The sequence below is a fragment of the Hoplias malabaricus genome, chromosome 4 (genome assembly GCF_029633855.1).
Source record: "Hoplias malabaricus isolate fHopMal1 chromosome 4, fHopMal1.hap1, whole genome shotgun sequence".
Lineage (NCBI taxonomy): Eukaryota > Metazoa > Chordata > Actinopteri > Characiformes > Erythrinidae > Hoplias > Hoplias malabaricus.
In genome coordinates, this window is record NC_089803.1 from 20,069,126 (window position 1) to 20,357,483 (window position 288,358).

General features: G+C 41.5%; 12 protein-coding genes across 24 annotated transcripts in view; 5 read left to right on the plus strand and 7 right to left on the minus strand.

The window, feature by feature from the left end:
• The first annotated feature begins 7,490 nt into the window (after positions 1 to 7,490).
• fbxl3l (F-box and leucine-rich repeat protein 3, like) lies at positions 7,491 to 19,179 on the plus strand. Its single transcript, XM_066667059.1, has 5 exons — positions 7,491 to 7,664; positions 9,078 to 9,441; positions 12,765 to 12,887; positions 13,033 to 13,204; positions 15,884 to 19,179. Exons 2-5 carry the CDS (start codon positions 9,079 to 9,081, stop codon positions 16,525 to 16,527), a joined length of 1,302 nt encoding a protein of 433 aa, XP_066523156.1. The 5' UTR covers positions 7,491 to 7,664; position 9,078; the 3' UTR covers positions 16,528 to 19,179.
• Positions 19,180 to 20,603: 1,424 nt separating this feature from the next.
• atp10b (ATPase phospholipid transporting 10B) lies at positions 20,604 to 66,162 on the minus strand. Of its 2 annotated transcripts, XM_066667058.1 has the most exons (23): positions 65,854 to 66,162; positions 64,445 to 64,882; positions 50,710 to 50,914; positions 48,762 to 48,847; positions 46,819 to 46,922; positions 45,553 to 45,684; positions 44,888 to 45,015; positions 43,959 to 44,211; positions 42,704 to 42,909; positions 38,964 to 39,098; positions 34,617 to 34,722; positions 34,161 to 34,529; positions 33,750 to 33,856; positions 33,533 to 33,659; positions 31,601 to 31,785; positions 27,805 to 28,060; positions 26,772 to 26,848; positions 26,479 to 26,604; positions 25,856 to 26,056; positions 22,911 to 22,991; positions 22,723 to 22,827; positions 21,783 to 21,970; positions 20,604 to 20,832 (listed from the first exon to the last, which is right to left on the minus strand). In XM_066667058.1, the coding sequence occupies exons 2-23, from the start codon at positions 64,837 to 64,839 to the stop codon at positions 20,604 to 20,606; spliced, it is 3,801 nt and encodes a 1,266-aa protein (XP_066523155.1). In that variant the 5' UTR covers positions 64,840 to 64,882; positions 65,854 to 66,162. The 2 variants fall into 2 exon arrangements, with proteins under 2 accessions (XP_066523155.1, XP_066523154.1); XM_066667057.1 differs by having other exon boundaries at positions 34,161 to 34,722.
• Positions 66,163 to 79,537: 13,375 nt separating this feature from the next.
• gabrb2a (gamma-aminobutyric acid type A receptor subunit beta2a) lies at positions 79,538 to 160,106 on the minus strand. Of its 2 annotated transcripts, XM_066669088.1 has the most exons (10): positions 159,931 to 160,101; positions 159,691 to 159,782; positions 157,329 to 157,396; positions 132,662 to 132,882; positions 108,402 to 108,484; positions 95,506 to 95,643; positions 93,490 to 93,642; positions 84,804 to 85,048; positions 84,059 to 84,199; positions 79,553 to 81,547 (listed from the first exon to the last, which is right to left on the minus strand). In XM_066669088.1, the coding sequence occupies exons 1-10, from the start codon at positions 160,002 to 160,004 to the stop codon at positions 81,197 to 81,199; spliced, it is 1,566 nt and encodes a 521-aa protein (XP_066525185.1). In that variant the 5' UTR covers positions 160,005 to 160,101; the 3' UTR covers positions 79,553 to 81,196. The 2 variants fall into 2 exon arrangements, with proteins under 2 accessions (XP_066525186.1, XP_066525185.1); XM_066669089.1 differs by lacking the exon at positions 84,059 to 84,199 and having other exon boundaries at positions 79,538 to 81,547; positions 159,931 to 160,106.
• Positions 160,107 to 165,479: 5,373 nt separating this feature from the next.
• gabra6a (gamma-aminobutyric acid type A receptor subunit alpha6a) lies at positions 165,480 to 186,954 on the minus strand. 3 transcript variants are annotated; one of them, XM_066666963.1, is made up of 10 exons: positions 186,897 to 186,954; positions 184,473 to 184,579; positions 183,792 to 183,859; positions 181,942 to 182,162; positions 181,194 to 181,276; positions 180,965 to 181,108; positions 178,382 to 178,534; positions 175,187 to 175,431; positions 170,839 to 171,080; positions 165,480 to 165,795 (listed from the first exon to the last, which is right to left on the minus strand). In XM_066666963.1, exons 3-10 carry the CDS (start codon positions 183,792 to 183,794, stop codon positions 165,783 to 165,785), a joined length of 1,104 nt encoding a protein of 367 aa, XP_066523060.1. In that variant the 5' UTR covers positions 183,795 to 183,859; positions 184,473 to 184,579; positions 186,897 to 186,954; the 3' UTR covers positions 165,480 to 165,782. The 3 variants fall into 3 exon arrangements, with proteins under 3 accessions (XP_066523060.1, XP_066523059.1, XP_066523058.1); XM_066666962.1 differs by lacking the exon at positions 186,897 to 186,954 and adding an exon at positions 186,279 to 186,367; XM_066666961.1 differs by lacking the exons at positions 184,473 to 184,579; positions 186,897 to 186,954 and adding an exon at positions 182,526 to 182,597 and having other exon boundaries at positions 183,792 to 183,817.
• Positions 186,539 to 189,647, plus strand: nudcd2 (NudC domain containing 2). 2 transcript variants are annotated; one of them, XR_010802113.1, is made up of 5 exons: positions 186,539 to 186,785; positions 188,078 to 188,126; positions 188,240 to 188,391; positions 188,547 to 188,658; positions 189,382 to 189,647. XR_010802113.1 is itself a non-coding variant. In XM_066666966.1 (4 exons), the coding sequence occupies exons 1-4, from the start codon at positions 186,597 to 186,599 to the stop codon at positions 189,463 to 189,465; spliced, it is 474 nt and encodes a 157-aa protein (XP_066523063.1). In that variant the 5' UTR covers positions 186,539 to 186,596; the 3' UTR covers positions 189,466 to 189,638. The 2 variants fall into 2 exon arrangements, 1 of the variants encoding a protein (XP_066523063.1); XM_066666966.1 differs by lacking the exon at positions 188,547 to 188,658 and having other exon boundaries at positions 189,382 to 189,638.
• Positions 189,648 to 189,718: 71 nt separating this feature from the next.
• On the minus strand, positions 189,719 to 193,840 carry ccng1 (cyclin G1). Its single transcript, XM_066666965.1, has 6 exons — positions 193,661 to 193,840; positions 191,862 to 192,125; positions 191,373 to 191,623; positions 191,176 to 191,254; positions 190,959 to 191,069; positions 189,719 to 190,732 (listed from the first exon to the last, which is right to left on the minus strand). The coding sequence occupies exons 2-6, from the start codon at positions 192,123 to 192,125 to the stop codon at positions 190,541 to 190,543; spliced, it is 897 nt and encodes a 298-aa protein (XP_066523062.1). The 5' UTR covers positions 193,661 to 193,840; the 3' UTR covers positions 189,719 to 190,540.
• A 4,887-nt stretch (positions 193,841 to 198,727) lies between these two features.
• LOC136695615 (septin-8-A-like) lies at positions 198,728 to 214,041 on the minus strand. Of its 4 annotated transcripts, XR_010802324.1 has the most exons (11): positions 213,956 to 214,041; positions 209,767 to 209,878; positions 209,463 to 209,658; positions 208,671 to 208,857; positions 208,351 to 208,512; positions 207,571 to 207,667; positions 205,672 to 205,840; positions 205,203 to 205,335; positions 204,735 to 204,925; positions 199,951 to 202,147; positions 198,728 to 199,296 (listed from the first exon to the last, which is right to left on the minus strand). XR_010802324.1 is itself a non-coding variant. In XM_066669782.1 (10 exons), the coding sequence occupies exons 1-10, from the start codon at positions 213,983 to 213,985 to the stop codon at positions 199,242 to 199,244; spliced, it is 1,323 nt and encodes a 440-aa protein (XP_066525879.1). In that variant the 5' UTR covers positions 213,986 to 214,041; the 3' UTR covers positions 198,728 to 199,241. The 4 variants fall into 4 exon arrangements, 3 of the variants coding, with proteins under 3 accessions (XP_066525879.1, XP_066525878.1, XP_066525880.1); XM_066669782.1 differs by lacking the exon at positions 199,951 to 202,147 and having other exon boundaries at positions 198,728 to 199,287; XM_066669781.1 differs by lacking the exon at positions 199,951 to 202,147.
• Positions 214,042 to 214,623: 582 nt separating this feature from the next.
• On the minus strand, positions 214,624 to 231,669 carry sfxn1 (sideroflexin 1). 2 transcript variants are annotated; one of them, XM_066669785.1, is made up of 11 exons: positions 231,578 to 231,669; positions 225,737 to 225,905; positions 224,829 to 224,999; positions 224,595 to 224,693; positions 224,425 to 224,500; positions 222,064 to 222,149; positions 221,559 to 221,686; positions 221,063 to 221,112; positions 220,829 to 220,878; positions 220,665 to 220,712; positions 214,624 to 219,684 (listed from the first exon to the last, which is right to left on the minus strand). In XM_066669785.1, exons 2-11 carry the CDS (start codon positions 225,898 to 225,900, stop codon positions 219,588 to 219,590), a joined length of 969 nt encoding a protein of 322 aa, XP_066525882.1. In that variant the 5' UTR covers positions 225,901 to 225,905; positions 231,578 to 231,669; the 3' UTR covers positions 214,624 to 219,587. The 2 variants fall into 2 exon arrangements, with proteins under 2 accessions (XP_066525882.1, XP_066525881.1); XM_066669784.1 differs by having other exon boundaries at positions 231,574 to 231,639.
• Positions 231,670 to 232,392: 723 nt separating this feature from the next.
• LOC136695316 (cilia- and flagella-associated protein 69-like) lies at positions 232,393 to 250,312 on the minus strand. Of its 3 annotated transcripts, XM_066669333.1 has the most exons (24): positions 250,295 to 250,312; positions 250,021 to 250,189; positions 248,984 to 249,040; positions 246,647 to 246,712; positions 245,744 to 245,853; positions 245,574 to 245,650; positions 244,433 to 244,531; positions 244,169 to 244,321; positions 243,832 to 244,009; positions 243,526 to 243,649; positions 242,894 to 242,942; positions 242,688 to 242,809; positions 242,225 to 242,459; positions 240,996 to 241,160; positions 240,274 to 240,389; positions 239,589 to 239,707; positions 237,543 to 237,624; positions 236,251 to 236,443; positions 235,288 to 235,425; positions 235,049 to 235,125; positions 233,713 to 233,910; positions 233,441 to 233,527; positions 233,230 to 233,343; positions 232,393 to 232,854 (listed from the first exon to the last, which is right to left on the minus strand). In XM_066669333.1, the coding sequence occupies exons 2-24, from the start codon at positions 250,117 to 250,119 to the stop codon at positions 232,681 to 232,683; spliced, it is 2,832 nt and encodes a 943-aa protein (XP_066525430.1). In that variant the 5' UTR covers positions 250,120 to 250,189; positions 250,295 to 250,312; the 3' UTR covers positions 232,393 to 232,680. The 3 variants fall into 3 exon arrangements, with proteins under 3 accessions (XP_066525430.1, XP_066525431.1, XP_066525429.1); XM_066669334.1 differs by lacking the exon at positions 250,295 to 250,312 and having other exon boundaries at positions 233,239 to 233,343; positions 250,021 to 250,291; XM_066669332.1 differs by lacking the exon at positions 250,295 to 250,312 and having other exon boundaries at positions 250,021 to 250,291.
• Positions 250,313 to 251,175: 863 nt separating this feature from the next.
• On the plus strand, positions 251,176 to 267,978 carry LOC136694523 (lysine-specific histone demethylase 2). Of its 2 annotated transcripts, none has more exons than XM_066668162.1 (21): positions 251,176 to 251,330; positions 253,317 to 253,483; positions 253,688 to 253,809; positions 253,892 to 253,981; positions 255,118 to 255,229; positions 255,480 to 255,593; positions 258,159 to 258,197; positions 258,302 to 258,479; positions 258,673 to 258,857; positions 259,507 to 259,677; positions 260,315 to 260,389; positions 260,537 to 260,671; positions 261,728 to 261,899; positions 262,234 to 262,361; positions 263,149 to 263,280; positions 263,422 to 263,496; positions 263,605 to 263,721; positions 264,009 to 264,134; positions 264,430 to 264,552; positions 266,131 to 266,283; positions 267,139 to 267,978. In XM_066668162.1, the coding sequence occupies exons 1-21, from the start codon at positions 251,315 to 251,317 to the stop codon at positions 267,220 to 267,222; spliced, it is 2,514 nt and encodes an 837-aa protein (XP_066524259.1). In that variant the 5' UTR covers positions 251,176 to 251,314; the 3' UTR covers positions 267,223 to 267,978. The 2 variants fall into 2 exon arrangements, with proteins under 2 accessions (XP_066524259.1, XP_066524260.1); XM_066668163.1 differs by having other exon boundaries at positions 260,318 to 260,389.
• Positions 267,979 to 269,309: 1,331 nt separating this feature from the next.
• Positions 269,310 to 276,084, plus strand: LOC136695375 (neurofilament heavy polypeptide-like). Its single transcript, XM_066669423.1, has 9 exons — positions 269,310 to 269,373; positions 270,530 to 270,622; positions 271,147 to 271,251; positions 271,541 to 271,642; positions 271,979 to 272,155; positions 272,427 to 272,522; positions 272,958 to 273,062; positions 273,716 to 273,846; positions 275,795 to 276,084. Exons 2-8 carry the CDS (start codon positions 270,580 to 270,582, stop codon positions 273,778 to 273,780), a joined length of 693 nt encoding a protein of 230 aa, XP_066525520.1. The 5' UTR covers positions 269,310 to 269,373; positions 270,530 to 270,579; the 3' UTR covers positions 273,781 to 273,846; positions 275,795 to 276,084.
• Positions 276,085 to 277,889: 1,805 nt separating this feature from the next.
• The window catches only part of LOC136694696 (probable C-mannosyltransferase DPY19L4), a 14,693-nt gene continuing 4,224 nt past the window's right edge, over positions 277,890 to 288,358 (plus strand). Inside the window, exons 1-19 of the mRNA XM_066668458.1 lie at positions 277,890 to 278,218; positions 278,590 to 278,685; positions 279,146 to 279,319; positions 280,432 to 280,556; positions 280,783 to 280,873; positions 281,005 to 281,126; positions 281,934 to 282,079; positions 282,305 to 282,428; positions 282,523 to 282,657; positions 282,862 to 282,993; positions 283,224 to 283,325; positions 283,436 to 283,509; positions 283,626 to 283,784; positions 284,016 to 284,135; positions 284,795 to 284,915; positions 285,017 to 285,073; positions 285,608 to 285,690; positions 287,191 to 287,323; positions 287,781 to 287,939. Of these exons, the coding sequence (XP_066524555.1) occupies positions 278,592 to 278,685; positions 279,146 to 279,319; positions 280,432 to 280,556; positions 280,783 to 280,873; positions 281,005 to 281,126; positions 281,934 to 282,079; positions 282,305 to 282,428; positions 282,523 to 282,657; positions 282,862 to 282,993; positions 283,224 to 283,325; positions 283,436 to 283,509; positions 283,626 to 283,784; positions 284,016 to 284,135; positions 284,795 to 284,915; positions 285,017 to 285,073; positions 285,608 to 285,690; positions 287,191 to 287,323; positions 287,781 to 287,939 (2,151 nt within the window). The 5' untranslated portion in view covers positions 277,890 to 278,218; positions 278,590 to 278,591. The remainder of the gene's footprint in view (positions 278,219 to 278,589; positions 278,686 to 279,145; positions 279,320 to 280,431; positions 280,557 to 280,782; positions 280,874 to 281,004; positions 281,127 to 281,933; positions 282,080 to 282,304; positions 282,429 to 282,522; positions 282,658 to 282,861; positions 282,994 to 283,223; positions 283,326 to 283,435; positions 283,510 to 283,625; positions 283,785 to 284,015; positions 284,136 to 284,794; positions 284,916 to 285,016; positions 285,074 to 285,607; positions 285,691 to 287,190; positions 287,324 to 287,780; positions 287,940 to 288,358) is intronic.

Consider the following 288,358-nt stretch of genomic DNA (forward strand, 5'->3'; position numbering starts at 1 on the left):
TGGCCTTCTCAGATCGTCTCAGTGTGGAAACACACACTCACACATACCTAGGCACACTCGAGTCGCCAACCCACCTGCCAATGTTGGTGGAGAACACGCCAAACACCTCACAGACAGTCACCCAGAGCAGGACTCGAACCCCAGATCCCTGGGGCACCTTGCTGCTGCGATGCCAGGCAGTTCCAATAAAATTCTGAAGTGGACTTTGTACTATTATTTATTATTTTGGCACCTCTGCCAAACCCAAAAACTACAGTACAAGTGGAAAAGCAACTGTCTAAATAGTTCTGACGATATATGAACCAGGCAGGTGTTTCTCAAAAGTTAGGAATCACTCAATCTTTATGAGCTGCTATCATTTTAGTGCCTTTACACAGTGTAGACAGGAGTAATAGCTTGCTGCCAGAAGGTATTTGAAGGTGTTGTATATAATACTTCAAGGGTTTTGGGACATTTTAGGTATGTCCTTTGTAGAGAACACACTACTCTTTAGGTACAGAATCATATTGTGGGAAAAATATGCAAAGATTATCCTACAGTATGATTTATTATTTTTCTAACATTTACAAGACATTCATTCATTCATTATCTGCAACCCTTATCCAGTTCATGGTTGCGGTGGGTCCAGTGCCTACCTGGAATCATCGGGCGCAAGGCAGAAATACACCCTGGAGGGGGCGCCAGTCCTTCACAGGGCAACACATACACGCACATTCACTCACACACTCACACCTACGGACACTTTTGAGTCACCAATCCACCTACCAACGTGTGTTTTTGGACTGTGGGAGGAAACCGGAGCACCCGGAGGAAACCCACGCAGACACAGGGAGAACACACCACACTCCTCACAGACAGTCACCCGGAGGAAACCCACACAGACACAGAGAGAACACACCACACTCCTCACAGACAATCACCCGGAGGAAACCCACGCAGACACAGGGAGAACACACCACACTCCTCACAGACAGTCACCCGGAGGAAACCCACGCAGACACAGGGAGAACACACCACACTCCTCACAGACAATCACCCGGAGGAAACCCACGCAGACACAGGGAGAACACACCACACTCCTCACAGACAGTCACCCGGAGGAAACCCACGCAGACACAGGGAGAACACACCACACTCCTCACAGACAATCACCCGGAGGAAACCCACGCAGACACAGGGAGAACACACCACACTCCTCACAGACAGTCACCCGGAGGAAACCCACGCAGACACAGGGAGAACACACCACACTCCTCACAGACAGTCACCCGGAGGAAACCCACGCAGACACAGGGAGAACACACCACACTCCTCACAGACAGTCACCCGGAGGAAACCCACGCAGACACAGGGAGAACACACCACACTCCTCACAGACAGTCACCCGGAGCGGGACTCGAATCCACAACCTCCAGGCCCCTGGAGCTGTGTGACTGCGACACTACCTGCTGCGCCAACTTGCCGCCCTATTTACAAGACAATATACATATAAATAAATCAGCCACATGACTAAAACCACAGACATGATAAGTTAAAAGCATTGCTTATTTTGAAACATAAAGCACCTGACAAGGGTCGAAATATATTAAGCAGCAAATGAGTCACTTTGATAAGGGCCAAATTGTGATGGCTAGACAACTTGATCAATATATCTTCAAACTGCCAAGCCAGGGCGCTCTGCACCCAAGGTTCATTTATGTACAAGGGGAACACAGACCTGCCAGTCTAGTCCAGTCCTACAGAAGAGCTATTGTAGCACTTATCTCTGGCAAAGTTAATGCTGTCTTTGTCAGAAAAGAGTCAAAACTCACAGTGCATCACAGCATGCTGAGAATGAGACCACATGCCCATGCTGCTCCCTTTGAGAACAGGAAAAGTACGTGTGAGTATAGACACACACACACATGTTTGATTGTACTTTTATATACTCTGTGTGTGTGTGTGTGTGTGGGTGTGGGTGTGTACACGTGCAAGTGTGTGTATGTGCAAACACAGCACTGTGCAAAAGTAAAGCAGCAGCACCTAAGCACATTTTTAAAGCCATGATTTAAATCCGATCAGTCTTATTTGCTCATAATAAACATCAGATAATGAATGAATGAATGGATATTATGATTCAACTGTGCTAGCTTTAATAATGCTTAGGTTCCTCGAAAGAGGTCTGAAAAATATTAAGTCAACACATTCACATAACACCGCTACATAAGACCATATTCTTATTTATATTTATTTTAAACGTATTTCTTCATGAACAAATGTTCTTTTTGCCCATATTTTTGTGTGCTCCATTCATTATTAAATGTACAGTTTACTGCTAAGCATTATAGTAAATGCATACTGTGATGGGGTGTGTTACAGTGTTATAAGAAGATTAGTGTAACACTATTTACTCCTAAGTGCTCTATACATTTAGTGTAATGACCTTATACGATTAGTGGAATGGTGTATGTTGGTCAGTGTCAGTGTTCAAATTAGTGTAACAGTGTTTATGAGCATGTCATGGTCAGATACATGCACTGGTCACCGGCCCTGGTCATGTACCGCATGTCCAAAAGTTGGGCGGACCCTCCTGCTAATCAGTGAAAATGTTTTCTGTAGAGTGATGAGCTCCACAACGTCCCTGGGATGAGTTGGAGTGGTATCTGCTACAGTTCTAACTCTCCAAATCTTAAATCCTCACTGCAGTATTACAGTTTGTAGGGTAAAGACTTGTTTAGAAGAGAAAGGCTGTTATTTAAGCAAAAGAGGACAAATCACGTATTGCAGATGTTGTCCATTGTTTACACATATTTCAGAAAACACTAACCCTGATGTCAAATGGACATTCCTACCATCTGTGGTCTAAAGGGTAGAAGGGAGCATGGGATCATAAGGTTACTAGTTCCCTGGTCTGGGTGTGGGATAGTGAAGAAGGAATAGCACATGCTCCTTCCTCAGTATCTATGACTGAAATTCCTTTGAGCTAGGGACCTAACACAGCACTTCTCACTGGGAGCTGCAGCTGGAGTGACGGCCCACTGCTCTATGTATGTGTACTCACTGCCCCCTAGTGTGTATCAGATCATTTGCTCGCTAATCTGTCTCTGTTGACGGTCATGGATGGGTTAAATGCGGAGTCTTCGTTTTCCCAAGAGGATTAATGTAGTATCTTTCAAGTATCAGATCTAGATTAATGCTTTGATAGTAAATGTCATCCATGTAAAGGGCAAATGATTGCATATTCAGAAAAAAGGAAATAATGACTTCAAAGTACTGAACACAAACTAATGATATTACAGCAAGATGTTTAACATTTTCCAGCTTTCTCATCATTACACTCTCACTACAACCTAAACAGGCTATGACATGTTTCATAGTTAACAGTGCACTGCAATTATTCATTTGATCATTGTCTGAAACCACTTATCCAGTTCAGGGTTGTGGTGGGTCCAGAGCCTACCCAGTATCACTGGGTGCAAGGCGGGAACACACCCTGAAGAGGGCGCCAGTTCTTAGGAGGGTGACACACACTCACACATTCACTCACATGGACACTTTTGAGTCACCAATCCACCTACCAATGTGTGTTTTTGGAGATCCCGGGGAAACCCACGCCGACACAGGGAGAACACACCACACTCCTCACAGACAGTCACTCGGAGGAAACCCACGTGGACACAGGGAGAACACACCACACTCCTCACAGACAGTCACCCGGAGGAAACCCACATAGACACAGGGAGAACACACCACACTCCTCACAGACAGTCACCCGGAGGAAACCCACATAGACACAGGGAGAACACACCACACTCCTCACAGACAGTCACTCGGAGGAAACCCACGCAGACACAGGGAGAACACACCACACTCCTCACACACAGGCACCCGGAGGAAACCCACATAGACACAGGGAGAACACACCACACTCCTCACAGATAGTCACTCTGAGGAAACCCACGCAGACACAGGGAGAACACACCACACTCCTCACACACAGGCACCCGGAGGAAACCCACATAGACACAGGGAGAACACACCACACTCCTCACAGACAGTCACTCGGAGGAAACCCACGCGGACACAGGGAGAACACACCACACTCCTCACAGATAGTCACTCTGAGGAAACCCATGCAGACACAGGGAGAACACACCACACTCCTCACACACAGTCACACGGAGCGGGAATCGAAACCACAACCTCCAGGTCCCTGGAACTGTGTGACTGCGACAACTACCTGCTGCCCCACCAATGCCGCTCCGCACTGCAATTAACTTATTGTTATTATTATTATTATTATTAATTATTATTATGCTGGTGTTATGCTGTACTTATGAACTAAAAATAAAATAGAATAATCCAGTTTATCACTGTTATGTTGGTAGGTATGAAGCACCTCATGGAAGTGGCTGGTATCTCACTCACACAAGTACTCGCTCACTTTGAACAAAATGCTCAATGAGCTTTAGTGCTTTAAATCAATGACACAGTGTAGAAGGACTTTGTTATCTTTTATCTTTTATTTTTATTGTTATATATTTAACTTTATCACTTTGGCCCCCATACAACGTCACAGACGCCACCACATTTAAAGTTCTGTCAATGTCTTTTAATTTAAACAAACATGAAAGATGAAATCTAAATGCTTTTTGAGGAACTGGAATATCCCTTTAAATCTTTAAATCAATACAACAACAGAAAAGATTAAATCTCTGAGGCTCATAGATAGGCTTAATATCCATGCACTGCAGTTACACTCTCATATTGAAAAGCATGACCTCAAGATATGATGAAAGCTTTGACATTTCATTTCAGGGACAGGCCCTGGCTCTTATAAAGAATACTTTTGTACCAGACAGGACTCTTAAATCTCTGAAAGGGCTCTAAACCATAAGGGGTTCCTGTACAGGGATAAATTGAAAAAACTCCTTCAGCTTTCCTTTCCTCGGAGAGCGTGCATAGCGCTCCCCTCATGCCAGGGTTTGAGCGATCTTGTTATGAAGCGTAATGGGAACAAACACCAATGAAAACCAAGCATTCACCTGCTGGCCTTTTTTGTGTAGGCTATTTGTGAAGGCGATTAAGGCTATTTTTGTCCTGCACTATCCTTTTCCTTACAGTGTAGGCTTAAAATGGTTGGTTTACTCTGCCGTGCACTGGCCAGGGCTACAGGGCTTAGAAATGTAGACAGTGTATTGTGTTTGCATTTGAGATTCTAGCACACACTTTGGAGGCCTTAGAAGGATGTGTAGCAGAGAGTCAAAAAGTAACAAGATGAGAACTCAACAACATTAAGTGGAACACAATATTAATGGGGAGAACAGGAACTTTAATGTAGAACATGATAAATTCAACGTACAGCACAGGATCGTTAAAGTAGAACACAACTACATGAATGTAGAGACACAATAAATGTTTAAACAGCCTTAATATTGTGTCTCGTCCATTTGTTTATTGTCATCTCTTCATCCTGATCAGGGTCATGGGGGGGTCATAAGCTTACATGAATAACTGGGCGCAAAGCAGGGAACATACCCTGGACAGGGTGTTAGTTCACCACAGGGCATCACACACGCACACTTGTGAATAAATTCACACAGCTAATCTAATCTATATTTAAAGCAATGGGTTCCGACTGCAATAGTGGAACTTATATTTCAAGGGATATAACCTTTCCATCATAAAGCAGCCAAGCATTCAAGCGTTGTTATTGCCTTTAACTTTAATAACCCTTGGCAGTACAAGGGCAAACCACATGTTGTTTCCTTATCTTTAATATTCCTCGAATAAATGGTACTCTGTTTTGACTCTGAGGGTCTCCACGGTAGTTCAGGGCCCTTAAAGGACGCTAAGTTGTTATATATGAGGCAGACTGCGGCAGCAGACACTGATTACACTGAGCTGCTGAAGAGCTTTACTCTATTCCGCACCGTGACGTGTCTCTCTGACACACTGACCTACTTTTACACTGTGGCCACTTTCTGCCCGCCCCTAAATTACCCCTCACGGACGGAGGGAGGGGGGTATCTTCGGTTTAAGAGCTCTTTAACTATCCCATAGACCCAAAGCCGAGAGAACTAGTGGTGAATTGGTGCAAAAGTCTGTAAATCTACGAAGATAAAACAGAACACGTATCGCACGTACTGCAACTATCGAGCTAATCACCATGGCAACGTCGAAAATGGTTCAAACCGGTTCAAATGAAACATAAAACAATAATATGCGCCATATGTCTACACACACCATATTATAATAAGTTAAATTCGGTCAACGGTTATTAAGTCCAGAGTTGAGGATTGTCACATTTTTCCTATTGGACACTTGAAGCTAAAATGGTCTGGTTACACAGAAAAATCCTGCTTTGTGGAATATGCTCCAGAGGTGTTCAAACCCTGAAACAACAGCTAAACCAAAAAACAGCAGCACATTTATGTACACGGTCAGTAGAAAACAACATGAGGGGTTTCAGAGAGAGAGAGAGAGAGAGACTAGGATAGGATATGTCCATGTTTTCCCGCGCTCACGTGCCCGCGCGTGCACGTGTGTTTTTCAGTAGTGTGGCTCCTTTATGATGGGCATTCCGACTCTTTTCAGTGAGTCATATCATATGTCTCGGCTCATCAGTAAGAGTCGACTTCATGGGCTCTTAATTCATCGACACTGCATTTCACCTGAAAAAAATATTTTTGTCATATTTGGTATTGACTGTTATAAAATACAAAAAGCCGATTTTTGTCTAAAATCTACGACAAAAACGTTGAAGAGACATCGTCCTGGTTTTGTTTTTGTTTAGTAGTGTGTAATTGTAGTTTGTTTATGGTCTGTTTTGTACATGAGGACAGTGGTATCTGTTTTATGTTGTAATCCTTTATCTTTGCATGTCATTCCCTTTCTTGATACCCACATCCTGTGTTTGTGTGAGGTTTTACAGCTGGACTGGTCCACAGGACCACAAAGCAATTTTTTCAGTTTAATGTGTCCAATAAAAAAAGCTAGGGACCATCAGATATAAGACAGTCCTGAAATCTAGGCACAGGTTATTCTGCTTTCTCTTATGTATCCTGTTTTGTGGAACAGACCCGTGTTATGTAGTAGGTGCTATGTTGTCCCTCTTTGACACAGAAACCACAACACAGCCTACAAAATAGGCCTTACATAATCGAATCATTGCTATGGCTGTTTGTTTATTTCATTATACATATTCCAAAAAACACCACAAGATATTAACTAGTAGCATCCTGTTAACTCCAGAAAGTTGTTGATTATACACACAACAGAGTAAATATATATATATACAAGACATATCTTACCTTGAAATGAAGAAGAAGAAGAAGAAGAAGAAGAAATATATTTAAAATCTGTCTAGATTTGGGTCTAAATCTAAAGTTAAATGGTTCTTCCAGACAGGAGTCCAACATTCATTTAAAGAGTCGGTTCAAATAATCGATTCCTTCATGAACGACTCATTGCCAGTGGCTCCGAATCCAGAAGCTCAGCCTGGCAAAACAGTCGCTGCTCTGTGTGTGTTGTTGTTTTTGCTGTTTGCGTAGTTTTTATTATTCGGCGCTTTTGGGCAAGTTTACCCGCCGCTGGGATAAGCCGGTGGAATAAATCTTCACCATTTGTTTCCTCGTTTCGGAAAGACTATGTTTTTTGTTCTGAAAGGATCCTGAACCGAGCGAGTAAGTAAAACCGAGACCGAAGTTTAGCTCCTTACACGAATTCCCGCTCCACCTTAAATGGAGGCGCAGCCAAATGTCAGTATGATACTGCGTTGTGTTTTGAGCTGAAAACTAACCGAGATAAAAACGTGTGTTCATGTAAACGACTATTTTAAATAAACGGGAACGCTATAAATAATAAATGGGTGGACGATATATCGAAAATATAACATAAAAAAAATCACGATATAAACATATCCCGATATATAATAATTATGTTTATTAGAAAAAACCCTGTAAATATCAGTCGTGATATTAAATTATTTTATTTTTTCTGACCTATTTGTCAAGTATATAATCTCTGCTGTCGATTTGTAGTTATACAGTTACAGACTGTAATCAATGTGTTGCTTTGCATACTTTGTTAGCCCTAGTCTTCATCAGGACCACCCCAGGACAGCTGTGATTTAGGTGGTGTATCATCCTCAGCGCTGCAGTGATGCTTATGTGGTGTGTCAGTGTGTGTTGCACTGATAACGAGTGGATCAGACACAGCAGGGCTGCTCGAGTTTTTAAAGCCCTCAGTGTCACCAAAAATATCCAGACTAGACAAAACTGTGCAGCAACAGAAGAGCTACTGTCTCTGGCTTTATAGGTAGGAGTGTCTAACATGGTGGAGAGTGAGAGGGCACAGGGTTTAAAAACTCCAGCAGCACTGCTGTGTCTGATCCACTCGTACCAGTGCAACACACACTAACACACCACCACCACCACCACGTCAGTGTCACTGCAGCGATATGAATGAGTATTACTACTATGGATTCGTTTTCTCCTTGTTATTATTGTTACTATTGTTATTTATATATTGTTTATTATTGTTGTTATTTATTTATGTTTATATAACAAAAACAACAGTCATTTTTCACTATAACAACAAAACCACAGTCTAATTTGATCGCAGTTTATTTTATAATGTAATAACCCAATAATAATGATTGACTCCTTTACCCACAAAACGATGTACTACATTTGTATTACCGGAATATTTCACATCTTACATCTCTTAGTATTGCTTGCATGCACTGATAATAGGGATTAATTAATGGTAACCTCAATAGCAATAAATTAAAACATCTACAATGATTATTGTTATTTAATATTCGAGTCATTACTCTCCTTCCTCTAAATCCAGTTAAAAAAAATCCAAACTATTCTCCCCTTGTAATAAAACATACAACAAACCTTTGTGGGCTTATGATATGTTGCTTATGTCTGTATTTACCATTGAAATCGCAGCAGAGTGAGAACAACAGTGTCTTATCGGTACCGTAGTTGAGTCACAGATTTGAAGAGCTTTATGTGTTCATGTGCAGCTACACAGAGAGTCATGGGATGAATGAGTCACAGTCTTGACCCATGTTTCTACTTCAACAGGATGAAAAGAGGCAGAGTAGACGTTGCGGCGAAGTGCGCCAGCTTCAGCCCTTCTCAGAACAAAGTTAAGAGGCCGAAGACTGGTCAGAGCTTGTCCACTTCACACAGCCATGTCCAGGACTGGGGAAACCTGCCCCATCACGTTGTCTTGCACATCTTCCAGTACCTGTCTCTTGTGGACAGAGCCAAGGCCTCATCTGTGTGCCGGTGCTGGAACGACGTGTTCCACATCCCGGAGCTCTGGAGACGCTTCGAGTTTGAGCTCAATCAGCCGGCCACCTCCTACCTGAGGTCCACGCACCCTGATCTCATCCAGCAGATCATCAAGAGACACGCTCAGCACCTGCAGTACGTCAGTTTCAAGGTAAACCGGCCTTGGCACTCGCACACCTCTTACACAACCACTCCTTAAGGCCAGGACACACTGACCCAGCACACAGCGACTGATGACACTGTAGTGTGGTGTTGTACAGGTTAACGCTTATGAAACAGTATTATTGTTTTATACCATTATTATTAAGAAACATTTGTAAAAGTTTGAGGAAATTCAAGTACCTGCTCTGTCACTCCCTCACAGAATGTACAAACAATATGAACTAAATGTAGCTGCTACTCTTAAAGGACCCATATCATAGAAAACTGGAGCAGAAGGAGCATAACAGCTCAGACTTTTTTAATAAGGCACGATGCAGGGCTATCTGTCAGAGCAGAAGTCATTTAAATATCTGTTTTATAACACACACAAACAACCTATTTAATTCTAAGGGGAAACATACCAAATGGACCACAGGGAAGTACAAGAAAACACTAGAATATTTGGCATCCTGAGTTTTATTCTCCAACTGTGGGGAAGAGGAAATGCTTTTTAAAATTAAGGTGTTGTATCTGGTATGGAAACATCTTTAATATTTTAAGATATAGCCCACAACCCAGACCCTACTCCATATAGTCCATCAGTGTAAATGGAGCTACAAAAATAGCTCGTTTTTAATGAATTATTCCTGAGAGTTTACAAAACCCAGCCGTTTTCCCTGGCTCATTCAAGCTGAAGTTATAAGGAGTATTTCAAATTAGGCTGCTATATGAAGGAGGCACAATACCGAGGTTTGTGTATGTAAGTCCTAGGTAACTAAGGTTATTATTCATTCATTAATTAATTCATTCATTCATTCAATCGTTCTTTGCTGGGAATGACCTGGTCCAGAATTGCGGCCAGTGATTCAGTGTAGACTCCAGACCAATCCCGGCCCTGTAAGAGTTAAACCAGTTACAGAAAATGAATGAGTGAATGAATAAGATATTTTGATTCTGGAACAAATTGCAGATGGTGTATACATTAATTATCAATGTATTCAGGGAGAAAGAAAAGTGTAGAAAATGTAGGATATCAACTCTTGAACACAGAGCTGTTGAATACAAATAAACCAGTGTGAAAGGAGAGTCTTTCTAGTGTAGCATAAATAGAGAGGGACGTCCAAGAACATGTAAAAGTGGAAAAATGTCGTGGGAGATGAGAGAGAACGTTCTTAAATCACCCAGCAGTCCCACCGTTTGTACGCCACACCAGCCAAGCGTTCGGATTTGTTAGTGTGTCGGGTCAGCGTGCTCTGGCCTTTCACAGATTATAGCAACAAGGGCAGAAGAACCTAATCAGAGTCCTCACAGCATGGCTTCTGCAGGAGATGATATCTTTATAACTCTGACTCAGCTATTTGGAGCACACTAATGCCTGGGGTACTAAACTACGTCCTCTAGAGCTCATTTGGAGCAGTTCATTTATTGCTGCTTTTTATGGAGTTGACATATTTGATGTAGAATATGTAATCTAAAGGCCACACACACCATTTATCCTAGGCTTATTTACAGGCCAGGTTAACTGTCAGATTTGTGAGGCTGAAGTGCTGTTCATGCCTTTGTATTTTATTGTGCTCTTTATTATAAACTCTCTCTGTATGCTCTCTCTCTCTCTCTCGTGTTCTACATCTTGTCTCTGTAGAGAACTCATTTTAGCCTGACTGGGTGTCAGGGAGCACACTGCCAAACATCTGTCTCTGCATTATAACAACTGCATTATCAAGATTATCTGTCCACTAAACAGGATCTTCTCGAGACATGATTTTCTGTGTTATTTTTAAAGGCCCACTTAATCCCAGAAGTGAGAGGGTGCATACAAATTTGGTCATATACTGACATAAACACCAAAAATTCAGCTCAACACTAAGTGGACTGAGAAGCTTTCCTCCTATAGTTAGAGAGCACAAATGTAAAGAAGTGAATCGGGCCCACTGGGTTTCTGCAGATCCCTATGATCCTGGGCATCTCTTTATTTTAAAAAGGGAAAACAAAAACAACACATTTCTTACACATTCCTGTTTGTAAATCCTGAACTTAGGGCTCGAGTAATGTGGCTAACTGAGAAATCCTGCTTTTATCGAAAATTAATTGAAATTTACATTCAGAACTGATTACGTTGATTATTTTTATTATGTCCCCACTGTGTGTTCATGTACTGTCCCTTTAAAACCAAGCTACCAAGCTGTAGTCATGTGACTCTTCCCCTATCTGCCACATGGAAGCAACCTAAACGCCAAGACAAACCAAGTGTCTCGAACCAAAGAAAAACACAGTGCCTGTGGTTTGGACGTGCTGTGTTTTGACTTTAATTAAGACGACACTGAACAAAAAGAAGTCAAATGTAAACACTGGGAAAAAAAAAAAAAAACATTGTTTCAGTGCCCAAAGGACAACAACACACCAAATATAAACAGTGCTCAGAAAAGCTCCCAGCAACATTAGAAAAAATATCCCATATTTAATGCTGGAGCATATTTAGAGTACAAGCCTCGTCAGTGAACTACGAGGGTCGAAAATACAACAACAAAATAATCGTTTATTAATCGTAATCATGGTAAATCGTACAATTAATCGTGATATTGATTTGCGCTCATATCGCCCAGCACTACCTGCTATGTACAAGTTACACAGCTGTACTTCACACTTCAATGCTTTCACATTTATGAATATCTAAATACATTTCTAAATATATTACATAGTTATTTATTTTGAGGATGATTATGAACTCCTATAAATGGCCCAATAACTGTACTGAAACCACTCTATAAGTTATGTAAATGTTTGGGACCCCTCTGGTGAAAACTACATGTTTTGACCTAACTATGGCATATTTCTGCAAACATCAATATGCTGTTTCAATTTATTTGTTTAATATAACCCCACAAACTCAGATATGTTGTTTAATTTGTTTTAGCTACAGATAACTGCATAGTAAGCCTGGGTTTTGCTACTGTACCAACGCGCACAATAACCTACAGCATGTTTAATGTCAATGTGAATTTGAAAATCATAGTATAGCCATGTGAGCTGTGGGGCTGCTGGTGTGTGTGTGTGTGTGGGAGGGGTGGTGGTGTCTGAGATGCTGAATATTTTTCTATAAGAAGTGTCTGTGCTAGAAGGGGACGTGAAGCATCGTATTGGTTATTTTGTATTATGGTGATTTTCTCTCCATGCCCCGCCCATCGACACATGGCAACAATGAAAAATGTAAACATTAATGAAGTAATGAGTTGAAACAGTGTTTTCTAACAGTACTTATTTTCACAGAATTACTGTTGTTGTGGAATTATTTGCTACAAGAGTACGGATATCACAGATATTTTTGCACTACAGGTTGACAGCTGCACAGAGTCTGCAGAGGCAGCGTGTGACATCCTGTCTCAGCTGGTGAATTGCACCATTAAAACCCTGGGCCTGATCTCCACGGCGAGACCCAGCTTTATGGACGTCTCTCAGGTACTGTGCATGCAGCATCACCCCTGTTCTCCTGTCATAACGCTCTCACGCTCAGTAAGCTCCGGTGACATGATGGCTCAGTGGCGAGGGTGTTAAAAGCCCTCGGTGCTGACTCTGCATGTCTCCTCATGTGTTCTCTCCCCAGTCACACTTTGTCTCGGCACTGACAGTGGTGTTTGTGAACTCCAAGTCGCTGTCCTCCATAAAAATCGATGATACGCCAGTGGACGACCCTTCCCTGAAGGTTCTGGTCGCCAACAACAGCGACACGCTGAAGCTCCTGAAGATGAGCAGCTGTCCACACGTCTCTCCAGCTGGTACGTGTTATGTTAGAAATACTTTGCGCAAGTTCTGGATAAAAACCCACTCGCCGGTTTTCGGCACAGATATGAATTTGATTCATAGGAAAGACGCAAAATGAATAGAAACACCTTCAGTCCGGCTGTTTTTAATAATATCTAACATGAGGAAAACACGGGCGGCACGGTGGCGCAGCAGGTAGCGTCGCAGTCACACAGCTCCAGGACCCTGGAGGTTGTGGGTACGATTCCCGTTCCGGGTGACTGTCTGTGAGGAGTTGGTGTGTTCTCCCCGTGTCCGCGTGGGTTTCCTCCGGGTGCTCCGGTTTCCTCCCACAGTCCAAAACACACGTTGCAGGTGGATTGGCGACTCGAAAGTGTCCATCTGCAACCTACCAATACACACAGTGAAATAAGACCACATGGCTTATCTTTTGGGGGCTGCCTATGTCACACATGGGATAAAACAAGAGTTTCTTATTTTGTGCTGCATCTTACGTAGTGTGAAAAGACTTCAGAACTGTCCCGCCTTCTCCTCTGAGTCTCTCCAATCACAGCGCTAGATCCGTGTATACAGGAGGTCCTCGGGTTACGTCAGTCCCGAGTTACGATGTGGTTACGACACATCTCCCATTTACTGTATAAAGCCTTGTTTCGACTTAAGTGGTTTTGCGTCGTAAACGTTGTAACGCGAACTTCGTGTTTGGTGTGCGCGGCGCGGCGGAAGAATACACGGTTACGCTGCTCGGGACCGAGGAGGATAGGTGTTAGGATAGGATAAGTGCTTACAGTATGTTATTTACGTACAGTATGTACGTATGTTCCAACTTACACCAAAAATCAGTTTACGACACGACGTAGGAACGGATCAACGTCAAGAACCCCCTGTATTTGAGAGTTTATCTGAGAAGTGCAGAGAAATAAGCACACTGAAATATAAAGAAAATAAGAACAGAAGAAGGAGAACCAAGAGGTACAGTATTGTCACTAAAAGGTACAAACAGTGTAAATGTACCTTTTAAAGGTGCAACAGTGGTGTTCCCTGAAGGTACATTACATTCCCTTCTTCACAAAGAGAGTATTAAATATAAAATATAAAATAAAAGCACAGAATAGAAGTCCTGGAGGTGAAATGGGGATGAAACCAACACAACTTTGAAATCTACAATTATATGAGAATAGCGTATATTTATGTTCCCTAACTAGAAGGTACTGACTATGTACCTTTGAGAGTACCACCATAGAGCAGCGCTTACAGGGCGCCATGACAAAAGTCAAAAACATCTTTCAGTTTCGGCTTAGAAAGATAGCCTGCAAACAGACAGTTTTACAGGTCTTGTGAGGGCACTCAAACTCCCCTGCTGCCTGTAGTCCTTTGCGCAAGCACCTGACCTGAAGAAACCAAGTGAAATACTGGCTGATGAAACCACTGCGGCTGAAAATGCTTTTCACATTATAGTTTATATTGTGTAAAGGGGCCTCTATAAAGTACAATTTTAACCAAATATTCAGTATACTCCTTCTTTAATAGGTTTTGTTAAATAAAGTGTACATGTATTATATGAAATGCATTCGCACACACCAACTACTATCCTTTGTCACAAGCAACTCGTTATAATAATGGAATGCAAAAGTTTGGGTAGACGCTCTTATTATGGATTATCTAATACGGGGATTAGCTTTAATACGAAAGGGTTACTACCATCATTGTTGGCTAAAGCCTAGATTTTGGCATGCAGGTCATGTGCACTGTGAATTATTCAGACCCGAGGTTCTCAGTCCCAGTCCTGATCCCCTTGATCTGTACTGTTGTTTTTTTACCTGTTCCAAACTCTAATCCATTCAGCTCACCAAGTGTTTGATAAATAGCTGCTCCAGTGATCATACAGGAGCACTTTGTACTTCTACAGTTACAGACTGTAGTCTATTTGTTGCTCTCTGCAAATCATTGATATCCAATGAAAAATATGAACTTGATTTTGTGATTTAGTACATTATTTGAACACAGCAGCTGTCCTTCACATTGTGTGAAAATTTTATGATGGAACAATAAAAATGTTCAGAAATTCCTTGGAATATAAAAACGTTACATTGACTTTTATGGAGAGTTAAGAAAGATTTATTGTTAATGTTTTTCTTTGAAAAGAGACAATATTTCATTTGCTCCCTTTCACCCTGTTCTTCAACGCTCAGGACCCTTGTACCCAGGTACCATTGTGCTTTTACAAGTGGATCAGACACAGCAGTGCTCCTGGGACCTCGTTGGCCCACCTTGTAGATGTAAAGTGAGAGAGAGTAGCTCGTCCTTGCTGCATAAATTGTGTTGGTGGTCCTCTAGTCCTTCATCATTGGCCACAGGACGCTGTAGACTGGATATTTTTGGTCGGTGGACTATTCTCTGTCCAGCAGTGACAATGAGGGCTTTAAAAACTCCAGCAGTGCTGCTGTGTCCGATCCACCTGTACCAGAACAATGCACACTATCACTACCCCCACATCAATGTCACTGCAGCACTGACAATGGCCATCGCCCAAATCAAACCTGTGGACTTTTGGTCCTGTGGGGGCCTGACTATCGAAGAACAAGGTGAAAGGTGACAATCAAAGCATGGTGCATTTGTGCAGAAGTCACTCAATAGAAGACTGCCCAAACTTTTGCACATGGTGTAAGCCTCTTAAATGTCTTGTACCCATTCAGGGATCCTGTGCGTGGCTGACCAGTGCCACGGTCTGCGGGAGCTGGCACTGAACTACCACCTGTTGACCGACGAACTGCTGCTGGCCCTCTCCTCGGAGAAGCACGTGCACCTGGAACACCTGCGCATCGACGTGGTGAGCGAGAACCCAGGCCAGACGCAGTTCCACACCATCAAGAGGAGCAGCTGGGAGGCGCTGATCCGCCACTCCCCACAGGTCAACATCGTCATGTACTTCTTCCTGTACGAGGAGGAATTTGAGCCCTTCTTTCGTGACGAGACGCCCGTTACACACCTGTACTTCGGCCGGGCTGTTAGCAAGGACATGCTGGGCCGCATCGGCCTCAACTGCCCCCGCCTGGTGGAGCTCGTGGTGTGCGCCAACGGCTTGGAGCCGCTGGATGAGGAGCTGATCCGCATCGCAGAGCGCTGCAAGAGCCTGACCGCCATCGGCCTTGGAGAGTGCGAGGTCACCTGCAGCGGCTTCATGGAGTTCGTGAAGATGTGTGGGGGACGCCTCAGCCAGCTCTCGATCATGGAGGAGGTGCTGATACCGGACAACAGCTACAGCATGGAGCAGATCCACAGCGAAGTGTCCAAACACCTCGGACGCATCTGGTTCCCTGACATGATGCCCACTTGGTAGACCTATTATACACACCACTATGAATACGGTACTGTGCAAACGTCCAACAGACGATATTTAAGGCTAATTAAACGTGTATTTTCACTTTAGAATAAATACAAACACAATCAATTAGGATTTTTAGTGTATACTAACCCCAAAGGTCTTTTGGTGGAAGCCCAGTATTTAAAGATTTAGTCCTATGCAAATATTTGAATGTAACATAAAAAGGGGAAGTTGGTGTGTTCTCCCTGTGTCCGTGTGGGTTTCCTCCAGGTGCTCCGGTATCCTCCCACAGTCCAAAAACACACGTTGGTAGGTGGATTGGTGACTCAAAAGTGTCCAAAGGTGTGTGAGTGTGTGTTGCCCTGTGAAGGACTGGCGCCCCCTCCAGGGTGTATTCCCGCCTTGTGCCCAGTGATACTGGGTAGGCTCCGGACCCACCGCGACCCTGACCTGGATAAGCGGTTACAGATAATGAATGAATTAATTAATTAGTAAAAAGGGGAAATATAAGAAACACACTAATATTTTCACAGTTTAATTTTCATTTGTTCCCCACAGAAGTGGTATGAACCGAAATGCGAATCAGCAAAACCTTTCCATCATTAATTTAAACGTGTGCTGAAGACGGATTGATCATGTCCCTCCAGTGTTTTGAAGTGGACCGAAGCAATACTCTTCCAAGCAGCTCATAAGAGAGCTTTTTTTTTTAAATCTGTAGCTTTTTATTTTACTTAATTTATTTATTGAACACCAGGACAAAGCAAAAACACTGCCCACAGAGCAGAAAAGCACACCCATAATGATTTAATCTCCAGTCAAAACAGCAATTAACAACAAACGATTAATTTTTTGAAGATATTTCTAGAAAGCAGAAATATTCCAATTTAATACAGACTGGAAATATCAAATGTCGCGGCCCATTACGACTCTGAACGAGATTAAGCAGTTATAGATTATTAATATATGAATGAACGAAAGGTGATCTCTGTTTTTTGCACAGTACTGTACATGAACACTTATGCAAATGAATAAATGTGTCTGTATGTAGGTCCTCATCCTTATACACTTTTATACATACAGAAGCATAAAGAAAAACAGGACATAAAGACTTTTCTCAAAGCTGTCTTCATGGACATATGATATTAACACCGACCGTGGTGTGTGTGTGTTTGTGTTTGGACACACACTGGTCCATCACTGGTCGGTCGATCGATAGTTGGGACGTCTCTTCACACAGAGAACACTGGACTATTTTTGTTGGGCTTCGTGGGTTATTTTTTTTTAGGGTTTGAAGGCCCCACGTTGTACAAAGGAAAGAGAAATTGGTTAAAGTGCAAATGTGATTTTATGTTTTATTAATGTAGGTTGTGTTTCTGGGAGTCAGATATAATGCAGTTTCATGAACATAGACCAGGGTTTCACAGAAACGTGGCTTTGACCCAATAGAGAGGGAAGATATTGACAGAATAATTCATGAAGGTGTTGCCGTAGAGTTCTGCAGTGTCCTCTTTCCCCTCTTTGAGCAGTCAGGACAAGTCGTGGGTGTGGATAGACAACACCAGAACAGGTAGAGTCAGTTCTGTGTGTACGGTAAGTAAAAGCTGTGAAATCTCAGACATTGTGGTCTCTCTCCCGACTGCAGAGATTACATAACTCGGTTTTTGTTCTGTCTCCTTTGTGGATTGAATGTCAGTATGATTAAGCTGTCTTTTGATAGGGGCTTTTCTTACTTACTTTTCTGCTATGCTATTGTTTGTCTTTTTTTTTTTTTACACACTTCAGCGTTAGGTTAATTGTCAGAGACTTTCAGTGGAACGGTTTATGTAAAGGCAGAGTTGTCATTGAAAATGTTTTCACTAAAACCAGATAAGAGCTAAGTCACTACAATGAGCTTCTCTGCGCAGCCTATACATTGCAGCTCTTACAAAACTCATGAATATTTCATCTCTTATGTAGTATTGATGTGACTATGGCAAAAAAATGTATGCTTCCTGTCTGTGGAGGGGTTCAGAGTCCGAGTCTACAGCCCGGTGCCTGATGTTTCTGATCGTCTGATCGTTTTTAACTGGATTCAAGAGTTAAAACACTCATATCAATAGCTCTTTGTAAGGTGCACTCGTTAAGTTCCCACCTTAGATCACTGGCCACAAAAAAAAATCTGTTTTCAGTTCATTGATTTTATGATGTCACAAAAACAAACACATTTGCTTATATCCTCTTGTTTGGCCTACAACCGTTTCATATTTATCAGTAGAGTTTCAGCCTGGGTGGCTTTTCAAATGAGGGCAGCCTGTCACAATAGATAATGTTTACATATATCAGTCTAACAGGCCCAACAAAAAACAGCCAGAATAAGTGTAGACCCTGGAAATTGGCAGCGTGAAAAGAATAGTAGCTCGTTTTTTAAAAATACAGGTTCTACAAAGGGTTCTTTGAGCAATGCCATAGAAGAACCAGTTTTGGTTCCATATAGAACCATGTTTGTTAAAGAGATGTGTGTGAAGGGCATTTTAAAGGTTTAAACAAACTTCACTTAATGCGCAGGGTCTCAGAAAAACATCGGATATGGGTTTTTTAAGTCGTATCAAGCTCTGGAAACAATTAGCAAAAAAAAAATCCACTGAACAGGGAAACAACCTAATCTTTTTCCTTGTGTGAACTTAAAATGGAGGACAATCAACATTTCTGTGTGAAACTAAGACTTTTCTCTGTGAAACAACAGGAATGAGCTTATGTTTTGGAGTCTGTTGTGTTGTGCAAAAGACCATCTCTGTTTGTTCTCATTTGTGATCAGCTGCATTTGCCAGAAAACACAATAAAAAGAGAGAGATTTGTAAAAGAACGAAGCTGATTTAATGATTGTTGAAGGTTTGGGGAGCGAACGAGCACCGCATGATAAGAATGCATGTACTTTTGACATTGAAACATCATCCATCTTGTTCTCCTCCTCCTGTCTCTCTCCTGTGGGTACATCTCTGCAGTTCAGATATCAAACACAAGATGGCAGAGAGGGCTCACCAACACAGCCGGTGACATCTTTACATAAAAATGCAACGAGCTCTCCAAATCGAATCAGTGCTAGACACATTTTATTGCAAGCTTCAGCTACAGAGGACCCTTAAGCGAGACATGGATGGAAAGAGAGAAATATTCCCCTGGCTTCATCTGCTTGCCTGACCATACAAGTGGGAGCATCACTGACCCTTTCAACAGTGAGGAACGTCAGAAGGACGTCAGAGATACAATTAAGTATTCAACAAGATGGAGCATGAGACGTGTGTGTCCTCTGCTTTGGCAGGTTATTTTCACACACAGACACGAGCAGCCTATTCAAATCTTTAATAATTAAGAATCAACTGTAATAACAAAGCCAGAGATGCTCTTAAGTCTTCCTGCAGTGCTTGTGTTTCTGTCTCTCTCCATCAAGCCCAACATGCTCTCAATACGGATACATGAACTGAAAATACCAGGATGTTATGTAACATCTGCAAACCTCAATTATTTCATGAGCAGCTCGGAGCGCTCGTGAATACAAATGCGCCCTGCATGACGAGGAGAAAGTAGGTTTCTCGCAGGGAGGCGAACGCTACCGAAGCAGCCAAACCCAGGCAGGTTTTTTTTTTTTGTGAGAAACTGTGGGAGATGTATCGATTATCTGGCGTGGATTGTGCTGCCTAATAGTCTGAACTTCTGCTTGGAGTCTGCGAGAACCTCAGGGACATGGTTAGGATCAGCCTTCTGCGTTTATCCATGAGGCTTGTTAGAAGAGAGGAGGCTGGAGGAAGCACATTCAGGGGCTGAAATATGGACAGCTCCGAGCTATTCTGGTTATTCTTCGACTGAGCTGAACCGACACGCGTCGTTTAACACCACAGCGCGGTGTTTTACATAAAACAGTGCCTTTGCACTTCTGCCTGTGACGTGTCACCATTACAAATGGCCCGGCCTCTCCCAAAATGTCACATGGCCTTGTGCAGGTCCGAATCAGTCTCAAGTTTGCAAGACAACACACCGTCACGTCCTGTTGTACCCTGTCCCCAGAAATCTGATAAAGTTCTGTAAAAATAAAAAAGCTGCGTTGTGCTCCAGTTCTACGTTGCTGTGTTGCTGGACAGCTGGGCAGTTGCGGTAGTGGGGCTCTGTGCCGCGTCCCCTGGGACAGCAGAGGGAGAAATGCTGGGAAAAGATGAACACAGATCTTTGAGGTTTCTCCACTCTTTCAGCCACCGGTCACGGTGGTGCGGAGGCAGCCGGTCAATTTGCCTTGCTGTGAGATGATCGGATGGCACCAGCGTTCCCCTCAGGGCATGTAGTGTGTACCTGCAATAAAGAGTCCTCATGAAAAATAGCCAGGCCTGTGCTCAGGGAACGGGTTACACCGTTGTTTTTCCATTTGGCTGACATCCAAGATGCTACTTATCCCAGTGGATCTAAACCTGGTGGTGGAGTACCCCTCTCCTGAACACACCTGATCCAAATCATCAGCTCAGTAACAAGCCATAGTTAAGAAAACGTGGGTGTGCTTAAGTAGAACCCAAATATACCAGACGTGCTGTTGTTCCACTGCATGATCCCTACTCTGCTCTTTTGCTTTTCCATTAGACAAATTTGGTACCTGGGACCTGGAGCTGGGTACTTTTTAGTCTCTGCTCGCTCATGGTTCCAAGTCGAGTAGGGACTAAAGAAGATGCCAATCGCAACGGATTGTAGACATCCAGCACAAAACTGTTGTGTGTAATGTATTTGTTTTCGTCTGACTCACGACGGTAAAGTCGTGAATTTATGCCGTGTTTTTTTTTTGAAGAAGTTCAAACGCACCTTGGAGCGGTGGCCGACAAAAGACTCCACTAAGAGGTGGATGTCGCAACGAAGAATGAAGAAACCGATCTGATCTGTCGGAACTGTTGTGTGAGTAAATGAAACTGAGTAAAAGGGAATGCCGTGTTCCACTGTATATAATGGAAAACCAAACAGGTGTTGAGCAGAATAGGCACCATGCAGTGGAAAAGCACCAATGGACAAGTGTTGAAAACCTGTCTGATAACCCACTTCTACAATAAATCCATTTCAAACCTCAGGGCCAGCGTCCAGCACAGTGTGATGTTCCCCCTGCTCTAACACACCTACCCGTCTCAATGATTAATAGACAATTTGAACTAAGTATTCACAGGGAGGTCTGCAAAATGTGCTGGACTCTGGTTTTGCAAGACTGGAACTGAAGATGCCTGTCATAAACAGTGAATAAAACTAAATTGAAGTGATCACAATACCTTGGAAGCAGCGCCACGACAGTGGTTAAAATGCACACCAAGTAAAAGACGGGATCGGCCAATTGCTCCTGCATGAGCCAGTAGGGGTCAGAGGGAGGGTTGCAGCTGATGCAGAGGGCAGTGAAGGCCAGACTCACAATGAAGTAAATCAGGACACTGCCAACCATGATCACCCAGTGCACCACCGTCTGCCAAAGTAGCCAAACAAAGAGAACTCATTAACACCATTATTATTGCACCATTATCCCAAACCAGCAGTTAGCAAATGACTGGCTTGGCTCACAAAGGCAGAGAAGTGGTTCCTAATCCCAGGCCAAGGAACCCTCTGCTCCTCTGAATTGTAGTGTTATTTCTGCTTCTCTAAACAAAGTGCAGGATTCCTGACTATGCTTTAAATGCACAGAAACTTAACAGCAGTAATCAACTTGCTTAAATCTCAGGTTTAAACACCCAAGCTATGATCAATCCTTATGTGCATTCAGAAGAAACCATGACGCTGAGGAGCCAACATTCACGAGAAAGGCAGCAAAAAGAAATCCTGGTATGTAAATATATAGGAAGTAAAATTATAATAGTAAAAAAAGCCACACTGACACCACTTCCATTATGTATGGAGTTATAATTACTTTATATTCTTGTTATCCGTTAAGTATGATTTGCTTCCCTCTGTTTAAAAAAGCAACACATTTTACAGGATTGATGATATATTCTGAAAAACTCACCAGTGATTTTAGTAATGAATGATTTTGCCAAACAACATCACCCTGAAAACGTGTGCTGCAAGTTTAACCTGTTCTAGGACTGGTTACGTTTGGGGTTTTTAATCATAAACAGGTCCTAAACTCATCTGAGACGGGATATTAGATATAACAAATATAGAGATTGAAGGTCTGGAAGTATGTAAGACTTGAACTTAGAGCCTAGGCTCAGAACAACTCACCCAACTCTTGATCTCAATTGCCAGATGAAGGATGATGGTGAAAAGAGACACCGTGTTCATAGGAATTCCCAAAGTGAAGATGTCAATATCAGAGCCTCGATACGTCTTGAAAGAACACAAAAGACAACCGGTCAACAAACTGCCATAGGAGAAGAAACAGACAAGGCAAGATTGATCTGCATTCTTACCAAGTATGGCACAAAGAAGCAAACCAGGCTTTGATAAAAGGCGTCTAGAATAGCTATCCAGAAGGTGGAACGCCGATAACCCTGAAATTGAAGATAAAAAAAAGTCAGATTCACTCTCACTGTCATAACACAGCGTTATCATGTCTCTGTCTGATGTCATGTCAGACATAAAAGAATTCTCCACTTAGAAATGCTAATGTGGTCAACATTGCATGAAACCTAGTGGGGAAAAGTTAGCATGATCGCCTGTGCATAATGCTAACGTGTCCTGACAAGCTTTCAGTCAACGTTAGCAACAACAGCAATTTTGAAGTTCTCCTATAAAATTTATATGCCACAAAAACAAGTGAATGACGTGTGTGTAGCGACTAGTTGCATGCTGTGTAGAGCCAGGGCAAGTATTGTGAAAGTTGACCTCAGGGCTATGATATACATTTATACTGTTTATTTAGCATTTCTTCCAAAATGAAGGGTGTTAATAGGCGGCCTGTCCAATCTTGTTGCAGTTAGGCTCGATGTTGGAAGAGTTCTGCGAGGATTTGATGGGCTTTAGCCATGGGAGGTTGGGTAAATTCATTCATTCATTGATTGTCTGTAACCACTTATCCGGTTCAGGTTTGCGGTGGGTCCAGAGCCTACCTGGAATCATTGGGCACAAGGCGGGAATACACCCTGGAGGGGGCGCCAGTCCTTCACAGGGCGGATGGGTAAATTATATTGCAGATTAGTTTTGTATCACATTCCACAGAATGCAGGCCGATTCTGTGGGGCTATTTACTTCTTGAGCCGATCTTTGGTTTTGAGCATTATTAAACTTTAAGCTCACGTGCAGTTGCTCATAATACTTAACTTTTGGAGATATTCTGTAGGTTTTAACTGTTGCTGCTCTGGTTCCCTCCTGATATGTTGTTGTAAAGCTATGACAGAAAACGGTCAGTATTCTGACAGGGGCGCTACACATCTATGCATGCTATAATTTGTCACCATGGTTCAGCCCTTAACCATGGCGCTTCAGTTAATGAAATGTTCAGAGTCGTCTTTAGAAAGCCATCTTTGTAATACAGCATTCCATACATGCCTTGCATTTTTCAGTCTGGTTCACACCCGACTGATGAGAAAAGACGACATTTCAGAGCATTGTAAATATTTTTTTAAAGAATGTTTCGACATAAAAGGAGTGTTTGTGCCAAAACTTTGATGATATCTTTTGATGAAATTAGCTTCAAAGACACTCCATTTTCCATTATTTCCTAATGTTGATGTAATGTTGAAGAACAACATTCATGAGGCTACACGACACGTATACAAGCCTATCGCGTATAACTGACGCAAGTTTATCTATGAAGGCTATTTTTAAAAAGCATAAGTCGTCACAGCATCAACTGCTTATCACTGAAAGTGTCATTTATCATAATATTTCATATTTCAACCTGTGTCAGTGTCAGTGGCTTATACGACAAGCATTGGTTGCTCATCACAATAAGCATGAGTTGTCATAGCATCGGGTTCTTATTCCAGCAAGCAGCTGTAATCATCACGTTAACCGTTTGCTCAAATAAGTGTCAGTAATCAAAGGCATATTCCAACACGGGTCTATTGTCCAAGCATCAGCTGCATTTTTCAATGCGTGTCAGTCCTAAAAGTCTTGCATCCCCAGAATCGTAGACGTTCCATTTAAACATCAGATGCTTCTCGGAGTGCTGTTCTCTGTGGTTTGTTTACGTTCAGAAGGTCTGCGTCTTTGAAAGTAGAACGGTATGTTTAAGCAAAACATAAAAGGTTGTTGTTTGTACGAGGCTGAAGTTTAACAGCTCTGTAGTCATGAGTTAATAGTCTCCTGAATTTGGCATCAGTTCCACCTTAAGTATTCCTAAAAACCAAAATTAAGTCACCATTGCCCACCTTTGGAGCAGGAATAGAGCAATATCCACATCTCGGTTCATGCTTTTCACCTTTTGGAGGTCTCTCTTTTGTCTAAAAACTCCAGATGCCTTTTCTCTGCTATGAATAAAGAGGAAAAGCCTAGCATATAGACACTTATTTTTTAGCCACTTACTGACACTGGGGCTTTGTAAAAACACATTAAACTGGTTTCCAGCACAGACTGAAGAGCAGCAAATGGTTAGGAAACGTCCTCTGAACTTTATAAAACTTGTTTTTTGTACATCACCTTTAAAGCTTATTCCTACAAAATGCAGGGGCCTATTCCAAGTAAAGCCATTCAAGTAATCTCAGAAGGCATTGCGGCAGCTAATAGTTGTTTGAATAAACCTCTATGTAGGTCTAACATCTATGTAGGTTTATGTAGGTCTAACATCTATGAAGGTTTATGTAGGTCTAATATCTATGTAGGTTTATGTAGGTCTAACATCTATGTAGGTTTATGTAGTTCTAACATCTATGAAGGTTTATGTAGGTCTAACATCTATGTAGGTTTATGTAGGTCTAACATCTATGTAGGTTTATGTAGGTCTAACATCTATGTAGGTTTATGTAGGTCTAACATCTATGAAGGTTTATGTAGGTCTAACATCTATGTAGGTTTATGTAGGTCTAACATCTATGTAGGTTTATGTAGGTCTAACATCTATGTAGGTTTATGTAGGTCTAACATCTATGTAGGTTTATGTAGGTCTAACATCTATGTAGGTTTATGTAGGTCTAACATCTATGTAGGTTTATGTCAAAGCTCTCAGGAAAGGCCTATGTACATGTTATGCAGCTTTATGGACCCTGCCTTCCTGCCATCAAATCAAACCTATCAGCCCTCAAGAAACCTAAATGTTGTCCTGTGCTCTAGATACTGTGCCTCATGAAAACATCATGGTGAATGTTTGCCCTGTTGTTCACCATCCTAAAACGAACACACTGAACAACCAGCTTTATAAATAGCCCAGAACGGTCTCATAGAGTGAGTGCTATGTGGCTTGTGTGCGAGTACTGACCCCTGCATGCTGACCCCTCTTATAGAGCTGAGGCAGCTGAAGCAGCATGTAGGCAGACGCCTCTCTGTCCATGATGCCATACATGATGGGCGGTGTGGAGGTGAAGAAGAGATTGAAGAAGATCATAAACCAGTAGTCTATCATGGCTGTGCCAGAGAAGCCACAGAAGAACTGGTACCAGAAGAGGAGGTTGACGTAGGCCTGGTGGGAAGTAAGGGTGGAGAGGGTGGGGGGGGGATTAGCAGCTACTAATGAAAGCATCCCACGTCATCTCAAGGTCAAACTGAAGGAAGCTCTTGAATGATAGTGCTGCTCAGTCACTGCAATGCTGTATGTTTCTGTGTGAAAATGATCCAGCATATGGGCATACAGCTGAATGCATAAGAGTGGTTACCCTTTTTCAAATAATATCATCACTGTCCAGAGAAAAACATGTATCTCCAAAGTAGTAACTTCAGAGGAGTTGAGATAAAAATTCATTAAAAGTCAGTGTAAAGAGATTTTATTCGGTGTAATCCTGGAGCATTTCTATTGGTCCATTCAGCATGATTTTTTGACATAATGTGAAGGACAGTGGACAGGAAGGAATGTATTATATTATCTTGAAATAAAGTGATAGTTACCACATTTTTGTAGAAGAAATAGATGATCATGTTTGCAAGTCGAGAGTAGCACCAGTGACCGTGAACCAGGAGGAGCTTCTTCAGGTGTTTGAAGCGAGATATTGCAAAGTCGCTGGCCATGACAGCCTTATGAGCACACACACATACACACACACACACCAGTTAGCAGCAGAAACACCGTTCAATACCATTCAACAATGGATCAGTGAATCATATGAGTCATTTGATCCTCTTAACTGCATCTTTGAAAATACACACACACACACACAGAGTCTGTAAAGGGCAACACAAACCTGCATCCCTTCCTGCCCAGATATTCCCACACCCACATCCGCTGCCTGAATCATATTTACATCATTGGCACCATCACCTGAAGGTGGAAAAGGAATGATATTAATGTTTAGACTGAAGGTAACAGTTACATGCTTCCAAATCTACACACACTGTACAAGACTCAATACACACTGCATGTCTATCACGATTAGAGCATGCTGAATGAATGCTTTCAAGGCAATATATGTATATGATGTGATATATACCATTATTATACCTTTAAATATGAAGGTACACTCTCAGAACAAAGGTACGGCTGAGGTACATAATTGGTCACTAAAGGTACAAACAGTGTAAATGTACCCTTTAAAAGGTACAGCAGTGCTTTTAAAATACAGTTGTGTTCCCTAAAGGTACATTCAATTTTCTTCTCCAGAAAGAGAGGTGAATGTTTGTAATCTTTCTTTATCTTAAGAACAGAAGAATATAAGTCCTGGAGATGAAATGGGGGCGTATGAAAGCAACACAGTATACTTCACAAGTTTTAAATAAATATTAGGATGTTGTAAATTTAGATCTGGATTCTGGATCATTTAGATGAGTCCAGAGTGATCTTACAAAGCTGTATGGCATCAACATGATTCTAACTTATTTAGGAAAAGACCACATGTAAACAACACACAGAGTCTTGACCTATAGCTTATTAATTGCACTGGTCATATTGTAAATAACCACAACCCTGAAATGAATCAAGCGGAAAAGAAGATGTATGAATCAATTAATCTCGTAAATATCAAATAATTAGCAACTGGTCTATGTTCCAATATTCTGTAATTATTCATAACTACAGCTATATTCTGCAGAGTCATCCATTTCAGAGTATAACCCACTTAACATTCAGTGGTTCTCTGTCACCCTCTATCTGCACAAGTTTGTCCATTTTATACTGAGCGAATAAAGGTGAGGGATTTTGAATGGTAGCACAACACCAATAATAATAGGCTACAGAAACACCACTGTCTGAAGTCCTTATAAGCATTCCCTGTGCATTACCTATAGCGAGAGTCATGACCTTGAGCTTGTGACGCAGCAGCGTGACCACCCTGCTCTTCTGCAGAGGAGTGGCCCTGCAGCACAGCACGGAGCGGCAGTGTCTGCACAGCTCCACAAACTGCGTCTGCAGGTCGTCATCCAGGAGCAGCTTCAGAGTGCGTCCGTCAATCACCAGCCCGATGCTGGCCTCATAGTCCTGACACCTGTACCGTGGCATTTCCTCCAGAGCTCCATTCAGCATGGTCTTACACACCTCCTGGAGAGAGGGAAAGAGAGAGAGAGGGAGAGAGAGAGAGAGAGAGAGAGAGAGAGAGAGAGAGAGCGAGAGCAAAAACAGTTAGAGCTGGGCCTTATGCTCTTAATGTTTGCAGGTCACAGATGCGCAAAGACCCAAAAGTGGAGTGGAGTTAAAGGAGTGTAGGTCAACAGATCAAATACATTCAGTTTTTTCCTCCCCCTGTTTTTTGGATAGCTCTGGCATCCACCTGCTGAGTAGAAATTGCTAGTACTGGCAAAATGACAGGTTTGATCTGCATTCCCAGCGTAGTTAATGTATTTGATTTCTCAGTTCTGACACACTACATGCACCTAGGATTGACACCCGTCCCATAAAACACAGAACTGCCCTCACTGTGTGCTCACTAAATGCCAGGATTTATATTGAACAAATACAGGAAGTGTTTTGTTTTCTGTATTCTGCATGATTGAGTTTACAATATTAAGACTGATGATGTGTTTGAGAGAGACTGAATCACTGCTGCCCTCCCTCAGCTGGAGGGGAGATACTCCACGACTCATTGGTTGTGAGATTACTAAAATACAGAAGCATGTGGGAAAACCATTACCCGCGATGACCAGTTCTGTGGTTTTGTGTGTTGAATTGTAATGCCACTCACATAATACTTTTACTAAGAACACAATGGTAGTTTTATTGACGTGAATATTTATAGCATGACAGGAGAAGACCTCACCACCAAGTATGTGGGTTGCGGCATTTTATGTTAGATTCTCAGACACAATAAGGGCCCCCCCCCCCATGCACCAGTTGGTCACGAATGAATCCACCAAGGCAAATTGAACAAACTACCAGTCCTATTCCAATCAGTTAGCATTTGTTGTTTAATTTGGATTACGGCGTGTCCTACTCCCTGTGCCCTGAACCCCAAACAGGCAGTTTGTTATTCACACCCTGCAATGATTTAAGGTCATTATATTTACAGCACAGCCAGGGGACCAGTGTGTGGTCATGTCGGTGATGTCAAGACATTCTTGTCCCTGTCCCTGACCACTCTGGTGTCACAGCTTTGACAAAATCGAGCTGTGTGAATGACAGTGGCCTCTGGACACAGGATTGACAAGACTATTTGTGTAGTATCTATATTGTTGTATTTTACGCCATACAGAAAATGATTCATTTAACACACACATATACACATTATTTAATGAAAAGCAACCACAAATGTTATTAACAGTGCTGCTATTAGTGCAACTACTTTATAGTACTGACTATACTGGTTTCACTACAGGTATCCTTTTTTACACATAATGGCACTGAGCTTGTATAGCTTACATTAGCTGTATGTAGGTGTTAGCTAATCTGCTGGCACTGGAGATACCAAGCTAATGTTTAAAATGACTGAACATTAATAACTTATAACTTTAAAATGACTGGATGGGACTCCATCACTCTAAAGAATGCTAGATGCTTTAAACCCTTCCCAGTAAACAATTAGCCGTTGATTCAACGTTGAAATAACGTAATGACTGCCGTCTAATCAACGTTCTCTTAAGGTTGAAAATGAAAGTTGAAAAGACGTCCAAACACAGACATTGAAAAGACAACTATTAGACGTATTTTGGACGTCCATTGACGTTATTAATTGGTCCCGAAATAAATTACTCGTATAAAACGCGTTTTGGACGTCCACTGATGTTACCGATTGGTCACCACTTAACTAACTTATTAATTAAGGTGGATTTTGGACGTCCATTGACGTTTAAAACATGTAATTGACGGACAGACTACTTTTACCCCTATTTTGAACGTCCAGGGACGTTCCTTGTTTACTGTGTTAATGTGCAGCCAGCCCACGATGTGCAGTTGCAGGCTGTTTGTGTACAGTTGAAGGACCATGTCCACAATGGGTGCACCTTAAAGTATCTGAATTCATTACAAGAGGTGTCTGTAAAGTGCTGGATATGTAGTGTGGTTATTATTTATTGGGTCTACTATTTGCTGCCTTGCATTTTTAGCTTTCCTTTTATTGCTTGCTTGTGGCCCAAACACAGCGGCTCACTAAACAAACATAAAAGCAGCTGAATACGATGCTGTGTCAAAAAGACTTGTGGTTGGGGTAGGGTTGGGGGGAGGTGGGGGTAGGGAGGGGGTGGCATGTCTGAAACAGAAGCCGTCTCCTCCCCTCCTCAGAGCTGTGGAAATGGGATTACAGTGCAGCAAAACGAGCCTTTTCAACATCTGCAAATTCACTTCCGCTCTGCTCTCTCAGACTGAAAGCTCGGGGACGGACAGAGGCAAATGCATAAAGAAACAGCATGTCTGTCAAATCGCTGCCTTGTTACAGGCAAACATTAATGTCTGACCGCGGGTTTCAGGGAATTTGAGCCCCAAGGGCCCGCAGTGACGAACAGCACCAAGTCTCGCCTGCCCCAGTTAAACTAAATACAGCCCTTCTACTGAGTAGGGTTCTCTCACAGGGAGCCGCAAAGCTTGACCGCATGCCGGCTAATAGGCTGCAGGACAGAGCGCCCAGGCCCTTAAAGAGATACTCCACATAAAAATCACATTTACACAATATTTCAAAAATACAAGTCACATGCAAACTGCATGTTTACATCATTACCTACTCGCCTGGACAAAATGATGGCAAATCTGCTGAGAACATTCAGGTTTTAATAGTGCTGCTATTAGTGCAGCTACTTTATAGTGCTGACTATACTGGTATCATTACTGGTATCCTTTTTTTGCACTGCTTATGAAGTCCCACAGCACATCAAAGGAACACTGTGTAGAACCTTCCCAGTAAACAAGGAACATCCCTGGACGTTCAAAATAGGTCTAAAAGTAGTCTGTCCGTCAAGGACATATTTTAAACGTAAATGGACTTCCAAAATCCATCTTAATAAGTTAGTTATCAAGTGGTGACCTATCGATAACGTCAGTGGACGTCCAAAACACGTTTTATACAAGTAATTTATTTCAGGACCAATTAATAACGTCAATGGACGTCCAAAATACGTCTAATAGTCGTCTTTTCAATGTCTGTGTTTGGACGTATTTTCAACTTTCATTTTCAACCTTAAGAGAACGTTGATTAGACGGCAGTCATTACGTTATTTCAACGTTGAATCAACGGCTAATTGTTTACTGGGTTTACTTTACTTTACGGCTTTAAAATCATTGTAAGGCTTCACTGACATGTAATAAGGATGGCCTCTGTCCTTGTTTCTCCAGGCAAAGAACTGCAGAAACTGCACTTTATAAATTTTGCAGGAGGGTCTTTTTTAATACTTTTATTACTACAACTTTACTCTCAAAATACGTATGTCCCTAAAGCACTGATTGATTTTTGTCCCTAAAGAGGTTTCTATAAGGGGAGGTGCCCTTGTTAAGAGAATCTTCTAAATGCCTTAAATGTAAATTAAAATGGGTCTGTACTGAGAAGCCTGGCCCTAATTGCAGACCATATTGATGTGAGTGTGTTCTCACACAGTTAGGTGCTGAACCAAAGGCTTTACACTTAACGGCGATCAGAGGGATGAAGAGTGAGTTTAGCACCTTGTTCTCTGTGTTGAAAGTGAACACCAGGTCCCTCTGGTCCAGCAGCTTGCAGGAATAGGCGATGTTAACTGCTGTCTCGAGTTTGTCTCCAGTCAGCACCCACACTTGAATGCCGCCATCTCTCAAAGCCTGGATGGTTTCTGGCACTTTCTCCTGAAGGCGATCCTCAATCCCTGTGGCCCCTGTAGGCACAGGTACTTCACGGTTATTACGGACTGTTAAAAAAATCCTGTAAACTGCCGTAAGCTCTGCAGCCAGTAAATATTTTTAGTGCATTGTACTGTACAGCATTTACAGTAATCTTACATCAATTTTATAGCATTCAAATCAGAGTAAGTGACACCAATGCACTTCTAGCAGAGACTGAGACCCAGTTCACCCCAGAAATACTGATCCAACTCCTGGGGACTTCACTTTGTAGAAACGTAGCATAGATAGCTCCAACCACTAAAACACCTGAATACTAGTTTGTTCACTTGCTCCTTTTCTCTACGGTTGCGGGTTGCAGTATGGCTGTGTCTCAATAGTCATCTTCCAAAGCTATTACATTGTTGTCAGAAGTGGGATGATCTAGCCTGTCGATTTTTGGGGGCAGTCATAGCTTAAAGGTTGGAAAAGTGAACTTAAATGGGATATATTATACTTCTTTTTAAACCCTTTTTAAACCTAGTCCCTTTCAGAATGAGCCGTTTAAGGGCTCTGTCACTTTTATGCAAATACGCTGTTGCTGGCCACACCCCACACATCCCATGTTTACGCAGGTGAGGGGTGGTGCCAGGGTGGTTCTATGCAAATCATTCATCCATCCATTCATTATCTGTAATCGCTTATTCAGTTCAGGGTCACGGTGTGTCCAGAGCCTACCTGGAATCATTGGGCACAAGGCGGGAATAAACCCTGGAGGGGGCGCCAGTCCTTCACAGGGCAACACACACACACACACACACACACACACACATTCACACCTACGGACACTTTTGAGTCGCCAATCCACCTACTAACGTATGTTTTTGGACTGTGGGAGGAAACCGGAGCACCCAGAGGAAACCCACGCCGACACAGGGAGAACACACCACACTCCTCACAGACAGTCACCCGGAGCGGGACTGGAACCCACAACCTCCAGGTCCCTGGAGCTGTGTGACTGCAACAACTACCTGCTGCACCACCGTGCCACACCGATTGTAATTCCTGACACCAAAATTATTCCACTGACTGACTTTTTTTGCATTTGGAGTGTGTATAGGAGCAGTAGAGACCCAAGTGGAAATATAAAAGCATGTATATATGCATAATATGTCCCCTTTAAACCTGGAGGTGCCATTGATTAAGGTGCCAAACCCACCAACTGCTTCCTTAACACTGGGAACGGCTGCCTGCGGGCATATGAGCTTACTGCCCCTAGTGCACTAATGTATGTGTGTGTGTGTGTGTGTGTGTGTGTGTCCACGGCCACGGATGCTTTAAATGCAGAAGACACATTTATAATAAATAAATGCACGTGTATTTTTTTTTTTAAAGAAACTAGTACTCTATTTCATGATTACTATATCACTATATTTATTCTCTTTTCATGAAATCTTGCATGTGGTTTTGTTAGTGCTGTGGAAAATAAAATATGTTTTTCATTTCACTTCTGTGGAGATTACAGGGAATACTTTGGTAGCTACTTTGTAATGAAACTCAGTGTAAACAGTTAAGAATGGATGTCAGCTGCCAGATCTGACAGCAAAATACAATGACACACTGTAATTTAAGAAAATCTGTGTTACTACAAAAAAAAACTATATTGTAGTTCACTGTAATATTACAGCAATTGTTTACAGAGTGCCTGGAAAGCTCTCACTTGAGTGGGCCCACATGGGCTGTCATTTCTTCAGGAAAACATGTCAGCCTTTCATGTTGTTTGAATAATTTTTTATCATTTACCCAGCAGATCGAGGTCGGTCTCCATGGCCACTGCAGTGTCCATGAGCAGTTCCTCTTTCCTGCTTATAGCTGACAAAGCTTCCTGTCTCTTATCCATCCACAGCCTATAGGCCTGCTCACTCACAACCTAATAGTGGAAAGAGAATATATATTCGGTCATTTGTCGTATATCCACGAAGGTCTCTATCTAATAGGCTATAATAATTTACACCTCTACCTTTTTAGCAAAGCACAAAGTCCTTAAGCCATCCTTGGCGTACGAGTCAAGATCTTTCTGGGTCTTGTTTGCAATGCCTGTATTCTCATTCTTCACTCGTGGTTTATCTGTGGGAAATAATACAAGTTATTACTGCATCTTTATGCCATTGTGTATCAGTTTGTGCAACATACATCATATTTAATTACTAAATTCATCTAATTGAAGTTTCACCCATTCCTGACATCAATGTTTCTGCAAACTCAGATTGTATAGTATCCAAGAAGAGCACTGTCAAGAGATTAGTACTCTCTGGTGCAGTTACACACGAGCCTCATAACACAGTGCCCCAACAGTTGGCTAGAGGGGTTTAAAGCCTCCCAGGAACAGTGGAACTGTGTTTTCTGGAGAGCATCTGCTATTAGTTTCTACCTTTAAAGGACTTGTGAAGCCGCTCCATGATGCCAGCGTCCGCTCCCTTGGTGTACACTATGATCTCTTTGCTGTGAGGATGCTGCACAATTATGGACATCCTCCTCCTGAATGAGTCAAAGGTCAGAACATCCAGCACCTTGAACTTCATCGGCCTGCCGCTGGGCAGTCGGACCGTGACATGCTCAGGGGTGCGCTCCAGCAGAGTGAAGCCGTAGGCCTTGGCTGCATGCACCAGGGCTGCCTCGTCAGGGCTTTGAGCTTCATAGCACACTTCCTCAAGCACAGAGGAGCTGCTTCCTTTCTGAGATCCCATCTTTGCTGTCCTGTCGTCACTGGGGGTCTTCTTTCCTCCTTCATCACCACTATCTAGAGAACCAGAAAACGTTGGCACATCATACACTGTGGAGTCTGTCTCCTCCATGTGGAAAGGCTCTTCAAAAGAGCCCCGCTTACGTGTGATATTCTTTAAAGACAGGCGTAGTCTCTGAAAACAGGAGCCTTGACCACACAGACCTTCCAATGGACTCCAGGACAGAGAGGAGTTATGCCTCCCTTTGGTCTGGAAAAAAGTTAATAAATCATATTAGGTGTTATGTTAAATTCAGCATATAAAGAAATATTATAATGAATAGTAAATATTCATTAAAACGTACGTTAGAATATGAAAGGTCTGCGTACTTCTATACTACACATACTGTCTGAATTTGGTGTATTATTCTGACACATTACTTATGCAATATAAACGTCTGCAGCGACAGCGTCCAACTAACTGATAGATAATGAATTTAGCTCCTGATGATACTCCTGCAGCTCTAATCACATCCACCTGATTTTATTCAGATGCTCCTGAAGAACTGATGAAATGAAGCAGGTGTATTTCATTAGGAGCGTGTAAATGATTAAAAAGCTGATCAATGTAAGGAACTCAGCAACAGCGAATGTGAACAAGCCTTTTTCCATAAAATAAGCTGCAGTTTGAGTACAGCACACTGCAAACAATGGGAATTGATTTTCAACATGAAAATAGTTCACAAATCCTCTATGTGGGAAAAACATCTGAAAATATTTCTGCTCAATTTATGTTTATTTGCTGAATGTAAAATAAAAAATATATATTTGTATTTGGGGCAGCACAGTAGTGCAGCAGGTAGTGTCGCTGTCACACAGCTCCAGGGACCTGGAGGTTGTGGGTTCGATTCCCGCTCCGGGTGGCTGTCTGTGAGGAGTGTGGTGTGTTCTCCCCGTGTCTGTGTGGGTTCCCTCCGGGTGACTGTCTGTGAGGAGTGTGGTGTGTTCTCCCTGTGTCTGCGTGGGTTTCCTCCGGGTGACTGTCTGTGAGGAGTGTGGTGTGTTCTCCCTGTGTCTGCGTGGGTTTCCTCCGGGTGACTGTCTGTGAGGAGTGTGGTGTGTTCTCCCTGTGTCTGCGTGGGTTTCCTCCGGGTGACTGGCTGTGAAGAGTGTGGTGTGTTCTCCCTGTGTCTGCTTGGGTTTCCTCCGGGTGACTGTCTGTGAGGAGTGTGGTGTGTTCTCCCTGTGTCTGCGTGGGTTTCCTCCAGGTGACTGTCTGTGAGGAGTGTGGTGTGTTCTCCCTGTGTCTGCGTGGGTTTCCTCCGGGTGACTGTCTGTGAGGAGTGTGGTGTGTTCTCCCTGTGTCTGCGTGGGTTTCCTCCAGGTGACTGTCTGTGAGGAGTGTGGTGTGTTCTCCCTGTGTCTGCGTGGGTTTCCTCCGGGTGACTGTCTGTGAGGAGTGTGGTGTGTTCTCTCTGTGTCTGCATGGGTTTCCTCCGGGTTACTGTCTGTGAGGAGTGTGGTGTGCTCTCCCTGTGTCTGCGTGGGTTTCCTCCGGGTGACTGTCTGTGAGGAGTGTGGTGTGTTCTCCCTGTGTCTGCGTGGGTTTCCTCTGGGTGACTGTCTGTGAGGAGTGTGGTGTGTTCTCTCTGTGTCTGTGTGGGTTTCCTCCGGGTGACTGTCTGTGAGGAGTGTGGTGTGTTCTCCCTGTGTCTGCGTGGGTTTCCTCCGGGTGACTGTCTGTGAGGAGTGTGGTGTGTTCTCCCTGTGTCTGCGTGGGTTTCCTCCGGGTGACTGGCTGTGAGGAGTGTGGTGTGTTCTCCCTGTGTCTGTTTGGGTTTCCTCCGGGTGACTGTCTGTGAGGAGTGTGGTGTGTTCTCCCTGTGTCTGCGTGGGTTTCCTCCGGGTGACTGTCTGTGAGGAGTGTGGTGTGTTCTCCCTGTGTCTGCGTGGGTTTCCTCCGGGTGACTGTCTGTGAGGAGTGTGGTGTGTTCTCCCTGTGTCTGCGTGGGTTTCCTCCGGTTGACTGTCTGTGAGGAGTGTGGTGTGTTCTGCCTGTGTCTGCGTGGGTTTCCTCCGGGTGACTGTCTGTGAGGAGTGTGGTGTGTTCTCCCTGTGTCTGCGTGGGTTTCCTCCGGGTGACTGTCTGTGAGGAGTGTGGTGTGTTCTCTCTGTGTCTGCATGGGTTTCCTCCGGGTGACTGTCTGTGAGGAGTGTGGTGTGCTCACCCTGTGTCTGCGTGGGTTTCCTCCGGGTGACTGTCTGTGAGGATTGTGGTGTGTTCTCCCTGTGTCTGCGTGGGTTTCCTCTGGGTGACTGTCTGTGAGGAGTGTGGTGTGTTCTCTCTGTGTCTGTGTGGGTTTCCTCCGGGTGACTGTCTGTGAGGAGTGTGGTGTGTTCTCCCTGTGTCTGTGTGGGTTTCCTCCGGGTGACTGTGTGTGAGGAGTGTGGTGTGTTTTCCCTGTGTCTGCGTGGGTTTCCTCCGGGTGACTGTCTGTGAGGAGTGTGGTGTGTTCTCCCTGTGTCTCCGTGGGTTTCCTCCGGGTGACTGTCTGTGAGGAGTGTGGTGTGTTCTCCTTGTGTCTGCGTGGGTTTCCTCCGGGTGACTGTCTGTGAGGAGTGTGGTGTGTTCTCCCTGTGTCTGTGTGGGTTTCCTCCGGGTGCCCGTCTGTGAGGAGTGTGGTGTGTTCTCCCTGTGTCTCCGTGGGTTTCCTCTGGGTGACTGTCTGTGAGGAGTGTGGTGTGTTCTCCCTGTGTCTGTGTGGGTTTCCTCCGGGTGACTGTCTGTGAGGAGTGTGGTGTGTTCTCCCTGTGTCTCCGTGGGTTTCCTCCGGGTGACTGTCTGTGAGGAGTTGGTGTGTTCTCCCTGTGTCTGCGTGGGTTTCCTCCGGGTGACTGTCTGTGAGGAGTATGGTGTGTTCTCCCTGTGTCTGCGTGGGTTTCCTCCGGGTGACTGTCTGTGAGGAGTGTGGTGTGTTCTCCCTGTGTCTGTGTGGGTTTCCTCCGGGTGACTGTCTGTGAGGAGTGTGGTGTGCTCTCCTTGTGTCTGCGTGGGTTTCCTCCGGGTGCTCCGGTTTCCAAAAACACACGTTGGTAGGTGGATTGGCGACTCAAAAATGTCCGTAGGCATGAGTGTCTGTGTATGTGTGTGTCTGTGTTGCCCTGTGAAGGACTGGTGCCACTCCAGGGTGTATTCCCGCCTTGCGCCCAATGATTCTATGTAGGCTCTGAACCCCCCATGACCCTGAACTGGATAAGCGCTTACAGAGAATGAATGAATGAAATGAATATTTGTATTAAAAAAATAAACAATATAAAATAATATATTTAAAAATGTCTAAGTATTTGAGCACTAAAATCAATAATCCAAATCAAATTTGTTTCATTTAGAAGACATCATCTTGATTATCATCATCATCATCATCTTTACCACTTCATCCATTTCAGGGTCACGGTGTTTAGAGGACATGCTTTCTAGCAATTTAATTTCATCATGTTAATTTGGTTTACATTTTTTGTATATAATTTTATATTAAATTACTTTGATATACTATTACCATTAAATCTAGATGACTTCATTTGTGCCTTTGAGGTATATTGCCCCTGATCTTGTGCCAACACCCAACATGACGAGTCCTAGCCTCTCAGATTTCAAGTAGAGGCTAATACTCAGCTGATATTTGGCAACTAAGCTTGCAAAATATTAACCTTCTATAATGAACTAAAAAGGAAGTCATACAGACATAAATCATTTTGTGTCGATAATGGATTGGCCTCCAAGTTTGTAACACATTGGTCTATAACAACGTCACTGCGGCTGAAATGCTGATGTCTTCCCAGTGACTAATCCCCCTGGTCCTCACTACAGGGTGCGAAAGCCTCTGTGGTAGTGATGGACCCAGGCTGATACAATCATGCTCGACTGCTAATCAGATTAATTAGGGACGATGTGATTCCCTCTTTGAATCTCTCAACATTACAGGTCTGGGGCCAAAAATAATTTGTACGCTGGATAAAGTGCCTTGGTCTGGGGCCTCAAGAGCAATTTGGGAAATTAGCCCTGACCAGCAATGAGAGGGAGTCGACTTCATCCAAGCTTTTTTGTATTAAGTCCACGCCCTTTTGAGAGGCGAGGAAAGGGGTGGAGAAGACCACTCGTCTAATTGGAGGAAGCTGTAATTGCCCAGGATGAGCGATCTATGACTGCTTGTGCATGAATTCAAATATCCTGATTATTCACCGTGCCACTGAGCTGTTTACTACTGGCTATGACAGAATTAGTCATACGAGGGGCCGCAGTAACAATGTCTCGGGGCATGGGCTTCACAGACACATGTACTCCATGTGCAGGAGGAGTCCTTTGCATGGTGTGCCATTACAGTTATTATTCTGACATCGGGTTGTTTTCTTTTTTGCATCATGACTCAGTTTGGGGGAGCTGTAGCTCCGCCCCCGTCTGGTTAAAGCAGTAAAAACAATACAAGCAAGGTCAGTGCGACTCATATCCCTCACCCTTTGTCTCAGGGCTGCTTCGGTACAAACCACCACTGTGTTGCAGATGGCCATAGCCAGGAAGAAGTCCTGGTAAGGTCCTCCCTCTTCCTCCAGTGTCTGCAGCAGATTCTGGTCTGGAATGACCTCTCTTTCCTGTTTATATTTAAAAAAAAAACAAAAAAACAAACAAAGTATTCATATATTTATAAATGACACTGCTCATGATTTGACTGTGACAATGACCAGTTAAAAGACCCATTTGCAATAAAAACAAAAACACTGCTACAAATACCACTTCTATTACAACTATTACTACTACTAATAAGGGCAGCTGTGAAGGACTTATCAGAAACAGCTGAAAGGTCTAGTCAGTGGTTGTGGATAAGTAAAGCACAGACTAGTTGGGGAAATGCACTGTAGAGGTGCTGTTGTAGTGGTTAGTGATGTAGCATGTAAAGGTCACATGATACTGGTGGCACTGAGCATGCATTAACGGTGCCAGTGGGGCTCAGTATAGCCTATTACCAGGGAGGCCAGTGTGGATTTATGGTTGTTGATGTTTAAGGGTAAGGTAGGACTGTAAAGCTGTCTTGGAGGGGGGTGGGTCTGGGAAGCTGTTGAGCCTTCTGGAGGTGTTGTGGGCTTAATTCAGCGAAACACCTACGAGGGGAGGTGCCTGCCTAATGACCCCTGTGAAGATCTAGTGATTCAGTGGGTGTTTGGGTACTCAGTCCGTAGGCATGAATGGGCTCAATGAGTAACCGTAGATGTTAACGGTAGCTGGTTCCTGATCGGATCATAAACAGCCACAGCAACCATAGGGTGTAGCTGTAGGATTAGAACAACAGGAATTTTGTGACTGCCGGTAGAAAGAGAGTGGGGTGGGCCCTATGTGAAACTCTAATGGATTGGCATAGGATATTTTACATCTTATCTTCTGTATGATTATAATAAATAATAAATCATAAATATGTTTCTTAAAATATATCAAAATATAGTGTTCAAACTGAATCTGTATTAAATAACAGCTAATTCTATAACATGACAAATTATATCACCTCTATGAATTAAATGCATTCATTCCCTCATTTTGTTGATGATTTCAAGATTCTGTGTAAAACTTTTTATCCTAAGAGAGAGAAAAGATACCACACACTATATAAAGTCCTTTGCCACAGTTTGAACAAAGCTGGTCAAATGATATCTTTTGTTGATTGCCTTTATGAATTCTCAGGGAACAAATGTTATGTTTCCCACATTGAACAAAAATGTAAAATGTGCAATAACTTTGGCACTGACAGTGAGTTTCGTCATCTGGAAGAAAGTGTGGTCTGGAAGGTCTTTTGTGTTCCTGTCCAAACAAATGATAGCCAACAACCTCAGTGGTCAGTTATGGCAAAAACACACCATGGCTGACATCATGGCAACAGTACGTGTGTTACGGCGCCCTGCGGAGGAGTTATAGTGAGGTGGAGTGTCAGGAAGGTGCGGTGGGACGGGGGTGGGAGGTGGAGGGCTGCAGGAGAGCAGTAGGCCATGTTTAATGCACCGCAGCAGGCCCATATGTCCACACACAGACACTGAGGCCTTGGAGCCAGCATCACCACACTGCTCCTCACAACAAGCTGACCAGCCATCTGCAGCACAGACTGAGAGAGAGAGAGAGAGAGAGCGAGAGAGAGAGACATGACAGAGAGAGCACCAATACAGGATTTTATTGATCCTAGACCCAGACGCGAGTGACTGAGGAAAGGTGTAAAAGCCACCATCATTCAAAATGTACAGAAATTTAAATCTATCAGGAATACACTCCTCACTGTCCACACAATGTCTAGGATTTAATATCTTTTACAGAAGCCAATAGAAAAATTACTCAGAAGCATGTATCCGAATTGAAAATAAGCCATAAGCCATTGCAGAAAAAAACGCAAAACCACACAATCTGAAAAGTAAAAGTAAAAAAAAAATTGTTTTTAAAGCAGTAAACAAAAATGTAAAACTATGTATGACAATGTGCCATGATATGCCCTCCGGGGTTCTCTCATTTGCATTTAAAAAAAAATCTTTTTAAAGATTCAGTGGCCAAACATGAGTCACTGAGGGAAGATGCCAACACCATATGCTCTTAAGTTTTTATTTTTTAACTACGGGTCAGTTACAGTATCCATCAGTTCAGAGACTTGGAAATTGAAGGTTTAATACAGTGCTCAAGTGTAAAATTGTTTATAATTGTATTCACTTAAATCTCCTCTGAATCTCCTCTCATTTGCCGATTAATTAACTTCAAACAAAGCTATAATATAGTTACAATATTTAAATCTGAGGGGAGAGGGGTTCATTTTAGTCACTGGGAGAAGATACAAACAACATACACTCTGAGCAGTTTATTAAAAATTTAAGACCATGTTAGACAATATGTCCCTTATTCTTTTTCCCTCTCTGTGATTTTTCACTCATCTTTCTTGGACGCCGCAGTCAATAACTGGCCAATTAAATTCATTGATTCATTCATTATCTGTAAGCAGTTATCCAGTTCAGGGTAGTGATGGGTCTGGAGCCTACCGGGAATCATTTGGCGCAAGGCAGGAACACACCCTGGAGGGGGCAACAGTCCTTCACAGACCGACACACACTCATACATTCACTCAAACACTCACACCTACGCACACTTTAGAGTCACCCATCCACCTACCAACATGTGTTTTTGGACTGTGGGAGGAAACCGGAGCACCCGGAGAAAACCCACGCGGACACTGGGAGAACACACCAACTCCTCACAGACAGTCACCTGGAGGAAACCCACACAGACACAGGGAGAACACACCAACTCCTCACAGACAGTCACCTGGAGGAAACCCACGCAGACACAGGGAGAACACACCAACTCCTCACAGACAGTCACCCGGAGGAAACCCACGCAGACACAGGGAGAACACACCACACTCCTCACTTACAGTCACCCGAAGGAAACCCACACAAACACAGGGAGAACACACCACACTCCTCACAGACAGTCACCCGAAGGAAACCCACACAGACACAGGGAGAACACACCACACTCCTCACAGACAGTCACCCGGAGGAAACCCACTGACCACACGATAGCACTTTGTAGTTCTACAGTTACAGACTGTAGGCCATCTGTTGCTCCGCAAATGTTGTATGCGACCAATTTTCAGCCAACAACGTCCACTGAAGGACTACAGGACGACCGTCACAAACTCACCTCCAAGGACCAACAAAGTAGGTGTGTTTAATAGAATGAACAGGGAGTAGACATTGCTGTGTGTGATCCATTCATACCAGGGCAATACACCCTAACACACCAGAATACTGAGAATGATCCACCGGTCAAATCATACCTGCTGTGTGGTGGCCCTGATCATTGAAGCACAGAACTAAGGTCAGGGTCAGCATATCTTTGCAACTGTTTACAGATATGAAATGAAATGATCCATAGCACCAAGCTTTCAATCCAAATCTGACTGTAGTCTTACCACATTCTGCCCAAATCGGATCTAAACACAATAAACACCAACCACAGGCCAAATATAATAGCACTCCTAAAGGTAGCACCACATAGAACAAGACGGTAACTCATTCACTCACATGTTCATTCATTTACACATTCATTCACTCATCTTACTCATTCACTCACTCATGTTTACCAAAAGCGAATATTATGCAGGAAAAACAAACCCGAGAAATGAGTCCGTACTATTTTGTCTGAATATGTAAGACTCTGCTGTGTTTCTCACCAGTGGGCTGCTGAAGGCCAGGCTGCCAGAGGCTCCTGCTGCCACCTTTGACCTGTGGAGACTGCTGTGGCTGGGCGAGTGCGTGCTGGCGCCTGCTGGACCGTCCTGGGCCTCGTCCAGAGAGAAGAGAGGCGGCCGTCTTCTCTGCTGGTAAATGACCTCTTCATCCGCGTCCATCTCCCCTGCCAGGAAGGCCAGCCGCACGGCTGAGGAGACGAGGAGAGCGTTATCAGCCGGAGCAGGTGATTATGTTGTAGAGCTGCGCTACTTCTCCAACTGAAAGCTAGGTGAGAACATTTGGGAAAACGCTACAAACAAGATACATCTGTGCCAGGCTGCAGCTGTAGAGGATGGCACAGAACCTCTCAGCGTTCCCTTTCTGCTCCAGTGCAGTATGATTTTTTTCGGCTCCAGCATGAAATTCAGCACATGAAGGGCCTGATAATTAGCTGACGAGTTCAATCAGGTGAGTTACAGCAGAGGCAATCCCGCCTCGCATATTTTGTTGTTTTCCCTGATCTAGCACAGTTGATGTAACTAATCTGCAAATTATGTAAACTCATTGGGAAAAGTTGGAAAACTGGCATGCAGAGACGCACTGAAATGGAACGTGTTTTTGGACTGTGGGAGGACACCCACACGATGTCAAACCGGAGCACCCGGAGGAAACCTACGAGGACACGGGGAGAACACACCACACTCCTCACAGACAGTCACCCGGAGGAAACCCACGAGGACACGGGGAGAACACACCAACTCCTCACAGACAGTCACCCGGAGCGGGAATCAAATCCACAACCTCCAGGCCCCTGGAGCTGTGTGACTGCGACACTACCTGCTGCGCCACCGCGCCACCCAACTAATAATCAGCTGAAAATATTTAACTAAATTAAATCATTCCAATAACTAAACACATAAATTATTATGCCTAACCTAAAAGGGGCTTTATCCTCCACTCACACTGATATCTCTAGATACAGAAGTCAAAACTGATGCCTACAAAGAGAGGAATACAAAATGAACATTGTATAAATGCATCACTTCACAAATGTCAGTACTGATACCTAGAAAAAGGCTGTCTAGATGATTGAGATATCTATGGTGAATAAGTCTGTTTGCAGCTTTTCTCTCTGGCAAACTGTACCTCCACCAAATGCACCTTTAAACAAAGGTTCCAGGACAGCGTTAAAGAGAAAGCAATATATTCCCATGATTTCCCACTAAACTGGAGTTGGCCGTCCTGCCATAAACTCACCATTCTCCTCGTGGGGATACTCAGTGCCCATTATAGTGCAGCGGCGAAACACCATCTTGTTCTCCGTCAGGGTCCCAGTCTTGTCTGAGAAGACATACTGGATCTGGCCCAAGTCTTCTGTGATATTGAGAGCACGACATTGCACTCGAGTGTCCTTCTCCTCATCATAAAGATCCAAGTCCTGTGTGATGAAGAACACCTGCCCCATCTTCACCAGCTCGATAGAAAGGTAGAGCGAAATAGGGATCATCACCTGGACAGAGGGATGTTGTAAGAACACAGCAGAAACGGCCAAACTCTAGGCTTATTCTAATCGTACTATTACCACAATACATGCCTTGGAGGACTCTTATTACATGTTACTGGATCATATCTAAACCATAATCCTTGTTGATCTTCCAGATTATTTACACTACATTTATATCACGTGTGCTTGTAGAAGAGGAGGAGATTGTAAACTATGAAATTATTCTTTCATTGTCTTTAATCGCTTGTCCATTTCAGGGTCGCGGTGGATCCGGAGCCTAACTGGAATCACTGGGCGCCAGGCAACTATGAATTTATAAACTATAAAATACAGAAATACATACGGGTATAATATGGAATGCAAGCCCAATGTGAATGAATTTCATTGTGAAATTAACTGTATAAATAATTTAGGAAAATTATGTTAACACACCTGAAGGTGCAATTAATCTCACCTAATCTTTAATTTATATTTAAAATTAATTACTTTTAAATTAATGTTAAGTTTTAATTATGTTATGTAAATTAATGTACAGCAAAGCAACAAAAAAAAGACAATTTTACTTTACTCTATAAATTATTTGCTGATTTGAATCAAATTCTTTGTTTTGTAATTACACTCTTATGTGTGTGTGTGTGTGTGTGTGTGTGTGTGTGTGTGTGACAGAGAACCTTCCGTGTACCTGCAGTAGGATGATCATTGTCAGGAACATGTAGACACCTGAAAGGACGGAGGAGGTATATGTCCCATCACTGTTTGGGATAAAGTAGATTGGGATACTGGACATAGTCTCCAACCAAACAACATGACCTGAGTGAACGAGAGAGAGAGAGAGAGAGAGAGAGAGAGAGAGAGAGAGAGAGAGAGAGAGAGGTGAATGGCAATGAGAAGCAGATAACGAAACAAAGAAAGACAGAGAAAAAGAGAGGAGTTTGGGAGAGTATGAGAAATGAGAGGAGAAGAGAAATGAGAGAGTATAAGAGAGAGGAGAAAAAAAGACAAAGAGAGAGAGAGATTAATCTTTTGCCTTCTTAATTCAAAACGGCTGTGTGTGTAGTTATTCTGACAGTCTGTCTGGCCCTTTCCTGGTTTAGACCTCACAGAACGAGTTTTCCACAGAAGGTCATAAAAGCACTTTGTATCTTTATCGGCTTCTGCCATCATCTTTCATTCGGTGAAACTCGGGCCGGAATAAAAACACGGCTTTTAGCTTCCAAAGCTTATCGACAGCTGCGTTTTGTAACCTGCGTTCTGTCATGTGTTCTTTATGTTTTCCTTCCACTCTGCTGAGTGTGTTAGTGTGCTGGGAAGAGAGAGAACCTCCTCCTCCTCCTCCTCCATACTTACCCACAGCTCCGATGAGACACATGCAGAAGAGCAGCAGCACACAGAAAAGGACTTCAGTGTTCATCTGCTTTTCTAGTTTACTGCGCTTATATCGAGGCTTGTTGTTGTTCAACATGGACTTAGTCTCGTGGCCTGCAATAAACAACACATCATCATCATCATCATCATCAACAAAACAAGCACATCTAAAACTTAGTGTTTACCATGTACAGGACATTTGTGTTTAATAATGGATATACAATAAGAGTTTAATCACAATTAGTGCACATAAAAATACGGGACACACGTAATTGAGTTTAATGAGCTTTTGCTACATTTGCATAAGGAATAATATATTATAATCACTGCTTATTCCCCCAAAATATAGTCAGTCGATCAGCCATGACTTGATTCAGTTTGCACTGGAGTTAGGAGGCTAATGTAGTTACCAACTAACACAAGCTGAATGCACAGCTTAGTTCATTATTATTAGTTCATTATTAGTTCATTATTAACAAATGACAGAAATCTACAAAATGGACAGAAGTAAAACAATAATTGAGCTACAAGAGGGTCCCTGCTAGAAAAAAAACAGTAAATCATGTCTTGTCAGACATTAAAATCACGGGAGGAATGTTCTTAAGTTTGATTGGAAGTTAATGATGGGATTTTTACTTGCTATATTTTGGATTCTTAAAAAAATCGCCCCAAAAAACAACAAAATGAACACGAGGCTGTGTTTTTACCTTTACTTCACTGATCTGTAATAGGAAGAACAGAGCCTCTGTTGGTGCTGCTCTGGGCTTAGCACTGCAAAAACTGCACTATGTAACTTTTGGTACGAAACCATCCAGCTTGATTTCAGTACAGTGCTGTAGAAGTGAATTAGACTCTAGCAACTGTAGGGGGAGCCCAGGAGCAATAATACCAAATTTTACCTAGTGTTCCTCTAAGATTAAGGTTCACAACTGGGCAACTGTTGTAACTTTAAGGATACCTTTATACTGCTTGTACTGTTATATACCCTGATCATTTTATATGTCACACAAAGTAAGGAGCCCAAGCTTTGTTTAGAGTGTTTGAAACGCTTTGTAGTCTGCAAAACACCTTGTACAGGTTTACGTTTTTATGGCTTGTTCATTATATTAGCCTCAGAGCAAAAGTTAGGATTTGGCTGGCTGTCTACATTAAGAGAAATAGGAAAACTGAGGAGGAGTATTTTTTTTTCCCTCCAAACTATCCCTTAAAAAAGCAAGCATGACGCAGGAGCTGGAAACAGCACTGTACCTGCATACACTACTATTCCTGAGGCATCAGCTGTATTTCTGACAGTGCAACCACGCAGCAGAAGGCTCTCAATGCCAAAACCTGTCTTCTTCTTGTCAATTTCCCTGCAAAAGCAAACACACAGTAATACAGTATATGGTGCTTATGAATATATAGTTGAAAATAAAGAAGAACGATGAGCTAAAGGAGGCCTGAATGAGCTTGTACTGTATATGTCCAAACATCTGTAGACATCTTTTCTAATGAGTGCACTCGTAATCCCCATAGAAAACAAGAAATGTACTGGGGCTATCCATAGATGGATGGAGATAGATGGATGGAGATAGATAGATAGATAGATAGATAGATAGATAGATAGATAGATAGATAGATAGATAGATGGATGCTCATGTGTCATCTGATTTCATCAAATTCTTTGTCTGTAACCCATTATCCAGTTCAGGGTCGCGGTGGGTCCAGAGCGTACCCAGAATCACTGGGCACATGGCAGGAACACACCCTGGAGGGGGCGCCAGTCCTTCACAGTGTGACACACACTCACATATTCACACCTACGGACACTTTTGAGTCGCCAATCCACCTACTAATGTGTGTTTTCCTCCACCCGGAGGAAACCCACGCGGACACAGGGAGAACACACCACACTCCTCACAGACAGTCACCCGGAGCGGGACATAAACCCACAACCTCCAGGTCCCTGGAGCTGTGTGTCAGCAACACTACCTGCTGCACCACCGTGCCACCCATGGCTTTATATACTGATATATACTATATGTTGAATGTTATCATATAGTGTTTAAGCAGTTTAAAAGCAATTCTGGGGAACTGCTGTCATTGTGTTTGTTTACATTCAGAAGCTCTGTGTCTTTTAAGGTAAAAAAACAACTGTTGTTTATAGGTGGCTGAAGTTTAACTTGTCTATAAGCTTTTATTCACTGTTTGAATTACCACAGAAACTCCAGAAACTGGCTTTGGCGTCAGTTACACCTTAAGTGACCTGGAACAGCACAAACATGTCAATACCCACCTATGGAGCAGGAACAGAGCAATATCCTCATTTTTTCATGCTTTTCCACGCCCTTTATCCATCTAAACAACTCCATACTGTTTCTCTCCCATGAGGATTTTGGACTGAGACTCTGTTTTTTAACCATTTACTGACACTTGGGCTTCATAAACTAAAAATTTGCAAAAAATTGCTAGCAAATTGTGAGGAAACATCCTTCTGAATATTATAAGAAGTGTTCATTTTTTTAATTGAAATCCTTTAAATCCTCAACATTACCTTCAGTATTATCCTTATACTGCTGTTACAGTTTAGCCTGCTTATTATCCAGTCACAGCTATAAATTATTCAGTAACTGCTATAAATGTAATGGCCATGTTATGTAGCTGATGATGGTGAGTACCTGAAATATGGCCCATATGGGACCTCAGAGTTATGGGGGTTAATTATTGTTCATGTCTCATATAACAGTGTATCAGAGACAAATGCACTTCTCAGGGCCTGCTGAACTGATCTTAATGTGCAGACTAATTACGTTATTGCAGCGTACTGTGTTCCAGTGTGTGAGGAGAGTGGAACAGGCCTGTATAAAACAAAGCTCAGCGTCACGCTCTCTCAGCTGCATGATAACCCACTTACTACAGCTGCACCAGCTTGCACAATGAAGCTAAATCCGTTTTCCTGGCCTACTTCACACCGCGGACGTCCCCGGACGTACCTCCGTGGCTCGTGTGACAGTAAATTGACCGCTGCTACCACTTTTCCCTTGTTAGACGGAGCGGGCACCAGCAAAACACACTGAGAGGACATTTGTCGGTATGGACGCTGGCCATTGGTATGGATGAGACAAAAAAGAGAGAGAGAGAGAAAGGCAGCAGAGGCTGGATGTGGTCAATCGTGCATGAAATTGACTGTTGAGGGTTTCTCGGATACTCACAAAAAGCCATTGAAATGATTGAGGTTGTCATTGGGCTTCTCGCAAACCAGAGTGCCGACGAAGTTCAGGGGCTCGAACTGAGAACCCTGAAAAACACACACCAACACATTTGCTTTCACACATGCTTTCATATACAAGTTCATGCACTTATCTGTAGATCATATACGGTCTAGGTATCATCCAGTGTTTTACCAATACCAATACCTGGATACTCACGCCACGATGTTGCCTTTTTTGATCCAAATTCAGAACAAATGGTCTTATGATATATACATATTTCAAAAGTCACTATTCATTCATTCATTATCTGTAACCCTTATCCAGTTCAGGGGCGCGGTGGGTCCAGAGCCTACCTGGAATCATTGGGCGCAAGCAGAAACACACCCTGGAGGGGGCGCCAGTCCTTCACAGGGCAACACACACTCTGACACTTTTAAGTCACCAATCCACCTGCCAACGTGTGTTTTTGGACTGTGGGAGGAAACCGGAGCACCCGGAGGAAACCCACGCGGACACAGGGAGAACACACCACACTCCTCACAGACAGTCACCCGGAGCGGGAATCGAACCCACAACCTCCAGGTCCCTAGAGCTGTGTGACTGCGACACTACCTGCTGCACCACCGTGCCGCCAAATGTCACTATGCTGTACAAAAATAGTTTAAAAAAGCACAGCTGAACCAAACGTCTACTGGACTTCCTTGAGGAGAGCCAAGACAATTCATATTTTCAAAGAAAAACAGAATACTACTCATTGAAATAGATGTTTAAACATACACTTCTCCAATTTCAGAGATTATTTAACAGAATTACTGCATATTATCGGCACTAATATATTTTTAGGCATGGTGGTAATTTTTTAAATCAGTCTAAAAACTTTGTAAAAGACTTTTGAACACGTGATCATTTGCACAATGAAACAAGAATGAAAGCATTGTTATAGAAAGAGCGTGTAAGAAACAGGATAGTGTGTTAGTGTGTGTGTGTGTGTGTGTGTGTGTGTGTGTGTGTGTGTGTGTATTGGGCTTGATATAAGACAAATAAACCAGATAAAGGAGAAAAGTCTGGTTTCAAAAATATAATGTCGACAAACCTGTAAAACCTGAATGTTCACAGGTCACTGGCCTTAAAAGTGCATTGCCCTGTGTGACTGAATCTGAGTGTATGCGCAGTATGTAAACTACTGGGAACAGTCATTGAAGTCTGATGTGTCCTCGGGCAGTTCGGTTGTGTGATACTGATATCTCACAGTGATCTCTGTTCAAAACTGAACCAGACAAGATGAACTCCACTGCCCCTGTGGGTAATCCATCCTGAATCCTCTAAACAGAGCCAGTGCTGGGAAATATTGATTATATGTATATATTAAACATGCCAAATATTATATAATTTTAAATTACACCAAGCAAATGAATATGCATTATACAGATTAGTACACGTACTTATAAACACACCTATGGCCAAAATAAAGTACAGTATGTGGGAAACAACATAAACAACTGAATGAAGTGAAATCAGAGCACAGTTCTTTAATTTATAGTTGTATACCTGACCTACACCAATCCTGATTAAATCTACACTTCTGTGATCACATTTAATAGCAATATAATATGAAAGAGTTATTTAAACACCGATGCTGACAGGACAAACACTGTATATCAGTTTTTTGGTCTATTTTTTGTTCTTTTAATGGAAGGATGGATAGACAGAAAAGGGGACAGATGGACGAGGGGTTGGGTGAGTGGGTGGATGGATGGATATATGGCATTAAAACTGGTCTCATGACTGATTTTCCAGGCACAGGATCAGATCTGGACCAAGTATCGCATTGTCTGTGGGGTTTCTTTTTATTTTAAGCCTGTGTGTCATGTGTGTGTGAAAGAAAAACCCATTTGTGTCAGTAAATAAACAGCTTTGTGAGCTGTGAGTGGTCCAGCAGCGTCCTCACCATGCCACAGAAGCCGGACACTACTCTCTTCTGCTTGAGGTTAGTCTCGCCGTCCAGATTGGCCGTCTCCATGTGGCACACTCCATTAGGATCGGAGGTGTGGAGGAGCAGGATGTCTGCGGGAATGGTCTCATTGGAGAGTACTCGCACAAAATCCCCCACTCTCACATCCTTCCAACTTCTCTCCACGAAGCTCCGCTCACTCCTGCAACACAGGCACACACACACACACACACACACACACACAGCTATTAAACCAAAGCCCCACACCATTAAAAACATGGTTCATTCTGTAAAAGAGGCCTGAATACTGAGTTGTAGAAAACCATGTGTAAGATCCTTTTAAACACATTTATCTTTTAATCTGATTCCATTTTCTGATCTAATGAGGGGCAAAACATTTAACGCACTATTAACTAATTCACCAATTATCTCAAGTTGTTTACGCATGCATGTAATGTTGATGCATCTTGTTTCATAATATCTTTGGAACTGATCATAAACGCTTGCTGTCAAACATTTGATTAAAGGATTTTAAAACATTGTTGTTGATTTCCATATGAATCTGAAATCCATTTAAAGCCAAAGTCTATTCATTTAATCTCCTAATGTCAGCACTCACAAACAATCAAACCCTTTCAGGTGTTTAAACCACTGTCAGGGCAAAGGAGTCTCAATATGTGCCGCCAACAACAGTCTTGAGAAGAACCGTGGACACAAATTACGGCCAAAGCATCACCAAGTTGCTGCTTCGTCAAATCATTTACATATTTTATAGACAAATGAACAGTAAATAACACTTTATATGGGCCATGCCATATTACATTACATAATCTTGCCATAAATATCACAACAGATGTTGTATGCTGTCATGAGTTGTTATGACTGATCTTGTTTCGTGATGTAACAGTGTAACCTTACCATAGTGTCATAAAGTTTGATGTCATGAAAGCGTATGTCACTAACCAGGACAACAAACTATTGGACGTATGTCATAACGATTACAGTCAATGGTATCATGTGATGCTCCAGTTTCCACCCACAGTCCAAAAACACACTTTGGTAGGTGGATTGGCGACTTAAGAGTGTTCGTAGGTGTGAGTGTGTGAGTGAATGTGTGAGTGTGTGTTGCCCTGTGAAGGACTGGCGCCCCCTCCAGGGTGTATTCCCGCCTTGCGCCCAATGATTCCAGGTAGGCTCTGGACCCTGCATTGGATAAGCGCTTACAGATAATGGATGGATGGATGGTATCATGTGATATTACTGGACATAATCTTCAATGATAAAATCATATCTTCTGGGACATATTTATGGCACGGTCAATATATAATAAGAAGCAAAAGCAGGGTTTCTCATATAGCGCCAAATCTCACAATGTATGTCTCTCAGTCACAAGAATAAATATATATCAGACACATAAACTGGACTAATACTGGGTTTGGTGGTTCCAAGTTGCCGTTTCAGAGAATAGACTTTGAAATGAAGGGTAATGGTATGCTGAGCTTCGGTAGGTGATCAGTCAGAAGAAGAGGAATCCTCTGTAATGGCAGTTTGATCAGGCATGCGGCCGTACGTGCACGACTGGACAGGGGACATTTTTAGCAGGATGTCTACAACATGCCTCAGCGGGCCACGCCTCTAAAAACAAGAGCAGGGTACACAAAAGCCACGTCACATTTAGAACAGCTGTTGTGTTTGGACAATGTGCTTTCCTACAAACTAATCCTCATGCTGTGTAAGCACAGGTATGCACACAGGGTTAAGTGTTTTAAAATGTGAATTTCAGCCTGATCTGATACAATCGTATTCATGTCTGTCAGTTTCATGTAGGTTATCTTTACAAATCCGACCTATTTCAATGCACATTAGCTTTGCAAGCTTGAAAGGGCTCATATTTTATGGAGTGGGAGTTGTCCTGTATTTTTTTTTTTACTTCTGTTTGTTCTAAGAAGCAAAATTTGGAGCACACAATTTAAACTGTTATGCCAAGTGATGAAACGGCAGACAAAAGAATGTTAGCCTCCAACTGAGAGGAGAATTTTGGACATTTCTGCTCAGGTGGCACTTTTCCAATTGGGTTACATTGTGTGAATTTGAGAGAAAGTTGCTTTGTTGGAAGAAAACACGTTTTGGAACAGTAGACCTGGTGCACTTACACTGAACACTGCTGGGTGCCGGGATTTTCTGGAAATATCATTTTATAAGCCTTCAGCAGAGAAACAGTTTATATAACTGAATAATATGGGTTTGCAGTAGTTATTGCAAAGAATACACCTGCTTATTTATTTCAGTGAATAAAAGCCTGGGCATGCTGCTGTTCTCATATTTAATATCCACTACATATGCCAGTGTTTAGACACCACTTGCTTAAATAATCTTCACAGCTAAGCCCTGAAATCAAATGGATGTGCTGAAGCTGTTGCACATGAATTAACGTCACCATGCCTAATGCCAGGGCATATGGCTTGTGAAGAAGTGGAACTGCATTCTCGGGGGTGATGCAGATCCATTCATTATCTTTGGGAGGAGCTGGATTGGAGTTTCCAAACCTGAACTAATCATCCAACACCAGTACCTGACCTCTGCAGCAAAGTGGGGGTGGGGTGGGGGGTAAACCTGGGGGGGTACTCTGCAAGTAGCTTACATTTCAGCAGTGTCAGTGAGTAGGGCTGACCCCTTTGTATCATATACACCTGATTACTACATATGTCCTCATATCCTCCTTCTCATTTCATATCTATTGGATTTTAAAGTGCAGGTTTCATGTTCAGTCCCCTGGCCCACTCCCCTGCTTCTCGGACCCCCTGGTGTTAATGGCCTGCAGACCCCTCTAACACCCACTTAGTCCAGTTCAAGTGCAGTTCACCAGGTGTTGCTAAAGCTACCTTTTCATTTGTGATTTCATGACAACGGTAAGCTTGTTTTTCTAAAGTGCCAAACATAACAGTCATTAAAAAATACAGCTGACCACAAAGAAAACTGCCCAGTCCTCTGAAGAGTGGTAATTAATTCCAATTTAATTAAAGCTCCCGCCTTTACCTGCTGCATGTGCAATGGGGATTTGCACCAGAATACAGCTGTATAGGCACAATGTGAGTATTTAACAACACCATGGGCTGAATATATGAAGCAGATCTGAAGTGGATTAAAGGGATATGTTTTTTCTGAATATTTGTGGATTAAAAAAATACCTTTCAAATACCTTTATGACACTATCAAGCAAATCTCTAAAGTCCTACAGAAAACACTGCTTCAACACATTTACACACAGCCTGCAAACAGCTGCTGGAAAAAAAGGAGACAGAATCTTGACATCTTAAATTTAGTGACAGTTCAGTTGCCACCAGTTCAGATGTTTTGAAACACTTTCAACAGCGTTTTGGTGTGTGTATCTATGCATGTGTGTGTGTGTGTGTGTGTTTGTGATCATGCCTGGGATAAGAAGTACTCCAAAGGAAGATGAGTGCTTGTAGTTTGTGATAAGCAAGTCGTCTATTTCTGGCACCCGACTGTCACTGGATGTGCGTAAGTGTGAAAAATAATAATATTTGGGCATCACCTGCGGTTCTATTCCCTGTCTGGGTTTGAGCGTGATACAGCACCTCTCTGGCTGTGTGGCCTGGCACAGCTGCGCACATCTGCATAGGCTCTGTGCAAGAGACGCCCACATGCTCTTCGATGTTTATGTGTTCTTCAACCAGTGACCAAGGTTGTCATAGCCACAGTTTATAACATATCACAGACTACACCATTATAATAGGTTACAAACATATTTAAAAATGTTTTAACAATTAAATTAGACCAGATTACATCATTTTAAAATAGAACGTGTAAGGCTGGATTACCATACCACAGTATAGATGACCCTTGATAAATACTTGCAAAATCATGCTTAAAATCCCATCTGATGAAAACTAAACTGTAAGTTTTAGTTTAACAGACTGGAAAATTGCTAAAAAAAAAAAAAAAAAAAAAAATTTTCAAATTAATTGATCCCTCTTCTTTAAATGATGCATTATTCATTAACGCTGTCATATTTTTGGTTGTGAAATATGCCTAAAAACAAGTGAATATTCAATCCCATTGTTAGTGTAAATAGTCACAGTCAAACACTCCAAATAATCATGTTTAAATGCCACAAATAATAATAAAGGCTAAACAGACCAAAATATGTTTGTGAAATATTTCACAAATCAGGAAAATGAGTTTGTCTTTGCTTTTAACTCAAAACATGGCCAGATATGAATTAGTGCACTGCATTTGCCCCAAAACCAGTTATTATAAAGATAAAAATGTGAATACAACAGTATAAATCATTTAAACACACCCAATTGTGTTTCACAAATCTAATAACGCCTAAAACAAACTCTTTTGTTAGTGTAAATTTCATAGTCAAACACTTCAAATCATACTTATTAGTGCCACAATTATAAATAAAGTGCTGGCAGACCTTTGTGAAATATTTCAGGAAAATACTTTTTATGTCAGCTTTAATCTCAGCTCATGGCCAGTTATGAAAGTTATATGATTTAATGCTCAATTTTGCACTAAATGTTGAAGTACTGTGTTATGACACATGAGATCATGAGGAGAAGTGTAAAACTCATTAAAATACACCGAGAGCGTTTGTGATGTTTTCACAAATAGAGCACTGCGTATTTAAACAACGTTTCGTGGATTTTTGATGTCATTTGTCATGAACATCACCTGCCAAAGTAAAAATCACACTTGTTTCACACTTTGTTTCACGTTCCATTCTCGCAGTATACAAGCCACAAACAAAATTTTTCACAAATCAGCCCGTTTGTTTTGAACCTGGATTCATTCATATGAACACTCTACTTTTAAAGTTATAAGCTTTAGAAAATGAAACGCTGGTGTGTGATATTGATGGATTACGGCGTGAATGATGACATAATCTGAATTGACAAATCAGGAACTTAGCAAAATGCACCAGTGTTTAGGGATGTACCTGACCACAGTACGGAGTTACAGCCTGAATCGCTAGCCGCAAGCCCACTTTACTGCAGTGCTAAGCTAACTTATGCACGTTGACGTATTTTCCTACATATTTATCCATAGTTCGTACATTTTACGAGGGCCCATTCCACCTTAAATGGTGCAACGTGTTACGACTGTGCCATTTAATATGGAAGGGAAATTCCAAAAGGACTACATTATCATCGATTTAGCCGCACCGCAGGCTACATGCTCATTTTATAGCATTTAAGGTTGAATGGAAAATTCTTATAACTAAGGTTATAACTATTCTTATAACTAAAGGTTCATGTTAGATTAAAATCTTTAGGCTAATCTCAGCTGAAACATGCGCTACCTTTTTATTGGTATTTTTGCTATTATTATTATTCTTGGTATTAAGACAGCAGTTACAATAAGCCTCAAATTTTCCTGTCCATCTTAAATGGTACAGAAATGACACTCTGGCACCAGTACAGGGTCACAGTTTGCTGTGTAGGTTAGGAATATAAATATGTTGTAAATTAAAATAACAAAATTATTTATTTATTTAAGATAACCCATGCGCCCAATAAATCTGTCATTTATATATTTTAAAATAGTGAACCGTGATTGGTTTAATCTCTGAGAGGAATTTTCGATGCTCCACACTGTGGAAACTATTTTATTATAAAATCTATAGAAGAATATGTCACTATTTAAATAGTCATTTTGAGTGCAGGGAGGGATTTAAATGAAAATAATTTTCTCTTATAATTATAGCAAAACTATGTAAACAATGCAAATAAATAAATAAATAAAGCATTAAATCACCACTCCCTCTCAGAGAGTTATTACACTAAATGTTGTTAAGTGCAGTGCCAGAGAAGTTGTTTTCATCAGTTTTATAGTCCCCTTCTGGTCATTGTTTAAACCCCTAAAACCCATCACTGTTCATCAAAATGGCATTAGAAATTGTTTCCAAGGAAAAAAAATACCTCATAATGGCTTAAAAGTGGCTTATGTAGCTTCACCTTCAGCACACATGTATCTATGGAAATAAAACTTGTTCCTGCCTCTGTCTACACTTACCCCTCTGTGTTCACCTGCAGCTCAAAAGCTCCACCCAGAAAATTATTGGATTGGTTCTTTGTTGGTTTATGATGTCAGAAACCAATTTGAACCACTGCAAACTGGAAGTGTAAATGATCAGGCACTGTGTTGATTGCTTATTTGCTGCATGACACCTTAAACCACTAAGAATGGCTTTGTTTATTTCTCAACAACTGAATTATGCAGAAATTCAGCAAAATCAGTGGTAATCACTTTTAAACCCTAAGGACCAATATTCATTCCTCGCTCTTAATAACACACACATTAGTCTCATACTGAATAATTTATGGCAGTTCTTAATTAAGATTAATGGCTGGATGATATATCAGCATTTTAAGCAGTTTAATCTGAAAACCCAATGTTGTACAGTATAGGAATTAACTATTCAACCACTATCAGTTACGGGACATGCCTTCAGAAGCAATACCTTTCATTGTGTTGTTTTAGTCCGCTGAACCCACTGCATTCCACACAGCATCAGAGGCTCTGAACATTACGGACTGACGAGTGACATATTTTCTCAAACTCACTGGGATGGGTGCTGCTCTACAGTGAGGAACACACCCTGAAATAGCAACATGCATCATCAGCATGACAGAGCTTCAAAAATCAAATGGAGGAGACTGAATTCACGAGGGGAAAAAGCTGTATTGTTTGACATCTAAACAGACATGTATCTCCAAATTGGCAGCTTTACAGGTAAAGAAAAGTAAAGAAGTTCTTTAATTCTAATGAAAGTCAGTGTAAGGGATGTTAGTCCAAATCAGTTTGATTGGATTTCTGTTGGCCCCTTTTTTATGAACATTTCACACCAAATGAAGGTTCAAATGAAGGGCAAAACCACACTGCACATCGATGGTATATTTGTCAGTAGTGACACAGATATGGGCCACTTTGTTATTGCACTATAGATGTACTATTACAGACTGATCACTATAGTTCATGTCTTGGGGTGCCAAATTGCAATGTTTGTAGTTCCAAGGACAGGTAACACCCTTTTTACAGAGGTCAGGGTTAATGCATCCTACCTGTGCTGGGAGTCAAACCCCAGTCAAATAATTGGAGGGTAGTGGTGTTACCCTTTACACAATCCACTAAATCTTTCACTATTCTCACTACACAATTCTCTCTTTTTTCCAGGCCACATCATGGACACTCTCATGGCTTAACTTTCTCCTGTGAGTCATACTTTGAGCAGTCATGGCTAAAGGATGACTAACATGGTGGGGAGCTGCAAGAGAGATGTTTGTAATAAATTGTCAATATGTGTGAAATGTTGTGAGTTATATGAACTACGCTTTCTCTTCTTCCCGCTCAGAATTCATGCTATTGTATGTTGTAGGTTAACGACGTGTGCCTTCTGTTGAAACAGATATAGATACAAATGCTGAGATACAATATGCTGAGATGCAAGCAATGGAAACATACGTAGAGCAAATAACCATCTGACTATCAGATTAGTGAAGAAATACTACTGTTAATGTTTTCTCACTGAGGGCTCACATCAGAAGCAAGTGGAGTGAATACCATTACCGCTGGCTGCTATCCAATGTCACTGGATTTGATAATGATTCGGTGGTTTCATACATAGAAACAAAGCACAGTGCACAAACAAAGGCAGTCTGAGGGGAGGAAAAACATGCTGAAGATGATGCTCGAAGCCACAGTCACTTTAACCTCATGCTGTACACTTATTGTGGTACATTTACTCTTAAAGCCCAGGTCAGGGTATTTGCAACTAAATAGCTCATAACCTGACTGATGTGAGAATGCAGTTCAACTACATAAGTGAAAAATGGACCTAATATAAACAAACTGAATCCAAATTATAGTCAGGTACAACCCTGGTGAAATCTGACTGGGGATAAAACACACAGTTCCAGCCATTATATTTTCCACCTGATAAGTATTAGCCATGACACATTCCTTCCAAACCCACAGCCAGCTTTTTTTCCTCATTACTGAAGGCTAAATGGAAGATTTGTGCAACTGACTGCTCACTGTATCATCACATGTGACTTCTAGGTAAAAGGAGGCTGCACCTGACACGGCTGAGAACTGAATATTCCTGAGAGAGGCATTTTTTTTTCACACTTTCACTAAAAATGACATCTGAAACCCTGAGACAGTGTATGATAAATAAATAACAGGTTCACAAAAGCAGTTCTGACAACTCTGCTACATTAAAGAGTTGTTCAAACTCTAGACTACAGCCAACAGTACTTATTGTCATTATGACTTGCAAATCTAGTGCATTGTAGCTATTAAGGACTGGGAGTCTTGTAATTTCCTTAAGTTAAAAGTTTACACACATCTTGTATCGTTGGCCTTGACACCATTTTAAGGTACCTCTGATTCACTTTCATCAAAATATACTCATTTTCCTAGAAACCTGGGCATTAACTGTGATTTTTTGTTTCAGTTTTCAGTGTTTTCTAGGCACTTGATTAGTCCTGTTTTTTCCCCAGCATTTATCTGTGATCAGAAGTATTTTGCTTGTATTTAACAAAAACTAGAAGAACAAAAAAACACTCTGCCAGTGCTAGACTCTCATCCCTCATTGCCAGTGAAATTTAGGACTGATTCTAAAGCACTGGTGCATGCGTATAAGGCTTTTCACAGTGACGCACTAAAATATATTGTTAAAATACATTTATTTTTATTTTAACTCTACATAAAAATGAATGGCTGTTGAGATCCTCTGAAGAAGACTTTCTGGTTGTTCCATGAACTAAAATAAGTGAAGTAGGGGAAGCTAATAAACGGTGGAATGGTCTTCCACTCAATATCAGAGTTTGTGATTCCATATCTTATTAAAAATATAATATATAAACCACCTTTAAAGCCACTTATACTTTTAGATTTCATTGACTTGATCATGGGTAAAGTGATTAACTCTGTCTTTGTGATGTATTACTGATTAGTTGTATTTCAGACAAGGGCGGTACAGTGGAGCAGCAGGTAGTGTCACAGTCACACAGCTCTAGGGACTTGGAGGATGTGGGTTCAAGTCCCGCTCCGAGTTTGGTGTGTTCTCCTCAGGTCCGTGTGGGTTTCCTCCCACGGTCCAAAAACACACGTTGGTATGTGGATTGGTGACTACAAATTGTACATAGGTGTGAGTGTGTGTCGCCCTCTGAAGGACTGGTGCCCCCTCCAGGGTGTGTTCTAGCCTTGTGCCCAGTGATTCCGGGCAGGCTCCAGACCCACCACGACCCTGAACTGGATAAACGCTTACAGAAAATCATCAAATTAATCAGACAGGGCCTTGTGTTATGCAATTTTAAGAAAACTTACAAATCACTGCTGTATTTCTGAGTCAAAGACAGTATCAGGGAGGCCTCAGAGGTAGCTGGGAATTTTCCCTCCATGATAGGTGGAGGTGTGCAAAATGGGGTCAGATCTGACATGTTTATAAGCTCAAACTTTGAACCTCAGAGCTAAGTTGAACACAACAATAGATCTCGCCTCAGGTCACACATCTACCCTCATGCTGAGGAGATGAGCAGCAAACAGTGAACATGATCCAAGCACATTAAAATACTGTACATTTAACATTCAGATGGTGAAGCTCACTGTCTTGTTTTTATTTACGGAAAATATAATGTTACTAATTAATTATTTGCTAAAATATCGAAGCAAACCATGGCTAGAGAAATGTCCTTTTCAGTATTAACCTTTTGAAAATTAGTCAAAATAATGTTAAGTGAAAGAAATGTTCTCGTTAGAGTTAAAGCTAATGTAGGACACCAATAATAAACATTGCTTAAGAGAAATATTATAATAAAATACTTTATGCCTTTGTTGGAATAACAACCTATGATATGTAATTCACATTATGCCTTTTTCTGTGTTATATGAGTGATGACGCCTGTAATGAGGAAGAGTTCTCGTGTTACAGTCGTATAGTGTTTCTATGGTAATTACCCATACACTTATGATTGTGATATTGTTGCATAAAATGTTGAAAATATGCGACTATGTCACAAATTGCAGTCTCCTACATATGTGACTATATCACGAGTAGGTGTGAGACCGGGTTGAATATCAGATGGAAAAACAAAACATGCTGTTAAAATGTAATCTCACATGTCTCTTGAACAGGGCTCAGTTTGCCAGATCAACTAACCCCTACTCTCTTATTTATCTCTCCTTGATCTCTCTTGTGTTTCATGTCTCCTTTTTGTCTCAATATTTTTCTTCTAAGGAATTTCAGGAGAATAACAATTGTGTTTAAATCTGTGCCACTAAAGGGCAACCTATGGGCAATAACATTTTCCTTTGGGACACTAGACACAAGCTAATGCAGACAAGCTAATTTAGCTTAAGAGCTGATAAGCTCTACCACTTGAATTATCTTAGATAGTCTTGATAGTACACTGCACTGCCTCAGACACCCGAAAGAAAACATTACAGCTAACAGCAAGTTAAACTGTCCTCAGTATGGAATAGCATTAGCCTGACTTGGCTAAGGTCACAAACCTGCAGCTAATGTTGCTAATTGCACAGAGAAGAGCTATTTATGCATTAAAACGTGAACCATGGTCTCTTCTAAAGATTAATTTTATAAAGGTGAATGTCAGCTGCTTGTCTAGAAAAATGGGAGAAATATTTCTGGGTCCTGAGCGCACTCCTCAGACAAGACATAGCAAAGAAAGGCTTGAAACAGTATCTCTCCTGACAAATAAGGAGCTTTTTGAAAATACCCTTGGGACAACGCAGCCATGTCAGAGCAGGACGTCAGTGTGTGCTGACCCAGGCCGGTGTGTGAATGTGTGTGTGGGTGTGTATTAGTTTATTTATGTGTGTGTGTGTGTGTGTGGCTGAGATGCGGCCCACTTGGGTCCTGCTTATAGACACACTCTGGAAGCCTCCAAATGGAGCCCAGGCTCAAAATACAAGAGCGGCACCTAGTAACCATGGTGATAAGTGATAGGTTTGGTGTGACTTTTACAAATAAGAATAATGTCTCAGGATACACCTGTGATAATCTTCTCCCACTTTATCTCTTTCCCTCTATTCCTCCCTCCCTCTCTCGTCTCTCTCTCTCTCTCTCTCTACATATCTCTTTTATTCTCTCACTCATTCTATCCCCTCTCTCTCTGCTTTTCTCCCTTCTTCCCTCCCCCTCTTTTTCCTCTCCCTCTCCATCTCTGGAGTGTGGGGAATTACAGCCTTTTCTGTTTTTTTTTCACCAGTTCTTCTGTTCAGTCGCTCTAAAGTAGATCTAAATGACGTTCTCTCTCTGTCTTGCTTCTGATGCAACACTGTGATGAGGGTCTTTTAACTGAAATGCACACAATGCGTCGGATGCAAGACATTGTTGTGCTGCTCTTCAAAAGAGAGAGAGAGAGAGAAAAAATCTCCCACACAAATTTTATTTCTAGGTCAAAAATTCCCATGGGGTTTTGAAACACACAGACGAAGTGAAGTGCACTCTCTCTCTCTCTCTCTCTCTCTCTCTCACACACACATGCCAGGCCAAGAGAAGGAGGAGAGGGTGAAAGAGAAACAGCCAGAGATATTCACAAGCACCAGATGCGCTACACATCTAGGTTATTAAAAGCCCGCGTACATTTGTCAGCATCATACACCTTCAGAGAAGAAGGCAATTGAAATCGGTGTAGAAAGCATGCAACAGTTCCTGCTGATGAACCTCTCTTACATAAAACCAAGAGCTGGCGCAAAGGGATAATCAGCTGTGCTCCAGATAGCTTCCCACATTCAGTGTTTGGGTGTTTTTATAACTCTTCATTATCTATTATTAAGCCTCATCAAGCCTTTCCAGCGCCTGCTGACCTTGTGGGTAGTGTTCCTCTAGAATATTTATCTTCTGTTTGGGTCTTTGATGGTATAGTATTGTAGTAGATCGCACTGCAGAACCTCACATGGCAGACTAACCAGTAAGGTTCCTTGGGCAAGCCTCCCAACGATACATTCACCCAAATCTGTAGCGTGATTTCACTATGTATTTTAACACTTGCTCACTTTTGATTGCATCAATCCATTTGTTGTATTCCTTGTCCTTTTTTTAACTTCAAATATTCCTAGCCTCACTGTCCAATAAATTGCTTCTTCCCATAATATGTTAATACAATAAAGCCTCTGTTTATCTGGGCTTCTAATGAGACTTGAGGCCAGATTTGGTCAAAGCTCCAGTTGTTTGATTTCCCTGCAATCTCCAAAGTCTTCAGAAACACCAGAGTTCAGAAGCATCAGAATTGTTTGTGTTGTCCAGCTTTCACATCTATAAACAAAGCACCACAGCTTGGAAAATTCTGATCTTTGCTTCATTACATATGAAAACACTTTTAGGCTCGCATTCTTTGACTGTTGCATCCTTTGTTGTTAATGTTTGATACAAGTAAAAGCTGTCCATCTTCAACAAAACTGGTAAAGTGAGTGATCTTTCCAGTCATCGCTGTCTATTTTCCCTGACAAGTGCTGTTCAGTTGCACTGCCTCAGCCGTTTCATCATTCACCACTGATTGAAATAATGCCCCTCATTTTTAAAGAAGCACATCATACGTGCACTGCAGTAAAGACCAGAGACCGCTCTGTCAAATGTAGCCAACCATTTAAAATTTTGGTGTTATGTAATCCCATCTGTTTTCCTTGTCAAAACACATATAGTGTGCTCTGAAAAGACACATGATCATTTTTTTCAAAGGAGCATAATGTGCTGTGCCAAACTCAGACTCAGCTTTTCCTTTAATTTCAAGTTAAAATGGTCTTCTTTTTATTATTTCTATATCCATGTCTTTTCAGACCCATAGTGTTCAGGTGTCTTCTCACAGTGAAATAACAGCCAATATGTCTATGGATTTGAAAGATCTGAAATGAGAGTGGAGCTTGTTTTTGTCTCTCAAAGGTGAAAGTTCTGTTTGTACTTAAACCATATCATAAATCATATCATAACTCTAATATCTTCTGCAAAAAGAAGTGATGTTCATTTCATTGCTATTTTGAGGAAATGATGATCTCTGATCAGTGATGTGCAATTTACAAGTGTTTTAAATGCATCCAATTCAAGTGCATGAAAACGGACTTCTGCATTTTAATCATAGTGTAATCCCCGTCCCTCATATTTATGGCTGATAAATTCTCAGCAGCAACAGCAAAATTTGGAAGAAGCAAAAAAAAAGCTAACAACGCTGTGAATTAAGCAACTTTTCAAGCCAATTAAAGTGGTTGGGAACAGAAACTGTATTTTTGCAGGTTACTGTAATATATATCGTTTTTATTATAAATATTTGATAAAGAAAGAGGCTCTCATGAGTGGACATTGCTAGGAATGAACTGTGTAATGTGTAGAGCCTTTATAAAGGTTAAAGAACCTCCTTATCATGGCTCTATGCCAGTTAATGATTTCCCTGGAACGGTTGTATAGTATAATTGCGCAGTGTAATAGTTAACAGCACTCTCTTCCACATAGCAGACTGGGGTTCAATACCCAACCTGAGCAGCAACGCAACACTACAGCAGAAAGGGCCCTTGGGCAAGACTCCTAATATTTCATTCACATACCACTGCAACATAACTGTAAGTCACTTTATATAAGAGTATCTACTAAACACCATAAATGTACAAGCAGTCATACTTTGACCAATGCTTTAGGAATGTAGCTGTGCACAGGAGCCCAGGGGAGGGCAGTCAGTTTGTTTACCTGCTGTATTTGAGGCAGAGCCTACTGTTGAGCTGCCGGTCACTCTGGTAGCGCCGGAAGTCCTCCCAGGCATCCTTAATAGCAGTCAAAGCCAGGATAACACATATAGGGATGAGGGCCACTTGGGGCTGGAAAGCATTAACTTGTGGGACAAAGTTGAGGACAGCCAGGCCCACAAAGTAAATATTCGCCCAACGGTGGAACTGTTCAATAAGGTTCTTGGGAATAAAGGACCAGAAGGTGTACTTGGTTGTCTTGATGGCATTCCCAGCATAATGCCGATTGGGCTGGTTCTTGGCCTTCAGACCCTCATAAGGAAGATTGGACACGATGGTCCTCTCTGAATCATCTGAATCCTTCCTTCTGCTCTCACAGCACCAGCTCGTCCAGGTCATGATGTCTCAGGGGTCTCTTACATCCACAGGTGGGTAGAGTGACCTGCATCCATAAAAGTATTGTTACCAGAGTAAAATAAATAACTGTAAAGATCTCTGAGTTAAAATACAAAAGTAGCAGCTCAAAAAACAAAAGTAGCAGCTCAAAATACTTAAGTAATAAATACAGATGAGTAGAGTAGCCCAAGTTAAACTGAAGTCAGATAGGCTTAGGTCTTTTATGATGTCTGAAATAAAATGATGATACACCTCTTGAGTGACCAAGTGTAAAGTAGTAAAGTTGTACACAGGCTGTCAGCAATGTAACATTCATTCATTCATTCATTCATTATCTGTAACCCTTATCCAGTTCAGGGTCACGGTGGGTCCAGAGCCTACCTGGAATCATTGGACGCAAGGCAGGAATACACCCTGGAGGGGGCGCCAGTCCTTCACAGGGCAACACACACACACATTCACTCACACACTCACACCTACGGACACTTTTGAGTCACCAATCCACCTACCAACGTGTGTTTTTGGAAACCGGAGCACCCGGAGGAAACCACGCAGACACAGAGAGAACACACCAACTCCTCACAGCCAATGTAACATAATTATATTAAATATTAACAAAATATTACAGAATTATAAGAACAATACTCAAGGTCCATTAAATATTCCAGCAATTATTATTTAAATATGTAAATATTGATAGATTCAATATTCAAATATATCAATAATTTACCAAAGTACTGTAAATGTAACAAGTTATTATTCATGTCAAGCAATTAAACTTTTCATTTCAGCACAGGAAAGACATGCAGGACTCTAGTCATCTCTTCTCAGATACCCTAGGTCTAAAAGCAAATGCTAAATTTCAGCACAACAAAACGAGTTAATGGCGAAGTATTAGTAATTAGTAAAATGAGTAACTAAATAAAAAGTACTCACTAATATACTTGAGTATATATAAAAGTATTATCGTTTGAAAATACACAAGCAAGTATTAAATAATTAAGATATACTACCCACCTATATCCACTTTTACGCATTTAGCAGGTCCTCTTTATCCTGAGTCATTGACACTGGTAGTTTGAAATGGAGTTAGGAGTCTTTCCTAAGGACCAGGCAGTGGTGTTCCTCTCTGTATAGATGGAGTCAAATCTTTGATCCTTCGTTTGATGTTGTAAGTATTCGGCTGCATCCAGCTGCTAACTTTGCATCGGTATTGGTCTCCTCTTCATTCCAGCTGCTGCCATCTTCTGCTTTTGGTGTTAAGTGCTGAGGGGTACAGCTCTTCTTTAACCCCCAAAAACACCCCGCCCCTTCCACATGTGCTTGGGACTGATGGACAAGGTGAGTGAGAGAAAGAGACTGAGAGAAAGAGAAAGACAAAATGGGAGAGAAAGGAAGCAGCTCCGAGCACACCTGTCAAACTCCCCTGACTGCATAGCGTCTTCCCCGGCTGATGTCAGAGGAGAAAGCATGCTGTCAGAGCAGTGCATACCACAGGAGCTCAATGGTAAATGCAAAACACTCACAGATACCACACTTGGGCCCTTCAGTAGCAATGGAGAGCGATCGACTCCTGCCTATAAACACTCACTTGGTTTATTCAGTATTTTTCACTAAAAAACCCTTCGTCTGTTCTATTGCCAAAAATGCCCAAAACACACCTACTTGTCAAAGTACATGCTGTAATCTCAGACTCAGGGCCCATGCCCACAGTTAGGGCTTATGAAAGAGAATGACTAATAAAATGTGTGTCCAATTTTTATTAAACGATCTTTGTTATTGTGCTATAAGCAAATCTTTACTGTCAGAACAAAACAAAACTCACGGTTTCTATCATCTCTGTTATAAGATGTAAAACACCTAATGGAACTGACTGTCACTTACTCACTCACTCACACACTCACAGTTAAGAATTACACCAAAAGGGGGCACTTTTATTCTTTGCATCAATGACAATTTGTCTGTGTAACCTCAATGACTGCTGCCCCAGTCAGTTCCTTAAAAAGTAGTATTTTGACATGAACTTCCCTATAACTGAATCACATTCATCATGCTGCTGGCAGGGTACTGACACACTAATATTCACAAACATTCATAAACATAGTGAATTTCTCAGTCTCTGTCCTGTCAGAAATAATATACTAAGAAAAATATACCTGGGGGTGGCACGGTGGTGCAGCAGGTAATGTCTCAGTTACACAACTCCAGGGACCTGGACGTTATGGGTTCGAGTGCCACTCCGGGTGACTGTCTGTGAGGAGTGTGGTGTGTTCTCCCTGTGTCCGCGTGGGTTTCCTCCGGGTGACTGTCTGTGAGGAGTGTGGTGTGTTCTCTCTGTGTCTGTGTGCGTTTCCTCCGGGTGACTGTCTGTGAGGAGTGTGGTGTGTTCTCCCTGTGTCCGAGTGGGTTTCCTCCGGGTGACTGTCTGTGAGGAGTGTGGTGTGTTCTCCCTGTGTCCGCGTGGGTTTCCTCCAGGTGACTGTCTGTGAGGAGTGTGGTGTGTTCTCCCTGTGTCCGCGTGGGTTTCCTCTGGGTGACTGTCTGTGAGGAGTGTGGTGTGTTCTCCCTGTGTCTGCGTGGGTTTCCTCCGGTGACTGTCTGTGAGGAGTGTGGTGTGTTCTCCCTGTGTCTGCGTGGGTTTCCTCCGGGTGACTGTCTGTGAGGAGTGTGGTGTGTTCTCCCTGTGTCTACGTGGGTTTCCTCCGGGTGCTCCGGTTTCCTCCCACAGTCCAAAAACACATGTTGGTAGATGGATTGGTGACTCAAAAGAGTCCGTAGGTGTGAATGTGTGAGTGTGTGTTGCCCTGTGAAGGACTGGTGCCCCCTCCAGGGTGTGTTTCTGCCTTGCACCCAGTGATTCCAGGTAGGCTCCAGACCCACAGTGACCTTGAATTGGATAAGGGGTTTCAGACAATGAATGAAATATACCTGGTATTTTTTACAGAAACCTCACTGTGAGCCACAAAACTTATAATTCAGTCATTTTCTTCTAACAAGAGCTGTTGACCTGACTTATACGCAGGACTATGAGAAACATAGGCAGCAAAGGATACATCTAGGCTACCTTCAAAAATCCACCAAATGGAGGTTCCCCATCGATGTCTTCCCTCAGAATATAGCCTTAGACTGAACTTAAACATTTCAGACATCGCATTTGTCACTTTGCCAATCATTTTGATGTGTACAACTTGCATGATGAATGCATTTTTAAGCAGGTCTAAGCTGGGTTTTTCCAGTTTGGTGAAGGTTTTCCCAGCCTGGTCATGCTGGTTGACCAGCATACCTGGTTCCAAACACAGCAAATACTGGTTTTAGAGGTAGCTGGTCTATGCTGGATTCTGCCTGGGTACATGAAGTTTATATTTTTATATATCAGGACATTTCAAACACAGCATTTGTCATCTTAAAAACAGGATGTACTTAAGTTACAAACAGTGTGTCAGCTTCCACAAAACTTTTATGAATGTAGCACAATGCTAAAATCAGACTAGTGCCCTTCTTTCAGTCTAAACCATGTGCTATGAGGAAGTAGAAAGTGCAGAGGACAAATAGTCATACCTGCTCTCAGACCTAAACATGACGTTTCCATCAGCTACATTCCTCTCAGTGTACGCACACGAGTCACATGAGGGGAAATGACTGGGTCATGTGACCATTGGGAGACATGAATTAAGGTTTTAGTTTCTGAAAGGCAAGCAAGGTGTTGAATGCAACAGCAACCCGTAACTATAGAGAAAGTCCTGAAAAATAGCTGTGTTATCACTGGCCACTTTATCGGAAACACTTGCCTCGAAGCTCCACCTTGATGGTGTCCTAACTCTTTTGTGTTATGCTCTAGTTTAACATTAGCTGACAGACACTGGCACGGGCTGTCACCACGGCATGTGATGAATGGGAAGGAGTAAAACTTCCAACCCGCTCAGAGAGTGAAACCAGCTGTACTCTCAAAACCCCTGGCCTCAAATAAGACCTGTACGTTTAAAGTGGGAGTAATTAGAAGTACAAGGAAGGCATTTCCAATAACGTGGCCAGTGAGTGCAACAGAGGTACATTAAAGACTCCCCAGTAAACATTTAGCCGTTGATTCAACGTTGAAATAACGTAATGACTGTCGTCTAATCAACGTTCTCTTAAGGTTGAAATTGAAAGTTGAAAAGACGTCCAAACACAGACATTGAAAAGACGACTATTAGACGTATTTTGGACGTCCATTGACGTTATTAATTGGTCCCGAAATAAATTACTTGTATAAAACGTGTTTTGGACGTCCACTGACGTTATCGATTGGTCACCACTTGATAACTAACTTATTAAGATGGATTTTGGACGTCCATTGACGTTTAAAATATGTCCTTGATGGACAGACTACTTTTACTCCTATTATGAACGTCCAGGGATGTTCCTTGTTTACTGGGTCTAGAGATACTGTTGAAGTTGTGGCAAAATGTCTTCATGCTTTGGCTGATTTAAAAAGTCCTTTATGTGGGAAATTCATTGTGTTTTTCTTCATAGGAATTGGTCAGTCAGTGGACATACACGGTAAATGTGTCTAATAAAGTGGATGATATGTGTTTATAAAGTCAAGAAACCCCCCAAGACAAGACATTCAGTTGTTTATTGTAGTCTTAAATTACAAAGAGTGAAGGGGTCCCTATTCAGTGGATCCAACTGCCCAGGCCCTGGTAAACTGAATAAAGCCTTTTATCCTGTTAAAAGCTTACAGCAAAATCAATGCCTATCAGCCCTGAGTTTACAGCTGTGCTTTCTAGGTCTTCCGGAATATGCTGTTGTGGACATGTTGCATGTGCCTTTGTGGAACTTATAGGTAAATGAATAACGACGACAGGCTTGTTGTTAATGGCTGCGGCATGCTTAAATCATAATCCTCTCCAGAGACTTCATTACAGTAGGTGTTAATGCAGCTGACCTGAAATCAAAGGCCTTTGGGGGATAGAGATGAGAGTGAGGCTGGGATGGGACTTTGCTATATTAATATATCTGCATACATTAAAGGAGATGTATGTTCCAATATGTTCCAGCGTATTCTTGAGAATGAAGGTGCCGAATTGGACAGGATTCTCTGGAGTGATTGCCATAGAAGATCCACATTTGGTTCTTGTGAAAGGTTCTTCAGGGAACCCAAAAGGGTTTGGTTCTTCTCTGGGACATCTCCAGCCAACCCTCTTTGGCTTCCTTGTTTTTAATACTGTATAGGCCCACTGTAAAATCTACTAATGCATGTCACTGAAGAGTTGCAGATGTAGATACAACCACAACTGGTCAATACATGTCCATAAATCTGTAGACACATCTCATAATGAGTGAGTTCATCCAATATAAGGACAAGAGGCATTCAGTAAGATACTAACAAGGAGACGTTTATATATCCCTGCCTCCTGCTTAGTAGTGAAGCAGCACTTAAACATGGCTAGGGCTTAAACTCTGAAATGAAGACTGTAGCTGGAGAAACGCCACTCTATTTCCATAAATCATGGTTAAAACATTGCATGCTGTAATTAAAAGGGTAAATTTATACATTCCCACTGATCCAGGCTCATGTGTAGTCATGCACTCATTCTCTCTCTTACACACACACACACAGAGAGAGAGAGAGAGAGAGAGAGAGAGAGAGAGAGAGAGAGAGAGAGAGAGAGAGAGAGAGAGAGAGAGAGAGAGAGAGAGCTTTTTGTGCCTGTGACTAGCTCCACTGTGCATGCAGATCACCATGTGTTTTGAGCTGAGAGCTCAGCCATGCATCCCGGGACACCACTGTTCGACAGGAGAGAGGCACAGCTGATGAAACTAAAACTAAACGACAAACGTCTACAACTCCCTGCTCCTTTCCCCCCTCTCTTTCTTTCTCCATGGCTCTCCCTCTTCTCTTTCTCTCTTTGCTATTTTTATATCTCCTTTTCATTCCTCTCAAACTCTCTCTTTCTTTCTCTTTTGTCTGTCTTCTTCTCCATCCCCCACCCCTTTACATTTTCAAGGCACAGGCCAAAGGTCTGTGAGCTTTTATTCCTTTAGTGACGTGGAAGCATTAAAAGAGCAGAAAAGCATCTTTTTTCTCATTTCCCTATTAATGCTCTTCTAACATTTCCTCAGTTATGCAGGACCCCCACCCCCCAACACACACACACACACTATGCCAGACACACACCTAGTCAGACAAATGCACACTCGTACAGTCATGTAAAACTGTGATTGTGGGAGGTTTCCATTGGCTTTTGAAGAAAGTGAACAGTCCGAAATGTTGACACATCCCTTCACAGAAGGGGTTAACTTAGTTTTTCACTCATTTGTTCAATAAAAGATGTTTTATTGTATTTATTATAGATCTATTTAGATCTATTAGTTGTATTTGAGATTATTCAGAATAGCCGTCAGCAGCACTCACCATCAGTATTCTCTTATTTAGCTCCATAGCCGTATATTTTCCTTGACCAGGAGACATTTCTAAGAAGAATATGCAGGAGATCCAATCACTGTAATGAAAAGGGTTACGTTCAGAGTATGAGTTTAGGGTTAGACTGGTATTACTTAAGGGTATGGCTCCACAAAATGAACGGAAGTCTAAGTAACAGCCCTACAGTGCATGAAAACGTGTGTGTGTGTGAGAAAGAGTGCATAGAATGAGGGCCATCCAGGCTACACATGGTCCATTTCTGCACGCTCGAATCTCTCCCAATGACAACACTGAGTAAAGATCACAGAGAGAGTCACTCTGAGCATCTGTACACAGCTGGACACGCTGCTACTGGGGAGAGAGAAAGGAAGCAGCAGAGAAGAGATAGGAGAAGCACATGACTCCTCTTTTATCCTTCTCATAAGAAAGAAAAATAAAAAAAGAGATCCCCTTTATATCTCTGTTATGAGATCAGAAGGAAAAAGAAGAGAGACTTTAGTTGAGGTCTCCTGCTGCTCAGATATTTCTCCTGAGAAACAAGAGTCCAGGAATGCTCGTGTCTCCTTCTGAGTTTTGTGCACCGCATAGGTGTAGTTTACACTGGGGATGCTGAGGACGTGCTCCCCCCACTATATAACAGCTTGCTGCAGATACATATCCAGTCAAGCTCTAAGCATCACTAAGGCATAAGAAATGATGAGGTATTTCATTGTGAATGGTCACATAGAGCTATGTGCTGTACTTGAGAGAACAAACACATCTTCTATGTAAAATTGCCTCCACTACAAATGTCACTGCTTCATTTATTCAATAAATATTCCAGTAATAATACACTTGTTTATTGATATATATATATACACATGTCAGACAATGCTGAGAAAATAAAAGCAGACACCTGGCATTTTGTTATACATATTCATCAAAAAAATAATACAAAGCTGAGGAATATTGAAATATGTTCATGTATAAGTTCACATTATATTCAGATGGTATTAATGAAAGTGTCACTGACACAAAGCACAATAGAACCCCCTTGTTGAGCTTGAGGTGAGTGTGTGAGAAACAATGCCGGTCGTGACATGAGTGAGAGAGTATGTACTCTCATATTAAGCATTTGTTGAAAATAAATCCAAATTGTCCACAGCATTTTTTGAAACAATCATATTTTCTGCCAGTGGAATAACACACATTCATCAGCTAAAATAAACAAGTAAAAAAAAAAATTCTTCACAGGGCCGCACCTATGGACACTTTTCAGTCGCCAATCTACCAACGTGTGTTTTTGGACCATGGGAGGAAACCCACGCAGACACAGGGAGAACACACCACACTCCTCACAGACAGTCACCCGGAGGAAACCCACGCAGACACAGGGAGAACACACCACACTCCTCACAGACAGTCACCCGGAGGAAACCCACGCAGACACAGGGGGAACACACCAAACTCCTCACAGACAGTCACCCGGAGGAAACCCACGCAGACACAGGGAGAACACACCACACTCCTCACAGGCAGTCACCCGGAGGAAACCCACGCAGACACAGGGAGAACACACCACACTCCTCACAGGCAGTCACCCGGAGGAAACCCACGCAGACATAGGGAGAACACACCACACTCCTCACAGGCAGTCACCCTGAGGAAACCCACGCAGACACAGGGAGAACACACCACACTACTCACAGACAGTCACTCGGAGGAAACCCACGCAGACACAGGGAGAACACACCACACTCCTCACAGACAGTCACCCGGAGGAAACCCACGCAGACACAGGGAGAACACACCACACTCCTCACAGACAAACACCCGGAGGAAACTCACGCAGACACAGGGAGAACACAACACACTCCTCACAGACAGTCACCCGGAGGAAACCCACGCAGACACAGGGAGAACACACCACACTCCTCACAGACAGTCACCCGGAGGAAACCCACGCAGACACAGGGAGAACACACCACACTCCTCATAGACAGTCACCCGGAGCAGGAATCGAACCCACAACCTCCAGGTCCCTGGAGCTGTGTGACTGTGACACTACCTGCGGCGCCACCGTGCAATGTCCAATATATTAAATATATTAACTGTAGAAGTTAGAAGTTTAGAAGTTTTGGTAAGTCTTTAAATTACAGCCTGCTAATAACTAGGTACTGTGAAGGACTGGCGCCCCCTCCAGGGTGTGTTCCTGCCTTGTGCCCAATGATTCCAGGTAGGCTCTGGACCCACCGCGACCCTGAACTGGATAAGTGCTTACAGATAATGAACGAATGGATGAATGAATGAATAATTTCTAGGTATGTACCTGTTAAGTAAGCCTTAAGATAAAATAAGTACTGAGCAAGTAAAGGGTATGATATTAAAAATATGTGGTCAATACCAAAGTTTTTACTTGCTAACATATTATTATTTTTTGCAGTGTAAATTTCTTGGTGAATTCACAAATTGTGTGTTTAGATTTGCTGAGCCTCTAATGTCTGCTTTATCTCTCCTCTTTATCTAATGCTCTTTCTCCTTAGGAGTTTTAGGAGAACCTCCAATAATTCTCCCGAGCCATCAAAGCGCAACATTTGAGCAACAAAACTTTCCTCCGGGTTTGTATTCAGAGAAGTGCAGAGTCTTCAGAGTCTCCCGAATCTTTCTTTGGTTTCCCCCTGAAGCTGCATCCCAGTCCTGAGTCTCTCACCTGGACATTTCTCTGCCTTTTTAATCCTCCGCTGCAGTCAGCACCTGTCACACCGAGCTGGCCGCTACACCGGTCAACATGCCATCCCTGCTCAGAGACAGCCCACTTCCTCTTTAATTCTCCAGCCAAGACATTTCCTCTTGACAGGACATTGTGATCTTTGGGCTTTGAGTTTTTGGGGCTCCAGAATAGAGACTATTCCATGGAGGAGGACGAGGGGTGTGCAGTTTGAAGGAACGGTGGGGAAGTTGTATTTATAGCACCATCTGAACTGGTGGGATGAAAAATTAGAAGCCGTCAAATGGCAAAAGCAATTTTCACCTCAGATTAGTGAGATTTTTTTAAACCTCCAATTTAAAAGCAATTCTCTAATGCCCCTCCAGAAATAATATAATTAACATTTTAACACCTGGGCTCATAAGTTTTCTCAGCTGTTGAAATCAAAGACAGAGCAGCTCCTAAAGAAGGGAAGCTAGTGCGGAAGGCACCCACATAAATAGCTGTTTTTATATTTGAACTCAGAGATGTGACCCTCGCTTTAGTAAACACAAAAACACATTTTCTTTGGCATAAGAACACAGCAGCATTATGAAAGAAGAAACAATCAAATTTACACCATTTCCACTTATCCCATATTTGTGGCTCAAACAAGACATCTAGCCTGCTAAAAGGCTAATGTTGCTAACAAACACTAGAAGTCAATAGTCTCCATTTATGTATTTATTTTAATACATCACTTAAACCCAAAAACCTCAGACTTTTTTAAAACCACACAAATTTCTTCTTGTAGTTTAGGGCACAAATATAATAACACAATATATAGTAAATTTACTATAATTTACATAATATTTCATTAAATTTTAAAATGTGTAGCTGAAGCCAGTAGTCAGCCATTTTACACAACATTTTATTTTTTGATCTTTTATTTTTTTATCTTTGAATGCATACAATTGTTCTTGATTTCTGATGTATCTATTAGGCATGCTTTTTTATATTGATTGAAAAAAAAAGATACATATGTTTTCAAGGAAGCACTCAAACTGTCATCTGTCGGTAAGTCCATGTGATACACATGGAGCAAAGATTAGCTGGTAACTGAGGTAACTGTAGTTCAGCTACACCTTAAGGTTTTGTTCATTTTTACACTCCACTGCAAGTCACTCTGTGTCCTAAAAAAGTCTGTGTGACATTAGTGAAGATCTGGATGTGGTTTGAGTGGATAGGGAGATGGTTTGGGGAGTCATTTAACAGAACGTTTTTGGCAACACTTGATTGTTAACAACATTAGCTTCAGTGCTAATCTAAAGAAGCAGAATGTAGGCTTCAAACATGTCTCAGCTGATTGACTACAAGTAAAGTAATGAACTCAATGTTTTTTTAGAATGAACTATTGACTCTTAGAGCTTCCTGTCAGCATAGACATATATATATATATTTACCTTTTCTAAATATGAGTTTAAACAGGTTATAAAATAGTCATATGTTTAAATTATAACTGGTTTTGTGCAATATATATATATATATTATATATTTGGAGCTCAGGAAAAACATATGTGATTGTGGCTTTTTTGTGGTCTTTTAATGACTTTCTGATGGCCTTTTTTCCCCTAAAATGCTCTGACGATGTCAAGGGCTTCTGCTTTTTAATTGTGTGACATTTAAAAACACTGGAAAATTAGTTTTTTTAATGATTACAACAAAATAAAAATATATGTACAGTTTTGGGGCACTGGTATATCTATACTGCAGTGATGAGACAGGGTGTATGTGGTTGTGTGTGTGTGTGGGTGGGTGTGTGCTGTAGAGCGGATTGAAGGTAGAAATTTCTGTCTATTTCTGCCTGCCTTTCATGTTTTGGCCCTCCTGGCCTACGGGGCCATTCTTCAGCCTGGACTGGGGAGTGTGGCGGAACGTTCATGCCTTTCTGCCTTAATGTCCCCTGTGGCTGACTGGCTATGGACAAGAACATGCCCCTCCCAACAGGAGCGGATGTGTTGCTTTTCATCCATTATATATTCTCTGGGTTTTATCAGTGTGCTCCGGAAGCCACTCAGTCATAAAGCGAAGATAAAAATCCTTCATAGGCAGCTCTGTACACACTCCCAAATGTGGCTCATACACCTTCCTCCTGTATATATCATCACCTTTTCTTCTCGAAGCATTTTCTTTCTGGCACGCACTTACTACAATTAACATCTCTGCAAAAATCTTCCTCAGAAAAGTTAGTACAGTGGCATGAAATCCTGCAGAGTTTGCCAAACATTACCGCACATTACGGTTATGCCACTTCATTTGGGACTCAAAGAAAACCTCTCATAAAAGATAATGAACTGCTAGCTATACATTTACATTTGGCCGTTTTGCAGATGCTTATCTAAAGCAGCTTTCATTACCCAGATACAGCAACCGTCCAACTACGACATGTGCCATCAGCCAAAATAACCTCACAGGCCATAAACCCTTATAAATATTGGTTTCTAAATGTAACTTGGTTGGAATGTATTGTCCTCTAAAAGAGCTGTTCACCCGAATGATTTTTCCTTACTTTGTGAAACAATCATTAAAAACACATCGAGTGCCCTGCATGTACAATCCCCTTTCCAGAAAAGATCAAACTTAAATTTGAATAAAAACAGCGATGTGTGAGTGCAGTGATGTGTAAAACATTTAAACCCTGTATTTAACTGAAAATAGAACAAAAACAATATTTAAAATGTTGAAACTGGAAATAATAATAATAATAATAATAATTATTATTATTTTTTATAACACTTGCCTATTTTTAATTTGATGCTAGCTACAAGTTTCAAAACGGCTGGGATGTAGAACAAATGACTGCTAAAATTTTGTAATGCTACAAATATATATTTATTTATATATTTATATATATATATATTTGTATATATATATACAAATATATATATATATATATATATATATATATATATATATATATATGAGATTAATTGGTAACAGTGAAAGGATTGATTTCAGAAGTAAAGATGGGCAGGGATTTACATCTCTGTGAAAGACTGTGTGGGCAAACAGTGAAATAAACAGTGAAATCAAGGATAATAAATCTCAGCTTAACATAGTTAAAAACTCAGGGATTTCAGCACATACAGCATATCATTAAAAGTTTCAAAAAATCCAGAAAAATCTCTAGATGCAAAGGAAAAGGCTCAAAAATGTATTAACTGACAGGGTCTTCGGGCACTTGGATAGCACTTAATAAATGACAGACAGGTTTCTGTAGCGGAAATCACTGCATGGGCTCAGAAACACTTCCCAAAACCACTGTCTGTGAACACAGTTCTTCACCGCATCCACAAACGCAGGATAAATCTGATAAATGCAAAGAAGAAACCTGATATAACCAGCATTCTTTGGGCTTGACTGAGTTGAAGTGGAGAAGTGTCCTGTGTCCTGACAAAAGAGGAGAGGGACCATTCGGATTGATATCAGAGCTCAGTTCAAAAGCCAGCATCCATGTTGTTATAAGGGGCATTAGTGCACATGGCATTTGTGACTTGCACATCGGTAAAGGCACCGTTAATGCTGAATGATGCGAAGGCTGATATGAATATACAGGGTTGGAGCAACATGCTGCCATCAAGATGGCCTTGTTTAATTCAGGAAGACAAGGCCCATTCACATTCTGCACAGATTACAACAGCATGGTTCCTTAGTAAAAGAGTCCGGGAGCTAAACCAGTCCAGATCTGTCACCCACTGAAAACAACTGGTGGGAAGAGATATATGACATTTTTGTGATATTATTTGACCTTCGCCTGGTGGTGTTATAAAGTCTCTGATGTTTTAGAGTCTGTCAGTTAGCTTTGATGAAAGAGTACAGGAAAAATGATTGTGTCTTTTAAATGATATGAAGTAAAGAAATATGCAGTAACTGGTTATAAACAGTCCATTTCATTTCAGGTTGACTTTAAGGTGTTTATGTAAAAGAAGGTCGTGTTACTGAAGTTACTCAAAAGCCACAGCTTAGGAAGTAATACACTGCTAACAACACTTTCAGTTTATCCCAATTTTCTCCCCAGTCACTGGACAAGCTCAAAACAACTGGAAGAGAATGCAGACTTTGTTACGTCAGACAAAAGCTCCTCGTTGCTGGCTAGCACAGTGCCTGTGTGATACAGAGAGAGACAGACAGACAGCAGGGTGAAATGTGCTTACTTGGACGTCTGGCCTTGGACGACTGAAGAATCACCGGGGTCACACCGGTGATATCCAGATGACAGGGGCCAGTGCTCAGACTGCTGCACCACATTAGAACTCAAGTGCTGTTAGGTTAATCTGTGACAACTGCATTTCATAAAACTTGAGTAATAGCCACTTTTGCACTGGCTATTCAGTAACAGGGTCAAAGGTCTAATGACCACCCACAGGATTAAAAAACAGTGCCCCAGAACAGTTTTCTCAACACACTCCAAAAAGAGATAACCTCAGGCTCTCAAATCATTTCCACAAACCCATCACAAAAACGTATTTCGGTTTTCAAAAAGCTTAGAGAGATCTGTATATGGGGTCTACAGTGATGAAATGATGTGTTCTGGTGTTCATAGCTCAACATCAAGAATCAAGAATTCAATTCTGTGGAGCAGCCAAAATCCCTCATAACTCTGGTGTCCTTTATCTACGCTGTGAAGTTTGGTTCATTTCTGTATTTCATTGTGAACTGAGCACTAAACTACATCAATAAACATGTGTGACTTTAATGAAGCCCTAGATCGACAGCCATTAAGTTCTGGAGATGTAGTTATGGAAGAAATTGTTGGATACTGATTTATTGTGTTTGTCAAGGAGGTCCAGCCCTAAAGTAAAGAAGCAAAATGTGGGCACCAAACATGCTTTGACAGATTGACCACATCTTGGTTCTTTTGGGTTTTTTTTTCATCAAATTGTTTCATAGTTCATTCATTCATTCATTATCTGTAACCGCTTATCCATTTCAGGGTCGCGGTGGGTCCAGAGCCTACCTGGAATCATTGGGCGCAAGGCGTGAATACACCCTGGAGGGGGCGCCAGTCCTTCACAGGGTAACACAGACACACACACACATTCACTCATACACTCACACCTACGGACACTTTTGAGTCGCCAATCCACCTACCAACGTGTGTTTTTGGACTGTGGGAGGAAACTGGAGCACCCGGAGGAAACCCATGCAGACACAGAGAGAACACACCACACTCCTCACAGACAGTCACCCGGAGGAAACCCACGCAGACACAGGGAGAACACACCACACTCCTCACAGACAGTCACCCGGAGGAAACCCACGCAGACACAGGGAGAACACACCACACTCCTCACAGACAGTCACCCGGAGGAAACCCACGCAGACACAGGGAGAACACACCACACTCCTCACAGACAGTCACCCGGAGGAAACCCACGCAGACACAGGGAGAACACACCACACTCCTCACAGACAGTCACCCGGAGGAAACCCACGCAGACACAGGGAGAACACACCACACTCCTCACAGACAGTCACCCGGAGCGGGAATCGAACCCACAACCTCCAGGTCCCTGGAGCTGTGTGACTGTGACACTACCTGCTGCATCACCGTGCCGCCCTTGTTTCATTGTTTCGACACAGTGTCCAATTATCAAATTTCATTCAATACATGCCAAAGAAAAGATATAAGCTTAATTCAGCTTTAATCATTTAATTTAGATACATTTTGTTATTGTTGACAGTCATTACACAATATATATTTACAGGTCATTATGAAATATCATTACAATTTACAGGATTTTGTACAAAATTGCCTTCCAGATGCCTCAAACCTCTCTATCCAGATACTGTCGTGTTTTGTTTTGATATGGTGATTTCATTTTCTGCATTCTAAACTCTCAGCAGGTGCTTACAGGCCTCGAGAAAGATTCTGGTTGTTTTGCGCCTGCTCTGCACCAATTAAAGATCTTTCTCAACAATAAGAAACCTAGTACACCAAAAAATACATGTTTAAATAATGGTTTATAACATTAACATCTGATAGTATAACTATTGATTTACAAAATTGTATCTTTTTTTTAAACATGATTTAATATCATCTATGAGGTTTTTTTTTCTTCTTAACTTAAATCTATCGATAGAGATAATGAATTACAAGTATGCTGTATCTCTTTATATCAAGGGGGAACTCACCTTGTCCATTACATCACTTTGTGGAGAACCCTTTTGCGAGATGCTAGTCAGCAGTTTGCTTTCTGTTGATCACCACCCATGAGTTTGTACAGTGTAGAGATGAGGGTTGTGTAGTGTTTTTTGATGGCCTACATTTGGACAGATTGCCAGGATAGTGATGCATCTCTGTCTTGTCCTTCCACGGGGCTATGTATGTCCTCAGTCATGTTTTGTTTGCCCCAATCTCGTTCGATTTCCCTCAAAAGTTCAGCGTCCCCACCATAGGAGGGGCAAATTGAAGCCATTTTGGGTCAGCGGGGTAAAGCCACCCCCTCTGGCCCATCCACATCCATTCCAACAACGGCAACGTCACGATGACAACGAGTTACCTGGCGTGTGTTTACCCTGTTTGGCTCCCGTAAAAGACAGTGCTCTGTGATTTGCGCCCAAGCGAAACTCATTTTCGAAAGAATAAAGGATCTTTAACCAGTCAAACTAAAATGCATTGTGCTCCGTCTCGCCCCAGGAGACGTAGAAATGAAAATGAACCGAAGCATGCGTTTTTTTGTTTTGTTTTTTTTTGTTGTTGTTTTGTTTTTTTTTGTTTTTTTAAAGATGTCATAAGACAGCAGTTTAACGATAGGAAAATAGGCTTTCAAGGATGACTCCTTCAAAAAACATCTATAAAGCTTTCCTGGATGCAGTTAGCATTGGCTACGAAGTAAATAGATATACTAACCAAAAAAACAAATAATCCTTAAAAGATATGCAAACACAAGCATAAATATTTGATCCACAGAGTAAGCGAGTAAGCTACGAATGACAAATATACGTGATATACTGAAACTCTGCCACAGGCCCCAGTTTTTTTAAAGTCTTGTTTAGTCTTCTCTCTATTTTGTTGGTGTGTTTGTCAGTCTTTATTATGGTTCTCGTAGAACAACAACGAAAAAAAAAAAAAAATCCTGATTTTTTTTTCCTGTAACCCCCACATTCCAAGTCTCCTCCGGAAAAGAAAATAAGAAGAAATCAGCGAAAAAGGGGCGCAGTGTTTGGGTTTTTTAAATTCTCTTTTTTCTTTGTGTTATGGTCCAATCAGCTTCTCCAGCACCTTCTTAATGAACATAGTAGAGCCAGTAGACCACATTGAAGAAGGAGAAGACGGTGGGGAAGATCATCCTGGACCACTTGTCGATGGAGTTGACGTCAGAGAGGTCGGGGATGTTGACCTTGAGCTGGGAAGCGCGTCTCCGCAGGCGGCTCTTTTTCTGCCCTGCGTGGCGCTCCAGGGCGCTGCTGTGGCCGTAGTTGTGGCGCGCTAGGGCGGCCCGCCTGTACTGCAGTGTGGAGCTGTCGTACGCCAGCATGCTGCTGCTGCGGGGATCCCCCAGACCCCTCGACAGATCCCCTGCACCCATCTCGTTCTTCATCTCCACTGTGGTCAGCCGGATGTCATCGGGGTTCATCTGCAGAGGTGGACACACGTGTTATTTTCTCCTTTTTCTCATCCAACTCATTATACCCTCCTCCAGCAAAAAGAGCCTTTATAAAACAGGACTGATGAACTCCACCAAAGTGTCATGGCAATGTTATGAATAGCATGTAAGCAAAGCATTAACATCATTGAATAATCCTAACTCACATCAAGATACAGTGTGTTTAGTCATTCATTCATTCATTCTTGACCGTGTTAATACCTCAGTGCCACTACCACCTGAGGAAAACATTTTAAAGCAATGGTGAGGTTATCAATTCTCCTTGTTCTTCAGGTCATTTAAGACTCATCTAGGCGTCCATTTTGTTCTTTCTTTGCTTTTGCACTGAAGCGATGATGTTGAGAGGATGCAAAAATACAGGAAGTTTGGGCCAATGCCGATGACCTCATGATTCATAACATCTCTGTATAAGGAAAAACATAATTTCAATATTTAGTTTATTAAATCATTTAAGCATTGTGTGACAATGTCATGAGGAACAGACCAATTAAAAATGCTCCAAAGGTCCTTGGAATAAAATCGTTTTACATTTACTTACATTGAAATGTAATTGCTTTATTCTCTTCCTGTAATGTTACAATTTGGGAGATTCTCTCAGTGACGATAAACATTTATAAAATGTAGAAATCTCCCAGAAATATGTTTGTTTGTAGTCTGTTGTGAATGCAGTTATACGTAACACATTCTGCTTTTCCAGATTGTCTTAAATACATAATCAAATACTGGTTTTAAATGTAGCCTCATATAATAGCCCAGTAGCTCCGGTGCGAAACTAACAAACAAGTTCCAGCTGACTAACACGGTAGACCTAGCAAAGAGAAAAACTCTTTGTGCCAAACCATTGCTTTAATCTATGTTAAAAAAGGGTGTTTTTTTTATTTATAGCTCATTTCATGCTAACATTTACTACAACACAATACAGCATAATCGTTTCCGAATTTCAACCAAGGCATGGTTAAAATTCTATCTGCAAATATAAATAATCAGGCAAATAAATGCAAAGGAAAAGGCGAACTCATGAAGGCAAAGGTCCAGAAGAGTGGTGAGGGAAAGGGCTGCTGAGATGGAGGGAGGAACGGAGGCTGGAAAAAGGGGAGAACGTGAGGCTCCGCTGGACGCCGCACCCCCCAAAAACCACCCTCCAACATGCTCTGATTCACCCGCTATAAAGAGAGGAAGCCCACTGCACTCCCACCCTCCTCTGCTTATGTGGGTGTTAGCTTTGCCATTAAGCTTTTTAGCCTTTGTTTTGCTGTGACTGCTGACTAACCACCGAAATCACTAACCAAAAAAAGCATCATCTTTTTATGTCTTTGTCATGGTGCCTTTGTCATGCCGATTTAAAAAACGCTGTTAACTGAACAACAACGTTACAGCTTTTGTTCCCAAATGACTCGCACTGCTGCAGTCAACCTGCAGGTCGGAACATTTCCTGACCGTTACTTAACTGTTTGTTATTTACCCAGAAATCAATCCAAGTCTATTCCTCCGTTTCAGTACTATTTTTAGGCCCTTGTTGACATCACATGACAACTCATCAGTGCACACGCAGGAGGGGAACATGAAGAGTAAGTGTTCAGTGAATATTAAATAGGAGCCTGTTTGTTTGTAGCTAAACCAGCCTTAGTAAATTATTTTGTGATCATACATTTTGCAAGTGCATTTTTGTTACTTTATGATTTAAATGAGAAATAAGATTCATTCCCTTTGTATTGTACTTAGCGGTAGCATTTAGCTTGTTACTTAGCAAACTAGCCGAATAAATAATAATAATAATAATAATGTAAAAATAAATCGCAATCACCAGTCATGTATAACTGACTGGTGGAGTAATTACTACATAAAGCCATGGCAAATTGAATGTTATACTGTTTTAATTAGGGTGTATTTTAAAGTGTGTTTATTGCTCAAGGCCTAAAAAGAGCCTTGTCTACCATATGTTTTTTTTTTTCAGAGCTGGAAAAAGAAAACTGCATCAAATTGAATTATTTTTGGACAAGGTCTTCTGCTACAGTGAACATGTATTTTGATTCAGTTCCTTCCTCCTCCTAGGAGACATCTGACAAACTACACTCAAGCTAATAGTTACAGAAAGATGTCGACAGTAAATTGCCCAGTAAGGCTAATTCAACAAGGGGTTCTTAAAAAGAGTACTGAAAAGGATCCTCACACATTCTGATTGCTTCACTTCAACAACAAAGGGGTCGTCTGCAGTCAGTGAATGGACATGCTTTACTGGGAAAGAGTTTCAGGTGCAAAGAGCAAATCAAATCAAAAAAGGGGGGAGTGGAAGTGGTGGAAATGATGATGGCTACCATCATTACTCTAAACCAACCAAAAAAATCAACAAATACAAAAAAGGAAAAAAAAAAAAAAACAGCTTAGGTGGTTTGATCATTGCCATTAATTATTTATTTCTGATTGCTTATATCGATGCAGATCCAGGTTGTTGATTTATTTTCACTTTCGAGTTGGCAGTACCTTAAGTCTCTGCTCGCCTAGTCCTAATGCAGCATCCTCCGCAAAGATTGGATCCCACATCGAGTCATACACGTCAATTTCCCTCTGTTTCATTCTGGCATACAGAGCATCGTCTCTCTGAACTACATTTCCCACCATCCACTGCAAGTACACAAAATCAGCACTGTTACTTGGGAAATGGCAGCTTTGCGACACTCAGAGAGAGAGAGAGAGAGAGAGAGAGAGAGAGAGAGAGAGAGAGAGAGAGAGGTGAGTGAGTGAAAGAGGGATAGAAGGGTTTTGGCACATCTAACTTATTCAAGCTCAATAAGATTATGAAGCGAGCGGCTTGACGCCCTGCCAGCCCTGAGCTGAGAGATGACTCGCTGTGAAACGGCAAGGTCACCGTTTTACTGCTACCCAAACTCTGCTCTGATCTGCCAGAGGAAAAAAAAAAAGATAAAAAAAAGCACACAATGTCCTTTGGAGGGTAAAAATCCATTAAACTCTGGTTGATCAGCGAGCTTATTCCACTGGAGGAAAAAAAAAAATAAAGGTGAATTTCCAGAGTCGTAGCAAAACAACAAACGAAAAAAAAAAAAACCTGAAGCCCATTGATCCTGAAAGGGCGCCGGACAGGAGTCACAACACATAACCTCAAAATAACAAACCAGCTACCGCAGAGGAACAGCTGCGGCAGACAAAACCCTAACCAGGTGTTTTTAGTGGATTTTTTTTTGCATAAGGGCACCCAGACAGACGCTACCTTGTTGGGATCCGGTCGCAGTTTTTCGTTGTTGGCGGTAGCTGCCTTCTCCGCCGCTTTCTTCTGCCTCTGAGGGCCTCGGCCGAAGAAGATGTAGTTGACAAAGGCGTACTCCAGGAGGGCCAGGAACACAAACACGAAGCAGCCCATCAAGTACATATCTATGGCCTTCACATAGGGGATCTTAGGAAGGGTCTCTCGCAAATGGGTGTTAATGGTGGTCATGGTCAGCACAGTGGTGATACCTGCAGAACAGATGTAGAACTTTATATATTGTGTAGCTTTAGTGGCACAAATACACCCACCTTTCACATCACAATAGACACCAAGGTTTTACTTGCACCGACAGGTCACTTGATTAGAAACACCTACATTGTTCCTATTTGTACTTACTCACTGGCCGCTTTGTTTGAACCACTGACTTTCACACACTCATCGTTTTAAATGCGATGTTTATGATTTAAACATCTTTTTGTTTGTTTTTATAAAATTTTGAGGATGTTTCCTCACAATTTGCTAGTTCTCCAGTCTGTTTGTGTGCTTAAGACTGGTCTAATGTGTTTACAAAGTCCCAGTAATTCTGTAAATATGTAAAAAATCAAAGGGTCTCGGTCCAGTATGCTAGGGTTTCTCTTTATGCTCCCAGCAAAAAAGCCTCATTTTGGAGACTTTCAGATTCCCAAGTCTTTGCAAAACACATATCAAGATGAGAATGTTGCTTTATTCATGCTCCATAGGTGGGTAATATTCTTATTTTTGCTGTTCCAGATCACTTAAGGTGGAACTGACTCTAAATTCTGGAGAGGGTTGCATGAAAGTAAACACAGACCAAAACCACAAAACTTAACAACTTGAGTTACAATTGAGTTTCTGTGGTAATTCAGACAGCCAATAAAAACTTAACAAGTTAAACTTCAGCCACTTACAAACAAATTGTTATTTTCCTCAAACACACCATTCCACCTTAAAAGACGTGGAGCTTCTGAACATTATCAAACCAGCGAGAACTGCAGTTCCCCACAATCGTAGAAGTTGCCTTTAATATAAACATCAACTTACTAGCCATTTAATAAAAAATACTTACTTTGACTTCCACTTACTGGCCTCTTTATCCTAAATCCCTACCTTTTATGTCCAACTGCAGACCACTTTATTAGAAACATCTACTTTATTAGTCCTCTCTGCAGGTCTGCTGTTACAGACTGTAGCCCATCTGCTGCCATGCACAAATGACATATCCATATTCCACCCACAAATGCACTCTTTTATAGCAAATGTTGCAAGATGGGATGAGCTTTAAAGAACCTTGGCAAAAATCCCATTCAATCTTCTTCAGTTCTCAGCTCAGTTTTTGTCAGAATAACCTACATTTAAATAGAGCATGATGGAATTACATTTCAATTCAGTTATTATAATTTGTATACACAGATCAACCGTAATATTATGACCACCTCCTTGTTTCTACACTCACTGTCCATTCTTTCAGCTCCACAGTCCATAAAGGAGCACTGTATACTTTATTTTTTTGATCCGGGCCATCACAGAGCAGGTGTGATTAGGGTGGTGGGTCATTCTCAGCGCTGCAGTGACACGGCAGTACGAGTGGATCAGACACAGCAGTGCTGCTGGAGATTTTAAACACTGTGCCCTCTCCCTCCCCACTCTGTGAGACACTCCTACCTCGGTGGTGCACCTTGTAGATGGAAAGAGTCAGAGACAGTAGCTCATCTGGTGCTGCACAGTTTGTGTTGGTCGTCCTCTAGACCTCCATCAGTGGACACAGGACGCTGTCGGCTTGTTGGTGACACAGTTCTTTAAAAACTCCAGCAGGCCTGCTGTGTCTGATCCACTTGCACCAACAACACACTCTATCACTAATATCACTATCACTGAATACAGTTTTTAGGTCCATGTTCTATGGTGGTGGATTGAAGACTCTAAGAGTTTTTAATTGTAGTTATAGCTAGAAGTGGGCTTTATTTTTTGGAAAATTTTTGAATTTTTTTTGGGGGGTTTATGAAGATTTCCACCTTTACTTGGCTCTTTCTGTCCCTTTTTCTGTCACTGTCGGTGAGCAGCTTCACTTTATTGATGTAGCTCCAGGCTGATTTAGGGCAAATGGGACTTTTGCCAATGTTCTGTGAAGTTTGTTGAACCTAGCAACAGTATCTAAGAGACGATGCTGAGCTTGGATGGGTCAATTTGTCAACTGGCCTCTAACTCATTCATCATCGGTCAGTCTCTGACATATTGACGTGTGTGTGTGTGTGAGTGTGTGTAGTGCTGGGGTGAGTATATCAGGCACAGCAGTGTCTTGGCTAACACAAATTGTTCGTCAACAGATGGGCTGCAGTCATTACACCAACAAGGTGGAGCTACAAGGTGGGTGTTTCTAATAAAGCGTGCACTCCAGTACCATATGGACCATGCTAGTGGGACAATACAGTAACATCCTGTTAGTACAGTACAGAAGCAATGACTATGGCACAGCAATATAGATTCATTAGGGAAAAAAAGCACCAAGATGGAGTTGTTGGGATTGTGTACAACTTTATAGGTGTGAATGTATTAACGATATATATAAGTGATTACAGTATTAGAGCTAAAGAACACGTTTATTGGTGAAAACTGTACAGCAGAAAGGAGGCTCTAGTACCATGTTGGGACGCCTCTAGACTGGACACAAGGTGAGACAAGGTTGGGCATGGAGGCATACAGGTTCGGTATGGCATCTTGCAGCACATTTGCTGGGTGCATTATTTATTTATTTTAATTTATATTAATGACTGTATTAGTCTACTGTGATTATATCTATATTCTATTACATACACATTATTATATACAGACAGAGATATGGTGGCACAGCAGGTAGTGGGTTCAAGTCCCTTTCCGGGTGACTGTCTGTGAGGAGTGTGGTGTGTTCTCTCTGTGTCTGCGTGGGTTTCCTCCGGGTGACTGTCTATGAGGAGTGTGGTGTGTTCTCCCTGTGTCTGCGTGGGTTTCCTCCGGGTGATTGTCTGTGAGGAGTGTGGTGTGTTCTCCCTGTGTCTGCGTGGGTTTCCTCCGGGTGACTGTCTGTGAGGAGTGTGGTGTGTTCTCCCTTTGTCTGCGTGGGTTTCCTCCGGGTGAATGTCTGTGAGGAATTGGTGTGTTCTCCCTGTGTCTGCGTGGGTTTCCTCCGGGTGACTGTCTGTGAGGAATTGGTGTGTTCTCCCTGTGTCTGCGTGGGTTTCCTCCGGGTGCTCCGGTTTCCTCCCACAGTCCAAAAACACATGTTGGTAGGTGGATTTGCGGCTCAAAAGTGTCCGTAAGTTTGAATGTGTGAGTGTGTGAGTCATCTTGCGAAGAACTAGTGCCCCCTCCAGGGTATGTTCCCACCTCGCGCCCAGTGATTCGCGACCCTGAACAGAATACAGACAATGCATATCCTTCCCTGTACAATACAGGAGTGCTGACCAAGTATTGGAGGAAGAGCTTCCTGGTTAGTCAGATTATAAAAACAGTTTTATTATAGAGCACTTTTTACATCAGGTGTTGTCTCAAAGAAGCTTTGCAGAGATCTGGGTCCTAGCCCTCAGTGAGCAAACTGAGGTGAGGGGCACGGAAGACTCCCTCTCAAAGACCAAGGAATAAAACTCCTCTGGTCGACCCCAGAGCAAAACAAGCAGACAAATAGACAAGTGACGGTAAATATAAACTGGAACAAATACAAATGAGGAATTATTGGGTTCTTGTAGGTGTACAGTAATATATTTTGCCATGTTTGGAGTGTGTTAATAAGGAATAGTCTGAAGCTGGCGATCAATGAACAGCTCTAATTAAAGCCCAGTCTCAGCGGTGAGTTGGTGTTGTGAAGGTGAGCCACTCAGACACATGCAGATGACTCCATGAGGGATGAGCAGAAATCCGCAAGTCTTGAAGCATGTTCTGTTTGCGCTTTCTCATGGTCAGAACTGGCCGTGTGTCAGGCAAGCGAGGACACCCCGCTCTGACAGTCCCTGCCCAGGATTAGCATTAGCAGGATGCTCCGCGCTCTCCCTCTATCACTCAGGGTGATGCTAGCTAACACAGTGAGCTGATGCAACAGAACTGGCAGTTAGTGTTCTCAACACACTTGGAGGAGAACACTTTTTCCTTAGAAGTTACATGGATCTGTGGATTGCAGTAGCATCCAGCACAATGAGCCACAACAGAGCAGAGAAAGAAGCTAAACAATACAGGATACCTTTATTGTATTGTATCCAGTTATATGATATAGTGAAATGAAGCCTCCTGATATTGCAATCAAGAGAATGATATACGTATCTTATTACACGGCATGAAGTAACCTTGCTCCAGGGAAGTATAATACGTACAAACTGTCTCTGTTTATCATCATCCCAGCACAATAAGGTGGATCCATAAATAAACACTATGACCACATAGCTGTCTAATGTAAACACGGAAATGACGCTGCCAAAAGTCACTGTCCTTTCCCCTTCTGTCTCTGGCAGGACTGCAAAAACACATCCTGTATTTCACTGGTTTCTGAACGTCCGAGTACATTTCTCACATCTCATTTCACCTGCCTGTTCAGACAAAACTCCTTTGTTTTTTTGATGAGCAGAGGCATCTGCATGTGAAATCTGTATTGGTTTAAAATCTTCTGCACGTACACAAACACGCTCAGTGCCTAAAGCTTCTGATATTAATCACATTTACTATGAGAGAGAGAGAGAGAGAGAGAGAGAGAGAGAGAGAGAACAAAGTGAAATAGGCAGAGAGACAGAGAAAGAGAATGACTTAGATGGGATGTCATAGGGAGAGAGAGAGAGAGGCTGAGAGACAGAGAGGGAGAAAAAGCAACAGAATAGAGAGATCCAAGGGAGGGGGCGACTAGGAGAGACCAAAATCAAGAGTCACTGAGAGAGAGAGAGAGAGTGATAGAGAGAGAGAGAAAGAGACTTTCTTAGGCTTCTAATAGAGCTATTGTATTTCACTCTAAACAGCACGCGGAGGCTGTAGCATCTGTTCAGCTGTCACACGGCTCTCAGTGCAGACAGATTGATAGTGACAGGCGAACCCCAAACGCTAAAACGCTCCCTCGCTCATCCCTCACCTTTTCTATCTGCCGTTTCCCTGCAGGAGCACTGGCAGAGACGGGCACTTTTTCATAACGGCAGAAGACGGCCCTATTAGCCGCAAAACACATCAGTAACGACCATCCAGCCCAGAGTTTGTCAGAGCAATCAGAGGAGGAAGATCAGAAGGGATCCACCCGTGCTGTCTTTAATGGGCTTCAGAGCGCCGTCCCACCGCCTCAACTGGACCCCCTGACTGCTGCGCTGCTTTATTGAAGCCGGGCAATTTCAACACCCACGCCAGCCCTGTCTCCATGTAATCTAGTTTGGGGAAAAACTGCCTGCCACAAAGCCCTGATCACAGAGCATCCTCACTTTCTACTGCCGGCGTCCTGCTGAACTGGGTGGGACGGTACACAAATTGCAGACACTCTGTACTGGACATTTGGTGACCTCGTGTTCTACAACAAGGCCAAAAAGTATCAGAACAAATATTCAATTAATCAGATCAGGTGCATCTGAATAATGGTCATAAATTAAACCAGGCCTGAGCGAAAACCGGGCATCAAGAGTGGCTGCGCTTGAAAAGATGTTTTATAAACAAGACGAGAGAGGTACTGCATAATCTGTGTTTTTCCTATTTTAAGTGATGCATGAACATATATATATATATTTGCTCAGGGGTGAATACATATCGGTGTGAGTATGTGGATGTGTATTGTATGTGAAGGGAAATGTATAAATGTGTGTGTGTGCATACATATGTATGTGTATATATAAATACATATGTGGGTATGTAGCCCACCCTCCATTTTCTCATTCTTTCTCACTTGATTTTTACAAGACATTGTTTGTCCATTACAAATGAGGATATGAAACAAGTTATTAATAGCTAGAAGGTTTGGTTTGCAGTGATGATGATTTGGAACAGGAAGAGGTGCTGTTATTATTATTATTATTATTATTGTTAATGTTGCTGTTGTTGTGATTATATATTGTCTTTTATATGTGACATGTTTTGTTCTAATTTTTTTCAACAAAATAAAGGAAAAGTGTTAATCATAAAGACTCCAAAGTGTCCGTAGGTGTGAGTGTGTGAGTGAATGTGTGTGTCTGTGTTGCCCTGTGAAGGACTGGCGCCCCCTCCAGGGTGTATTCCCGCCTTGAGCCCAATGATTCCAGGTAGGCTCTGGACCCACTGCGACCCTGAACTGGATAAGGGTTACAGATAATGAATGAATGAATGAATGAATGAATATAACAAATGTCAGAAAGAAAGGAAAAACCTCATCAGTTTAAAAAACCAAACTAATCTGGATTTCAACAACTATGAAAGCCCCTTTCTGGTGCTGGATCTTGTGGATGTCGTGTGTAAAATCACTGCTCAAAATGGTTCTGAAGGCAATGCTACCGTTGATGCAGAGTGAACATAACTATTTCAGAAAGTAACCAATTAAAATAAACAAAATGCGGAGTTGTCTTTAGAAATATCTTAAGAAAGTCTCTTCCTCTGTGAGGAGTTGGTGTGTTCTCCCTGTGTCCGCGTGGGTTTCCTAGAGATGCTCCGGTTTCCTCCCACAGTCCAAAAACACACGTTGGTAGGTGGACGGGCGACTCTAAAGTGTCCGTAGTAGTGAATGTATGAGTGAATGTGTGTGTGTGTCTGGTGCCCCCTCCAGGGTGTATTCCCGCCTTGCGCCCAATGATTCCAGGTAGGCTCTGGACCCACCGAGACCCTGAATTGGATAAGCGCTTACAGATAATGGATGAATGAATGAATGAAGTCTCTTCCTCTATGCTTCAAATCTGATGAATGCATAAAAGGTAGTTTGTATCTAGTAAATGCTACATAAACATGGGGCTAGTCTCTCAGAAAGCTGTTTGGGAAACCAGCTAGCTTCTAAAACAGCAACTGGTCCATGGCGTGGTATTTGAAAATCTCCACCCAGTCCCTCCCTGCTTGTAACCAATTACATTTGTTCTTCCTCGAAGGCAGCGCTGCCTTCAGAACCATTTTGGGTAGTGATTTTGCACATGAGCTATCTTGGAAGTGGATGTAAATATTTCAAAGACCAGAAGTGCTTTGAGTTGAATAGTTAAGGACTGTGAGCTGGCAGGATTATTCCTACACCAAAAACCTGACTACAATCAACTGAGGTTGGCGCTTCATCATTAATCCCAGCTAGTGCTATCAATGTATTTATTATCCTTTATATCCATAGTGGTTTTTCAGGATTAACTGATTAACTGCAGGAATTCTTAATGACTGTGTGCTGAATATGTGTGATGCATGCTGGGTACTGTAGTGAGGGTTACACTGCTGCTCTACGGAATACTACAAATCCTGACCAATAACATACAAAATGCTAGATTTAAGCTGTAACGTCCCTCCAGGAAGAAAAAGGGCAGAAAATATATATACTCCCAGAAGCAGGGCTGGACACTGGAACCATTTTGATGTAGCTGAATTGTTTCAGTGCACGTTCAAACAAAGCTGTCATAAGCCTTGGCTACAGTGCTTCCTATGTTTCTACAGAAGCGTCTTTCTGTAACAGTGGTTGCTAAAACAATTTCTAGATTTTCGGAGTGTTAGCTCACCCCTGAAGCATTTGCTCCGTCTGTATTAAATTTAAGTTGGCTCAGGCTGAAAACAGTGACAGGAAAATAAATAAGTCCTTGTCACATATCACGGGTTTCTCTAGAGGTCCGGTTTGCTAGATGGATTGGAGATGATTTTATATATAGCCACTTTCCCTACCCAGATCCTCGAGGTCATAACAAGTTCAGTTCAGTTTCCGTTTTATTTCTGTGGTACTGTTTTACAATGGACACAGTCTCAGAGCGGCATAAACAGAGGCACTTCAAACAGAACTGGGAATAATGCAAAAACAAATGCATATTGTTTCTTACATAAGCCAGTAACCAATATTAAAGTCTCCCAAAGCACTGGGACTGGACTAGTGAAGGTGCTGCAAATACACGTGAATACATGGTGGGAAAGGAGTTCACTCGGAGTGGCTCTTTTCCCAGTACCTGGGGGACCAGCTGTGGTCTCCTTGCTCTAGAACACCTGGCTAATCTTGGCAGCTAATTATCAAGCTTTTGAATCGACAAGTTGAATCAGGTGTGTTCAAGCAGAGAAAACACTAAACTGCTCCAAATTCCCACAGGACTGAGACTGAGCAGAGGCACCCTACTACATCAGCCCCGATATGAAACCTACCATCTAAAGGACCTGCCCCAATATGAAACACATGGTCTATACGTCAGGCATCAATATGAGGTTTATAGTGTGCAGAACCAGCCTCAATAGAAAGTTTATGATCCCTACAGAAATAGATTCAATATGTAGTATACACTCTGTAGGAATAGCATTAAAGTGAAGTATATGGTCTCTAGAAACAGACGCAACGTGTAGCATTTGGCCTACAGGTCTACGAAATCAGCATCAATATAGCCACTGTCTACAGAACCAGTCCCAATGTGTAGCCTATGTTTTTTTGAAACCACATACAAAATGAAGCCTACACTACAGAACCCGTCCCAACATAAAACCCTACAGATCTCATGTGAAGGCTAGTCTACGGCACCAAACCCAATCGAAAAACTATGGATAGAAATCCCACCTAGAGCCACACGGGCAGCAGAGGCATCATAGTTGATCCAGAAGGAGACCCAGGACAGGATGGTGATCAGGATGGAAGGCATGTAAGTCTGCAGGATGAAGTAACCGATGTTCCTCTTCAGTTTAAAGCTCAAAGACAGACGTGGGTATGAACCTGGCCAACAAAGAGAGAGACACCAGTAATCCAGTTTCAGCAAGAGCCTTTTCTTTCAAATACCCAGCACCAAACAAATACAATTCAGTTCTTACAAGCCAAAACATACACATATAAAGATATATATATGAAAACATAACCATTTAATATTTTGTAACACTCAGCTTTATGATCATGAAAGTGTCTTTCTTGCATGAAAGAGCATGAACATTTTTATACTGCAAAACATTGTTAAAGCAACAAACAACATTTTTCCACTGCATGATACCTACTCGATCACACTTGGCTCTACTCAGCTTTTTGCATTTTCATTAGAAATATCTGGTCTCTGGTCCAGGTTCAAATTCTCCTTTATTGAGGGTGGATTAAAGACTCCAGCGAAAGGTGGATGGGGCAACAAAAAAACAAAAAACTTCACCGATGCCTGGAGTTATCTTCAGTCCCAAAACAGAAAACACCACATGAATACACGATGAGTAAACAATGCTTGCGTTACAGCCACCATTGTGGTTTTCAAAGCTTGCGGTTCCTGTTGTCGAGGGTGTTTTGCAATGCCACCAGCTACATTTTGGTGGTGAGCTGCGCTAGTGGAAACAAACCCGGTACCAGGTACCAAAATAGCAAATAGAGCCAAGTAGAGTTGAGAAGAGAAGGTACCATGCAGAGAAAAGCTCCAAAACAGATACTTTTTAAGTCCTCCTCTCTAAACTTTTGGTGGCATATGTGCAGCTGGGGTCTGCATTAATGAAAGAACCCAGGGTTCCCAGAAGAACATTGTCCAGAGAAGTACACTCCCCCCATGGCTTGTCTTCTTCCCATAGGGCAACCGGTCCATCTCTACTTCAGGTGAACGCCAATTAGATACACAGCTGTCGAAGTTATTTTTTTAAGTTACTCACTGGAACAGACACCTCCTTCCATCATTCCATTTTATTTACATTCCATGTACAGCATTCATTATCCAGAGTGACTATAAAAGTCCAGTTCTGGCATCCGCAGGTCTATTGCAGATGATTTTGATAGTGGACAGGGGATGGCATGGGCACTCTGACCAATCTATGGTTACACAGCTTCATACACAGCAGGCGGTGCTGCACTCTATGTTAGGATATGGTTTCTGAGGCTTGTGTTCAGACCAGATGGGATTAGCATTTGTTGTCTTTGTGCATCAGCCATCCCTTTGTTGCCGGTTTGTAGTTTGTCCGTTCTCTGACCACTGTCAATAGGCCCTTTTCCAAATCTTCACTATTTCTCTCACAAACAAGGCATGGAAAATGGGAGCGGACTGTTTGATAACCAACACCTCCCAAACCTGGACATGTGCCATTGTTACAGGACAATCATCATTATTTGCTTCATTTTTGAGGGGTTTTTGAGTGGCTCTTCACTGTAAATGAAACAGACTATAATTAAATCATGCGTTTCCAAAGCAGCACACATTCTCCCACTAATGCACAAGAGGAAGGAACCAAGCTAATCACAAATGACTTGATTCATGGGGTGAATATTTTGCTCTGACAAACACTTCCCAGTCCACTCATGCCTGGGGCGTTTGAACCTGGTCCAAAGTGAGTGAAGATAGAAGTGTCTCCTTTGCCAGCCTGGACCCTGTCTGTCTCTTTTTGTTCCTGAAAGGCAGACCAGTGCTGGTGATAACACACGGCCGAAAAACCCCTCAAAAAACCTCAAATTATGCTCTCTTACTCACTGACTTACTCATCCTGCATGGCTCCCAGGCTGGACAGGGTCATTCTACCACAGCCGTCACAGTGGCAGCAACACTGCGGCTCTGGCCCGTCTCTCTCTTGGCTGTTTGTTGTGGCTGGGGGATGGTGTGTGTGCTGGTGTGTTTGTGGTGTGTACCTGTGGAGAAGACTACATTCTTGGAGATGAGCTTGTAGTCCACAATGGAGAACTGAGGCAGCTCGATGCGCTCCACTCCAGACACTGCTCCGTCTCCTCCTCTCCAGTAGAACTCAATGTCGTCTGTGGTGTAACCGTCTGCAGGGGGAGGAAAAAAAACTATCAGAAAAGGCCAAAGGAGGCAAACTCACAGCGACAGAGGCTCACAGCGTCCCGACATTAGAGGTTTATTTTACTGTGGCTGCTACCTTTGAGACACAAGACAAGTATAAACACACTACTGAGATTATTTATATAAGAGAACCCAGCATGATTTCTAGGCCATTAAATGTTTGTTTTATTATAATCATACACAAGATAAGATGTAAAATATCCTATGCCAATCCATTAGAGCTTCACATAGGGCCCACCCCACTCTCTTCCTACCTGCAGCCACAAAATTCCTGTTGAATCCTACACCTCAACACTAAGGTCGCTGTGGCCATTTATGATCCACTCAAGACCAGCTGTCCTTAACATCTACAGTGACCCATTGAGCCCAACCCATGAGAAACCAAACCATACACTGAATCACTAGCTCTTTACAGGGGTCATCAGGTAGGTACCTCCTCTGATTGCTGAATTAAGCCCACGACACCTCCAGAAGGCTCAACAGTGAAGTCTGGCGTCCCAGACCCACCCCACTCCAAGCCAGCTTTACAGTCCTACTTTACCGTTTACCATCAACAACCGTAAATCCACACTGCCCTCCCTGGTGACTAAGGCAATACCGAGCCCCACTGGCACCGTTAATGCATGCTCAGTGCCATCAGTTCCATTGGATCTTTACGTGCTACATCACTAACCACCACAACAGCACCTCTACAGTGCATTTCCCCAAGTAATCTGTGCTCTCCTCATCCACAACAAGTGACTAGACCTTTCAGCTGTTTCTGATAATTCCTTCACAGCTGCACTCAGTTTCCGGCCCCTGATGCTGAACTGCACAAGCAGGGATGTAACCGACTTGGTAAGTATTAAGATTAAGATATTATTTTGGGGAGACATTTGGGGAGTCCTGATGTACATAATAAATATATACATTGTCAAATATTGCACATATTTATTGGCACTTGTATAACAAAGAAGATAGAACCTAGAGAATATTAGGTGATCAAACGATATAAAATCTAAAAATAATACGTAAAAAGAAACAAATAAAAAGAAACAAATGTTCCTCCCCAAGAAAGACTTGTCACACTGCACCAATTTATATCCCTGCTGTATGTGCTAACTTCTAAAATGAAATATAATTGTAATAATAATAATAACCTACACATACAAAGTGTACAGACAACTTTCCAAAAGGGGTATTATTTCACTATTTTGTCAACAAAGACCATGTTATCTATATGTGTCAAGACAGGCTGCCAAACAGCATCAAATTCTTCTAATGTCTTGGACTGCATTAAGTTATATAACCAGTTTTTAAAAGTGGGAGGGTATTTTCCTTTCCATTTCAGTAATATATAAGCCTCCAATTACCTTATAGTTTAATCCTCTTATTAAAATACAGGTTGGCATGAGCATGGTCCACTAGGCTTTGTCCACATGTTTTCAGACTCCTGCTCATCCAGCACTGAAATGAATGGTATTAACAGGTAGCCTGTCCCTCTCTTTCCTGTATCAACAGCCTCTACTCTCCTTGAAAGGCTTTACACTGAACATTTGGACACTGCTGTTACACACAGCCACGTGAACATTAATCCAATCGATACCGGAGTCTGTTTACTCTTCTAGCCTACACTTGGCACTGAGCATGGTGACTTTAGGATCATATGCAGCTGCCCCGGAGCATCTCATTCATTGATCTCTGTTTTTCTAAGGATGCTACACAGCTACACAGTGCATGGTTGGGCATCTGCGGCAGCAATGAGTGCACTATAATGCAGATGAATTCACTAATTAGAAGGGATGTCTACAAACTTCTGGACGCATATTGTATAACAGCATGGTCATGCTTCATCAGAGACAGTTAATTAATCTAAAAGCTGGCTGAATAGCAAGGCAGGTTAATGCAGTTTATTTTTATATCGTATGTTAATCAGCACTGAGTAAATGGTTTATGGACATTTTTAAAAATAACAAAAAAACAGGAAGATTAACTCTTTACTCACCATTATGAAACAATAACATCTGACATGTTTTTATAATCTCTCTGTCTGACAGAACAGGTGCAAGCATTTATTTCTCACAAATTCTACAATAAACAATAATGCCAATAGAATGGGATCCTCTGAAGCAGCTGCACATGAGCCTAAGGTCACCATGCTCAACGGCAGGTAAAAACCCGCCGGCACTGGGCTATGGAGCTGTGGAACTGCAAATGATGGAGTTCCATCCAATTCCTTTGGGATCCAAAACTAATCATCTAACATCACTACCTGACCTCACTAATGTTTATATTAAACACAGTGTTATAATAAATTATATAACATAATAAATATTGACATTGACATCAGGAGTTGTAAACAGGCTATAATTAAATAATGCAAGGACAGCTTCTCTTCAGGAAAACACACACACACACATATGTTTGAGGCAGTGGGCCATGTTTCTGCTCTCGCCGTGTTACTGTGGATCCTGCTACATCTACTGCAGCGAGCATGCGACTCGTAATGAGAACCAGTGACCTATTTAGTGTTGTAAATAATTAAGAGACAGCTTCTGAATCTTCATGTTTAAGGGCGTCAGCTGTGCAGCACTTAGCGGCCAGGTACCGGCTTAAAAAGCCCTTCCCTTTCCCTTTACACATACAAACACACACACACATACACCCCGAAACACAGCAGTAGCAGGTATGGCTTATTCCCTCTGCTTAATGGAGCAAGATGAGCAGGATGTAAAAAATGATAACAGCAAAGAGGTTTTTGGGACAATCTCGGTGTACACATGCTCTTTACTCATGCCTTCCTCTTAAACAGTGAGGGAGAGAGAGAGAGAGAGAGAGAGAGAGAGAGAGAGAGAGAGAGAGAGAGAGAGAGAGAGAGATTCTGCCACCAAAATGAAAAGCCAGACGCAGCCTGATAAAAACGACAGAAAGAGGCAAAAGGGAGTGAAGAGAGAAAGAGAGAGAAAAGAGAAACAGACTAAAAAAACAGAGAGACAGAAATAGAGACAGAAGAGAGACAAAGAGAAAATAACAGAAAATGGGACAGCGATGGAGAAAGGCTGAAATCTTGACAGAAAAAGACATTAAAGAGAGGGACAGGGAGAAAAGGGGCTAAACATTTGAGAGTTGGAGAAAAGGAAAGAGGGAAATAAAGGAGGGAGGAAGCAAAGAGAATGAGAGAAAGAGAGAGAGAGAGAGAGAGAGAGAGAGAGAGAGAGAGAGCAAGAGCAAGTAACACCAGAAAAAAGAGAGAAAGTGAGACAAACAAAAAAGCAAGAAAGAATGAGAGAGAGAGAGAGAGAGAGAGAGAGAGAGAGAGAGAGAAAGGAGTTTGGGACGCTGGTCATTCGGATTCCATTAAATCCATTATCTCTGTGCCACTGAGTCTGCCTCTGTCAATCGACTGACTGACTTCTGTCAACAGATCACATCACTGTGCTGCAGAGAGAGTGAGAGAAGAGGGAGTGAAATGGGAAACAGAGAGGGATAGAAAGAGAGAGAGAGAGAGAGAGAGGGGGAGAGAGAGAGAGAGAGAGAGAGAGAGAGAGAGAGAAAGAGAGAGAGAGCATGCTGGAAAAGACCCCGGAGGAAAGAAGGCCTTTATTAGCTCCTGCGGGGCAGAATAAGAGATCAGAGCGGATGGGATGGAGAGGAGGAGGAGGATCCAGGGCTGCAATCTCTCCCTCAGAATCACCTCAATTAAAAATGGATCAAGAATCAAGTTTATCAAGGAAAAAAAAAAAACAGGCACAGACCCATGCCTCATTAGGCTTCCTGCTGTAGCACAGAGCTACACACTGAGATTATACACTGTATATACACACAGTGGTTAGATACTCATTGCTGTTATATACTGTAAATAAACACTGCTCTTATACCCTTCAGATACAAACTGTACTGCAGTTACACACTGTAGATACATACCACTGTTATATACTGTACATGCTTCCTAAAGTTCCACACTGAAATCTTACACCACAGATACATCTCACAGTTATACACTGTAGACACTGCAGTAATATGCTACAGATACACACAAGGTTTATACACAATAGACACACACACTACAGTATTACACTGTAGCTACACACTGCAGTTAGTTACACAGTGTATTTATGCACTATAGATACAAACTACAGTTATTCACTGCAGCTGCACACCACTGTATGTAGACTGTATTAAAATACAGATTGCAGGTACACACTGTAAATTTAGACACTGCAGAATACACTAAAGATATTTGCACCAGATGTGCACTGTAGATAGTAGCTACATACTAAAGCTATAGGCTGAAGATACACGATGCAGTTATATAATGGATGCACAAACTTTTTTTTATAAAGATTTATAAAGATTATATACTCTAGATACACAGTGAATTTAGATCATGGAGATACACGCTGCTGTTATATACTGTAGATACACACTGCTGTTATACACTGTAGTTATATACTGTAGATACACACTGCAGTCATTCACTGTAGTTATATACTGTAGATACACACTGCTGTTATACACTGTAGTTATATACTCTAGATACACACTGCAGTCATTCACTGTAGTTATATACTGTAGATACACACTGCTGTTATACACTGTAGTTATATACTCTAGATACACACTGCAGTCATTCACTGTAGTTATATACTGTAGATACACACTGCTGTTATACATTGTAGTTATATACTGTAGATACACACTGCAGTCATTCACTGTAGTTATATACTGTAGATACACACTGCTGTTATACACTGTAGTTATATACTGTAGATACACACTGCAGTCATTCACTGTAGTTATATACTGTAGATACACACTGCAGTCATTCACTGTAGTTACATACTGTAGGTACACGCTGCAGTTTATACACTGTAGTTACATACTGTAGATACACGCTGCAGTTTATATACTGTAGTTATATACTGTAGATACACACTGCTGTTATACACTGTAGTTATATACTGTAGATACACACTGCAGTCATTCACTGTAGTTATATACTGTAGATACACACTGCAGTCATTCACTGTAGTTATATACTGTAGATACACACTGCAGTCATTCACTGTAGTTATATACTGTAGATACACACTGCAGTCATTCACTGTAGTTATATACTGTAGATACACGCTGCAGTTTATACACTGTAGTTATATACTGTAGATACACGCTGCAGTCATTCACTGTAGCTATATACTGTAGATACACGCTGCAGTTTATACACTGTAGTTATATACTGTAGATACACGCTGCAGTTTATATAATGTAGTTATATACTGTAGATACACGCTGCTGTTATACACTGTAGTTATATACTGTAGATACACGCTGCAGTTTATACACTGTAGTTATATACTGTAGATACACGCTGCTGTTATATACTGTAGTTATATACTGTAGATACACACTGCAGTCATTCACTGTAGTTATATACTGTAGATACACGCTGCAGTTTATACACTGTAGTTATATACTGTAGATACATGCTGCTGTTAAACACTGTAGTTATATACTGTAGATACACACTGCAGTCATTCACTGTAGTTATATACTGTAGATACATGCTGCTGTTATACACTGTAGTTATATACTGTAGATACACACTGCAGTCATTCACTGTAGTTATATACTGTAGATACATGCTGCTGTTATACACTGTAGTTATATACTGTAGATACACGCTGCAGTTTATGCACTGTAGTTATATACTGTAGATACACGCTGCTGTTATATACTGTAGTTATATACTGTAGATACACGCTGCAGTTTATACACTAGTTATATACTGTAGATAATGCAGTTATACACTGTAGTTATATACTGTAGATACATGCTGCTGTTATACACTGTAGTTATATACTGTAGATACACGCTGCAGTTTATACACTGTAGTTATATACTGTAGATACACGCTGCTGTTATATACTGTAGTTATATACTGTAGATACACACTGCAGTCATTCACTGTAGTTATATACTGTAGATACACGCTGCAGTTTATACACTGTAGTTATATACTGTAGATACATGCTGCTGTTAAACACTGTAGTTATATACTGTAGATACACACTGCAGTCATTCACTGTAGTTATATACTGTAGATACATGCTGCTGTTATACACTGTAGTTATATACTGTAGATACACACTGCAGTCATTCACTGTAGTTATATACTGTAGATACATGCTGCAGTTTATGCACTGTAGTTATATACTGTAGATACACGCTGCTGTTATATACTGTAGTTATATACTGTAGATACACACTGCAGTCATTCACTGTAGTTATATACTGTAGATACACGCTGCAGTTTATACACTGTAGTTATATACTGTAGATACTGCAGTTATACACTGTAGTTATATACTGTAGATACATGCTGCTGTTATACACTGTAATTATATACTGTAGATACACACTGCAGTTATACACTGCACTTATATAATGCTGGGCTATACTGTAAACACTGAGGCTGATATACATTGTAATTATATAATGCAGTTAAATGCTCTAGTTAAACACTGCATTTATACAATGTAAATATATACTGCAGTTATACACTACATACACATGAGTTTTGTAGACCAGAGATAAATGCTTCAGTTATGCACTGTCGATGAACATTGCAGTTATGACAGTTAACGGTGCTATATGAAGCTTTCAACGTGTTCCATATGTTTTTTAATTTTACTGTGGTGTCTGTGTTTAAATTTACAGGTTCAGTCTGTTCAGCTGCGATGGAAAAGAGCAGGTGGCGACTCTCAGTTTAACAATCTCTATAAACAAACTCTAACAAGCAACAAACCATCAAAGCCTCAGAAGGGAAAACTTTCCCTCACAGCTGAAAGGTTTGTTCATTGCATTATAAAACAAGGCAACGTATATCAGCACTGCTACTGGAGATGGTGTCACATCTGCCTCAGTATCATTATCAGATGTTACTGACCAACAGCATCTGATAATCCGATGTGTATATCTGTATTACATGTGCATTTTGTGTGTGTGTATTTGTTTATGTAAGTGAGAGAGAGAGAGAATGTGTGTGTGTGTGTGTGTGTGTGTGTGAGAGAGAGAGAGAGAGAGAGAGAGAGAGAGAGAGAGAGAGAGAGAGAGAGCATTTGCAAACCACTATTTAGCTTGGTTGGAGCTGTGCTAGTTTTGTAAAGTTTAAGATTGTGAATGTATGTGTGTGTGTGTGTGTGTGTGTGGGAGTGTGAGAATGTGTGTGTGTGTGATCAAATGGAGACCAGGCTGCTCCTCAGCTCCACATCACAGGATCCATGTCTCCATGGAGGTCCATAAAACTCCCACAAAAACTCAGCACTCTCACACAATTACACACAGTAATGACCGAACGCAAAAGGGCCTTCATCCCGATGAAGAGGAGGAAGGCGAGCTTTTGTTGGAGCTGTAATGGTTTAATTTGCTCCGGCAGTTAGCTGGGCCTTCACAAACAACTGAGGTTTTAATAAACCAGTGGGCTTTGGGGGCTGCAGCTTCCAGTCTCTAGGGGGCACTGTGAGCATGATTGCGAAAAGACCCCTGAAGTTATGCCATCGTTCTGCGCTCGGTATTATGCCCATATTAGGAATCCCGGTTCTGAGACCGGGGCTTTTTTTAACCGAAGCTTTGCAACAGCGGAGTCAACAGAGATATGAAGTGATATCACAAGATGAACAACCTCACCAAAATACCCCAAACAAAGCGCCAAGCCAGTAAGGTAGTAAAGTTGCTCTGGTGTCAGGAGCTGGTGTTGTTATATAACACTGTGTAATAGTAGACTTGCTTTTATACTCTCTCTCAGTGCTCGTGAATTTGCGCTTGTGTGTAGCATCTACGTTTCAATACAGCTGCTCGAGATGAGGGTAGGTACATGAGCTTTGCCTGACGTAAACAAGGACTACTGACGTGCAGACTGACCAATTAAATGTTTACAGAGAAGGTTTTCGACCAATAGCGGTAGCTCTACAGTCAGACCGTCCAATCAGAAGATTTTAGGCTACTTCACCACGCCCCCTTCTCACTCAAGCGAACCAATCGGAGTAGGAGAGGGCGGGACTGGTTTGTGAACGAAACGCTTCTCGAAGTTCTATGTAAGCTCTAGAAAAACAAAATCCCGGACGTTTGTGAAATTCGGCGGACATTTTTTAAAGTCTAATAAAGAGGACATGTCCGGGTAAAAGAGGACGTCTGGTCACTCTAATAGATGTAGCATTCCTCATATTTACACTTTTAAATGCCCATATAATTCAGAGAACACGGTGACATTCAGTGAATAAAAGACCACAGGACAAACATCTGGCAGCAATTGTTTTGAATTTAATTAATTCTCGTTAATTTTAACTGGCCTGGAACTCCTGATGTGGACATGACGGGTTAGGGAACAAGCGTGTTGGAAATCTGAAGGAGTGTTGTACTTTTAGAGGATGTGTAGTTTCACAGGGAGCTTTGTCTCCGTTAAAGGGCTGTTACCGGTTAGATCGTGTCCTCAGCCGCAGTTAAGCCCTACGGTGGTGCGTTTACTTCTGCGGGCAGCACCGAATGATAGACCTATAAAATTCATAACAGCATCATAATTCTTGCTCCAATTAGCTCTGAGTCTAAAGCGTGAGATGTATAAACAGAAGCAGTGAATGTTCAGGGGGACAGCTATCAAAATCAGTAAAAGTTGTCGGGGAAGACAATAAATGAAACTATCCTCTAACAAAATGGATAGCTGCACGACTGTACAGCATTTAAATTTGTATTTGTTCATTTCATCCTGCGATATCCTACATATAATAGTTCGTTTAGCATATTTTAATGTACGTGTACACAGACAAACATATGTACAGCATTTAAATACGATATAATCACCCTTTTCTGCCTGTGCCTCTACTACAGCGATGCCTCCATTAAACCTCCTGGATAACTTTTCTTAAGATCTGATGCCATGAACTATTTTTTATTCTATCGACTGTATCTGAAAGGCTCTGTCATGGTGCACAGAGTGGGTAATTACTTGTAACAGTGTGTTTCCTGTCGGACTGATAAATCCCGCTGCACTGAAATGCGCTCACACAGTGAAGCTAATAGCCAATCAGAATGGAACAGACCAAATGACGATATCTGATGCCAGCTTAGCTTACTATAAGCATTAAAAAGTCTGTGAAAATTAAATCCAACTCCAGGGTCCACCACTGAGGAAACACACGGACTTAAATCAGTCGCTTTCTTAATGACTAGAATCTTGCAATTAAATTATTTTCTAGTGTTGTAGACCTACTCTGACTCTGGAGGTCCAACAAATATAAAAATGATTCATTGGGTGTGTGTGTGTGTGTGTTTGTGTGAGTATATATATATATAGCCAAGTAATAATCACAATTATCATAATAATGAGTTAATGTACTTCATAATTAACACTTAACATTTCATAATTATGACTTGCTATCTCACAATAATGAGATCTTATCCTTATTCGTTATTATGTGCAGGGAAGTAGCAAAGCGTAAACGCATGTAAATCCCATTTACACATTTTATACTACAGTTTATTAAGCATTTTAAACTACTATGTCTTTACTGTTATGCATTTAACATCATTTCACACACACACACACACACACACACACACTGGATGTAAACAGTCTGTACACCAACCCCAGGTTTTGTGATTTTTTCTTTAAATTGGAAATTGAGAACAAGAATATTTTTTTCTTTATTCTCTTTATATATTACCTCTTTATTTTATGACAGCATTCAATATTTTTGGGTAGCAGTTTATAGGCATGGTGCACTATGATGTTGCACTCTTCCTTGCAAAAGTGCTCCAAATCTGTCAGAGTGTGAGGGCATCTCCTGTTCACAGCCCTCGTCAGGTCACCCTGCAGATTTCCAGCTGGATTCAGGCCTGGGCTCTGGCGGGGCTGTTCCAAAACTGATCTCCATGTGAAGCTGTTCTTTCGTTGATAAGGAGGTATGTTTTGAGTTGCTGTCATGCTGAAAGATACAATTCCTCTTCATCTTCACTGTGTTAGCAGAGACCTGATATTTTGTTCCAAAACTGACTGATACTTGGAACTGTCCATCATTCTTGAATAAAACCAGGTGAAGAGAAACACCCCCAAAGCACAATGCTGCCACCACCATGCTTCACTGTGTATGTGGTGTCCTTCTGGTGATGTACGTTGTGGACTTATGGCCTTAATGTTCAACCTTGGTCTCATCCGGCAGTAACACATTTCCCAGATAGTTTTTGCTGAATATAGGTTTCTGCAAAATGTAACCGAGCTTGGGATGTTTTACTTTGTAGGAAAAAGCTTCCATCCTGCCACCCTACCCCACAGCCCAGATATACGAAGAATACCGGAGATTGCTGTCGCACGTAGGTGCCAGAAATCCTGCAGCTCCATTAAAGCAGCTATGGGCCACTTGGCAGTCTCCCAGACAAGTTTTCTTCGTGTGTTTTTATTCATTTTGGAGGGCTGTCCAGTTCTTGGTGAAGTCATTGTTGTTCCATATTTTATCCACTTATTGATGACCGTCATCGTTTATAAGAGGGTGTGCACACTTATGCAATTTTAGTTATACTTTCCCCCTCTAAATGATTTCAGTTTGATTTTCAATCAAATTGTTTCTAGGTCACATTAAAGTGGAAATAAACCTGAAAACATTAACCTTGATGTGATATTTACATCAGAAAAACCTGCCATTTTGACCTGCCAGGGGTCTGCAGACTTTTTATATATACTGTATATGTAATGCATTCAGCTTCAAATAGTTCTGATTTACCACCCATTTTAGACAAAACATCCTGGTCCCTCTTAAAGCTGGTTACAAACTTAGGAGTCCAACTAAAAGTCACCATAATAAAACCTAATAAACTCTTACAATCTGCTGTAAAGTCGCCTATCATCTAAACTGTCAGAAGATTATTACTTCTATGTTTAGTGTATAAACAATTAAGGCAAAAACATAGCCTTTACTTTGCATTTGGTTTGGTTTATTTCCTAAATATGGCTTCACTAAATTTAATTATTAATTATTAATTAACTATTACTCACCTTTTATAGAGTTTAGGAATCACTTCCTTTGTTTTATATTTTGACCACTCTGATTATGACATATCTTTTATGAGAAAATGTCTACAGTTGGCTGAAATGGGCTTCGGTAAAACAATAGAATAGAACTGCATCTGCTGAAACTTAAGTAAAATGTATTTTCAGTTGAATGATTTTCATTACATTTTTTAAATGTTTGTAGAAAACATATTCTTCACTGTAATGCTGTCTTGTCTATTTACCTGAACCTGAAAGCTGGATGTATTTAGTGAACTTCATCACTGTCCGGTGAGAGCCACAGTGACGGTGTGTTCCAGTCTTTTCTGCAGTTTTAACCCTTTGCCTCTCATTCCACTGGAAGGTTTTGAAGGTCATTTGCAGCTCATTGATTTGTTCATAAGTCACTGCATCAGCAATGTGTTTGGTCTGTGAGCGATACTTTAGGTGTAATCAACACATTCAAGGCTGGATCATAGCTGCAACTAAACTGAGTTTGAACAAGAGAGCTGCCAATGCCCTTACAGCTCTGTTTCTGAAATAGAAGAACACAGTACACTGGCAAATTCTACACATTACCAGACACAAACTATAGATGAGAAAAAAGAAATGTTATAAACATTAAGACGCTACACCAAAAGCCATTTCGATTTTGCACGCACTCCATCAAGATCTAGGGTTAACTTTGGCCTGAAACTGTGATGTAATGGTGGGTGTGGAGCAGTTAAGGATAAATCCAGTGACTGCAGACTGAGCAGTTGTGGACACCTCGAATGACGGCAAGACAAAGGCGGGTTGTTTTTTTCAGTCATGCCCCTAAAACCCACTGACGTCACAGCACACACGCTACCCAGAGACTTCGCTCGGAGATTAGCTGGAGAAGCGACATTGTTTTCATCAACAGAGAAACGAGCTGGCCGTACTCTTTAGAAAACAAGCCATTCATGTTCAAATGTTATTAACACATTTACTTTTGACAACACACAAGTACTGAACTAGAGAGAGAGAGAGAGAGAGAGAGAGAGAGAGAGAGAGAGAGAGAGAGAGAGGGATTACAAAAGAGATTGACAGATAGAAACACAGCAGGAAAAGAAAAGAGGAAAAAGAAATAAAGAATTGATTGGGAATTAAAATCACAGAGAGGGAGGTGGTGAGGGAGAGATTTGTAATTATTGTTGCATTTATTATTTTTTTTAATATTGTGTAGTTTTGTAATGCTTTGGCAATGTTTTTGTCGTAAGAAAAAGAAAAGGTAGAAAAAAACAGACAAATGATTAGCAATTTAATATGATGAGAGAGAGAGAGAGAGAGAGAAAAGAGAGAGAGAGAAGAGAGCGAGAGAGAAGAGAGAGAGAGAGAAGAGAGAGAGAGAGAGAACGAGAGGAGAGAGAGAGAGAGAGAGAGAGAAAGAAGAGAGAGAGAAGAGAGAGAGAAAGAAGAAAGAGAGAGAGGAGAGAGAGAGAGAGAGAGAGAGAGAGGAGAGAGAGAGAGAGAGGAAAGAGAGAGAGAGAAGAGAGAGGAGAGAGAGAGAGAGAGGAGAGAGAGAGAGAGAGAGAGAGAGAGAGAGAGAGAGAGAGAGAGAGAGAGAGGGAGAGAGAAGGAGAGAGAGAGAGAGAGAGAGAGAGAGAGAGAGAGAAGAGAGAGAAGAGAGAGAGAGAGAGAGAGAGAGAGAGAGAGAGAGAGAGAGAGAGAGAGAGAATTACTCACAGCTTTCAATCTCCAGTGTGCAGTTTTGCTCATCCAGTGGGTAGCGTCTCAGGTCCATCATGCAGGCCGCAGTGGTGGTGATCCTGAATGCAGAATAGACACACAAACACACACACACACACACACACACACACACACACACACACACACACACACACACACACACACACACACACAAGGATTACTGACTCCTTTCAAGGACACTAGGGACACAAACAGAGCTGAAGTACATCCCCTTCAACACTACTCTGAATTTCTCCTCACACCCTCCTCCCACCGACACACAGGTTTGTATCTTGTGTAACAATGTCCCAGAACTTTATTTATATGTGAGTACAGCACCCTTTGTGTTGTTAATTGCAGTCAAAGCTGCCATTAAGAACAAGTTATTAATTTATCATCAAAAGCAGAACACACATTTAACAGAAAAGTTCACAGAAGCCTTGATAATTAAACGTAAATTACTGCATTCTTTGCCTTTCTTATATCATCTGTTACTTTCAAGGAACGTTCTAGTTTTTCAAAGAAATCTGCAGAGTTTTCCCCCACACCTCTAAAGTTCAGAATTAAAAGTTGGTTGCATTGTCTGCTTCTCATACTCCCAATAATCTCACATTCAGTGATGCTGATGTCATTGTGCGACTAGTCCATTGTCCTGAGAACACCAGACGCTCCCGAGTTTAAGCTGGAAATGTTCTTCTTGTGTTTCTGTTTCCTTTTCCCATCTTATAATAATAATCCAAACTATCCCTGCTATCTTTGGCCGTTTAGTGGGTGTCCTGACCTTAGAAGAACAGGGGAAAAGTGGGCTACAAAAGTTGAGCAACAGATGGACTACAGTCTGTAATTGTAATAATAAATAATAAAAATATTAATAAATGTAACACCTGTAATACTACAGAACATAGCTGAAAATGCTTCAGAATTAAAATAACAACAGAAACATGTAAGTAAAACAGTATTTTGCAGTAGAACTATACAATGCTGCGGTATGTTCCGTGGAGCTGATAAAATTTACAATGAGCGTAGATAAAAGAAAGTCATCATTCATTCGTTCATTCATTATCTGTAACTGCTTATCCAGTTCAGGTTCGGGGTGGGTCCAGAGCCTACCTGGAATCATTGCGCGCAAGGCAGGAACACACCCTGGAGGGGGCGCCAGTCCTTCACAGGGTGACACACACTCACACATTCACACCTACAGACACTTTTGAGTCGTCAATCCACCTACCAACGTGTGTTTTTGGACTGTGGGAGGAAACTGGAGCACCCGGAGGAAACCCACGCAGACACAGGGAGAACACACCACACTCCTCACAGACAGTCACCCGGAGGAAACCCACACAGACACAGGGAGAACACACCACACTCCTCACAGACAGTCACCCGGAGGAAACCCACACAGACACAGAGAGAACACATCACACTCCTCACAGACAGTCACACGGATGAAACCCACGCAGACACAGAGAGAACACACCACACTCCTCACAGACAGTCACCCGGATGAAACCCACGCAGACACAGAGAGAACACACCACACTCCTCACAGACAGTCACCCGGATGAAACCCACGCAGACACAGGGAGAACACACCACACTCCTCACAGACAGTCACCCGGAGGAAACCCATGCAGACACTGAGGGAGAACACACCACACTCCTCACAGACAGTCACCCGGAGGAAACCCATGCAGACACAGAGGGAACACACCACACTCCTCACAGATAGTCACCCGGAGGAAACCCACGCAGACACAGAGGGAACACACCACACTCCTCACAGACAGTCACCCGGAATGGAATCGAACCCACAACCCCAGCCCCAGGACCACCGTGGGGTCATCATAAGGTATTTAATTTTAATCTTAATGATATAGGATATGAATGTATATCGAACTCAAACCAAACGTGTATCAAAATATAATACACATTTTCTATGTATAACTGTAAATTTAGTCTTAACCAGAAACCGAAGACAGTTAAAAAAATTGAAAATGAAATTGAAAAAAATGAAAAAGCTCAGGCTTTAATTTGTTCTAATGGTTAGATCTGTTGTTCCCTTCTTTCCCTATAAAAGTAACATGTATACACCAACAGACTCATGATCACAGACACACACACACACACACACATATTCGCTGCCTTTTCCATGCTACTATAAGCTCCAGAGCTGCTGCTGAACTCAGTTAAGCTTGAGCCGAGTAGATGGGGTCAGACACAGAGACCATAGAGCAGGACGCCGCTGGAAACGGCCAAATAACTGCGGGCCACTAATTTGTGTTTAAAGTGAAAAGCAGTGAAGCTAAGGAGAAGTGATGAAGTGTGCTGCTCCTTTATTTACTCAATAAACCACACACGTCCTCGAGAAGCATCACTCGGACCACCCGCCATACACTGGACTTCAGCATTTCACAAAACACAGGAACAAGGCAGAAGAATGGAGTGTCCTTTCAGCTGGAGTTGAACGTGGTTCTATAAAGAATTAGCCGTGCTAATGCTAACGTAGCTAAGAGTTCAAGCACAAACAGGTTTAAAAAAAAAAGAGAAATATCTCCTTCAGCAATTTTTATAGATAAGTTTGTCACAGATTTGTCACCTCATTCAATGTTTTCAGTTTACTTATCACCTCTACAAAGTTTGAGAGAAGCATGTAAGGATTTAGATTTGCATGATGCTAACTGACATATCCATACACCACTCACAAACTTTGTTATGATTTCAAGGCAGGCTGAAAATCTAGCCTTGCTCCACTCTCTAGTGAACCACCTACTGCTGCAGGAAGAGATGTGTGACTGACACAAAAAAGACCAGGCAGAAGGAGGCAGCCTTCTGATTCATGTTGGACCAGTAAGAGCCAGTATTCAAAATAATAAATTGAATACAGAGAGCTTATCAGAATACATTTGACAGAATCCAGACAGTGAGGCCAGGTTAGTATCAGACTCTCCGTCTACTTGTGGGTGGAGCGTCTGTGGCTAAGACTAGGCTGAAAATAACAGCGACAGACTAGCCACTATGCTAACTTTAGGCAAGGCAGGTTTTTTAGCACCTTTCAAACACTGCAGTCAAAGTTCTTTACAAACGAGAAATTACAGAAGCGAGAAAACTGAACAAAAACTAAAATATGATTAAAACACATGGACAAACATGACTGAAAATGATTAAAACAATAATATACAAACAGAATTTGAACAAGAAATCATGACTTACATGTGGTAAAACATGTGAAGCACATAAAAGCATATTAAAATGAAGACAAAAGTGCAGTGAGTTTTTCAACATTGATTTAATAGTTTCTATATTTGGGGCACATCTAATATCTTCTGGTTGTCTATTCCACTTACACATAGTGTAACAGCTAAATGCTGTTTCCTCCTTTGGACTCCAGGCCAAGACTCTTGAGTGATGTATAGACTAGTAGCAGCACTTAAAACTCTCTTCTGTAACCATACGCCAATATCGAGATTTTAAAACTGGAGTAATATGCTCTGTTCTCTTAGTCCTGGTTAAAAGCACGAGATGTTTAATAGTATAGTTGTATATTAGTTTGATTGCACTATACCAACAAATCCGGGACTATCTGAAACGTTCTGATCTGTCCAAAAACTCATTTGAACAACCAAATATTATGTAAAACTTGGCCAACCTATCTAGAGTTATTTTAAAACATCATTTTTACATAATTTAAGCCCAACTTATCATAGCTTCAGTTAAAATAAAATAAAACGCAGACATTGGACCCCAAACATAACTTAATTGACAGGCATTTGCTGAAACCTGATGTCAGGCTCTTCTGCAAACACACGTCATCTCAGGTGGACAGCTCAGGAACTCATTAACCACAGCGCAACGGTCTCACCCACGAGGCCAAGCCAAGCTCAGCACCACTGTCATTCTGATGGAAAATTAAAGATGATGTCTAAAATCTAATAGGTTTTGTGGACTTTACTACAATTGGTCATGAATTCATCCAGAGGGCCGCTTATCTTTAATAATTAAGGACATGAGTTAATTTGAAATTCTTTCAGCATAAAACACACACAAATCCCACTGCTGTCCTGGCTTAGGACGTTCAGACCATGTTTCAGACATTAGAACACCCTTTACCTCCAGTTCAAGTCGCTAATTGGGCAGCGGTTAGACCCACTGCACTGCAAAGAAAGCATCACAGTCAGTGTGGCGTGCTGATTTTACACTCTTCTAACCAAAATTTGCTGAAACTAAGTAATTTTTACTTATTTTGCTTTTCAGGGGACAGTGATGATATGTTGTTGGCTTTTTTTTTTTTTTTTGGATGCAGGTCAACCATCAAGGCCCTGCTGGATGACCAGCTAAACCTGAACCAGATAAAATGTTACACATTTCCTCACAATATAAACGTGCGACAACGAGTAATCGGCTATAAATAACTATGGCCTCGATCTGGCTCTTTAAAATAATGCAGCGATAAAGAGATACTGAGTGGTGCCCAGAGACAATGAAGAGAGATGCTGGAAAAGACAAGCTTAATGAAGCAATGTAAATGGTAGATAACATTCAAGAAGAGTGCGAGTGGAAGAGAATATCCTGGAATGATCTGAATGGAGGAGAACTTTCTTGAAATGGTGTCAGTACAGGACAACTTTCTGGAAGAGACGTAATGAGGAAAAGGGTTCTAGAAGTTTCAGAATTGAGAAAAAGATTCTAAAACTTTGAACGTCCCAAAAAAAGGGTTCTAGAAGAGTGTGAATGGAGAAAAGGTTCTTGAAGAGTGTGAATATATAAAAAAAAGAATTCTAGAAAACAATATGAATGGAGAGAAGGTTCTAGAAGAGTGTGAATGGAGAAAAGGTTCTTGAAGAGTGTGGATATATAAAAAAAAGATTCTAGAACACAGTATGAATGGAGAAAAGGTTCTTGAAGAGTGTGAATATAAAAAAAAAAGAGTGGAAGAGAATATCCTGGAATGGTCTGAATGGAGGAGAACTTTCTTGAAATGGTGTCAGTACAGGACAACTTTCTGGAAGAGACGTAATGAGGAAAAGGGTTCTAGAAGTTTCAGAATTGAGAAAAAGATTCTAAAACTTTGAACGTCCCAAAAAAAGGGTTCTAGAAGAGTGTGAATGGAGAAAAGGTTCTTGAAGAGTGTGAATATATAAAAAAAAGAATTCTAGAAAACAATATGAATGGAGAGAAGGTTCTAGAAGAGTGTGAATGGAGAAAAGGTTCTTGAAGAGTGTGGATATATAAAAAAAAGATTCTAGAACACAGTATGAATGGAGAAAAGGTTCTTAAAGAGTGTGAATATAAAAAAAAAAAGAGTGGAAGAGAATATCCTGGAATGGTCTGAATGGAGGAGAACTTTCTTTAAATGGTGTCAGTACAGGACAACTTTCTGGAAGAGACGTAATGAGGAAAAGGGTTCTAGAAGTTTCAGAATTGAGAAAAAGATTCTAAAACTTTGAACGTCCCAAAAAAAGGGTTCTAGAAGAGTGTGAATGGAGAAAAGGTTCTTGAAGAGTGTGAATATATATAAAAAAAAGAATTCTAGAAAACAATATGAATGGAGAGAAGGTTCTAGAAGAGTGTGAATGGAGAAAAGGTTCTTGAAGAGTGTGAATATATAAAAAAAAAGATTCTAGAACACAGTATGTATGGAGAAAATGTTCTAGAACAGTGTGAATGGAGAAAAGATTCTTGAAGAGTGTGAATATATAAAAAAAGAATTCTAGAACACAGTATGTATGGAGAAAATGTTCTAGAACAGTGTGAATGGAGAAAAGGTTTTTGAAGAGTATGAATGGAGAAAAGATTCTAGAAGAATGTGAATGGAGAAAAGATTCTAGAAGAGTGTGAATGGAGAAAAGGTTCTTGAAGAGTGTGAATATATAAAAAAGAATTCTAGAACACAGTATGAATGGAGAATGGGTTCTAGAACAGTGTGAATGGAGAAAAGGTTCATGAAGAGTGTGAAAATATAAAAAAATATTCTAGAACACAGTATGAATGGAGAAAAGGTTCTAGAACAGTGTGAATGGAGAAAAGATTTGATTACAGTATGGACAAAAAATGATTCTATTATAGTGTGAATGTTTTAAAAACCCAGAACAGTGTAAATGTATATAAAAGACTCTAGAACAGTGTGAATGTATAGAAAAGACTCTAGAACAGTGTGAATGTATAGAAAAGACTCTAGAACAGTGTGAATGAATAAAAATCTGAAAACACTGTTATGTGACTGTGGATATTCAGGAAGGACGTGGGAGGACACTTTGCCTTGTGTAAGAAGTAGGACACATTTTGTATTTCTTTGTATTTATTTTCCAACATTTAATACTCAATATTAAAAATGAAACATATGAAATAAAATAGAATTTAAACAACTGTGCACTGAAGAAAAAAACAAAAAAAACACAGACAAGTGTCATGTTTATCATTGTTCATTGTATGACTGTATGTGCGTTTATTTACTTTTCACTTGCTTTTATTCAGAAAATCATAATAAGGCTGTAATTCACTAAAGTCATGTAAGAAAACTGATCAGTTGTGATAGTGTAGTGATTAACACCGCTGCCCTCTAAACTGCAAACTAGAGTTCGATTCCAAGACTGGAGGGGAACACCACACTCTCCATCGTCCTACATCTGTAACATGATTACAAACTGTACATGGCTCTGTTGAAGAGCATCTGTCAGTCGACGTAAATGTGAGATGTAAACGACAAGCCGGCTGGACGTTTGTGTTTGTCGTGTGGTGCGTCCCTTTAAAAGGACAAGCCTAGTCTCGGTGGCCCCTCAGGCTGGGACGACCCGAGAGCGGAGAGCTGAACACCCGTCACTCCAGCGCTCCTAATCCACCTTCAATAATCACACTTCCACAGGAAGCACTGGGGAAATGAGGAAATTAGGCCAAGATGGCTGAGGTAAAAATAACAGCCTATTTATAGGCCACGACATCATCGCCGTCGTCATCCACCAAACGTCCCTGTGCTTTTCTGCATATGTGTGTGTGTGTGTGTGTGTGTGGAGGTTGTTATTGTGTGTGATTGTGTCTAACAGGAATCTAATCCAGACCCTGCAACCCAGCAAAGCAGTGGTCTCACTCATTCACTCACACCCATCCTCTCTCTCTCCCTCATAACCTCATCTCCTCCTTCACTCACTCTCACCCTGCCTTCACTCATTCACTCCCTTTCGCTCACTACTTCCCCAGTCCCTCCTTACCATTCTCCTTCCTTCCCTAACTCACTCACTCATTCCCTCCCTCCCTCCCAAATGTCCTCAATCACTCCCTCCCTCACCCACTCACTCACTCACTCAGTGTGCAAGAGAGCACTCTTTACATTCCCTCCTACCTTCTCTCCCTCACCCTCTTCCGCTTCTTTTCTTCCGCTTCTTTTTCTCTTTTCTATCATCTGTATTCTATGCCTTTTCCTCCATCTCTGTTCCCTGTTCCTTTATCCTTCTCTCTCTCTCTCACTAACCCTGTTTTTTTCCGTCATTATTTTTCTTTCACTCACTTCCACCCTTTCTCTCTCATCTATACCTTTATCTTTCTCACTTTCTCTTTTATGCCCCATTATATAATTTTGTCGCTTTCCTTTTTCTCTCTTTTCTTTACACCTTGTTTATCTATCTCACACCTGCCCCTCCACATTCTCTCTCTCTCTCTCTCTCTCTCTCTCTCTTTATTATAATCAGATATCCCCATATATGTATCTCTCACCCCCCTCTTTCTTGGTCTTAATCTCTCTCTCACTTCCTTCATCACTCTGTCTTGGTCTCAGTCAACATTAATATTGTACATGGAATGAATCCTCAAACTCTGCATGTGTGTTTGTACATTTGCTCAGTGGTGGGTAGTGGGTGGTATTTTTTCTCAGTAAAGAACAGAGTGTGTAATGTGTAAAAATAACACAAATGAGAATAGATCAAATATCACATGTCCAGTCGTGTGTTTCTGCTCCAGATGTTCTTGGGGACTCAGAAATAATAATAAAAAAAATCATATCAAATAATACAAGACTGAAATAAAGGTGTTTACTATACCACCACTGAGTAGTGTCTATTTACATTTTCCCGAGTGTGTGTAAATGTGGATTTGTGCTTTCCAGAGTAGTGTTCAAACAGTAATATTTCACTGAAAGTTATCAGTGAGTAAAAGTCTTTAAAGTTCATATTCATTTCTAGTCTAGTCTGATTCTGTTGGTCCTCTCCTCTGACTTGAGAGGTTTTTATTTTTCACCAAAAGGATCCTAAAAGAAAAGAGCAGAGTCATGCACGCTTCAGTCTCTGGGCTGATAGGTGCTGAATATATTAAGAGGTTCCCATGCGGTTCTAAAGGTTACTCAGAACTTAAGTAGTTTCATGAGCAGACACTCGGAACTTCTACTAAAACTGCTATTGGGAAGGCACTACTTGGTTTCAGTGTCCCCTTGTTCTGTGTCTGAACTCCTACAACATAAAACACTGTCACAGCTTTAAACAAAAGCAACAAGACGATGCTCAGCATGAAAGAGCTCGCTGTAACCTCGCTTTATATTTCTCAGAAGTGTGTTTATGAACGTGTCTCAAAGATTTGTGTTCTCTTCAGTTGCTTCAACAGCTGGATGGTAAGTGCTTTCTCTTTCTCTCTCTCTCTCTCTCTCTCTCTCTCTCTCTCTCTCTCTCTCTCTCTCTCTCTCCCAGTCCGCTGGTATCTGACCTACATGAGGATAGGTTCAGGAATGAAATTAAGCACTGCTCTATTCTTCTTTCCAATCAGCTCTTCACTGCCATTTTCAGTTTGGTTTTTTGCTGATGCAGTGAAAGCTTGTCATACTTTTTAATGCTCCTCTAATTATAACCTACGTATCTGTTTACTGCTTCTGACTAAGTCATTATTATATCACTGAGATCTGCAAGCCATAAAAATCTATATTTCTGAGAAGTGTGTTTGTATTCACACGTGTGGCTGGGTAAATTCAGCCGTGCTGAGAGAGAAATGCGTCACCTCCATTCACTTCATTCATTCATTCATTACGTATCTGTAACCGCTTATCCAGTTCAGGGTCACGGTGGGTCCAGAGCCTACCTGGAATCATTGGGCGCAAGGCGGGGATACACCCTGGAGGGGGCGCCAGTCCTTCACAGGGCAACACAGACACACACATTCACTCACACCTACGGACACTTTTGAGTTGCCACCTACCAACTTGTGTTTTTGGACTGTGGGAGGAAACCGGAGCACCCGGAGGAAACCCACGCAGACACAGGGAGAACACACCACACTCCTCACAGACAGTCACCCGGAGGAAACCCACGCAGACACAGGGAGAACACACCACACTCCTCACAGACAGTCACCCGGAGCGGGAATCGAACCCACAACCTCCAGGTCCCTGGAGCTGTGTGACTGCGACACTACCTGCTGCACCATCGTGCCGCCCTCATTCACTTCAATGGACATTTTTTTTAATTATTTTTATTTTTAGCCATAGAGTGTGATGTGCGTTTAAAGTGTAAGAGCTGTTAAAGAATTTTATATTATCAGCACATCTGTATCCGATTAACATGTAAATCAGCGTATAACTGATTTGGAGAATGTTAACTGTTAACAGGTTAGACAAGCACACTAGTCACTATTCCACCGCATCTACATGATTCCAGTCCAGCTCTAATCGACTCTACACAGCTTGGCACGGCTCGGCACGCTTAAAGCTTGTCGCTTTTCCACTGACAGGGTTCCCCTGCGAAATGGACCTGGTGAAGTTGCAAAAACCTCTCTCTAACAGGAATCACTGGCTTTTCAAAAACCACAACAACAGCAACAGAAAAGTTTGGTGTTATTTACTCATCGTCTATTTGAGTGTTGTATTAACTTATAACACGGCTCCGACCCCCAGTTCTCACAGATCAGTTTTACTTGTTGCACGTTTGGCTTTCACTGGAAATTTTTTGACCGACCCAAGGAGCGTATAAACCTCTTTAAAACACTTCGAGGTAAATTTACGAGATGTCGTTGTGAGTCTAATAAAAATAAATGCTGTAATTTAAGAGATTTTACAAGTGGCGAGTTTGTGCTGGATTTGAATGACCTCTGCATTTCTTGTTGACTGACATGTCTCTGGACAATCAGAGCTCTGTAGGGTTTACACACTTCACCATTTAGTACCTACTCCGCACGGTTGGACCCCAGAGAGAGCTGGGACTGAAAACCTACCCGGTTCCAGGGACCAGGTACCAGATTTGGCCAGTGGAAAACAAAAGAGCCGTGCCGAGTCGAGTCGTGTTGGTTTCTTTGCAGTGGAAAAGCGCCAATATTGGCCACCTAGATCTTCCTGGAACTAGGCTGCATGAGTCACATGACCACCAAACACTTTGGACTTCCGTTGACTGGACTCTCTTCTCTACATGGCTCTGGGTAAAGTGACAGATTTGTAGGACAGACACCTGCAGGACATGTAACTCTTTAGATAATCAAATTAATGAATGAAGCGCAATTAACATGATTAACAGACACAGAGTCAAATTTTGCTGTAGTCCTGATATAAACCAGTATGTCCCCCACATGGAGGAAGCTCTGTTTTAAAAAAGTGTAGTAGCCAAACTCAGAGTCAGAGTGAGTATCTGACTGCTCCTGTATAGGAAGAGACTCCGTTACACTGCACCAAATGGTTAGATGGTGGAAAGCTGTGCCCCCTTTAAGTTTTTTTACCCCTTGCTTATTTAATCCTGCCCCTGTTCACCCCACCACCTGCCCCTCTCTCCAAGCAGTCATCACGCGTCCAGTCACGGTAGGGCCCAGCTGCAGTGCTGTGTGCGTGTGTATAATTTTTCCTCCGTGCACACACACCAGCTGAGTTCATGCGAGGTTTGGCTGTGGACCCCCAGGCTCCATGTGCACCTTTATTCCCAATGACCTTGTTTACTGAAGCCTGAGCAAAAACACACCGCAAAGGGCCCCTGACTAACATTTCATTATGAGCAGGAGAGTTCACACATACACAAACACCTACACACACACACACACACACACACACACACACACAAACACAGAGTGCGCCCACAAAGTCAACACTCAGTCATCACTACCCTTCTGCTATTGTGGTAATTTACAAGACTAAACGATTTCTTTATAATTACAGTGCTGCACAACAGCCAGGGACCACCTTTTATTTATTGCATTTCAAGTCGGAATGCCCACCGAGCACAGGAGATATACTGAGATATTTCTGAAGAAGCACATGTAGGATTCTGTAGAGACACATTTCCAGAAGAAGGGCAAATGTAATTAGGGAAAAGGGGAAGCAAAAAAAGACATGAGTTTCTGAAAACTGGAATTGACTTCTTTGGGAGACACATGGAGAAACATCAAAAACTTCATCGATTGTGACCCCAGGCGAGGATCAAAACCAGGACCCCTGGACCCCAGGACCCTGGTGCTTTCTGGCAGCGACACAACCTGCAGCACAACTGTGTCTCCCTGCACTGTACCTACATATCTTAATTAACTACTAAATTACTTAATAAATTACAGTACTAGGCAGAAGTTTTAGGCAGCTATATAGGGCGGCACGGTGGTGCAGCAGGTAGTGTCGCAGTCACACAGCTCCAGGGACCTGGAGGTTGTGGGTTCGATTTCCTCTCCGGGTGACTGTGTGTGAGGAGTTTGGTGTGTTCTCTCTGTGTCTGCGTGGGTTTCCTCCGGGTGACTGTCTGTGAGGAGTGTGGTGTGTTCTCCCTGTGTCTGCGTGGGTTTCCTCCGGGTGACTGTCTGTGAGGAGTTTGGTGTGTTCTCCCTGTGTCTGCGTGGGTTTCCTCCGGGTGACTGTCTGTGAGGAGTGTGGTGTGTTCTCCCTGTGTCTGTGTGGGTTTCCTCCGTGTGCTCCGGTTTCCTCCCACAGTCCAAAAAACACATGTGGGTAGGTGGATTGGCGACTCAAAAGTGTCCGTAGGTGTGAGTGTGTGAGTGAATGTGTGAGTGTGTGTTGCCCTGTGAAGGACTGGTGCCCCCTCCAGGGTGTATTCCTGCCTTGCGCCCAATGATGTAATAATGTAATGACAAGTTGTGTACTTTGCTCATTATATTTCCACATTACATTGCCGAGCCTAGACCTGACCAGCTGAAACAACCCGAGCTCACAACAGAAGCTGCACAGTGGGCGTTATGCGTGATGGATCCACATGTGCTTCCCTACTCACCCTGACGTAAATCTGGACTCATCAGACCACCTGACCTTTATCCGTTGCTTCAGAGTCCGTTCTTTACACCCCCCTAGCAAACTGAAGCTGTGTTTATTTCAGATTAATCTCAGGAACGATAGTTTTTTCTTATAGCTATTCAGTCCCAGTCCTAATAATGCTTTTGACACACTTTTCTTAACCCAGTTTCAGCCGATTCAGCAATCTCCTTAGTCGGTTTCTTTGCTTGTTGGAGGCCATTCACTTGACCCTTCTGAAACACAGTAACATCTTTTCTACAACCACGGGATGCATCTCCAGACATGGTTGATCAAGAAAGGAGAAGCTAGTCAGTGCATCCCTTAGGGTTAAAATAATAGCTGCCAGCTGAATCATATTCATCGCTGGAGTAATGATCCAGTCCCAGGCTCTTAAATATTTGCTTATTTCAATTCAAACGGCCATGTTTTTTATTTGGGGGCGGCACGGTGGCGTAGCAGGTAGTGTCGCAGTCACACAGCTCCAGGAACCTGGAGGTTGTGGGTTCGATTCCCGCTCCGGGTGACTGTCTGTGAGGAGTTGGTGTGTTCTCCCCGTGTCCGTGTGGGTTTCCTCCGGGTGCTGCGGTTTCCTCCCACAGTCCAAAAACACACGTTGCAGGTGGATTGGCGACTCGAAAGTGTCCGTATGTGTGAGTGAATGTGTGTGTGTCTGTATTGCCCTGTGAAGGACTGGCGTCCCCTCCAGGGTGTATTCCTGCCTTGCGCCCGATGATTCCAGGTAGGCTCTGGACCCCCCGCGACCCTAAAATTGAATAAGCGGTTACAGATAATGGATGGATGGATGTTTTTTATTTGGCCAGGCAGTCTCAGTCTCAATGAGAGAGATAATGAAAGGAGGACCCACAAGCAGAGCCCTACATTTTAAAGTTATAGTTTGGCTGTTACACTTAAAAGTATAGTAAATCAAATGTGTTGTTACAACTGACCACATGTATTACATTTTTTTAAGTTTTCATGAGTGTTGTTGTTGTTTCTGTTTATTTTTTTATGTACGAACTTTATCCTTTTCCAAAAAGAGCTTTCGTTTTTAGTTAGCTTTGCTTTTTAGTGCTGTGGCGAATATTAGATCAGAAACCGGAGTGCGCTAAAGGTCATTCTAAACTGAATAAAGTTGTTTCCATGAGTGGAATATGATTATCAAGATTTAAGGTTTTACTCAAAAGAATTCTCAGCTTCTGTGTACTAAATGTTAGTTAGAATAGAAATGCACTGCTCAACTATGCTTCCTGCTACAGCTAATAGCTCCCAGCCCTGAGAACGTTATTAATGGCTGTAGTGTGTACCCTGTGCACTTGAATGTGAATCATGAGAACATTTCCCTTATCGCAGAGCAGTCTGGCCGATAAATCGAACGGTCAAACACAGCTCTGTGGATAAAGAGCAGATGTGTGTGAATGTTCCTGTCACTCTGTGACGTGCTGTGAATAATACAAACACATGCACATACATATTCACACACAGTGTGTTTTTCTGTAGGTTGGAAGTGCAATGTTATTCTCTGTGTATTTTATTCTAATTATTGTGTTACGTTCCCTACAAGAGAACTTCACAGTGGCCATTAACTAATGACACTACACACTGCAGCACAGTCCTTTAGGGAATTTTTATTTATATAAAGGTTTTTGAATAATTATTTTCTTCCTTTAATTCATTTTATTTTGCTGAAAAAGCTGCTCAACGACTTTTAGGGTGAAGGTGTAAATGCGAATTCTGGCAGAGGCATGTCTTCCAGGGGTTAAAGTAGCTGGTTCTCTGAGGAGGAGGCTCCATGTGGAGGGCAACGTGAGCTGGCTGTGTGTCCGCTGGCAGGCTGACTGGGGCCGGGCTGAAGGAGACAGACAGCAGCTCCAGGCCTGCAGGAGTCCGCTCCACAGTCACACACACAGCGCCTTTTGTTTTGACACGTCAATGTGGACACTGGCACATGATGCATGATACGGCTGATTTGCCGCTCTAGATGTCTGACTGTGTTTTTGTCGACTGCTGCCAGCCGCTCGCTGAGAGCAGCAGACTTGGTGTATTTCACACCAAAAAAGCTTTGTAACCACTGATTACATCCTTCAGAGACAAGACAAAAAGATGCCTGGATTTCTAAAATAGAGTTTCAGTCCATAGACATCACAAAGCCAAACATACCGGCATCAGTCAAACTGAAGAACCTTTTTCCGGCACCTAATAAACCACTAGAATGGCATGAGATGGCTTTCGCAAAGGGACTTGAAGAGGATGTATGTCACTTTACCTGATATTCAAAGACACAAAAGTTAAAGCACCCTAATGGGTCTGTGTGGGAGGCCCTATGGGTCAAAAAACTGAATAAAAACCAGAAGTGATTGTTTATTTAAGTCCAAACTGCAGACTATAGTAGAGTGCCATAGAAAAAGCCAAAACGAATCAAATAAAAAAATAATACAAAAAATAAGGGCAATAAATCAAATCAAACTTAACCAATTAAAGACAATGGAAACTTAATATAATGCGATTTAAGCCACGGCACTTAGGATTGCACCCCCAGTCAACCCTGAAATGGCTGAGTTCCCTCTTTAAATACATTTAGGTTATTGGCCTGGCCCAAATTCAACAAAAGCTGTAAGGTCTAACCATAACCATGTATTTTAATTCCAATTAACCTTTGTATTATTCAATCGATTAATAATTAAACATATGAACACTTATTAAAATATACACTACGCTAGAACTTTAGTAGAACATACAAACAGGGAAACCAGGAAGTACTTGCCCCTCCAATTTAGTATGGAAAACGGTAACATCCTAACATTGGGTCACAGCAGGCTGCTGCTGTTCTGACGAATTGTGCTGCCTCTTTGAAATGTACAACATTGCAGCTCTGCGCATGTTCATACCCAAAAATTGTAATGTTTTCTGGTGTTTTTTGTGTTAAATATGTATTTCTCCAGTGCATTTCACAATCTTAGTTTGCTGTTATTATTTGCTTGAGTGTTCCAAAAGTGTATACGGCAAATTAAATGTAAATAACTTTAAAAGCATTTCTTATCATTTCTTTAATAAGGGGATTGAGGCTGTGAATGTCTCCTGCTTACACTTCTGTTGGCATCATTTTCCGATACACTACATTTAGCTTATCTGAGTCTCACCTACTGTTTTATTTAAGCAGCTGTACGTATACGGTCACGTGGAGCTAAATAAAAAGTCTTTAAAAACCATGTAAATTGTCTGTGCTTTTGCTCGTGGTTAACCCTTTATAAATTCTCTCAGCATGGATTGGACGAGAGCTGCCTTACTGGCACATCTGTCTAATAACTAAGCCATGAGAATACTCAGTATCCATTCGTGATTGAGATTCCTTGGTTTAAATCACACAAACGCGTGATGTGTAACATTTCATTCTACCCTCTCAGATTCAACACCATTTGCTTTGTTGACATAAAATGCACACGGTTTAAAAAGTACTTTAAATCTTTCTAAAACTAATTTTACAGCTTTTTTATGGGGCAGTAGGGGGCAATGAAAAATGTAGATGACGTTCCAAATATCTGCCGCTCATAAATTCTCCATGTGATCTTCACCAAACCTGCATTCATCTCTGCACTCACAGACGCACAAACCACGAACTCTGTGCTGCCTGTTAATACCATTACCTATTATACACATGAAAAATGTATCAAATAACTACGCACGTGCCAAAAATGAGATTGTCCCCTTCGAGCCTGTAACAATACTGAAGCATAATTATGAATGTTACGCTACACATTTGACACTAGATAATTCCTGATGATCAGTTTAGCGTTTCAGTGCAGATCACTGCGGTTTACAGTGTCAACCACAGTCTCCCAGTGGCTGCAGCGCCGCACACTTAACATGGTTTTGTTTTCCGTCATGTGAAACACGGCACAGTGGGGAGGTGAGGTTAGTCACCACACAGGCGCTCCTGAAGACTGAGGAGAAAGCTAATGGGCTAAATGATGCTGATTCTCCTGTGAACACGTGCGGCTGTAGAAATGTGCTGGTTTAGTCATTTCTTGTCATTTTTAATGACAAATAAGATTTACAAAAAATAAAAAATAAAAAAAACATTCCAGACATAATTACAAACTCATCACCTGTTCCACCTTAAATGGTGCTGTCCTCTGTTCTTACAGCTTAAGTAAGGCAAGCAGGAAGTTTATTGTCCATTTTTTGCTCTAACTTTACTTAAATGAGTACATAGTGCTGCTCATTTTGTTTGTGTTGTTCAATATAAAACTTGCCGAATTTATTCATAACCATGATCATTTTGCCACTATTAATTTATATCAGTATTCACACCAGTGTAGCTACTGAAGCACATACTATATAGTGTACGAATATAAAAGTGCATAGTGTAAAGAGGGGCCTGAATTGAGACACATGGCCATATTCAAAGCAAAAGAAGAGAGGTAGTGAATTCCCTCGCCCTCTATCCAGTGTCCTTCATCCCTCTGGGCGACGGCTGTCATCTTCCTCATGCTCTTCTACTGCAACAAAAGAAGATGGCCCCCTTAATAGCACTGAAATATGTGATTACACAAAAGGAGATGTGTCCACTATAAATAGATGCCCCCCCTCCAGTTCAGTCCCATCTTTGGAAGCTCACAATGGTCTATCATAAAACCCACCAAACAACAAACACCTCAACGTGCTAACTTCACACTCTCTGAACAAATAAATACTTCCTGTGTTTCTCCTTGGCTGTCTTTCCTGTCTGAAATGAAACGACAGGGCAGAGAAAGTGATAAAATATGTGATAAAGATTCACAAAAATGTACTAAAAGAGAAAGGGAAGTTGGTGTGGCTGAGAAGGAGGGAAGGCTGCTGTTTTGACTTGTCGGGGCCTGTGGGCTTTTAGCTGGTGGAGAATCGGATGGGACGCTGGCCGAGATTTTTTTTTTTTTTAGGAGCAGGATAATCAGATCTGCCTGCCTCTGTCCGATAGCAAAGTGTGCTCTCTCACACACTGCTGTAATCTTCCGCTTCTCGGGGTAATTAAAGGCTTAGGAAAGAGGGTGTCCATGGAATACAGAGGAGGATTTTTCATAAAAGGAATAGTTTGGTGAAAAATCTAATTCACACAATTTTCTCCTTATGCTCAATGTAGTTGATCTGCCAAGACATGTTCCGTGTCCTTCAGCCCGATCCCAAAGGGATTAAACCCTACGGGAAGTCTGAGGGTATTTTCCTCTTTCACAGGTTCTACTCTGTGATTTTATTTCTGTCTGGACCAGGGTCTTCCTTGTTCCATATGTAAAGTACCTGCTGATTTTCAGGGATGGCAGGGATGGTCTGGCAGTTTTGATCCTGTCCAAAGATCCAGCTCCAAAGTGTTGCGTTTTTATTTTTATAAAATGTTTCTTGACTACTGCTACTGTATTTAGTCTAGCAACACATTCAACCATATCAAACACTTCCTTATAACAATTACATGATTATATCTTCCCTACTGTGAGATGATTTAACTGATTCACTTCCTCTAAGGTATACTTTTTATTATTTTTAATTTTCCCCCTCAAATTTTAAAGCACATTTGGGTGCAGTGAAAGGCATTATATACGTTTATTATATTATAATTATTATTATTATTATTATTAATAAAGGCTAAGCACCACTTAATGAACCTCCATGAATATTTTAGTTACTGACATATATAAGTATGAATTAAAATGAAAATAGCAGCTTAACTTGCTTTAAAACTGACGATTTTATTAAATTGACGGAAAAACCCGAGCTCGCTACGGAAATTCTTGAACGCAACCGTGACGTCACTGGTGGACAACAGCTGAACAACGCCGCGGTGAAACACCGTTATGACTGACTGTTATGACAGTATCTATCTAAATAACCAACATTATTCATGACAATAGCCTAGCAATAAGCTAAACTCAAATGTAGAGGTACCGTTATTCTTGTAAATGTGATCGAAGTCGAACTCGAATTCATCCGACACTATAAACCTCCGTAATGCAGCTACGTAGCCGAGTATAATCTGAGCCACCGAGTTTAACGAGTCAAGCTAACGTTAACTAACACCAACTAAAACAGGCGAAGTGAGTGTCCTTACCCTGTTTACCTCCATGTTACAGAGGCTCTTGAACACCTTTCGTTGGTGTCCTTACATGCCCATATTGTTGGAAAAGCGCCAGTGAAATGAGCTACAGATAACGGAGTGAGCGGAGGGTCCTTTCCAAAGTGCCCGTTTAAAGTTGACATATTTAGTCCATTTTCTGGATATTTTGGGATCTTTGGGCCATTTGTGCACAGATGTCCCACTGTACATTGAATGATTGCAGCCAAAAACAACACACCTTTTCATCATTTTGAATTAAATTAAGTGCAGCTTCTAGAGTTGTTGTCCACCATCTACGTCACAGGCAAGACGCCTATTAGAGTGTCCGAACACCGTTGGGGGGGGGGGGGAACCAACGGTCTTTTAAACCTTATTCCTTCAATTAGTAAGAAATAACAGCAAAGTATTTGCTGCAAAATATGCAGCAAAGGACGCAAGCTCCATCTCTAACACTCAGTTCTTCAGTCCAGCTTTCCCCCTGAATTGAATCAAGCAAGTAACACAGTATTAATTGGTGTGGTACAAGTGTCCATCAGCATGCCTCATAAGACTGACAACATCTGAAATAAGAGGAAAATGGTGTAAACTTGGGTTTTCACCGAGATATTCCCTTAAAACACACTTACAGACACAAATAAAGAAGCACACACTTCAGAAAGCAACCCAATTCCAGTAACATGAAAGGGGCTTTCACTAAACCCCCGAAATCACAAAGGAGAGAACTCCATTACCACCCCCTCATCACACACACACACACACACAGACAAGCACAAGAGCCAAAGTCTTTTTTGTGCATCAACATCTCCCACTGCTGCTGCAGCATGTGCTTATGCTGGTACTAACAGAGCACTCGCATGTCCAGGTTAAAAAAATTCCCCTCTCCTCTCCAAGGTCTTCACTGAGGGGTTTACTGTCGCCTCTGGTGTACCCCCATCCCCTCATGCGCGCAACACACACACGCACACCACACCACCTCCTATCCCTGCTCTGTTGTTATGTAAAAATATGTGTTGGCTTATGTAATTGAGCACTTACATAATGGAGCATTATGAATTACAATTATTGATTTCTGTATCGTAACAGCTATGAATGATATGCTGCACTGCAGATTTTTTAATGTTTTAAAGCAGTCTTCAAAGAAAAACTGGAGGCTGTCAGGCCAGGGCGAGAGCGAGAGAGAGAGAGAGAGAGAGAGAGAGAGAGAGAGAGAGAGAGAGAGAGAGAGAGAGAGAGCATAGCCATATTCAGCTGCAGGAATTAGCTACAATAATCTCGTCCCACTAAATATAGACGCAGATGTGGAGTCATTAAAATACATCGGAGACACAGGGAAAGCACAAGAACAAACACGAGGAGAGAACACACCATCTCTAAGGTGTTTCCTGGACGTCTTCAAACAGGTCGCATCACCAAGGGGCAAATGTATCGACTCCAATTCAATTCAGTTCAATTCAGTTCCATTTAATTAAGTTTAGTTCGACACTATTCAGCTCAGTTCAGTTCAGTTCAGCTAGGTTTTCATTCATTATCTGTAACCGCTTCCCCAGTTCAGGGTCCAGAGACTACCTGGAATTACTGGGCACCAGTCCTTTACAGGGTGAAACACACACTCACACACACACATTCACTCATACACTCACACGTACGGACACTTTTGAGTCGCCAATCCACCTACCAACATGTGTTTTTGGACTGTGGGAGGAAACCGGAGCACCCGGAGGAAACCCACGCAGACACAGGGAGAACACACCAACTCCTCACAGACAGTCACCCGGAGGAAACCCACGCAGACACAGGGAGAACACACCAACTCCTCACAGACAGTCACCCGGAGGAAACCCACGCAGACACAGGGAGAACACACCAACTCCTCACAGACAGTCACCCGGAGGAAACCCACGCAGACACAGGGAGAACACACCAACTCCTCACAGACAGTCACCCGGAGGAAACCCACACAGACACAGGGAGAACACACCAACTCTTCACAGACAGTCACCCGGAGGAAACCCACGCAGACACGGGGAGAACACACCAACTCCTCACAGACAGTCACCCGGAGGAAACCCACGCAGACACGGGGAGAACACACCACACTCCTCACAGACAGTCACCCGGAGGAAACCCACGCAGACACAGGGAGAACACACCAACTCCTCACAGACAGTCACCCGGAGGAAACCCACACAGACACAGGGAGAACACACCACACTCCTCACAGACAGTTACCCGGAGGAAACCCACGCAGACACAGGGAGAACACACCAACTCCTCACAGACAGTCACCCGGAGGAAACCCACACAGACACAGGGAGAACACACCAACTCCTCACAGACAGTCACCCGGAGGAAACCCATGCAGACACGGGGAGAACACACCACACTCCTCACAGACAGTCACCCAGAGGAAACCCACACGGACACAGGGAGAACACACCACACTTCTCACAGACAGTCACACGGAGGAAACCCACACAGACACAGAGAGAACACACCACACTCCTCACAGACAGTCACCCGGAGGAAACCCACACAGACACAGGGAGAACACACCACACTCCTCACAGACAGTCACCCGGAGGAAACCCACGCAGACACAGGGAGAACACACCACACTCCTCACAGACAGTCACTCAGAGGAAACCCACGCAGACACAGGGAGAACACACCACACTCCTCACAGACAGTCACTCAGAGGAAACCCACGCAGACACAGGGAGAACACACCACACTCCTCACAGACAGTCACTCAGAGGAAACCCACACGGACACAGGGAGAACACACCACACTTCTCACAGACAGTCACACGGAGGAAACCCACACGGACACAGAGAGAACACACCAACTCCTCACAGACAGTCACCCGGAGGAAACCCACGCAGACACGGGGAGAACACACCACACTCCTCACAGACAGTCACCCAGAGGAAACCCACACGGACACAGGGAGAACACACCACACTTCTCACAGACAGTCACACGGAGGAAACCCACACAGACACAGAGAGAACACACCACACTCCTCACAGACAGTCACCCGGAGGAAACCCACACAGACACAGGGAGAACACACCACACTCCTCACAGACAGTCACCCGGAGGAAACCCACGCAGACACAGGGAGAACACACCACACTCCTCACAGACAGTCACTCAGAGGAAACCCACGCAGACACAGGGAGAACACACCACACTCCTCACAGACAGTCACTCAGAGGAAACCCACGCAGACACAGGGAGAACACACCACACTCCTCACAGACAGTCACTCAGAGGAAACCCACACGGACACAGGGAGAACACACCACACTTCTCACAGACAGTCACACGGAGGAAACCCACACGGACACAGAGAGAACACACCACACTCCTCACAGAAAGTCACCCGGAGGAAACCGACGCAGATACAGAGAGAACACAGAATTAGTTCAATTAAATTCAGTGCAATTCAGCTCTTTTCAGCTTGACAAAGATAAGTTCAGTTTAATTAATGGCAGTTAAATTCAGTTAAGCCTCATTCGGTTTCTTTCATTTCAATCAGCTCAGTTCACTTTAAATCATGTAAATTGAACTCAGTTCAGTTTCGGTCATTTCTGAAGTTTGCCTTTTTATTTTTGCACATGGAGCTGCAAGGTTGCTAGGCTAATAAAGCACTACGGGCACTAGAATCTTATCTGCCCCATTATAATCATGCCTGAAAGACATCAAATTGATAGACTTCACTATGCACTTTCTGATGTTGCATGGAAGAGTTATCTACAGACATTAAAAGGAGTATGTTGTATAGCTAAATACAGTGCTCTTGTCCATATGTACAGATAACAATATGCCCAACATGCAATGGCAGAAAACACATGAGCTGTCCATATGAAATCATTTAACAGCAAGTGTGATCATTTCAGTCATTAACAACACTTTCTACAACACAGCGTCCAAAAGCCACTTTACAGAAATGTTCACTTTACATCTAACTCCCTAAAGAACATTAATCAGAATGACAGCATCTGGACAACTCCCGGAGAACACGAGCAGAAACAGTGAGAGGAACCAAGGCTCGAAAAGAGAAACTCTCTCAGAGCATGAGGAAGAAGAGTGAGAGGAATCAAGGCTCAGAAGCTCTTTAAGTAAGCACACAAGGCCAAAAAGACCAAGAGGAAGACTTGAAACTACACGCTTCTTAAGAGCATGAGGAAAAACCATTGAGAAGAACCAAAATTCAAAACCCTTCATCAACTGGGCTGCACCTGATAGTGAAGTTGAGACAGGTGTAGTACAACTGTAAAAATACAAGGCTAAGACACGAGTGAAATTTCCAGAAACTGGATTGTGCTCAGCACAGCAAAAAATAAACAAATGCCTGGTGTTATAACTGCACAATTCCGTATTATTCCCAGAAAAATAATAAAATAATACCTACCAGACTTGCTATATTCCAAAGTTTCATGTTGAGTAAATACATGCAAAATGATGCAAACTGGCACTGAAATCATAATTTTCGTGGCCTAGAATTTGTGATCACAATACTGAAAGGTTTTGTAAATAAGGACACACATTGAGACGTAAAGCACTGAATAGCACCCCGTAGTGGAGCTTTGGTTGAACATGATAGAGTAAGTGAAAGAGTGAGTATGTTACAAGCCAGCTGCATGAGGCGTGTACATTAATACTGTGTATTATAATGTAACACTGTACATTAATAATGTCCTTATACTGGAAAACAAGAAATGAGCAGTTAACAAAGCAGCTGAAATGTAATAGTCTTATATTTGTTGTTGGTTGTATAAATGTGTGGTGTTGTCTTGTGGTGCTGCTACTACTGCTAAACCTTGTTCATGCAGTATGTGCAACTGACAGTCATTATCATCTGTCAGATGTTTCACACAACAAACCAAGTGTTTCCATAACACACCCAGGACTCTTGTTTTTCTCTCTTTGCACAAAGCAACTGTTTCATTTATTTTAAAATTCGTTAATGTTTTTTGAAAGTTGTTTCCCCATTCTTCTGTCCCTGGATTCACATATCATAGGAAGCTTGAGGTCACATGGCGCAGTGTCACTGTCACTGGCTGCAGGCTTGTGATTTCATTTACAGTGGGTCATCGTTTAATCATGCCGCCTAGGTACTGCTACGACAGAGTGACAGTACTAACGTGCAGGAGACTGGCTGCTGTCAAGCCCTGTGGTACATTAACTGGTTCCAAACCTTTTTATACTTCACGCATTTCCTTTTAAACATGACTAAATTCTCTGAATTACAAGGTAAATTAGCAGGTGACATGTGCAAGTCATATTTTGAGGATCCAGTGATATTTGGGATTAAAGTCCACTTGGTTAAATGAATCAGGCAGAAGTGGTTTTGGAAAATCCCAATGATTTCTGTCATAGACAATTGGAGATTGCAGGAAAAGTATGGACATGATACTGACAAAATATACACCTTAAAGCAACAATAGGCCATGTTTTTACATTTAAATTACATTTTTAAAATAATCTGCGATGCTTCACTGACCTCTAATAAGGAGAATACAATTTACGTTGTTGCTATTCTAGGATCAGCCCTGCAGAAACTACACTATGTAACTTTTGGAGGAGGGTAGGAAACACCCCCTCCACCCTGAGTTCAGGACAGTGCTGTAAAAGTGAATTACAGGCTGCAACTGTAGGTGTACCAAACCTAACTTAGCTTTTAAAGCTGCATCTTATTACTATCTGTGATTCCTAATACTGCTGTCAATCATCAAGTCTAAAAGACAGGGTTTAAATTGGGCCAGAGTTTTGATTAATCACAGTGAGTAAAGAAAATAGAGGCAATGTACTCCAACTATACAAAAGCTGTCTAAGTGCAAATTCTGTGGTGCTGTACTTGATTTAACTGCACCGAGGAAGGAGTCGAGATCCCAGTTTTAAAGGGATTAATTATGTAGGCCTAATTAGTGTTAGAAGTAGGGTTGTGTTTGTTGGACAGGGTGATGACTTATTGGAGTGAAACGTACCTAAGTCCGTACAGCACAGTGCCGTCGGGATGCAGGCGGATCATCCGGTTCTTAACGGTGACTCCGTGGACGAAGGACTTCTTATCGTTGAGGAAGTACGTGTCAGGGACCCACAGCTGGTCTGCCACTCGGTTGTCCAGGGTCAGGTTCAGGGGAATCTCAGAGTAGGAGAGACGCTTGTCCCGCCACGCCTGCTGGAAGTACATGGTCAAGGTGTAGTCCTGTTAAAAAAAAAAAAAAAAAAAGATATGGGAAGGACAGGAGATGGTCATTACGAGCTAACGTGGTCATTAGGAACAACAATTAAAAATCTACTGATGTAGCCAAAATGGAGCAGCTAATAAAAATACACAGATAGCCCCAAGCTTTGGAAGCACCTGTACTAAAGAACAATCAAAGTGAGAGTGAGATGAGACAGAGAGAAATAGGAGACTTTAGCTCTGGAGGAAACGAGACTAAGAATCTCACCCGTGTCTCCTCTTGAGTTTTAGCGAAGATCTCAGTAAAGCCTCACACTGAGCTCAGGTTTGCTGAGCTCATAACACTCATGTTTACCTGCAGCTGAACTATCCACCATATCCCAGCCATCACCAAGATACGTCTCAGTCTTTAGGCTGTACGTAGCTACTATCATTTTCATTAGGAACAGATGTGTCTCGTGTCTCCTTTCGGTATAATGCTATTTTAGGTGAAGTTTTGAGAGACGTCTCCAGAGCCGTCAGCAAGCAACTGCTGAGCAATAAAACCCTCCTCTGGGAAATACTTACATCTGTTTGTAAAACCAGGAAGTATTTGAATTTTTGCTCAATAGATAACTGAGTAAATGGAGTAACATGTTCATTAATAGAGAACAGGAGAGCATGACCAAAGGCCTGCAGCAAGCGTCTAACTGATTATTAATGAGATAATGAGTTCAGCTCCTGGTGATTCTCCTGCAGCTCTAATCACATCCACCTGATTCCCCCTTTCAGGTCCTCCTGAAGAACTGATGAATTCAATCAGGAGAGTTTCAACTGCTCAGAATAAGGGACTGTCATCAACAACGGGTGTGAGAAACGTTCCCATCGAATACACTACAATAAGACTTTGATTGAACTTGATGTCAATTAAAGGTGGAATGTCAATGTTAAAAAAGAAGAAGACCTTTTCAAATACAATATTTAAAAATGATGAGATCAATTGATGATTCTTTTGAAAAAACCAAAGTTATTTCCGGTTGCAGCTGTATTTATTTATTTATTTTTTAACTGAAGAACACTAAAGTCCTCAGTATATTTCTCGTTCGCCTGACGTGCGGAGGCTTCGCCCGCCATGTCGTATAAAGTGAAGCTGCGCGAAAACCGCGGCATAAACGCCACGCGACAAAGCTTTTCATTGGTCAGTACAAAAGAGGCGTGTCACAACACAAACATGGACGACCGTGAGCAGCAATTCTCAGGGCATCTGCAGTAGAGGAGAGTACGCGACAGGCAAAACGAAACTGCAGAAAGTATGCGACTTTGCAAAGATTGCGAAGGCGCTCTCAGTTCGCCCAGCCCTCGAGAATTTCGTTTCCAGATAAGTTTGCTGAGGCCTTAAGTCTGGTGTCCCTTTTATAAGCAAGACACAGCTCTGGAGGACAGGTTTAGTAGACTGCCCTGGACAGTGCCACAGTTGACCTCCAAACAAGACACAGCATAGTGAAAGCGTGAGACAAATTAGAGTGAGGCAAATTAAAAAATAAAAAACTGTTTTCATTTGTATGTTCACGTTTTATTCAGAAGATTATAATATTCAGTCAATTCTGTATTCAGAGCTTATTTTAAACACATGCAAAATGAAAACTGGAAATTTTCAAATTCAAGCCAATAAAGCAGGTGCTAACTGTGATTGATTGTGAATAACAGTACAAAATAATGGCATATTTTTATGATTATTGATTTCAGTCTTTAGACAGTCAACATTTTTTATAGCTATTGCTATATCACATTTCATATAACATCAGAAACCACACAAACCGTTCTGCAGAACAGCCTAGAGATGTTTACTGGGCAAGTTTTCTTAGGCTGTATGTGTGTGTGTGTGTGTGTGTGTGTGTGTGTGTGTGTGGACGAAGGGTGTTTTAGGACCATTTAATTCCTCTGCCTTTACTTCTCCAACAGTGACCTGAAAGGAGACTGTTAAAGGCGACGACTGTCTCCTGCCAAAAATACCACAGTGATGAGATCCTGTCGTGGGGTGAGAGGACAAAGACATCTCACTCTGTTCGAGCCTCTGCTGGAACCCAGCTGTGCCACATGTGCACATCCACAACTCAGAGACCCTCACTTCAGCATGAACAGGCACACGGTCGCCCACACAACACACACACACACACACAACACACACACACAACGTGCATACAGAATGGAAGTCATGTGAACAAGAACAAACTGTACATACACAGAGGGCTTAACAGGGCTGAATATTGGAAGGATCGTCTATAAAAGTCCGCAGGGCATGCAGAGATACAGGAAAACAAAGAATATTAAGTAGTTTCAGGACACCGAAAAAATATAATCTGAATACAATCTAATCTCACCACCAAAGAATTCCAACCAAAATATTGTGGCTGACCACAAACCAAGTAGGTTCCAAAACAAACAAAAATCTTCAAAACTGCAACATAACGGAAGAACACAAAAATATTCTTAACCTTTAATGAGACTTTCATTTCCATTGGTCCATCTGAAATCACACAACTGAAAGAGCAGCTGATTTTTGCAAATGATGTAGAAAAGTGAAGATATGGTGCTAGACTCAAGAACGTTCTAATACTGTTATTTTTCATGTTTATTTGTTTTATAATCATTTTCAATAATTTATCCCCCTCCAGGGTGTGTTCCTGCCTTGCGGCCAATGATACCGGATAGGCTCCGGACCCACTGTGACCCTGAACTGAAGAGGTTACAGAAAATGAATGAATGAATTAATTTATGGTTGTTTTTTTTTACACATTTTACACATTTATTTTTATTAAAATTGTATTTTCCATTTTTATTCATGATTTTAATTGTGTTGCGTTTACGTTTGAAAAGCGCTTTACAAATTAGGATATATTTTTAATTGTTCTTTTTATTATTGTTATAAATCAGTAACAATATGTTGAAGGTTAAGTCAAAAATAACCAGAAACCAGCTGCTTCTGGAATCATATACGAGGGTATGTTAGAAAATGGCAAAAAAAAAAAAAAAAAACAGCAGTAATAATGAATGTTTGTAATGCCAGTTTGTAATAATGATACATTAATCCACAGCAGAATGTTTTATAGCAGTAAAAAGAAGGTTAAATTAATTATATAGGGGATAATAATTATTGTGTCAATTGTATTCCCTCATCCTTCCCAGAAATTACACCTGTCCATACATCCAAGCACAAACACGTACAGAGGAGATGTTAGAGGGCAAGAAAATGAAGAAATTGTTTGGGGCCCAAGGGAGACCAGAGGAGTAATGCTGTTTTCTAAATCAACACCCTTCAAAGTCGGATAATGAAGTCGACTTTGAGACTTTCAGTACGACACAAATTGACTGTGTGTGACATCAGTGCTATTTTCACTGCGTCCGAGGACAGAAGTGAATGACCCAGCAACAGAAAGTAATCAAATAATTGGTAGCCGGTGCTAGAGAAATTAAACTGTCACGTCAGATTTTTCTTAAAAATATATAATATAGATAAATACCCAGTTCAGATTTGATTGATGGCGGTAAACTCAAAATACCTCCATCTGTTTACACCACATGAACATGACCAAGGCCAACTGAATGAATTACATAACATCACAGTCTTGTAAACACAAACCATATAACATCATATAACAAAACATAAAAGGTTTAGCAGGAAAAACCTTATTGCAGGTTTTACAATTAAAATATAAAATGTAATGATATACTATATAATTAGTCAATTCAGGTACTTTAAGAGGCATTAACTGTAGCCACAAACAGCTTGTACAGTTTTTATATTGAGCATGAAATGAAATGATATACTCTGAAGCAGCTGCAAATGACCCTAAGGTCATGCCAAGATGTCTGTCTTCCTAAACGAATCACCCTATACCAGTACCTGATCTCCCAACAGCTTCCATGGCTGAATAACAACAAATCGTCACAGAAATTCTCAGAAATACGGATTGCTACATTTTGGATGAACATGTGAAAACGTGGTCCCAAATCTTTACCATATTTTATCCTTGCAAAATAAAGGTTGAAAAACTTTAATGTTTTTGACTAAACTCCTCTTGACACTCAAACACAACATAAGTCTTATCCATCCAGAGGCATGTTAAGTGGCTAGCAGGCTAAGTGAACTAGCGAACATTTGGGTCTGCAACACTGCAAAATGTTTAGGAGAAGTGGAACTGAATGTGGTACTGAGAGGGAGGGAAAAGTAAAACCCTCGAGGAACAAATTTAAACATGCAAAAATGACAAACAACGGAGCAGCAGGTCAGTCAGAAATGGCATTAGCTACCTGTGTTCACATGACCACCCTGACATAAAGCTAGCTAGTTACTGCTGAGGGCTACTTTCCTCTGTCAGAGTACATAAATAAACTCACCACAGAAAAGGCAAGGGTGTTTAAGAGGATCCCAAAGTGTTTTTTTGCTTGGGGCTTCCCAAAGTACAGAAACACCATTATATACACCACGTGGACTAAAACGTGCAAATGAACATGACTTACTCTAGCATTAAAGGGTCCATATCATGTAAAATATTAATATTCCTTATGTTTTATATATATATATGTAACATAATATGTAGACATAGTACTTTGTAGTCTGCAACAACAGTCCATATGATTTAAACCTGTTTGTGGTGTCACCATCATTTACATTTAAGCTGAAGTGACAAGGGATACTGCCATCAGTGTAGTTACGGACAGTAAAACTACACTAATATGTTTAATTCATTCCTGTAGAGAATGCATTACAGCTCTTGTAATCACATTACAATTACTACATTTGTCAGCAGTATTTTCACACCAGAATTCTTTGCTGATCAAGGACTATGTAATTAATTTTGTGCCAAAATATATGAGAGAAGAACTTTACCTTTTGAGAGAACATCAGTGCTCTTCCCGAAGACTGGTTTAGTTCAAAACTTATAAAAGTCCTGCTTAACAATGCCATTCCCTTCCAAAACTAATGCGCAAAACAGTCATGTTTCAGAAGGGCTCTCAATATCTCAGACACGACCAAAACATTTTCACTTTCAACTCTCCAAATACTTATAAATATACATATTCTGCTAATACTTGTTTTATTGCTCTGCAATATCCTGCATAAAATAGCCTAACATTTTATGGTACATGTGCACACACCAGCATATATATAACTTTCTTTTTTCCTGCATGTGATAATATCACTCATCCACACTAAAGCTTTATTGTGCACTCTGATTATTCCCTTAGATTAATACTTATTAGTAGTCTCTATGCCTGTCTGGTGTGTTTTGTATGCTACGTGTCATACAAGAGTGCATTCACCAAAACAAAACACTTACATGTCCAATATACTTTGCGAAGTGATTCTGATTCTGAAATTTCTCTCAGCATTCACGTCTGCTTGATGCAATAAGTGGAAAAGTTCGTGTCATATTTCTGTCATATCCCCAGCTAGAGATCTAGGGCGCATTCTTGTCATTGCACCAGTTACATCATTGTTTCTTAGACACATTTATTCCAGTTGGTGAATTAGTGCATTACTTGCCACAGTATAGAGTCAAATGCACTTGTAACTAGTGAATGTTGTTTTTTTCCGGACTCTTGACTTTAATGAATGCGTCTTGGCATAGTGTCTATTGCCTATATGTCTACATTACATCTGCTACTCTTAAAACATTTCTATTTAGCTTGATGCTAGAATGTTTGCTAACCGTCAAACTAGTGTCAAAAACGTGCAAACAGTAATAAGTGGTTGACCCCCAAATGTGTGCTAAAAGCGAGAGTACTCCAACCTACTGTAAATAGGCCTGACTTTATTTTCCTCAGGAAAAGCTCTGCAAGCTTTACCTTTCATTCATAAGGATTTCATTTCAAAGCATCTCTTTTGTGAACTGTTTCTACTGTCTGGCTTCTAAGGTTTGAAACAGCGTCAGCCATTCATAATTTGAATCAGCATAGCTGGCTGTGCTCTCACTGTGTCTGAGAACAGTAGCGATGCAGCCTTGGGAATGATTTTACTGAGGCTATTGGTATTTTCTTGTAAATAAAGTACAGAAAGGACTACTTGGCTTCATATGTAATTTCCAATAGAAACACAGATGTATAACTAAAGCGGTTAGTAGTGAGATTTGTTTTTTATTTTTCAGAAAGTAATAAGGAAAGAATTCACATTACAGTGTGAGAGAAGTCATTTGCAAACTGTAATTGATCACCTTTTTGTGCAACTACCCCAAAACTGTCCACAGAGTCAGAAACAAAGTAATTGGAATAGAAGATTAAATGTTGTGCTGCTTGTATCTGTTGGGAAATCAGTGCAGTCATCCCAAAAATCCAGAACTCTACAATAAGTAGATGAAGTTCTTTTTTTTTTTTTAGACATCCCTGAAGACTCTAGTCCAACTCTACTTTGTTCAGTACCATCCAGCCAGAGGTAAATCAGAATAGAATACATTCACATAGAGTAAGTTTATTCTGATGGATAAAGTGTGGTTAGAAATGGTTATGTAAAGTATAAAACATAAAAATAACTCATGACCAGTGGACTTCAGGAGAAAAAATTAAACTCGATAATGTAAATGCGGAAAAAAAAGATATGTATGTGAATGCTTAATTAAAAGCCCACACACTCTGAGAAGTCCACGGCTTTCCGTTTATAGACGGTGGGTGAGTCAAGCTTGTGGAGATGGCAGAGAACACTTGCTCTCCTCACTTCGTGGCGAGTGATAGGAGTGTATCCACCTCCGCGTGCAGCACTCAAACTGAAGACCCCTGGGGCCGGGCAGCTGCAGCCTGGGGGCAACATGCTCTCTCCTGCCTCCACTAACACTCTACAGGATCCACACACACATACACACACACCTCCACACACAGTACACTCCATACCACCTCAACATGCAGCCAGGAATACACTCCGCCATCCCATTAATGTCTGTAGATGTGAAATATCTAATTTCCATGGTTATTTCTTTTCTCTAATGTAGTTGATCAGCCAATACCCATTTGGTGTTTGAAATATGATTCTTGAGCTGTGAGGCTAATGCATCTCAATAATAAGGCAAACTAATGTAGATTAAATATTAATGTGCACATTGTGCACTGCAAGCTGAAATCTAAACACACTTGCGTCAAAATAAGAGTTATTAAGTAATATCTAATAGATATCTTTATGTAACTCCTGACGTAGTATGACATACAATTACATATAAACAAGATCATTCCTGAACATGCAACATCTCCCTTTATACCCTAACCATATTCTTCAATATGAAATGTATACATTTATGTATACACATAAATCATTTTGAATGAATACATATAAGAAACTACACCCTCAAGGCCTTTTAACAACTTCTAATAGCGATGTAAGCTAACATTGGCCTTATCAATAATTAAGCAAAAGAAACAAAATTGTCGCCTGTGGCTCATTCCTGCATCCAAACCACATTCATGACCACTTGACTGGTAACAACACATAACCGCTAGTTCTGCAGATAAGATATGTGCCCTGAGGGCACTTAAGCAATTTTTTATAATGCTGATAGCCAGCAATAGCCTTATCAATAATTAGAAATACATACAACATGAAAGAACACGTAATGTATTTTAATTCTGGCAAATCCAAGCGTTCGAAACTTATGAAAGCAATTCATTCATTCATTCATTCAGTCAGTAAACAATTTCAAGGCAAATTCCAGTTTGTTTAGTTGCTGTACTGCCTCAACTGGCGAACAAAAAGCTAGCTCAGGGTCCAGGATTTGCTGCAATACAGCTGTAACACTTTTTTTAAAATTCAAGGCAGGTCCAGCATTTTCTAGCAGTAGTAGAACTTGCATAATATTCATTCATTCATTCATTCATTCATTCATTATCTGTAACCCTTATCCAGTTCAGGGTCGCAGTGGGTCCAGAGCCTACCTGGAATCATTGGGCGCAAGGCGGGAATACACCCTGGAGGGGGCGCCAGTCCTTCACAGGGCAACACACACTCACACATTCACTCACACCTACGGACACTTTTGAGTCATCAATCCACCTACCAACCTGTGTTTTTGGACTGTGGGAGGAAACCCACACGGACACAGAGAGAACACACCAACTCCTCACAGACAGTCACACGGAGGAAACCCACGCAGACACAGGGAGAACACACCACACTTCTCACAGACAGTCACCCCGAGGAAACCCACACAGACACAGGGAGAACACACCACACTCCTCACAGACAGTCACCCCAAGGAAACCCACACAGACATGGGAGAACACACCACACTCCTCACAGTCACCCGGAGGAAACCCACTCAGACACAGGGAGAACACACCAACTCCTCACAGACAGTCACCCGGGATTTTGTTCCAGATTTCTGATATTAGACTATAAATATGGATGATTTGTTCGAGACAGAATCACGTTGCTCTCCTTCAGCTGGAGGGAGGGGCAGATATTGTGTTATTAAGCACAAGAGTCAGCAGCCAGAGTTAGCTGTCCATCATTCAGTTCTGCAGCCAGTGGAGTCACAGTCCCTCCTACAGCGGGTTGATTTACATCAGCGTTAAGAGCAACAGGTCAGAGCTGAAACATTGGGAAATTACAGCTCTGTGTTTAGATCGAGCTGATGTCAGCACAGCTTCCTGGAGAAATTATGATTTTTGTTATAAATTAAATTAAATTGTGGTTTCATTTCTGTGAAGACGTTTAGAACCAAATATGTCTTTTACATAAAAATCACATTAGATAAATTCATATAAGATTAAACATAGATTAAACACAACACCAACTATTTGTAGTGTTTTTTTTTGTTAATTATGATGAGATTTAGAGGAAAACATCCAAGAGCTCTGAAGTCAGTCAAACCATCATTACATTACAATATTTAACGTATATGTCCAGTAGAAATAAGAAGCAAATATTGTGTATAAAATTATTAAAAAAGTATAATATACAGCTTAAAACACCAGCTCCAGCCGTTCTGCGGTCTGAATTTTGTCTCTGTACCGTTGTTCATTTTGCAGTAAGCTAAAAGTTGTGCAAGCCGTATGCAAATATCTTTTTTTATATTTTCCAAACTGTTCCTTTAGCAGAGGACGGAAAACAACAGAATGCACCACCATGCATATGCGCATTTCTGATGACTTTTAATACTTCTACATGCACGACTTTCCGCCTCCGTTCATTTTTACAACCCGAGGTTCACCGGGGAGCAAATATAAAACAGACACAGCGAGAAAATTACACATACCATATGCCATGCAACTGTTATTAACTACAGAATATGAATAAGGAAATAAATAAACCAGCAATGGAGAGAAATGAAACAGAAACAGGGAACGGCAGCAGTTCTTCTGCGTTTGGGGAAACAGAGCTGGAATATAGCTGTTGTTGTGTGTGTTTTGTTTGCGAGTGCAAATGCCACGCTGGCGAACACCTGGGTCTGGAACTTGCCTCCTGGCTTCGGTGCAGAATGGCTGAATAATTACTCTGGTCACAGATGGTAGCAGATGCCTCTTTGGGCTCTGTTTACTCTCCTTTGACATCGATGGATTCCAAACAGGGGCGCAAACACACAGTCTGTGGGCTCACACACAAATGAGTGGATTTGGCCTCCCTTTGCCCCCCTCTACTCTTTGACCAGTAGAGTTATGCAAGGAGCCGGACACGAGCGCAGAAATCTCTACCATCTGCCGCCGTCAGCGGGGAGTCGCTCGTTTAAGACACATGACTAAGGCTTTTGTGAGAGTGGGACAAAAGCACACTAAGGTTATAAACATTTACCTCATGCTTCCACTAAGCTGCCACTTTAATAGAAACACAGTGGTAATACCTTCTGTCAATGGCCTCCTGATTTACAGAAAACGGTATGTACGTTTGATACAGTGAAACAATGTGTGTGTATGGACCTCGTACTAGTGTCTATTAACAGGGACTAGAGTATGGCTAACCCAGATTAACAGATGGGCTACAGTCTGTAATTGCATTTGACTTTCACTGTTGATTACACTTGCTATTACTGATTTAAAAATACCAAACAAAACACACATACACACACACAAATATATATATATAGTGTCACAGTCACACAGCTCCAGGGACCCGGAGGTTGTGGGTTCGAGTCTCGCTCTGGGTGACTGTCTGTGAGGAGTATGGTGTGTTCTCCCTGTGTCCGCGTGGGTTTCCTCCGGGTGCTCTGGTTTCCTCCCACAGTCCAAAAACACACGTTGGTAGGTGGATTGGCGACTCAAACATGTTCGTAGGTGTGAATGTGTGTGTGTCTGTGTTGCCCTGTGAAGGACTGGCGCCCCCTCCAGGGTGTATTCCCGCCTTGTGCCCAATGATTCCAGGTAGGCTCTGGACCCACTGCGACCCTGAACTGGATAAGGGTTACAGATAATGAATGATAATATTTAAAATATCAACAAAAGAAATAAAATTGACTATAAAAACAAACCATGCATAGTTTTCAAAATATTCCAAATTACTTTATCAAGCAAATGATCAAGATTTAACCAACATTTTTAAAATTGGAAGCACTTCATGAACTTGCCTGTAACTCATACACTCACATTTAACAGGCTAAAGCACCCAAGGAAGGGCACCGTTTGCACGCAAATAGCTTTTGGTGGTTCATAAGACTGGCATTACACTTCAGAGACAAGTCCTTTTGAGGAACTGAATCAGTTCTAAACCACACACACGAGCAAAAGCGGAGTGGCCAGGTACGTGTTTCTAATAAACTGTCTGGTCAGTGATTCATCAATACCTCTCCACCATATGCCCTCTTTTTGAAAATGCCAGGACACGAGGGCAGCCCACAGGCCCGAGTGCCATCCCAGAACAGTGTGTGCCAGCTGCTCGTGCAGCCCGTGGATCAATATCTCAAACTGATATTGTAACAGAATGACAGTGTAATTTGTCAGGACAGTCCCACTGAAGACTGACACACTGAGTACATACGGGGACGTCTCAGTTCAGGGTGTCACAAACCAAATCCGATGCCAATTACGCTGCACACGGCTCTTAAGCATAGAACGCCATGCCATCCCCTTCAAAACATTTACTTTTCCAAAACCTCAAATAAATCATTATTTATTCTGCATCTCTGCATGACTCCAGCCAATTAAAGAAATGAAATAAATAAATCTGCATGTTTTTTTTCGGGATTTGATCTACGAATGTGATAATTGAGGACTTGGTGGTGGTATCATAGTGTGCAGTTATGACTTAACTCTCTCTCTCTCTCTCTCTCACCCCCTCTCTCTCCCAGTTGAGCTACACTCTAAGCGGCTGCAGTGGACTGGCAGGCCTCATTAATTTGTCACGACAGGGAAACTGTCCGAATGAGTGGTTTAAGTACATGCCTCTAAATAACAGAGGTTGTAAAGGAGAAGGGTGGGGGTTGGTGGGGGGCTGGTAGGGGGAATAGCGATGATTTTACCCCAGGGTGCAACTGCATTAGCCCCCAATCCAGGCCCATGGGAGCTTTGCGTTTTTACAGCTGCTTTAACACATTCTGATAAAATGGCCTAATTGCCCAAATAGAGATGGCACATTAACGGGCTAGAAACAGAAACGGCGTCTCATTATCTCTGATAGTTTTAAAGCTCAGACATGACAGTGTGCTAATGTCAGCTAAGATGTGCTTGAATCTAAATACCTGACGTAAAGTGCGGCTAACTGTCTGGGTTTCGCTGCGTCAGACAGAAGGCAGGTGTCTGAAATTACAGCCGCACAGCCATTTTGTCACTTGGGCTATAAGGAATTTGACAGTTAAATGTCAGGAATGTTTATCGTAGTATGAGAGGGCTTTTAAGATTCAGTGATGTTAAAAATGTAAAAGAAACAAACAGAAAGAGTCAATTCTGAACTTAACCACGTAATCTTTAAGGACCCATTGTCATTAAATAATTAATTAATTCATTCTTTAACCATTATCCAGTTCAGGGTTGCGGTGGGTCTGGAGTCTACCTGGAATCACTGGCTGCAAGGCAGGGACACACCCTGGAGGGAGCACCAGTCCTTCACAGGGTGACACACACTCACACTTTTGAGTCACCAATCCACCTACCAACGTGTGTTTTTGGACTGTGGGAGGAAACCGGAGCACCCTGAGGAAACCCACACAGACACAGGGAGAACACACCACACTCCTCACAGACAGTCACCCGGAGCAGGACTTAAACCCACAACCTCCAGATCCCTGGAGTCACCGTGCCGCCCATCCATTGCCATTATGTCACAAAATACCCAACACTATAATAATGCTAATTTCTGCTAGCAGCTCTATTATTTTATGTTAATACTAATCTAAGGCTTGTGTACATGTACAGTTTAGTCTTATATCACCCATGTGGATTTAAGAACAGACAAATGCTTATGTTTTATACAAAGCTACAAACAGACATTCACATATTTCACTGTGGCTCCTAAGAGCTGAAAATACTATAAAACTGCATCTTATGTCTGGAGACAGTGACATACACCAGAGTAATGTTTTTTTGCTCACAAAACTGGTCCCAACCTAAATATAAATCTACTTTTTATATCCCACAGTCACATCCTAAAGCTGCACTTGATAAAATAGTGTTTGTAACAAATGGAAGAAGTCACTTTACTGCTCCAAAAGAAAAAAAATCTGCTACAGTACAGTGTCCTTCTGCTGTTGTGAGTTGCCTTGTAAAGTCTGAAATATTCATTCAACAGTCAAAGCTGTCGGTTTGGATTTGGCCTGAGATATTTGGACCACCACAGATGTCTTTACGTATTAACGTCTCACACACACTGGCTCAAAAAGAAGGTCCAGCTCCATGGGCTCATTACATTGGTAAGGTCAGTGGGGACATGGCTTACCGTGTTGATATGTAGAGTGAAGAAAGTTAGTGACTTGAAGGTGAATGATATCAATGAACACGGAGCAATATGAACTGAGGGAGCAAAGCCGTTTTGTTTGGAAAATAAGCCAAGTTTTTAATATCATTTTACCAGTTTCAAATGATGGTAAATATATTTGGTACAAATGTAATTCCATTTAATAGCAGACTTTTCCAGAAATGAATAGTTCTCTTTGAGTAGTTTTTCAGTATGAACATGCTTTCATTCATCAGAGAAACAGAACACAGCACCAGCCAAAAGTCACGTAAGTTAGTTAATCTAACGTGATCAAGGTTACGGTGGGTCCAGAGCTTAATCATTGGGTGCATAGCAGGAACAAAAACAGGAACGTACACCTGTCCACTGCAGAACATAACACACAAACATACACACACTAGGGGCAGTGAACACACACACACACACACACAGAGCGGCGGAAGCCATCCCCAGCACCTGGGGAGCAGTTGGGTGTTAGATGCCTTAGCCTCAGCCATTGATGTTGAGGGAGGAGGATAGCGCTTTTCCTTCTCTGAGTTTACTGAGTGAATGGACGTGTGTGTGTGTGTGTATGTGTGTGTGTTCATTTCTATGGATGACAATGTGTGAAACATATATATTGTTGTACCACGACAAATAAATGTTTCCACATTTCTTTATACAGTGTTACAACATGTGTGTTTACTGACTGTAGAGCACCTGGAAAAAACCCACGCAGACACAGTGTGAACACAACTGCTCACAGACAGTGACCCAATGTGAGAATCCATCCCAGAACTCCCAGATGCTAGAGCTGTGTGCCAAAAAGACCACTTTCAGCGCCACTGGACCGCCCTCAACCAAAACTTAACCCCTTTATTTCCAATCAAAACTTAAACAAAGACAATAACTACACTTTTACACAGATCTTATGTGTTTTATGAAAGCTTAGAAGACCCTGCATGTCCCCATTTGTAGTGAATGAATAACAAGTGTTAAGGTAATAACTTGAATGATACATTTACACTTTAAGGGACTGCAGCGGTGACAGAGTGGCAATGACACTGTGTGAGGTTATGGCCCGATAGAAGAGTGTTCCTGGAATTTTATCTGCAATAAACCTGGAGGAAAACATTTTAGGGTGTGTGAGCTTCTCGAATTCATGGACGGAGCTCTGCAAAACCCAGCAGCCAATATCCTGATCAGCTCTGAAGCACCAAATGTACTGTTTGTACAAGCTGGAAGGAAAAGTCTTTGCAAACAGGCCCACAACACAGAAGGGAAAGTTTAACCGAGCGCTTATGAAATGTAATGAATAGTCTTCTATCAGTGCATACAGTGTAACGTAAAGCTCATACAAACACAAGGAATTAATCTGTAACAGTGTTACTTTAAAAAATGTACACAGCAGTGTAAAGGTCATGTAGAGGGCAAAGGCAAGCACTAACACAAGAAGTCAAACGAGAATCAATATCTAAGTACTTAAAAATGCATCTCAGAGAGAGAGAGAGAGAGAGAGAGAGATGAGCCATCTTAAACCTCACGTTTTCTGAGAGGAAAGGTGTTGTCATAGCAACAATAAGTTAAAATAACATGAGAGCTTTTTCATCTGGAATTGAACAAACCCTGCATCTGATAAAAGCTAGGCTTTTACTGATTCCTAATTAATGGCTATTTGTCCAGAACGTACACAAATTCCTCCCAGCCTCTGTCTCGTCCTTTTCTTGGAGCCTCGCTGGCCTCTGGTTGGACGGCCACACCTCTCATTCAAATAAGGAATTAATGCTCGTCAAGATAATGATCATTATAAAGGCAACGTTTCCGCCCTGGTAATTATTTACCCCATGAGCTAGTACAAGTCTATTTGGACCTTTTTTTTTAAAAGGGACTAATTACACTTTCACTAGATCCTGTTCCATGCATCACGACAGCGAATGAAGCACGGGGAACATCCCAAAGCTCTGTAACTCCCCGAAGCACCAGCCAACTTTCTTCACCAAACACTAACAGACCCAGACACTGGGCTGTGCCTCAGTGCGACTCCAAAACGCTCCTCTAATTCACACTGTTGAAAAAGCCCGCCCCCCTTTCAGAGTGTTCCACTGTGGTCTCTGTGATTTACACGGTTCTAAGCTGTTGTCCCATTCACGTTGACAGAGGATGTACACACTCTGTTCTATAAGGTGCCTTAAATTTTGGACTGTTCTGCAACCATTCTGACTTCGCTGAGGGGTTATCTCTGGACACATTGGCCATATCTCCCATCACATTGTTTATGAAGACATTCACAATTTTAAAGCCTCTTTCACATATTAACTCTGGAAAAACTCCAGAGTATCAGGTCCAGAGATGTCCCTGAGTGGTCCTTTCATACATGTAGCACACAGCTTTCTTGCAGCAAAAAAATGTTCCTTATGATTCAGGCACTTCTGCAGCATGAGCAGCAGATCCTCCGGGATATTAGCGGCTCTGTTCACACATGCTCTCGCTCAGACTGCACCCAGAGCATTTAGTAGAGACTATCTAGGAGGATAAAGTCTTTGAAACATCCGGAACTAATGTTGCGGATGTGTGCATTCACACACACAGCTCCTCATGAATCTTTCCATATTATGTACAACACTTTCTAAAATACAGCCAATACAAAGTGATACACCCAAACCACTGTGTGAAGTAAAAACAGAGTGTGTCCTGCAGTGGGAACCAGCAACACCCACAGTTTAGTTTCACTGTGATTTTTGTGTGGTGCCATGGGGAATAATGATTGGTTAGTGGGTCTGCACAGAAGAGCCAATCATTGTAATCCGAGCAACATTTGTAGGATTTCTATTCATTCATCATGAGTTTTCCACACAGTGTAAAGGGCAGCAGGGTGATTCAATTTATCACCGCTGTCCAAAGAACAACATGAATCTCCATTTTGGTCATTTGATCATTTGAACACAGCCGTTGTCCTTATCATTTTGTGAAAAATGTCATGATGAATGGACCAATAGAAATGTTTTGATTACTTGGAATAAAATCTTTATACATTTAATTTCATTGAAAGTTAAAGAGATTGTTTTCCCTTTCACTATAAAGTAACTATTTTGGAGACACACGTTTGTCTTTGCACAGCAATATTATATTTAAATATAATAAAACAAAAATGGAGGGTTTTTTTTTGAAGGTTTTGTTCCAAATGCAAAGATATAGCAGTGCTCCGGCCCCTTGATCTGCTGTAAACCTGGAGGAGCTGTTCTGGGTGGGTCAGTGAGCTGTTAGAGGCCTGGCCTTCAGCCCAGTAGCAGATCCATGGTGAGGAGATCGATCAGGATATTACCATAACGTCCCATTTGCGTTTCTAAACTCCTGTGAGTCAGCAGAGTGAGGGAGAGAGAGAGAGAGAGAGAGAGAGAGAGAGAGAGCGCAGCCCTGCATTTGCTTTGTCCAAAAATAACCTCCATTTTAATGTCAAGACTTGATGGCAGAGGGAAGGCAGGATGGCCCAAGGATCTACATCGCCCCACGCCACCACTGACCTTTGGTCACGCAGAACTACCTTCACCAAGCACAACAAACACACTCACGTTCACATCAGAGACAACAGAGGGACAGGGAGAGAGAGAGACAGAGAGAATGAACAGAAAAGAGTAGAGCCTAAATGACAGAGAAAAAAAGAGAGGCAAAAAAGAGAGGCTGAGTGAGACAAAGTGAGAAAAAGAGAGAAAGGAGAATGTGGGAGACAAGAGAAAGAGATGCAAATAGAGGAGGAGAAAGAGAGAGAAAAAGAGGGAGAGAGGCATATAAAAGAAATTAAATGAGATAAAAAGAGAGAAAGTGGGAGAAATACAGTGAGAGTGAGATAAAGAGAATGATCACAAAAAAGAGGGGAAAACAGAAAGATAGAGAGAAAAAGAAAGAACACAGAGAAAGAAAAAGGGAGAAAGACAAAATAGAGAGGAATGGAAGAGTGTGTGTGTGTTTGAGAGAGAGAGAGAGAGAAACAGAGAGATGCTCTAAAATCCAGTATCCAGAGGGACAGTGGTGGAGGCAGTGGGGCCTGCAGCCCTCGCTCTTCACCTACGGCATTTGTTCTGCTTTTAATTGGGAGACCATCCAGCTGTCCACTGCTAAAGAACCTCACTGGACTAATGAGTTCCTCACATGATCCACATGAGGGAGAGAGAGAGAGAGAGAGAGAAGTAAAACTGAACATTTGACCTCATCATCTGTTTTGACGTTAAGCCCTGTCAGTTCCTCCTCTCGGCTTCAGGCTGCACAGATACACTGTTTAAAAAGGAAAGAGTTTCAAAATCAGCTTTGCATCCACAGAGCCTTTAATTCTTCTGGGTAATAACATCTCTCTGTTACCTCAAACAGAGAAGAATGAGAATCCTATCAGCGCTTCTCTAATGGATTGTAATGAATCCCCACACATCCCCAACATCTTATACACACCTAACTTTTATTAATTCACACACACACACACACACACACACACACATCTGATGGTTATTTGGAACTGTGGCAAACTTGTTAACTGTAAAATATAAATCAATGTAATTATGATTTAACAATAACAATAATGACTTTGTTATTAATATAATAATATTTTTATTATATTTATAGATTTATGTGATTGTTACCATATGCAATGAACAGGAAAAGTGTGTCCATGGCATGACCACCAGTGTGTGTATGTGTGTGTGTGTGTGTGTGTGTGTGTGTGTGTGTGTGTGTAATAATAACATTAACTCCCTTTAAAGATAGTAGCGTTTAAACAGTTTTCATCATCATCCTCATCGCCGTCTTTCCCACTCAGTCATTTTCAGGGTCACGGTTCTACACGTGATAAATAATGTAAAGATTGGCAAAGTTCATGATTTCTGGATGAGCGGGTTTTAAGCTGCATCACGGACAGACAGAGATATAAAGGTCAAAAGAACAGCTCTAGCGCCTAAACCTCACCTGGGGCTTTGTGGTTATTATTGTGGAGCCACGGATTTTCTCCATGAAGCTGAAAGAGCTACAGGGGGTTCATGATGACAGAGTCCAACGCTAAATTGCTGGACAAAACTCACACTCTGGGACTGCGCGTTTCATAACCACAGCTAATCAGAGCTACACTTTCTCTATTCTCATCTGATGACAACAGCTACAAATGCCCCAATTGTATGCAACATAGAGTCATATGAATTCATAAATAGATATTTATTAGTAAAACTACTCTGATTTAATAAAAAAAACTGTACCAAGGCGTTTCAGTCCGATTACTGAGTGACTCATGTAGACTCGATTTTCTGAAGTAATCAGATTATTGTGTGCATGCAAACTCTTACATGCTGCATTGCAGAAGATTCAATTAAGCATTTACTTTGTACCATCTACTGGTAAAGTGTAGTGTGCTTGCCCAATTGGCAAATCAAACCTGGTCTGACACATGGAGAACAGCGATATTATTTACTACACTGTACAGCGGTGTTGAGTGTAACGCAGTACGAAGGAAGGTGTTACAGTAATGTTATTACATTTTTCTGTAACGAAGTAATGAAACAAATTACTGTTAAATATTTAGTAAACATTACAGTGACTAACTTATAAAGACTATTTTACTTTCGTTTCTCTCATTTTTTTCATATAAAATTTGATTTTAAAAACATTATTAACATTTCTTAAGTCGTTTTCTGTGTAATTTCTAAAAAGTGACGAGCGCAGCAAAATCACAGTTATTATATACGCCGGCAAAGGAGGAGAACACATTTTTCCAAATCCGGTTTCCTCCCACAGTCTAAAAACACACGTTGGTAGGTGGATTGGCGACTCAAAAGTGTCTGTAGGTGTGAGTGTGTGAGTGAAAGTGTGTGTTTTGCCCTGTGAAGGACTGGCGCCCCCTCCAGGGTGTGTTCCTGCCTTGCGCCCAATGATTCCAGGTAGGCTCTGGACCCACCGCGACCCTGAACTGGATAAGGGTTACAGTTAATGAATGAATGAATGAATATATATATATATATATATATATATCCATTTTTTTAAGTACTATCAATATCAATAACCAATTAAGACAAGTATCCTGTGATGAAAATGATCAGTGTGTGCTGCCCTGCGTTGCATTAATTGAGATAAACCAACTCATTCTTCCTGAGTATTGCTGCTCATGCCCTTCACCCTAAAAAGGTTCTCCTAGTATTCTTCTGTATAGTTCCATGAACACCCAAGGAACTGTCTTTGCTTGAGTTAGATGAAAAACCTCCTGTACTTCTCAAGTCATATTAAAAACACTAAATGATTCTGTACATTACCGTAAAGGCCCAAAACTGCCCTTTTCAGTGCTCTTCAGAATCAGTACTGCTATGAATACATGGTAAAACTATGTCAAGGAGAACTGTACACAGCATGATGCATGTAAATCAAATAGTGACCATGTTTACAACAGGGATATTTACTACTGATTTGAAAAAAACTACTCTTTAAAAACAATCTGATGCCCTCCAGCAAACTGCATGCATTAGAGTTAACTGACAGGTCCTGGACTCCATGGCTACAGTGAATCTAATAGGATTTAAACTGTAAAAAAAAACAACAACAACAACAAAAAAATATTGCTTGGCAACAGCTGTGTTATGGGTATTATTCTGAATATATTACTCATACACGGCTATAGATTATTGCCATCAATATTAAAATAACAATATGCCTATACAAACAATACATTACCCTCTCTACATATAAATGCCTTACAGAAAATAGAAAGAAAGAAAGAAAGAAAGAAAGGAAATAAAACGCACGTGCCTTTATCAAAGCAATAATAAAATGATTTAATTAAGCCCTTTCCCACCGTGTTTACCCATCAGTGCCATTATTAAAAAATAAACCAACGACCTCAGCTCATTTATTAGTAAATGAAACGTGAACCTCAGGCTCTCTGGGAGATTAAACTGCTTCATCAGCTCACTGCAACCATAAAGCTGCAATCAGTTGCACACATAAATCTTTCATTTCACCACCATACATATTTCCTTATGATCACAGGGAGTGTGACACACTATGGCCAACAGGGGCGCTAAAGGAGCTTGGTTGGTAGGAGTCTGGTTATTAGCATGGGCGTGTCCTAATTGCATACACAAACTCTACCTGGTTAAGAGTACGCAAATATCCACAATACATACATTAAACTGGTCTGAGTTTGAGTTCGGTAACAAGGCACAGTAATGTACCCACAATGCAGTGTGAAATGGAGAGGGAGGAGTTATTTATGTCATTAATCTGTGTCCTCGGTCTGATTTGGACTGTGTAAGCAAGCGACGGCGGGTTGTAACGTCATGTTTTGGCACAGCAATGCTTTATCATTCTCTGTTAATGTGAAGCGCAGCGGTACATTCATATCTTTTCTAACCTGCCAAGCCCATACTAATTATATTAGTATGTAGTACATACTACTTCTGAGTACGTTTTAGTGTGTAGCACACAACTGGGACACCCACCAGGCCTTTGTTTCACTGAGGAATTTCATATATTTTCCAAACACTCAGTACTAAAAGTAATTTGGCAACTCAGACTTAAATGAGATAATTCAGAGTGGTTGGAAGTGAAGTGGTTTGCTGTAGAGAGAGGGTCAGGCGAATGGTAACCAGACGTCAGGCTCTATACAACACAATCAGAGCTATTGGAAACAACTGGAAAAGGTGTTATTATCAGTAATGTAGACCATGGAAATATAAACAAAATATATATATTTTTCTGCACTCATTTTTCTGCATGTACTACATGTTCAAATGTATGTGACACCAGGGTGACCAGACGTACTCTTTTACCCGGACATGTCCTCTTTTTTAGACTTTAAAAAATGCCCGGGCGGAATTTCACAAACGTCCGGGGTTTTGTTTTTCTAGAGTTTACATAGAACTTCGAGAAGCGTTTCGTTCACAAACTAGTCCCGCCCTCCCCTACTCCGATTGGTTCGCTTGAGTGAGAAGGGGGCGTGGTGTAGTAGCCTAAAAACTTCTGATTGGACGGTCTGACTGTAGAGCTACCGTTATTGGTCGATAACCTTCTGTGTAAACATTTAATTGGTCAGTCTGCACGTCAGTAGTCCTTGTTTACGTCAGGCAAAGCTCAAGTACACACCCTCATCTCGAGCAGCTATGCCCAATGCTACAGCATACAGGCTGTGAAGCAGTGTTACTGTATCATCTGCAGTGATGATGGAGCTCCATAATATACATCTAGGTTGAGTTTAAATGAGGCTTGTGATCCACACCTAATCATCCAACATACGCACCGGACCCCACTAATGTTATTGTGGCTGACTGCCATCAGATCCTCATAGAAATGTTCTAAGATCAAGGCGTAAGTAATGGAAACTACCTGTAATTATGCGTCTATCTTTTAATAAAAGATATTAAATTGTTCAAATCTTTTCAGACAGTGGGCTTCTAGAGGCATGAAACTCTCAGATGTCTGCTTCCATTCCCCATCACAGTGAAGTCTTCTGAGACTGTGAGTTCCTGGAGAAGGGAGAGGTTCACATCACATCACTCTGCAGGGCTGGAGATTGAATTAGCCAGAAAATTGAAGAAAAAGAAAAAAACTCGGTGGATCTGCCCTTTAAAACGCTACTCGATTCAATTAGACGCTTGTACGTAAGGGGGCAGAGGGAGGGGTCTATCAATACTTGCATTTTACAGACCCTGAATGGCACGTGTCAGCAAACACAAATACCATACATCATTTATGCGCGTTCAGAAATGACCACGTGGCCCGTTCGGCGTTGCCACGTGAAGTGGTTCTCCTTGAGAAGGGAAGGATCACCTTGAACTACGAATTTCGCGAGTGAAACCCGGTCCGCCGCTCGGTCTTTTGTGTCTCCGCGTGCACGTGCGATGGCAAGGGTCGTTCTGCTGCTGCCCCCCTCTCACTGACGCTCAAACTCGCAGGAACCAGCGCGCGCCAGAGCCTCTGTATGTGTGTGTGTGTGTGTGTGTGTAGCAGGAATATATAACGTTGTGGGGACCGAAGCCTGTTTAGACACACTGAGGGGACTGCTCCTACTTGTGGGGACCAAAGGCTTGTCCCAATAACAAGGTTAGATTTCAGTGTTAGGGTTATGATTAGGGTTAGGCTTAGGCTAATGTCGCTTACGGACAAGGAATAGAAAAGGCATTTCTCCACAAAATATACACATCTACGTAAGGTCCCCACAAAGCGTGAAAACAAACTTGCGTAAGTGCGTCAATGTATGTGTGTGTGAGAGCGTGTGTTCGGAATTCAAATGGAGTCTCCACACATACACACACACGCTCGCGCGCGCGCTCCCGCACACACACGCGCGAACACGCACCGTGGCAGTGAAACGCGGAGAGGAGACTCTCAGCCCGAGCATGCCAATGAACTTCTGCAGTTTTGCAAAATCATCATGTAGCGCGAGGCTCGGGCACAGCGCCAGCACGCGCCTCCGGGCTCCGCGTGCGCAGAATATCACCACGAAGCTCTATGCAAACGCTTATGACACCCTCCTGACAAGAGATCACTCTCGGATCAGCTCCTCTGGCCATCGCGGACAGGAGCCACGGAGCGCCGTGTTTTGGAACAGGGACAAACACATATGGCATGTCTAGGACAACCCTAAGATATCTTTCTGACATCCGCATGACAAGGGGTGGCATTTGAATGGGCTATTACCAGCCACTGCATTGGACAGAAGACAGAAAGCAGTGGTATGGAACAATAAGCCACTACTGACTCCTTATGACAGTGTTAGGGCATCCTTATACGATCCTTGAAGCATGGAACAGATGTGTCTGATCCTACAGAAACACACACACACACACGTGCCAAGCTTGACAACCTCAAGACATCCTTATGACAAGAGAGAATCACATTCGGATCAGCTGTTTGGATCCATCGTATTGGAAAACCACTCACTGCTGAAGCCCGCTCCCATGATGTCCTCAGGACATCATGTTTGACATCCTTGCAACAAGAGACGGCCGCGTATTTTCGATCCATCATTTTCGACACAGGAGAGAGAGCACTGTCTTGGAACAGAAAACACTAACGACAACCTCAGGACAACCTTGGGACATCCTTTTGACACCCACATGGCGGGAGACTAACATCGGGATCCAGCTGTTTCGACTCCTCAAACTGGAAAAACATATGTGATCCTCATCAGGCAGTTCTTCTCAGGAGCGTATGATGAGGAGACGGCCAGCTAGCTCGTTCCACCATTTTGGACGGGGTGTTTTGGAGCCCTGCCTCTACCTCCTTGGGACAAGCTTAGGACACCACTTATGACAAGAGACCAGTATTTACAGACTATTTTGAGCCTTGGCGTTGGACAGAGGAGTTTTGGAAGAGCCCGTGGTGCACTGTTGATGCCTATACTATCCCTACGACAGGCCTTAGGTCTATTTTAAGCACCTCTCGCACAGAGGATGGAGAACACTGTTTTGGAAACACTGCTGACAAACGTCTGAGCAATAGTAACAGCCATAGACAAATAGCAATTAGGTAAACAGTAGCTGTCATAAGGAAGCCTGTGTTATTCCTATACCTACCAAGATCGCCAGCTGTCTTGATCCATGCACCATTTCGGAGACAGCATGACTACCACCCACTAACACCGTCCTTATCACAACGGTGGGACATCCTTGTGACACCCATATGACAAGAAGATGAAAAGCACTGTGTGTTGTGCAACAAACACCCACTAATAGCATGCGTATGATAACTTTAAAACACTCTCTTTATATTTAAATTGCATAAGATGGCATATAGAGCAGCTATTTATAATATCCCTGGTCTTGGGCCGAAGATAGGAACCACTCTGCTTTGGAGCACAGCTGATGCTTATGTCTTCCTTATGACAAGCCCATGACACCACTGTTGACATCCTTACGACAGGAGGCCAGTGTTTATTTCTACATGCGCTAACTATTTTGAGCCACCATCTTAGACAGAGGATAGACACACTGTGTTTCAAAACAACCCATGAGGCACTGCTGATGCTTATACCATCCCTAAGTCAATGATAAGACCATTCTCAGCACCCTGCTGCGGAGACATGAAGACTGTGACACGTGTGTGCAGGTAGCAGCAGTAGTAAAACCACAGACAAACTGCAATTAGGCCAATAGCTGTTGTCATAAGGAAGGCTGTGCTATACTAAGCCCAACCGTAATTCATTATTTTGACTCTCTTATGACAAAGATGGTGGTTATACAGTCTATTTATAACCGCCATCTTGGACTGAGCACAAACATAGAGAAAGTCTTGAAATAATGGCTGAAGGCTTTGCCATCCTATTGACAGCCTTAGTACAAGTCATTGTGGTTGGAACCACCATTTTGGGCAATGTTAATGTCATCCCTGACACCTTTAAATCATCCCTTCAAAGATATTTTGGATCTGCTATTGTTAGTTATAGTACTGGATAGGGTGGAGGAGAAAAACACTGGGATTTGGGAATGAAATCGATTGCTGGTGTTTAAGGCGGCCTTATGACACTCTTAGGACGTCTTGTTGACACCCTTATGACAAGAGAACATGGTGGACAGTCAGTGTGAATGGAGCGAGGACACTGTGTTTACATGAAACAGCTGTGATGGCCATTAAATATAGCAACAGAGATCAATAAACAGGAAAGAAACACTGCCATGTTACATACCATGTTTACTTCTGACACCATGTCAATGCTGGCAATGTCTATGTTCATCCCCACCGCCACAGGAGCCCCTAAAAAAAGAGAAAACCAGCATTTCATCACCAACAGAAGCCCAACAGAGCAGCGCAGGCAGTGGGAGAGCTGAGCGAGCCTTGGTTAAATGAGCCCGGCTCATTAGACTCTGGCTAAACCCCAGCACCCTACATTCACGTGGCACTGCGCATGAAAACTGTTGATTTTGTTACAAACCCCATTTCGGCTGGAGGTGAACAAACACGGCGTTGCCTTTCCTTTCTCACCCGTATTCCGACAAAGTCCCGCCCCTCCCGAGCTGCGATTGGCCGCTAGTTCAGACCCCGCTGTTCTAGAACGCGAACGCCCCGCCCCTCCTGCGATACGATTGGCTCGCAGTTCACACTCGCTGTTTCAGGATGCGAAGCGATTATAAGCGGTTCTAGAACCCGCCCTTCAGCGCCGCTATTGGATAATAATAATAATAATAATAATAATAATAATAAATAAAGAAACAAGCCAGTGTACTAAAACATTAGATATTGTTTAAAGAAATATTTAAACAAAACACATAAAAAATACGTATTAAAAAATTAAAAAATCAACATTATAAAAACATTCTCTAAAAATAAATAATAGTAATAGGAACAGAACAAATTAATCTGAAACACAAGCGCGCAAATATAGCCTAAATGAAGTATTCTAGAGCTTAAAAATTATAAACAAAATTACACACAAGTGAAAAACAAGGCCCGCTCTCCTGCGCTACAGTAGACCATTGGAGTCAAGCTGCATTCCTTTTACCTCATAAATCTGAGCTGAGAATGATGTTACACCAGAGCTGACTTCGTTCCAATTAAATATTTAGAAACCCTATGCCATAGGTTTTCTATGCTAGCTTGTTCCTGGTTAGCATTGTTAGTGATATCAGCTGATAACAGCGCATTATCCAAACACCATGGAAACCCATCCACAGTTAGACAGTGCTGTGCGTAAGACTGATTTAATGAGACACAAATAGATAGAAGTGCTAAAAAATTCTGTTTTACACTCTGATGGAGACAGCCATCTTGGATTCTGTACTCAGGGTCTGTTAAGCTCTCTTGAAGTCCAGGTAGGAAATTAGAGTTTTGGGAGTTGAAATTTCCTACTTGGAAATCAGAATTTCTAACATCCGGGTTCAAACAGAAAGCAGCATCGGTGTCATGCCCAGACTACGAGTACAGGACGGCTATACCACTGTATTATGATAAGCAACAAAGCACAGAATTTGAATTTTCCTCTGAATAGCCCCCAATCCTCTGTATTATGAGGTGGAATTACAAAATATGAATGGTGCTAATAGCTTCTTAACATTTCTGAACAAACAAAATAACTTCACATGAAAGAACGTCTACTGTGAAACACAAACAACATTATATAACAGCAACAGATTCTCCCACTGCAGCAGTGATTTCCACCACATCCAGAGCATCATGCACATTTCATAAAACATATCTTTTCTATTGTTACCACACAGATTGATAGCTGTATATTTTTAAATGCTTTTTATATCCTTTTTTTCATAGACATATTGAGATCAGACCTTCATTTCCTTATAAGGGCATGGCATTGCAGATCCTAATTTGCATTAAATATCTCACAAATCCTTTGGCCAAAAGTTAATATTCTCTAAATGTTTATATCTGCGTAAAATGTCTCTTAAATATTTAAGTAGATTTTATGTTTTATTTAAAAAAAAGTCGAAAACTCTTAATTTGCATGTTAGCCCTGAAAAGCAGATTCAAATGAAAACCTTTAGTCTTTTATCGCTTCAGACGCTTTATGCAAATTAGCACAATTAGTGCTCCGCCCTAGAACGAAAGACTGTGCGTTAGTAACGAATGGTAGCGCGGGAGGCAGGACGCCGCCGACCAATGGCAGAGCAGGGGGCGTGGCCTGTCGGAATGCGGGTGGGGAAAAGCACACAGCGCGTGAATCCACAAAACTGTGAATCCAGTGGCAAGTGTTAAACGCAGCTCCTCGTCTCCAGCGGCCGGGGGTCTTGGGGTTTAACTGTTGATTGGCTGGGCGGCTGACAGAGGGTCGCGTGCATTCAACAGAGCGGGGCTGGGCAAAGTAGGAGATGTTAAAAATGCGAGGATGGGGAAGTTTTATTGTGGATGAAAAGCACACGGAGGGGGGATTTGCATGCATGCGTGACTGTCATGAATGAAGAAGGTTTGCGTAAGTCTCTGGGTGCGCGCTGCGCGTCAGAAACCGAGAGGAGGGAGAGAATGATTATAAATATAATGGAGAAAAAAATGAACGAGAAGATGATGAAGAAAATGGTGCTGAATTGAAGAGCAGTTACCTCCAAAATCCGGCCTCAGTCGAATGTCGTATCCCTTCATGAGTCTATCCACCGTGTCTTTGACCACGGGCATGTTGCTGGGGTCTCTGTTGCTGGAATAAAGAAATGAACACGTTATAACGTCAGGAGACGGAGACGCGCGTTAAGTGCTGAGAAATAGACCTGGAAAAAAAAAGAATAACAAATCCCCAACGCATGACGCTGTGAAGTCTAGATCCACACGGGTGTGTTTGCCTTTACCTCTGCGCGCACACGGCAGTCATGATCAGAGGACACAGCAGGAAGATGCAGTGTGTTTTCCTCATCCTCTCCATTGCAACAGTTCTGCTGAGGGACCTGCAGAACGCAGCGCACGACCAACTTACTCCAGCGCAGTGGAGGCAATGAGGCGCGCATGCGCACACTGCGCCTACACATCAAAGAGCAGCGACCGATGATGATGAGGAGGAGGATGAGGAAGATGATGAAGATGACGGTGGTGGTGGTGGTGGAGGAGCTGGTGGTGGATGAGAAAGGTTTGCATTGCGGAGGAGAAATTAAAGACACAAGGGGAGAGAACATAGACACACCGAGCACAGCGAAGGGAAACGTGACCAGACTTCACTAAGCGGCAGCATAACCAGCCTCCTTTAATAACTCCTCAACTTCACCACAGAAGGTCATCACACAGTCCTACAGCCCTTTCACTGATCATCTCCATCACCATCAACAACAACAATCATCATCATCATCATCATTAATACTATTAATAACATAAATATCTGTTAAACCATGAGATGATGAATAATAACAAAAATATACTTTTAAAATTATATATATATATATATTACACATATGCACACACAGGTTGGGTCAAAAGTTGCAGGACACCCTTTTATCTGAATACCTAGTTAGTAATGGGTGAAGAGGCCTATGGGGCCTTTATGGAACCCTGCTGGTGACATCCTTTCTGAATCAATTAAAGTATACCACTTAATAAGATTTGTTTACAGGGCCTTTTGCAAATTTCAATTCATTTCTCAGTCACAGATGTTGTCATGGAACTTCTGAACTTCATATAATATCTATAGGGTGGCATTGGTGGTGCAGCAAGTAGGTGTCGCAGTCACACAGTTCCAGGGATCTGGAGGTTGTGGGTTCGATTCCCGCGCCAGTTGACTCTGTGTGAGGAATTTGTTGTGTTCTCCCTGTGTCCGCGTGGGTTTCCTCCGGGTGACTGTCTTTGAGGAGTGTGGTGTATTCTCCTCGTGTCTGCGTGGGTTTCCTCCGGGTGACTGTCTGTGAGGAGTGTGGTGTGTTCTCCCTGTGTCTGCGTGGGTTTCCTTCGGATGACTGTCTGTAAAGAGTGTGGTGTGTTCTCCCTGTGTCTGCTTGGGTTTCCTCCGGGTGACTGTCTGTGAGGAGTGGGGTATGTTCTCCCTGTGTCTGTATGGGTTTCCTCCGGGTGACTGTCTGTGAGGAGTGGGGTATGTTCTCCCTGTGTCTGCTTGGGTTTCCTCCGGGTGACTGTCTGTGAGGAGTGGGGTGTGTTCTCCCTGTGTCTGTGTGGGTTTCCTCCGGGTGACTGTCTGTGAGGAGTGGGGTGTGTTCTCCCTGTGTCTGTGTGGGCTTCCTCCGGGTGACTGTCTGTGAGGAGTGTGGTGTGTTCTCCCTGTGTCTGTGTGGGCTTCCTCCGGGTGACTGTCTGTGAGGAGTGGGGTGTGTTCTCCCTGTGTCTGTGTGGGTTTCCTCCGGGTGACTGTCTGTGAGGAGTTGGTGTGTTCTTCCCGTGTCCGTGTGGGTTTCCTCCAGGTGACTGTCTGTGAGGAGTGTGGTGTGTTCTCCCTGTGTCTGTGTGGGCTTCCTCCGGGTGACTGTCTGTGAGGAGTGGGGTGTGTTCTCCCTGTGTCTGTGTGGGTTTCCTCCGGGTGACTGTCTGTGAGGAGTTGGTGTGTTCTTCCCGTGTCCGTGTGGGTTTCCTCCAGGTGACTGTCTGTGAGGAGTGTGGTGTGTTCTCCCTGTGTCTATGGCTTGCTTAGGCTCACAAGGTAAACATCTTTCATTAGGGGTTTGAAGAGAACTGTGGTGAATAGCCTCAGTTGGAAAATTGGACTACACGTGTGGTACATTTTGTCTTAGTGAGACTTTGGCTTGGAGGGGGGTGGGTCTGGGATGCCAGACTTCAATGTTGAGCCTTGAGGAGGTGTCGTGGGCTTAATTCAGCGAAACACAAGGGGAGGTGCCTACCTGATGACCCCTGTGAAGAGCTAGAGGTACAGCGGCTGAATTGGGCCCAGTGAGCAAGCTTCGGTTTTAGCTGCAGCTGGTTGCTGATTGGACCATAGTTTGGGTTAGGATTTCAATGGCCAAAGATTACAGGAGAGTGGGGTGGGCCCTATGTATCCCGTGTATAATTATTATTAATGGTATATTGCTCACTGCTGGTTTGAACTTCCTCTATTATTGCGATCAATAACCTTGATTAATAACATTATAACAGCGATGGACCGAAGTTGACCGTAGCAGTCTTCCGAATGATTATATTAATGACCTGTCATGCTTGTGTCATTAATGACCCTCAAAACTAAAGCTTTGTTTACTGTGAGAGACAGGGACATGTTTAATTTACAAAGTAGTACATCAAATATTAACAATCCGTCAGCGACACCAAGACTTTTAAGAGCTGACAGACAAGTATAGAAGAGTATAGAATCCAAAGCCATAACGTCCATAAATAATCCTGTAAGAAGTGATGTATAGGATCACACTTAAGATCTGTGCTGACTGTCAGTCGCCTGTCGTAACAGAGGCTGCAGCATCTGGGGGCATTATGAATTGTACAAAGTTAAACCCTGTGTTTTAAATGGAAATTGATTTCTCTTACAAAGGTCCAACAATTAACGTAAAACCTCATGTGCCCATTAGGAGTGAGGACATATCATAAGTGAAGTAAGCAGTCAGTGCTGAGACCGAGGATTTCAGCATCCCGAACACTGGAATACTTCAAACGGGCAAATTCAGACAGCCAGGGTTTCTTACATCATGAACCTAAGGAACCAATCCTGTCAACATCTGAGGAGGGGCTTCCAAGCGGCAGGTGATCAGTGGACGGTTGGGCGGAGACTGAGATGTAGAGACTAATTGCATATTCATAGATTATGCGATTAGATGAAGAGTTACCTCTAAGGCGCTTTAGGAATTACAGGATTTTTAAAAAAAATGGAAACAACTTCCAAACGTATCGTTCTGAGGAAGAGCTGAGACTTCAGGGGTGAAAGCTGTTGAAATACAAGTACAAGTGTGATGATGATTAGAACGGTAGACGCCACATGAATGCCCCCCAAATGTAATAGATAGTAAATAAAAACACAATATAGTGATATTAATTTACAAATTTGGGGGGCATCCATGAGCCGTCCAAAGTTAGTTAGAAACGTCGATTTTAAAGCAAACTAATAAATCAACTTTCATTGAGAGTGCTTTAAGAACCACTAAAAGATGTATGGTTCCAGACGTCCGGTTCTTATCACCATATTTAACTAACAAGTCGTCTGACTCTTTAGAAATTACCCTTTAACCTGTATAGGTTCATCACTGCAGCACTGTGCAAATGTCAGACTACACTGAGTTTACTTCGATTCAAAATGGCCATCTGCACCTCCAAACTGCAGTCCTAGATGTTGGTTACGGGTTCTATTTGTCACAAAGCAATTAATCCCAAACAAGTTCAGCAGTGTTGAAGTCTGGGCTCTGGGGTGGTCAGTCCATTGTTCAGGGAACACCATCAGCTCCTTTATTTTGATTTGTCCTTTCTGACCCATAATGTTGTCTTCTGCCAGTGAGAGGATGGACAGGAACACCTGTGGAATTTCCCAGGAATTAGGCACTTTGATGTTGTCTCTCAAAGACGAATGCTTTATCTATTGTTTATCTGAAGGTCATGTAGGGAGGCACAGTGGCACAGCAGGTAGTGTCACAGTCACACAGCTCCAGGGACCACCAGGGTCTGTGAGGAGTTTGGTGTGTTCTCCCTGTGTCTGCGTGGGTTTCCTCCGGGTGCTCCGGTTTCCTCCTACAGTCCAAAAACACACGTTGGTAGGTGGACTGGCGACTCAGAAAGTGTCCGTAGGTGTGAGTGAATGTGAGATTGTATGTGCTCTGTGAAGGACTGGCGCCCCCTCCAGGCTGTGTTCCCACCTTGTGCCCAGTGATTCCAGGTGGGCTCCGGACCCACCATGACCTTGAACTGGATAAGGGTTACAGACAATGACTGAATGAAGGTCATGTAGGTCTATAAGTTCTTACACTATTGTTGGAATTCCAAAATCATTTTTGAATCGTTGTTGAACTCCCAATTTGAAAACTCCTGTAGTTTCAGTTACTTTCATTTGCTTGTATCCTGAAGTATTGTATTTCTGATCTCTACGAGTCTCTAACTTTAAACAGTATTGCACATTCATTTTTTATAATGTACCTAAAGCTCTGTGATAAATCTACAAGAGTTTAATGAACACAAAACATGGATGAACTTCCATGACCCCACTGTATGCCTTGTGTGCGAGCTCTTTCAGATTTTAGAGTCCACAAGATGAAAGCCTGTGATCGAAATCTTAGCGCTGGTGCTGGGGAAGCACCTTAAAAAAAACACAGACCTGCTGAACTAGGAGATGCAAGGACTGGATTTCACTTCTCTGATTATTCCCTTGCTCTCATTTTTGTTTTTTTGTGCCTTTTTCTTCTTCCCTCAGATGAAGATTTCTTTGAAGCTGCTGGAGAATATAAGCCCCCACCACTGCTCCTCATCCAGTGCAGTGAAGGCTGGGTCTCTATAGAGGGCACACATCTAAAAGCATTGGTTCAATGTTGCATCACCGGTTTAGAGCCGCAGATTATATCATCAACTTTTTATTCTGGGTGTGTATCGTACACTCACAGGCAAACACATCTGTATCAGTGATGCAGGTTTGAGATGCGCTGCATGTGTTTCTAACCTGAGCCGAAAGCAGCAAGGCACACCGGCCTGAGTGACGGAAAAATAGGCGCATATGGCTGGCAGAAAAAACAGGAGTGGGAACACATGCTTGTCAAGCAGTGTCAGACAGGCCTGTGTACCATCACAGCTCAGCAGAGAGAGAGAGAGAGAGAGAGAGAGAGAGAGAGAGAGAGAGAGAGAGAGAATGTCAGAGAAATGCATATATGAGAGAATGAGAGAAAGAAAGAAAAAATGAGAAAGAATCAGTGAAGCATTACATTTTATTTAAATTCTAAAGGCACCCCCTTGTGGATAAATTGTAGTCTGCTTAACATGAGTGAATGATTGAGATATATGCCTGTTCCAAGAGAGAAATATGAAGTGTGTGTGTGTGTGTGTGTGAGAGAGAGAGAGAGAGAGAGAGAAACAGAGTGAGTGTTTGTCAACTGAGAGAGGAAAAAAAGAGAGAGACAGGGCGCTAAATAAACAGAGAATGACAAAGACAGCTAGATGAAAGGAGAAAAGGTAATAAAGAAACAGGAGAAAGTAAGATTAAGAAAAATGGGGAAAGAGAGTGGAGAGATGTAGAAAAAACACAAGTGAATATAACTTCAAAATATATTGGAATGCTAATGGCGCCCCCTGTTGGAGAATCTTTGGCCTGCTGAAAACAATAGAGTGAGTTATTCACCAATTTCATGAGATGTTGCGCAGCTAAAAGTAAGGTGCAGGTCAGGGTGGGGGCAGAGAAAAAGTAAACCAGAGAAGGAGAAGTAGAGAAATAAAGAAAGAGAATGATTTTATTATTTTATCATTTATTTTATTGCAAAAATGGGAACATTTTTAAGTGTAATATATTAAGTTGATATCTACGTGTTTTAAAAATAATGCTGTTGTATTATTGTTATATTGTGAACGGTCTGAACAAAATCTCAATGTGAAAACCCTTTAAATTTTAATGTATGTCAATGGAACAAAATAATACTTTCAAATTATTGTTATTCTATTGAATTCAGAAAAGAGACGAGGAGGCTGAGAGACAGAGAGAAAGAGAGAGAGAGAGTCAGAGAGAAAGAAGAAAGCTGTAGATGCTTTTTCCTCGGCAGTGAATGAGCTGAGCCGAGCCGTGTGCTGGAGAAACTCAGTCGATCTCTCTGTAGAGATAAAAACACACAAAGGCACAAAACACAAGATGAGCAAAGATTACACCTCTACGAGGAAGTGTGGCATTGCATTGTGACGTCAGTGATTAATGTTTGATGAAAATCATTTGTTCTGAGAGTAAAATCATGGTCGGCAGCTCACAGAGAGCTGTTCGAAAGCCATTCCCTGCCTTGCCATTGTGCAATTTTATTCAAGCGGCAAGAAATCACCAACAAAACTCCCATTTGCTGCTCTCACGTACAAGCACACCGGAGCACGGGGCTTTGGGTGTGAGAAGTGCGTCAGCTCTAAAAGAGTGTGAGCTCTTCCAGCACTATTTTGGACTCAACTAGCTATTTAAGCCCCAATCACAAATCAGTGCCACTGCCAGGAAGGCAGCAACAGAGGCCTTCTAGCAGCTGCAACATGACAAGGAGACTGCAATCACCAAAACGACAAGGTACAGCTTTGTATTGCAGCTGTATCATGTCGTTCATCATTTAACCATGATACAGTTTCGCATATATACATATGAACCCCTGTTCCAATGTAAAGACAGTAAATCTCATAAGTCTCATTATGAGGTTTAAAGGCACACCTTATAACAAATTAATTCTGCTGTGGGTGCACCCACTGTGGACACAGACATTCAGCCGTGCACGCCCACTGTGTATAATCTCCATACAAAGCCATGACATAGAGTGGGACGCTCTGGTGCAGCTGCACTTAATTCAAAGGTCACTATGCTAAATGCTAACCATGGGCTAGAGAGCTATAAAACACCCCCAGCGCTGGGCTGTGGAGCAGTGGGGTTGTTTTTCTCTGGAGTGAATCAGCATGTTTTAAATGGATAGATTTTAAGTAAGTTCCAACAAAATCGACACTTGAGCCAAAATAACAAAATGAAAAATCTCTACATCTAAACACACCTGTTAGTTAGTAGTCTCTAGAGCAGAGCAGGAAAACACCTGTCTTTATTGGCTGTTTTTCACTGCGTGGTCCCTACTCTTCTCGGCTCCTGTTTTGCATTTGGCAAAGTGTGTGGAACCACGTACTTTTTATTCCCTGCTCACTTCTGCTTCCAAGCGAGTTGAGGCCAGATTAAAAGTGACATGTAAGCCTTGCGGAGCACTGATTGGCTACAGACACTTGCCAGTCACAACAAAATTCAGGTACACAGCACAAACGTGCCCTCTGTAAAATAGTAGGGTTACAGTAGATATCGCATTTGTTTGTATCCGACTCACAGCGGTAGCTGTTAAAATGACACTGTGGTCTTCTGAAGAGGTTTAAATGTTCCTCGAATTGGAGGCTGACAACAGAATCCAGCAAAAGGTGGATGAAGCAACAAGGAACGGAAAATCTCGACTGATCTGCGGCGCAGAGCTGGGTTCAGAAAAACAACCCAAATACATGATGAGTAAACAATATTTAAATGGTACTGCTGCTATTTATAAGGTTTCCACAGCCAGAGGTTCCCATTAGAGACAGTGTTTGCAATGGCAGTGGCTACATTCCAGGAGAAGTGGGGGTGATTATAGAGGAAAAGCTACCATATGATGGCATATTGTTAACGCGGGAGGATTTCTGGGGGAAGGCTATTTAACAAATGGAGAAGAAAACCCTAAATTAATTGACAGCAATGACTTGCCATTTGAGAACAATGAAATAAATGGTAAAACTAGCAAAATAATTAATGTGGCCCTCAAGATATATTTCCTGTCTCTGTTTGAAAAGGTAAATAAAATGGCTCTGGTATCCATTTTGTGATTCTAGCTCTGAGGATTGTTGGGCACTACTAAGATTCCTAGGTATTTTCAGGTGTATTTGTACAATGAACATTATATAGCATAGCATCATTGCTCAAGCCAGTTTTAAGTATCACTTCAGCCTGTTTGCATCATTAGATCATCTCTGTTCACAGTTTAAGCTAAGCTAATATGGCAGGAATCTTGAAATAGTATAAAGAATTTTTACAGGCTACCGTTGAGCTCTCTGTGAACACAAATATCGTGACAGTGCAAACCAAGAACAGTGTACAAAACATTGCTGTACAGTGTATGACTTGTGGCATGAAAAATCCCATAGGGACGCTAGCCAATATTAGCATTATTTATTATTAGTATTATATATTTAGATTAAAGGCTAAGTACCACTTAATGGACCTCCATGAATATTTCACATGATTTTAGTTACTGACAGATATAAGTATGAATTAAAATGAAAATAGCAGCTTAACTTGCTTTAAAACTGACAATTTTATTAAATTGACAAAAAAACCAGAGCTCGCTACGGAAATTCTTGAACGCAACCGTGACGTCACTGGTGGACAACAGCTGAACAACGCCGCGGTGAAACACCGTTATGACTGACTGTTATGACAGTATCTAGCTGATAGCTAAATAACCAACATTATTCATGACAATAGCCTAGCAATAAGCTAAACTCAAATTTAGAGGTACCGTTATTCTTGTAAATGTGATCGAAGTCGAACTCGAATTCATCAGACACTATAAACCTCCGTAACGCAGCTACGTAGCCGAGTATAATCTGAGCCACCGGGTTTAGCAAGTCAAGCTAAGGTTAACTAACACCTACAACTAACGCTACAGATAACGGAGTGAGCGGATGGTCCTTTCCAAAGTGCCCGTTTAAAGTTGACAAATTTAGTCCATTTTCTGGATATTTTGGGATCTTTGGGCCTTTTGTGCACAGATGTCCCACTGTACATTGAATTTGCATTAAATTAAGTGCAACATCTAGAGTTGTTGTCCACCATCTACGTCACAGGCAAGACGCCTATTAGAGTTTCCCAACACCGTTGGGGGGGGACCAACGGTCTTTTAAACCTTATTCCTTGAATTAGTAAGAAATAACATGTTTTCTGACTATCAATAAACACAAGCTAGGAACTCACATTCCACTGTGTTTATTTGTTTGACGCTTTCATACAGCTGGTGCTTAGCCTTTAAAGCCAATTAAAGAGCTCTTCAAATGGCTGGGATACCTTTAGCGAATGTTTATTTTGTGTGGTCAGTTCTGAGATACCCAGGGCAGACCTGGCCAGTTTTGATCAGCATTAATATGTCAGCATAGAACTTAAAAGTTTCTACATGAATAAAACATACAAAATCAACAGTTTTGTCTTTCAGTTGACTTACATTGAGCGGTAATTGTGCTGATGTAATATACTTATGCGTGCGGAAATGAAGCACATTTGAATGAGAAAGAGTCACTGCAGCACTTTTTTAAGTGTAAGTGTCGACTAGCCGCACCCTGAGCTCTTCTGGTTTTGTCTAGTCGGTCCCGAGGCTGTTTTTCACTCAGAAATTATTCATGCATTTACAGCTGAGCCAAAAAATTCAGATGAGCAGAGCATGCTGCTATTGTTTTAGGGGAACGTGAGCATATCTGTGTGTGCAGTGTGGGGGTGACTTAGCCTCAGCTGTTTACCGCAAAAAAAGGGAACAGATCAAAGAGCCCGGCTCTCACAGCTCCTCCGCAGTCAGAGTTTGATCATAGGTAAGGCTTCTGGTACTGGCTACTGGTGCAGGTTGTCAGAGTGCAAAACTCACAGTGAAAAGAATGGGGTGGGATTATTCAGCAACAAGCAAGGCATCACTTAGTTTTTGCACAGTAGTCAGATACTACCTTTTTTTACACTTCTCTGCTGTGAAATCTTTTCTGTTTTCTTACAGATACACTCCTGTTCAAGGAATGGCTAGTCAAAAAAATCAAGTATGCCTCTTCTATTTTGCTCAAATTTAAGCAATCAGCCAATACACGTTTGCTGCCTGAAGCTTGCTTTTTTAGTTGTTCACTCGAGCAACAAAGCTAACATAGCTAAGTAATGAAAGCCGATATCCTACAAATACCCACTGTGCAAATTGTAAACACAAATCATCATACGCTTGCCTCAGTCCGTGTCAGATGAATCTAAAAAAGAAAAAAGAAATAAAACTACACAGAACTGGGCTCCCAAGGGGTGCGATCAAAGCACTGGCACTATTTTCAGGAGCTTGTGAGTTCAGTCTCTCGTGATTTCATAGCCATGGCAAGTTAAAAGAGCAAGTTACCCTCACTCTCTCTCTCTGGTTAGGATTGCCCTCCCCCCATCACTCTGTATTGGCATCTGTTTGCCAGTATATCAGTGTTCTCCTGCAAAAGTGTTTAAATGTTGGTGGCAGTCTGAAAAGAAGAAGTGGCTGGCTCCATGTGGAGCTCCAGAGAACATTATTTCTGCTGACATAAATGATTTGTAACTCTGTAAATTGAGGGCGGCACGATGGTGCAGCAGGTAGTGTTGCAGCCACACAGCTCCAGGGTCCTGGAGGTTGTGGGCTCTAGTCCCGCTCTGGGTGACTGTCTGTGAGGAGTGTGGTGTGTTCTCCCTGTGTCTGCGTGGGTTTCCTCCAGGTGACTGTCTGTGAGGAGTGTGGTGTGTTCTCCCTGTGTCTGCGTGGGTTTCCTCCGGGTGACTGTCTGTGAGGAGTGTGGTGTGTTCTCCCTGTGTCTGCGTGGGTTTCCTCTGGGTGACTGTCTGTGAGGAGTGTGGTGTGTTCTTCCTGTGTCTGTGTGGGTTTCCTCCGGGTGACTGTCTGTGAGGAGTGTGGTGTGTTCTCCCTGTGTCTGTGTGGGTTTCCTCCCACAGTCCAAAAACACACGTTGGTAGGTGGATTGGCGACTCAAAAAAAAAAAGTGTCCGTAGGTGTGAGTGTGTGAGTGAATGTGTGTGTCTGTGTTGCCCTGTGAAGGACTGGCACTCCCTACAGGGTGTATTCCCACCTTGCGCCCAATGATTCCAGGTAGGCTCTGCGACCCTGAACTGGATAAGCGCTTACAGGCAATGAATGAATGTGTAAATTCAATATTAAACATCAAACCAACACCTCAGAATTGAAAGTTCAGTTAAAAATAAATGGAGTTAACTTCTTATTTAAATTTTGCTTAATCAAATCAAATACATTTTTGCTGAACAACCACTTAATAGAAAAGGCTGACACTTCTCTTCCTATTGTGTAACTAAAGGCATCTGGCCACAAGCTTAAACACACCTGGCGTTCACTACAGTGTCCTTGCTGAGGTAGATGTACCAGTAGATGAAGTTGAAAATGCCAAAGGCCACTGGGAAGAGGATGCGAGCATAGTAGTCGATGGGGCTGGTGCCAGCCAGCGTCATATTGGGAGGGACGGCCGAGCCCTGCTGGAGGAAAATGGGCAGACGGGCTTTGGGGGCTTCAGAGATGGAGCTCATCCTTTTCCTCACTCGACCTCCAACGCTGGGGTCAGATATTGTCTAGAGAAAAACACATCGAGAAGCACATTGAGAAACATGCAATTTCTTTTGCTGCAGTGGCGCTGCTAACATAAAGTGGCATATTCAAATTCATGCTCATTGTTTTGCATCCAATTTATTTTCCAAACTGTTTATATGAAATAAACATAATGAAAAACCACACGATGAAACCCCCCTACATTCTGTAGAGTCCAACATATTTATTTCTGAGAAAATACTAAAACAAAACTGCATTAAACGACAAATAAACAGCTGTTTGATGGATACTATGAATTGACACAGTCCGGTGTATAATACAACTTGAGCAAAGATTTTGAATTATTAGTGTCCCCAAACTTTTAAACTCCTGCCAGTATGTAAATATGATGAATAAGTGTGCTATTGATAATAAGAGTGACTCCATTGAAGACAGAGTGGAGAGAAACTGCCTGAGACTCAGTAACAACTTTCCTGTGTGCAAAAGCTGCTTACGTGCAGCTTTTTTTTTCAGCATTACAGGTGACGTTTAAAGCCCAGAAAGTGCTGAAACAACTCCATAGCAAGCCAAGATTACCTCTGAGTCGACTCACAGAGAACATGGCACAACATACATACACTGTTGCACTTTTTAGAAGGTGCTCCTTGAAGCACTTCTGTTGCCAACTGCAGCAAGATGAGCTGTAGGCTTCAGCAGATTCAAAATGAGTTTCTGTGGGGTTTTTTTAACCGAAATCAGCTATAAATAACTATGACTTCTCTATTATCTAGTGATTATTTATCCTTTAGAACCAAACAAGATGTCTAAGGAGCGACAGTGCCTTTGAGACCGATATGTAAACGACTTCTGTTCTGACTGGCTACCTTTTATATTGCCTTCCTCAAACGGCAGTCCAAGCTAAACTGTACAGAACAAATATAAATATTGCTGAAATTCCCAAGGACAGCAGAAATAAATCAACTTCAGCGGTGTTTGCTGAACATTACAGTGATCAGTCTGCTTTTTCACAAACAGAAACAGCACAGCGATTGATCATTTTCCCAATGTCCACTCCAAGTACCGTGCTACAGACTTCCTGCAGTGACAACACTCTTTATCACGTCAGCGTGATGGGCGGGGCTAAACCACCGTTGCCTGGATACTCCTAAACTACAGTAAAACCCTTTGAAAACTCAAGATGGGTCGTTGGCTGATATCAATATATTCAAAAAGCTATTAATACTACTCTCCACACTGTCTGAGAGGAGTAAAACCTGTCAAATGAACAGAGGGGCGCTTGGTGTTCAAGGGCTGTACGAGGGCTGTGAAAAATGCCTGATATTTGTTTGAAGCAAAGCTATATAGACAAAATCTTCACTGTGGGAGGATAGAGCACTGAGATACACATCCCCCTCCCAGTCAGAGAGGGGGGAACAGGAGGGTAGTGGATAGTATCTCGGCAGTGCACTCACAGGTAGCAGAGATTACGGAAGATCTCATGGAGTGTGGTTCTAATACGGAGGCTATTTTTAAAACACCAAGCATGAGCCGGCCACATGGGAGCGCTCTCTGGAGACTGTGCATGCCTGCAGCATTAGCATATCCAGCCTCAACACTACACACACTCATCACACATGTCCTGGTTCAGTTACAACTGTACAACAATATGGAAGTGTGTGAGAGCAATACAGAGGAGGCTGACGGCCTGGTGATGCTGGGTGAATATAAATGTTTAACCCTTAAAAGTTGTATTTAAAATTAACTGAAAGAAATTCTATCAAAAGGACAGATCCTAAACTTCCACAACTGGGGGTTTATTTTGGTTGTTTTTTTTTTTGTTGTTGTTAGTGAAAATGAATACATTTAATTACCGTAGTCAATTTTAGTCATTTAAAGTTTCACTGTCTGCGTTAGTGTAGTTCACACACCTAGCCACCAGAGGTCATATACCCTGTGTTCCAAATAATGAGTTAGTATAAGATTCAAGGCATCCTCCAGCAAACCCCCAGTAAACAAGGAACGTCACTGGACGTTCTAAATAGGTCTAAATGTAGTCTGCCCGTCAAGAACATATTTTAAACGTCAATGGACTTCCAAAATCCATCTTAATAAGTTAGTTAAGTGGTGACAAATTGATAATGTCAGTGGACGTCCAAAACGCGTTTTATACAAGTAATTTATTTCGGGACCAATTAATAACGTCAATGGACGTCCAAAATACGTCTAATAATCGTCTTTTCAATGTCTGTGTTTGGACGTCTTTTCAACTTTCAATTTCAACCTTAAGAGAACGTTGATTCAACGGCTAATTGTTTACTGGGCCAGAACAAAAAAGAGAAAGGCAGTCAAAGCCAGGCTGGATTTCCTAGGCACAGGAGGCACTCCTGCTCAAACCATCGCTATTCAATTAAGTTAAGTTTGCATTAAATAATTATGTACGCCTTATATATGCTGCTTAAACTGTCAGAGCCTTCAACTTATAGCTGCTTCCCATTTCAGAGCCAATTGCCAGGATCTGTCCCTGTTCTTTTATTTTGGTCTCGTTTTCTCCTTGTTCTCTTTTGTTTTGAGTAGGGTTCCTCCTCCTTTAGTGTCTTTAGCCACGCCCCTCACCTGTGACCTCAGTGTGATTGCTCACAGGTGTTGCCCCTTACTTGTTCCCTTTATAAGCTCTGTCTTCATGTTCTTACAGCAGCGGCTATTGCATTGAAATCTGCTTTGTTTATTAAACTTTGTGTTTTAATCATGTAATCGAGCATCCCGTGACAGCAATAAAAGAACATAAAATTGGCTCCAGACGTCTGTTGGTTGATATGTAAAATCTTTGACATGTGGCAGGCCATAGTTCATAGGAAACAAATGGTGCATCCCAGACGGTGGTCAGAACTCCTTCTGAGTGTTGGCTTTTCTCAGTGCTTTTTCTTTATTCTGTCCCAGAATATTTTCCATACCACAGTAACCTTTGGACTGCTCGCTGGGGTCTAGGCCCAGATGTCTATAAAATTTCTCTCTGACAAAATCTACTGTGAAAAGAGCTATATAAATAGAACTGTGGTGCACAGCCACGCCAAACTGCAAAAAGAGCTGTCACACTCATCACACAGACCAGAAACCATGTCAATCAATCCATGAGCAGAGGGACATCTACGGGGAACTAAATCCATCATTCAGTCCAGAGCATGTGTCTTTAGACCCCTAAAGCTGCAGCCCGTTATTGAATTATTAACCTTAAGACTTATTTATCAGTATCTTATATTTAAGCTGTGTAATTATGAGAGTGAATAACTGAAGTGTGGACAGTCAAAGACCTTTAACGTTAAAACAAGGGCTTAAGGCAAAACTATAACATATTTTAAGTTATTGTTACAATATACAATACATTCAATTGCAAAAAAAGACAAGAAAAAAAACAACAGGAGAATAAATAAAAATAATACAAATTAATTAATATGACAATATTAGAATGACATCCAATTGGCTGTTAATGAGTTGTTTATATGGTGTGTGGGTTTCCTCCGGGTGACTGTCTGTGAGGAGTGTGTTGTGTTCTCCCTGTGTCTGTATGGGTTTCCTCTGGGTGACTGTCTGTGAGGAATGTGGTGTGTTCTCCCTGTGTCTGCGTGGGTTTCCTACGGGTGGCTGTCTGTGAGGAGTGTGGTGTGTTCTCCCTGTGTCTGCGTGGGTTTCCTCCGGGTGATCTGGTTTCCTCCCACGGTCCAAAAACACATGTTGGTAGGTGGATTGGCAACTCAAAAGTGTCCGTAGGTGTGTGTTGCCCTGTGAAGGACTAGCGCCCCCTCCAGGATGTGTTCCTGCCTTGCACCCAATGACTCCATGTAGGCTCTGGACCCACGGTGACCCCGAACTGAATAAGCGCTTACAGATAATGGATGAATGTATTGGTACTGTTAAAAGTAATAAAAATAAACAAGAAAAATCTTTTAAAATGATCAAGCATAATATGACATCTTTAATCTATGTCATGTATCCAGTATTGCGGGTTGTTGTTTAAAGGTCAGTATTATTCATCTAAACCAGTAATTCTTCATTGTTCTAGGAATACTAAAGTGTTTTGCAACCTAAATTTTCATGAAAAACAAAAACATACCGTGTTATTTCCCACTCCTAATCCTGAGAATGCAGTTTTTACCGATTCATCGTCGTCACTGCCCTCAGCTATGGACTCCAGCACAGATCCTCTGGAGAGTCTGCGTCTCATTCTGTTGGCCTCCAGAGTGGAAAAGTAGTTAACAGCAGCAAACTCCACAAGTGCAGAGGCCACGAAGGCAAAGCAGACAGCGATGAACCAGTCCATGGCTGTGGCGTAGGACACCTTGGGCAGGGAAGAACGAGCACTTATGCTCAGAGTCGTCATGGTCAGGACAGTGGTGATTCCTGCAGGTCAGAGCCACAGGAAACACAGGTCAATAAAGTCAGAAATACAACTCAAATTTTCATCTACAATAAGAAATGAAAACATTTCGGGGGTTACATATTACAGAGGACACCTTTGCTGATGACTAAAACATTGATTAGAGCAGATTGGACAAGTTGATCATGCAACACTTCAGGTTCAAACCCTGCAAAGGAAATTTACTTCAGATCCCTGTTTTTCATAAACATTCCTAGACTGATTAAGCCTAGTGTTATCCCAGGACTATTGAATGCTTAATTCACAGGAAACATGGGTAAATATGATCATTAACAGATCAGACTTTGGACATGTTTTCCTGCTAATCAGATAATTAAACAATTATAAGTCAAACTTTGTAAAAGATCCTTATATTTTACACCACTCATGGTCTGTAAACATTGCACGGATGACTGGTCTAATGCAATCCTAGGACTTGTTATTGTCACCGTTACTGTTGATGAATAAATTTGCACCAAACGTGGGGTAAATATGATCATTAACACATTAGGTTTTTCCTGTTTTGTCTTGCATGTCAGATAATGCCACCAGATAAAGTCAGATAAAGTCTAAGGCTTGTCAGAGATGCCGTTACTGGTCATGAAATAACATGAGCTGGTGCAGGTCATAATTAATTAAACATGAACAACAGTAGGTATAGTGCAGTGGGTACAGCTGCTGACTTCAACACAACACAGACCAGGTTTCCAGTCCCTCTCTGAGTAAGCACACCACACAAACTGAAGTCCTTGGGCAAGAATCCTAACTCATTAGTTGCCCAGATTTACAAATTAAATTAACATCAGATAACAGCATCTGCTAAGAGCCACAAGTGTAAATGAAGCAGTCATTGGTCTACAATTAAATATCTGTTTTGACTTTATTACTAATATAACATGCACTGACTTGTACAACTAACTATGAAGAGGAACAGTGCTGAGAGAAGTCTGCTGTATTCAGTGATGTGGGGTAACTGGCGCCCTCTGTAGGCCGGAGGGGAAGTTTTCTGAAGAAAGAATTGGACGGGAATAGCAAAACATCATAAACTTCATAAAGGTTGCAGACATTCCTCCTTAGATAGGGGTTTAAGGAACAAAAATCAACATTTTACAAACAAAACTGCCAAAATGGGACACTCTGGTTTTGATTCACATGAGCCAGACAAGGTCAGATGTCTACAAACATTAGCCCGTATAGGCTAGTTATGATCTGTGTCGTGTTGATTTGTAGTTTTCAGGACTTCAGGAATGCAGCTGTTTTGTTCAGTGAATTTTATATTCTAATTTTCAAGTTTTATACATATTTGGTGAGCAGATGTCTCTGTGTTTTTTAAAGTATTAGAGTTTCAGTCATGGGCTCTGCTGAACAAATGCAGACAACCAGAGCTTCAGACATCATAAAGCTATAAAGCTAAGGAACCAGTGCCATCAACTTGCCAGGCAGGGCTTTCAAACTGCAGATGAGTGTCAGGGGGTGGGTGGAGAGAGAGGCAGGGACTGTGAAATCTATGAAATACTTGTATTTATTGAGCATATGAAAATAAAACTTCTGAAACTTGAATTTACATAAAAGCTATTTAGTCCAGGTTAAGTGTAAACAATAATTCAAACATGCTACTCCTGTGAACTTTTCACACTTGATTAACAGGATACCGGGGAACTGTAAATGTTTTCTGTCCTGTAGACTCTAGAGGACTAGAAATCCGAGTAGCTTCCAGATTTAAAGGGACACTCCATCAGTTCTGTTGTAGACATTTCTATTAGCTTTCTCCAGCAGAGCTACAGTAGAATCCAGGGTGAGATTTTCCAGTTTAAAGATTATGAACCACCTAACTGAATCTTGTATGCAACTCCTTGTAGGTAAATTTGTGGAGGCAAGCTGTTTTGAATTTATATATTTTTTAAATTGATAAGATAATGAACATTTAGTGGTGAATAAAACTAAAACCACTGAGTACAGTTTAGTTTGCACTAATGCTGGCTTTGTTTATTTATTAATAGTTTTTATATACATCAGAGCGGCACAGTGGTGAGGCAGGTAGTGTCACAGTCACACAGCTCCAGGGACCTGGAGGTTGTGGGTTCGATTCCCCCTCCAGGTGACTGTCTGTGAGGAGTGTGGTGTGTTCTCCCTGTGTCAGCGTGGGTTTCCTCCGAGTGACTGTCTGTGAGGAGTGTGGTGTGTTCTCACTGTGTCTGCGTGGGTTTCCTCCGAGTGACTGTCTGTGAGGAGTGTGGTGTGTTCTCACTGTGTCTGCGTGGGTTTCCTCTGGGTGACTGTCTGTGAGGAGTGTGGTATGTTAACTCTGTGCCTTCCGAGTGACTGTCTGTGAGGGGTTTGGTGTGTTCTCCCTGTGTCCACGTGGGTTTCCTCTGGGTGCTCCGGTTTCCTCCCACATTCCAAAAACACACGTTGGTAGGTGGATTGGGGACTCAGAAGTGACCTAAGTGTGAGTGTGTGAGTGAATGTGTGAGTGTGTGTGTTGTCCTGTGAAGGACTGGCGCCCCCTCCAGGGTGTGTTCCCGCCTTGTGCCCAGTGATTCCAGGTAGGCTCTGGACCCACCGCGACCCTGAACTGGATAAGCCCTTCATGAATTAATGAATGAATGTATGAATATACATCAGAGTGCCCCTTTAACAATCAGTATGCAGATTTCACCATAACTCAAAAGTGGAGATCAATCAACATTTTCATTTTATTATCGGATACATTTGTACTATTGCTCTGTTCTAATATCTAATCTATGGTTGATGTAAACAATAACTCTAAAAATAATTCAGAAAAGTACAAATCACATTGTGTAAGTCATCATTGCACATAAGACATAGCATGTGATTCCAAACTTATGATTGCTAGCGTGAACACAGCAGATAGTGGTCTGCTTCAAAAAACATGCCATTTTCCTGACACTAAAATAGAGGCAGTTTTCCTACCAGCCACAGTGCGAGCGGGGACAGACTCCTTGTTGATCCAGAAGGCCACCTGGGACAGCACCACCACCATGATGAGGGGGATGTAAGTCTGGATCAGATGATAGCCCAGCTTCCTCTGGAGGAAAAAGTGAACAAGCTGGACAGAGTAATCACCTGAAACAGAGTGAGGACATGTCAGCGAGGGCAAAGGAGGGCACTTTTTATTAGGAGATTTTTCACACTGAAAATTGTATGTGGTATTTGTTTGAAAAGTGCTGTACTAAGAAGAATGCAAGGTTCTTATGTGTCATGTTCTACACTATGGGTTTGAAAGGATGCAAAACTGTCGTAAATCTCTTTTTGGGGCAGCCTTGGCCTGGAGGTTAGGGACCGGGGCCTATAACCTGAAGGTTGTCGGTTCAATCCCTAGAACTCGCAGGTCATATCTGAAGTGCCCTTGAGCAAGGCACCTAAACCCCAACTGTTCCCAGTGGCTAGGGCTGCCCACTGCTCCAGGTGTGTGTGCTTAAGGTCCCTTAGCGTTCACTAGTGTGTGTGTGTGAGAATGTGTTTCACTGCACGGATTGGGCTAAATATGGAGATATTTTAATGATTCGTATTCTTTTGAGAAATCTCAGTGAAAGTCTCCTAAAAGGACTAGAAGTTGTAAGAATGGCAGTGATGGACAATGGACAACACTGAATACTAGAAATATAAAATGAAGTTGTTGAGGCTTCTTTGCTTTAAGCAGTTTAACCTGGTGTTAATTAATATCTGAAATTAATTAATAGACTGAAAATGCAATTATTGGAGGCTGGTCTCTTACTACATTTCTGTGTTATATTTTGTTTGTGATACAGTGGTGTACACATTTCTGAGCTGAGGAGAGTAAGGGAGGGAGAGTGGAGCTCTGTATCCCCTCTGCTGTTTAACTGGGGCAAAGACCCGGCTTTTGGGCCTGCGCCTGATCTACTGTCTCTGTGCCTCACTGATCTGATGGGTCCTCAGCAGGGGGACAATGTTTTTTGCCTGTCCATAAATCTCCCCCTCACAGGCCCTGCACGGCCCTAGAGCCGGAGAGAAGCTTTAGCCTTCACTGTTCTTTTTAAAGACACACACACACACACACACAGATACACAATAGCACAAATTAGCCCTGACCAGTTAAGCATCTTACACTGCCGCTCAGGGAAGCATTTGGCCGGCAATATGCCCACAATTACACTGGAAAAGTCACTCTTTCTGCTGCTAATTGGCACTCTTTTAGCTACAGTAATTGGCAGTGTAGGAGTCTAGGGGTGTATATCTCCGACGGGATGGTTCAATTCGATTAAGGAGAAATCAGTAAAGGACAACCATGATGCTATCATTTTGATAAAAGTCAAAATTAATTTGATAATTCACTCAATACAAATGGGGATAGTTCTGTATTCAATACATACTCTTCCTGGCAGTATTTCTTGCTGTGCGTGGTATATCTAGGTGACCAGTATTAGCAGAAAAAACATAGTCAGCCAGTCCCTGGATAAACCAGTTTATGCTCCACAGAGTAGGCCCTCCACAAAGGCCTTGTATAAAATTGGCTTAGTACAGAATCACTGACTCCTCCAGGCCACTAGGACTAGGTTTTAAAGAAAAAAGAATCACTGGAGAACATGGCTGGTAAGTCCTTTAGATTGTTTATATATTAGGGTGACCAGACCTCCCTGGGGAGGGGATGAGGTCACGCCCCTCGCTGCCGTTGTATGCTTAGCTGAACCTATGTGTGCTTTTCGGTCCTTTACACCTTTATTTACTACACAAAACATGGGAATTTCTTTTTTAATTCATCAGAGTACTTACATTTACGTTTCGGCATAGCTGCTCGAGATGAGGGTAGGTACATGAGCTTTGCCTGATGTAAACAAAGACTACTGACGTGCAGACTGACCAATTAAATGTTTACAGAGAAGGTTATCGACCAATAACGGTAGCTCTACAGTCAGACCGTCCAATCAGAAGATTTTAGGCTACTTTTACTCCCCCTTCTCACTCAAGCGAACCAATCGGAGTAGGGGAGGGCGGGACTAGTTTGTCAACGAAAAGCTTCTCGAAGTTCTACGTTAGCTCTAGAAAAACAATTGTAAAATTCCACCCGGACATTTTTTTAAGTCTAAAAAAGAGGACATGTCCGGGTAAAAGAGGACGGCTGGTCACCCTAGTCAATACTAATCACAAAAAATGTCCTCATAGCTTTTAATTCAAATTACATCTGGTAATTCAGTACATCTGGTCTGTTCCAACTTAATTCCAACTTTACAGGAGAAGAAAAAACCCTCATAACTTTCTATAGAAGTGAAAGTGAAAATATGTTATTCCAAGTAATTTTGGAGCATAACTATTGGTTCATTCATCATGACATTTTCATACAATCTGAAGGACAGCGACTGTGTGTGGTAAACTAAAAATGGAGATACATGTTTTTAATTGGGCAGCGACAATGCACACTTTATGACTTTAAGTACTGTCACATGTTAAAAGTCATTATATACTTGATATATTTTTGCCATCGTGCCCGTATTGTAATTCATCAGTCATCATCCAACCACGATCACGAGCACCTACCTGTAGTGACCTTCAGTGTTTCACTTGACAACTTTTGTCCCATTAGGTCATACTGCAGTAAACTGGAGGACTCAGGGGGTATGTCCACGGACGCCTCCAGGCCCTTCCTCCATGTGTAAACAATCTCCTGGTTGGTGTAAGCAACTACAAGCGAGGTATAAAGACAGTGAAGTCCGAGCCAAATCAAGAGACTCTGTGGTGTTGATGGTGAAGAGTGAGCAGTACTTACAGCTTCCAAACCGGAGTGGGCAGATATGACCATCCATAGGAAAGTCCATCAGCTTCATCGGGCAGTCAGCAATTACAGTCAGCCTGTAATTATGAAGATTATCAACCTCTTCAAAGCTAAGTTTGACAGAATGATTCACAGTAGGTGGATCTGAACTTTCAAAGTGGCTCTGTCAATTAGATTTTAATTAAAGCAGTTTATAATAAATGGTAAAAGACAGTGGGTTATACTCTAGAATGAATCTTCTTCGTGTTAAGAAACATTCTGACATTCTGAAACATACTGACATCTATTGACCTGGATGTATAACAACTTCTGTACTAAACCTATTTTAAATATGAGTGCCTCCATGTGTGGAACAATGTTCAGCAAGAACTGGTGCATCTAGAAGCTACAAAGCAATTTGATTGTTTAATTTCTTGCTCCTTTTCTGGTAAAATGACTTAATAACTCTTTAAATTATAATTAAATACAGCAGTGCTGCATTAAAAATCACAATGTATTAATAGTAATGTGATGACTCTGTAATATTTACTATTAACTTTGATACAATCCACTTTTGGAAGCAGCCAATGGTTTACAAAAGCCAACGTAGAATGGACACACAGCTCAATATTGTGAGGAAACTAAAAATAGCATAATTTAGCACATCCTCTCCATATGCTCCATAACAGTCTCTTGGCGATCTCTTAATTAAGTTTCCTGCTGCTGTTTTGATCATGGGGTTGGTCATGACTTTTTGATGTACCTCATGGTGTAGAACACAGTGCCGTTCTGCATGATACGCAACATCTTGTTGGGGCATGTTGTGTTGTGTGCCAGAGATTTCTTCGCGTTGCGGAAAAAGGTGTCAGGGGTCCAGATCTTGTCCAGCATTCGGTTGTTCAGCCGCAGGATTTCAATGGGGCCCTTGAATGCCAACCTCTTGTCCACCCACATTTGACGGAAAAACATGTCCATGGTGAAGTCCTATGTGACAGAAACATATGCACAGAACATTAAATAATGTTTTTTAACAAAAGAATTCAGACACAATTCATGAATCATTACATTTACATAATCAAATACTTTCTGAGGTGGACTAAGTGCAGGTCTGAAGAAAGTATGTAATTTGTATTTAATCATAAATCATATTAACTGGGATTTTTCACTGAAATTACATTTGTCATTGTACAATGGACAAATGTACAGTGAAATGTGTCTTCCGCATTTAACCCATCTGTGGCAGTGAACACACACACACACTAGTGCACCAGGGGCTGTGAACACACACCCAGAGCAGTGGGCTGCCATCCTCCCGGGGAGCAGTTGTGGGTTCGGTGCCTTGCTCACCTGCACTTCAGCCATGGATTGAGGGAGGAGGACAGTGCTGTTCCTTCACACCCAAGGCCCCCAATTTTCCTGCTGGTCATAGGAATTGAAGTCTTAAGCCCTCTTCCCTAACTATTAGGCCATTACTGCCCACACAACTATAGATAATCTGACTGCAAATTGACACCATAACCGCTGTAACCGCTTATCCAATTCAGTGCTGCGGTCGGTCCGGAGTCTACCCGGAATCACTGGACACATGGTAGGGCGCCAGTCCTTCACAAGGTGACTCACACATACACTTACACCTACAGACACTTTTGAGTCTCCAATCCACCTACCAACGTGTGTTTTTGGACTCTGGGAGGAAACTGGAGCACCCGGAGGAAACCCACGCAGACACAGGGAGAACACACCACACTCCTCACAGACAGTCACCCGGAGGAAACCCACGCAGACACAGGGAGAACACACCACACTCCTCACAGTCAGTCACCCAGAGAAACCCACGCAGACACAGGGAGAACACACCACACTCCTCACAGACAGTCACCCAGAGAAAACCTACGCAGACACAGGGAGAACACACCACACTCCTCACAGACAGTCACCCGGAGGAAACCCACGCTCCTCACAGACAGTCACCCTGAAGAAACCCACGCAGACACAGGGAGAACACACCACACTCCTCACAGACAGTCACCCGGAGGAAACCCACGCAGACACAGGGAGAACACACCACACTCCTCACAGTCAGTCACCCAGAGAAAACCTACGAAGACACAAGGAGAACACACCACACTCCTCACAGACAGTCACCCGGAGGAAACCCATGCAGACACAGGGAGAACACACCACACCTCCTCACAGACAGTCACCCGGAAGAAACCCATGCAGACACAGGGAGAACACACCACACTCCTCACAGACAGTCACCCGGAGCAGGAATCGAACCCACAAACTCCAGGTCCCTGGAGCTGTGTGACTGTGACACTACCTGCTGCACCACCGTGACTCCCATATTGTCACCATATAAATCAAAAATAACTAGAACTGCTAAACATTCATACACCCTGCAACATAAACAAACAGGTAGTATTTCCTCGTCTAAGGATTAAATGTAGTGTTTGGACATGAATGTGTTCAAAATTACTGCTCTATTGTGTCTCTATAGAGTTACACTCACTGCCTGGACCACAGTGGTAACAGACTAAAACTCAGCAACAAGGAATGACAAAAGAAATGAAGAAAAGCTAATGGACTTGTCATGGTCAGTGGTTTACTCACCATTTCAACATCTGACACTGGACCAAAGCTGGTGACAAATATGTCTGTTTTGACTTCAGTCACTGAAACTGCAGATGCAACAGCACTGAGAAACGACTAGTAGTATCAGAAAATATAAATAATACCAATAATTTGATGTGTTTTAAACCAAATTAAATGTAACAGGGAATTCCACTGCATAATTAAATTCATGAGAAATGAGTGTTATTCAAAGTGTTTTTTATGGAATGGTTTGCTGTAGAGAAATGATATAATTATAATATATATATTGTTCAAATGTGTCCAACACTTTCTATATGTAATGTTCATTATAGTAACACCTCTCTGCCCAGAGTACGTCTCTGCATATTTAACAGCAGTGTCTCAGAACTCAGACGATGTATTTTAAAGAATTGATGTAGGTTTCACAGGCCTTAAACTCTTCATGTCATGTTGGACTGCTAACAATTTTTATTCAGTAAGCTTCTCTAGAGCAAAACACTTCACATCAAATCACTCTGAGTGATCTTTTTACTTGTTTAAGACTGAATTATGGAGAAGTCCTGTAAAATTAATGGAACTCACCTTGAACTTTTATGTCTGTTAAGCATCACAGGCTACATTTGTCTATAAAAATGTTACAAAATAAATCCTGTATATCGTAAGGACTTAATACTTAGGATATTCCTGAAGGGAACTCACCTCCAGATCCAGGACGCAGGCGGTTGTCATATCCTTCAAGAAGTTTGTCCAGAATCCGTGTGATGTTCTCTGAGCTGATTTTAACATTTCCTATTACATCACCAACACTGAGGAGACAAGAGAGACACTTGCAACTGAGTTTTCTCTGAGGGTTGCGGTGGTGGTGATAATAACACACATTTTGTGCAATGTTTGATTACACAGGTATTTCCAGTGCAAACCCACTAATGAATTCACACGTGGATCCAAGGTTTTTACATAAAACAGTGATTAACACAAAGAAGTTAAATGCCTGTCTGTTCACAGGGCATTCAAGCTATCATGAATCAATGTCTAATGCAGCAGACATTGTATTCTTAACTGTTCCATGTAATAACACTCCGTCATTTAGGTTTTAGGGGCATTAAGCTCTTCAGATGTCTGGTTCCTATTGCCACCACTGTAAACAATGCTCTAAAACAGAGCATTTCACAATCAAACCATGCAAATTTGACCATTTAACTCTGGAGAAATTAAAAATAAAAGTCATTCCGACCTGTCATGTAGTTCATGTATCTTTCCAGTGTTACAAAGGTAATATCTTATGTTTCAGAAGGCTATAACATACCTGGTCAAGAGCAACAACGCTAAAATATAGCTCATTTTCTCCTCCCTCAGCCAGTGCCTATTTCATTACCAGGAGGAATCCATATCTTCGGTGCGAGCGTGTGAGATGAAGCCGTGTGTGACTCTGGGCAAGTGTTTGAGTTGTTTAAGGTGAGATCATGGAGAATAATCGAGTTAAAGGATTAAGAACATCCTAAGTAACTAGGTTTGGAAAAGAGCAGACCTGGTTTAACCCAGCTATGACAAACACCACTTAAAAGCTACAGTTACAGCCTACATTATTTCATTCAAATTCTGGAGCATTACCTGTTCATCTAAATTAATCATTGCATGTTTTAAAAATTAAAAGAAAAACCCTGCTCTTGTAATTGAGGGCCTGTAACACAAAGATTTGGGACAGATCTCATGGAATACTTTTTTGGTGAATAAGGATTTTCAGAATAAAACTATTTGTTGTTGAGGCTAATAGAGGTTTAGATGAGTTTAATTATATCAAAAATATTTGTTTTTTGTTTGCATGGTGGCACAATAGGTAGTGTGGAGTTGAGCCATGCTCCGGGTGACTCTGTCTGTGAGGAATTTGGTGTGTTATCCCCTTATCCACGTGGGTTTCCTCCCAGAGTCCAAAAACACACGTTGGTAGGTGAAGTGTCTACTCAAAAATGTCTGTAAGTGTGAATACGTGAGCCCTGCGAAGGACTATCTCCCCCTTCAGAGTGTGTTCCCGCCTTGTGCCCAGTGATTCTGGGTTGGCTCCAGACCCACCACGACCCTAACAGACAATAAATACGTTAATTAAAAAAAAAGGTGATGTAACACAGCAGCAAACCTGCCTCTGCCCTAACGTTTTTGAGTTGTATTGCAGGCATTAGATTCTCTTTGAGTTATTGACAGCTGCACTATGGTATAATGTGTTTCTTTCTGGGATACAGTTGGATTCAACATTAGTTTGTCTGATTATTTGTCACTTATGACTTATCAGGAAGTGGTGTAAGCCTGTATCTACACACAAGAAAACAGCAACATATTTTTGCAAGTTCCTACCCAATATTTCTAAATTATACTATAATACTAGTCTTAAAATACATGTTCTAACACATATAAACAAAGAGTGTAATGAGTCAGTTTTTGATAATTGAACAGAAATCCCTTAATGTTGTTTTATAGGTAATTAGTACAATGTCCAAACATGTCCTTTACATTTTGAATGTCTGCTGTGTCCAGTGCAGTTCCCGCTCTTTAACACTAGGTATCAGTGTAAATCTCTGTGAACTACAGCTTCACAGCGCAGAAACAGAAGAGGGAAGCTGGTAGAAAGTGTAGGAATGGTTGAAAACTCGTTAGAGTGGCTCTCGAGTCTGTTATTGAGATATTAGTTTGTTAAATCTGGACTGTTTGGGCCGCGCAGAGCCGTTAGGGAGAGCTCGGGGGTTTCCGTTGGCCTGAGCGGCCGGCTAGCTAACACTCTAGCTACACAAAACAACAACATTACATCAGTCCTATCAGAAATACAGAGTGATGTCGGTCCATTTTGAAGAAAGAAGCGGTGTTGTTCCCTGTAAAACTCCGTGGGGGTCGTGGTACCAGACCATGGAGGAGATTTTCATAGAAGTTAACGTCCCGCCGGGAACATCCAGCAAAGACATCAAATGTAAACTTGAGAGCAAAGAAGTGGAGCTCAGCGTCAAAGGACATGAGATATTCAAGGTAACGTTAAAGACACAACACATACATTTCAGATATATTACTTAGCTAACACAAACAGAGACGTGTATTTAATTCACATTCCCAGGACATTGCAACGAAACGCAGTGATACCCGTGGGTATTCAGGTCACACAAAACACTCAGAGGTCTCAAAGGTGCAGCCCACCTGGGCACCATCGAGTTTTGTTCTTAAGTTAAATGTTGGCCTTGCATATGGAAGGCCCACAGGGTCAGCGATGAGACCATAATGGCTTAAACAGAGCCAATATGGGAAGCCCACCTGAAAACACAAACTCTCGCTAAAATAAGCCAACTCATTTTGGGCCCATGTCAGCCCCTAGAGGTTACTGGGCTGCCCACATTAATCCCATGTAAGCATCTCACTTAAGCCCTACTAATGGAACTGCAATGAAATTCATGAAATTCCTCCTTTTAAATGTTTAAATCTCTGCATTTAACCCATTTGTGGCAGGGAACATGCACACATTCATACCTTTAACAGCAGGCAGTCACCCTCTGTGCCTGGGCAGCATTTGGGGGTTATACACCTTTCTTAAGGAGACAGTGCTGTTCCTTCCCTCTTCCTGCCTCCAAATTACCTGCTAGTCGAGAGAGTTGAACTGGTAGACTTAAGGTCCCACATCAGCTAAGTTAACTTTTAGTCTTCTGCTGCCTCAATCCTGCCTCATGCATCACTCAGAGATTTGTACAGGGTTCAAATGGACTTTTGAAATCTGAATGAAAGATTGTAATGAGTCAGTTCACCTATTCTATAGTGCACAGGGATTTAGTTATACGGCCTCAGCTGGTATGACCTCAGAAGTCAAGGATGGACTGAAATGGGACACTCAGCAGCAGGTTCACGTACATCTAAGGTCACCACACTCAACACCAAGCGTTGGCTAGAGACACTTAAAGCCCCCATTCATAGGCTGTGGAGCAGTGGGAGTGTGAAAGTGGTGTTTGTGATCTAGATCTAATCAACCAACATAAATATCGGACCTCACTCATTCATCTGCTGATCCAAGGATTTTTATTATTAGCATTATTGCATAATCAATTGGATATCAACTGGAAACATGTTTTTTTTTCAGAAGTGATTTATTATAACAATGACAATTATGTTCATTTACTACATATTTTCTGCTGGAAAGAAATTTAAAAATAGTATTTTCTGCTCATTTAAGTAAACAATTTCGGTTTGTTTGCTGACATTAACATGTGCCATGACTTTTGATGTTGATTGATTACACATGCTATAAGCGCCATAACAAAAAGAGTCCATTTCCACAGGGAAAGCTGTCTGGAACAACAGTGGGTGATGAAGCGACATGGACATTAGGTGAGATTATTTTTACTCAGCAAATAAATTAGTAGTGGTTTTTAAATTAAATAATTGAAACCTAATACACTGGTCATGTTCGTGTTTGAGACTTTTCTCCAAATCCTCTTCAGAGGACAAAAAGCTGATCAGGATAGTCCTAATGAAGACCAACCGTGAGGCTGGAAACTGCTGGGCTTCACTTCTGGAAGGACAGTTCGCTGCCGACCCATGGGTACAGGATCAGATGCAGAGAAAACTTACACTGGAGAGGTTCCAAAGAGAGGTAAACACACACATCTGTTTGCCTTTATTCCTGATTCTGGAGACCCCTAATCAACTGGCCAGTCAACAAAGCTAATCAGAATAGATGCTGGTGTTGCAGTTCCTGTTCAAGAAATACTGATCCCAGTGTACTGTTTTGATTTGATTTATTAACAGTTCCTCTTCTGAGATTATGTGGCTTCTTTAGGACAGAGAAAACACTAAGATGCGCTCCACTGAGAGACTATAGGACAAGAATTTGACCATCTGAGACAGAGCATGCCCACAAGTATGAACGCAAGTCTCTGGGCCCGTTTACATGTGTTTTTGGTTATCAGTTCATATTTGGATTTCATTGATCTCACACAAAGCCAGGTGTAAACACCACTTTAAGACACATTGTATTTGGATTATGATTGGATCATGTAAACCATTTTCAGAGGGGCATGCAGTGTGCACACAACAGGCACTGTTGGGAAAGAAATTAATTACCCAGTCAAATAGGGAGCACATTGTCAGAAATATTGGTGGCTCTTGTTGCAGTGTCTCTCATGAGCCAATTTACTGACCTGACTATCTCACAAACAGCTGTTCAAGTTCTATAACACAGGTAGACAAGAGTTTAAAAAAAATTTTTGGACAATGCTAAATGCAGTGTAACGTTATCAACATACACAAAATGACCAAATGCTTTTAGAGAACAGGTTATTCACAATTTCTTCTAAAATCTAAAATTTGTGCAGCAAAAACCTACTTTTCCTCAGCACATTTGATACAGATGTCCATATTTGGTTGTTTCAGGGACAGTCAAGCTACTACGTTGTATCATGTCATTTGGATTGGTTACTTGTGTGGTGTGTAATAACCTGGTGGTGTTACAGTAGGAAACCAAAAATAATTTCTGGCTTAACTTTTTAGCTTTATTAAACATTTTCTTAATGGAAGAGTGAGTACCAGTTCTCTGTCCTGAAGCCATTCAAGTCAGTGACGCATGTTTTCTTGCTTTGAACAGAATCCTGGATTTGACTTCAGTGGTGCTGAAATTTCTGGAAACTTTCATGGTGGAGGACCAGACTTGTCCAGTTTACAGAAGTGAAACTACATGCAAGCATTGGGACTTTAAAAAATTGCCCAAAAACACACAACACTTCCCAGATATTTTTTTTTTTTGCACTCTGACCATGCAAAGCTCAGGCTGTCAGTGTTAAAGCCATACTCAGTCACAGGAAGCCTTGAAGACATTTTTGTTTAGTTTTCCAGATGCCAATGCTGTGTAAATTGTGGATTTATAATAAATCTGTAAGTTATTCAAAACAATGACTAGTTTGACTAAAGACAAATGAGGGAGGTCAGCATTTCAATATTGTTTTTATTGAAAGGTCAAAAGTTTCATTCACAGGGTATAGAGCAGGTATTAAGCCAAATGTTCAAGTTTCAAAAACATGACTGCAGCAAACCTAGCAGTGAGAAGAAAACCAAAATAATTTGGAATTGCCAAAAATTACTTGAAAGAATTTGAACCCTGTTTATCAAGTTTAGTTTTACACAGCCATGAACCCATGACTTGCCAAACATGTTAGTCATCAGTTAGGAACATTAATCAGCAAGATAAACACCATGGCCATCATGTGGTTGCTCACCTCACAAAAGAACAAAACCTTCCTAAACTTAAAATAAAAAGTAAAGGAACTTTATTAAATCACCTTGGGTAGGAGTGTGCTTATAGGACAGTTCAGCAACCTAGGGTGAGAGTTAAGGGTTTTGGGCCCGATTTCTTGGTTCCATTGTCTTGTCATTATCACAAAACCCTTCTCCCTCCTCTTCCACATGGTGGACTGAGGACCTAGGTGGTTCAATACTTCACCACTTTAATACAACCAGCGCCAATGACTGCGCTGATTCAAATGAACATACTGTACATGCGAGTAAGCTAGTCGAGCCAGGTGGGTGTGCCCCTCTGGCTGACTGCTCTCAAACCCACCCTTCTCTAGGAACTTCTAAAGTCATAGAATGGTTGACCAAAAAGGGTGAAAAGAAACTCAAGAAAAATGGGGGTTAAAATGTCAGATTCCTTACAGAGCTTCACCCAGAAGTTCAGTAAGGAATCCAGTGCAACCTTAGTTTGCCGTAACTCACACCAACACAGTGAATTATGGCCACCTAGACAGGTATTAACAAGCAGATTCAGGAATTGTAGGCAGATGAGCAATCTTGTAGTAGCTGTGCTTCAGCTGTCTGGCTGTTCTGCCAGAGATGATCCAACGCAGCCTCTGGCTATTGGGCTTTGAGCGCTTGGTGGTGGAATATTCAATCAAGCACTTGGCAGCAAGCTCCCTTGTGCAAACCAAATCTCCATCTTTAATCTAGAAAAAGAACAAACATTTGGCAACCGTGCTCAAGATCATGAAATTAAGCAGTGTACTATTACATGATTAGTTAGCACAAATGTCTCATTGTAACGGCTGATCGCCTTTTTCAGAACTCTTGTACCAAGTGATTAGAGAAGAGATTATAGCTCTTAGCATACCACGCCCCCACCCAACCAATCCCAAGAACCCAGAGAACCACTTAAACTAGGACTTTACTCACAAGAAGTTGGTGCTGAAGGTCCTGCACTGCTTCTCTGAGGGTTCCCACAGACTCAAATGCATTCTTCTCTTCTACTTCAAGTGCTAACAGAGCAAGGGCTAGCAGGGAAGGCTGGTGGAAGAAAAAGTTTATTAACATCCCCCAAAAAAAAATAGAAATCACAGAAGTGATAGTCCAATATTCCAATTTAAGAACCTTAAACTAGAACCTGACTCACCTTTATTTTTGTGAAAGCGAAGGCGCAGTGGCAAGCTTTTAGCTGAGCTTCAAGTCTCTCTATGTTTAAGATCTTTTTACTGCAAGAAAAGGTTAAGGTCATTAATCATGAGAATTATTCTGTAATTAATGGCAGCAATGAAGTGCTTTATGATCGAGACCCTAGATCCACAATGTAATTGCATACAAGTTGCTCACCTGTCAGCATCCACAGTCTCTTGGATGTAGGCATGAAAGAATCTGAGGAAATGCAAGGCAGTGGGTGCTCTGACTTTCATGTAAAGTTTCTCCAGAATGATCTTTTCCATCCTCATCATATCTGAAACCGTGAAGCGGTTCTGGCTGATCCTGATCAGATCACTTGCAAGGGGAATGTTCTCGTCCTCCAAGGTTTTCACAGCGATGTAAAAGCAGCAAAGACCAACACAAGAGAGGTGCTTGGGCTGAATCTGAAAACAAGAACAAATCTCTAGTAGAATTATGGAGGCATGGTGTGTAGCCATTGGCTGAGATTAAAATCTGGGGAAAAACCTACGTCAATTCCGTTGGGCAATCCAATCCCCCCCTCCCAACACTCTCCAGGGACTTTGTAAACTTAACCATATAGAAAAAGGATCTCACGTTCTTTAACCAATTCACCACAGAATGCTGACCATTTCATCTAGGATCCCCAAGCATTGTCCTTACCTTCATCACAGACAGGAAGCGATCCAGGAGGCTCACAGCAAGGGAGAAGGTCTCTGAACTGAAACCGAAGAAACGGGACAGAGAAAGTAGATCTGTCACCTCGAAGTCCCTCAACTTTGCAGTCATCCTCAGGCCATTATCATGGGCAGACTCCAGAAGTCTGAGGCCACACAAGTTGGGCTGATGGCGAGCCTCCTGGTCCAGGAGAGTCTTCAGTTGGACAGCAAAGGGCTGCACCTCTGTTCCGATCACTCTGTCAATCATCTAGAAAAAAAATGTAAGTATTTGACAACTACACTATGCAGTAAGAAATGAACTTAATTTCCCTAAATGGGAAATAGTAATAGCCCTGTTGGAAGGGATAGCCTACGTAGAGAAATTCAAGTGTAATCTGTGCAAATACGGCAACTCAATGTCTCCCGTGAGGGCTGCCCAATGTGGCTCAAGGGCCAAAGTTGAACTCTAACGACATCTGATATGGCCCACCAGAATGTCAAGAGAAACAATACCTACACCCTCAGCCAACAATAAATATTTTCTCTACAACATGGAGAGCCGAACTGATTTGTGATCGTGACCATTACACCAATTTAAACCCCATTTAATACATTTAGATCCAGGCCTGTTTTTACAACCAAGGCAACCTCTTGGTTGTGGCTGTTGTCATATAAACAAGTGTTTGTCTCTGACTGGTCTAACATATGTAACGACAACGGTTATAAGTTCACTGTTTGATAGTTTTGCTAGATTTAAAATTGTAGCTTATGGATTAATGCAGATTTATTGGCTCTAGACCTGTAAATATGCATAAAACTCACCTTAAACTTGTTTTTGGCAGTCTTTAACAGTTGTGAATCCTTCCTATACATTGAGTAAATATTTGATATTGTTTCTTTATTGTAATAGCCAGTAATTGGGAAAAATAGCTTCACCTGTATGTTACCAATGGGAATTTCTTAAATTTACTGGACCAACTGATTTATGAACAGCAGAAGTTTAGCTGTTACACACTAACTACTAAATTTACAAGTATTGTCTTCTCGTGTGGTCCTTGACTCAATGTACATCATCTTGGCCCCAAAGACAAAGCTTTAGGCCACCACCACCCCCCCCCCTCCTGTTCTAGAAAGCATTAGGGGGAGGGCTGTACATGTGCAGGCATGTCACACATTTGTCCGTGGCTTATCCAAATATGTATTATAACTGACAAGATTTAAAAACACAGAATTAAGAACAGCCCGCTGTTTTAATCACACGTTTTTGTAAAAGTAGTAAATTTTTGTAATGGTCCAGGAGTCACAGGTAAACCCACAATAACAGGAGCGAGTCATGTTGGGACATGTCCCCCGTCGCTGGATACAGACGGGACCATGTCAACCGAGTACGATTAACAATGCTAACAAATTAAACGCTTATAAAACTCAGTTAGAATATTCACCTATATGTAGACAGTAGCTGACTATGTTCTATATTACGATCTGATAGTTTTAAACTCTTAGGCCTAAAACTGAAGCCCGAATACGTTATCGTTAGATCACAGATGCAGAGCTAACGCTACTTATTCGATGTTTTAGACATACAACTATAGTTAAAATGCTAATAAATCAAAGTACAGTTTTATCACCATAAACACCTCAACTAAAACGCTGTATAAGCGTTTCTCTAATCTAAATCGCCAGCTTTGTACTTTAAATGTCCGTTCCACCTTAAGGGGCGCCGTGGTTAACATCTAACTACTGCGTCATTTAAGGTGGAACTAAAAATTCCAACTTCTCGTTAGGCCAAAACGACGAACTCACCCTGATGTTTTATAAGTCTTGGTTCAGCAGAAAGCGAGGGATAGGGTCCTCCAGTACAGGAAAGGGGAAAACGTTACAAAAAGAAAAGAAAATTATAAATGCAAATGCAAGTATGTTCGGAAGTTTAAAGTCAGTGTAAAAATGTCCGCCCCGCACACCCCAACCCGCGGCGCCAGGCGGCAGAGCAACGGCCCTGCACACATTATATACCCGCATAGCCCCACCCACATAGAAGGCGTCGAACGTCCATTGGTTAACGTGGAGGCGGCGTTCATTCTTACTATGTTTTCATTAGTTACAAAATCACAAGTCCCGTCCTCAAACCACGCCCCCAGGCTGTTTATTTTAATCCTCGTGTAGTCAGCGACAAACGAGCAATTTGACCCTTCCACACAGAGCAAACCCAAGCAAAGGGCTTTGAGTTATCCCTGCTATGAACAGGAAAAATGTATAAATATCTGGTGAACTCAGCTATTAATGTTAAGATAGTAAAAGTCCACCCAAATATTTTGTCTTGATGAGTTAATGAGAAATGTTTACAATTGTCCAAGGACCAAAATAGGCAAAACAAATAAAAAATGTATGTAGGCCAATGTATTGTGTAACGTTCAACTACACGTTTGTTACCAAACCTCTGCAAAAATGCACAACTAGTCATATATTAATAGTAATTCATAATAATAACAGAGTTTTTAAACCCTGTACCCACTCACTGTCCACTCGGTTAGACACACCGACCTTGTTGGCTGACCTTGCAGAAAGAGTAACTCAATCTGTAGCTGCACAGTTTATGTTAGTCGTTCTCTGGGCCTCCATCAGTGGTCACTGGACGCTGCCCACAGGACGCTGTTGGCTGGATATTTTTGGTTGATGCATTATTACCAGTTTAATGGAAGTGTTTAAAAATTCCAACAGCCCTGCTGTGTCTAATCCTCTCATATGTGAAACACACACTAAGGCCCCAACCACACGGATGTCTGAGTTTTGGTTGGAATACTGTTGCAACCATTCTCTTGTGGATGGAGATAGACAGAGGTTTTATGTAACGCTGAAGTCACAAAGTGTGCCTATCTCTGGCTGAAATTCAAACAGCTCCTCACTCCTGTAGTGACATACATAAGACATTAAACTACAATGTACATGCAGCTAGCACTAGATTTCAGATTCCCACGTATGAACTATAAATTATGCTGTATTAGAAATATATAATGCACAATTAAGGTCTAGCTATAGGGAAGTGTCTAGGGATGCTATGTTATTTAAGAAGTGTGGCATGGTATGGGAGAGGGTTACTGGAGCTACCACTCAAAAGTATAGTTGAGGAATTTAAATGTGCAATGGTGAGTCACAAGATGATTTTGTCAGGATCTAAGGATACAGTGGTAAAACAGCAATACCAGTCACAAAAACGGGAAGGAAGTGGAATCTTCAAATGGCAGTGCAGTTAGCCAGGAGCTTATTAAAGATAAAGGATGTGATTGGCTAAGTGCAATGTGGAAAAGCAGGCCTTGGGTCAGGTGATTTGTGGAAAGCTTTTAGTAAGGCCACATCACCAGGGAGAAGGCACATGATGACTAGTTTTATTCGCGAGCAGGAAGAGGAGGCACGATGTGCAACAGCAGCCTCATAGACAAAACAAGGCCAGTGGATTTGTTGGGAGAATCTAGAGAAGAGGAAGGTCACTTGGCAAGAGTTATGGCTGATGGAGGCAATTCGTGTTAAGATTTTGCTAGGAACAACTTACGACATCCTTTCAATGGCACAAAATCTTAGACAGAGGGCAGGTGAAGACCCTAGTTGTGGATTATGTGCAGGGGTTCGCATGCTGAAGCATATTCTATCAGCTTGTAAAGTTAGTTTTTTTACAGGGTCGGTATGCATGGAGACATAATCAACTGCTTAGGGTATTAGCATGTTTATTGGACAGCAAGTGACTAGAGGTTAATGCACTGATGAGCTGTTGTAGTAATAAAATGGTTAGGTTTGTGCATGAGGGGGAATGTTTTTGAGAGTGTGCGAAGGCTATAAATATTTGTAGATGTGAAGCATGACATCGGAAATTGCTGGTGGACATAAAAAAAAAAATTGCAGGTCCCAGAGGGCATTGCATTAACTACACTGAGGCCAGACGTGGTACTGTACTCTGAAAGAAAACAGATAGTTTACATCACAGAATTATAAGCTCCGTTTGAGGATGCAGTCTCAAAGGAAGCATTTGAAAGAAAGAAGCTGAAGTATGCGGACTTGGTGGATGAGGTGAGAGAATACTGGTAGCAGGCACATGTAAAACCAATGGAGATAGGTGTTAGGGGATTTGTCGCCAAGTCTGTCATATCCCTGCTTGTGCAGTTCAGCATCAGGGGCCGGAAACTAAGGGCAGCTGTGAAGGAGTTACCAGAAATAGCTGAAAGGTCTAGTCAGTGGTTGTGGATGAGGAGAGCAAAGATTACTGGGGGAAATGCACTGTAGAGGTGCTGTTGTGGTGGTTGGTGATGTAGCATGTGAAGATCACATGATACTGGTGGCACTGAGCATGCATTAACGGTGCCAGTGGGGCTCAGTACAACCTTAGTCACCAGGGAGGCCAGTGTGAATTTATGGTTGTTGATGGTAAACGGTAAGGTAGGACTGTAAAGCTGGCTTGGAGTGGGGTGGATCTGGTACGCCAGACTTCACTGTTGAGCCTTCTGGAGGTGTCAGGTTGTTAGGGGTAGTCGGTTGCTGATTGGATCATAAACGAACATAGCAACCTTAGAGGTTAGGTGTAGGAACAATGGGTGACAACAAGATTTTTTGTGGCTGTAAGTAGGAAGAGAGTGGGGTGGGCCCTATGTGAAGCTCTAATGGATTAGCCTTTAATGGATTATTTTACATCTTATCTTGTGTATGATTATAATAATCTAGATTCAGTAATTTCAAGGATATTTTCAGAAACAGAGAGGAAAACCTGAGTGTTTCAAAATAAACAGATTTGTGTGGACAGGGCCTAACACACCGCCAAAACATCAGTGTCTCTGCAGCACTGAGAATGATCCACCACCCAAATTATATGATATAGATGATCAGTGTCTATAAATAGTATACAAATGTGTTCATACTTGACCTTGAAGTACCATGCATTAGACTTAATATGAGCCTTATGCAAAATGTGCATGTTTCTTGAAAGAGTATTTAAACAAGACAGTAAGTAATTTAGTCCCCAAAATAAATGCAGCCAATTTTTGGAAGTGTTGAAAAATATCCCAAAATCTTTGTCATTGTACTCATATTATTTCAACACCTCTCACTGTGGTATCATTTTTAATTGTACTTTACATGTTTGATCACCTACATATATATAGTTACTCTGCCAAATCAAGATTTGGACTTCATTCAAAAAACAGTCCAGGTTGAAACACACCATATAACCTGAACATTAAAAGAAAAGACACATTAAGCATGATTTGCTTTTCATATATGATGGCGCAGCAGGTAGTGTGGCAGTCACACAGCTCCAGGGACCTGGAGGTTGTGGGTTCGATTCCTGCTCCGGGTGACTGTCTGTGAGGAGTTTGGTGTGTTTTCCCTTTGTCTGCGTGGGTTTCCTCCGGGTCACTGTCTGTGAATAGTGTGGTGTGTTCTCCCTGTGTCTGCGTGGGTTTCCTCCGGGTGACTGTCTGCGAGGAGTTTGGTGTGTTTTCCCTGTGTCTGCGTGGGTTTCCTCCGGGTGACTGTCTGTGAATAGTGTGGTGTGTTCTCCCTGTGTCTGCATGGGTTTCCTCCGGGTGACTGTCTGTGAGGAGTGTGGTGTGTTCTCCCTGTGTCTGCGTGGGTTTCCTCTGGGTGACTGTCTGTGAGGAGTTTGGTGTGTTTTCCCTTTGTCTGCGTGGGTTTCCTCTGGGTGACTGTCTGTGAATAGTGTGGTGTGTTCTCCCTGTGTCTGCGTGGGTTTCCTCCGGGTGACTGTCTGTGAGGAGTGTTGTGTGTTTTCCCTGTGTCTGCGTGGGTTTCTTCAGGGTGACTGTCAGTGAATAGTGTGGTGTGTTCTCCCTGTGTCTGCGTGGGTTTCCTCCGGGTGACTGTCTGTGAGGAGTGTTGTGTGTTTTCCCTGTGTCTGCGTGGGTTTCTTCAGGGTGACTGTCAGTGAATAGTGTGGTGTGTTCTCCCTGTGTCTGCGTGGGTTTCCTCCGGGTGACTGTCAGTGAGGAGTGTTGTGTGTTTTCCCTGTGTCTGCGTGGGTTTCTTCAGGGTGACTGTCAGTGAATAGTGTGGTGTGTTCTCCCTGTGTCTGCGTGGGTTTCCTCCAGGTGACTGTCTGTGAGGAGTGTTGTGTGTTTTCCCTGTGTCTGCGTGTTTTTTTTTAATTACATATATAATTCAAATTGTGCTGCAATTAAATATATTCAGATATTCACAGATCAGACAAAGCAGTAAAAAAGGGCACCCTGTAGTGTTACAATAACAGACTGTAGTCCATCTGTTGATCTGCATAATTTTCTGCCCTGCCTTTCATCCTGTTCTCTATTGGTTAGGACTCCCACAGGACCACCACAGAGTAAACATGATTGACGTGATGGTGGTGTGAGTGGATCAGACACAGCAGTGTCCACTCACTGTCGATTCTGTCATCTGTCGCTGCACAGTTTGTGTTGGTTGCCCTCTAGTTCTTCACCATTGGACATAGAACACTGTCGACTGGATATTTATGGTTGGTGGATTATTCTCAGTTCAGCAGTGAGGGCTTGAAAAACTCAAACAGCGCTGCTGTATCTGATCCACCCGTATCTGTGCAACACACACTAACACACCACCGCCACATCAGTGTCACTGCAGCGCTGTGAATGACCCTGATCTAGTTGTGTGTGGTACATGGAACAACGGGGCAAACAAAGTATGCAGAGCAACAAATAGACTGCAGTTTGTAATTGTAGAAGTACAAAATGCTCCTCTATGTTCAGTGGAGCTGAGAGAATGGACACTGAGTGTGGAAACAAGGAGGTGTCTGTAATGTTTTGGCTGATGAGTTTATATCCATTAAAAACATTGTAGTAAAAAAAACTTACATCACGACTCCAAGGGCAGATTATTTATTATGAAATTACAGTGTTTGTCAAGGGAATATTTACTGTTTATAATAATCAGTAAATAAAGTATAATCTCTAGGCTACTGCGGCGTGTAAAGCAGCTCCAGTGGGAAGTGAACGCTGTTCTTTCACAGCTTTACCACGCCACCATGTGGTTGATAGTAAATACAGCATTCTCACGGTCACTATTACTCTATCGCAGGCAAAACTAGGCCACGCTCATTTACATAAATGTGCTATTGATTATACTTGGTTATGTCTGAACGCTGTTAAATACAAATGTTGCCTTAGATGCAGTGATGTGACTGAACGTGCTGTCCACAGAGATTCAGTCAGACTCTTGATTACACTTACAGACCCACCCCTACATGTTCCTTAGAGTAGTTTTACAGAAGTATTAATACAGAGGCCAAGAAATGATATTACAGCCACCCCACATTAAACAGGTCTGTTCATTATATTGGAAACAGACAGGAAAGTAACCATTTAACAACACCCAGAGAGAACAAAAACCAGCCCTAATTCACATTCCCTTCTGTGGCGAAGGAGAGAGCTGATGAAAGACTGAAGATGCTAAAAGAGAAGGAAAGAAGCAAGAAAGAAAAAAAGTAAAGAGGAAAATACAAAAAAGGAGAGATAAAATCAAAGAAGAATAGAGAATAGAAGGAAAGGAAAGGAGAAAATATGAAACAAGAAGCGAATAGAGGCAAGAAAAAGGAGGGCAATAATGTGAGAGAAGTGAAGAGAAGAAAACCAAGATATGAGGAAAAAATATGGAAATAGGAGAGGGGTTAGAGAGGCAGAGGAGAGTAAAGAATAGGCAAAAAGAAAATTAAAAAAGGTATAGAAGAATAATAGGTGAGAGACAATAACAGTGAGACGAGAAGAAAAGTATAAAGGAGAAAAAGAATAGAGGAAAAGAGAAAAAGATGAGAGAAAAGACAGGCGGACAGACAATGACAGACGAATAGACAGACAATAAAAAAAGAGAAAGATAATTAATATACTGATATTTTTAGCATTAAAACATTCATTTTATCCAGTGGTCATAATGTGGACAATTATAAACAGAGAGAAGTCCCTCTGAGTGATGTCATGTTTTACACAAAACACTTTCAGAGCCGTGATAAAAGTGTTCTGAACCCATTCTGGAGAGGAACTCCACCCTTTTTAACCAAAGTCATTCAGAGTTTGGGATTTGAACTGGTTTATTGCAGAGAAACTTACCGCCTCTGATTTCTTTACAGTGATGTAGAGAGGAACCAGGCATCGTAATGTCTACAACACAAATGCAGCCATCAATTTACTCTCCACAACCAGAGCTACACACTTCTACTGAACGTAAATCATAACGATGGTTCTACAAGGGTTCTTTATTGAAGGAACTGGTTCTATATTCCTTTGCAGTGGTGATGTCATGAGATTAAACCAAGGCTGGTTGAAAACGTCACCCAGTGCCCTGCTGGGACGCCTTGAAATATAGATAGACTTGGTCATTTTTTTTGTGGTTGGGGCAGCCATGACCTTGAGGTTAGAAAAGCGAGTGCCTGGGACCAGCAAGGAAAACAATTCATTCACAGCTGAAGTGTCCTTGAGCAAGGCACCTAACCCCCAAACTGCTCCCTGGGTTGCAAGATGGTTGGCAGCCCCCTGCTTCAGCTGTGTGTGAGTGTGTGTGAAGAATTGCTCACTAGTGTGTGATTGTGTGTTCACTACCACGGACAGGTTAAACACAGAGAAGCAATTTCTCTAAGGGCATCAATAAATGTCGTGAAAAGGTACTTCACGATGGATGGAGAATGAGCTATAGATGGTTCTATACAACTCCTTTGAGAAAAGCGTTCTATATGGCACCAAAATGGTTCCTCTACTGAAGAACCTTTTCAAGATGCAGAGAACCCTTTAATCATGCAAAAGGTTCTTCAAGAACCATTTGCTTTGATAACGAACCCTTGCAGAACCATGATTTTTAAGTGTGTGTAATGCTGATAATGATAATCACAGCACCTTTCATCACCCTGGCTGTTAAAAGCGAGATTTAAAACACTTTAGGTCAAAAGTTTAAACTATTGTAAATGCCTCTGGCAGCACCTTTCTACGATCTAACTGTTAGAAATATTAACTCTTCAGTTGAGGGTTCCTATCAGCAAAACTGTAAATAAACGTGACTGTGTATGTCTCACGAGAACTGATCACTTCCCCTCAAACTACTCTGAATGACTTTGTTTACATGAATATTGATGATTTCATTATGGAATCGTTTATAAACAACTTGTTACGTATTAGGTTTAATTATAAGCCTCCAGATGACTCCCTGCCATATTTGGGACGATTGTAATGTATCAAACACACAATAACAACAGCGTTTTTGGAATCTGGATTTCTGTGAAGATTTGATTTGGTATTTTTTTATTATATAGATGTAATAATGTATAATACAAAGTTAAGATTCACAGGAATGATTCATTTCTCAGAATAAGAGCACTATATATAAAGAATAAGCTTGACACAACTACAAATCCCTCTCTTTTGTTCTCATATTTTCCCAAGCTATAAAAAGAGTTAGTACCGAATAATCCACAGGTAGTAGTTCAAAACTAATAAACACAACAGTCACACATTGAGAAAGTTAGACATAAAGCCATACAGCATAGACGGGTACAGTATTCCAACACTGACAGTTCTGCACTGCATAGTGAGTGGTCTCCAGTCCTGCTGTAATCAGATCATACTGACGCTGTCAGAACAAAAACATGTATCTCTTTTCCCTAGCCAGGTCTCCCTGAGTCACATGACACTAATCTGGGGAGATGAAGTCTAACAGATGATTCCACAGAGGAATATGAATCCAGCCAAACGACTGATAACATGTCTCTGGAGAACTGAGCACACTTGGAGGTGAATACTAACTTATAATGTCAAAACCTAAGACAGTCTGACTCCTCTCAGTGTAAGACAATGTAAAAATGTTTCTTTCAACATTGCCCTTTTTTATTGTTTCTTTAGACTCTGTAAAGCACTTTGATGTATGAAAAGGAGTGTATGAAAGGAGCGCTATAATTAAACTTGCCTTGCCTAAAAGCGACAATAAAAATCTCTGGCTCAAGGGTCTGTAAATGCCATCAAACATTATCACAGGACGGATTATCATTATATTAAATACAGAAAGCACCACAGATAGTGTCCTAAGAGACCTAGCATTGCTCCATAGTGTCCGTGTAAACTTTATGTTAGTGTAATGATGCTGTAGAGGTAATTAATGTAATAATTCCTCCGGTCATTATAAAACTGTAAACATGAAAGTATGAAGGAATAAAGGATATTATAAAGTAAGAAAAGAGAAACTGCTCCAGGTTGTGCTGCTGTCACTGTAAACCAAGTGGAGTCCTCCAAGTGGGGCTTAGAACATGTGCAAATAAGTCAACTGAAAGACAAAACAGAGCAAAGCAAAGATCAAAGAAATCTCATGGGTTAAAACAATCACAGAGAGTAAACAACAGCAACTTGGATTATTGACAGACTTAACACTGCAGTCCAGTGCTAGAAAATGTAAAATGGCTTTCAGTGTAGTTCACTGCCAAGAAATAGGAACAAGTCATTAATATTTTCACTTTTTTGTCTTTAAAGTGCAATTCACATGAGATAAAACTGTTTGCTTTGTAGGATGTGAAATAAATAATTTATCTTCAAAACAGCTGTTGCCCCTCTTGAGGGCAGATGTGTTGTTTATTACCACTTACTAAGATGTGTGATATTAGAAATACTGTGATTGCAGTGAAGAAGTAATGGATGGTCATAGGATTTTTTACATTTGATCCTGTGTATAATTACAATCTGACACAACCAGACCACCAGGTGTCAGCATTGTTTATAATGTGAAGAAGAGTCAATGAAGAAAATAACTGATGCTGGCTGTCTATTTGTAATATCCCTTATCGGTGTCTTGATTTCAGATACATAATTGTTTACAGCCCATTAAAACATTATTTAAAAAAACTTATTTAATTAGAATTCGAATTTGATTAGAATTTAATTTTTGCTAAGCGGTTTTAGAAGCAACCCAGCTAGCTAATGACTGTGTGCTAGCAATCCATGGCTAACTGTGGCCATCTAGAAACATGAGTTTTTTCTGTACTTTTATATCGCTACATTTTTGTCAGAAACTGTATAAGGATATCTATTTTAGATTAATAAATATTTTTACATGTTTTAAGGGCAAGTGTGTGATAATTTAGTTCACAGATACATGATATTGACCTCCATTAGCAACATTAGCCTTTTAGCTCCAATGTAAAATTAAGGGTTCAAATTCCAGCAGAGGGCTCTACATTCAACAATTAGTGGACCATTTGATACCGTAATATACCCCACAGAACGTACATTTAAGTATTAAACTGTGCAATATTCCAACGCAATCCCCATTGGTCTAATGTTCATATTCTAGTGAATGTGTCCTCTTCCTGTCTGTGTTCTCAGTTTCTGCTTTTTTTCTTTCTCTCACTGCTGCCTCTGAAACACACCTGACACAACAGTATGACAGCTCAGAGGGAGACAGACCCCAAAATAACACTCTTCTCATTTAGAGCACAGGGAAGTGACAACATCTCTGACACACACAAGCACACATACACACACACACACACACATGCTAGTGAGAAATTTTAAAGTACTGATACTTTCAGTCCTGAAATTTTCTTTTCAGAATCACTCCATTTTAAAATTATTTAAAATTATGATACAGTGTATATCACAAATTTTGAAAGTGTATTTGATGCTGATTGTAGCATGATGATTATAGCAAATAAATAGGTGTAGGATAACAACACGCACACTATATATTATTGTGCTATTGTGCATACTCATGTTAGGCCTTATTTATTCATGAACACGTTTCAATGCATGAGGTAGCCTCATTAAATACATTTACATTATCATTAACAACAAGGGTGATGACGTCTTTAAGAGGAACATTTATATCTGCATCAACCAAGGTGTGTGTTTAATGTGTATAATATCAGTTTTACCACTGAATGATGTCCAGTGAGAATGAATGTGTTGTAGTTGGGGCACTTTCTTTTAACTGCATTTAACAAATAATTTAGGCAACGTGTATAAAAGAGGTGCCTATAAATCACTCAAGGTTTAAATGTGGAAAACGTTCCACTCTCCCTTTAAACTAGGCTGATGAACAGGCACAGGAATATCAAGGTAGGGCAGTTTAGTTAGGATAGTAATGATGCAGAGAATGTTAAATACTGTATACATGTCTGAAAAAGAACAGCTGACCCAAGGCCACACAGCTTTATAACAGTGACCTGCAGCGAAGTGCAGTGTGTGTTCGCTGCATTCTGAAGTGTTTGTCCCTACACTGACATCATTGTCCACTCAGCATAACAAGAACAAGAACAGGACAAAGAGACAAACACACAGCCTACAGACACACAGAGAGAGAGAGAGAGAGAGAGAGAGAGAGAGAGAGAGAGAGAGAGAGAGAGAGAGAAAGAGAACAAGGACACAGACGGGGGGGCATATATATGGAGTTAACCTGACTGATGTGTGCAACTAGATTAGATTTTGTAATTTTATTTTATATTATGTATATATCTATATATATAAAGGGGGTGGGTGTAAATGGTAAATATACACACACACACACACACACACACACACACACACACACACACACACACAGGCTAGACTACCTGTAGCATGTATGATGCTGTATGTTTGTGATTGTGTGATTTGCCCTCGCTGCCAAGGTGCTGACAGTCTTCCTCCCTGTGCAGCACATTCAAACAAGAAAAGCATGCAGTGACAAACAAAAAGCCTACAGAGATACAGAGTGAAGGAGGGAGGGAGAGACAGAGAGAGAGAGAGAGAGAGAGAGAGAGAGAGAGAGAGCAGCAAGGTCATGGAGACACCCTGCCACATGCACACTCTGAAAGAGGCAGACAGAGCCTAACACAGATAGGAGCAGACAGGCTGAGACTGGAGGAGGGGGGAGCACTCACTTTCTCTTGTCTTTGTCCTTTTTGATGGTGTGTGTGATGGAGGTCTGCAGTGTGTTAGCCTGCAGTGTCTCTGCCGCCACCTTCCTCCTGCTGAACGAGTTCATCTCTTCCTCCAGCTCCCGCCGCTTCTGCTCCAGACTCTGCTTCTCTTCCTGATGAATACGCTTCAGCTGCTCAAAACGTTCATGTAGCTGCACACACACACACACACACACGTTTGGGTTCATACCTTGTCCGGATGTAGGATGTCCTAAGAAAATAGTTCTACACATTGAATACATATGCATTTAATACTCTAAAGTAGTATATAATATTTGTATTTGTACCTGAGCAGACTTTAATCCACTGCAGCAGTCTACGTGACAGTTTAGCTTACATAAGGACCGGAATGCAGCAGTTGAACATCCCTCATATTTGGGCAAAAGTTTCAACATGACATACTCTTAAAGCCCTTAAAACTTCTCTGACCTCTCTCTCACGCTCCTTCAGCTCTGCCTCCGTCTCCTTCACTTTAGTGACAAACATCTGGCGCATGTCCTCCTCACTGCGCTGCAGTTCAGCAAGAAACTCTCTCCTCTTCGCCACATAAACGTCCTGCAGACTGAAGAGGTCCAGAGACCAGAGAGACATTTTAAAGCTCTGACAAACTTCAGCAAACTCTCTGCATCCAGACAAATCAGCTGCAGATGACTCTATAGAAATTAGGATATATGAGCAAAAACAATTACTCATGAACAAAACCCTCTACATGGCTAAATGCCTTCATTATTAGTGAGCTACATTACAGTCATAGTCCCAATGCAAGGCACAAGAAGCAAACATCAGACACGGTCACAAACATGCCTTGGCTGATTGAATACAGTTGAGTATTTCATTCTCTTAAAAAAAACACCAGAATGTTTTAGGTATAGAGGATCTGGCAACCCTGCTGCAGTACCTGAATGGCTGTGAGTCAGTGTCTGAGTCTTTGAAGCCCATCTCCTCTAGTTTGCAGCGGCGGTAGAGCTCATAGTGACGTGAGTGAGTCTGCTCTCGCAGGTCTTCCATATTCACGCGGATTAGCATCTCTCTCAGCTTCACAAAATCACAGTGATTCTCATTCTCCACTGCACATCAATACACACACGCACACACACATATGGATTACAGTCTGCACACCAAATACAGTGAACACCAAATAGTGAACAGGGTCCAGTTGTGGCCAGAGTTATCATTTACACTTCTAATGGTAGTATATCATGGTCTACTCTCAACTGATTAAATTGTAAAGATCTGTTGTTGGATCGACATTTCAGGTGCTCATTCTCATAATGACAGCACTGTGTAAAAGTCTTAGGCAGTTAAGAATACTATTATTATTTAAAATAATTTTATAAAATTATAAAAGTAAGGATTTGCCCCACCCCTAAAAAGTAGTAGATGTGTTGTAAGGTAGTGTGAAGAACAGAGTTTGTTTACAGAAATGGCTTTTGATTGAGTGGACTTGTTTAATCAATAACACTTGATTTAACATTCATACATTCATTCATTCATTCATTCATTATCTTTAAGCACTTATCCAGTTCAGGGTCGTGGTGGGTCCGGAGCCTACCTGGAATCATTGGGCGCCAGGTGGGAATACACCCTGGAGGGGGCGCCAGTCCTTCACAGGGCAACACACACACATTCACTCACACCTACGGACACTTTTGAGTTGCCAATCCACCTACCAATGCGTGTTTTTGGACTGTGGGAGGAAACCGGAGCACCCGAAGGAAACCCACGCAGACACAGGGAAAACACACCACACTCCTCACAGACAGTCACCCGGAGGAAACCCACGCAGACACAGGGAGAACACACCACACTCCTCACAGACAGTCACCCGGAGGAAACCCACGCAGACACAGGGAGAACACACCACACTCCTCACACACAGTCACCCGGAGGAAACCCACGCAGACACAGGGAGAACACACCACACTCCTCACAGACAGTCACACGGAGGATACCCACGCAGACATAAGGAGAACACACCAAACTCCTCACAGTCACCCGGAGGAAACCCACGCAGACACAGGGAGAACACACCACACTCTTCACAGACAGTCACCCGGAGGAAACCCACACAGACACAGGGAGAACACACCAAACTTCTCACAGACAGTCACCCAGAGGAAACCCACGCAGACACAGGGAGAACACACCACACTCCTCACAGAGAGTCACCCGGAGGAAACCCACGCAGACACAGGGAGAACACACCACACTCCTCACAGACAGTCACCCGGAGCGGGAATCGAACCCAAAACCTCCAGCTCCCTGGAGCTGTTCGACTGCGACACTACCTGCTACGCCACTTGATTTAACATAATGAAGTATTTATTAACCAGTAAAACTTGGTATTGAGTGATTACTTCATGTAATACTGGACTGCCATGAGCAGAGATTTTAAAAGGGTTAAACCAACACATTCACAAACAGAATATCACTACTTACTGTAATAACGCTGTAGATCATATTCTAAAAATGGGGTGGTTTTTAAGCAAATAATCTCTTACTTTTCAAATAAACCATTTTTAAAATCTAATTTCCTCTGGTGCCTAAAACATTTGCACAGTACTATACAGAACTTACGTATTAATTACAGTAATTACTGTACAATCTACTGTTGCACTACAGTGTCACACTACAGTTACCCACATCTGTAACATGATTCACATGGTAAGTTGCTCTGAATAAGCCTGTCTGCCAAATACTGTAAATGTGATATAAATCAGCAGGCCTCAGATCAACTGCCTCATGGGTATGGACTCTCCTGCCAAAGCAGATTCTGAAACTGGCAGCAGATACTCACCCTGCACCACTCCCCATGGATACTGCCTGGCTCGCACCTGTTTGTTTCCCACTTTTACTTCCTCGCTGCTCCCCACCACAGCTAACGGCAGATGAGCCTGCAGCGAAAACACACTCAGCTGACTCTTATGGGTTCTGTACTTTTGCCTGATTTTATAGAATATTTACACAACTTTTTGAGGTAGAAGTAGCAGTCATTTTGAAGCCTGAATTCTGCCAGTATACTTTTTAAAAGAGGTCTACACAAAGAGGTCTAGAGGGAAGCCCAGCTGTACTTAGCTTTAGCATTAGTGCACCCTCATTAGCCAACAACACAGCTAAAGTTTTATACACAAAAATGTCTTGTATGTATATTACACACACACACACACACACACACACATATATATATATATATATATATATATATATATATATATATATGATCATACAGTGTCAGAAACCACATAAGCAACTTTATTTGAGATTTATAATAAAGATATAATAAATTTGCCATAATTTATATGGCAATGTTCACTGAGAAGAGAGTGTAACTACTCTCTGATATTCTTGATTTTCACAAGTAGGTAAATTGTTAGCTATATTAGCATCATAGCTTCAGTACAAAACTAAAAAAGCACACTTTAGAAACTAAACAAATCCTGGCTGAAAAAGTACATTTGAATTCAGTGGAAATTATTTTTTTAACAAACTACTCCTATATAAAAAAAAAAACGTGGTGTGGCGTAGCTTTTCTAAAATCTAAATCAAAGAGGCATTACTGTTTACGTGTTTGACTCACGTTCATGGAAGAGTTGATTTCTGTAACAGCTTCGTCGTCTGTTGGAAACTGGTAAACCTGAACACCGTTGCTGACCAGTTCACTCATGATTTTGATCTTAAATTTGTTAAGCTCACATTTAGAGATGGTGTCCGCCTTCGCAATCAGGGGAATGATGTTCACCTATCAGGGGATTAAAGGGATACCTGATCCTGATTCATGCAGGAACTGTGTTTTACCGAGTTTTAAACTCATACCAGTTGCTGAATTATTAGTTAAATTAGGTTAACATTAATACGTGTACACACATGAGTAAAAATGAAGGCTGCTATTTCTATTACCTTACTGTCCAACTTCTTCATGGTGACCAAATCCAGGGACCTCAGCGAATGTCCTGTAGGGGAGATGAAGTACAGGCAGACGTGGATCCTTGTGTCAAGGTAATTATGGAGTGAACGCTTGATCTTCAGCTCCTCTTGGAGGAAATATTCAAACTGGCAATCAATGTAGTCCACAATGGGCTTGTAGCTTCACATAATCAAAGAAAGAATAAAAATCCATCACATTATTTCTATCAATATTTTTTTTCTCTATTTCTGTTTTTTTGTTCATTTGTTTGTTTATTGTTTTGTTTTGTTTTGTTTAGAAAATGACACAACTAAAATGTTAAAGATTACTTCATTGAATGCCATTAAAGGAATACTAGAGACTGGTTATTTTTGCTCCTGTGCTCCCCCTAGAGCTGCGGAGTGTAATTCACTTTTACAGCATTGTCCTGAAATCAAGGGGGAGGGTGGTTTCCTACATTCCAAATGTTACATAGTGCAGTATCTGCAGTGCTGAGCCCAAAGTAACAAAAAACTGAGCCTCTACTCTCTCTAATACAGGTCAGATTTTGAAGCTATATTTATACGGTAAAAATTCTAGAGTGTTCCTTTAAACAGGTCAACTAAATCGAGCAATTTTTTAACCTTAACTTGAGTAATTGTGATAGCCCTATTGCAATAAACTTCAGTTATCCATATGGATGAGGTCGTGACTGGGATGAAATACAGCTTTAGCATTCGTACATCATCACATTAGCAATCCAAACCGGCCCAGTTCCCAGAGTAAGGAGGTATGTTTTGCCTTACCTCTCCTCTTTATTAACCTGGTCCCCAAATCCTACAGTGTCCACTATGGTCAACTTGAGGTCCACATTACTCTCCTGCAGGTCGTAAGTCCTGGGCCGTAAATACACAATGTTCTGGTAGTGGCTGGCTTCTTCATACTCAAAGGTAGTGTTGAAAAGAGTGTTCATTAATGTGGACTTCCCAATCCCTGTTTCACCTGAAGAGATGAGGGGAACACTGCATCAGCCAAACGCTAATCTAGCTAAATCCATCCTAATATCTACTCACAGCTTTTCTCTGATTGTGAGACAGGGCTAACACTTACCTACACAGAGGATGTTGAAGCAGAAGCCCAGGGAGACAGATTTGCTGACCAGTTGGTCAGGGAGGCTGTCAAAGCCAACATGACCACTCAGGGTCAGAGTTCTCTTCTCAGGCTAAATGACGGACACAACGGCACAGACGTTAAATAAACATTTCTGGAAAATACCACACTTAAATATTAACAAGCTGCATTGTTAAACACTATTATGTTGCATTTATTAGACAAGACAAGACAAAGTGCTTCACAGTAAGAATGAAAATCAAAGTAATGTAAAAACAACAGGTATCTGTTGGTTTTTATTGTACATTTTGGACAGAATAAAATAAAATAAAATCAACCCAAGTAATCATATTTTTTAAGGATGTAAAAACAAGCAAACAAACAAAAAAGTCTTTGAAATTGTAAAAATAAGGCAATTGGGCAAATTGACCTTTATCAGAGACACCTGTTCACCGTAGCCCATCTGTTGTTTCACCATTTATAAGCCCTACTCTAAACCACTCTTTATTGGAAACCCAGTAAACAAGGAATGTCCCTGGACGTTCAAAATAGGTCTAAATGTAGTCTGTCCGTCAAAGACATATTTTAAACGTCAATGGACGTCCAAAATCCATCTTAATAAGTTAGTTATCAAGTGGTGACCAATCGATAACGTCAGTGGACGTCCAAAACGCGTTTTATACAAGTAATTTATTTCGGGACCAATTAATAACGTCAATGGACGTCCAAAATACGTCTAATAGTCGTCTTTTCAATGTCTGTGTTTGAACGTCTTTTCAACTTTCATTTTCAACCTTAAGAGAACGTTGATTAGACAGCAGTCATTACGTTATTTCAATGTTGAATCAACGGCTAAATGTTTACTGGGAAGGGACCACTACAACACCAGTGTGGGCAAGATATTATTCAGATGATGGACCCTTCTCAACACAGCCGTGGCACTAATATGGTTGTGGTCTGGTGTTGTGTGTGTGTTACTGTTATGACTGTATCTTGTACAGTAACATTGCTTGAGTTATACACATTGTGAGTACTACAACTTTGTCCAAAGCAGTCTAGTGGTGTTTGGCTAAATGCAAATGCTACTGGCATCAATGAAAAGATTTTAGAAAGAAGCAAACATTTGTGAGATGTGCAGGTTTCAGTCTCATGCTCAGAGTTACACACATATTCTGATGTAGAGGTGGTTTCCCATACATGGTCTAAGCCTAGTCCTGGACTATATCCAGTCTGGGACTGAGTTTAATCCCAGTCTGGGAAACCAGCCCAAAAAATTTACACTAAAATATTAGGAAGAGAAGAAGATATGCAAGTTTTAATTAAAACCCCCAGAGGAAAGAAAATAGAACCAAAGGACTTAATGTTTCTGTAGTTTCTCCCAGAAAACAGTGAAAATTTGGCCTAAGTCTCCTGCTGCTCAAATATGTCTCCTGAGACAAAGACCGCCATCATCTCACACGTCTCCTCGAGTTTCAGTGGAGATCTGAGTTACCTGACAAAACTGTGCTCAGATTTGCCAGATGAACCAAAACCTACTCTTTCATTCTTCTCTCTCCCAAGGCATGTCTCATTCTAGGGAATTTTAAGGAAATCATCATTATGCCTCTTGAGCCATTACAGAGCAACCTATGAGCAATAAAATGTTCCTCTGGGCTGGTTTATCAGTCCAAAGGGAAACAATACATTGGTTACTAGGCTAAATGCTAGTAGTTGACACCTGTAATTACCTCACACTTATGAGTATTATAAAGATAGATAAAGATAAAAATATGGACTGTTGAGGACCTCTGAGGACTGATTGTGGAACCTCTGGACTAGTCGACTGGTCAAAGAAACCTCTAGTATACACTGACATTGATAATATACCCCCGTCTTCCTTCATCAGTGGTCACTTTCTCTTATCTCTTATACGCTCTTAGCTGGATATTTTTATGTGGTGGGCCACTCCCAAACTAGCAGCAACACCGTCTACCATGCTACTACCGTGTGGTTGTTGTTTAGTGATTGATGTAGCAGAGTGTATAGTAAAAGGCCTACTGCTGCCATCCATATAGAAGGCAAGAGTTCACCTCCCTATCTCTGTACCAAGAGGTGCCCTCGGGAAAAACCTCTAACGCTATATTTGCCTCCTTCTTATTAACGTTATTAGAGATTAGATATAGAGTGACCAGATCTCAAATGGTGAAAAAGAGGACACGATGAGCTCTCGCCCCTCGCTGCCGTTGTATGCTTAGCTGAACCTATGTGTGCTTTTAGGTCCTTTAGACCTTTATTTGCTACACATGGGAAAACAAGGGAATTTCTTTTTTAATTCATCCAAGAACTTACATTTACCTTTCGGCATAGCTGCTTGAGATGAGGGTAGGTACATGAGCTTTGCCTGACGTAAACAAGGACTACTGACGTACAGACTGACCAATTAAATGTGTACAGAGAAGGTTATCGACCAATAACGGTAGCTCTACAGTCAGACCGTCCAATCAGAAGATTTTAGGCTACTTCTCCACGCCCCCTTCTCACTCAAGCGAACCAAACGGAGTAGGGGAGGGCGGGACTAGTTTGTGAACAAAACGCTTCTCGAAGTTCTATGTAAGCTCTAGAAAAACAAAATCCCGGACGTTTGTGAAATTCCGCCCGGACATTTTTTTAAGTCTAAAAAAGAGGACATGTCCGGGTAAAAGAGGACGTCTGGTCACCCTATTTGATAAGAAATGTTTGTTGTAGTAGCTATAAGGCTATGATTGTCAGTAAGAACTACTGTGACACTGTCACTGCTGCACTGAGAATGTTTTTAGAGGAATTCTATGCACTGAATCTATGAAGGCAGCATTTAGAGCCAAAGGAGGGCAGTAGGCCAATGAGTGTGGAGCTGACGGAATTGAGATTCATGGCTCAGTGTGTCGATGAGGCCAGCCTTAGAAACACACAGCATGCTGAGGGCTTCACAGAACCAGCTTCTGTACAAACACAGCACAGTGTTTCACACACAGCCTTCATCTGTTGCACTGTCCAACTGCTCTTAACGCATGCACAATGGACATAAAGGCCTCTTTTCTTACAGGCCCCATTACGGCTTCACTGGCTTTGCCTTGTGAAACAGCCCATCAACCCCTCTCTCTCTCTCTCTCTCTCTCTCTCTCTCTCTCTCTCTCTCCCCCCCCCACTGAAAATCTAATGTATTGAATTGATGAACAGTATCAAATTATCTGTACTTCATCAGTTATTACATTTCAGAGTAAAAAATACATTTAAAATCCTACTTTTAAATCCACTACTTCCTGCAAGACACTGAAAACTATAGACTACATTTTCTACATTATCTTCAGGAATATGTTCCACATTCATAAATAAACTAAGGCAGTCAGGCACTCCCTTTGTAAAGGGTCTAAAGCATCAGCAAAGCACATGAAGCTGTGTACTGCAGGCTATTGATCTACATCTGACTGTTAATCAGTGTGGTAAAAGAGGATCAATGATGTTCAAAGATCAGTGCTCACAATGGGGATGCGAATGTGAAATACAGTCAGTCTCTTTGCTTTAAACTATATGCTTTATATATTCTACCATGTGATAAAAGCAGTATCAGGTCAATTAATCTTAAAAGGGAAATTCAATGTGAAAATCCATGTTTGAATTCCAAGAAATATACAACCTCCTGCCAAAAAAAAAACCATGAAATAAATGTCCTGAGATGTGTGTAAAAGCTTACATTAGTTTTAACTCAAAAAAAGCATTTTGTTATTACAGAAAAACGCTATATCGTATGATATGAGTTGAGCTCTTGGAAAAGAAAACATTCTCACAGGAACTGAAATAAATAAAACCCATGTACTTTTATGAATTTTAGGTGTCACACTATAGTACAATATATTTACATTAAAGTGATTAAAGAACATCTTATAAGATCTTTCTCTGTCTCTCTCTCTTTCTCTCATTCACTTTCAGAGTGATATCAAAGTCCTACTAAGACTCATTTGTATTCAGCAGAAAAGTTGCAGCTCACAATCATTTACAAGTTGTTTTGGTGCGGCTTCATGTAAACCATCATCAGGGGATGAAAAAAATGAGTTTTGTTTCTCAGAGCTGAGCACTAACTACAGACACAGGAAGAACCAAAAAGTCCAACCCAAACCGCCACAACACACAGTACACTACACTACACAGGAAATAAAGTTCAGTGTTCACTTACAGATTGCAGGTCTGTGTCTCTGGAGGTCATTCTGACGCACGAGAACCAGGCGACTGTGGGTCATCAATGTTTTCATCTGTTCTATAGCTGAATCCTCTCTCTCTCTCTCTCTCTCTCTCTCTCTCTCTGAGTCTCTCTGAGTCTCTTCAGCTTGATGGCAACACCCTCTGAATTAAAATGCAGCGCAGGCAATTTAAACTCTTAAATGCCATCCTCTAAAGCTAGGCAACGCAACTTTTAACACCCTTCAGTACGACAGCAAGTCATTGTTGCCACCGTAAAACAGTATTAAATTCTGAAAGTGATTGTTATTATTATTATTTATTTTGACTTTTTATTTTATTTAAAAGATGTATCATATGAGATGATGGATCAAACTGCTTTGATGTCCATGACATGGAGGTGGACACGTTTAAAACAGGTGTAGTACAGTACCCACCACGACCCTGAACTGGATAAGAGTTACAGACAATGAACGAATGAATGAATGATTCACCTTTTCTAAATTTCTATCTATGAAGCACACATTTACTTGAAATAAGTAAATCATTTCAAAATGTTATAATAAGAGCACAAATAAAGGGTCTCACTCTGTTCAGTGAAATGAGGTCAAATGTAAACAGCAGAAAAAAATGAAGAGGCACAGATCTTTTTTTAACATCCTTTATTTCTTCTACATAATCTACACATAACAACATCCCCATTAAATGTAAAAAGTAATAATAACTGTACCTTTCTCAAAAATATCTGGCCCTTCTCATTTACTGTAAACTTCAATTAGAGCTGAATTTAATTCTGAATAGATGTGTGTTTATTATGAATCTGAATAAACTGATGAATGACATTTATCACAGAATACGATGTAATATTCTCTGATTTTGTTCTGTACTATGCTTTTTTTTTTTTAAATATTGATCACACAGTTTAAAAATAGAGAAATAATATAAAGTACAAAATAAAAAAGAAGAGGTGTCTGCTAAAATCCAGAGTGTTTTATAAAACGAGTTCTAATTTCTGTGACTTCGAACTGTTAAAACAATCCTTTTTCCTTTCACTTGTTTGTTTTAAAACATTTCACCAGTTTATTCTGAATTCTTATCTGGACCGAACATTGAAGAGGGCTGAGAGCATGGTGGGGTTTAATTTGATCACTGTCAGATCAAAACCTAGTATCTCCAAAAAAGCAACTTAACCGGAGAATGAAAAACCTCCAAACATTTATTTAACAAAACGTAATGCAGTAAAAATCAACTTCCAGTCATTCCAATATTAATTGGACTTTTTGTTCTGAAAGGTACCAATGGTATGAGGTATGTTTAAATGTTTATATATGTCAAATATGGAGATACAAGGTTTTGTGCTGGCAGTGTAGAAAGGAACATTACAGCCTTTTAATACATAATGAACATGCAAACCACAAAACGAAGCCAGGGGGCAGGTGCTTCTGCATCTGCCTTCAGTTTTATATCAGATACACAGATGCTGTGATTTTAGAAAGTGGTGTATTGGCCCTGAGTCTAAAACAAATCAACAAAAATGACAAAAAACAAGTCTGCTTTTTAAAGTATGCTGAGACTGAATTCAAATAAGAGCATGGCCGAATATCACAGTCAATTTAACAGCTAGCAGTCTGGCAAAACTACACCGCACACTTACCTACGTAAGTACTTTACTGAAGTATGTAACCTAACAACATCCCAGACACTTTTCAATGCACAGATGTGTTATAACGTGTTACTCATGAAGTCACGGTTCCTGAAACATAGTCATATATAATCACAGAAGAATTCAACACATCAAGGCGCAATACAGAAAAAAAGATTTATGGTCAATCACAAGGAAAGGCCATGAAAATAAACACAAATAGAAACCGTTGACATAATCACAGCTGTAGACAGGAAAATCAATGGGGATCTAAAATAAAGGCCAGTGTACAACCGTTTCAAAAGAAAATAAAAATCTTTAGCAAATGCATCAAAACCGTACTCTGTGAAAATGCAGCTGTAGCTATTTGCTCCAAGTGAAAAGAAAACAATATGGAAACACGGTATTAACCATTAACTTTAAGTGTCAGGCTGCATGAGAGCATCTCTGGATTTGAGGTAATGATTCCTGTTTTATAACCTGCTTCTCATATCACTTCTGTCAGTACTGGCCTATTTCCAAAGACTACATTAGTACTAGTCTTAATGTTGCTATAGATAGTGTCATATGGAACACACGAAGAAGTAATGAAACACTAAAAATATATAACAGATCAGTGCTGTCATAAAAAAACCTCTAGTTTCTGAAATGGTAACTTTATTGGGATGCGCCCATGTAGGACCTGTGGGCTGATAACTATTTACAATCAGTCTCCATAGAGAAGCATAGAAGGGGAGGCTCTGGAGCACATACCTATACGTCTAAAGACCCCTTCCTGGCCAAGAGTGGGCTGGAGGAATGTAAAACCCTCTAGATTTGGTTTGTGGTGCAGTGTTAAGTGCATTCTCTGGAGTGATGGATTGCCATTCAGTACTTCGGAAGTGGCGTTTGTGACCCAGAACTAATCATAAGTGACTATAAGTAACTGTAGATGTGATGAGACTTTACTGCATTTATATTGGACAGATCAGTTGATGTAAAAGGTAGCTGGTGTTACTAATAAAGTCTTATACCTTTCAGAGTCTAGAAGTTTAGATATGACCGCTACATTATGGCACATGAAGGCCTTCGTCCCCTCAAGTTCATAGTTAGCTATCAGTGGTTATCACTGACTCTGCTGTTTGAACGGACTTTGTCACACTTAATGGGAACACACGAAAATCTTACGCAAGACACTTTTCTCCCTGTAACAACTCATTTTGTTCATGCACGGTTGGCAAGCAGAATTTTAATTAACGTCATATTTAATCAAAATACTGTGGTCTACCCTTCGTAATACACCCCCTTTGTCTCTTTTTCACTAACCCAGTTTCTTCAGAAATGTGTGGCTCAGCTAGGCCTCAGCTGGCTTTTTCATAACGGAGAGATAAAAACTCATTTGGCAACGTTTCAGATCAATTGCACTGTTCTCAGATAGAGGTCCTGTGATCTTTCATTAAAGGTACACTAAGCAGTTTCCTTATTGTGCTTGCAAGTCATTTATTGCTGGCTTAGATTAAAGTGACAGGGAAAAATTGAAATGGCAGAGTCTAGCCTCCTGATCGCACCGTTCTACACCCAGAAATTCATTAACAGCATATGTGTGAATTTAACGACTGGGACAAACCTGTCAGAATGAAATGTTACGCTCTGTGATAGCAGAGCACTTCCCATTTTGTTTATGTAATTAAACATCTCTGTGTACATTCCAGAGGGACGCACCAAAGTGGGCTGATATCTCAAAGTCTTCCTTCACCGTCTGCCTATGGCAATACACACACACACACACACACACGTTTATTGAACAGAAACTGGGGCTACATCCACTTGGATTACTGATTATAATTAATTATATAGGGTTACAAATGCAGTTTACTGAATCAAACGCAGATATATTAGCAAAATAACTCAATATCTTTTCTATAAAATGTCAGTCAAGTCTAAAAATCATTTTAAAATCTGTATAAACAAGACACCAAGAGGATTCTAAAATCACTCTGCACCTTCGGATTTTTTTTAAAAATAATTTCTAATTAATTAGTTTTAGCTGGGAAGATGATGTATAAAACATGGCTTTTTATTATTTATTTGCATATTCATTCATTCATTATCTGTAACACTTATCCAGTTCAGGGTCGTGGTGGGTCCAGAGCCTACCTGGAATCATTGGGCACAAGGCAGGAACACACCCTGGAGGGGGCGCCAGTCCTTCACAGGGCAACACAGACACACACACACACACATTCACACACTCACACCTACGGACACTTTTGAGTCTCCAATCCACCTACCAAAGTGTGTTTTTGGACTGTGGGAGGAAACCGGAGCACCCGGAGGAAACCCATGCGGACACAGGGAGAACACACCAACTCCTCACAGACAGTCACCCGGAGCGGGAATTGAACCCACAACATCCAGGCCCCTGGAGCTGTGTGACTGCGACACTACCTGCTGCGCCACCGTGCCGCCCTTATTTGCATATTATTATTATTATTATTATTAGAAGTAGTAGTAGTATATTTATTTAATATTGTAGCATTCTAGCATTAATTTTACTAATTCCTACCAAGTGAAATTCACACATATACAATTGAGTAATATCTGCCATATTCCTGTGATAATAAATTACTCTTTACCACCCTTTGTTCATCTGAACATACTGCTGCTGAGTTGAATGAAAAACACAACTTAGTGCACCTTTAATTTGAGCTTGAAGTATTTGGCAGTTTTGTGTCAAAAGCAGCCTTCATGGACACACTAACACTGATGACTAAATACAGTAATGCAATAAAAACACTAACAGAAAGCACAGGATCATTTCCCATCATCTTTGTTCCTCACTGAACATGACTCCTTATGGCACACGGAATGGTTTGGCAGCAAACACAACAACAGTGCAGTCCAAAAGTTATTGGACAGGGACATAATCTTGTTTATTTGGCTCTGTACTCTAACACTCTGGATTTGAAATGAAAGTGTACTGTGGGTTATCGTCCTACATCGTCTACAGATGAGGAGAGAGGTGGTAGTCTGCAGTTAGCTGCAGTTTCACTTCAGAAAGCTAGCTGCTCGTGATTCTTCCTGTGAACGGATTTTCTACAGCCGTTGGTAGTCACATGATCAATAAAGATGAGTGACATAGTTCATATAATCAATAACGACTGAGGATTAGTTCCAGTCATAAATGGTCATAACCATAACATAGTTCAAGTGTGAGATAATTTATTAATTATTCTCCACGTTTGCTTATTTCTGTGAGCAGCGCTGATCTCAGGGCAGTAGACTGGGGTTTGATTCCCTGCTTAGGGGAACACACAATGCAGCACTAGTAAGAGTTAATGGGCAAGACTCATTGTAATACATTCGCCTACATTTGTAAAATGATTAAAATTGTGTGTGGCTTGAGATGAGTATCTCCTAAACACCATAATTGCAAATGTTTCATTAATAGCAGCAATTTATGCTGACCAGAGGATGGTGAGTGGGTTGTTTCTTTATGGTTCTCTTTTCTAAACATCATGGTTGGAATGCTTGATGTTTCCTGCATGCTCTAAAACATTGTTCCACCAAGAAGTAAATCAGTTTCACATTTTGACTGCTCTTGGATAGGTATAATAAGCGTTCTGTATTTGCTTTCTAAAAATGCTGCCGAACTTTCTTGCCATTTCCCTGATTGATTTTCTGTCCTTTGGACTTATTGTCATTATTTCATTTCAAATCCAAACCAACACAAATCCTGCCACTGACTAATTACGTCCGAACTGCACTGCATTCAACATATTACAAAATAATACTACATGAAGATACAAAACCGAACTGAAAGAGCACCTGCAACATCAAAGAAATCCTCTTTGATTAAAAAACAGTCACCAGGAATAACATCATACAAAACAACTGAGCTGGAATGTCCTTGAGATGATACAGAGGAACTTAACTTTGGCACACTGAAGTTGGCTTTAACATGGCGCTGAGTGTGATGGCTATGGCAGTATGGGATGGGGTTTTCCTCTCATAGTCCTTTATTAAAGTAGATTCTCTCCACTCCTGGATGACTAGCACGGATCTTCTCCTGAAGCTCAGGCTCCAGGCGGCTCACAGACATGGAGCTATGGGCCGACACAGAGAGAGATATGTTAAAGACAGTAAAATCCACATCATGTGTAGTGAATTTTCATACATAGATTTACAGTGCGATCATGCACCTCAATAGATTCTACTCATTTTCCATTGAAAGAGTTGTGTCCAAAGGGTTTTAAATTTGGGAAATATGATGCTTCATTTAAGCCTGAATTTCTCCAAAATATGGATTAGTGATACATACTATATTGGTGTTTTATATTCAAAAGAATCAAAGCATTAATTACAATTAAATTTCTTTAACCGTGCTTAATTTCAATTGGACATAATAGGAACCACCCTCTAAAACCCTTACACAAATACCTGAACCAACTGACCATCCACTGTCACAGCAGAACAATGTAAATAGAGCTTAGCTGACCGGTCCTAGCTTGAAAAGCTGTCCGTTTTTAATGTATTGTTAAAATATACAGGCCACAAATGGCACATTTCCACTGGTACCTACTCTACTGGACTCTACATGGCTCTACACTCTTTTTTTATACCTGGTATGTGGTTTGTTTTCTACTATCACAGCCCCCACACCCGATATGTAGCAGTGACGTTGCAAAACACCATCTCTAAAAGGACACCACAACAACTGCTGTAACATTATTCGTTATTTACTCAGTTTTTGTTTATTTGGGACTGAACACGGCTTAGTGCACCAGTTTTGACAGATATGTCTGCATTTTGTCATGGTTCAGACTTTACTTGGCTTGCTTGGAAGCACAAGTGAGCAGGTACCAAAATGTATCCAGGTACTAGTTACCTAATGTGTCCAATGGAAAAGCAAAAAACAGAGTAGAGCCAATCCAAGTCGAGTAGGTACCATGCAGTCGAAAAGCACCATAAGTGTAAATATAGTCTGATGAAAAATCATTGGAATAAATGTCTCCTATAAAAGATTTAAATCAACTTTATTTAAGCTGGATTTCAAGTATTAAATAGTTCTCCACAGTTTTCTCACCTCTTCTGTGGGAACAGTGCACAGCAGAGTGGAGTGGCGAACACCAAGCTGAGCAGAGAAAGAATTTACAAAGACAGTCACAAACAGTTCCTGATGAGAACCTCCTATTACAAACACTGTAAATAGCTATTTATTATAGCACCAATCTATCTTTGGCAACTCACCAAAATCCCACCAAGCCGACCTGAATGGGTGCGCTCATCCATGGGAACCTCTGAAAGGAAGAGAAAAAAAGAAATCATCCCAGCAACCACGGCAGAGCTTCTTTGGGGCTTTGGTAAGCTATAATGTACGCACTGGTATGTGAAAGACTGAGGTACTCACTGAGCATGCTCAGTTCAGACTTGTGAATAAAACACTGGCATGCAAAATGAAAACTATAGTGGAAGAACAAGTACCTTAAGGAAGGCTTTCTTTTCCAATGAGTTCATTAAAAATGGTGGAATAGCTAAAAGAAAAAAAACATTAGACATTGTTTTGTCACTTTTATTTCTCTGTTTCCACTCATAGCAGTGTCATTAAAAACAGCCAGGAACCTGTGTCCTGCTCTTACAGCAGTTTCACCTCTCAGAGGAAATTATAACCGAATGAACAGATGAATAATTTTACAGCACAGAGATTGGCTGTTGTGCTGTGTGAGATCGCTTCCTGTTAAACAATTCTGTCCATCTAAATATCTCTCTATCCATTCTATTCCTGCAACTATTCAACTCTAAATATCTATATCTATGTTACATTGTATCATCTATCCATTTGTCAATTCAACCACCATTTTTCATATCTATCTATCTATCCCTTCGTCTATTTGCCTGTGCCGTCTATCTATCAAAAGATGGCCAGGAGAGTCCAGGAGCAACTAAATAACTCTGTTGTGTAAAGAAGTGAAACACTGACCCATTCCAGGAGAGGCCATGAGGATTCTGGAGATGACGACCTGTGAAATGGCCTGCTGGGCTGCGCTTGTGGACTCTCCTAATCGATTATCATTCTCATCTGTTATTGGAATACCATGCTTAAGCTCCCTGGGAGTGACAAACAACAACAGCTCTATTTATATATAATATCTCTCTATTTTTACAGCACTTTTCACAAAAAAAAAACTATATTCCAATGTGGATTTGTAACAGAAGTATACAATTAAAGGGTCAGATGTAACTATTGTCCACCAAAACACTTGCAAAAATACATTTATGTTCAATTATAATTATCACATGAGATGGAGCAGGTCCCCATTTGAAGGAGGCCATATTTAAAACAAGGCCACAAGGTGTAGAATAGTGGCCATTTCATAACGTGAAAAAAAAGCAGTGGAGAAAATACCTGACACCTCCTTTAATATAGAGTGCTCTTAAAAATATTTTGAATGTTTGTGTTAAAAGTTACAGTACACATGATTTACCGTTGCCTCATCAGTGGAATATTGATACAGTTAGCAGCAGCAACAGCAGCAAATGGCACAAACCGTCCTACGAGTGGAGAGACATGCTGAGAAAAGAAACAACACAATTAGAGTATGGAAAAAAAAACCCTGAAGAGCTGTAATTATCGGAGCTGAACTGGAGAGTGGGCAGGGTTTAAATGAACTGGTGTATTTTTACACCACACTCAGACGTGTAGTTTTAACGAGGCTTTTTTACTTCCTGAGGTTTCAAAATTCTAATGATAGAAAAAAAGAAAAGAAAAACTGTGCTCTGAAAGAAACCAGGCTGATTGGCTTTCAGTGTCTCATCATTTAAATCACTGTAGTTGAATCAGTACTAGATTAAAAGGTGACCAAAATTCCTGTTGAGTCCTACACCTCAACACTAAGGTTGCTGTGGCCGTTTATGATCCACTCAGCAACTAGCTATCCTTAACAACTACGGTTACCCATTGAGCTCAACCCATGAGTAATCAAACCATCCACTGTATCACTAGCTTTTCACAGGAGTCATCAGGCAGGCACCTCCTCTCGTTGGTGTTTTGCTGAATTAAGTCCACAACACCTCCAGAAGGCTCAATAGTGAAGTCTGGTGTACCAGACCCACACCACATCAAACCAGCTATACAGTCCTTTACCATCAACAACTGTAAATCCACACTGGCCTCCCTGGGACCTAAGGCTATACTGAGCCCCACTGGCACCGTTAATGCATGCTCAGTGCCACCAGTATCATGTGACCTTCACATGCTACATCACCAACCACCACAACAGCACCTCTACAGTGCATTTCCCCAAGTAATCTGTGCTCTACTTATCAACAACCACTGACTAGACCTTTCAGCAGTTAACTCCTTCACAGCTGCCCTTAGTTTCCGACCCCTGATGCCGAACTGCACAAGCAGGGATGTGGCCGACTTGGCTACAAATCCACCAAAACGCCACCGGTCTTACATGTGCCTGCCACCCGCATTCCCTCACCTCAGCTGCCAAGTCTGCGTACCTCAGCTTCTTCCTCTTGAATGGTTCATCTACTGCATCCTCAAATATAACCGTTAACTCTATGAAATAAACTGTATAACTTTTCAGAGTAGAGCCCCATGTCTAGCCTCAGTGTATTTAACACAAAAGACCTGCAGCTTTCTTCCTACGTCCACCAGCAATTTCCAATCTTCTGCTTCACCCCATCTACCAATATTTGTAGCCTGCGCACGTTCTCAAAAACATTCCCCCTCGTGCACAAACCTAACTATTTTATTACTACAGTCACTCGTCAATGCATTAACCTCTAGTCGTTTGCTGTCCAACAAACATGCTAAAACCCTTAGCACCTGATTATGTCTCCATGTATACTGACTCTGTGACAAACTAACTTTACAAGCTGATAGAATATGCTTCAGCGTGCCAAGCCCTGTACATAATACACAACTAGGGTCTTCACCTACCCACCATTCACGATATTGCAGCGTTGGAAGGATGTCATAAGTTGCTCCCAGCAAAAACTTGCCTCCATCACCCAAAACTCTTGCCAAGAAATCTTCCGCTTCTCTAGATTCTCCCATCGAAACCACTGGCCTTGTTTTGTCTGTGACACTGCTGTTGCGCATTGGCCTCCTCTTCCTGCTCGCAAATAAAACTAGTCATCATTTGCCTTCTCTCTGGTGATGTGGCCTTACTAAAAGCTTTCCACGAACCACCTGACCCAAGGTCTGCTCTTCCACACTGTACTTGGCCAATCACATCCCTTAGCTCTAATGAGCTCCTGGCTACTTGGCCACTTTCAGATTCTACTTCCTTCCTGTTTTTGTGATTGGCACTGCTGACACTGCGGCACCCCCAGCCACTTCCTTATGGCCTTGTTCATAACCCTTTCCATCTTCTCTAATTCTGTGATCAAAACATCATAAACTGTCAATCGCCACCTAATACGAGGCAGTAAGCCAAACTGCAGACACCACAATTTCAGCTTCCCTGGCAAACGCAATCTATCAATGCTATTAACAGCCTTCACCAATTCAGCTTTTAGTCCCACAAATTCATATTGATATATTCACCAGTATTGTAAGCTAACTGATTTCATCCTGTATTACACAGCTAGCTGTGAAAAACAACTCTACAAATGATATACCCCTATTGTCGTTCAGATATTTTCCCCACCTTTAAAATGCATCATAAGTAGAAGAAGACCCTGGAAAATTCCTAGATTTTCTCAGAAAACCTGTACAATCTCAGTCTCATCATTAGAGTGGCACTGTTCTAGGTGGCTATAGAACATGTTACCAGTCACCATGGTAAAACATTGTATTGAGTGTAAATTGAGAATATGTGGAAAGTGTGTACCTTTGCTAGTGCGTTGAGTCCTAAAGCTGTGGCCACTGCTCCCGTCGTGGCTGATACGTACGCTGTACAGAGCTGACTGGATATTAAACCATCACAGGTCATTAGTTATGCAGCTATCTCTTCTGTTTGACAATCCATGTTGAAGAAGGTTTACTGAAATTTCTACTCACTTTACTGTAATGGGAGCATCCCCACTGCGGTTGGTGTAGTTGACTATTGCGTTGAAAGACTGATTGATCCACTGCCAGAACAGCACTGCTGGGGTTGTCCTGGTTTTACAGGAAAAAAAGCGCTGTACTGATCCACTCGTTTTAGTTCACTCTTTCTGGTTTAGTGAATGCAGTACATTAACTGAAAAGCATGTGTAATGATTGGTGACTTGTGTTAACCAGGCTGTGGCTCACCTGTAGAAGGTCATCATGCAGCCAGTGATGGTCATGTTCATCGGGACCTGAGCAGACATTCGACCGATCACCAGCATCTTCTCCCCCGTGTCTGGGTGAAACGCAGAGTCAAAAATATACTTCGCCCTCCAGAGCTCATCTTCCGTCAGACCCGGGCTAACCACTCCCTGTCTGGAAAAATGAACAAGTAAAATCACTGAGAACTCTGGTTCTTTTCAAGTTGGGGGTCTGAGGATTGTTTCTACTGGACCCCGGTAAGGTCCCCTGCAGGTGCGGAAACTCCTGTGTGATTGGGTCATTTTGTAATGTGAATACTTTGATTTGTTGTGTTACATCCTTTTCCCATTTCTAATAATCACACACTTTCATAGGACTGGAGTAAGATGACTCTAATAAGCTCAGCTGCATGGAGTAAGTGTGTGTACTGAGTACATGGAGAAAAACACACATCTCGTGCTGGACTGCATGGCTAAAATTGTTTTGTGCCTGCCTCTGGAAGTGACTGAGCCCAGTAGAGTAGCAACAACAGATGCTCTAGTTTTGCTTTATGTGATATATGTTAATAATGCCTGTTCTGACTGGCTGCCTTGTTTGTTGCCTTATTAAAAAAGCATCAGGACAAAACACTCTTTTTAACTTTTTAACTGTCTATAAGCTAAATTGACGGATTTATGTAAATGTGCTGTTTTTGTGACATCAGAGAAACACTGTTATAACACTACTGTTTTATTTATTAAAAAGTGAGGAAACATTTGGCAGATATCGTATGCAGAGTGAGTAATAATTCTTCTTATTGGTTTAGCATGGTGTTTCTGCCTGAGCTGGGAATTCAACACCTGGTCGTTTTGTGGAGGGCAGTGGTGTTATCTACTGTGCTACACCAACACAGCCAGTCAATGCTGTGTTACCTGTAGTCCTGAATGATCCTGCAGGCTTTCTCCAGCTGTTCGTTGGACAGGAGGATGTTGCGAGGGTCTGTGACGGTGAAGAAGTGCTTCGCTCGGCCGATGAAGGTTCCCTGATCCCAGCGAGGTTCTTTGATGTTTATGGAGGTGGAGAGCTCGGCTGCCATGATGTCTTTAGCAGAAAACCAGGAGAGAGGAGCAGTCAAAACACAGAGGAGAGCAGCAGGTTAAGCATGTTCCAAAGCCCAGGGTTATTAAGCTAATAAACTCATGTGTGAAAGCCATTTTATGTTTTACTTAGTACAGGGTTATTTGTCAGCCTTCTTTGTCCACTGCTGAATGTTTTAAACCCCTCAGTTTCACTGCTATACTGAGAATAGCCCACCAACCAAAAATATCCCGCTAACAGTGTCCTGTGTTCACAGATGAAGGACTAGAGGATGACCAACATAAACTGTGCAGATGGGCCACTGTCTCTGATTTTACACCTACAAGGTGGAACAATGAGGTAGATGTGTCACTGTCAGTGAGAGGGCACACTGCTTAAAAACACATACTAACTCACCACCACCATGTAAGAGTAACTGCAGAGCTGAGTGTGATCCACCACTCAAATAATACCTACTCTACAGTGGTCCTGACCACTGGCAGGCATGGTGAAAAGATGATTTCAAAGTATGCAATACAACATGGACTACAGTCTGTAATTTTTAGAACAACAGACTCCAACTATTCTTTATGGACAAAAGAATTGGGAAAGACCACCTAATCATTTAATATATGTGTTTTATTCAATTGCCATAGGTGTATAAAATCAAACACCTCACCTAGTCATTCAGGCCGCCATTACAAACATTTGCGAAAGAATGGGTCTTCTTCTAAGACCTCACTGAATTTGAGAATTTTCCATGAACAGCTGTAAGTGGTATTATTCAAAAGCGCAAGGGTTTAGGAACCACAGCAACTCGGCCACAAATTGGCAGACCATGTGAAGTTACAGAGTATGGCGCTGGGTGCTGAGGCAAACTGCAGGGATCCAAACCGCCTGTTAAAGTTGCAAAAGGGGAAAACAACTCCATATTGAACTCTATGGATTTAGAATGGGATATCACACAAGCTCCTTTAGGCGTAATGTGTAGGTGTCCCGATACTGTTGTCCATAAAGTTTATATGGTCAGTTAAGCTGATAAAATGGACATAGCCTGTCACGTGTCACATTACAGTTGGAGGCCATTTGCCCAAAACAACTGAGCAGCTTTGCTTTACAGGAAAAGCAACATCATGATGCTTGATTTCTGTCTCTTTTGATGAACACATCGACCGTCCGTGTCCTAAACTAACACTGGACAAAAAGTACATTGTCTTGTTTTTTTTTTTCCTCTGGCAGAACAATGGCTGAGATGAAAGTCTTCCCCGGATTAGGGGCTGCTGAATCAGCACCAGGTTGCTATGGAAACAGCTGACCAGCCAACCACAGCGGATCTGGGTTCACCTCCTCTCTTACATGCAGGAGGCTTGATTTTAAGCCAAGCTGTGATCTTTCACGTGAACAGCTGCTCTGGAACTGCACCCAAACACAGGCAGAAGGTAAAGAATCCCACAGCAGTGAAGCTGGATAATAAACTAGAGGTTCAAAAGCAAAATGGTCAGTTCATACTGAGAGAAAAAGGTAAAATCTTATCATAAGGCCATCCTGTTTGCTTTCATAAAGTGAACAGAACTAAAAGCAAACAAGAACCCCTTCATAACTGAGAGTCCAGTAGGGACGACTAATATGAATGGTGAGCTATATGGATATGTTGATCATAAAGGGCTGAGCTGCCCTTCATCGGTACATATACCCTATACTCTTTTGGGAAGGTTTTCCACTAGATGTTGAAACATTTGATAGATTTGATGGCATTCAGCAACAAGAGAATTAGTGAAGTCAGGTACTAGATGTTTATTCCCCTTTATCAATTACTTGGTACTGAGCATTGTGATCCCATATGCAGCTGCTCCAGAGCGTCCAGTTTCATTCCATGCTCATCTCTGGGGATAACACAAGCTGAATGTGTATAATTAAAGATTTGTCATTTATTTCAATGACTGGGCGGCACGGTGGCGCAGCAGGTAGTGTCGCAGTCACACAGCTCCAGGGGCCTGGAGGTTGTGGGTTCGATTCCCACTCCGGGTGACTGTCTGTGAGGAGTTGGTGTGTTCTCCCCGTGGCCGCGTGGGTTTCCTCCGGGTGCTCCGGTTTCCTCCCACAGTCCAAAAACACACGTTGCAGGTGGATTGGCGACTCGAAAGTGTCCGTAGGTGTGAGTGAATGTGTGTGTGTCTGTGTTGCCCTGTGAAGGACTGGCGTCCCCTCCAGGGTGTATTCCTGCCTTGCGCCCAATGATTCCAGGTAGGCTCTGGACCCCCCGCGACCCTAAATTGGATAAGCGGTTACAGATAATGGATGGATGGATGGATTTCAATGACTGCTACAAACCTATTGATATAGTGTGTATGCAACTTGTTTAAAGTGACTGGCTTTCTTGCATCACACAGCAAAAAAGAGAGAGAACACACAAATATATCAATGCTGAAGAGGTTCAAAGTCTGGCAGCCCTTTTCAAATGTAGGTCATCTGCGAACTCTCGAGTCACTAGTATCATACGGTCACACGCTGCATTCATCTTCATCAACAAAACCCCACAGAAATCTCCAGAGATGTGTCCTTTCTTCACCCCACTACAGGCCAAACAGTATGAATAAACAGCAGTAAGCATGTCCAGTAAGATTTATCAGCAGAAGCTAATCCACCAGCTTCTTACTTTTACAAGATCAGAAAAGGCTTTTTTTTTCAGGAAGCTACATTTTATACAAGATTGTTATTATTATTATTATTTATTTATTTATTTATTTATTGTATTACTTCCCCCCTAGATATTACATGATCAACTGTGAATGGTATTACTGAAAAGTGGAAGAGTTTAGAAACCACAGCAACTCAGCCACAAATTGGCAGATCATGTAAAGTTACAAAGAGTGGTTGCTGAGAGCTAATGCAAACCATATGTAAAAGTCATAAAAGTTCCCTTTAGTGTCGAGACAGCATTTTCTGTTGTGAAATGTGATACTTTTTTTAAAAATGATTTTCCCAACCTGCTACTGCACCAAGATGTAATCAAAACTCAGAAGTCTTCTGAGAGACAAGCAAATTTCTTCACATTTTGATGCGCAAGAAACAGGGAAGGCAAAATTATATGTTCTACATGTTCATATTAACTAGGTTTAACCTAATCATGGGGCATGACCTTAAAAGCTAATAAAAGAACAAAAATTAAGATTTACTTTCAAGTTGACTTCCAGGAGACAGATGAGCAGAAAGCTTATTAGGTTCTAGGATTTCTTATTTTGTAATTGCTGGCAACTTGGACATCACATGATTTACGACTGCATGCCTCAAGCAGGCCTCTGGAACAGAACAGTTACATTTACTTCCACTCCTACTTTACGTCTAGTTTTTGCGCTGGAAGATTATCTCTGATGTTAGTGGTATTAGGAATGACTTGAATTTAAATAAATTATCATATGCATTTTTGTCCAAAGCACAAAGATGTGAGTTAAATTACACATTTTATTTATTTTAATACTTATACCCTGTGTGTCTTTGGGAACTGTATGCGTGCAGTTCAATGATGAACTGTGTGTCCAGTAATGAACGGAATGTACTGCAAATGCTTAGCTTTTTCTGAGGTTCCAGTTCCATCCTTAAGGATGAAAAAATTTCAATCAATTGTCCTCAAATTTTCCACCTCGGGACCCTTTTATTTATCATTAAAACCACAATTGACAAACTGATCTGCTTTGTGTGCCATGGCTGCAGGGCTTGTATCAATACTCTTTGCCATTTTCAGTCATCTTACTATTGAGTCAATTAATTTTTCATTGATTGCACCTTTGCCAGCTTTCTATGGACCACTCATCCCCCCTCAGTACAGGCCTGAGGACCACTAGCATGTGCAGTGGTGGAGGAACACTGCATTAGATGAGAGCAACATTGTAATTGTCAATCATATTTATTTATTTATCAGGCAGAAGATATGTCTTGACAGGGAGAGACCTATTACTAATGCATAAAATGCTTCAAGAAAACACAGCGTATTATAAACCTAGAAGCTAATGGTATCTGTACAGAACTACAAAAGATTTACTGATTCACATCCAAAGTTAATACCTTATAGGTGCTAAACAGCCATGAAGAACTATTCATGCATTAATTCAAATAGTTATTACATGGTACCAAACAGAACCACTGCCTTTACTAAAAAAAAATCAAAGAAGAAGACGAAAAAGACGAAGAATACATATTCTGGTATCAGATAATAAAAGTGGTCTCATGTTATCACTAAACCCCACATTAGTACTAACCCTAGCTGAGACTGTCCCATTTCACATGAGGTTCTGATTTAACTTGTATGAGGTTCACCTCAGATGACCTCACCGGTGCATAAGGCAGAAGAGAACAGAACACAGAGTGCCTCAACTACATGTCGTCACCTGTGAAACAGAGTCTATGTGTCACAGCGTGAAATAACTCATGAACAACTAAATGCAGCAAATATGGCTGCAAGCGCCGCACTAAAGCTGCTCTTTAAAGCAAAACTAGTTGGTATTTTTACATTAAAATCACAGCTTTAAAATCATTGTGATGCTTCAGTAATGAGTGTGCTGTAACAGGGAGAATAGAGCTTCTCTCAGTGCTACTCTGGCCTCTGAACTGCAGAAGCTGCACTATGTAAATGTCGGATGAGGGTAGGAATTGCTCCATCCCACCCCTTTAATTTCAGGACAGTGCTTTAAAAGTGAATTACACTCTGCAACTGTAGGGGAGCCCAGCCGCAACAATACTGAATTTTACTTAGTGTTGGATTGGTTCCTTTGCTTTATGACATCATAAACCCTGGTTATATTAATTTGCCCCCTTTGAACCTGTCTTTGAAACTGAATATTCAAAGTGGAAACATTTAGTCATGGCACTGACAGCTTATTTGACTGATGATAAATCTTTGAGCCTATAAAATACACCATACTGACAAGTAACAAGGTTGATATCGTCACTGGAGAGCTCTTTAAACGTGTATTCATATTTCATCATACGTCAGGATTAAAGGGCTTTTCACTGATGTGATTTAGCTTCTCGGCATGTGGACTGTAGAGGAGCAGAGTGTGGAGAGCTGAAGACCCCGGGGGTTGAAGCAATGGCGTTTTTCCCTGAGATGAACTTTGATCAGAAATATGTTCTAGTGCTCTTATCCAACTTGACGCGCGTGCACGCGGGCACACACTGTTACTTTAATACTGTACCAATTAACAGAATCTAATTAAGTCTCGCGACTGTGGAGCTCGCTGGCGCTGGCGCGCTCTAAGACGGGCACGCTTTAGACACAATATAAATAAATGAGGGATGCATCGAAATGTATCGCGCAAGTGCTCTTAGGTAATTGCATCATTCATTCTGCACCGTGCAAATGGAGGAGGAGGTTGGCTGGCCCCAAACCAGTCAGTACTGGTTACAGAGCAGAGATGAGTGCATGAATCTGGATGCAGAAACAGCCACCCCCCACCCCCCAGTGCAACATTGCCACATGCATAGAAAAATGCATGCACCAGAGGAGATGTTCATCAAATGTTAAACGTTAAAATATCCCCAGCTCCAGCTGTGCAGCCGCTGCCACTGCCACATCACTGACACACAGCCACTGGACAACGACCACCTGTGCCTCACAAGCCCCATGTAAACGCCCCAGAGGAAAGAGAGACGGCTTCAATATCCTGCAAAAATAACACAAAAAATGTGCACTTACTTACAGTACAAGTCCCGGTCCGGTCCTCTCTCTCTCTCTCTCTCTCTCTCTCACTCGCTCTCTCTCTCTCTCTCGCTCTCTCGCTCTCTGTCCCAATCACAGCTCTACACCGCTGACCGATTCCAGCTGCTCATTACATATTCAACAGCTCCACAAAGGACGGCACCACACTTCAAATTAAGAGTCCCCCTTTCGCAACAGGCTACAGAGATTTCACCATCGACACCACTCAGCCTTCTCTCCATTTTAAGGCCAAATATATTACGATTATTTATGAAAATTTATTTATGATTACGATACATTTGAAAGTCATTTTGTGTATTTAATATTAGTGTCATTTGTGAATTTCCCCACTGTGGGACTAATAAAGGATTATCTTATCTTATCTTATCTCAAACACTAAAATAATAATGCATGAGATGAATGATTGATTTCAGGAAAGAAAAAAACAAACAAACAAACAAACAAACAAACAAACAAACCCATTATATTTCATAGTAATTTTGGACCATTTCTGTTGGTACATTCATGATAAATTCTCTGATTTAACAAGGTATATGGAAGGTAATCTTTTTGAAAATGCATATAACAACACAGTTTTCTTTAGACATTTTCCTGATTTTCCAAAATTAAAAATGTCTGAAAGTTTTTGCCGGTGGTGGAAAAAGTTAAAAAAGTACAAACAAAAATTCCCTCCAGGAATCAATCTGACTGCATGAGATGAGAGAAATACCACCCCTAGTGATGCAGTTTCTCACTGAGAGAGAGAGTGGGTACGTGGATATATTACAAGCCAGCTCCATGAGGTGTTTACCTCTAAAAAAACATATTATTTATTTCATTAGCATGCAACAACAATTTTACATTATTATTATTCCAGACTGACAAAAAATATATGTTATATCTCTTTAAAGGACAGTATAATATATGTGAAGGACTATACATCATTTTCTTTAAAGATTTATTTATAAAAGTTCTACATCTCAGCGGAGGGGATAAAGAGGATATATAAGTCAAACTCTGGTAAGTGACGTCCTCAGAGCTGCTGAATTAAATGCGTTTGATTGGTGGACCTCAACAGTCTGTAGTGTGTCAGCAGTGTGCTGGTTATTTGACAGCGACCGTATTGGGGAGCTCCAGCTCAGTGTTTGAAGGGGACACTTTCCTCAGTGCTCCGCCTTTGACAGGCACCCTCTCTAGGGCTAAATCTGTATTTGCCAGGGGTCCTCCAGTCAGAACGGCAGGGGTGCTCTCAATCGCCAAGACACGCCCACAGAAATTCTGTTATAAAAAAAAAAAAAAAGATTAAACAAACACACAGCATAGACACATGGCTTCACGGCCTAAAACGCTAAGACAGAAGCCTTATCTGTTAAAGATTATGGGACAGAATTTATGATTTTAGGGTCCAAGCATGTTGTGCAGGGACCCTATTGTAATTTTATCATATTAATTGTCTCTATACATGATTGTCTTTCATGATTGCACAGTGTTGGGTCTTGCACTGTATAACAGCACTACATAGCTTTAGTTCCTTGTGTTGTTTAGAAACTGCAGGGTCCTTCTTATACTGTGGGGTCTTGTCCTGAACTCTATATATAGTAAGGTGTGACACTAAATACCCAGCTCAACCCAGCTGAACTTGTTGCAACACACAGATCTTACGGTGGTCTGAAGGCCAGGGATCTGAGTAGAGTGGAATATAAACCCATCTGGTTTCTCAGTCGGCCGAGATGACTCTATACATCGCTCCTGCTGCAGTTTGGACTCCTGGAGAAAAGGGTCGGAAGACAGAAAAAACTGTGCATTGGAACTTATTCCTACACTTGTATCAGAAGTGAGCAGTGATTAAAGTACCGATATGCACCTTTAAGATCTTGTAGTCGGACGTCTTAGCAATGTGATGCCGCCTGGTTTTTGCTGTTAGTTCTTGTTGTTTGCGGTTTAAACTGATCTGAATGTAAACAAAATGAGAGAAATGATTAAAACACACAACCATTTAGTTGTTGGTGATATTTATAATATTGAAGGACAAAGCTGTGTAATCAGTATCATTTTTAAGGAAGAAAAAAGCCTGGGAGAGAAAACGCATTTCAGGAAATAGCTGTGGCATATTGGTGTTACTAAAAGATTCTTCACCTCTTTATATGTAAGTTCCTCTTGTCGGAGGTCCTCCTGTGTCTGCTGGTCCAGAATGCTTTGCTGCAGGGTGCAGACGTTTTTGGCTGTGTCCTCAATTGTCTGGGTGATGGTGCTGAGAGCTTCTGCATCAGGAGTGATGGGCCTCACACCCTCCAACTCCAGCTCAGCTGACACTTCATTCCATACCTCTCCTGTCTGCATATACACACCCACAACGCATGACAGATTTAAATACTTTTCTATTTCCAGTTATCATTCTCCCCGACTGTAGTGCTAAAGAATTTCACACACAAGCTAAGTCTACCATGAGAGCAAGGGAGTAGAATTGTCATGGACGGAGGTGACATGTCCCCACCAATATCCAGCGATTATTGAATTGTCCCCCCCAAAAAAGCCCAAATCCAATCTGTTAATTTCTCATTAACCTAGAGGTGCAGAAAGGGTTAAATCATGTTTTCTAGTCGACTCCTACCTCCCCATAACACACATGACCAGTGTGATTGGCTGTGCATTTCCCTGCTGTCACGTGAGACTCTGTAGCTACGTTTGGTTGTTAGCAGCGACAAAACTGTAAGAAAAACTTTCCAGTCATAAGCGAGTGTTACTGTGTGAGACTCAGGTGCATCGTGGGTGAAAAAGAGGTGTCTAAAGTGAGTGACGGTGGCAGCATAAAAGAAGAAGGTGGACATAAGAAGCTGTTTTTCAAAGAAACACAAAATCACAAAGTCAGGTTCGCTAATGAAACGAGTCCATCTTAATAACAGCAGGCTAAAATCGACAGTAGCTATGAATAACATGGTCTGGAAATCAACTGCAAACCAAACTGTCAATTGTCAGTTCTCTACATTGTTGTTTTATGACGGAGCCAAAAAACAAAACAGGCAATGTTGGGGAGGGGGAGGTTCATAGGTCCCCACCAATTCATTCATTCATTCATTATCTGTAACCGCTTATCCAAGTCAGGGTCGCGGTGGGTCCAGACATTCACCATGTGTGAGTGTGTGAGTGAATGTGTGTGTCTGTGTTGCCCTGTGAGGGACTGGCGCCCCCTCCAGGGTGTATCCCCGCCTTGCGCCCAATGATTCCAGGTAGGCTCTGGACCCACCGCGACCCTGAACTGGATAAGCGCTTACAGAGAATGGATGGATGGATAGATATATGCATAATATATGCAGTATATTATCCAGATTTTGAGGTAACATATATATATATACTCCACATTCTCACTCTCATATATATATATATATATATATATATATATATATATATATATATATATATATATATATATAGCACTCAATGTGTTTTTGTTTTTTTTTAACTGTGGACGTACCTTAAAGTCCAGGTATCTGCTCACTATGCTCAATGTGATGTAGTCTTCTGGTGTCAAACCTCGCAAGTCCTCAAATCCTACAAACACATTTAATAAAAATTTAAATTAAGTAATACATCTGTTCCTCTCTCTCTCTCTCTCTCTCTCTCTCTCTCTTTCTCTCACACACACACACACACACACACACACACACACAAACACACACACACAAACACACACACACACACACACACACTCACCTATTCTGCAGAACAGAGAGTAGATATTTGAACGTAGGTTCTCTGATACATCCAGAACAGCAGCACTAGGTGTGTTTGCAGGTACAGACACTAGTGGCTCCTCCTCCTGATACCGAGATAAAATGGGCTTCTTTGTGTCTAAGGTTTAACAAAAACAACATCCTATATGATAACTGGTATATCCAATGAGCAAATATTACATTATATCACATTCAGTAAGTGCTTATGTTTAATTTAATATGCACCAATCTTTGGGCATTACTGTTAGATATGTTCTTTTACCCTAAAGATAACAGGGCTGTGATGCTTTCTCATTGTAACACTTCAAAAACAAGGAAACACTGATAAAGGCTTTTTAAATAGTTGAGGACTAAAAGAGCAAACCTGTGTAGATCAGATAATTAAAATATCAGGTGTAAAAATAATTTGAACAAATCTAACTGGTAATCATGCTTTCCATATTTAGGACAAATGTTGAATGACTAGTTCTGGATCATGAACGCCACTCTATCTCATCCAAAATGTACTATAGTGCTATAAACTATAGCAGAAAACCTAGTTCCACTGCTCCACAGTCCAATGCTGGGAGATATTTACCTCATTTCCCACGCTTGGCATTGAGAATGGTCACTGTAAACTCATGTGCAGCTGCTCCAGAGCATTCAATTTTATCTCTATGAAGCATCCAGTTTTATTTGCCTTTATATAAGCAGCGTGTTCACAAATGAAGACCTATGTCAGCAGTAGATGCACCTTTAAATAGCTGAACTCCCTATATGCTGTCTATAACGGGTGTCCACAAATATCTGGCCACGACTTGTACTTAATTATCGACTTATTCAGCAATTATGGAGTTTGTTTCTCATTGTATTTCGAAGCTGAAATAAAGTTTGAAAGAATAAATTAGTGAATGGCATAAATCTTTTGTGTGACAAGTTCCTGTTTATGTAAATGGCACTGTACCAGTGATTCTCCCACGCTGGTCTCTTTTAACACCAAACTCAGCCTCCTCATTTCTCCAGAGCTGAAGCAGTAGAGCTGGGGCTGTAAGGTCTTTCTCCCCCCTCCAAGCTTCGATGTGGGCTAGTGTCTTGTGGTTGTCACACAGCTCCAACAGAGTCCCCAGCAACACACTCTTCATGCTCCTGGGGCCCAACTAGGAATTGAATCAATGAAAGATGGAGTGGACAATAAAGCCATGAATGCACCTCAGGGCATGTTGGGCAGTTAGAGTAACACGGGAGCTCTTGTTGTCTGACTACGCCTGACTATGACTGGTAACACGTATAATCTGTTCATCTGCTTTAATGCGCTGTGAGGGGATTGTATTTATTGTTATTCGTTATAATCCCACCTGCTTATGAAAAATGTGTCTTTATTTATACTTATTTTTAGTTTCAAACATTTTAACACATTGTGTGAACCTTTCATGATGAATGAACCAATAGAAATGCACCAAGCATTGACTTCCATTGAAAGTAAAGAAGGTTTTTCCTTCTCCTATAAAGTATATACATATTTTTGTTTAGACATCAAAGATATGTGCGATCAATTAAAATAAATGGTGGAGACTGTGGAGAGAGTACTCTGTACCAGGAGCTGCTTATCTCCTGGCTGACTGCGCCTAGGAGTGGGGAGTAGACAGATACCAGGCTTGAAAACAGAAGTGAGTGTGTGTTAATACAGCATCTCTTTGTTGCTGGACAGAAGAACATGAGATTATATTTATTAAACCAATCATGAAAGTTTGTGGGGCGGCACGGTGGAACAGCAGGTAATGTGGCAGTCTCGCAGCTACTTCCAGGTTGGCTCCAGACCCACCGTGACCCTGAACTGGATAAGCACTTACAGACAATGAATGAATGAATGAAAGTTTGTGTAGCAATATGTGTAATATTAAATATTAAGGACTACAACTATATATCAATAGTATATTAAGTTGTGTGTAAAAAATTAGTACCTACTCAATTCACTATTATATTTCCATGTGTAACTTAAAGCTGTATGTGCATTTTTCCAATAATGAGCATGTGATTTAGAAATGATGCCTTTCAAGAGAACATTTGGTGTGGGGTCTTTTTTTTTGTGTTTCAATTGAAACTTCACTGACCCTGGCACATCACATATTGGTCAGACAAGGGCCTTCCTTGCTATATTGAGTTGCTAAAATGTAATGGATAAGAGCTATAGCACCACCTGTTGGCCAGTAGTAAACCTCACTAACTTTTTTCAGGTGCAAATGTGGTGTTACTTACCTGGAGGAAGTCAAGTAAAAGGAAAGCTCCCCCCTTCTCCAGAAACAAATCTTCTATTGTGTAACAGCCAACAATGCAGGACCTGCACGTATTCACAGCAGTGGATAAAGTAGAGATATAAGAAATAGAAAAACAAGTTTAGTGATCACAGCATTTTACAAAGTTTTTAGAGCCCACAGGTTACATACAGGCCAATTTGGAAAAGTTCAGTTTGTGGTGGTCCTGATCATGAAAGAATTAATGGATTTTGCTAATGAAGTATGTAGAGCAACAAATGGATAACAGTCTGTAAGTGCAGAATTACAAAGTATAATTTTATTGTGAGTGAAACCAAGGGAGTCATAAAAATGTTATGGCTGATCAGTGAATATCTATATATTATATAATATTTCACTTACAATTTCAAGTGTGCACACAGTTTACAGTACTACGCAACAGTCTTGGGCACCTAAGATTATTATTTAAAATACTCCAGTCCTTCACAGAGCAACACACACACTCACACATTCACTCACACCTATGTACACTTTTTGAGTCACCAATCCACCTACCAACGTGTGTTTTTGGACTGTGGGAGGAAACCGGAGCACCCAGAGGAAACCCACGCAGACACAGGGAGAACACACCACACTCCTCACAGACAGTCACCCGGAGGAAACCCACGCAGACACAGGGAGAACACACCACACTCCTCACAGACAGTCACCCGGAGGAAACCCACGCAGACACAGGGAGAACACACCACACTCCTCATAGACAGTCACCCGGAGGAAACCCACACAGACACAGGGAGAACACACCACACTCCTCACAGAGAGTTACCCGGAGTAAACCCACACAGACACAGGGAGAACACACCACACTCCTCACAGACAGTCACCCGGAGGAAACCCACGCAGACACAGGGAGAACACACCACACTCCTCACAGAGAGTTACCCGGAGTAAACCCACACAGACACAGGGAGAACACACCACACTCCTCACAGACAGTCACCCGGAGGAAACCCACACAGACACAGGGAGAACACATCACACTCCTCACAGACAGTCACCTGGAGGAAACCCACGCAGACACAGGGAGAACACACCATACTCCTCACAGACAGTCACCCAGAGGAAACCCACACAGACACAGGGAGAACACACTCACACTACTCACAGACAGTCACCCGGAGGAAACCCACGCAGACACAGGGAGAACACACCACACTCCTCACAGACAGTCACCCGGAGGAAACCCACGCAGACACAGGGAGAACACATCAAACACCAGGTCCCTGGAGCTGTGTGAATGGGACACTACCTGCTGCACCACCGTGCCACCCCAGTTAAAGGCAGACAGTCACCCGGAGGAAACCCACACAGACACAGGGAGAGCACACCAAACTCCTCACAGACAGTCACCCGGAGGAAACCCACGCAGACACAGGGAGAACACACCACACTCCTCACAGACAGTCACCCGGAGGAAACCCACACAGACACAGGGAGAACACACCACACTCCTCACAGACAGTCATCCGGAGGAAACCCACACAGACACAGGGAGAACACACCACACTCCTCACAGACAGTCACCCGGAGGAAACCCACGCAGACACAGGGAGAACACACCACACTCCTCACAGACAGTCATCCGGAGGAAACCCACACAGACACAGGGAGAACACACCACACTCCTCACAGACAAACACCTGGAGGAAACCCACGCAGACACAGGGAGAACACACCACACTCCTCACAGACAAACACCTGGAGGAAACCCACGCAGACACAGGGAGAACACACCAACTCCTCACAGACAGTCACCCGGAGGAAACCCACACAGACACAGGGAGAACACACCACACTCCTCACAGACAGTCACCCGGAGCTGAACCTACAACCTCCAGGTCCCTGGAGTTGTGTGAGAGCGACACTACCTTTGATGTTGCGTGTCATCAAATCCTCGCAGAAATATTTCAAAATGCTGGATGAACAGGTGTTCACTAACCTTTGGTCATATAGCGTATTTAACTTTATGCAGAGTTTGTGAGTGGCTCACCAGACACAGTCCACAGTGGACAGGAAGAGCCTGTTATGTCCCAGGCCGCTGTAAAGTTGAGCTGTGTTCATCTTTAGATAATTAATCACCATCTCCACGCCCTCTGAACCAAACAGCTCCTACAAAATCACACAAACACATAATCATGCATGTGTTCTTATGTGCCCCACTGAGCCTCTGCCTGTTCTTTAAGCAGGTTTAATTTCCTTGTAGTTTATTTATTATGTTAGTAGGTTCACTTATAAAGTTGGCATGTTCTGTAATTCATTCTTACTTCACCATTTTCAATTCTCTATCTCTGAAATTTAAACACAGATGTTGCCAGCTGTTGTAAAGTGAGCAAGGCTGTTACTTTAAAACCAAAGTTGGTAAATGACTCCTTTACAAGCAAAATGACAAATCTCATTCAAAAAGCAAGTCCAGACGGAACTGTATGCCATAATTTGTTTGGTTGTGACATTAGGCCCATGATGAATTCCAATTATTTCAGGTTATTTACATGTTACGGAGGATATAGGGAATGTTGGGCGAACCGTACATTTTACAATTTTAACCATCAAGCTCTTTCACTTCAAAAGATCAACAATAATTGTTTTCAGCTATAGGGGTTTTAAACCTGGGAAAGCTAGGAGGACACGACAGATGAACTGTGTAATGTAAGAACCAGCACCCCCGGGTGTCTTACCTTTCTGTGCAGGTCTTCTTCACAGATGGCAGACAGGGTGAGCAGCACGTCTGTCTGAATCTCCACACACACAGCATCCAGCTCTTTCTCTCTCTCCTGAAATCGCTTCAGCAAACCTGAGCCCCATACAACGTCATTTAAATTAGTACAATACAACATATGCCATACAAACACAGCTGACCTTCATTTACACACACAGTCCACATTTTACGATTCCATTCATTTAACGCAAAACACTTTTATATTTGTGAAGAAATCAAAGTTGAAATGAAATGCACACTTTGGCTCAATGTCTTCACGACACACTATGTGCAAAAGTGTGTAGACACCTCTTACAATTACCTACAGCTGCACTCCAGAGCTTACGGTACATGCTAAACACCAATGATCAGCTAGTGTTGCATAAAGACCCCAGCATTGGGCTGTGAAGAAGTGGAAATGTGTTGAAATGGAAATGTGATGGCACACTATCCAATACATTTAAGAAGAACTGGAGTAGTGTTTGTGATCCAGCACTAAGCTCCACATCAGTAACTGACCTCAATAAAATTCAAATCAATTGCTCACCAAAATGGTCCTTACGAGTGTAAAGTCGTCCTGGCAGAGTAAAAGCTTTAAACTGAAGCAGTTCACTGAGAAATGTTGGATGAACAGGTGTCCACAAACCTTTGGCCTTTGAGTGTGCAATCTATACGGTCTATGGAACATCCCATAATATTTACCTAGGAGCTGGCTTATGGCTCCCTGGTCACAGAGGTCCTGGTTGATGAGGCTGTTACTAAGCGATGCCATGCACCTAAGGAGGCGCACGCAGTACCTCATGTGAGCCTTCTTCCCGCCTCTGCATCCGGTGCCATGGAAACCATGACCCTGACCAAAATAAGAGTCTGTCCCAAACACAGAAGAATTAAAACAAGAGGATTGTTTTATTTACACTTGAACTCTTTTAAAGATATGTTTCAGGTCTAGTGTTAATTAACTTGTTATGATGTTGTTCTAAAGTTGGAGTGCTTTGGCAGTATCGAGTTGCCTGTGGAAACAGCTTCATATATGGCCTTTCAGGAAAAAAAAAACAACAACTTATTTCTGTTTTAGAAATGGCAGGACGGCAGTTTTTTTAAATGTTGTGAGTATGTTTTGTAAATCTAATATATTTTCTTCGTGAAGACTGAGTTTTTGTTTTCGGTTGCATCTCACTTAAGTGCTGATTGGAGCACCATTTTTCCCCCCATGGTTTAGATATGGAATATATATATTTTTATTATTATTTAAGCCAATATTGAAACCCTGTAGTATAATTTAATGCAGGGCCCAAATTTCATTTTTTTACATTTTGAAATGGGCCTGTTTTGAGTTGAGTCCCTTCAAACCTCCACATGAGATGAGCCCCTCAGGAAAACATAGATAGCAAAGAACATGATATAACTAACTGTGAAGGTGTGCTACTTCAAGATAAAACTGTTACAGTACTTTATCTTATTAATTGCATAGTCAAAATGCTGCTGGGGGCACGGTGGTTTCGGCAGGTACACAGCTCCAGGGACCTGGAAGTTGTGGGTTCAATTCCTGCTCCGGGTGTCTGTGAGTTGGTGTGTTCTCCCTGTGTCCGTGTGGGTTTCCTCCAGGTGCTCTGGTTTCCTCCCACAGTCCAAAAACACATGTTGGTAGGTGGATTGGCGACTCAAACGTGTCTGTAGGTGTGAGTGAATGTGTGTGTGTTGCCCTGTGAAGGACTGGCGCCCCCTCCAGGGTGTATTCCCGCCTTGTGCCCAATGATTCCAGGTAGGCTCTGAACTCTGAACTGGATAAGGGTTACAGATAATGGATGAATGAAAAATGCTGCTGGTAACAGCTCAATATCAAAACCCCTAAATATGGATGTTATCTCTAGTACAGACTCATTAGGTAGCTTCTAGTATTCAACAGGTCTAACTGTTGATTTGCCTGTTACCTTGTTGAGTACACCACTCTAGCAGCATCAGCAGGCAGGTGTTGGCTTGGCATGACATATACTCGTCCAGCATGAGCGGGGCCACAGTGGCCAGGGTGGCTAATGCCTGCAGCTGCAGCTCCTCCTGCTGGACAGAGGTCCAACTACGCCTGCCCTTTCCACTGGGTCGACCCTCTGATGAACTGGGCCTCACAAGTAGCATCAGAGCTAGCATCACACGATTTTCTTTAAACAGCTACTCAACACACAAAAACACATCACATTCACGTTAATTCAACGTTAAAGACGTGAAACACACATGGACACATACAACTTACAAATAATTATAAATATAAACTTTAGTTATAGAGCTGATTCTGATTTAGCATCCCTGTATATGTATTTTCCACAAAAAACATTTGCAAATTCACATTCACATGTAGCTGTGCTGAGCACAACTTGCCCCATTTGAAGCTCTCCTCACCTGCAGTGCTGACAGGTCTCTGGACAGAACAACAAGCAGATTCAGCAGCAGCTTCTTCATCTCAAAGTCCTCACTAGTGAAGGCCAGCTTAAGGTTTCGGATCAGCGGGTTATGGCTCTTTACTGTAAGAGAAAGTATAAAGCTGCTGTTCAAAAGTTCTTTATTCATTTCGCTGCTTATATTCAACACAAAGTGTAAATGCTTACATTCAGGAAAAGTGACGAAAAGCATAAGCTGCTTGGCAAATCCACTTTCCTGTGGGAAGGGAATATCAAATTTGCTCAGTAAAGAAGAGAGAACAAGCAACACACTGAGCATAAATAGGGTGACCAGACGTCCTCTTTTACCCGGACATGTCCTCTTTTTTAAACTGTGTCCGGGCGGAATTTCACAAACGTCCGGGATTTTGTTTTTCTAGAGCTTACATAGAACTTCGAGAAGCGTTTCGTTCACAAACTAGTCCCGCCCTCCCCTACTCCGAATGGTTCCCTTGAGTGAGAAGGGGGCGTGGTGAAGTAGCCTAAAATCTTCTGATTGGACGGTCTGACTGTAGAGCTACCGTTATTGGTCGATAACCTTCTCTGTAAACATTTAATTGGTCAGTCTGCACGTCAGTAGTCATTGTTTACGTCAGGCAAAGCTCATGTACCTACCCTCATCTCGAGCAGCTATGCTGACATATAAATGTAAGTTATCGAGTGAATTTAAAAAGAAATTCCCTTGAATTCCCCCCAAAGACGTGTCCTCTTTTTCACCATCTCAGATCTGGTCACCCTAGCATAACCAATGAAGAAAATTCCAGAATTAAAAGGCATTTAAATCAATCTTGTATACTTACAATTAGTGGAGCACTGGGGTTTTCAGCAATCAGAGTTACAATCACCAGAAGGTCATTTCGGAGCTGCTGATCATAATGCCGGTAGCCATTAAGAAGCAGATGCAAAAAGGCTTCTTTCAAGACCCTGTCAGTCAATACACTCAATTAAGAGATAATCCCAGTGCCACTAAATATTAGAATTGAAGTGGTAAATGTTCTGCGTAAAGTGGTAAATTTATCTTAGCTATAACCTGAATTACAGTTTATGTGCTAGATTTATGAGTTTCACATTTTTTGTAAAAATCAGTAAGAAGAGAGTACACCCACATGATGCAGTCCATGTTGCTGAGCTGGCTGGTGACCTCCTCTCGAGAGCCATTCTCCAGGAGGTTCCACAGGATCTCAGAGGAGCGGAACAGCACCTGGCCAGACTGATCCGGCTCATTCATGTGAAAACAGACTTTGTGGGCTCCCTCTGCCTTTAGCATCAGCCTACAGTTGACTACTGCAATGATACGCCCAAAAAACCAACATGCTAAATGATTTAGAACACTATAAATGATTACATTTGAGATGAGGGTACGTTTAACTTAACCACATGCATTAAAATCTATCTACATGAAACAATCCTGCCAGATACAAATGAATCCAACTATATGCTGACCAGACGAGCAGGAGAGGATCTGTAGGGCCCGAAGCACCTGGAGTTTGGCAGGTAGCTGCTTCTCTAGAAGAGCTAGAGACATCACCATGGTCTCTGCCAGACCGCTGCGCTCCACCAGCTCCTGTCTGTAGCCCAGGTTTGTGGGACACACACCTGAAGCATATATTGTATTAATGCTATAAAATGATAATGTGAAAAATATCTTAAAATCACTCTGAAATCCTTGATAATATAATAATAGTTTGGCAAAGAGTGGGGACTTACCATCTTCATTTGGCTTTGACTTGTCAGAGCTGTATAATGATATAATGGAGGCACAGATTTGCTCTCTGACCTTTGAGTCTGAAACCCTCATCAGATAACCTACCACACAGTGAAAAACAGACTAAAAACCAGATAATACAAAAAACAGTTTTAGAAAGTTGTTAAACACGACACTCATCCAACTTATAGCATTGGTTTGCCAAGGAATCAGATTCACCCAATCATCCACTAAGTCCAAATATAGGTCAGTGAAGATATTTGGTGTCTTTCTAATAAGTAACAGAAAATTACAGATACCCACTATCATTATGCAAACTTTAAACCATATATTTGCCATAAAGTGTGTTTTTAAATAGACATAGTCCACTAACATGGATTCTGACAATGACGCTAACGCTATTAGGTGTACTTTTTTTATTCAAGTGTTTTTATGTAATGTTCTCCTAGTGTCCGCGTGGGTTTCCTCCCACATTCCAAACAATAAATAAATAAAATAAACACACGTTGGTAGGTGGATTGGCGAATCACATTTGTCCGTAGGTGGGAAAGTGTGTGGACTGTGAAGGACTGGCGCCTCCTCCAGGGTGTGTTCCTGCCTTGTGCCCAGTCATTTCAGGTAGGCTCCGGACCCACCGCCACCCTGAACTGGATAAGCGCTTACAAACAATGAATGAATGAATGATTGTTTTTATGTAACATATAATTGTAACTCAAAATTCAAATACTCTCCCACACTTTTTATTGTAACTGATTACTTGAAGCATCACTTTTTTATTTACATTTAGGTACATTTGGACAATGAAACTGAAACACCTGTCATTGTAGTTAGGGAGGTTTCATGGCTAAATTGGAGCAGCCTGGTGGCCAATCTTCATTAACTGCACATTGCACCAGTAAGACCATGTGTATCCAATGGTTCAAACATTGCGTCCTGAAGGCGGTGCCGTGTATCAGGACGACAATGCACCAATACACACAGCAGGACTGGTGAAAGATCGGTTTGATGAACATGAAAGTGAAGTTGAACATCTCCCATGGCCTGCACAGTCACCAGATCTAAATATTATTGAGCCACTTTGGGGTGTTTTGGAGGAGCGAGTCAGGAAACGTTTCAGCTTACAAACAGAGTCCCATCACTTACCCATCTGAGACAGAGAGTCTGTCACAACACTGGCATAGTTCATCTCATCCGAGGCCTTCTCTTTTAAGAAAGGACGCCTGGAAAGAAGGTTGGATTCATGAACTTTGATTCAGAGCTGATGTTGTATATGTATTACACAGTTATGGTCTGATTATGGAGTAAAATCTTACCTGCATATATGTAGCAGGTCACACAATATGGGAACATACTCGGGATGCTCTTTTGCTTTTTCCGCGCAGAGGTTTAGAATTGTAAACACGTCCACAAGTTCTCGCAGAAGCTTGCATTAGCCAGGTCAAGGAACATATTTACCAGCACTTTCCAGATAAATGCAATAGGGAAAAAACTATGGATCTAAAAGTATAGCTTTGGTAACTGACATATGAAGATTTAAGTTGAACTAGTTACATTTACATATATATTGTCGCTGTTCAAAGAAAAACATCTTTCAAATTACTACATCATTTGAACACAGCAGCTGTCCTTCACATTTGGTCAACATTTCATAATGAACGGACCAATAGAAATGCTCCAAATCTATTGCAAATAAAAATGTAGATGACGTGAAAGTTGTCAAAAGTAAATTAAGTGGCTGTGTTTGTGTAGTACACAATGTGACCTCTGATTCCTGTCACTGTCATAGTAAAAAACAAATCTGAGGCTGTAAACATTTCTACAATAAACCATCTCCCATAAAGACTGATTACTTTTTCTGTTTTTTTTTTTACATCTTAATGACTGAATTATGCAGAAATGTTCATAAATCTGTGCCCCTTTAGAGTCAGCCTGTTTTGTTTTTCATTATGGATATACTTTCTTCATCTTATTATGCACTAGTTTATTAAAAAGCTCTGCCTTAGGAAGGTAGATTGGTTGTAATTGGGCTCAAGAGGACCAGAAAGGCAGCCTCTGTTCCCACAAGGCTTGGCACATCACCTACTTACCTCACAACTTACATCAGTACAAGCACAGGCTGATAATAGAAGCATGTGCTTTCATTTAGATTTTTAGGTTCGCTTGGGATCCTGTCTTCCTTTTCTCTAATTTTAACCAAATCAATTCAATGAGGATACAAAACCATTCTGGCTTCTCTTCACAATTTTCTTCAAGGCAAAAATATGCCTCTCTTTCATTGAGCTCTGAAAACAAAAGGAACAGTTTAAAAACACTCTGACGTTCTCTGCCCTCAAATTCACTACCAAATCAAATATATAAGTTACATTCATTTAAAAAATAACAAAACAAATACATGACCAAAGATCTGAAGACGTTCTCTCATTGCATTATATAAAAAGGTATATATACATATCTGCCCTGTCTATAACAATATGCACTCTTTTGGATGGAAAGGCTTTATAGTTGGTGTTGTAATTGCTGTGAGTGTGCAACATAACACATGCAGTATATACAAGCACCGCTTGTTTAAACAGTTACAGTATAAATGGTACTGTAAATTGACGTAAATTATTAATGGAAAATAAATGTACACATTCAGATTTCCTTACAAAGATGGTGATAGAAACCAAGGGATATAGTATAAAACCCTGTATATAAGACCACGCATAGTCTTTTAATTAAATCTCCAAACCACCAGCGAACCTACCTTTTCTACATTACATTACATTTTATATATAATTCTTCAAACACAGACTAAAGACTCATCTTTCTGTGCTGTGTTTAAATGAGCACTAATCCTACACTTATTACATTGTGAATATTCTTGAAATGTATTGTCTTGTTTCTTTTTCCCAGGCATGAGTAATTAATGTGGTATGGTGTTGTATTTTGTAAGTTTTGTTTATTTTTTATTTTCTTTAGCTTTTTTTTGTTACTGCATTTATTGGCATTTTAGTTCAATGGGGTGTCAATAAACGTTTGCACATATAGTGCACATATGAGAATTTTGCACATATGAGTGTTCTGGACAGGGTTTAATATTCATATTTTTTATTTCAAAATATATTCAGTTATTTAGATTTAAAAAAAAGAAAATAATGCAGAGAGGTTTCTTTAGAAGCACTGCATTTTCAAGAGTTAGAATTTTTCACAGTGGTGGTGATAGACACCAGACGACACCAGACCAGATTAGTGGAAAAGGTCTGCCTTAAAACATATAGCTCTAATATCCATTTATGGTGGAGAAGTACATACATGATATTGTTTGGCAGTAAAACCCTCCAAAAAATTTATTTTATCAGTATTTATCTAAACTGAGAGTTTCTCTGGTCGCGTTGGACAATATAACCCTCATTTCCAGATAAGTTAGGACACTGTGCAAGGAGTAAAATAAAACAGAATCCAATAATGTGCAAATCATCTGAACCCTATATATTGATTTGAAATTAGTACATAGACAATAACTTAAATGTTGGAGCTGAGAATTTGAAGCCAGCAAAAGATGAAAGAGGGAACAAAAGACTTAGGTCAGTGACAGTGGCTGAGCCTTTCAGAAATAAACATAGGGGAAGGGTTCTCCACTCTGTACAAAAAAGACATATAGACAAATAGTGAAATAATTCAAGAATCATATTTCTCAATGTTAAAGTTAGTGGCATGGGTGACATGCTGAATGATATATACAGGTTTTGGAGCAACATGCTGCCATCCAGACAACAGCTTTTTTTCTGAAAAGTCCCTGCTTATTTCAATAAGTGAAGGCCAAAGATTACAACAGGACAGTATGGCCCTTTGGTAAAAGAGTCCGGGTACTAAACTAGCCCAGACATGTCCCCTATTGAAAAATAACTGGTGCATATATAAACAAGAAAAACTTACTAACATAGACAGTAAAGCTGTTAAGCAGCTGAAATTCTATAACAAGTAAGAATGGGAAAACATTACTCTTTCACAACTACAGCAATTGGTCTCTTCAGTTCCCAAACATTTAAAGAGTGCTGTTAAAAGAAAAGGTCACGCAGTACAGTGGTAAACATGTCTCTGTCCCAACATTTTTGGAACATTTTGCAAACCTCAAATTCAAAACAGACAAGTATTTCAAATATTTCAGCTTTGTGCACAGCTGAACCATCTCTGTGGGATGTTTTCAGAAGCTGATATAGAGAAATCAACTAATATATCATCGCTGTCCAGTTATGAACATGTATCTCCATTTATGTGAATTTTAAATTTAATACAACCTTTGAACACGAGCAGCTGTCCTTCACGCTGTGTGAGAGGTTCTTGATGAATGAACCAATAGAAATGTTCCAAAATTATTTTGAATCAAGTCTTACATTGACTTCAATTGAAGTTCTCCTGTAAAGTTACTATTTTAGCAGATGCATGGTTTAATTGGACATAAGTCCAACACTGCTCATGAGACAAAATGGATCATTAAAGCCAACTTGAATATGAAATCTAAATTTTGAAACACACTTTACACATTCTGTCAAGAATGTTTAACCACTTACTGAAACAGGGTTTTCCAGAAGACGAATCACGTGAGTTAAATCTGGAGGCCTGGCAGTCTGTAAACAAACAAACAAACCCATGAATTGATTACTGATTTAGAATAACGTGTAAATAATGTAGAGTCGTGGTTTCTCCGCTCAAATGACATGGCATTTCTAAAAAGTAAATAAGATACACATCACTTCTGCACACATCATACTTCAGTTGCAGAGGACTAATCAGTGGAAAAACTGTGGAAATCATTACAAGAATCTCTAATCACTTTCACCATTCACCATTTTATACATTCAGTCTGTAACCACTTCAGCCTGTTTAACTTTGATTTAATTTTAGATTTTTTGTTTATTTTAGTGTTTTTCTTTGTTAATTTTGTTACTTGTGTATTGTCATTTATTTATTTTTCTATTTTTATAGCAATTATAAAGTTATTAGTTTATTATTTTTGATTTTATACCTCACTCTCATTTAACATTGTTAAATGTTAATAATGATACTAAGAAGAAGGGAAAAATTAATCTTTTTTTACAGTGCATTTTCCATATAACCTAGCAGCTCAAATTGATTTGTATGAAATGAAAAAATATACAGTACTTAAAAATAAAACCTTAGATCAAAGATTTATAGAACATATATAAATACACAAAGAGTAATTAAAAGCTAGACATGTTGTCTAATTAGTTCTCTCTTTTTTAATTATAAGTTTACATAATTTGCATTTTAATAGTTTTATTACATAAACTGTGTTGTTTATAATCCCACACTTTTCATGCTATTGTTAAAATATCATGGTTTTACTTTATTCTACTTGCTGTTCTTTTAAAATCAACTGTATCAGCACTTTTTAGTCACTTGTCTGTGTGGTAGAGTTTCTCAGTTTAGCCTCAAGTGAGACTGAAGGACGTTTCTACTGGGGAGTCCTCAAATCTGGGCTAAATTTATTTGGCTCAGTTGTGACATCCTGCTTTCTGGTATAACCCTGTATTCTGTATTTATGCAGATGTTTGTGTGTGTGAAATAAAATGAAGCTCACACTCACCTGAGCAGCGCTGCTCTGGGTGAAGTACTGACTGATGGAGGGGAAGTGTGGAGGAGCTTTCCCACTCCGAGACCCATCCAGCGCTTTGGTGGAAAACATCCCGCAGGCACCGACTCCACGGGTTTAAGCTGATATGACATTAATGAGCGATGGGAATGATAAGACGAGGCTGCAGAGAGTCGGGGTTAATGCTGTCAGAAAGAGCGGCTCTGTCTCTACCTGTGTGTGTTTACACTCTGAACACTGTCCTGAAGCTCAGTTACTGCTTACTTACCGCCTCTATGCACAACCGTCACCAGGGCAACGGACACCACGGGGTCCAAACACTAGACTTACTCGACTCGGGTTTTTAGGAGTCGACTCTAAATCTTCACTGCGCTGATGCTGGAATGGGTGGAATCGACTCCTTTCATTTGATTTGAACTAATAAGTTACACCACCAGGGCGGTCTGTATGTGTGGTAGTGACCTATTATTGTGTGTGAAGGATTTAATTATGCGTGGGAACGATTAAAAATGTGTGTGGGAATTAAGACATGATCATTTTTAGTCGTGGGACATGTCGTTACTTATTAAGTAGTCCTCGTTATGATCTTGTTCCCACACATTAGCATCTTGCATTAATAAGTCGTACGCACACGTAATAAAAACGTACTAAGAGCACTTTTACCAGTGACCTTTTTATGCCAGTGGATATATATATAATCTCAACACAAATTAACCTATGGTATTTTGACAGCAACATTAACAAATGAAATATGTAGATTCCAGATATAAAGAATGTGAATGAATGATTAGCAAGAAAACACAGGACACTGGAATATTGTGCAATAAATTTAATTATTAAAATAAATTAAAGAGTCCATAAGAAGACAGGGACAGCATTTTGTTTTAAAATGAGTAACAATAAAAACGTATTAATTTTTTATTTATTTTTTTAGTCTACGTGTCAGAGGTGGTGTCAAAACCTTTTGATATTCTTGATGAAAATGATATAAATTAAATTAAATAACGATAAAATCATCAGGCAAATCGGGCAAAATACGCCCAAAAATTAATGAATATATAGTGATATATATCATCGTGCACTCTGCTCTCACAAAAAATACATGAGGACTTTTATTTTGGCGTCTGTTAGTACTCGTAGAGAGGGAAGCTGAGTTAAATGGCTGGAGTGGGCCAGGCTGTGTCCAGTGTTTATTAGGGACACAGACGGCGTTAGAGGAGTCAAACTCCGCCGTGGTGACTGTCGCGGGTCTCTTCGGTGTGGACGGTGACGCTGGGGAGAGGCGCAGATGCTGTCGGACGCAGGTTAGTTGTGGTCTGTGGACGGGTTTCTGTCAGCGTTAAAACGCACACACAGCAGCTCAGCTCTCAGTCTGACCCTGTCCACTTTTCTCCTCTCAGCACACACAGACATGACGGGTCCTGCTCTGGGGCTCAGACCTCGATTCCTGCGAGGCTTGTTCTCTACAATCCTTAATAACACCACACAAAATACCGAGTGTGTCTCAGTACCACTTTAAACGGTACAGGCTCCAGTAATAAGACCCTGTAACACATCCCTGAGCCCCAAGACAGTGAAAGCTGACACTAGAGCTGTGCGATGTTCCTTATCTTGATAATTCCGTTTCGATGTGTTTTTATACGGATAATGAGGTTATCATCGCTCTTAAATATTAGAGGCCTTAATATTAATATATATAAAAAATAAAAGCCCTGCTAATGATATCCCTACAAAATAAATTTATGATTTTAGAACAAGATACTTAATGTATGGGAATGATTTATAAAGAGTTGGCTTATTAAGTCATTGCCACACATCATTCATTCCCTTTCTGGTTATTGATTAAACCTTCAAAAGCCCCTCTCTGCTTATCACAATGACATATTTAGAGGATATTTTCAGCTCAAAAAATAAATAAATAAATCCCCCTAATGCCTTAAATGTGGTTCAGATGTAACTCTCTGTCTTCGTCTTCATTCAGCAGGTGTGGATCTTTGAATATGCAATTAGTCCCTGCCTCTATCTCCATTCACCCCTCTGCCACCCACCATTGGCACAATAGCCCTGCCACGCAAGCTGATGGGTTTTGTTCCTTAGGTTTATGAACTAAGAAACGCTGACTGTCCGAATGTGCATGTTTACGTTTTTGGAACGCTGTTGTTTCAACGCAGACATTTTCAGCCATGACATTGACTGCTTATTTCATTCATGAAATGTCTTAACAGGTAAAATACACCATGTGGCCTTGAGTTTGAAGCCAACATCTTAGTACTGCACAGTATTAATTCATTCATTCTCTGTAAGCGCTTATCCAGTTCAGGGTCACGGTGGGTCCAGAGCCTACCTGGAATCATTGGGGGCAAGGCAGGAATACACCCTGGAGGGGGCGCCAGTCCTTCACAAGGCAACACAGACACACACACACACACACACATTAACTCACACACTCACACCTACGGACACTTTTGAGTCACCAATCCACCTACCAATGTGTGTTTTTGGACTGTGGGAGGAAACCGGAGCACCCGGAGGAAACCCACGCGGACACAGAGAGAACACACCACACTCCTCACAGACAGTCACCCGGAGGAAACCCACGCAGACACAGGGAGAACACACCACACTCCTCACAGACAGTCACCCGGAGGAAACCCATGCAGACACAGGGAGAACACACCACACCCCTCACAGACAGTCACCCGGAGGAAACCCATGCAGACACAGGGAGAACACACCACACTCCTCACAGACTGCACAATATATCTAATAGGAATCCATCTCACCTATACACAATAGAAATCAGCTCTCCCCTGCATGGGTCCATTTCTAACATTTAGTGCATTATTTTGATGCAGAAGCTCTAGTTTCTTCACCCCCAGTGTGCACTCTGTATGAAACTGGGAGCCATTTGGGACACAGCCTGTCACTGCTGGTGCTGATGACTGCACTATGCACATGCATGTAGGGAAAAAAAGGCACATGAAATCCTATCTGACTGTCCACATTCATATCACATGCCCACTATTCGGATACATATTTGTTCTAGGACCACACATAAAAGTGACTCAGCTGAAAGCACTTGTCTTAAACTGAGACCCTCCCTGATGTTTCACGCTCAAATATTTTAAAGAATGGATGAGACGTTATTAAACGTTGACTTTATAGTGGTATCGGTTGATTATTCACATTAAGGTAGTCAAGGCTTAATCGCCTATTGTTTGGCTTCTGCCTGGTGAAAATGTCTTTGCCTGGTGCCAAGCTTTTGTTATTGTTATCATTGTTATCCACAGATTATGGGGGGATGGCGCCCTGCAGTCGCTCGAGGGGGAAGAAGCGATCTGGATCCTCTGTGTCTGTGGATTCCTCTGCAGGAGAAGCCAGCTCCATGCGCTCAGGAAGACAGGCTCCTAATTCTCGGGCCAAACGGGGCACCAACCCCCCGACAGCACAGGCCACTGTATGTAGCCACACTGCATCTGTAATTTAAAGCAATTCTCGGTCTTGGAGCATCCCTGAATAGCCATACCAAGCTTAAACCAAGATCTCACTTTCAGCATAAGTTCTCCAGCTTAACCGAGGAACCCTGATAAATACCCTTTTCCCTGTCAGCATATTTCCAGGATATGTCTTTCCAGTCTTTTTGTTTCTTTTGAAATTCTAGACCAAAAGAAAAACCCCAGAAGTAGAGGAGGAAGAGGAGCAGATGGAGAAGAAGTTCAGGAAGTGTGAGAAGGCTGGCTGTCCTGCCACATACCCTGTGTGTTTCGCCAGTGCTACGGACAGGTGCTGGATGTTCACTCAGAGAGTGGTTTTGATTTGGTGTTTGCTTGTTTGTCTAATCTTTCAGTGCTTCTTTTTTTCAAAGGTGTGCTAAAAACGGGTACACGTCACGCTGGTACCACTTATCCTGCGGAGAGCACTTCTGTAACGAGTGTTTCGACCACTTCTACAGAAGGTGAGGGTTTTATTAGAGCAGGAAGATAACACAGCATTCATATTTATGTCTGAAAGAAGTCTCCTCAGCCCTGTTTAGGCTCTGAGTCCAAGAGTGCATAATTGGCCTTTGTCTGTTTGGTGTGGTTATGCAGTTAACATTCTCCTCCAACCAGTTTCAGACAGAGGGACTGCGTATGTGGCAGTTTGGTTTTCCCTCAAGAACCAACTTCATGTTTCAGAGGAAGCACATGCTCCTCTTTCAGCGTGGTGGCTTTTTGTTACAGAGGGCTTTACTAATGGATGGAATTAGAAATGAGCGAAGTGGAGGGTGAAATGGTAAACAGCCAAAAAAAAGATTAAGTAAATAGATTTTCAGACAGTATTTTGTAAGTTTGTACATTTTTATAAATTATAGCAGTGTTACATGGTATTATCACTTTTTTTATTAAATATTACATTTTATGGCTATGTTCAGATTTAAGAAATGTGATCATTGCTATTCACTACACAGTAATCCCTCGCTACTTCGCGGGCTTTTTTAGGGGGATTTTTTATTATTTAGATACATGTATTAGACTGGGTCTGTAGGTGACAAAATATATCATTTACAAGTATTTCTTACGTACAGTACATGTACTGTTCATGTCCACATCCAAGTGAAATTTACTGATGCTAAATCACAGCTTAGGAATGACTCTATTAAAGAAACTGGTGGGATATCACATGTTGTTCCAGCTGAAAAACATTATAGAATCACTGTTTAATGCTAAGGGTGGGTTAATAACAGGGAGGGTTTTAAAAGTCACGGAAATTTGTTTTTCGCGGGTGGTCTTGGAACGCATCCCCCGTGAAAAACGAGGGGTTACTCCACTACTGTGTCAACAATTCATTTATTTGTTTGTTTACTTTTATAGCACTTGTCTAGCTCTCCAAAGAACTTAGCACTCTCTCTTTGGAGCATTAGGGAGTCGTCTCACCACAACCAATATGTAGCATCCACACATCAGCTCATGTTCTCAGTTGTTTGAAAATATTCTGATTTGGATTTTGGTGGTATTTATGTTTCAGGGCGCGTTTAATGATGATGGCTTGTAAATCATAATGAATCTTGACTTAAACCCTTATTTGTCTGCCTTCAATGTCTGTCTACTTAAGTCACAAGGAGGGTTATGGGAAGTACACCTCATGGAAAAGGTTGTGGACAGGAAACGGAAAGAGTGAACCCAGTCTGAAAGCCTTCATGGCTGACCAGCTGCTCCCTTACTGGGTGAGAATATGCACGGACCTCCTCTCTTTATATGCAGTGTTTACTTTGCCATGTACTGATTTCTATGAACCCTGAACACACTGAATCCTGGCCATTCACTGAGCCCTTTGAAACACTTGAAGGCCTTTGAGTGCATGGACATGCTCTGTTTCATCATAGCCTGTAGGAAATGAATGCATGTGACACATCCCTTCAGCAGTTTGTTGTGTTTGTTGTTTATCTCCTCACCTTTCTGGTGTCTCTCCTTTAGGTTCAGTGTACTAAACCAGAGTGTGGGAAATGGAGGCAGCTCACTAAAGAGATCCAACTAACAGCTTCACTAGCTGCATCGTACCGCTGTGGTATGAAGCTCAACAACGTTAAAGTAAGAAAATGAATCACTCCACACAGGCCCAACGTAACAGTCCAGTTCTCTTTATCAGTTCCTGTTATTAGTTTTATTCAGATTCTTCCTGGCTTTACAATCATGAAGTCACACTTCTTTCTGTTATACATTCTGTGACATGGGACCATAGTTGGCAGGCACACAACATAGGAATTTATTTAAAATGACAAAACCAACAGCTGTTATGCTTCATTGACCTGTACTAAGGAGAACAGAGCCTTTCATTTCAGAAGCCTGTCATTGATACTTCAGGGTCAGCGCTGCAGAAACCCCCTTGATTTCAAAACAATGCTGTAAAAGTGAGTTACACTTTGCACCTCTAAGGGAAGCAAAAATATCCACTCGTACCTACTTTTCCTTTAAGCCAGATTTGGGTTTCACTTCTGCTCCTGGAAATAAAAACACAGAAAAGCAGGGTTGAAATAAGGAACATAAGAGGAAAAACAGTCTAAATGCCCCTGTGTCTGTCTGTGGACTGCATCCGAGGGGCAGTCTGGAAAGTCTTGACAGATGAAGAATGTGTCCACGCCACAGGTCTCTTGGTAGTGTCATGGGCTGGAGTTTCCCTCGTCCACGTCTGTCCTTAAGCCTGAGTGTGGGAAAGATGCTAGAGCTCCTTCGTTATCCTGATTCAAAGCACTTTTACCCTTCTTTCTCTGCTACTTCTGGCTCGTCTCATTATGGGATGCCAGACATGCCTGATTAGGTTGCGCTGCCTTCCTGCACGTGCCTCTTCCGTCCCTGGTTGTGTTGCTGAAAGACATGGCCCTGGGGCATCTCGGCATGCTGTTTTAAACTAGATACCTTCAGCGTCATAGCATTGCAGAATTTGGTGTTTCCCCTCGTAAAATGCACACAGATCAACTCACAGATAAAATCCAGTGATTAGCGTGGCTTCATGATGTGAATTCAGAGCATTAGAGGAAGGGAAATACTCATTTCTGCGGAGCTGTGGCATTGAAGGAGTCTAATTTAGAATCCTTGCCGTAGATGAAGCACTTGGTTCCTCAAAGCGGTGGATCTTAAACATGTACCAAGAATGCTTTGCTCCAGCCCAGCCATCAATGTATTCAAGGATTTAAAGGAATACAATGTAAGAATTGGCTTTTTTTTTTCGTCTCCTGAGCACCCCCTACCTGCTGCTGAGTGTAATTCAGGTTTACAGCATTGTTGTAAAATTAAGTCTCGCACACATCACTTCCCTCGCTCGCTCACCCAAACACGACCGGCTCACTCGCTTAAACACGACACACACACTCTCCCTGTTTCTCTCTCTCCGACAAACACTCGTCCTGTCTCTCTTACAGACAAACACATCTCTTTCTCTCTCTAAGAGTGAGCTAATCCGGCTAAAGTTAGCAGCTGCAAACCCTGGCTCATTGCTCAGTAACTCCTGAAAAAACCTGATTCTGACACTTCACTATCACTAAAAACTATCACTAACTAGCACCGCAACATATGTAAAAAGGACAACAAATGCTTACTGCTCAAACTTGTGTCCTCAGGTCTTGTTTCAGCTCACTCTACTGTGTAAATTAAGTCTATGTTAAGCTCTCTCTGCCATATAATGTCCGTAACATGAATTCCAAACTAGATTCTTCTCATAGCTAGGCAACCATCCACCTGTGAGCTATGTGCTGTTAAGCGTTACCCATTTCTCGTGAGAGTCCTCTGCCCTGTTATTCAGAAATTGCTTAGTGCAGTAAACCGGAAGAGGACCCAGTGTATCCGCCACAAAGCACCATTACAGCTCCGTGGAACACTACAATCATTTAGAAGCCGTGATTTTAAGGTAGAAATGCTACATAAAGTTCCTTTTAAGAGTATAGAGATAGAAAAATGGGGATAAAGGAAATGCAGCGGTAGTTTGTGAACTACTGCCTTAAAGAATAGGAAGAGCATTGTAGCTAGATGTTGTTGAGGCTTCATAGGGAGGAGTAACTCTGAGCTAGAGACAACTAGTTGTTAACAAACATTACATACAGTGTATATGTAGTGTTTAATACTCTACTGCTGAAAAAACAATGGCATATTACTAAGCATTAATAAACTGTTATTCTACAAAGAGGAAACCTTCCACTGTCTCTCCTGGGGGTTCCCCGGAGTGCATCATAGAGTCTGAAGAAACTTCCCAGGTTTTTTCACTTGGCCAAGGTGTCCTGATGGTTCCATGAGTATAATATTGCTGGGTTTTTACCACAACGAAACTTAGATTGTCCTCTGTAATCCACACTCCTGTAATACTAAATGGATGTCCCACAGGCATCTGTAGTTAACTTGCAGGGTGCACATCTGATATGAGAGCAGACAACTCCTTATTAAGGCATTAACTTGGTTTTGAAATTCACTGAGTATTTGTAGTGATCTAGTGTCTCCAATATTTGGCTTTCTCTTTGAACCATTCAGGCATTCATGTAAAAACAAATAAGTAAATAAACTCATATTTTCAGCCTTTACTATAAAGAGCATGTGTGATTTTAGTTATTATATCACACACTGCACAGTTGATGAGTAGATAATTGTCGTCATTTGGGTTTATTACAGAGTGAAGGACCAGACCAGTGTTCTCAGCCTGAAGACATGGTGAGTTAGCACATGCACTCTAGTGTATTTGTTGAGTTACATTATAAACTGCATGCATCATAACTGAGATTACATTTCTTTCTCTCTCTCTCTCTCTTATTCAGAGAGTGGCTGGTGTAGGGGACAGTTGGTGGTACTCCATGCTGATTCTGCCACCACTGTTTAAAGATAGTCCAGCTAACCCTTTCCTCACCGCTTATTATCCTGACTGTGTGGGCATGAGCCCGTCCAGTTCCCACAGCGACGTACGCCCTGAGCAGCGGCGCAACATTCAGCCGCAGAGTTAGTACAGGCAAACTTTGTACACTCATTTATTCTTTTGTAATCCCGAAATATATAGTTCCTAAAGCTTTGCCAAAATAAAGCGCATGGTTTTTGTATTTTATTGGATTTTTACCTGATTTGTTCAGGTGAATGTTTAAGAGGTAAAGGCTACTTCCTGCTCTAATATGTACATGTGTATATGCGTGCTTAGTCCCAGGTTTGTCCCCGTACTTCCAGCCGTTCTACCAGCCCAACGAGTGTGGGAAAGCTCTCTGTGTGCGACCAGACATGATGGAGCTGGACGAGCTCTATGAGTTCCCAGAATTCTCCAGAGATCCAACCATGTACCTTGCTCTTCGCAACCTCATCCTGGCTGCCTGGCACAGAGACTGCAAGGTACTTGCACAATTTCAGCTAATTTTATTGGTACAAGCCTCCATTTTTATCAGTATTTTCTCTGTAAAGCAGTTATAGTGTGGAGAAAATGAGTGTTTAAGCAGACATTAACAACAGGAATTCAATCAGCACCCTGGACTTGTCTAAACTCCCTTTGCACTGCATTAATTTTCCATCTCTTACAGCCACACTGTCCCAGCCATATGTCAATTGACAAAAGCAGTGGGAATAAGATTCTGCGTAGGTTTCTGACAGGAGCAGCTATGTTTTCCCCTACCTATGTTCCCTAGAGCCTAAAACTAACCCCACTGGCCATTAAGCTCGGTGGAAAGTGCAGGCGCATGCGTTTTGAATGAGCTGCTCCCTTTAGAGCCCTGAGGTGAAGAAGCTGAGGCAGGACCGGACCCGTACAGGAGAGTGAGGGAGTGTAATCTCCTGGGATTCTGCAGAAGTGGAAAAGGATTTCTAATAAATCCATCGTCTGCATTCCCTCTGTGGCTGTAATATCATATTAGAGACAGCTTATTATTTTTCCTTATCAGTTTTCAGGGGTGACTACGGGGGACTAAGAAAATAAGTCTTAGTCATGCTTTCATTTTAGGGCGCTTTTAATCTTACTGCATTTTTTCCCCATCTCTTGGCTGCCTAGGAAGCTTTAACGCCACAGAAGTGTGCTCCTCACGTAATTGTGCGAGGCCTGGTGAGAGTGCGCTGTGTGCAGGAGCTGGACAGGGTTCTGCACTTCATGACCCGGAAAGGTTTAATCAACACTGGCGCACTGCTGGCCAAACAGCCACTGCTGCCAGAGCCCTACCACAATGTGAGTCATCTTTAATGACATTTTGCTACTTGCACTTTCTTCATATTAAAAGTCTTAAATCCACTTTATTACTAATTAGTCTGACTCATCTCTGCAATAGTCCTAAATTCTAATAATGACCCTATGGGGTTTATTTACACAGTTTTAGGTTAAACACAGATGTCTGAACTTTGCGAAAGGCATTCTTTGTGGTTTGATTGAAGCTTGCAGATGTAAGCCTGCACATTACATTGTGTTTTACAGTTCAGAGCTGAGTCACTGACACAGGGAAGCTGCAACAGTCTGTAGCCTTCATTCCAACTCCAGGAGGCCTAATCATGAGGAGAACTCTTAGAATTTTTTAAGATGCTTTGGCAAAAAAAACCCTGATTGGGTTTTTTTTCCCAGCCTTTAAGCTAGAAAGCTCTAAGGGTTCTCTAATGATGTTGTTCTCTAATGACTGTTAACATGCGACCACCCAGACTTTTAGGCCTGCCTTACTGACCTAAAGGCTAATACTAACACCACAGAACCACACCCACTATTAATTTATTCTTGCACAACTGATATCCTTTCTCAATGTGAGAGAGACATTGATGGACAATGCAGTGACAGTTCATTAACATCTGTGGATGATATTTCTCCCCGCTGCCTTTAGAAGAAAGTGGTGGTGATTGGCGCCGGACCCTCAGGACTTGCTGCTGCCAGACAGCTGCAGAACTTTGGCATGCAGGTCTGTTGGATTGTAATATTAAATATTATTGAAAGGAGATGCTCACATGAGTGAGGTCCCGCAGGGTAAAAGTACCCAGTATAAATATAAACAAACATCCTCTTTGATGGTTTGGTTTAAACTCGCTCTGTTTTGTGTGTTTGTTAGGTGGTGGTGTTGGAGGCGAGGGAGAGGATAGGAGGGCGAGTTTGGGATGACACTTCACTGGGGGTCACAGTAGGCCGAGGAGCTCAGATAGTGAACGGCTGTGTCAATAATCCCATCGCTCTGATGTGTGAACAGGTAAAAGAGAGAGAGAGATTGGTCTCAAAATACTTGAGAAATGCGTAAACGCTAATCCAAAAATTAAGCACAAATCAGAAATATGTTTTCTCTATTCACAAATTAATATATTCTAGCGGTGGTTTGTTCGCCTGCTGGCCACGTTTGTGGACGAGGCTGCATTAGTGTGTGGATCGGGTGAACCTGAAAGGAAAGTCTCAAAACACAGAACCTGTGAAATGAACAAAAACATGTCACGGAAAACAGGCAAGGGACTTGATCCACAAACGCAGATTCAACACTTTATAAATACATTACGACTTTGAGACTGTGACTTTAGAAAATATATGCAATGTAAATTTAATGTATTTACTTTTGCATAAAACGATGTATTTATGAAAACCAAACACATGTACTTATGAAATTAACTGTACATGATGTCCTCGGGTCACGTCAGTCACGAGTTACGATGTTTCGTGGTTACGACACATCTCCCATTTACTGTATGTAAGCCTTACAGTAAACCGAAAATCGGTTTACGACGCGACGTAGGAACGGATCAACGTCGTAAGTCGAGGACCCCCTGAATTTGTACAAATTGCAGTGGGACACAGATTGGGATGTCTTCATCTGTGAATAGTGAAACATATTTGCATTTGTTTACTTTACGCCTTTGTCAAGTATTTTGAGGTGTGTAAAAACCTTGAAATAGTAACTGTTCATGATGTTAAAACCTTTTTTGCTTCTCATTTAAAGTTAATGTACATTTTTATTGCAAGAAAATTTGGAGTATGTCTATTGGCCTCATCTAATGAGATTTTAGTGCGATGGAAAGGTCAGCTGACCTCTTTAAATGAATTCAAAATATGCAAAATGGTTAAAAGAATAATAAATGATCATTATCCTGTGATCGTAATAGAACATTAAAGTGTGCTGCGGTTTGTAAGTAAATGATGCATTAAGTAAAGCAACTTATTTCCATATGTTTCCTTTTTCCTCACAGCCATGTTATAATCTGAAACAGTGCAAGTTCCCCTCATGACTCTCTTTATTTATCACCTCTGCTTTTGTTTTTAGCTGAATGTAAAGATGCACAAGCTGCGTGAGCGGTGTGACCTGATCCAGGAGGGCGGACTGATCACTGACCATGCCATAGACAAGCGCATGGACTTCCATTTCAACGCCATTCTAGATGTGGTCTCTGAGTGGAGGAAGGACAAGACGCAGCACCAGGATGTTCCTCTTGGGGGTACTGGACGTTTCAAAGAGAAAAGCAATCCGTAGGCACAAACTAAATGCAGATTTTTAGGGGGGCATGTTATGACACAAGGAATCCTAACTGCTCAAATAATATAAGCTACATTTCTATAATACAACCAGAGGTATAAGGAGCATTTGCTGTTAGACGGTCTGGATTTTTGACTTGGCGTCCAGTTTCACTTCCCCTGTGTAAAACTACTGTTTTCTTGATTCATATATAAATATCATTTTTCAGTGATACCTTTCCAGTATTGACCCAGCAGACTACTCTCTCTGGCTTTCCATAATTTCATTCAGTCCTTTACTTTCTTCCTCATATCCAGAGAAGATCCAGGAGCTCTATAAGACGTTTCTGCAGGAATCCGGCATTAATTTCAGTGAACTGGAAGAGAAAGTACTTCAGTTCCACCTCAGCAATCTGGAGTATGCCTGTGCCAGCACTCTGGATCAGGTGTGTGTGTGTGTGTGTGTGTGTGTGTGTGTGTGTGTGTGTGTGTGTGTTAGATTTTAAATATATATATATATATAATGTGTGTGTGTATATTTATGTATGTGCCTTAAGGTAGGTATACTGACTATTAAGGAAATGTAATATTTGTTTAGCTCTCTTACACCACCAGTGAAATTAAACTATATATAAATGTCTGAGGGTGATTTTACAGCTGTGATTTTGAGTCTTATTAAAGTACTGTGTTCTCAACAGGAGCCAGGTGTTTCCATTGATTTAACGAAAACCTGTAGCCATTTCAGCCTTTTGTGGACAAGATTAGACATTGCTGCTTGAGTTTTTTGGTTCATGTCATCAGTGAACTGTCCTGACTCTATAGGTGTGCCCAGAATTGAGAATTTCAAACTAAATAATGATTTTATTTATTTACTTTAAGGGCATGGTGTGTAATTTGGTATATTTTTAATTACAACTTAAAGATTAGATAAAATCTCAATGTCCAAACACCTACTGGATCCCAAGAACAGCAGATATTAATTTGTAAGGTTGGCTCTTCCAACAGAGCTCCAACTAGACAGTTGGCAGAATTAGTCCCTTTATAAATGGGTACAAGCTGGAACAGGCTTGATATTAAAGTGGTTTGTTAGGTTTAATATATTAGTTATGATTAAGTACTTAAGGCCTATTTAAAAGTCTCTTAAACCTAGCAGTTTTAAAGATATAATGTAATCTATAAAATGAGTAATTCCTTTATGTTTTCTGAAAATGCCCCTCTCTGTTTGTATTGGAGGTGTCGGCCCGATCGTGGGACCATAACGAGTTCTTTGCACAGTTCTCTGGAGACCACACACTTTTGACTGTGGGCTATTCCACTCTGCTACACAAACTGGCCCAAGACCTAAACATTCACCTTAAGAGGCCGGTGAGTTTCTTGAGATAATTTAATGATCAGACATCTCAGAGTGGCTTGTTAAAGCTGTTGTCTAATGGGACCCTGACTCTGCAGTTGTCACTTTTGTTAGAAACCATCTCTTAATTAACTATACATGGTGTCAATTCATAGGTGCAGTCCATCAATTACTCAGGAGATGTTGTGAAGATCAGCACCTCCACTGGAGCCCAGTACACTGCTCAGAAGGTACAGGCCATTCATTCAAATAAATTAGTAATAGTAACTTCATTAGACAAAAGTGTGTACCCTTATCTATTTATTTTTTTAAGATGCTTCTAATCTTACGTGTTGTAGGTCCTGGTAACAGTTCCTTTAGCTCTTCTGCAGAAGAATGTCATCCAGTTCAACCCTCCTCTCCCAGACAGGAAACTCAAAGCCATTAACAGCTTGGGTGCAGGTATCATCGAGAAGGTAAGTGTCCATCTTTGTGGACACAAATAGTGTCTTTTTTCCCCCCTCACGTTAACTTTTTTTAATACTTAATGTGGCAGCCATAGCCTAAGTTTTAGAGAAGCGTGCTTAGGATCAGAAGGTTGCTGGTTCAACACCCTCAACAGGCAGGAGTATTAGTGGGGGCGGGGAAGTGAAGGAACAGCACTGTCTCCTCCCTCTATTTCCATTGTTGTGGGTCTTTGGTCTATATCTAGTGTCTTACATTGTAGATGTTGCTTATAGGGTTCTATGTTTTTCTGTTTCAGATTGCACTGCAGTTCCCCTATAGATTCTGGGACAGTAAAGTCAAAGGAGCTGATTATTTTGGTCACATTCCCCCAAGTCCAGAGAAACGAGGACTTTTCAGCGTGTTTTATGACTTGACTCCGAAGGTCAGATTTATCAGGCCTCTGTTCTAAACCTCATGTCTTTTTCTCTTTCATTTGTAGTTATTTTAATTGTTAACTTATAGTTCAGACCTAATCACGCATTAATTTGCATTCCTGTAAAATGTAGTGAACTTTTATTACAGTGTAAGTCATGAGACATTAAACTACAGTGAAATGCATGTAGCACAAATGCTGCTGTGAGATCAGATAAAATTACATACATTTGGTACTAGCTTTGGATAGAGAATAAATGAAGTGTGGACTGGTCCTGTAATGTTTGTGTGACATGACTCTGCAGGGAGATTGTTGCGTGCTGATGTCGGTAATAACAGGAGAAGCTGTGGCATCGGTGAGAGATCTGGAGGATAGAGAAGTGGTCCATCACTGCATGAACGTCCTCCGGGAACTCTTCAAGGAACAGGTCAAGTTTGTCAAATTCTTTTAAATGAAACAATGTAAAGAAAATAAATTATTTAGTGTCAGTTCATCTGTTTTCCATCCAAACTCATAAACACTAGACTAACACATTAGTTATGTACATAGACTCTACACACTAAAGGGCCAAAAGTCTGTAAACATTTGTCCATCAAGCATTTATGATTCCTTTCTGAAATGAAGTATTTTAATATTGAGTATGTCCCCTTTTGCTGCACTCAGCTGCTACGCTTCTAGGGAGGCTTTACACTAGATGTTGCCACTTTCTGTGAGGATTTGAAGGAATTCAGTCACACGAGCATTAGTGAGGTCAGGTACTGGTGATGGATGATTAGGTCTGCGTCACACACTCTGCTCCAGCTCATCTCAAAGGTATAGGAAGGAGTCCCACCTACAGAGAGCATATTTACTGATTCACAACTTAATGCCGTGGGCCTTTAAGCTTCTGAAGCCAGTGGCTTTTAGAATAGTGACCGTTGAAAAGGAATGCAAAGGAACCTTTGTCATTTTAACCGTGATTTCTAATTCAAACTCTATATTTAAAATGGTACAAAGACATTTTAAAAATTGAGAATTTTTTTTTGCCAATTTTGAATTTGATGACAAAACAGTTCCAGAACATGTTCCAAAGCAGTTGTGACAGGGGCGTGTTTACTGCCATGGTGCATCACCACCTCTTTTAACAAGTGTTTGGGAACTGAGAAGAACAGTCACTAATTTAGAAAGGTAACTGTTTCCTGATTCTTGCTTGTTATAGGATTTCACCTTCTCAACAGCTTGGGGTCTCCCTTATAATGTTTTGTTGTTTCATAATATACAAGCTGTATTCAGTGGGTGACAGATCTGGATTGGTTAGGCGCCCAGACCTCTTTACTAAGGAACCATGGTTTTGAAATATCTGCAGAAGGTGGACTGGCCTTGTCTTACTGAAATAGGCAAGGCCTCATTTGAAAAAGATGTTGTCTAGATGGCAGCTTGTTGTTCCCCTCAGTCCGTACTAAATAAGCACAGGCCCAGAGAAGGTGGCTGTGTTTCTAGATTTCTGTTTATATTTATTCGTTTTAACTTGTCTTTGAAACCCCTGAGTTCTTTACTTCTTTTATGTTGAGAAATGTTATCATTGAATTATTTCACTGTTTGCCTATGCAATCTTTCACCCCTCAACATCCTCTGAAAGACTCTGCCTCTGTCATTGACCTATTGCCAATGAACTTTACCAGTCAGTTGTTCCCCATCCCAGCTTTTTTTGGAACATGTTACTGCATCAATTTCAAAATGGGCAAATGTTTTTTAAAAACAACTTTTTTTAAATATTGTCTTTGTTGTCTTTTCTGTTAAATATAGGGTTTAAATGATTTGCACATCATTGCAGTCTGTTTGTTTATGTTTTGCTCATCCTCCCAATGTTCCTGGAAGTGGGGTTGTATATCCAAATTATATTTGGAGAAAAAATTAACTAGAAGATATGAATGAGCTCACAATGACCAGCAGCTAGAGGATCCTGACCCAAAGGAAATAAAGGTTTGTTTTTGATAATATGAACCTGTGCACTGCTGCACTGTAGGAGGTTCCAGATCCAGTGAAGTACTTCATCACACACTGGAGTAAAGATGTGTGGTCTCAGATGTCCTACAGCTTTGTGAAGACTGGGGGCAGTGGAGAGGCCTATGACATCATTGCTGAAGACGTGCAGGGCAAGGTTTTCTTCGCTGGGGAGGTGAGCCTGTTTTATCACCTTTTTCATTTAAGAAACCCATTGTAAATGGAAGGTTTTTAAGATTATTCAGACACCAGTTTGACTGGGATTGTATTCTCAAAAAGGCTTGTTAAGAACAATACACTACATAAAGTAAATGGGGAAATGTCTATGGACCTTTTTAGCAAAAATGAACATTCATTAGTAAATATTTATTACTCTCAAAAGTTCTTTATACGTTCCTTTGTATAATTACACGTTTCATGAAACATATACATTTTATAATATATATATATATATATATATATATATATATATATATATATATATATATATATATATATATATATATATACCCAATATGCGGCATGGTGGAGCAGCAGCAGGTGGTGTCACAGGGACCTGGAGGTTGTGGGTTCGATTCCCGCTCCGGGTGACTGTCTGTCAGGAGTGTGGTGTGTTCTCCCTGTGTCTGCGTGGGTTTCCTCCGGGTGCTCCAGTTTCCTCCCACAGTCCAAAAACACACGTTGGTAGGTGGATTGGTGACTCAAAAGTGTCTGGTGTGAGTGAATGTGAGTGTGTGTGTTGCCCTGTGAAGGACTGGCGCCCCCTCCAGGGTGTATTCCTGCCTTGCGCCCAATGATTCCAGGTAGGCTCTGGTACCTGGCCCTGAACTGGATAAGCGCTTACAGATAACGGATGGATATATAATGAACGAAATAAAGTCACAAATCACCTTTCCACTGGAAATGACATGCATTATGTTTCTAATGAATTTGCTCGGCTATACAGTTCAGCGCAGCAGACATTTTGTTTCATGCTGTTGTGATTTTGATTTCTTCTTCTGTGCTTGTTTTTTCTTGTCCCTCACTCCAGGCCACAAACCGACACTTTCCTCAGACAGTAACAGGTGCTTATCTGAGCGGCGTTCGAGAGGCCAGTAAAATCGCAGCTCTGTAGACCTTCAGGCTGGTGATGGATGGACAGAACTTTTAAATCTGAGCTTCCATAATGGTTTGTAGCAGGTGCTTCAACGCTCCAATCAGGAATTACACCCAAGCTGCTGTTCTGATGCTGCAGTGTGTGGATTTTGGTGGGAGTTACTAACCTGGTGAAGATGAGGTGATGTCTTGTGAATTGCTGATTATGGCTTTAAGCTATTTGATGCTTTTTTTTATTTTTTTTTAAATATAAAAGCAGTGTTTATATTTTGTCCACTCTCTACAGTACTTACCAGATCCCACTGACTGTTCACTCACTCACGACCTGATGGAAATCTCAGTGATTTATAAGTACTTTTTCCTTTTGTTATCCCCTTAATTCCTGAAAGGTAGGTTTAGCACATTATTAGAGATGAGAGAGACTTACAAAGGGGTGGAAAAGTGTATAAAAGAATGTCAGTATATACGTTAAACATACTGATGTCCTCTAAGAAGAGTTAACGGTTGTGTTACTCACAATTATATTATTTAAGTAAAATCTTAGCACTCTGCATTGATTTGCTGACTTTAGTTGATCAGGATTGAGACAAAGCACTGTTGTGATGTTGTGGTTTTGGACAAAAGAGACTTTCTGTATAAATGAATAATGGTTTCACTGATTTGCTGTACGTGCTCTAATTATGACTGATGTGTCTTTTCTTTATGGAAGAATCTTGTAATATATGCACTGTAAATTATACAGTTTTGTCTTACATCAAATCTTTACTTTTTATTTCCCACATAAATTATCTGAATAGAAACTCTTGTCTTTGTTTTATTGGTGGTAATGATAATACTAATAATAGTGTTTGTATGTGTTATTATAATAACACATTGTGCAGCTCTTAATTTAAACAAGATTCATAATAATGTATTATTGCTTTAAATCAGCAAGGATATTTATGATTATTTTGAAACTAAAGGAGTGACTTTACTTTTTTGTTTTTATGCTGCTAGCTGAGTTTTAAAACTTCTAATTAGGATGCTTTATATTTGATCATTATTTTAAATATTTTATATTAGGGTAAAATAATAGTAATTGGCAGAATTATGTATTTTTTTTTTTTAGGAGACAGTCATCTTGAATATTTATAGGTAGATGAATGGATTAAGGTGTATACTTAAATATAGCTGAGTAGAGATTATTCGACTTGTTTAACTCTCATTTGATATACAGCTATGGGTGCAGTTTTTCCAAGTATAATTTTTTTTTACTGTAGGGGTGTGCAACTGAATTTCTTATTGAAAATGTATTTGTCTGTGAGGAGTTCTCCCTGTGTCCGCGTGGGTTTCCTCTGGGTGCTGCGGTAATACGTTGTTAGGTGGTTTGGTGACGTGTGTGTGTGTGTTTGTTCATGTGAAGGACTGGCGCCCCCTCCAGGGTGTGTCCCTGTCTTGCACCCAGTGATCCCGGGTAGACTCCGGACCCACCGCGACCCTGAACTGTGTAAGCTGTTATAGACAATGCATTTCAAATGGCTTCCTATGTAGTGCACTGACTACATCAAATGAGGCACATAATGCACGGTTTAGTACTACTACCTAAAGCTCTGTCCCAAATGGAGTCAAGCCCAGCAGTTCTGAAAGTCTACACTGTGGTGATGTCAGTAACATGGAGACCTACAGGACAAACGACATCAAGATGCTTAGTTCCGGAACACACATCTTGTCCAGTTTTCAGGCTCCACAGACTTCAGGCTCAAGGAGCTAGAGTTCATAACTCTTTTAATCTGCAAATATGACTTTTAGAAAATAAATAAACCCTTCTGCCATGTGTACAGATGGGTGAGTTCCTGTCTAGGGACGGACTATTAAGAATCCTTGGGCAAGACTCTCAAGACAACAAGTCACTCTGGATAAGAGCGTCTGCCCCATTCCATGGACGTAAGGTGTAATTAAGAGCTTCTGCTAATGCCTGAATATACAGTATTTTGAGGTAGAAGCCGTTATTTCCTCCCTTACACAGTGCACTACATAGGGAGTAAGGAGCCAACCGTTATCAAGCCTCAGAAGGTCAATAGAATGTTAGAGCGTACAATCCAGTGCCCTACATAGGGAGCTGCGAGCGATTTGGGACGCAGCCCGCGCGAGGAGCAGGCTGCAGCAACTGCATCAGGCCGGTTTGGAAAAGGTGTCTCTCCCGCTGCATTAGGGTTTTATTTAAATAAAAGGAAAGCACTTATAGCTTATTGCTGTTTTGTTAATCGACTGTTAGGTCGGGTCTTAAGGTGTCCTCGGCAGCTGTGACCTTGGCTGCAGCTTTATTTGTTCTGAAAGTGTGGCGTGTTTTATTTCAGCTAGCGCAGAGGAGTTCAGTTTAAGGACTTGAAGATGCTGTGGCCCAGCCTTAGTCCTCGTTTCCGAACTTAAGATCAAGATAATCCGTTCACGTGGCCACATCCTCCCAGTTACAGCTATATTATGACTGACATCCAACCCAGAGGTGGTAATGATCTCCATCCGTTTAATTTCTCACCGTTTCTACCCGCTATTGTTGTACTATAAAGTTGTCTTAGACATGTATTTGTCTTCAATGTGGTTTTAATGCGCGCAAAGGGGTTCCAGTTTCACACACTCGGGTTTGGATGCTTGCCTCAAAGTACTCCACCTTAAATCCTTACGTCATATCATCCCTCAGTATCTCTAGCTTAAAGCTGCACTGAGTAATTTTGTCACAAACAGCGAATTGGCGGCACCTGTGGTGGAAATGTGTAACTGCATGACGCGGATGAACATGTTGTGATGTGGGTGGTGCAACACATTATTTCCCAGTGCGGATGAATCTGATGACTGTTCCTTTTGAAGGAGGGGTTTTCAAACAGAGCTGGATTTGAATCTGTTGATGGAAATGTCTTCTACATTAAGGAACCTGATTTGATTAAAAACTTTTAAAACCTAAAAAATACACACACACAAACCCTCTCATTTGCTCCAAGCTTTTTGCCTCACTCCATTCTTCACGGGCAGGCTCCCCGTGTCTGTTATCACAACTGTGTATTTAGTGTTCTCCTCTGAGTGTGCTGAGCTCTCATGGCATTAGCAGCAGTTTGAAATGAGGTGGTGAATAACTTCATATGTTTCAGAGGAAGCATGTGCTGCCTTGCCCTTTGCTGTCAGGAAACGTTTAACATGTGGAACTGGCAATGATTAAAGAAATCTGGGAGGGGGGAAGAAGTTGTTAAACTCATAGCTGCATTTGTATATTTCGATTTTAAAAAATCTATTCTGGTAGGAGTGGGAGTAGACCTGTTGACTGAATAATGGAGTTGTTAATTTGTTAATACCAGAAGTGAAGAAACCCTCAGAATCAGAGGATGATGAGCCATTAACTATTCTGATGAAAAAGAAGAGGCCAGACAAAGAGGAGACTGAAATGCAAGGTAAACATTATCATAATGTATTATATCTGTACATCTGTTTGTCTGTTAGTTAGTGCTGGAAGATGAATCATATTTACCCTGATCAACCACAAGTCTATGTGCTGGAAAAAGGAGTCTGATCCATTGAGGACCCATATGGGGTTTAACATCTAGGTATCAGACACCACAGGAAACTTTCAGATGTCTTGGGGAGTCCATGTCACGACGGGTCAGGACTGGTATTAATTATTTGAATAATCAAAAATCAAAATCAGTTAGGCACAGCTTGTGAATGGTCTGTAGATGATGTACACCAATAAGAGTCATCCGAACATCCATGTGTTGTGACATCACAACCACGACACCCTGGACTTTTAATTTATAAGAAATAAGGGCAATTTAAGTCACATCCATCCATCCTTGTTCCTCCCTAACTGCCTACCTTCCATCCTTCCAACTTTTTCCTATGGAAAGATGCATTACAGGCAAAACCACACAAGTGTATAGGCCTGCTGAACCTGTATAAGCCTGTTCTCTGACTGTAGATGCCAACAAGACCAAAAGTCCAAAAAGGCAAACAGAAGCGAAGATCTCCAAGCTCAGACAATCGCCATCGCAAGTGAAATCCACCCAGAAAAGAGGAAGAAAAGGTAAGAGAAACGTATCAAAATACTTTCTTGTTAGTGAATTAAGCTACTTTAAAGTGCACCTATTCACCAAGGGGGTAAACATATATCTGATATAAACTCTATGTAGATGAATTGTCAGTAGAATGGGTCACTCCAAAGCAGGTGAACATGAGCCTCAGGTATCAGTGCTCAATAAAATTGGCTAAATATTTTAATAAAATAATTTACTGGGCAATTTGTTTGGAGCAACTATCAGACCGTTCTCATTCTAGCTTTTTCCACTGTTGTGTCCGTTATCTTTATGTTGTAGGTAAGGAGGGCACACAAAGAATGGCTTCAGATCGTTCCACACCTGAAGAGACAACACCTAAAAAGAGAGGACGCCCGAAGAAGGAAAACACACAGAGGAAAGGTAGACGATTTTACCTGAATCTGGCATGAAACCGAAGCTTTGTTTGTGCTGTAAAGCTACTGTTTCATTGTGTTTCTGATCATTTTAACTTCTGCATACACGCTGCTTTGTAGTCTGTGAATGATCCAGTTTATGCTCCATAGAGTGGGTCCCCCACTTGGAAGCAGCCATTTTTATTGGGGTTTTGTACAGAATATCTGATACATCCAATACACTAGGTATATTATAATGTGAAGAAGTATCATTGGGAAAATTACTTTTATTTGGATGTTTTAAAGCATATGAAAGTCTGAATGTTGCAGGTAAGACTATTAGGATTGTCTCTCCGTCTCACAGCGCCCTCTGATGATGGATGTGACGTGGAGCCTGTAAAGCAGCTGGGGAAGAAGACGAATCATCCAGAGATGAAGGAGGCTGTGGTGCTGCTGGAGCGGATGTCTAAACGTGACGTTATTGACATGATCACACAATCACACACACCCAGCCAAGAGGAGACCACCACAGCTGCAGCAGGTAATAAACACACATGTTCTAGCAGCTTCATTTAGACCCGTGTCGGAGTGAACAACAGACTCGGGTTTTAACATTAATGTTGACCAAACATGATTTAAAATGCATTATTACTCTATAACCCGGATCAGCTTTTTATGAAATTGTTTGAAATCATCCTCTAAAGTGTTAAAAAAACCAGATAATTATTTCTTAAATTAAGGCAAATAGGTCAATCTTTGGATTGTTATTTTTAGATTATTCACACTGTTGCTTGTCTAATTCATTTACGCAGAAAGTGAGGCACAAAGTTCCGATGAGGAGCCATTGACTCAAAAAGTGAAGAACCTGAAACAGCAGAGTAAACCTGTGAAAGCTCGGACAACCACAGGTAAACACGTCCCCCCCCTGACCAGTCATGCTGGTCCAGGTTCAAACTGAGTTTTATGGTTAAGTACACAGTTATTTATTTATTTATTGCACATTTTTTTATTTAAGTACACAGTGCTGCTGATGTAAAGCACTATTTGTTTGAAACACCAAGCACCACTACAGTGATAACAGCACCCTCTTGTGACAATTTGTTTTCACCTGCTAAATGCGAGTTACATGCATGGTCATTATATATCATTATGCTCATGTCATTGTTTCTGCTCTTACTGTTCATTCTCTCAGCTCTGCTAACTATACAAGAGCACTTTGCAGTTCTACCTTTACTGACTGTCCATCTGTTGCCCTGCATACCTTGTCTTTTGCCCCTTTTCACACTGAACGGTCCAACATAGGGCAAATTTAGACATGAACGTTGATATTACTGTCACTACAGATGGCAGTTCGGATGATGAACCTCTGGTGAGACAGGGGAAGGCAGCGCCCACTAAGAACAAGTGTAGGAAAAGAACTAATGGTGAAAAGGACACACCCAAACAAGGTGAGAATGCAGAACATTCTGGAAAATGTTTCCGTTTAAATTCCATTAAGGAAATGTGCAAATATTCAGTGCTTCAAAACCAATGAAAATGGTTGGTGCAAGTTCTATAGCTGTGTGTTAGTTCTATTTCTGTGTGAAATTTTAGATTCACTTAGATAGGCTCTATGTAGAAGAAACTGTAGGTCTGTTGTTAGTTGATTCAGCTACAATGTACATATTGTGGAAACTGATATTCAGGCATCCCCACAAAGTTGGAATAATCACCATAGAAAACCGTCGTATTGTATCATTCACAATAATAATGTTAATTTTCAAAACAAAATAAAAATCCATATCGTGATTGTGATATTCTTGTTTACGTTTACGTAATGATGTCCTGCAATTACATTCCATATGTGAGTCATTTAGGCTCCGTGAAGTACAGTGGAAAATATAAAGTAATAAAATGTATATTAAAATAGCATTTATTTTGTTTCAATAATGTGTTCTGAAATTAATAACAATATATTTCAATCTTTTGTCACATCGAATATCATTATTGCCAAAATACTTTTATATTGTGATATTATTTTAGTGCCGTATCACCCACCCCTAACATGCAGTGGATGCACTATAATGGTCTCATATTGTCTCCTGCTGTTTTCTTCATGTAGAATCAGAGTTGGGTGAGGAGGTACAAAGCGACTCGGGCAATGAGTGTCTGGCAAAGAGGAAATAATACAGAAGAACATCTCCGTCTCCTTTACTGAGCATCCAGCAGCAGCTGATTCACACGCACATACAAGTGAGTCTGATCTGAATAATGCACTCCCACCACATTTCAAATGGACTGGCAAACGGACTTTGTTATACACCAAATTAGCCCTTAATCAGTGGTCAGTTTCTGACCGTAGTTCTGGGGCCAGATTCACAAAAGTATCTTGAAAAAGAAATTCTTTTTAAGTGTTTTTTCTCCTCTTTCCTCCACATTCACTTCTAATTGAAGTTTTAATTTTTAACACTTAGTTTGATCCTGTTTTTCCTCCAAATAAATCCTTACATCCCAAAAATAACTTGTCAAGAGGAGTAAAAACACATGTTTTACTATAAATTATAATTCACTGTAACTAGTCTGTAAAATATTTCTGTGTTTGGACCATTGCCGTTATCCTATATATCATGAATGGGCGGCATGGTAGTGCAGCAGGTAGGTGTCGAAGTCACACAGCTCCGGGGACCTGGAGGTTGTGGGTTCTAGTCTCGCTCCGGGTGACTGTGAGGAGTGTGGTGTGTTCTCCCTGTGTCTGCGTGGGTTTCCTCCAGGTGACTGTCTGTGATGAGTGTGGTGTGTTCTCCCTGTGTCTGCGTGGGTTTCCTCCAGGTGACTGTCTGTGATGAGTGTGGTGTGTTCTCCCTGTGTCTGCGTGGGTTTCCTCCAGGTGACTGTCTGTGATGAGTGTGGTGTGTTCTCCCTGTGTCTGCGTGGGTTTCCTCCAGGTGACTGTCTGTGATGAGTGTGGTGTGTTCTCCCTGTGTCTGCGTGGGTTTTCTCCAGGTGACTGTCTGTGAGGAGTGTGGTGTGTTCTCCCTGTGTCTGCGTGGGTTTCCTCCAGGTGACTGTCTGTGAGGAGTGTAGTGTGTTCTCCCTGTGTCTGCGTGGGTTTCCTCCGGGTGACTGTCTGTGAGGAGTGTGGTGTGTTCTCCCTGTGTCTGCGTGGGTTTCCTCCAGGTGACTGTCTGTGAGGAGTGTGGTGTGTTCTCCCTGTGTCTGCGTGGGTTTCCTCCAGGTGACTGTCTGTGATGAGTGTGGTGTGTTCTCCCTGTGTCTGCGTGGGTTTCCTCCAGGTGACTGTCTGTGAGGAGTGTGGTGTGTTCTCCCTGTGTCTGCGTGGGTTTCCTCCAGGTGACTGTCTGTGAGGAGTGTGGTGTGTTCTCCCTGTGTCTGCGTGGGTTTCCTCCAGGTGACTGTCTGTGATGAGTGTGGTGTGTTCTCCCTGTGTCTGCGTGGGTTTCCTCCAGGTGACTGTCTGTGAGGAGTGTGGTGTGTTCTCCCTGTGTCTGCGTGGGTTTCCTCCAGGTGACTGTCTGTGATGAGTGTGGTGTGTTCACCCTGTGTCTGCGTGGGTTTCCTCTGGGTGCTCCAGTTTTCTCCCACAGTCCAAAAACACACGCTGGTAGGTGGATTGGCGATTGTGTGTGTTGCCCTGTGAAGGACTGGTGCCCCCTCCAGGGTGTATTCCCGCCTTGCGCCCAATGATTCCAGGTAGGCTCTGGATCCACCGCGACCCTGAACTGGATAAGCGCTTACAGAGAATGGATGAATGAATATATATCAGTATAAAAGGCAGCTGGTGTTTTCCATTTAAGTCAAAATTGAGAAAAGGATTAAAAGGAAATAAAAGATTTTGTCCCGAAAGGACACTTGTATGGTGGATATTTGTAATAACCTAGATTTAATAATATTTCACTTTGTGGTCAATGAAAGTGATAAAATGGACAGCGAGTCTAGAATTAAGGCTTTAATATTAGTTGCTGAATGGTATCTACAGGGTGAGTCCCTCTTTATTACTTATTTCTTATTGATACGCGACATGAGCACATTCCCATTGTGAAAAACTTGCCCTTGATCCAATATCCTCAGCCATTACTTGTTGGGGTATTCAGATAAAAGTGTGTCCTGCAACGTTTAATTCACCCCGTAGATGTGTGTTTTATGTGTAATAAATACTGTTTCCTGTTTTTGTTCCATACAGATTTGGCGTGAGAGCAGATCTGAGAAGAGGACTCTCTTTTTAATACGTGCATCATTCTGTGATTTAGTCCTGTATCCCACTACTTTATTTACTTAAACTAAAGAAGTTGCTAAACTGTCATGCTGGTTTAGATTTTTAATTCATTAAACTGTGTACTATGTATCAGGTTCACGTTAACATTGCGGCGCACGGAAGTAGTTATGTTCATAATGTTTTAATTAATTTATTTTAAGTTTTTTTTATGTAGTGCATGTTTTGGTGTTTGATTTGAAAGTGTTTGTATTAAAATAGTGCACCAAATGAAATGCAGATACTGAGCAGTTTTATTCCCATGGGTCTGTGCTGGAGAATGAATTGTGGTACTGTTCGAGTCTAGGGAGAAACATGGAAAATAACTCAAAACTGTAGAAGTTGTAGTTGAACCTATTCTGTATTACCAAATTCATTTATTTCTAGTCATTACAGTCCCACACATTACGACGTAAAGTCATTAGGCAGCTGAATATGCTTGGAAGAGAACAACAATTTCCCAGTTTGCTTATGAATGCTAACAGATACTTGCATTAGCTAGCATTGTGTTTGAGTGATCGGGAGAGGGAGGATCATCCAACCCACAAACATAGAGCAAGATGGTTATGAATTGAGAATTCCTGATTTATTATTATGTTTACACATATATATTGCTTTTCTAGACACACAAGGATGCTTTACAATCAACAATGCTCAGAACGTCATTCCATTCAACACACACCGGCGAGAGGTGGGAAATATGCGCAGCATCCTTTCAAACAGGAACGACTGTCCATCTGGAGCACTGCATAGGGCACTCGGCTTCATCCAGAACAGGATGCCAATCCACATCTGTGCATTCACACACACACACCCACATTCACATTCACATTCACTCACACCAGGACAGATATTAGAGTAGACAATGTTTTTGAAGTAATTACCATGGTGTATTTTTTTGTTTTCTACTGTGCTCCACCCTTCTTTTGCGCATTTGTGAGAGGAATAAGAGGAATATTTTTCTCTCCTTTATTTAACAGTGCAAGCTGTTGTATGTACTGATGGAAATTTCATGTGCAACTAGCTTGCTAGGTTTCAGCAGTTTGTGCGTAGGAATGTATGAAGGAATCCACATGTGCCAAAGGTAAATGTCCAGACTCCAGGGTATGCACATGGGGGTGGGTCATTTGGAATGACAGGGCATTTTTTTTACTGACTTGAACTTTTGATTTATTGCTACTGGTTTAAATATTTAGGGAAAAAATAATCTTCTAGGATCAATTAACCAATCCAGCTTGAATTTGACAATATCAATATTTTCTTATGCTTGGGTAACAGGACACGGGGTGGGGCTAATTTTATAGTTTATATTGAGGGGTTAGATCTTGCCCCTCGCTGCCGTTGTATGCTTAGCTGAACCTATGTGTGATTTTGGGTCCTTTACACCTTTATTTGCTACACAAAACGTGGGAATTTCTTTTTAAATTCATCCGAGAACTTACATTTACGTTTCAGCATAGCTGCTCGAGATGAGGGTAGGTACATGAGCTTTGCCTGATGTAAACAAGGACTACTGACGTGCAGACTGACCAATTAAATGTTTACAGAGAAGGTTATCGACCAATAACGGTAGCTCTACAGTCAGACCGTCCAATCAGAAGGTTTTAGGCTACTTCACCACGCCCCCTTCTCACTCAAGCGAACCAATCGGAGTAGGGGAGGGCGGGACTAGTTTGTGAACGAAACGCTTCTCGAAGTTCTATGTAAACTCTAGAAAAACAAAATCCCGGACGTTTGTGAAATTCCGCCCGGACATTTTTTTAAGTCTAAAAAAGAGGACATGTCCGGGTAAAAGAGGACGTCTGGTCACCCTAGTTTATATATTTCATAAATTCAGGAGTAAGGTGAAAGGTGTCATTCATCTTCAGCGGATCATTTTCTCAGAAATAGCTTCTAAACATTTTGATGAACATATACGTTTTTTGTGGGTTTATTCAATGAATAAAACAGGAACACCCCCATTACACACCCCTGAAATATAACGTAGTAGATCTTGGAAGTAGGTTTGTCCCTCGGTGGAGTCCGTAGCGGCAGCAGCAGCTCTGCGAAGTTCAGACGGCCCGGTTTCACAGGATGAACTTATTTCAGCTTTAGTGTTTGGTTTTGTAGTTTTTGTTGACTTTCAAAAGCATTGAGCCGCCTTTTCATTGTAGTCGCACTTTAGAGAGTTTGTTGAGACGGTGATAAATAGCCCACACTTCTGACGTTAAAGCAGAACATCCTTCGAGTCTGCGTCCTTTCACTTTCAAACGGACAACAACAACACAACACCGGGCTGTTACACCACAAAACAACGCCGTAGAAAGGGAGGAGAAGATGGTGTGAAGTCTCCTTGGTGTCTGTAAAGGGATGCAGGTAGGGTTAATGTTCATTTTTGTCTCTGTTTGTTTATACTTGCCTGCTTCTTTCTCTCACTCGCCGTTCCACCTTAAATGGTGCACCACTCACACTCTGGAGATTCAGCTCCTGGCTGTAATTACTGCACTCTTTAAGGTGGAGCGGAGAGTTACCAAGATAAGCCGACTTAAGCTTTAATAAAGCTTATTTTCTTAAAATAATAGTGATTTAAAAAAACACGATATATACTAATTTAAACAGAATATATGTAATTGTTTGAGAAGCTAATTTTAATAAAATGCTTTCCTTATTTCGAAGTTGTACATCTGAATGTAAAAGGTTGAAGTTGAGGTTATGTTTAAAACCTGTTTACCTCTACTTTAATCTAGAAATGGCAGAAGTGCGATGCAGAAAGACAGGAGAAAAGGAAGAGGAGAAGGAGAAGAAAGTGTCTGCATCTGAACTAAACAAGCAGCAGCACATGGGTAACAGGCTCAGCCTCAAATGGATCTCTCCCTTCACAGTAGAGTTTAAGAAGTTAGGAAAAATTGGCCTCTACAGCATGTCACTGTTTGTCCAATGTGCAGTTGTGTATGGGCTGGGGACACTGACACTCATTGTCAATTTTTTTTCAGCTTCTCTGATCATAGAGGTGCACTTTGCAGGTCTCCAGTTACAGACCAGTCCATCTGTTTCTATGCATATATTGTTAGGTCCATTTTACTCTTCTACAATGGTCAGGGCCACCACAGAGCAGGTATTGTTTTGGTGGTAGATCATTGCTACATCACAGCTGACACTGTCCTGTTTGTTGTGCTGGTATGAGTGGATTTCAAGCTTTTCTCCACCTTTAGTTCAAATAACTCGCAACCCTACAGTTTAATTTTTATGTTGAGAAAATATACCATTATTACCATATTGTAGACCCTCTTTTTAACCTTTCAGACAGTACGACAAAAGATGAGGACCACTGTGACACTGTTGGAGATGTTGGCAGCACTGCAGCCGAGGAGACAGGAACAAGTGCAGCAGAAGCAGACACTTCCTCACCAACTGAGGCTGAGGAAGAAGGAAAGCAGGCCACAGACCAAACCAGAAGAGCACAGAAGATTAGCAAATGTAAGTAGAAATGAATAAACAAAAGACACTTTTCTGTGTAGTGATACTTAATCAGCCTTCGTTTTGGTTTGCACTCATAGATTTCAGACAGGTGTGTCAGTATAATGGCCCCATTGATACAGTGTGGGTGCAGCTTGGGATTGAGGGGCTGTTGGCTGTGGGTATTGCGTTACATACATAAGGGTCTGTCTCCAATATTATGAGCCATCAGGGTGAACGTGGCGTATTGTTGCTATCCTGAGAAAAAACATGCATCTCAAAAATAGTAACTTTAAAGGGGGGGGGGGAAACCTTCCTAACTTTGTGTCAAGTAATTTTTTAGAGCATTTCTATTGGTTCATTCATCATGAAAATTTCAGACAATATGAAGTACAGCTTCTGAACACACACACACTCACTCTAGTGAACAAGGGACAATGCATACACACCCAGAGCATTTGGCAGGGATCCCTGGGGCTGAGGAGTCCAGCCACAAGTTCTGTCTGATATTTTCAGTGCATGAATCTGGCCTCAGTCTAAATTCTGCCAGTTGCATTCTGATTGGCTCTTTACTTCCACGTATACGCACTTGTATATGTATTGTTTTGTACTGGCTCTGGTACTGGTCCAATGTGACAAACTGCCTCCACACGTCATGCCAGACTTTTTCTTTTTGCGTTTCAGTCAGGTCACTGTAGCAGGAGGTTCTTGGCCATGTTAACTAGTGAAAGGTACCAGGCTCTCCGTAGAGGGTTAGGGCCAACTCAGCTGTGGATTGATGGAGAAGGACAGTCATCTTCCTTCACTCTCACGTCACCCCAGTTCTCCTTCTCGTTGTGGAGATTGAACTAGTAACCTTCCAGTCCCACACGCACTCCTCCAACCATTAGGCCAGGAGTAACTTCTCCTTGGAGAAGTAAATAAATTTGTAAACGAACTGGGTTAATAAATGTAACCAGCTTTGAATCCTACAGCAAAGAGTTCAGTGCAGTAAGCAATATGTAGTTGTGAGCCTTATCTAACACCTGTGACCTGGTTATGTGCGTGAATACTGCATCTGACTTTTCTTTCTCTTTTATCTTGCTTTTTATTCCCCCCCCCCTCTTTCTCTTCCCTCTACCCTACTCCTCCAGCTGTGCTTTTTCAGAGGGTAGTGAAAGTGTTTGTTGGTTGCCTTGCAGCAGTCACCTGTGGTATGATGTACGCTGTTTATCTGTCCACTTACCACGAGAGAAAGTTTTGGTTCTCTAGTCGACAGGTAACGTTACTGGGACACCGTTTCTTTTAAATGTTTTCATATTTGAATTTGAATCATAACACCATATGATTATATATTTATGTTTGTAGGCTTCCGGCACTCATTACAGTTTACAGTTTATTAGAGGTCCTCTTTGCATGTTGCTGTCTTTTACAAGATTAATATAATGATCAAATCATATTTTGCACAGCTGTGACTTTCATGGTGTTTGTGTTTTCCTCCTTAGGAGCTGGAGAGGGAGATTACCTTCCAGGGAGGCAGTGGCCTCTATTACTACTACTATAAACACATGCTCTTTGCATCTTCTTTTGAGAGGGGTAATACATCTGTCTTCATGGCATTTTCATATAATCAGATGTTAATTGCTGAATACTGATTACGTAGAGTTAAATTGACTGAAAATTTTTGTCCTCCGCTGTATGACCGACTTTCTCTTTCTCTTTTGCAGGTGTGTATGAGCTGACGAGGGATAACAGGACAGTGTCTGGTCAGACAATAAATGCTGTTGAGCAGCTTTCTCTCTACCCAGAGCTCCTTAGCAGTCTGCTCTACAAGCTCAGTGGCAGCCAGGTCAGAACCTGTTTAACAGGCCTTTGTACATTTACACATTTGGGTGAGGGATTCTCCAACATGGAATTGCTTTAATATGGTTAACATACTATTTTTGGATGTTGCCCTTATATGTGGAAGACTGAAAAACTGGGTGTTGTATTAAAAGGGTATATATAAAGATATAATTATTCCAGTTGCGCTGATTAATTCAGTGTTAACTGTTCACTTTAGTTACGTTTTGATGGTAGATTTAAAAAAAAAATGTATTGTATAATACTCATTTTATAAATGTGTTTTTAAAATTATTATATTTTCACATATTGTTATGATGTAGCAACATCAGTTTTTGACCATTTTAATAATGCATTACAGTGGAACCTCTACCTACGAACTTGATCCTTTCCGTGTCCCGGTGTTACACCGAATTCTGTGACCGTCGAGTTCTGTGACCTCAGGGGCGCTCTCTCAACGTTTGTGTTCACGTGCACGAGCGCTTTACGCAGACAGCGTAAGCCAGGATGGAGCACCAGGACGAATCGCTTCGTTCTTTGCCATGCTGCGTTCAACAAGTTTAATGAACACACCTGCGTGTATTTACACAGACATTAATGTTTTTACAAGCCTCCTATGTGTAAATATCATATGGATAAAGACAGACAGTGTTTACACCTCACGACAGCAGGCTTTCTGTCTGAAGAAATGCAAGATTAAGCAAATCAAATCTGGAAACCTTAGTTCCTAATTTTGCCAAACTCTAAGATTTAATAGCAGATCTTTCTCTTGATATACCTCTTTTTTGTTTCATCCTTCTAACTGATACTGTAGGATGCCATAGAGCCGGTGTATTTCTACATAGGCGTGGTGTTTGGGCTGCAGGCGGTGTATGTCACTGCCCTGTTCGTGTGTAGCTGGGTGATGAGTGGTACCTGGGTGGCTGGGATGCTGGCAGTGGCCTGGTATATCATCAACAGGTGAGACTCATATAGGATATGGATTCTTTACCCTGCTTTAAGATGCTGATAACTGAGAGCAGAGAAAGGACAACACATTTACAGAGTAATGCATGGCTTTTGTGACACTACCTTATTATTTATTTATTTATTTATTCATTTATATAATATTTTAGCCGTATCACCATGTGTAAATGTTGGTTTAAATTACAAGAAGGTGTTGCTTTGTTTGATTCTCTGCATCAGGCCAGATACAACCAAAGTGGACTATGCCATTCCTCTGCGAGACAACTGGGCCCTACCCTACTTCTCCTGTCAAGTAGCTGCCCTAACCGGCTTCCTTAGCAACAGCATCAGCTCTGCCACAGAGGTGCCATGAATAGTTAGTGTGCTTCAGCTCTTTGATGATGATGTTTTGTGTTGTCGGTGTTTGTGTAACACTGCTTTCTTTTCTTGTGTTTCAGATGTTCTGCTACCTGCTAATGAGTGTGACAACATTCACCTTCATTGTGATGTGGGAGCACAGCCACTATGTCCTGTTTGTGCAAGGAGTCGCACTTCTACTGCTGGACTGCTTCGACCTAGTTCCAGCTCGCAAGGTCAAAAACAAGCAAGCGCATGTTACTGTAATGGTTATAACAGTATTCAAGTATGAACACCATGGCTAGATCATCTTATTTGCTAGTGTCCAAAGTTTTAAAAACACACCAATACAAGAAAAGTATTTTCTATATTAGACTAATGAGTATATCGTTAATTTGGTCATAGTTTTGTATGTTCTCTTTCTGGTCTGGGATGTATAGATAGCAGACATACATAAGGTGTACCTGAGCTCTTTGTTGCTGGCATATGTGCTGCAGTATCAGAGACCCGGCCTGCTCTCCTGTCCCCTGCTCAGTCTGCTTATAGCCAGCCAGCTGGCCAGGTACCTCCAGGTAATGCTCACACTCAATAAACCATCTCCTCTTCTGCTTTTTATATTAAACACTAACTAAAACTGGTCACAAAACTTTGTGCTCACCATTTCACCTTGAAAGAAACAATGCTCCATACTTTTTGTTGTCATTTTGATGTTTAGCAACTGGGGCACTCGAGATAAATAGTGTTCTACAAACCTTGTTTTGTCTCAGCGTTTCTATAATTAGACTGAACCATTTCCTTTCAGCAAAACATGAAAATGGGCCCCCTTGTGGCGAGGTTGATGAAGATTGTGCTGCACCTTTACCTGGTCTTCACCACGGGCATCACCTTCAACTACCTGGTTAAGGTAAGATAACAACAGCTCCCATGTTATGGAAGGCTAGCTTCAGAGCAGTTGCAGACAGTGTTTCCTGTTCATGGAGACGACTCAGAACTGTTTTCAACTTCATTTTGTAGAAGATTCTTCCATCGAACCAGAGTGATTTCATACTAAAGTTTCTAGAGGTCAGGTTCGGGCTAAACACTACTACGTGAGTGGCAAGATCCTGACACAACACACATATAATGTACTTTTTATGAATTAATTAATTCAATTGTTTTGGGGGGAAAGCCTTCTGTATCATAATCTATTTGCCTTCTGTCTCAGGGAGTTTATCCCTAACCTGCTGTTGTGTGAGGAGGGATTTCAGGCTCCAGGACAGGATTTCTTCCTGCGTCTTACCCAGGCCTCTGTCCTGCCTTTCTATGTGCTAGTTCTTCTAGTGTGCTTCTTCTCCACCATGCAGACCATTTACAGACGACTCAGGTAAACTGCTGTAAGATATCTATCACATACTTTTGAACTGCTTTGTTGACTTCAGAAAACATGCCTCACATTTAGTTGATAATGTCATTTACAGCATCTGTGTGTGAGAGTGGTATAAACAATGAATCATTGTGATCTATTGTTAATGTAGCGAATTGTATCCTGTTCTGGTGGACTCACATTGGGACTGATGGGAAATGTAGTTCTTTGTGTGTTATTGCTTGTGTGCAGTGGTGAGCGTTTGAAAGGCAGCGTGCGGATGGAGGATGGGAGAATCGGAGAGAGGCCAGAGGTGATCTACCACGTGCTCCACACGCTGCTGTTCGGAGCTCTGGCTATGCTGTTCCAAGGGTACCATTTAACCTACGGGACCATCCACAATCATCACACTACTGATGACTTAAAGGGTTCACTTCTGAGCACAGCTAGGCTTGGAGTTCTGTAATAGCAACACCCTTCCGTCCAATGTTGAACACAGCTACCCAACTCTGTCCCAGTGTTTCTCTGTACCAGTCAGGGAGACGAAATTCAAAATTTCCCCATGCACTAGCTCCCTTGATCCAGCCTATGGATTACTTGTACGGGTTGAATTAGCTGTGACGGGGCCAATAATGTAATCTTTACAGGATTCCCCCTAGGATTCTCCAGGATAGGTATTGAAAACCAATGCTTAGACATCTGATTAAACCCAGCAACAACTTCATGAGCAAATTTATGTGAATTAGAACAGGAAAGATGCCAAAAAATATGTTCTTAATTAAAGGAGGACTCAGAGAGTTGGTAGAAATAAATAGAACTGGGGAAATGAAAGGTATATGATGATGTTAATAAAAAAATATTGTTCTGTTGCCCACTCCTAACATCGTTAAAGATTGATTTTGCTGCAGTTTAACCTTAAAACTTGTCTCGGGACTATTATTGTTCACTAGTGCTTAAATATTAGAACCAGCCTTGAAGGATTCATTTTGGAGTTCCATTTTCGATCACACATTGTCTGACCTCTGCTGTAGGACGAAGTACCTTTGGACACCGTACGTGTGTGCCTTCACTGCATTTGGTGTGTGTTCTCCAGAGCTCTGGATGACCGTGTTCAGATGGATTAGACTAAAGTCTGTTCATCCTGTGGTGCTGGTAAGTGTGGATTGAAGAGTCTATGATTAGATGGATTATTAAAACTCACAGTAGTTGTTAGGCCTGCTCTACCCACTGATGGTAATGTGTTTTTTCCTCAGGCGCTAATATTGAGCACGGCAGTGCCAACTATCATTGGCTTTAGCTTGTGGAGAGAGGTGAGGTGACTTCTGAATGTTACATTCATGACTGGGCACTGTATAACTGCCCTCTAACAGCTAAATGGCTTGGAATGTATATTGTTTCTAAGTAAGGAATAGAGGAACTTATCTAAGTTTAACAAGTGGCTCAGGATTAAAACTATTGATCTCTTTCAAATTAAAAAAAAAAAAAAGCAATAAAAAAGGTTTTTAATGCTTGCTGCTAATGTTATACCGGCGTAAGGTTATTTTCCCCAAAGGGTTGCACCTATATTTATGGCTACAACTAAAACTTCAGCATTATTCAAGCACAGATTATTGGTTTGTTTACTTAGCTGGTTACCTCTGATGCAAGTTGTCTGAAATTGTTTCTTGCTTCATGCATTTATATACATATTTAGTAAATGAAATAATGCACCTCTGTTTATTGTCGTTTCAGTCATTACCAGTGTCACTTTAATCATTCACAAAAGATTTTTCATTCATTGCAGGACAGCAGTGCCTTCTCTAGGTTGTCTATGGTGTGTTTAACAAGCTCCTTTCCCTCTGCAGTATTTCCCACGTGTGCTATCCGAGCTAACTGAGGTGCAGGAGTTTTATGATCCAGACACTGTAGAGCTTATGAACTGGATCAAGTGAGTTCAATAACTACTTTCCCCTATTTAAAGCAGTCCTCTTGTGTGATTATGTTCCAGTGTGGGAGGGAAAATGAGTCATACAACACTAATAGACATCTAAGCAAAGAGTCAATGAAACTTGAGCCTCTTTGTTGTAAATGTCGCATTAAATAATTACAACTTTTTCAGCTTCCATTGGGAAGTCATTCTGTAAATTCTGAGTAGACACAGGGATAATTAACTTTAGCCTCATTCAGATTGGATTACGTTATCAGAGTTTATAATGGCCATCCCACAGACTGAAATAAAACCACTGAGATGCACTACCCCCCCCCCCCCCCCCCATGTAAGTTTAATGCCATCCCATTCAGGCTTTTGTCACCTGCGTGGCAGTGGAATAAAAACAGCTTTCAATTACTAAGTTGTTCACGTTAATATAAAATATTTAGAAGAGGTCAGAGAATGAATTTCATCCAAATCTCCAACAGTCAGAACCTAAATGAAATGAACACGAGACTCCCACACTGACCTCTTCCATGAAGATAACCTTTAAACCCAATTACATGCTGACTGATCACAGCCAATGGAGTAGGAAGGTGATAGGTGACTCTGTGAAATGCTTTTGACAGGTCAATAAAGACACAGCACGATACTGCTTTCTTTTCAAAGATCAAGCAATATCGTACACAGCTGGAGATGCTGCAATAACAGTGCTACGCCTACATCTAGCACTGTGTATTAGTAAAATAACATTTTCTCTAATGGAGATCAAAAAGCTCGCTATGTAGTTTGTAGGATTTTTTAAATTCAGCTCCTTTACACAGGTCAGGTGATGTCATGGCTAGGATTTGCTTCTAAACCAGATACTTTAAAACACTGCGGTGGTGCAGCAGGTAGTGTCACAATCATATAGTTCCAGGGAACTGGAGGTTGTGGGTTTGAGTCCCGCTCCGGGTGACTGTCTGTGAGGAGTGTGGTGTGTTCTCCCTGTGTCTGCGTGGGTTTCCTCTGGGTGACTGTCTGTGAGGAGTGTGGTGTGTTCTCCCTGTGTCTGTGTGGGTTTCCTCCAGGTGTTTGTCTGTGAGGAGTGTGGTGTGTTCTCCCTGTGTCTGTGTGGGTTTCCTCTGGGTGACTGTCTGTGAGGAGTGTGGTGTGTTCTCCCTGTGTCTGCGTGGGTTTCCTCTGGGTGACTGTCTTTGAGGAGTGTGGTGTGTTCTCCCTGTGTCTGTGTGGGTTTCCTCTGTGTGACTGTCTGTGAGGAGTGTGGTGAGTTCTCTCTGTGTCTGCGTGGGTTTCCTCCAGGTGACTGTCTGTGAGGAGTGTGATGTGTTCTCCCTGTGTCTGCGTGGGTTTCCTCCGGGTGACTGTCTATGAGGAGTTGGTGTGTTCTCCCCGTGTCTGCGTGGGTTTCCTCTGGGTGCTCCGGTTTCCTCCCACAGTCCAAAAACACACAGGAAACATCCTGTTAGATATTTTACCATCTTCTACAAATATTTTCTCTCACTCTCCTTGCTGTAGAAGTCAGGCTCCACTTGCAGCTGTATTTGCCGGTAGTCCTGCATTGCTGGGAACAGTTAAACTTTGTACGGGATGGCCCGTCACCAGTCTGCCTATTTATACGGACCTCAGCCTGCTGCAGAGGAGTGAGAGTGTGAGTGTACTCCATTTCTATGTGCTTGTGTCTTTTTCATACATACACAAAAAGTGCCATGACCAGATAAAAAGACCTAACCTACAGGATCTACAAAAAACCCATGTAATGATAACACACGTATACATCAATTAAAACATATTTGTCTGTTTATATAATATTGTGACATTGTAAACCATAAAGAAAACGTACATAATTATTAAGACACATTTTTATTGTTTAGAGACTGGTGCATCATTTCTGTTTCAGTTTCCCAAAGAGATTTTTGTTACATATTGTGAAAATGTCTTATGCTTACCTCATTGCCAACCACTTGAACATGGTTAAGCTACGTGCTGTCAACAGGTGACCATCAAATCAAATGTATTTGCATAGCACTTTTTATAACTGATGTTGTCACAAAGCTGCTTCACAGACCAGGATTTTAACACATTCTCTTTTTGTATGTGTGTTGTAGACATATCAGGTGTACGCCATGCGCTCTGCGGAGGATGTCTACAAGCTTTTGACAGCTCAGAAGAGCAGTTACATCATCATTGAAGAGGAGCTGTGTAATGAGATGAGTCCTGTCAGAGGCTGCAGGATCAAAGACCTGCTCGACTATGCCAACGGCCACGTTAGTCTAGATTTATCACACACGCAAGCATGCAAACACACACAAAAACAAACAGGATCCTACACACTCGCACTAAATTTGCACATTGTGCAAATGGTGTAGGCCAGGGGTGCACAACCCCGGCACAGTTTGGTTGTCTTTCTGCTCAGATGCATCTGATTCAGGTTATTTATTAATGGAAAGGTTTATTAGTTGTATTTCAGGACGGAATATTAAAACGAAACCATGTTGGACGCTGACCTTCATGAAGCAGAGTTGTACAACCCTGTTTTAAAGGAATGCTACGTAATAGTTTTACCTTAAAATTACAGCTTCAAAATCATTGTGATGCATCACTGACCCTCAGTAGGGAGATTAGAGCCTAAAAAAAATAAAAACCCATGCTCCAAACAGAGGGACGTTTACATTATCGTTCTGTT

Coding starts and splice junctions, on each gene's coding strand:
- fbxl3l (XM_066667059.1), top strand. CDS start 9,079: ATGAAAAGAGGCAGAGTAGACGTTGCGGCGAAGTGCGCCAGCTTCAGC. Junction 9,442..12,764: donor TGCAGTACGTCAGTTTCAAG/GTAAACCGGCCT, acceptor TTTGCACTACAG/GTTGACAGCTGCACAGAGTC. Junction 12,888..13,032: donor GCTTTATGGACGTCTCTCAG/GTACTGTGCATG, acceptor TTCTCTCCCCAG/TCACACTTTGTCTCGGCACT.
- atp10b (XM_066667057.1), bottom strand. CDS start 64,839: ATGACCTGGACGAGCTGGTGCTGTGAGAGCAGAAGGAAGGATTCAGAT. Junction 26,849..27,804: donor GGTCATGACTCTCGCTATAG/GTAATGCACAGG, acceptor TTCCACCTTCAG/GTGATGGTGCCAATGATGTA. Junction 26,605..26,771: donor CTGGGCAGGAAGGGATGCAG/GTTTGTGTTGCC, acceptor TGTGCTCATAAG/GCTGTCATGGCCAGCGACTT.
- gabrb2a (XM_066669088.1), bottom strand. CDS start 160,004: ATGGAGAGGATGAGGAAAACACACTGCATCTTCCTGCTGTGTCCTCTG. Junction 95,644..108,401: donor CACACTGGAGATTGAAAGCT/GTGAGTAATTCT, acceptor CTCCCCCTGCAG/ACGGTTACACCACAGACGAC. Junction 93,643..95,505: donor GAATGTAGTCTTCTCCACAG/GTACACACCACA, acceptor TTTGTTGGCCAG/GTTCATACCCACGTCTGTCT.
- gabra6a (XM_066666961.1), bottom strand. Junction 178,535..180,964: donor AACACTGAAGGTCACTACAG/GTAGGTGCTCGT, acceptor ACTCTGTTTCAG/GTGATTACTCTGTCCAGCTT. Junction 171,081..175,186: donor GCAGTGACGACGATGAATCG/GTAAAAACTGCA, acceptor GTTTTTCTCTAG/ACAATATCTGACCCCAGCGT.
- nudcd2 (XM_066666966.1), top strand. CDS start 186,597: ATGTCGGTCCATTTTGAAGAAAGAAGCGGTGTTGTTCCCTGTAAAACT. Junction 186,786..188,077: donor AAGGACATGAGATATTCAAG/GTAACGTTAAAG, acceptor CCATTTCCACAG/GGAAAGCTGTCTGGAACAAC. Junction 188,127..188,239: donor TGAAGCGACATGGACATTAG/GTGAGATTATTT, acceptor AATCCTCTTCAG/AGGACAAAAAGCTGATCAGG.
- ccng1 (XM_066666965.1), bottom strand. CDS start 192,125: ATGATTGACAGAGTGATCGGAACAGAGGTGCAGCCCTTTGCTGTCCAA. Junction 191,255..191,372: donor GAGACTGTGGATGCTGACAG/GTGAGCAACTTG, acceptor CTTTTCTTGCAG/TAAAAAGATCTTAAACATAG. Junction 191,070..191,175: donor TCGCTTTCACAAAAATAAAG/GTGAGTCAGGTT, acceptor TTCTTCCACCAG/CCTTCCCTGCTAGCCCTTGC.
- LOC136695615 (XM_066669781.1), bottom strand. CDS start 213,985: ATGACCTCCAGAGACACAGACCTGCAATCT. Junction 208,513..208,670: donor TGAAGAAGTTGGACAGTAAG/GTAATAGAAATA, acceptor ATCCCCTGATAG/GTGAACATCATTCCCCTGAT. Junction 207,668..208,350: donor AAATCAACTCTTCCATGAAC/GTGAGTCAAACA, acceptor TTTTCGCTGCAG/GCTCATCTGCCGTTAGCTGT.
- sfxn1 (XM_066669785.1), bottom strand. CDS start 225,900: ATGGCAGCCGAGCTCTCCACCTCCATAAACATCAAAGAACCTCGCTGG. Junction 224,501..224,594: donor GATGCTCCCATTACAGTAAA/GTGAGTAGAAAT, acceptor TTTAATATCCAG/TCAGCTCTGTACAGCGTACG. Junction 220,879..221,062: donor AAAAGAAAGCCTTCCTTAAG/GTACTTGTTCTT, acceptor TCTTCCTTTCAG/AGGTTCCCATGGATGAGCGC.
- LOC136695316 (XM_066669333.1), bottom strand. CDS start 250,119: ATGTTTTCCACCAAAGCGCTGGATGGGTCTCGGAGTGGGAAAGCTCCT. Junction 245,651..245,743: donor GACCTGCTACATATATGCAG/GTAAGATTTTAC, acceptor CCTTCTTTCCAG/GCGTCCTTTCTTAAAAGAGA. Junction 233,528..233,712: donor AGGAACTTACATATAAAGAG/GTGAAGAATCTT, acceptor GTTTACATTCAG/ATCAGTTTAAACCGCAAACA.
- LOC136694523 (XM_066668162.1), top strand. Junction 258,198..258,301: donor GTTCTCAGCCTGAAGACATG/GTGAGTTAGCAC, acceptor TCTCTTATTCAG/AGAGTGGCTGGTGTAGGGGA. Junction 260,390..260,536: donor TGCAGAACTTTGGCATGCAG/GTCTGTTGGATT, acceptor TGTGTTTGTTAG/GTGGTGGTGTTGGAGGCGAG.
- LOC136695375 (XM_066669423.1), top strand. CDS start 270,580: ATGAAAAAGAAGAGGCCAGACAAAGAGGAGACTGAAATGCAAG. Junction 271,643..271,978: donor GGAAAACACACAGAGGAAAG/GTAGACGATTTT, acceptor TCCGTCTCACAG/CGCCCTCTGATGATGGATGT. Junction 272,156..272,426: donor GACCACCACAGCTGCAGCAG/GTAATAAACACA, acceptor TCATTTACGCAG/AAAGTGAGGCACAAAGTTCC.